Source organism: Delphinus delphis, chromosome 3 (genome assembly GCF_949987515.2).
Source record: "Delphinus delphis chromosome 3, mDelDel1.2, whole genome shotgun sequence".
Classification (NCBI taxonomy): Eukaryota; Metazoa; Chordata; class Mammalia; order Artiodactyla; family Delphinidae; genus Delphinus; species Delphinus delphis.
In genome coordinates this window covers 13,987,768-14,228,333 of record NC_082685.1, presented here as the reverse complement: position 1 = coordinate 14,228,333, position 240,566 = coordinate 13,987,768, and the positions used below count along the sequence as shown (strand labels likewise).

Below are 240,566 nucleotides of genomic sequence, written 5' to 3'. Positions count from 1 at the left end.
GCCACACTGGCACCAAGCAGGGTGGTCTAGCGTAATCCTCATAATTCACGTCTGCCCAGCCCCTGCGCGCCTCCCCCTGCTCCTCCGTAAACCAGGCTCCACTCTCCAGTCTCGCGAGGCCAGCCTCCTGCCCCTCTGTTTTCTCCCTCATCCGCTGAGCTCTGGCTACACAGGCCTCCAGGGTTCCGTGGATCCCGACTCACTACCACCACCACCTCCTCCAGCCGAGGTGCCAGCTGGCCCCTCTGCCTGGGCTACTCCTCCTCCTGGCATCCCAAGGCTGGCCCCCTTCTACCTTCAGGACTAGCTCTACCCTCCCTTCTTGCCTGACTACCTGTAAGACAAAGCCTCAGATTTCAGGTCCCCCAAAGCCTGAGTTCCCTGCTCTCGCCAGGTCTGCCCCCACTCAGCAGGAGAGGCTGAACCCCACCTGGCTAGTTCCCCTGTCGGTCAAACCAGCTGCACGCCACCCAGTCCTAAGCTAATAGATTTCATTTTCTTGGTTTTTTGGTTTTTGGTTTTGGCTGAGCCCCACGGCTTGCAAGATCTGTTCCCCGACCAGTCCTAACCACTGGACCACCAGGGAATTCCCTCACTTCTTGTTATTCAAGTAAGCCCATCACGTCCTCCCGAGGGAAGCAGGGGCACCCCACCCTCTTGTTACTACGAAGCCTGCCTCCCACAGCCTCTGGCCGTCCACCCCGCTCCTAAGTGCAACCCTCATGTGGTCCTGCATGGCCAGCTGTGTCTTCCCCCCACCCCGCCCGGGGTTGTGAATATATGTAACTAACAGACCACTCTACCCCACCCGTTCAGTGTTGGGTATTGTGTGTTTGGCTATCTTGTACTGTTTAGCATGAGGGATCCTTCCTTCCCTAATGGGGTAAATAAGAGGCAAATAGAACACCACCGTGCTCTCATCACCCAATTTAACTCACTCCATGGTGCCCGGTACGGTAGAGGCCATGATCTCATTATCCCAGTGAACCTACTTCCTGTCTGTCTCCCCTGGGGCAGGAGCGCCATTTGCTGCCGGATGCCGGGCCCCTGCTTTGAAGTGTCACAGTACATGTGACATCCTCCCTGGTCCCCTGAGCTGCAGTGGGGAACTGGGGAAGAGTCCCACATTTGATACATTTCCAGCACTTGTGTGAGTCCCTGGTTAACAGAGCCATTATTAGAAATTGTTACACCAACTTTCAATTTAGTATATGATATTAAAAATAAAAACAATAAGTATGCAAAAGTTATCAGTTCCTCATTATTTCACTACATCATACTCTTCTCTGTGCTCTTGAGAGTATCCCTGACCTTTGTATCTGATGGTAAAAAGACTCTGTAATGATACACATCTCTTCCCATGTAGTGACTTCCTGCTGGCAGCTTGAAACTGGCCATGGGGGGAGTACAGTCAATTCTGCTCTAACACTAGTTTTGAAAACAAAAATTTGTTCCAACATGATGGATACATAAGGGAAGGATTTGAGCGTAATTTGATGGAATGTGGTATTGCTTATGCAGGATTTGGTCTGCAAGAAACACGGAGTGAATGCAGGAAGTAGCACCCCACTGACCAGAGCCACATGGGAATATACAACCCGTGCCACACACACACACACACACACACACACACACACACACACACACACACACACACACACACACACACACACACACACCCTCAACATCTACACTCCCTGAGCTGCTAGGAGCCACCCTGCCCTCCCCTGTCTGGGATGACCATGTCGCATCTCATTTCAGCAAACCTCCTCCTGGTACCTCTCAGAGACACGAAGGCTACAACCTTCCCACACCACATCCACACATGAACCTCAGGTCTTTTCCAAGGTCAAGTGCCACATGCGCTATAGTATTCATGTCATTCTTAGGGTTTAACATGTGTATAACGGTGCTATCAGTTTTTAGTAAAGCCTATCTTTTTAAAATGTGTTACTGACACAGTTTTTTTTTAATTTACTTATTTTATTTATTTATTTTTGGCTACATTGGGTCTTCATTGCTGGGTGTGGGCTTTCTCTGGTTGTGGCAAGCGGGGGCTATACTTCGTTGCGGTGCGCGGGCTTCTCATTGCGGTGGCTTCTCTTGTTGCAGAGCACGGGCTGTAGGTGCACAGGCTTCAGTAGTTGTGGCTCACGGGCTTAGCTCCTCCGCGGCATGTGAGATTTTCCCAGACCAGGGCTCGAACCCGTGTCCCCTGCACTGGCAGGCAGATTCTTAACCACTGCGCCACCAGGGAAGCCCTTGACACAGTTTTTGAGTGTGGTGTCCTGACTCCTTTTTTCCATGAGCCCTGTGGTTGGTGTGAAGAACATAGTCATTTTCAAGAATATGTCAGGGAAGAACTGGCTGCTTTTACCCCCCAGGAAGAGTTTGCTAAATATCTCCTCGGTCACCAGTGATGAATGGCATAGCAGTCTGGGTGGGAGGACGAGGAAGACAGTTCAACTGTGAGAAGCATTTTGTTCTTCCAGGGAGCCAGCCTGGTCCTGGGCTCGCTGAGCACCCGGCAGTCAGGATGTGGCAGGGGATGACAGATGAGCAGCCCCACCACCGGCAGGAGGTGGGAGCTGAACACGGCATGGCCAGGACCCCAGAGCCAGAGGGGGAACAGGGCATGCCATGTGCAGGAGTGGCTGTGGTGAATGATGTTTGCTGCTCAGGAGGAAACAGCCAGTTTGTCACTTGGGGAGTGGCCAGTGATATTAATGAAGCTGAAACTGCATGTGACCTCTGACCCTGCTGCAAGGACATGAATGCGTCCAAGGTGACCCAGCCAAGAGCTTTCACAGCTGCGTCATTCAACGGTGGTGAATAGACAGAAGCAGACTGTGTGTCCATCCATGGGACAAGGGACAAACAGATAAAGGAAGTATGTGCCCTGTGTGATTCCCACAAATCAGGGAAGGTGGGGTATGGGGCTTGGGGGGAGAAGAGGAGCCAGAGAGAGGGATGCAGGAAGGCGATTTCAACAAGACCCAAGCACTTTCACCTCCTGCTGCCTGGGGAGCAGGAACCTGGAGAGGAGGGAAGGATGACTGGGGGGATCTTCCTGCACCTGTGTGATCACTTTCACCCTGTGTCCTTTATGCCCGCAGCATGTGAAGAGCAGAGGCTTTTCCACACAACCAGCGTGATCCCCCTTCCCAGGCTGGACTTTGAGAAAGGCTCCTCCAAAGAAGATATATAAATGGTCCACAAGTACGTGAAAAGATGTTCAACATTACTAATCAGTAGGGAAATGTAAACCAAAACCACAATGAGCTCCTACTTCACACCTATTACAATGATAGTATTTTTTTTGAAAAAAGACAATAACAAGTGTTGGTGAGGATGTGGAGAAATTGAAACCCTTGTGTATTTCTCACGGGAATGTAAAATGATGCGGCCATGTGGGAAAAAGTCTGGTAGTTCCTCAAAAAGTTAAACAGAATTACCATATACTCCACCAGTTTCCACTCTGGGATATATACCCAAAGACAGAGAGATTGTAAATAAGCAGTGGGGCTAAATAGCAATGTTTTCACCCAAGATAAGGCATGAATTAGGTGCAGGTTTGCCAGAATTAGCAAAGAAAAATACAATTAAATTTGACTCAGATAAACAACAACAACAAAAATTTTTAGCATAAGCATAGCCCATGCAATATTTGGGACATGCTTACACTGATAAATTTTATTTGTTTCTTATGTGGGATTCACATTCGACAGGGTGTCTTATGCTCTATGTGACATTTCTAACTGGGTGAGGACAGAGAGATAATCTTCATTATTATCTTTAAAGTAATCTCAGAAAAGAAGGGAATGATTCCTCCAAAAGTTAAACATAGAGTTTGCATATGACCCAGCAATTCCACCCCTAGGTGTAGACCTGAAGACTTGAAAATAGGTGTTCAAACAAATTGTACACACACGTCATAGCAGCACTCTTCGCAGTAGCCAAAAGGTGGAAATGACCCAAATGCCCATCAATAGATGAATGGATAAACAAAATGTGGTTCATCCATACAATGGAATATTATTCAGCCAGCCATAGAAAGGAATGAAGCACTGACATGGCTACAATGTGACGAACCTTGAAACCATTATCCATTCTGCTCAGTGAAAGAAGCTAGACCCCAAAGACCACATAGCGCATGATTCAGTTTGGATGAAATGTGCAAAACAGACAGCAGATCGGTGGTTGCCAGGAACAGATTGAGGTGGATGAAGAGTGGAGAGTGACTGCTAATGGGTAGGGGGTTTCTTTATGGGGTGATGAAAATATTCTGGAACTAGATAGAGGTGTTGGTTCGCTGTGAACAAAGATTAATGATAAAATGACACAAGGGATATTTTGGGGGTGACGGAAATATTCTAAAACTAGATTGTCATGATGTTGTAAGATCTTGTAAATTTATGAGGAATCATTGATTTGTACACTGAAAACAGGTAAATTTGATGGCATGTCAATGATATCTCAATAGAGCAAAAAATGGCACATGGAAACACATGCAAATATAGTTGTTTGCATATATATTTCTGAACAAGCAAACAATGTGCTTTGGGAATGCCCACACTGACAGGTCTTTGCTTCCTTTTGCTCCCTCCCTCTCTGGCTCTGTATTTCCAGCATCTCACGGAAGCCCCGAACAGCTCAATTCCACTTGCAGTTGAATTAATAAAGATCAGTAATGAGAAGGTGGATTTCACACACCTCACCTGGAGGTGCCCAGCCCAGGGCTCAGCAGAGGTCAAGGGAAAAGCTAATGACGTGAGCTCTGCCACGCAGATTCCCTAAAGCCAGCTCCATGTGATGCTGCTTCTGTGCATGGTGTGTCCTACTCTTCTGCACCATGAAAATGTCCAAGGAATTTTGCAGCCGGGTAGAGGGCAGACGCACTTGGGCAGAGGGCTTTCCAGTTGTTATCTGCGGTTGCAGTCCACGGCGGAGTGAATGCTGTTTGCAGATGCAACACCATTTCTGGGGTCTGTTAGTGTCCTGTAGCTGCTATAATGTAGGACCACAGACTGAGTGACTTAAAACAACAGAATTTCTTCCCTCATGGTTCTGGGAGCCTGAAATCCAAAATCAAGGTTTGGCAGGGTTGGTTCCTTCTGCAGACTGTGAGGGCGGATCTATTCCATGCCTCTCTCCCAGCTTTCGGTGGCCTCTGGAAGTCTTTGGCTTACCTTGGCTAATTGATACATTGCTCCCATGGTTACTGACTAGGGTCCTTGGACTCTTTAATCAATAGAAATTGATAAGAGGCCAGATGAGAAATTCAGGCAAGGGCTTCCCTGGTGGCGCAGTGGTTGAGAGTCCGCCTGTCGAGGCAGGGGACACGGGTTCGTTCCCTGGTCCGGGAGGATCCCACATGCCGTGGAGCGGCTGGGCCCGTGAGCCATGGCCGCTGAGCCTGCGCGTCAGAGCCTGTGCTCCACAACGGGAGAGGCCACAACAGTGAGAGGCCCGCGTACTGAAAAAAAAAAAAAAAAAAGAGAAATTCAGGCAAGGCTTTAGAGGGAGCGGGAACAAGAAACAGGTGCCTTCGCTCACTCCCTGAGCTGGGGGTTAAGGGCTTCCTTACATGGGGTGAGGGGGGTCGGGCAGATCAGGGGGTTGGGCAGGAGGTGTAGTTTAGGTAGTCTGCCCACTCCCTTGGTAGTACTCTGTGCAGGGATCATGGGCAGTACCCTGTTTTTGCTCCTGGCACGTCAGAACTGGCGGTTGGTCTGTGGCCTTTTGGTATCTTACTGTTTATAATTGCCTCTACTGCACATGCATGCAGTTATTTTTTAGTCCCTTATAGTTTCTTTGTATTCTTTTGCTCCAGGAGAACTTTGTCCAGGCACACGCATGCAGTAAAGGGTCCCAGGTCCCAGTTCATCTCACAATCTCTGCCTCCATCATCACGTGGCTTTCTGTCCTCCTGTGTGTGTGTGTGTGTCCAAACTTCCCTCTTCTTATAAGGACACCAGTCCTATTGGATTGAGGGCCCGCCCTAATCCAATATGGCCTCTTTTTATTTTTTTTCATTTTTTTAATGTTATTATTATTTTTAAATTAAATTTATTTATTTTTGGCTGTGTTGGGTCTTTATTGCTGCGCCCGGGCTTTCTCTAGTTGTGGCGAGCAGGGGCCACTCTTGATTACGGTGCATGGGCTTCTCATTGCGGTGGCTTTTGTTGCGGAGCATAGGCTCCAGGAGCATGGGCTTCAGTAGTTGTGGCTAGAGCGCAGGCTCAGGAGCTATGGCGCACGGGCTTAGTTGCTCTGCGGCATGTGAGATCTTCCCGGACCAGGCCTTGAACCTGCGTCCCCTGCATTGGCAGGCGGATTCTTAACCACTGCGCCACCAGGGAAGTCCCTGATCTCATTGTAATAACCGATTACATTTGCAAAGACCCAAACCCATTTGGACTTGTGCTCCAAACAGGATCATATTCTGAGATTCTGGGTGGACATGAATTTTAGGGGGATCCTATTCATGCTAGCACAGGGACCTTTCAGCAAATAATCTTAAGTGATTTCTTAGGCCCTTCCCAGGAAGGGAATAATATCTGTATAAGTTGAAGTCTGTGCATAAGTCCAATTTGTCACTTCCTTGGCCTAAGTTAGGTTTGCCCCACTGTGACATTCTCATAGCCTCAGATTACAGACCACAACAAGTGAAGGGCTGGGTGTGGGTGGGGGCTTGGAGCCAGGCTTAGGGGTCCCAACCCAGCTTCACATCTGGGGCAGTGCCAAGCAATCTGGACTTCGTTTTCCTTGTCCATCACATAGGGATAGTCATAACCCCACCGTCCTACATGCCACTAGGACTAAACAAGGCGACGGGTGCGTGCAGAGAGTTCGACTCTGGGCCTGGCCCAGGAGCGGCACCCAGGAAACCAGAGCTGGTTCTGGGCTCCTTTCCCATGCCTCCACTTCCTGGGTCTCCTTCCAAAATCTGGAATCTGGAGAATGTGGGCCTCTTGTGCCTCCAGCAGCATCTCATACTGGGCTCCCACAACTGATAGGTAATGTTGTGGGTCAGTCATGAGCTGCAACCCAAGAGGGCTCCGGGATTCAATGAAGATTCCTGCAGAGAACGGGGTCCCACTGAACCTTGTGGCCTGAGAAGGCTTCCCCCCTCCCCATCTCGGTTCCCTGGGCTGCCCTGTGCTCCCCTGTTAGGTTCTAGAGTCCATCCGAACTGGGGATGGATTTTGTCTGTTCTGTGTATGCCCGTGGCACCCTGGCAAGTGTATCTAGGACCATTTCTCTGTCCTCTCACTGCCTGCTTCCAAAGGTCCTAAGGTCCTCACATTATCGCATTACGTATCTTAAGCATTTTAACCCCCTTGACCCGGTGTGCTCTATAAGTTCCCCCATTTCACAGACGAGCAGTCTGGGGCTCCGTGAGGGGAAGCACAGAGGAGCAAGGTGGCAAAAGCAGAGCAGGACAGGCTTAAGTGGGCCTTGCCTTAACAAGGATGTGATGAAGCCCCCCCAACCAGGACCAAGGCCAAGATCAAGGTCAGCTCCTGCCCCTCCAACCTCCCTCCCACACACCAGGCCTGGTCCCACCTCCTGGCCTTTGCCCAGGCTGTGTCCACTGCCTGACGGGCCCTTCCCCCCAGCGTTATTCCAGGGCTTCTCTGCCTTGGCACTGCTGACGTTTGGGGCCAGATCATTCTTTGCCATGGGGGGCCGTCTGTGCTTTATGAGATGCTGAGCAGACCCAGTAGATGCCAGTAAAGCCACCCCCGGTTGAGAACCACACTGGTGTAGAGGATCCCAAGCTTCTCACTTTGCAAACCAAATCCTTGATTTTTGCACACAATACCCACCCCCTAAGAAAGCCATGTTTGGAAAGATGCCATCGCACTATGGGTTCTTTCAAGTAATGATTCACAGCCCGTTTTTATCAGCTGTCAGCCACCAGGAGAGTCAACAGGATAGACTATCAACGAATAAACTGAGACAAGTGATGGGGATATAGAAATGCCCTTTGTCAACCACCAGGAAGGTAGCTGGTTCAGGCAGGATCATAATAGACACTAAGGTTGATGATAGAAGGGGTGGAAAGAACAGGTGATTGGTGTAGACACAAAGGATCTGCTCACAAAATACCTACCAGTGACAAAAGGAAAAACAGAGCCTCATGGTGGAGACCCTTGTTGTCAAGGCGTGAAATTGGGGGACACAAGACCACCCTCACTTCTTTTTTATTTATTTATTTATTTATTTATTTATTTGGTTGTGTCCAGTCTTAGTTGCGGCATGTGGGCTCTTTAGTTGCAGCAGGTGAGCTCCTTAGTTGCAGCTTGCCAGCTCCTTAGCTGTGGCATGCAAACTCTTAGTTGCAGCATGCATGTGGGATCTAGTTCCCAGACCAGGGATCAAACCCAGGCCCCCTGCATTGGGAGCGTGGAGTCTTAAGCACTGTGCCACCAGGAAAGTCCCAAGACCACCTTCACTTCTGACACCAACTGCAAGTTTAGGAGTCCTAAGACTACCCTCAGGTTCCATAATTTTCTAGAAGGATTCACAGAACCCACTGAAAATTGTTATACTCACAGATAAAGTTTATGACAGTGAAAGGATATAAGTTCAAAACAGCCAAGAGAAAAGTCTAGGAGAAATCCAGGCATGGGTTTCCAGAAGTGCCCCCCTCCCCACACAGTGCAGTCAGGAAAGAGTTATTTTCCTGGCAATGATGTGTGACAACCCACATGGTGTACTGCCAACTGGGCAGGCTCATCCAAGACTCAGTGTCCAGAGTTTTTATTGAGGGGTCCAAGGTCAACTGTCCATGTGGCTGACCTTTGGTCTCCAGACCATCTGGAGGTCAAGCTGAGACCATATGGCCTGAGGCCCCCATCATAAATTAGACTATTTGGTGTGGCCCAAGGTTCCAGGTAAACAAAGACACTCTTCTTAGGCAGGACATCCCAGAAGTTTAGAAGGTACCTCCAAAGAGTCAACGGCAAAGGCCAGACTCTCTTTGAATCAGGTTCAATTCTTTACTACACACAAGATAACACCCAGTGGAGGGATCAGATGGCAGGGGGGGCCTCCTGATGTGGTGTCCTGAGAAGAGTACATCACTGATTCTGTAGTTCTGCCAGGAATGTAGGGCCTGACCCTGGGCATAAGGATATAGATAGCTCCAGATTGAAGGTCACCTACAGAATGAAAAGTCTGTATTCTTTTTTCCCAACAGCTTTATTGAGATATAATTCACACACCATATGAAAGTGTCCAATTCAAGGGTGTTTTCAGTATATACACATGTATGTGTGACCATCATCACAATCAACTGCAGAACATTTTCGATTGGCTCAACATTGTAAATCAACTATACTTCAATTAAGGAAATAAAAATTTTTTTAAGTGTTGTATAAAAAATGATTGGCACAGCAATGTAAATCAACTATACTTCAATTTTAAAAAAAGAAAAAAAAAAAAGAAAAGTAGGGGGCTGCCCTGGTGGTCCAGTGGTTAAGAATCCACCTTCCAATGCAGGAGACATGGGTTCAATCCCTGGTCAGGGAACTAAGATCCCACGTGCCACAGGGCAACTAAGCTGGCATGCTCTAGAGCCCATGCATCACAACTAGAGAGAAGCCCACGTGCCACAACAAAGATCCCACCTGCCACAACTAAGACCCAACACAGCCAAATAAAAAATTAAATAAAAATTTTAAAAAATATATTGCAGAATATTTTCATCACTTCAAAAAGCAACCTCATACTCTTTAGCTATCATACCAGCCCTCCATCCTCCCACCAGGCCTAAGCAACCACTCATCTCTCTTCCATCTCTATTAAATCTCTATTTAAAACCATCAGAGCCGTGAAGGCCAGGGAAAGATTGAGAAATGCTCTAGGCTAAAGGGGCAGCTGGAGTCCAAATGGAGGCTGGAGACTGCCCAGTGGTGCCGCCCTAGTGGTGGTGTTGGATTCATGCAGTGGCAAGCAGGTTTTGTAGGAGAGTGTCCTTGTTTGGGGGATAGCATCAGGGTGATAGGGCAGCATGTCTGCCAATTGCTCTGGGATGATTCAGAAAGAAAAATCGCTATGATGAGTGGAGCTGTAGAGAACAAGGAGCAGGGGGCAAACATGATAAAATTCCACCTTCGGGGAATCCAAGTGAAAGGGGGTTCTTTGGATGGTTCTTGCCATGTTTCTGCAAGTCTGAAATTATTTCAGAAGAAATTATGAAAATGATTTAAATTTTTATTTAATTATTTTAAGTTTTTAAATCATTTACATTTTTATTTTTCTTTATTAAAAGTATTTTAATGACATTTATCAAATATATAATATAATTAATATTAATATAACTTTTTCTTTCTTTCATTTTTTACATATATTTGCAATCATTGCAATGTAATCACTACTGTATTGCATTTATTTTTTTTTTAATTAATAGATTTTTTTTTAGCAGTTTTAAGTTTACAGAAATGTAAACTGTAAAGTACAGAGTTCCCCTTGCAACAGTTTCCCCTATTATTAACATTTTGCACTGGGATGGTGTATTTGTTACAATCGATGAATGAATATTGATACATTACAATTAACTTAAGACCACAGTTTACATTAGGGTGTTGTACATTCCATGGGTTTTCACAAACGCAAGAGGTCATATATCCACAATTACATGATCCTACAGAATAGCATATTCTTTTAAAATTATTTTAAAAGAGAGGGAGGGGGAGAGAGGGAAGAAGAAAAGGAAGAAAGAAAGTCAAAGTCACTCTCCTGGTCTTTCTCCCTCTCGCCTGTGCTGGAGCAATCACCCTCTCCTGCCCACCATCAAAGATCAGCTCGGAAGCAATGGACGTGGGGAGAGGTGGTCGGACCTGGTCCACTGCCCATCAGTCGTGTTACATTCCAGAATCCAACCTGAGCCAGGAGCCCCTGCCCCACCCCCTCCTGAGCCATCAGTCCCCAGAGACCCCTCAGCCCCAGGACCCCACTTGGAAGATTCACTGTCCTTCTGTTTTATTTTAGATAGGACACTAAAAGCACACGCAACAAAGGAAAAATAGATTAATTGGACTCTATCGAAATGTAAAACGTTTGTGCATCAAAAGACTATCAAGAAAGTGAAAAGACAGTGCACAAAATGGGACAAAATATTTGCAGACCATATAGCCGATAAGGGATTCGTACCCAGAATATATGAAGAACTCTTATAACTCAACAATAACAACAAAAAAGGACAAGCAACCTAATTTAAAAATGGGCAAAGTACTTGAATAGACATTTCGCCAAAGATGATACACAAATGGCCAATAAGCACGTGAGAAGTTGCTCAAAATCCCTAGTCATCAGGGAAATGAAAACCAGAACCACAAGGAGATACCACCTCCCACTCATCAGGATGGCTACTATCAAAGCAACAGAAACTAACAAGTGTCCATGAGGATGTGGGGAAATTGGAACCCTCGTGCACTGCTGGTAGGAATTTAAAATCATGTGGTAGCTAGGGAAAACAGTCTGGCAATTCCTCAATAAGATAACTATGGAATTAGCATATGATCCAGCAATTCTGCTCATAGGTAGATACCTGAGAGATCTGAAAAGAGGGACTCAGACAGGTACACGCACATCCACAGCACTAGTCACAACTGCCAAAAGGTGGAAGCAGCCCAAATGTCCATCAGTGGATGAAAGGGTAAACAAAATGTGGTCCATTCATACGATGGGGTATTACTCAGCCATAAAAAGGAATGAAGCACTGACACATGCTACTATATGGGTGAAATCTAAAAACATCGTGCTGAAAGAAAGGAGCCAGACACAAATGGACAGAGAGTGTATGATTCCATTTATGTGAAATACCCAGAGACAGAAGGCAGATTAGTGGTTTGGCAGTGCGGGGGGTGTGCTTCAGCAGGGGACAGGGAATGCGTGTTCATGGGGATGGGGTCGCTTTTTGGGGTGATGGAAATGTTCTAAAATGGACTGCGGTGGTAGTTGCCCAGCTCTGGGGGTATACTAAAAACCATTAAATTGCACCCTTTAAAATGGGTGAATTGTATGGGATGTGAATTGTATCTCACTAAAGCTGTGATTCAAGAGAAAGAAGTCCCATGCACGGCTCTTTGGCGGGAGCACGGCTGGCAGGGAGGGTCTGGCACTGCCGGCCACAGCCAGGCCCTACGTGCCTTTTGGGCAGCAACCTGAAGCCCGAGAGGGAGCTGGTTAATTTGCTTTGGAAATTTGGATCTAGAAGTCCATCCTGGCTCCGGGTCCCTGTGCTGAGAACGGCTTCCCTGCCTCAGGCCTCCGCCCCTGTCCCTGGGATGCCAAGGTTTTTCTCCGTGGTGCTGTTGCAGGAGTGACAGCTTCTGCTTGGCTCAGGGGGGAAAATATGCTGAGATTCAGCGTCATATGAACCTGGATAGGTCACAGGGGACGGTTCTGGTCTGTGCCAAGCAGGAGAGCTGGCTCCAGGCCAGCACGGCTCCGCAGACACAGGGGACCACTCAGAAGTGGAAACCCCAGGGCAGGAGCTGGGATTTCCTCTCTACCTCTGGTCATGCACGGGGCAGGGGGTGTGGGACCTCTACACACAGAGCCTGGTCACCTTTTCCTACGTGCACTGCAGGGCAGCTGGGGGGGGTGAGGGGAGGGGGGCAGGTGGCCGCACATTGACCTCTGCAACAGGGACAGATGTGGGGAGGTCATATTGGAAATTTGACTACTGGCTGCTTTCAGGATTCAAGGGAAGTAACTGCTAACGGGGATGGGGTTTCTTAGGGGGGTGAAAAAATGTTCTAGAACTAGACAGAGGTGAGAGTTGCACAACATCTTGAATATACTAAATGCCACTGAGTTGTTCCCTTTAAAATGGTTACTCTTCTGGTATGTGAATCTCACCCCCATAAAAGAAAAAGAAAAGAGAAGAAAAGTAAAGGAAAAAATCCATCTTGCTGCTGAGGAACCCAGGGTGGCCAGGCTCTCAGAGGGACCTGATAAAAGAAATTTTCACCTATTGAAATATAAGGAAGTCATTCTGGCTTATACAAGAGTTAACTTGAATTTTATGCTAACTAAAATAGCCTGTCTGTGGCCTATCATACATACGTTGTACATCTGCTTTAATTATTTAAGAAAAGGGGACAATTGACCAGAAGTAAAGAGTGTCCACGTTAAAAATAAAAATTAAGGGGCTTCCCTGTTGGCGCAGTGGTTGAGAGTCTGCCTGCCGATGCAGGGGACTCGGGTTCGTGCACCAGTCCGGGAAGATCCCACATGCCGTGGAGCGGCTAGGCCCGTGAGCCATGGCCGCTGAGCCTGCGCGTCCGGAGCCTGTGCTCCGCAACGGGAGAGGCCACAACAGTGAGAGGCCCGCGTACCGCAAAAAAAAAAAAAAAAGATTAAATGCCCCTCTTCCTGGGATGCCAATGCTGGTCCTCCTTTGCTGATAAGACTCCCTTCCCAGGTGCAAGGCCATGCTAACTCACTGGGTACATGCTGGTCTGTTCTTTTGTTTGAACCACTGAAGAAATGTAACCCTGACTTGTTTAACGTTCTTTGTTCTGACAAGATAGAAAACCGTGCTGAAAACGCTGCTGCTCCGGAGCAGCTTCTCAGAGTAAGTTGGGAAGATGGCTTCCAGGCTAGTCCTTAGTTTGGCTCAAATAAAACTCTTTTCTATTCTTATTATAGATTGTTTATTGATAACAGACCCCTGTATAGGGCAGCCATCCAGTGGAGCAAGTGAATTTTGGAGCCAGATGTAAGTTCAAATTCTGACTCTTGCATTTACCAGCCGTGTGACCTGTAAGAAGTCAAGCCTTCTAATTGCCTCGGCTGTCAAGGGGAGATCAAAACACTTCCTTGCAGACCAGTTTGGGGATTAAAACTCAATTTGGAGGGACTTCCCTGGTGACACAGTGGTTAAGAATCCACCTGCCAATGTAGGGGACACTGGTCCGGGAGGATCCCACATGCCGCGGAGCAACTAAGCCCACGCACCACAATTACTGAAGCCCACGCGCCTAGAGCCCATGCTCCACACAAGAGAAGCCACCACAATGAGAAGCCCGCGCACCACCATGAAGAGTAGCCCCCCGCTCGCCACAACTAGAGAAAGCCCACGTGCAGCAATGAAGGCCCAACGCAGCCAAAAATAAATAAATTAATTAATTAAAAAATTTTTTTAAAAAACTCAGTTTGGAGATTCAACTACTGGGACAGTGCCTGGCGTATAAAAAGCACTTGATAGAAAGGAATCATGTCCATCCAATGGAACACAATCCATGAAGCAATGAAAAGGAAAGAAATACTGACACGTGCAACGATATGGACAAATCTCAAAATGATGCTAATTGAAAGAAGACAAAGAGTGCTTACTGTACAGTTGCACTTATAGAAAATTCTAGAAAGTGTATACTAATCTAGAGTGACCCAAAGTGGATGCTTGAGAAAGAAGGGGAGGGGCAGGTGGGAGGGATTAGGAAGTGTCCTGTTATTGTCTTGTTATTGTGATGTAACAAGAAATCTATATCTGTTCTTCATCCCCAGCTCCTGGCACAGAGCTCCTAAAACCCCTGTCATTTCCTAAGTGACAAGGGCAACAGGAGCATCTTTTGTTAAAATATTTGGTTTCCATCCCCAGTTTCTGAAATAGGAGTGTCTTTTGTTGTTCATAACAAGCCACTTTCAACCACACCTGAGCTTCTGGTACTAAAGTGACTTCCAGAAATCACCTAAGGATGAGGGCTGGTTGCCCGGGGAACGAACCACACAATTAGAGGGTTGGACCTGTCAGTTCTATCCCCCGACCTCCTGGGAGAGCAGAGGGGCTGGAGGTTGATACTGAATCACTAGTAACCAATGATTTAATCAGTTGTGCCTAAGTCGTGAAGCCTCCATAGAAACCCAAAAGGGTGGGGTCAGAGAGCTTCTGAGTTGGTGAACACGTTGGAGGTGCTGGGAGGGTGACATTGTCCAGAAAGGGCACGGAAGTTCCGTGCTCCTTCCCACATACCTTGTCCTGTGCATCTCCTCCCTCAGGTTGTTCCTGAGTCGTATCCTTTATTTAAAAAAAACAAACAACAACAACAAAAAAGTAATTGTAAAGTGTTTTCCTGAGTTCTGTGAGCCATTCTAGCAAATTGTTGAACCCAAGAAGGGGGTCTTTGGAACTCATGATGTATAACTGGTCTTTCAGAAATCCTGGAGGCCTGGCCTTGCGACTGGCACTGGAAATGGGGCCAGTCTTGTGGGACTGAGCAGTTCACCTGAGCACTCCCCGTGTGGGGTTTGCGCTAACTCCAGGGGGGCTAGTGTCAGAATTCCTTGGTGTGGAAAACCCACACGTTTGGTGTCAGAAGTTCTGCAGGTAGAAGACAGCAAACAGTTTTCTTTTAGGTCCTGAGGGACTTTTGGGGGGGTGACGGTTGTGTCCACTCTCTCAATTGCAGTGGTGGTTTCACAGGTGGGTACATGTGTCAAAACTTAGCCAGTTGAATACATATGTGCAGTTTATTGTACGTCAGCTATCTCTCAATCAATCTGTTTATAAAAAACATACTTTTCCGATGCTTAGAGTGCACATAAATTTATTTGTTGCTGTTCCATTTTTTGTTTGGGTTTTTGTTTAATTTTTTAATAAATGTTTTTTATTTCATCATTACAATTTTAATCAGTAGGAATTTTAATGTCACATATACTTTTTAAAAATATAAAGACTTTTAAAAGCTGTATTTTACAATATGATATCAAGAACACAGAGCTGATACAAGTTGTATAGGTAATCATTTTGACTGTGTAAGAAATCTGATCAGAATACTGTTATGGTGAAAGAAAAGCACTTTCTTATAATCATTCATATTCAGCAACAGTGAAAATGCTCTGTGTATGCACTGGTTCTGAATAACACGTTTCATTTCTGTTTCAAACTTGCTATGCTATTACTGTTTTGATGATTACATAGTTCAACATAAAAAGGCATTCCCACTCAGATTCTCCGTAATAAGCCTGATAAGGCAGATAACCTCCCAATCATAAAAGCTTTTAAGACAAGTATTATGCAAATAAAGCATGGATATCGGACTCACTATAATTGGGATTAAAAAGACAACTATAGGGCTTCCCTGGTGGCGCAGTGGTTGGGGGTCCGCCTGCCGATGCAGGGGACGCGGGTTCGTGCCCCGGTCCGGGAAGATCCCACATGCCGCGGAGCGGCTGGGCCCGTGAGCCATGGCCGCTGAGCCTGCGCGTCCGGAGCCTGAGCTCTGTGGCGGGAGGGGCCACAACAGTGAGAGGCCCGCGTACCGCAAAAAAAAAAAAAAAAAAAATAGAATACTGCACATTGAGGCCTATTGTGTTTTTGTGCACTCATCTTGCATTCCCTGCCTTTCTTCCTCCTCTTTGAAGTGCTAAAGTGTATTTATACTAGAAAGTTACTAGTAGACTTCATATGAGAACTGTGTGTTTGAAAAAGCAAGACTTTCTAGATAAGAAATCTCCAAATATTTTCTATTTTATGTTTTTATGACCTTCTTTATAAAGAGTGTTTCATGTGCAACACCTGCAGACAGAAATAAATCTACGTTTCCCTCAAACCCAATCGAATATATCAGATACAAAATGTAGACATGAAGCAAAGTATGATAGCAGCTGTGATTCTTGGGGGCAGCAGGTGCAAAATCCAATCTTTTGCTATCTATTTACGTCACAGTGGTCAGAACAAAATTGTGCCGAAACTCCCTTTCCCATTCCACTCGAACTGGTTCCCCACAATTGAAACAAACATCTCCTGTGACATTAAGTTGTCATCAGCTTGCGTGATCCCCAGTTCACTCAACCTTTTCTTCTTCATCTGGCCTTTTTGTGTGGAGGCAGCAACTAGTTCATTTACAATTTCGCGATTGCTTTCCACTTGCTCAGAAAGGTCACTCTCACATAAAGCTCCATTTTACCAGTTGCACATTGAATCAGCTCTTCTAGATCCACTCTTTCAGCTACATCTGTCTCTCCACTTGTCTGAACTTTATTTTCTTCCGTTTCATCTTGGGCATTTTCTTGCCGGTCAGAGAAAATTGTAGGTTTCACCAAGACAACACCATAACCTTCGTTATTCTGTATGACATTATTCACCATGGATGTTTTGGGAATGTCATAATGTGCATCTAAGAAGTCCTTGATGAGGATCCCTTCTTTGCAGTGATGGATCCGATTGTCACTCAGGGTGCACTTACTCCCAGGATATATTTCTATACCTGCACCCTTGTCACCCTATAAATCTGAGTTCTTCATTAAAAATTCTGCTGACGTTCATACTGTGACCCCTGTAGTTTCACACTGCAGTACACAGTTTTCCAATGTAGTCTTGCCACGGTGAATAATTAAGATTCCTTCCACGGCATCATGCTGAACAACTTTCATGCTTGAGATTTTAATATCCGCACCCGTACAATCCACAAAAAATTGTCTCCTTTGCCTCCCTTTTCTATCACAATATCATCTGGTAGACCATACCCTTCCAACTCAATGGAGTCGGTAATGGAGGATGCACCATGTACCACGTAATGGCCAGGACAAACAATAACAGTGTCGCCCTCCTAGCAGGCATTTATAGCAGAAAATGGATCACTATGGAACTGAATTTCTATTTCTTCCGTACAAGGCTCTGGACAAAGCTTATCCCTGAGCAGGGACTACAGCAGACCAGTCGAGACCACATGGGTGACCTTCTGGCCATTTGGACGGATGCCCTTTGCTTGTATATTAGAATTCTTCTGATGACCAAACACATATCTCAACAAAGGATTCTCTATGAGTTTTAGCTTTCGTTTCAACTGTTCGATCTCTGAATAGAATTTTAACCCTTCCAGCATGGAGATGTTTTCCTGCTCAGAATCAGAGTTACAGTTTGACAAACAGCTTCTCAGATTTAAAAATTTCCTGTCACTCTCCTCACACTGAGTCAACAGATTTTGATAGTCAACAATAAGTCCCGAAGGAACTTAGTCTTCAAGAATGTCATAATGCAATCCCAGTCGAGGTTCAGCACATCTAATAAAATAATCATACTCATCCTCTTCTCCAGCCAAACTCCTCCAAATGTTCTGATAGAAAAACCTGATATGCTCCGTTGCAAGTGCTGTCTGGTCAAATACTCCAGAACCATCAAACACCATCCACAGCTCCTGCAACCAGTGTTCCTTCAGATCAAGGAGCTCTTTCATACACTCCAAAGTAAAAGTGCTCACTTGAGATTCACAGAGGTACGGGTCCAGGACAGTAAGCCTCCCCACTGCCTTCAAGGCTGCAAAGTCCACATCTGTGACTGCAGCCAGCACCTCGAACACATTAGTGTGCCAGACTGCCCGCCATCCGGATGATTCAAGGACCTTCTCTAAGAGCTCAGCTGTGAATTCTTTTACCTCAGAGGCCTTGCAGTCAGCTAAATTGTAATCTTGATAAGCGCTGAATCACTCATAGAACAGAAGTTGACTTTCTGGCGCAAAACTTGGTCAACTAGTGCCTGGTTTATCATGATTGCTACAATCACTGCATGAATCTTCATCTTCGAACAAACCTTTCTCGAGGGGCCCCGGCTCCTCTTCCACAGCCCAGCCGGTACGCTCGGGGTCCGGCGCCGTAGCCTCCGACCCCAGCCCCACCACCTGCCAGCAACCCATCATCCATTTCAAGTTTCCGCGGGCGGCCGCCCAGCCCAGTAATGTGATGACGCAGCTGCTTCTCTAATAAATTTTTAAAGGTCACACTCTGTTTACACTTACTACAAAATGCTGGCCAAATTCCCCTATATTTTTTTTTAAAAAAGTGGAGATGCAGGAGAATGGGACACAGGACCAAGACTTTCAAGGAGGGGGAGACATCTGAGAACTCTGCCGAGTGGGACAAATGGGTCTGAAACGTACTCTTGGACTCTGCCCTGCCTGGGTCTGGGAGAAGCCAGCAGTCCCCAGATGCCCCTCTGAACACAGCGATGTCACATAGCGCCCTGTCTACAGGAAGGAGCTCGTGGCTGTTCCGAGGAGCATAGGGAAGTGGGGAGGGGTGAGTCTGGCTGCTGTGGGCCATCTTGGAATGGGGGTACCCAGAGATCAAGCCAGGCTCCTCTCTTGGCCCCACGGGGCCCATCCCATCTCCTCGGGGCTGGGAGTGCACACAAGCCCAGTGAGGGCAGTGATGGGCAGGCGGTCCCCGGGCCAGCCACGTCCAGCCCGTCAGTTCTCAGGTCAGATACGGGCCCCGGGGCAGTGTCAGCGTGGCCCTGAAAGCCTGCAGGTGCCTTGCCTGCACTTCTAAGCGCATGCACCAGCCTTGCTATTCCACACTTGACGGCAGAAACGTCTGATAGGACGTCCCCAGAATCACTTCCCTGAAACCCCAGTTTGCTGGGTTTTCTCCTTCAGGGCAAAAGACACACCCTCCGTGATCATCAGACCCCAGACCGCTGGTCAGCTTGTCTCCCTTGGGACCCCCAAACAGCCACGTTGTCGCTGGGACAGACCCCAGGCATCCCCTGCAGGCCACCCTTGGGGGAACGCTCAGAGATGCACCCTCTGTACCCCTGCGGCTCCTTCTCAGCTTTCAGGTCCTGTCCGGTGCTTCCTCATTGTGAAGCCCCTCCTGGGGTGCTTCCTCAGCTGGGTGGCTGTGCCTCAGAGCGAGTCCCCATAACACGTGCCGTCTGCACCCGCCCACCTGACCTGGGGGCTCTCTGCACCCGCCCACCTGACCTGGGGGCTGTCTACACCATCTACATCACCCAGGGCCATAAACCTTCAGGCAGAGTGCCATGCGGGGCATTGCATCTGTCCTGGGAGGAGTTGAGAGTGCCAACTGAGGCCCTTCTCAGAGTCAGACACCTCCAGGCACCCGTGTGTGTGGGGTCGGCACCTTTGTCTGTCCCTTGGGCTTCAACCTGGCCTCGATCATTCATTCTTGGAGTCTCCCGACAGGTGAGAGAGCAGGAACCTGCCTCAGATGGCACGCCAGTTCTGAGATCTGATGGAGGAGAAAATCGAGAGCCAGACAATTCAGGCCCACATGGGCATCCTGGCTGGCTCTGCCTTCTGGGCAAACAAACTGGAAATAAAAGTGCCACAGTGAGCGCTCTGGCTCCGCCAGTCAGGCTGTTTCTGTCCTGGGGAAGATGCCAGCTCAGTGCCAGGAATGTTCTGGACACACCCTGGGCCAGGAGAGAACTGAAGAGCCACTAGGCCACCAGCAGCTCCAAGCACCCTCTGCTCTGTGGGTGGACTCACCTGACTCTGCAGGAGGCTGGGTCAATAGCGGGCAGGGCCTGAGATGGCCACTGGGCCAACAGTACCGCTGACCCACTTGCAGGGGGACAGGGACAGACCCACCCCCCGGATGAGGTAGGTAGGTGTAGACAGCTCCCAGGTGATGTGGGCAAGTGTAGACAGCCCCCCAGGAGAGGTGGGCAGGGGTAGATAATCCCCCAGGTGTGGTGGGCAGGTGTAGATAGCTCCCAGGTGAAGTGACTACTTCTTCCCCTTCTCCCCTTCCCTCATCGAGTACTATGGAAACCACCCACAAGGCCAGTGAACCACATGCTCAAAGATGGACCAGGCTGGCCCAGCCCTCAGCAACACACAGTATTTAGGAAGATCAATTCTAACAGGTGAGTTCCAGAACCTCTGACAGCAAGACTCACATCCCAGGGCATCAGTGGGGACCGAAACCTGGGATATAAAGCCAGCCCCAAGCCCATGGTCCGTAGAGAACAACTCTTCCCACGGCGCACGTGGGTGGCCTCCCAGGTGTGACACAGGGACCAGGCAGCCCGGGAGCAAGACAGATCAGCTCCCAAGGCAGCTGCTTTGCAGGAGGAGACAGTTCACAGCTCCTTCGTGCAAACCTTCCAAGGCTCCCTCATCATCCTGGCTCCCCAAGCCCATGCCCCGCCCCCGCCCCCCCCCCACCCCGCACTCGGCCTCCTGCTGCCCTGTGAGCCAGAAGGGCTCATGCCTACCTCCCCCAGCTCATCCCTCCTCACCTGCCACATCTCCTATGGGCTTCAGCTCTGGGGACAGGCCTCACCCCTCTCCTACCTCTATATGGAGATATAATTCACTTCCTAGAAAGTTCACCCAACTGGATAGCTACATGTAAAGAATAAAATGAGAACATTATCTAACACCACACACAAAAATAAACTCAAAGTGGATTAAAGACCTAAATGTAAGACCTGATACTATAAAACTCCTAGAGGAAAACATAGGCAGAACACTCTTTGACATAAATCACGGCAATATGTCTCTGGATCTTTCTCCTAGAGTAATGGAAATAAAAATAAGCAAATGGGACCTAATTAAACTTAAAAGATTTGCACGGCAAAGGAAACTATAAACAAGACCAAAAAAAAAAAAAAAAGACAAAAAGACAATCTAGAGAATGGGAAAAAATATTTGCAAATGAGGCAACCAAACAAGAAATTAATCTCCAAAACATACAAACAGCTCATACAGCTCAATATCAAAAAAACAAACAACCCAATCAAAAAATGAGCAGAAAGGGCTTTCCTGGTTGCACAGTGGTTAAGAATCCGCCTGCCAACGCAGGGGACACGGGTTCGAGCCCTGGTCCGGGAAGATCCCACATGCCGCGGAGCAACTAAGCCTGTGCGCCACGACTACTGAGCCTGCGCTCTAGACCCCGCGAGGCACAGCTACTGAGCCCAAGTGCCACAACTACTGAAGCCCGTGCACCTAGAGCCCATGCTCCACAACAAGAGAATCCACTGCAATGAGGAGCCCGTGCACCACAACGAAGAATAGCCCCCACTCGCCACAACTAAAGAAAGCCCACGTGCAGCAACGAAGACTCAACGCAGGCAAAAATAAAAGAAATAAATAAATGAAAATAAATTTTTTAAAAAATGGGCAGAAAATCTAAATAGAATTTTCTCCAAAGAAGACATACAGATGGCCAGTAGGCACATGAAAAGATGTGCTAATTATTAGAAAATGCAAATCAAAACTACAATGAGGTATCACCTCACACAGGTCAGAGTGGCCATCATCAAAAAGTCTACAGATAATATATGCTGGAGAGGGTGTGGAGAAAAAGGAACCCCCCTACACTGTTGGTGGGAATGTAAATCGGTGCAGCCACTATGGAGAACAGTATGGTAGTTCCTTAAAAAAACAAAAATAGAGCTACCGTATGATCATGCAATCCCACTCCTGGCATATATCCGGGGAAAATCATAATTCGAAAAGATACATGCACCCCAATGTTCACTGCAGCACTATTTACAATAGCCAAGACATGGAAGCAACTTAAACGTCCATTGACAGATGAATGGATAAAGAAGATGTGGTATATTTATACAGTGGAATATTACTCACTCATGAAAAAGAATGAGATAATGCCATTTGCAGCAACATGGATGGATCTAGAGATTATCATACTAAGTGAAATAAGCGAGACAGAGAAAGACAAATATATGATATCGCTTATATGTGGAATCTAAAAAAAAATGATACAAGTGAACTCATATACAAAACAGAAATAGATCCATAGACATAGAAAACAAACTTACGGGTACCAAAGGGGAAAGGGGGGGAGGGATAAATTAGGAGCTTGGGATTAACATATGCACACTACTGTATATAAAATAACCAACGAGGACCTACTGTATAGCACAGAGAACTATACTCAGTATTTTGTAATAACCTGTAAGGGAAAAGAATCTGAAAAAAAGAAAAAAAATAGATATATATGTATGTATAACTGAATCACTTTGCTGTACACCTGAAACTAACACAACCTTCTGAATCAACTAAACTTGAATAAAAATAAATAAATAAAATTTTTTAAAAATAAGAAAGTTAACCCATTTAAACTGTACAATTCAACAGTTTTTAGTATTTTACAGAGTTATACAACCATCACCATAACCTATTCTAGGACATTTCCATCACCCCAAAAGGGAGACCCCCGTCCCCATTAGCAGTCACTCTCTAATCCCCCTGCAGCCCCTGGCAACCACTAATCTGCCGTCTCTATACATTTGCCTGCTTTGAAGATTTCATGTAAACCGAATCATACAACGTGTGGACTTCGGGGCCTGGCTTCTCTCACTCAGCATGTTTCCCAGGTTCCTTCCTGAGGCACTCTTCACAGCTTATCAAAGTTGGTGGAGAAAACCAACCATGGTTCTGCTGAGGACTGGAAAGGGCCCCACAAAGTCCCTGATGTGAAAGAGACCGTCAACAACAATAATAGCATCAATAATAATAATAGTTGGCCTTTATGATTGTGGTTCATCATACACCACGTACTGGGTATGAATCACGTCATTTTTCTTTTTGCCTTTTTCTCATAACCACCACGAGTACGGATGACTGTTGTCTGCAGTCCTCACGTGAGGAGGCTGCATCCGGGAGACGGTGGCTGTCCCAGAATCTCACCGCCCTCCTCTCTCCCTCGCCCACGATCCCCAGCCAGGTGCTTCCCTCCTGCACCCTGCTCTGGGCACTCAGTCTGGAAGGCTGTTCCCAGCAGCCTTTGCGTGGCCCATTCCTTTCTTGGGGGGTGGAGCCCTGCAGCCTCCTGCACCTACAAGGGTTCCCTGGGATGGCAGCCTGGAGACTAGGCACCAGGCAAAGAACTTGGCCCCAACTTAAATGTTCTCATTGAAAAAAAAAAAAAAGATCAACAAGGAGCTGTTTTTCAGTCAGATGTATTGAACAAATCCGTGAGCATCTTAAAAAAAAAATTTAGCATCCTCTGCTGGTATTAGTGCATGGACTAAACTCTGCATTGCATATCATAGTTTGATCAACTCTGCTGATCATTTACTATACCAGAATAGTGTTGGGCTGGCCAAAAAGTCCGTTCGGGTTTTGACGTTATGGGAAACCCCGAACGAACTTTTTGGCCAACCCAATAGAACTGAGTTCCCAACTTAAATCTACACTATTTCCATTAAGATACAAGTCTCGAAGAGAAAAATCTCTTATTTACCGTTAATCCACAAATGATTTGTTTCATAGTATTGAGATTAATTTGCTGTTAGGAAAATTTTGTCAGTAAAAAAGTAAGTGCTGTTAGAATTGAAGGAGAAAAAGAGCTTGACCCCTGTAAGTGAGTTGAAAGGTATCCCCTGGCAAAAAATTATATCCTTAGTCCTACTTCTTGCCCTGGAACTTGTGAATGTGCTCTTAATTGGAAATAGGGTCTTTGGGTCTCCAGCTGTCAAAGGAGACGCAGGGAGACAGGAGATGCAAAAACATTGCATGGGACGGGGGTTAAAAAGGGTTACAGGAAAGAGCTCACGAAGAGCGGGTTGCACCCCAAATCACTTTTCCCCTGTGAGACTAGATTACAGGTAGTGATTAGATCACAGGCAGTTAGAAAGTATAGCTCATAAATGTTTGTCTGTTCGAGGGTCATCATGTAATTTCACAAGTCATTTTGCATAAAATATCTTCAGAATTCTTCAAGACATGTCTTGTTCTGCTTCATAATTGCAGAATAATTGCAAATTGCTTTGGCTCAGCCATTGCCTGGGGCCGCCTTGCAACTCCGCAGATCTGCCCCCCTCCCTGTTTGTCCCTGACACCAAATCTGTGCACGTTGATCCCAACGGCCTCGTGTTCCCGGGCCCCTCGAGACAGCTCAGGGAGGCTGATGCAGACACCGCCGTGTGACTGCACAAATCGCTGGCCCGTGGCCAGGTCAGCTCTGGCCCCGAAGGCCAGGAGCTTCTAGCTCTCCGCGGGGCAAGTGTGTTGCCAGCAGGAAAATCTTTGTTTGGTTTGTAAGTTGAGCCAGCCCACTGTGGAAGTGATGGAAGGGATAATAAAGATGGAAACCCTTGTGGTCATGGTGTGGTCAAGGCTCTGAACTTGGCTTTGATGGGCAACGTCGCGGGCATGGCCCTAGAGGGCTCTGCAGAGAGTTGACGGACATGACCCTCGACCCTTTCGCTTTCTGAAATCATCAGACATCTGCTGAGTGAGCTGTTTGGGAACTGGTCCCAGGCCAGGGTCGTGGAGGGAGCGGAGTGTGGGATGCGGGGCAGATAATCTCAAGGGCGCTTTTCATCAGGAACACACATGCGTCATTTTTAATCAATCAAAGAAAAAGACCAAATGCAGTTAATGAAGGCTCGCATACCACGCTGTGATGAAACTTCCAGAAGTCGGATGGGCAACTTTGTAAAACCTTGGAGACAGCTTAAATGTCCATCAGAAGGGAGAATGGCTAAGTAAATAAGGTTACCTCCCCACAATGAGATATCAGGGAGTTGATAAAAAGAGCAAAGGAGAGCTACGTATGCTGACACAGAAAGATATATGACATATTGTTCGACGAAAGAACAATCTGCAAAACAGTCTGTATTCCTACAGCTGCTGTAACAAATTACCACCCGCCTGATGACTTAAAACAACATACACTTATTCTCTTACAGTTCTGGAGGCCAGCAGTCTGAAACCAGTGTCCTCAGGCTAAGTCAAGGTGTCAGCAGGGCTAGTTCCTTCTGGAAGCTCAAGGGGAGAATCTTTTTTTAAAATATTTATTTGGCTGCACCAGGTCTTAGTTGCGGCACGTGGGATCTTCGTTGCTGTGTGTGGGATCTTCGTTGCGGCATGCAGGATTTTTTTTTTTTTTTTTTTGTAGTTGGGGTCTTCAGTTGCGGCATGTGGGATCTAGTTCCCTGACCAGGGATCGAACACTGGCCCCCAGCATTGGGAGTGCAGAGTCAGCCCCTGGACCACCAGGGAAGTCCCTCAAGGGGACAATCTTTGCCCTTGACTTTCCAGGCACCTTAGGCTGCCTGAGTTCCTTGTCGAGTGACCCTTTCCGGGATGGCACCCACCTCTTGCTTCTGTCGCCACATCTCCTATTTCTGTGTGAGACTGCCTTCTGCTCTGCCTCCCTCTCATAAAGACACTTGCTTGTGACTACATTTAGGACACGCCTGCAAGTGCAGAATAATCTCACTATTGTCTCAAGATCTTTAACATAATCACATCTGCAAAGTCCTTTTTGTCATGAGCATGATATTTACAGGTTTTGAGGATAAGGACACAAATATCTTTGGGAGGGGGAGAGGACATTATTCAGCCTACCACGTTCATCCTTGAGGGTGGCTGAAATTGTGTCTAGTTCTACTGACGTATCACAATTTATTATGTGGCATAAAATAGTGTATCGGTCAGGGAACAAGGTGGGAAACAGAAGCCACTTGAGATCTTTTAACAGAAAGGGCTTTAATACAGGAAATTCACAACAACTCAACTCTGTCACTGGAGAATGAAAGCAGCCACAGACGATATGTAAATGAATGAGCATGGCCTTGTGCCAATAAAACTTTATTTATAAAAACAGGCTGCAGGCTGGATTTGGCCTGGGGGCCGTAGTTTGCCAACTCTGGGTGATACCACGCCAAACAATGCAAACAAATGGCATAGCCCTCACTTTTCTGCTCCAAACCCCCTGTAGGCTCCTGGACTGGCCAGAGCACTCTTGCCCCAGGACCTTTGCACTGGCTGTTCCCTCTGCCTGTAATATACTTCACCTGGATACTCCCATGGCAAAACTCCTCACCACCTCCTCAGTAAGAGGTACGATTGCTGTTCTGACACCTTGATCTCCTCACCCTCCTAGCCTTCTCTTCTCAGTTGTTGTTGTTTTTTGTTTTTGTTTTTTCACTCTTTCATAATATAGTTAGTTCTCTGTATCTGAGGATGTGGAGCCCACCAATACAGAGGGCTCACTATACTACACAATTCTATATAAGGAACTTGAGCATCTGCAGCTATTGGTATCTGCAGGGGGGTCCTGGAACCAATACCCCATGGATACTGAGGGACAACTATGCAGGAATACCTCATTTCATTGTGCTTCAAAGATACTGTGTTTTTCACAAATCGAAGGTTTGCAGCAACTCTGCATCAAGCAAGTCTATCGGCGCCATTTTTCCAACAGCATTTGCTCACTTCGCGTCTCTGTCACATTTTGGTAATTCTCGAAATATTTCAAACTTTTTCTTTCCTTTTTTAAAATATTTTTTGGCTGTGTTGGGTCTTTGTTGCTGCACGTGGGCTCTCTCTAGTTGCGGCGAGCAGGGGCTACTCTTCATTATGGTGCGTGGGCTTCTCATTGCGCTGGCTTCTCTTGCTGTGGAGCATGGGCTCTAGGCGCCCGGGCTTCAGTAGTTGCAGCACGTGGGCTCAGTAGTTGTGGCTCGTGGGCTCTAGAGCGCAGGCTCAGTAGTTGTGGCACACGGGCTTAGCTGCTCCACAGCACGTGGGATCTTCCCGGACCAGGGATCAAACCTGCGTCCCCTGCGTTGGCAGGCGGATTCTTAACCACTGCGCCACCAGGGAAGTCCATCAAACTTTTTCATCATTATTATATTTGTTATGAGGATCTGTGATCAGTGATCTTTGACTTTACTACTATGACTTACTGAAGGCTCAGATGATGGTGGGCATTTTTTAGCAATAAAATATTTTTAAATTAAGGTATGTACATTGTTTTTTAGGCATCACGCTATTACACTCTTAATAGACTACAGTATAGTGTAAACATAATTTTATATGCACTGGAAGACCAAAAAAATTTCTGTGACTGGCTTTATTGCGATATTTGGTTTATTGCAGTGGTCTGGAACCAAACCCACAATATCTCCAAGGTATGCCTATGCTTATTCCTTTCTGATATACTATATAACTTATTTATTGTGTTTATCGTGTCTTGGCTTTGTCCCCTCACTAGAAGGTAAACCCCACCAGAGCAGGGACCTTTGGATCAATTTTCTACATATGAAATGAATGAGTGTGGTTGGATGAGTGACAGTTTGGGGTGCATGCACACGCACATGTGTGTGTGTGTGTGTGTGTGTGTGTGTGTATGCATGCATGAGTGTTCATAAAGATACATTCACGTATCAGGAAAGGTCCACGCCAAACTATTGCAGAGAAACTAGGGAGAGATTCTCTCTTTTTATCTCACATACTTTCTAAGAGCCTGGAACCAACAGAAAACGTATAAAGGGAAAACACTTAATTTGGGCATACCTTTTAGTGAGGAAAAAACCCCAGGATTTCTGAGTGAAAATGGACAAAATAGCCAGGGTCTCTTCGTAATCTGTTTCTGGTGTTAGAGTTCACGTTGTGATGAAGCCACGTGTTAAAATGCCCTGATGAAACATGGGCAGATCTCAGCGTGGGAAGTGGGAGGAACAGACATATCTGGAGTCCCCTGGGGCAGGCCCTGGACTGGGGGTGCCATCGAGAGTCAGTGTTGCACCCCAGATGGGAGGGGGCTGCACAGGGAGACCTGAAAGTTCAGCTACTTCAGGTGCACTTTTACCAGCTGGATGAATCTCCTGAGGCTGCCATAGCAAAGTACCTCAAACTGGTTGGCATTAAACAACAGGAATTTCTTCTCTTATAGCTCTGGAGGCCTGAAGTCTGAAATCAAAGTGTTGGCAGAGTCATGCTCCCTCTGAAGGCCCTAGGGGAGGAAGTTTTTGTTTCTTCCAGCTTCTGGGGGCTCTAGGTATCCTTGGCTTGTGGCCGCATCACTCCAATCTCTGCCTCCGTCTTCACACAGCTTCCTCCTTCCATATCTTCACACTGTCTTCCCTCTATGCTTGTCTCTGTGTCCAAATTTCCCCTTCTTATAAGGACACCAGTCGTGTTAGATTAGGGCTCGCCCTAATGACGCCATCTTAACTTGCTTAAGTCTACAAGACCCTATTTCCAAATAAGGCCACATTGTGAAGTACTAGGAGTTAGGATTCCAACATGTCTTTTTTAGGGGACATGATTCAACTGGTAACAGAGGCCGTGTCCTCTTCACAGGGCACCAAGAGATGATAGGTGTCTGCCTGTCTGTCTGTCTGGGACGGCTGAAGGCTATGCATGCCAGGCCTGCCAGGCGGACTCTCATCCTGCAGCCGCAGATCCTGGAGAAAAGCTCACCTCTCTTCTGTACCTCCCAGTAGCCTCAGGCCAGGTGAGCCAACCCACTGGAGTCAGGAGACAGAACAGGCTTCCACTGTGAATAAACTGTTACCCGGAGTATCATGCCCATCACATGCTTATCAGAAGGGCATCCGTGATGGCTATAGGGCAATTACTGGAGGGACAAAACAGCATTCTCAAAGAGTCTTATTTTGCTAAAATGTTAAAAGTGAGAGGAGGGAATTCTCTGGCGGTCCAGTGGTCAGGACTCAGAGCTTTCACTGTGGTGGCCCGGGTTCAATCCCTGGTTGGGGAACTAAGATCCTGCAAGTCCCATGGTGTGGCCAAAAAACAAAAAAAGTGAGAGGAAAATGAATCTCTCCCATGGTAGGAACCAGAACATTCTGACTCAGCACAGGGAGAAGGAAAGAGAACAGGAAGGATGAACGCCCGCCTGAGCCCCCTGTGATAGGGATTAGCAGGGTGCCAGGATTCGCCAAGCACAAGCCAGGTCCCACCTGGGTCCACAGCAAGGGCGTCCTAGCCTGAGCTCTGCGTCCACAGCAGCGGTGCTCACCGTGTCAGCAAACGCTCCTAATTGCTTAGGGTCCGCGGTTCACTGAGCTAATCCTCAGGATATCAGAGGTCTCTGCAACCGCTGAGGGGGGCTTCCGGAACTCCCTGGAACCCAATCAGTTCCAATTAGCCAAAAAGGCAGGAATGTGGGCTGTGGATGGAGCCGGGATGAAAGGGCTTCTCAGCAGGAGAGGAAGTCTGGTCCAGGGGCTGCCTCATGGAAACAGGCGTGGGCTCCGGCCACATCCAGAGGAGGAAGGGAAGGAACCCGGGTCTCGTGGTCAGTGGGGTCTCCCTGTTCGGCGGGGCTGCCAGGCCATGGGATCAAGCAACACTACCCTTTATAGTTAATCTGATCATTTAAAAGCCACGTTTCAGTAAGCTTGACAGAGAAGGACAAATATTGCATGACTCCACTTATATGAGGTCCCTGGAATAGGCAAATCCTCAGAGATGGAAAGTAGAATTGAGACTACCAGGACCTGGGGGCTTGGGGGTGCGAGGTGGAAGGGGAATTTAGTGTTAATGAGCAAAGAGTTTATGACGGGGCTGACAAAAAGCTTCTGGGTATAGATAGTGGTGATGGTTACACAACATGGTGAATGCATTTTATTCCTATTGTGCACTTACAAATGGTAAAAATGATAAATATTATGTTACGTGTAGAGTCTATCGCACTGCATTCATTCAAGGCAAAGAAAACAAAAAACAAACCTTCTTGCGCATAGAAGCCAGCTTCCTCGGAAGTGGCCTTCACCGTCCCTGTTGGCAGGGGACGGATGTGCGGTCCAGGGAGATAGCTCCGTCTATCCCACGGTCACCTGGCGCACCGTGGGGTGGGATTCAAGTGCAGCCTCTGGCTCCACAGCCTCTCACCCCCACCCACGTTCACTGTCATTCCTCGAGGTCAAGTGGAGTCTGCAATTCGCCTGCGTGAGCCCATCCCAGCCCCTGGCTATGGCAGGTCCTTGGAAAGGAGTGTCTGAACTTGAATTCAGTGAGATGTCAGTGAGATAGTCCAGATCCAGATTGTTCTGCCTTTTTCTGATAACGGCCCAACCAGCTCTCACCAGTTAATTCAAGGCTTTCTCACTCATCCGGGTGGATTCCTCCCCGCCTGTCCTCGTTCACTCCAGCGCACACACATGGCGGCCACAGCTTCTGCCTTGAATCGAGGCAGCCTAGGGAGGCGTTTGAAAGCTGCTTCTTGTCCAGACTCACTAAACAATCTTAGGCCAGAGGACCACGCCCCAATCTGTGCAGTGAGAGGGTCAGCCCAGGAGACAGAGGTGGTCCCTGGCACCAAAGCCGAGGCACCCTCTTTTTCCTACGGAAGCCCCTTCATGTATCTGATTGAACCCTGTATTAGTTTCCTAGGGCTATTGCAACAAACAGCCACAGACTTGGTGGCTTAAAACCACAGAAATTTATTCTCTTGCAGCTCTGAAGGCCAGAAGTCTGAAATGAAGGTGTCAGCAATTTATGGTTACCAAAGAGGAAGGTGGGTGGGGAGGGATAAATTAGGAGTTTGGGACTAGCAGATACAAACTACTATATATAAAATAGATACACAACAAGGTCCTACTGTATAGCATAGGGAACTATATTCAATATCTTGTAACAATCGATCATGGAAAAGAATATGGAAAAGAATATATATATATTCTTATCTATATATACATATGACTGAATCACTTTCCTGTACACCAAAAACTAACACAACATTGTAAATTAACTATAAAAATTTTTTCAAGTTAATAAAAGAAAAAAAGGTGTCAGCAGGGCCATGCACCCTCCTAGGGCTCCAGGGGAGGAGGCTTCTTGCTTCTTCCAGCTTCTGGGAGCTCCCAGCATTCCTTAGCTCATGGCTGCATCACTTCCATCTCTGTCTTCACACAGCTTTCTTTTTTCTCTGTCTCAAATCTCCCTCTGCTTTTGTCTTATAAGGACACTTGTCACCAGATTTAGGGCCCACCCAGATAAACCAGATGATCTCATCTCAAGATCCTTCACGTAATTACATCTACAAAGATCCTTTTCCTAATAAATTCACAGTCACAGGTTCCAGGGGTCAGGATTCAGATGTAACTTCTGGGGGGACCAACATTCTCCCTACTACGGCCCCCAAGCACATTCTCTGTGAAGACCAGGTGTCTGCCTGAGCCTCACCAGATCTTTGGGCAAATCTTCTTTTTATCTCCCACCCAGGTAGTGCCCAAAACAGACCCAACCTTCTCCTGATGCAGAATGTTCTTGAAAGACCAACAGCCCAGTATTGAAATCTCCATCACGTGAATCCCCTGGCGGTCCAGTGGTTAAGACTCCGTGCTTTCACTGCAGGGGGCATGGGTTCGATCCCCGGTTGGGGAACTAAGATCCAGCCTGCCCCACGGCGCAGCCAAAAAAAAAACCTCCACCACAGTTCACCACCACTCAAGTGCTCCATGTGACATAGACAGGCTACACAAGGCCAGGCAACCATCCAGGGTACAGAGCTGAGAGGTTCCAGGAGAGAGTTGGGGCTCATACCCCACCCTGACGATGCGGGTGCAGCACCAAAACGTGAAACAAAGCCATAAAGAGTGATGACATTCAAGGACACTTGATACAAAAAGATGCCCATGCTATGGCAGATGGCAAGTTACCAGTGTACATTTCCACTTCATTTTTGTCTGAACTTCGAGTGGAATTATATGCTTCAGAATGTGAGTTGTGCTTATCTCTCCCTGGTGACAATTCTGGATGATTTGCGACTCTCCTCTTGATGATCTCAATTTTCTGCAATGAACCTGTCAAAAGAATTCCTCTAAGATATAAGAAATACTGAAACACGAATACAATCTGTGAACGTCGAGGCTTTATTTTCTTAAAGTGTGAAAAGACATGAGCAATTTCATCTGAATTGACGATGGGTGATGGCCTGGGCAGGACGGAACTGGCCAGAGGGCTGATAAAGGTGGATGCTGGCAAGCCAGGGACTTGCTGCCCCCTAGAGTCCGTCTGGAGAACCTCAGCACCAGGACCAGAAGGGAAGATGGAAGGGCATTGAAGTCAGGCAGAAAGGCTGTGTAAGACCCCTCTGCACAGTGTTCTGATTCCTGCAAGCCCCCCTTCCTCATCTCCTCCTTGAAGACCTGGCCTGGAAGTGGCCCCTCAGGGGTGCTTTGCTCCCCCACCCGCACCCACGAGCAGGGGCGCTGTCCATTTTGGGCCCCCAGTTTACTTCTCAGCTGACCTGAGTTCTGTCCCCTCGACAGAACTGCCACCCAGCTGAGGACGTTGCAGAGAGTGGGTGCCCTATCTCACCTCCCAGCCTGGGTGCCTGGCCAGAGTGGGCACCTCAAAGATAATTGGAGGCACAAGTGACCTCAGGACTGCATCTCTGTGGCCTCTTCCTTCTGGTCTCATCTCCTCTGTCTAGTTCAGTCCATTCTGTGTGGACTAGAGGTTCCAACATGTGGTCCAGCAGTTCCACTTCGGGGTACTTAACCGAAGGAAACAAAATCACTAACTCAACAAGATATCTGCACCCCCATGTTCACTGCAGTATTATTTACAATAGCCAAGATGGAAGCAACCTAAGTGCCCATGGATAAAGAAAATGTGAGATATGTATATTTGTAATGGAATATTATTCAGCCATAAAAAGAAGGAAATGTTGCCATTTGTGACAATATGGGTGGAACTTGAGGGCCGAATACTAAATGAAATAAGTCAGATAGAGAAAGACAAGTACTGTATGATCTCATTTAGAGGTGGAATCTTTTAAAAAATGGACGAAGGATCTGAATAGATATTTGCTATGGACTGAATATTTGTGTTCCCCTAAATTCAAAGCCTGAAATTTAAATCCCCAGTGTGATGGTATTAGGAGGTTGGGACTTTGGGAATGATTATGTCATGAGGGTGGAGTCCTCACGAATAGGATTAGTGCCCTTATAAGAAGAGATACGAAAGAGGAAATGATCTCTCTCTCTCTTTCTTTTCTGCCATGTGAGGATACAGCTAGAAGATGGTCATCTATAAATCAGAAAGAGGGCTGTCACCAAGAACCCAACCATGATCTCAGACTCCATCAGCCTCCAGAACTGTGAAAAATAAGTTCATTGTTTAAGCCACTCAGTTTATGGTAAATTTGTTATAGCAGCACAAACTAAGACAACATTTCTCCAAAGAAGATATACAAGTGGTCAATATGCACTTGAAAATGTGCTCAACATCACCAATCATTAAGGAAATACAAATCAAACCCAAAATGAGATACCACCTGGAATGCACTAGAATGGTTACAATCAAAAGTCAGATAACAAATTTTGATGAGGATGAATTAAAAATTGGAAAATCTCTTAATTGCCGGTGAAATGCAAATTGTGTAGCAACTTTGGAAAACAGTTTGGCAATTCCTGAAAAAGTTCACCGTAGAGTTCCCATATGACCTAGCAATTCCACATTTAAGTATATATACCCCAATGAAATGGAAACATATGTCCACACAAAATTTATCCTTGAATAGTCACTTCAACTTTACTGTAACAGTCAAAAAGTGGAAACAACCCAAATACCATCAACAGACAAATGGAAAAGCAAAATGTGGTACATACCTACAATTGAATATTATACAGCTATAAAAAGGAATGAAGTTTTGATTCACACTGCAATGTGGATGAACCTCAAAGCATCATGGTGAGTGAAAGAAGCCAGATACAAAAGATCACAGAGTATATGAGTCCATTCATATGAAGTGTCCATAACAGGCAAAGCCACACCTACTGAAGGTAGACTAGTGCTTGTTGAGGCCTGGGGTTGTGTGTGTGGAAGGGTGGGGAAAGGGGCTGAATGCTGGAGTATGGTGATTCCTTCTGAGGTGTTGAAAATACTTTAAAATGGATTATGGTAATGGTTGCACAAGTCTGTGGATATACTAAAAATCCTTTAATTATACACTTTAAATGAGTGAATTATGTGGTTTGTGGATTATATCAATAAGTATGTAAAAAAAAAAAAAAAAACTTGTCGGTAGAGGTCAAAAAGTAATAATAGACCCGCTATTATATTCTCACCCCCAAGTTAAAGGGTTGCTGCTCCCTGCTTGTAACTTCCTATTTTTTTTTTTTTTGGCTGCATTGGGTCTTTGTTACTGTGTGTGTGCTTTCTCTAGTTGTGGCAGGCGGGGGCTACTCTTCGTTGCGGTGCATGGGTTTCTTATCGCGGTGGCTTCTCTTGTTGCAGAGCGTGGGCTCCAGCGCGCGGCCTTCAGTAGTTGCAGCACACAGGCTCAGTCCTGTAACTTCCTTTTTGAAAGTAACCATACATTTGTGTGTGGCAATTGTCTTGTTTTTTGACGGTTCTACCACCTGTATGTGGAGCCCCCATGATATATTTTAGTTTTGAAAAACCTGAGTGTTACCCAGACAAGACCTAACTCCGCTCTCTTCCAGCTGCCCATGTTGCTATTGAGAATTCAGACAGCATGACTTTCTGTTTCTTCTGCTCTGCAAGTTTGAAAAATCTTTCCTTTAACCCCTAGTGTTCTGAAACATACGCTGACTTGTTCAGTGTGAAAGGCAGCTTCTAACATGGCCTTTGGGAGATGATTAGGTCATGAGGGTGGAACCCTCATGAATGGGATTATTGCCCTCATAAAAGAGACCCCAGAAATCTCCCTTGCCCCTTTCACCATGTGAGGACACAGCAAGAAGACGCTGCCTATGAACCAGGAAGCAGCCCTCACCAGACAACGAATCTGCTGGTGCCTTGAGCTTGGATTTCCAGAACTGCAAGAAATACAGTTTCTGTTGTTTGTAAGTTGCCCAGTCTATGGTATTCAGTTATAGCAGCCCAAACGGACTAAGATAACCTGTTTTCAATTCTTTGGGGTATATAACTAGGAGGGGAATTGCAAATGTATTTAATGGCAGAAGGAGAGTGTGAAACAGCTCTGATTTTCAGGTAGTGATGAGCATGGTGGCAAATTTTGTTTCAGGTATATGAAGTTAAAAATCCCTCGCTCCTTATTGGAAGGGTCAGAAGAAGGAGCTGGCAGAGTTTTGGTGTGATGGCAGATTTGGGGGGTATTGCGGGGTTAGGGAGGATGTGGGGAAGTGGGGAGAGCTTATAACTCCCCGACATATATGGTCACTTCCTTCCCTGTGTGCCCCCAGAGAACAGCTGTGTCACGATGGTGGCACTGCGTTTTTGCATTATTTCTTTGTTTTGTGATTGTTTCCCCCGCAGTGCTCCGACAGCAGGATTTTCAGAGAGGATTTGAGTACTGCCTTGAGTTGTGTCTTCTTATCTCCCATCTGCTATGATAGCCTCCCCAACCCCTCCTTCTAGAAGCAGTCACCAAATTGATATGAAACCACAGTTTTTCTGATTGTAGACCTGACATGTGATCATTACCAAAAAAATGGAAAACGTAAACCAGGAGGGCAGAAGCTCACTCATGATCCGTCACTCAGACCATCACTGTCAGCATATTTGGTGTTCAATTCTAGTCAGTGTGCTCATTCTATAAGAAGTCTTGGAAGGTCCCTCGCCAGCGCAGCACTTTGTCCAACTCCTTGCATGCCTGCCTCTCCGGCAATAGTGGACAGCTCTTCTTTTGCATGGGAGCAATTCACAAAAAGCAAAACTCTTTCTTGGCCCACCAACCCTCATTCAAAAATGGTGACAACTTTTGAGTCCCACAGGAAAAAGCTAACTATGTTCTTTTACAACTTAGATTTCCTACTTTACTGTTTCGATCGGGGTCAGCAAACTTTTACTAGGTCAGATGGAAAGTACTTTAGGCTTTGCAGGCCAGATGGTCTCTGCCACAAAGACTCAACTCTGCCATTATAGAGTGAAAGCAGCCACAGACCATATGTACACAAATGGGTGTGGCTATGTTTCAATAAAACTTTATGTGCAGGCACGGGAGGAAGTTCAGATTTGGCTTGAAGTCTGTAGTTTGCCAACCCTTGTCGAGATTTTTGCCAGACTTTGTGTTAATTCCCAGCCCAGTCATGGTCGAGAGGAGTCACACAGAGCTGCATTCTCATCTTTTCTTCTGCAATGAATGAATGAGGTCAATGAATGAAGATGGTGTGGCTGATGGGGTGGGGGTGGGGGCAGGCACAGGGAATGGGCCTGCCCCATCATAGGGGTTACCACACAGAGCAATTCCAACCCTTGGGGTCACTGCGCAATGTCCAGACACGTTTTTGGTTGGGGGAATGCTACTGGCATCTGGTGAATGAAGGTCAGGGATGATGCTCAACATCCCTCAATGTGCAGGATGGGGACTTCCCTGGTGGGGCAGGGGTTAAGACTCCGCACTCCCAATGCAGGGGGCCCAGGTTCGATCCCTGGTTAGGGAACTAGATCCCACATGCATGCTGCAACTAAGAGTTCGCATGCAGCAACTAAGGAGCCCATGTGCCACAACAAAGACCTGGTGCAACCAAATAAATAAAAAAATAAAATAAAATAAAATATGCAGGATGGCTTCTGCTGCAAAAAAATGATCTGGCTGCAAACATCAACAGTGCTGAGGTTGAGACACCATAACTTGAATGTAAGCATGGCAATTTAGAAAGCCTGTTTGCTTGATTTCCATGTATGAATTTCTTGTGGAAATGTGATACATGCAGATGAGAAAATACTTGACCAGAGGAACACAAAATGCAACAAGAATCACATGCAAGCATTCCTCTAACCTCAGGGTCCCCAGTACCCCCACCCTGGACACAGCTTCTCTCAACACTTTTTGTTTATCTTTCCATATTTTTAGAAATTTTAACACAAATTGTTCCACACCCTACACATTATCTTGACCAGTTTTCATTTAAAAAATCACGGCAATCTTTCCATGTGATTCATCTTCACAATGAATAGTTTTTTCTTAAATAGTTTTAAGTTTAGTTCCTAACATGACAGAGTGTATTTTACATACCATCTGTTCATTCTGCAGCCCTCTGGAGCCCTTGCTTAATTGAAGCATGTGGTATACCACTGCCCATTTTAGACGGTGGGTGGCATAATTTCACAATTGCTAATAGAGGCCAAAAGATGAAGGGAACTACAGGGAAGACGAATAGTCTAAAAGCTGCTGGAGAAAGAAGAAAAAAGAGCAGAGGGAAAAACAAGCATATGCAGATTATCAGACACTTATATCCTGAATATAGGGCAACAGGAGGGTTCGGCCTAAGTGCTAGAAGTTTGGACTGTCATTGGTGGAGATGAGGAAGGCTGCAGGAGGGTTGTGTATGTGTGCATGCGTGTGCTTATCGTATTAAAGTGTACCATTCAGTGGTGTATTTTTTCCTGGGTCTGTCATAACAAATTAACACAAACTTGGAGGCTTAAAACTATGGAAATTTATTCTAACCATTCTGGTGGCCAGAAAACTAAAATCAAGGTGTGGGCAGGGATGGTTCCTTCTGGAGGCTCTAAGGGAGAATCCTTCCCATGCCTCTCTCCTAGCTTCTGGTGGCTGCTGGCAATCCTTGGCCTTCCTCGGCTTGTAGCTACACGGCTCCAATCTCTGCCTCTGTCATCACATGGCCTTCTTTTCTCTGTGTCTTATATCTGTTTTCCCTGATCTTTTCTTATAAGGTCACCTGTGATTGGACTTAGGGCCCACTGCCAATCCAAGATGACCTCACCTTGAGATCCTTGTGTTAATTACATCTGCAAAAATCCTTCTTCCAAATTCAATCTCATTCTGAGGTTCCAGGTGGATGTATATTCTGGGGGCCACAATTTGACCCACTACAAGTGGTTTTTAATATATTCAGGGTTGTGCAACCAATACCTCTATCTAGTTCCAGAATATTTCATCACCCTACAGGAAACCCCACACCAATTAGCAGTCACTCCCATTCCCTGTCCCCCAGCCGCTGGCAACCACTGATCTGCTTTTTGTCTCCATGGATTTGCCTCTTCTGGACATTTCACGTAAATGAAATCATAAAACACTTGGCCTTTTATGTCTGGCTTCTTCATTCAGCATGTTTTCCAGGTTTATCCATGTTGTAGCATGAATCAGAGTTTCACTCTTTCTTATGACTGTGTAATATTCCATTGCATAGATGCACTACATTCTGTTCTTCCATTCACCCACTGATGGACATTTGGGTTGTTTCCACCTTTTGGCAATTGTGAATAGTGCTGCTATAAGCATTGGTACTCAAGTATCTATTGGAGTCTCTGGGTTCAATTGTCTTAAGGTCCATACCTAGGAGTGAAATGGCTGAATCACATGGTAATTCTACGTTTAACGTTTTGAGGAACCGTCACATTTCCACAGAGGCAGGACCACTGCCCATGCTTCTGACACCTATTGCAAACTGGAGGGCTCCCAAAACCATCTCAGGTGGTTTTGAGATGGTTAATTAATAATTAACCAATAGTTAATTATTGGTTAGTTAATAATTATTGGTTAACCAATAGTTAGCTATCGGTTAATAATTAACCGATAGTTCATTATTGGTTAGTTAATCAATAGTTAATCAATAATTCACTAGAAGGACTCACAGAACTCATTGGAAGCTGTTATACTCACGGTTACAGTTTATTACAGTGGTAAGATACAACTAAAACCAACCCAAGAAAGAGATGCATGGGGCAGGGTCCAGGAGGGGTCCAAACATGGGGCTTCCAGTTGCTCTCTCCCTGGAGACTCACAGATGGCAATTCCCCCTCCCAGCCACACTGTGTGACAACACACACCAATTATTAACTAGGGAATCTCACCCAAGCCTCAGTACTCAGAGTTTTTGTTGGGGCATGGTCACGTACAGCTGCATGGCTGACTTTCAGTCTCCAGTCTCTTCCAAAGGCAGTACTCAAGCCCCCCATGGCCCGAAGTCCTCATGCACTCAGATACTCCTATCCAGCAGAACATTCCAGGGGCCTAGAAGTTACCTCCTAAGAGCTGACAGCAAAGGCCCAATTTCTCTTAGGCAAGGTTAGTTCTTCACCATACACATGGATTGAAGTTTCTTCTGCTATTGTTTTCTCTCCTGTCTTCCTGGATTATGAATAATTACTCTCCCCCCATTGTTTACATGTTTTTATTGTGGTAAGAAATACAGAAAATGTACCGTAGTAATCATTTCTAAGCATACAGGTCACTGGTGTTAAGAATATTCACATGGGTGTGCAACCACCAGCACCATCTTGCAAAACTGAGACTTTTTCAGACTTTTCATCTTGCAAAGCTGAGACTCTGTCCCCATTAAACACTAACTCAGAAACCACCACACAACCGAGGTCAGAGAAGGTGGGATTTGTTAGAATGGCCCTGGTTCATGGAAACATGGGGGTTGGGAAGAGAAAGGATGAAAGTTGGGGGGGTTGAGGAACCTTGGATTCTTGGGTGAACATCAGCTTAGCTGCCATCAGTTAAAGATAAAATTTACCGTTGAAATGTAGAAATGGATCCAACTCCACTGGTGCTTAGGGAAATGCAAACAAACAAGAAAAATGGTGAAGTCTAACCTCTGGCTATTGTTATGAGCAGTAGCTCTAATGAAAGTGAAGAGAATGTTGGGTCACACCTTCCTGCCAGAGCAAGGTCAGATTTCTATAGATCTGAGCTTTGGCCACCAGCCCACGAAGGGAAAAGTTATGTGGGGACAACAGAGTGCCTCTTAGGCCTCTGGTCACCGGGAAGGTAATCCACATGACATGCGGGCGGGTGAACCAAGAAACTACTGATAGTGGATGGGGTGTCGTGTCAAAAAGTTGCTTGCAGATGTCAACGGAGGAATGCTCCTTGGGAACCAGGAAGACTGCCAGGGCCCACATGGTGTAGACAGAAGCCCAAGCGTGGGCTGGACCAATCCTCTGTGCCATAGTCCCGAGTGGAGTGTAGATCGCAGCTACGGCAAAACCGCGTAGGCGTCCCCCAAGGATGGCCACTGGGACTTTGGACTGGATGGGGAATTTCCATTTGAGGGCCAGCTCTGAACTTGCTGTGGGTTATTGAACACAACTGCCCTGTGACTAAAGGACATGAAATCATCTTGAAAGTGAAATACGGTTTACCCTTGAACAACAGGGGGTTAGGGGCTGTGCAGTCGAAAATCTGCGTAGAACCTATAGTCTGAGCTCCGTAGCCGCAGTTATACATCGTGGATTCAACCAACCACGGATGGTGTCGTGCTACAGTATTTACTACTGAAAAAAATCCATGTGTAAGTGGACCGGCAATTCAAACCCACAGCGTGCAAGGGTCAGCTGGATTCATGATGTCTGTGAGGTTCTGAGGCTCAGGACCAGCTCTTTGAAATAAGCTGGGACAACACGCACCTTCCACTGCCCCTTACAGAGAAACCAAGGCTCAACTGCAAAACAGTTTTATTTGTTAAATTATCAAACGGGACTATCTTACAAAACAATAACTATATGGCTAGGCTAAGAGTATAAAGTGCTCAAGTTTCCAGAACATCATATGTGGGTCACTGCAGGTCCACCCCCTCTCCCCACCCCAAACAAGGGGCACAGGACGTGCTTCCTTCCCCATGGTGTGCAGGAAGGTCCCCACCCCGGTTGGGGACACAGCCTGCGTGTGGATTCACGGCTCGTCGTGGCCCGAAAGGAGCAGGCTCCTTAGCTCTCCCTGAGTTTCCCCACCAGTGGCCTCCTCAGGATTGAAATACCACTGGCTGGTGGCCTTGGGGCCCTGGGCCTTTTCCCAGGCCTCCTGGTTGATTAAGGCTGCCTCTTTACTCGCCTCGGCGGAGAGTTCCAGAACCTGGGTAAAGCTCCTGTGGAAACAAGACGATGATGAAAGCTTTTCACCCTCTGTGCCCGAGCACCTTCGCAGCTGCCATGTTGGGGGCGGGGGCGGGGGGAGGTTCAGGGTGACCCTCCTCGGGCTCGTGGGAAAGCGGCGGTGAATAAGTTTTGTCTGAACAGAACTCAAACAGGGAAGCCCTGAGAGCAGGACCGGGCAGGTGTGAAAGAAAAGAGTTGTTTACTCGACAACTATTTAGGGAGTATCAACACTTGACAGGAACCATCCTAAGAGCGGGAGGCAGAACCATGAACGGGGAGCTCCCCCAGCAACCACACAAGATAAACGGCAGTGGGGAGATCAGCACAGAACGAGCGTGCTTCCCCGCTCACTCCCGTGACCCCGGCCATCTAGAACACTTTGGCGTGTCTGATTCCGTCCCGGGGCACAGAGTGATGAGGAAGATGCCACAGCAGGTGGCGTTTATCATGAGTACCTTCAAACCTCTCAGGCACCTTGGGAAGTACATTTGGCATCATTAGGGAGAAGAAAACTAGATTCTTTTTTGGAAGAGGTGGAAGAAAGCCTCATGGTTAGAAATGTCCTGGAGGAGAGAGAGAAGGGGACCGGGTGGCTTTCGGGGGCTGGACATAGGCTGAGTGGACCTGGGCACTGGTTACACAGGGTGCCCGGTAGTGAAAGCCACTGAGCTGTACCGTTACAATCTGTGACTTTTCTATGTGTACTTATACATCAATAAGAAGTTCCTGGGAATTCCCTGGTGGTCCAGTGGTTAGAACTCTCTGCTTTCACTGCCGTGGCCTGGGTTTGATCCCTGGCTGGGGAACTAAGACCTCACGAGCCACACAGAGCGTCAAAAAACTATCTGAGGGCCCCTGAACTGCTGTGTTACCCCAAGGAAGTGATCGCCCCTTTCTACTTTGGCTGCTCAAGAACGAGCACAGGAGTTTTGGTTGGGTTGAAGGCATCTTGCCCATTCCCCTCTCCCTGCCTCCCTGGACCCTCATACCCTCGGCCCCTGCAAACACCAGAGCTGCCCACCCTCCGGAACACAGCACACCTTCCACAGGGCAGCCGCCAACAGCCCATCTCTGCCCGACGAGGAGATGCGGGGAGAGGGGTACTATCTTTTTAAAAAATATTTTCTGTAATACCTTTGGAGCTCCAGATCCTTCTTTTGGGTCATTTCCTTGAGTTCCCTCAGCAGGTCCAAGGCCTTCGCGTTTTCTTCTGAGCTGCTGATGCCAAGTTCTCCCAGCAGATGGCATGTGGTCGTCAATTCCCCCTGCAACTTGTCTGGAGGGGAAAAGGGGTTGTCAGCCGTGGTTTCAGGGTGCCCCAAGCAATGGATGCACGAGCTGGCTGGCTGACTTTATTTTTCTCCTTTTGCTGGAATGCTCTCTTGTTATGCAGGAATCGTGATGAGCTCGAAGGCAGAAAGGGTCGTGAAGGAAGATATTCGTGCACTGGTACTGCCTCTGTGCCCCTTTGCCTGAGATCACGGGGCTCTGAGATGGCGGGCCATGCGTGTCTGCCATCTAGGCAGACATCGGAACATACCTGGAATGGTGCACTGGTGTCCTCAACAGAAGCAAATCCAAAAGACAGAGAAGATCTGGTCTAGGAGTAACTTAAGAACAAACCCATGGTTCCCACTCCCGGTTCCCAGCACTTCTGCCCCCAACGCCCCCCCCAGCAGAGAGCCGCCTGCAACAGCGCTGGGTCCCCCCTGCTCTAACAAAGCCAGCATCTCTCCGAGTCCAGCACACGTCCCAGCTGTAAATTATAACACTTGGGGAGCCTTATAAGCGTTCTTACAAACACATATCTTCTTTGCCAGGGGACTGAACTGTGTCCTCCCAAAAAGACATGTTCAGGTCCTAATCTCAAGTACCTGTGAAGGTGATCTAACTGGAAATGAGGTTTTTGTAGATATAACGGAGTTAGAATGAAGTCATTAGGGAGGGGCCTAATCCAATAACTGGTGTCCTTCTAAGAAAAGGGCAGTTTAGACACAGAGGCGCTCAGAAACAAGGCCATGTGAAGACAGAAGCAGCAGCACAACACTGTAAATCAACTATACTGCAATAAAAATTTTAAAAAAACAAAAAACAATACCAAAATAAAATAAAGCTTGGTGACTTCCCTGGTGGTCCAGTGGTTAAGAATGCTCCTTCCAATGAAGGGGACGCAGATTCGATCCCTGGATCCCACGTGCCGCGGGGCAACTAAGCCCGCATGCCACAGCTACGGAGCACACAAGCCACGACTAGAGAGCTACAACTACAGAGCCCCCACACTCTGGAGCCTGCACGCCGCAATGAAGAGCCCACGCGCTGCTACGAAAAGATCTCATGTGCCACAACTAAGACCCGATGCAGCCAAAAATAAATAAATAAATATTTTTAAAAATCTTAATAAAAAAAAAAAAAACAGAGTCAGAGTCTGAAGGAATGGTCCATGAGCCAAGATTGCCAGAACACTAAAAGCCAGGGGATGCATTCTCCCCTAGAGCCTCCAGAAGAAGCCAACCCCAATGACACCTTGATTTCGGACTTCTAGTCCCCTAAACTGGGAGGGAATAAATTTCTGTTGTTTTAGGCCACCTGGTTTGTGGTATTTTGTTACAGAAGCCCTAGGAAACTCAAACAGTCCCCAATCCCAACTCCTGGCAACTATCTAGGGCATTTATCAGAGATGGAGACCAAGAGATATAGACGTGCAGTTGGTTGCCATAATTATAAAATTAGAAACTCAGACACAGATGATGGTTCAACATGGCTCATTTTTCAAGGTCCCGTTTCATACATATACTATTTCACGTTGGAAAAGGCTTGATTTTACATCAGTAAAATCAAGCTAAACACGTCCAGGTGGCTCATGAGAACTTTGATTAGAAATAACCAAACTCTACGTCATATGATCCAGCAATCCCAATCCTGGGTATATATCTGGACAAAACTATAATTCAAAAAGATATATGCACCCCTATCTTCATAGCAGCACTATTTACAATAGCCAAGACACGGAAGCAACCTAAATGTCCATGGACAGATGAATGGATAAAGAAGATGTGGTACCTATATACAACGGAATACTACTCAGCCATAAGAAAGAATGAAATAATGCCATTTGCAGCTACAGAGATGGACCTGAGATTATCATAGTAAGTGCGGTAAGCTGGACAAAGACAAGTATCATATGACATCACTTATATGTGGAATCTAAAATATGACATAAATGAACTTATCTACGAAACAGAAACAGACTCACAGACGCAGAGAACAGACCTGTGGTTGCCAAGGGGCAGCGGGGGGGATGGAGTGGGAGGCTGGGGTTAGCAGATGCAAACTAGTATCTATAGGATGGATAAACAACAAGGACCCACTATATAGCACAGGGAACTATATTCAATATCTTGTGATAAACCATAATGGAAAAGAATACAAAAAAAAAGAGAATGTCTATGTGTGTATAACTAAGTCACTTTGCAATACAGCAGAAACTACCACAACATTGTATTGATAAATCAACTATACTTCAGAGAAAGAAAGGGAGGAAGGGAGGGTGGGGTACGGGAGACAGGGAGGGAGGGAGGCGGGGAGAGGGAGGGAGGGAGGGAGGACCAAACCGTAGGGCAGCTGAAAACTTATTTGGGGAAGATACTTGTTCTAAAGAGAATTTTAGGATAGAGGATGGCCCTCTTCACACTTGCCGCCTTCTTCAAGTGAAGTATTAGGTGGGAACCCTATACAGGAAAGGGACCCTCTCAGCTCTGCTTAGAAGGCAGGACAGGGTTGGGGTCGGTGGCCCTGTTGTTCCCCAGCCACCAAAGCACCTTTGTAGAGACTGCAGGCTCCCAGGACGCCTTTCAGCAGGACGGGAAATCACTGCGGGGATCCTACAGACCTAGGTTCAAATCCCAACACAGTCCTTACTCAGGGCATGACCCCACACAAACCGCAGCCTTGCTGGCCCCCTGCGTCTTCTGCCATTTGATGGGGTACGCGCCGTCTACCTGAGAGGAGGCCTATGACCTGACACGAACGGATAAAGGTGCCCAGGACACGGGAGATGCCAGCATGCACTGGGAGGTTCATCCTACCCCTTGCCAGGCAGCTGCCCCATTTCCTACCTAAGAAGCACTGCCCGTCTCCGTCCAGGTGGACCGATTTCACGGGCAGTTCATGCCTCGTGGTGTCCAGGGCCGTCGCAAATGTCTTGTATCGTTCCTTAAAGCAGCTGGCTATGGCCTCACAGGGGCTCAGCATCTCGATCTGCAGGCAGAAGGGGAAGGAGCCTGTGGGACGAGGCCCTGCACTCACCTCGCCAGAAGTTTACCAGATGGCAGGCACCTGTGAGGTTAAGACACAGCACTGTTCTGCCAGGTCTCCCAGAGAAACTTCCAACGGTGCAGTGGGCTCTCCCCTCACTCCCAGGTGCCCCGAAGATAGCCCGGCCAGTAGTAAGGTGGCCTGGGTCTCCTCACCAGGAACATGTGTCCGCCTTCCAGCTTGTTCCAGGGCTGGGCCCTCCTGCTTCAGAGCACTGAGCTGACATGCCTGCCCCCCACCAAGGCCATGCCCGGCAACCCCTTTTCCCTTGTACACGCTGTCTGGGGGTTGTAAGGATTCATTTGTTTGACTGTCTTTCCCTTCCCTTCTATTGTGAGTTCCACGAGGATAGGGACTCTGTTCTCAGCTCAGGGCCGGGCTGCTGGGCACACTCATGTGTACATGCTGGGTGTTACAGGCTGAATTGTGTCCCCACAAATTCCTCTGTTGACATCCCAACCCCCAGCACCTCAGAATGTGACCTGATTTGGAGACTTTACAGAGGTAATTCAGTTAAGGGGGGGTCATTAAGCTGGGCCTTGATCAGTAATGACAGGTGTCCTTACAAAAGGGGGAAATGTGGAGACAGACACTCAGAGGGAGAGAGCCAGGTGACGAGACACAGGGAGAAGATGCCATCGACAAGCCAAGGAGAGAAGCTGGGACACATCCTTCTCTCGTGGCCCTCGGAAGGAACCAACCCTGCAGACACCTTGATCTCAGACTTACAGCCTCCAGAACTGAGAGAGAATACATGTCAATTGTCTAAGCCGCCGCGCACTCTGTGTGGTCCTTTGTTATGGCGGCCCCAGGATACATCCTTACTGGGTGAGGAGCCCCATTCCCTGATCGGCCCTTTCTAGGTTCCCACGATTCGCTGTGACCTTCCCTGGCGTGGACACTCCGGTCCCAGCACTGACCACACAGCACCAAGCCCAAGTCTCCCACCAGCACCCTGGCCCAAATGGGCAGGTCTGGAGTACATCTGTGTCACTGGGCACAAGTCTCAGGATACAAGTCACCAGAATACATGCCCATGTGTATATTAAAGGGACAGAGCCCTCTTGCTGGTTGGTTCTGACATTACCGCCTTGTCCTCTGATAAACCGTCACGTAGCAACACCCAGTGGTGTCAAAAGCTGGGCACAGAGTCAGAGCCAGGCGAGGAGCGACGCTCACAATAAAGGCTCCCTCCAACCACCCCCCCCCCCCCCCGTGGGACAATGCTGCCAGGATGCGCCTCTTGGAGGCTGCGGTCACCCCTGACCTGCGCGTCCAGGACGTCTGCCAGCTCCCGCTTCCTCTGACAGAGGAGAAATTGGCGCTTCAGCTCGTGAGCTTTTTTCTGGAGCTTCTCCTTCTCCTTGCACATTATTAATAAATTCTTTTCTGCCTTTTCTTCGAATGCAGCAAGACCACTTTCCATCTGGGAAATGCAAAACAAAAGCTCAGGCCAGAGGCGACCTCACCTCCGCGGCTGACGGTGGCCGCCCTTCCACCCACGACACGCGTGCAGGAGGCTCCGTCCTCACCTTCAAGGTCAGCAGAGTCAGGAGTAGTGTTTGGGATTCCATCATTTCCATTGCTTCGGAGAGATCCTTCAGGAGAGGAAAAAGACACTGCTGGTTCCCTGTGAACTGGTATAGAGCCAGCTCTCTTTCCGGGGAGGGGCAGAATCCTAACCTGTCTGTACTTTTTTTCAATCAGTAATTCAACAGTTCTAGACTGTGTATCGACTCGTTTCTATTTGCTCATTTAGTCTTTCGAGTCCTCTGTGAAAAGGAAGGTGGTTTGGTCCCTTCCTGCAAGCTGGGCTGTCAAGCGTGAGCTGAAGGGCACCCACCAACTTGTTGCCTTGCCAGAACCAGGGCTTGGGGTTCCCACCTGGGTGAGACCACAGCCTGGCCGCCCTCCCTGCCGTGAACAGGGCCTGGCCCAGTGCCTTCCCTAGCGTGGCACTGGCAAACAAGGCCTCAATCTCATTTTTCACAGGATCCTGCATTTGTATCCTCTCCTGTACATGTAGCTGGGGAAACTGAAACTGCAAATCCTCTAAGGATGGGTAAGGTTTTTGTTCTAAAAGGCACAGCTGGCTTGTTTATTCTTGGAGTCCCCGGGTTTCGAGGGGCACGTGGCACAGGGCAGATTTAGCCAACCTGCTATAGTGGCTTCCCTCTCATTTCAGAGACTTACTGGGCTCTTTTTCCTCAAGGCAGAAAATGATGATGACTCAGCTTTCTTTGACATTGTTTTTTCTAACTGTGGAGTCTTTCGGACCACGCTTTTGTCTAAGATCAAGAAAAGCGTTTTATCCATAATTTGAAAAGATACATGCACCCCAGTGTTCACAGCAGCACTATTTACAATACCCAAGACATGGAAGCAACCTAAATGTCCATCAACAGATGAACGGATAAAGATGATGTGGTATATATACACAGCCATATAAAAGAATGAAATAATGCCATTTGCAGCAACATGGATGGACCTAGAGATTATCACACTAAGTGAAATAAGCGAGACAGAGAAAGACAAATATCATATGATATCACTTATATGTGGAATCTTAAAAAAAATGATACAAATGAACTTATACAAAACAGAAACAGACCTACAGACATTGAAAACAAACACTTACAGTTACCAAAGGGGAGGGGGGGGATAAATTAGGAGGTTGGGGTTAACACATACACACTACTGTATATAAAATAGATAACCAACAAGGACCTACTGTATAGCACAGGGAACTATACTCAATATTTTGTAATAACCTATAAGGGAAAAGAATCTGAAAAAGAATAGATATATATATGTATAACTGAATCAATTTGCTGTACACCTGAAACTAATACAACATTGTAAATCAACTATGCTTCAATTAAAAAAAAAAGTGTTTTTAAGGTGAGAAGAGCATATTTTGGGAGCCCTCAGACATGCATTGCAACCCCCAGCTGGGGAAAGGACAGGTACAGCCAATGACTTACCATTAATGGCCGAGAGATCCAGGTCAGGTGGGGCAGTGCCATGCCCTTCCAGCAAGGTAGACTGCAGGTCACCTTTGCCAGTTCCACTGCTGTCTGTGGGCCCAATGAGAATCCCCAGAAGTCAGCACAGTCAGCAAGATACTCTATACTTAAGGCCGGGAGCAGCTAACTTTTCTGTACAATATCACCTGCTTCCAAAAACTCAGTTTCTTACGAGGGAGCAGTAGAGAAGTCTGAAAAACCTTTGGAAATTCCCACCCATCAACTTGAATATATTTTAAAGTAGAACTAGAAAAGAGATGCAGTCTTTATAACTGAAAGATACAAATAAGGCTTTCTGCTTAGTTTAAGTACAAGATGCTGTGTACAAATGAACTTATTTACAAAAAAGAAACAGACCCAGAGACATAGAAAACAAATTTATGGTTACCAAAGGGGAAGGGGGGGAAAAATTAGGAGTTTGGGATTAACATATACACACCACTATGTATAAAACAGATAAACAAGGACCTACTGTATAGCATAGGGAACTCTACTCAATGTTTTGTAATAACCCATAAGGGAAAAGAACCTGAAAAATATATGTGTGTGTGTGTGTGTGTGTGTGTGTGTGTGTGTGTGTGTGTGTGTGTGTGTGTGTATAAAATATATATATATGTATGTATAACTGAACCACTCTGTTGTATACCTGAAACTAACACAACACTGTAAATCAACTATACTTCAAATAAAAAATAAAAGATGCTGTGTTCAGGGTATAAGAATCTAATAACACATGATATACTTGTTCTGCCCTCTGCTCTTTTTTTTTTTTTTTTTTTGCAGTACGCGGGCCTCTCACTGCTGTGGCCTCTCCCGCCTGTGGGCTCCGGACGCGCAGGCCCAGCGGCCATGGCTCACGGGCCCAGCCGCTCCGCGGCACGTGGGATCCTCCCGGACCGGGGCACGAACCCGCGTCCCCTGCATCGGCAGGCAGATTCTCAATCACTGCGCCACCATGGAAGTCCTGAGAACCCTGATTTTTAAATGTGGCAGGCCCAGTTTTTGACCCCTCTGGCCATGCCAGCTTTCCCAGCTTCACACATGGCCTTCAACCCAACTGCATGAGAAAAGACTAGAAGGCCGGCTCCAGCTCCATGTGCTTGCTTCTCAGTCGCGCCTGGGTCAAGGAACAGCACAATTTCTGACAAACATGCAGCCAAGATCAGCGAGCTCGAGCATGCAGGCCAGATCCGGCCCACTTCCTGTGTTTGTAAATAACTGGGACACAGACACGCCCATTTGTGTACACACTGTCTGTGGCTGCTTTCACGCTGCGATAAGGCAGAGTTAAGTTTCTATGACAGAGACCCCCTGGCCTGCGAAGCCTAAAATATTAACCACTGGTTCAGAAAAGTTTTGCTGACCCTTGATCTGAACAATAAAGCAGGAAATCTAACCTGTAAAAGAACATACTTAGTATTCCACTATGGGACGCAAAACTGTCACCATTCTGAATGAGGGTTTGCAGGCCGAGAAACAATTTTGCTTTCTGTGACTCGCTCTTATGCAAAAGAAGAGCTGCCCACCACTGCTGGTGAAGCAGGCACCGGAGGAGGTGGGTGAAGTACTACTCTGGAGAGGAGCCTTCCCAGACTTCTAGAATGAGCACACTGACTAGGACCGAAGAGCAAATATACCAACAGCGATGGTCTGAGTGGTAGATCATAAGTGAGTTTCCGCCCTTCTGGGCTACATTCTCCAATTTTGTTTAATAACAAACGCATATCATGTCTACAACCAGAAAAACTGAAAGTTTTTCATATCACTTTGGTGAAAGCTTCTAGTAGAAGGGGTATGGGGAGACCATTATGAGGAAGACCCAACCCAAGGTAGTGAGAGGCAGGAAAATGAGGTCTCATACCCTCTCTGAAAGTCCTGCTCTCAGAGCTCTGGTGGGGAAACAGTCACATGATCAAGGAACTGGTGCCCCAAGGGAGCACCATGATGGCAATGTGGCTCTTCTCTGGGGTCATATAGAAAGGAAATGACTCCCCCCCATTCCCCTGCCAACCCCCTTCAGATCTTCATATGCCCCAAATCTGTCTTTATGCTGAAACTCTCTGCCAAGCTCCTTTTCCTCATACTTTGCAGAAAGGAAAGGGCGTCTTAAACTTGCATACTTAAAAACAAAATTCACCACCACGCTCATCACTTCCTAAGCCTCAGTGCTGTTTCACCCTCCTTCCATCTTTACGTACCTTTGCTCTTCTGGAGTGGGTTGGGTTTTCTTCCACCTTCAGGCATCTTCCCACTGGCCTTTAATGCATCTGCTGCAGGAGGCTGTTAGGGGAATATATGACATTCAGGGGACAAGACACTTTCCTTCCACGAGAAGGGGCCCCTCTGCAGTTTGCAAGGTCTGCATCTGCTCTTACCTTGAGGCAAGGGATAGATTCAAGGAGTTCTGACATTTAATTGCATACATACAGGATGAACTAATTTTGTCAGAAGGATACCCTCACATGCGTAGAACATAGGAAACCACCAAAATGTTTGCTGGTGATGATCTCTGACATGGCAGATTACAGATGACTGATTTTCTGCATAATTTTTAGTACTGGCCAGTTTAGGAAAGAGAACATATTACTCCGGTTGTCAGAAAAAACAAAGCTTTTGGACAGGTATTAATCTTCAAAACTTATTAAAAAAGCAAGCAGTGCATGGAGCTAGCAAGCCATTATAACAATATAAAAACAAAAAGAGGGAATTCCCTGGTGGTCCAGTAGTTAGGACTCGGCACTTTCACTGCCAAGGCCCAGGTTCAATCCCCGGTCAGCGAACTATGATCCCACCACAAGCCACGTGGCGCGGCCAAAAAATAAAATTAAAAAAGCAAAAACAAGACCTTATAAAGAATGAGAATATTTTGATGTACAGATACCACTCCTATTCAACCTCCCATTGGAAGTCTAGGAATAAGAAATAAAAGGCAAACAGGTTACAAAAGAAGAAATAAAACTCTCTTCTTGCAGACATGACTCTTCACATAGAAAATCTCAAAACATACTAAAAAACACTACTAAAACTAACATGTTTAGCAAGGTTGCAGGATACAGGGTCAACATAAAAGATATTTCTAGCAATGAACAACTTTGGAAATTGAAATTAAAAAACAGCACCATGGGACTTCCCTGGTGGTCCAGTGGATAAGACTCTGAGCTCCCAATGCAGGGGACCCAGGTTCGATCCCTGGTCGGGGAACTAGATCCCACACACATGCCGCAACTAAGAGTTCACACGCCGCAACTATGAGTTCGCATGCCACACCTAAGAAGTCTGCATGCCACAAGTAAGAAATCTGCACGCCACAACTAAAAGTCCGCATGCCACAACTAAAGATCTCACGTGCCACACGAAGATCCTGCATGCCGCAACTAGGACCTGGAGCAGCCTAAATAAATAAATATTAAAAAAAAAAAAAAAAAGACAGTACCATGTAAAAGTTCTGAGCAAAGAAAAAAATTTTGTAACTCTGTGCGGTGATGGATGTTAACTAGACTTACTGTGATGATCATTTTGCAATATTTACAAAGATTGAATCATTATGTTGTAACTCTAAAACTAGTATTGGGACTTCCCTGGTGGTATAGTGGTTAAGAATCCACCTGCCAATGCAGGGGACATGGGTTTGATCCCTGGTCTGGGAAGATCCCGCATGCTGCAGAGCAACTAAGCCCATGTGCCACAACTACTGAGCCTGTGCTCTAGAGCCCGTGAGCCACAACTACTGAAGCCCGAGTGCCTAGAGCCAGTGCTCGGTAACAAGAGAAGCCACCGCAATGAGAAGCTCAAGCACCACATCGGAGTATAGCCCACACTCCCCACAACTAGAGAAAGCCTGCACACAGCAACGAAGACCCAATGCAGCCAAAAATTAAAAATAAATAAATAAAATTAAAACTAATATAATGTTATATGTGAATTATTTCTAAACAAACAAAATTTCTTCAAGAAAGAAAGAAAGAAAAGACAAGATAGTACCTTGCATAATAGCACTAAAAAAACACCAAGTACTTAGGTGTAAACCTAAGCAAACATGGGGAAGGTCTGTATGCTGGAAATTACAAAAACACTGATGAAAAAAATCTAAGACCAAATAAAGGGAGAGGTATACCATGTTCATGGATTGAAAGACTTGGGTGTTTTTAGGATGTTATTCTCCCTGAGCTAATGCATAGATTCAATACAATTAAAATCCCTGAAGTTTTGGTAGGAAATGGCAAGCTAAGGCTAAAATTCATATGGAAAGGCAAAGGAACTAGAAGAGTCAGTTTTGGAAAAGAACAGAGTGGGAAAATTCACACAACCCAATTTTAAGACTTACTATAATACAAAGCTAAAGTAACCTGGGCAGTATGGAAATGGACTAAAGATAGACATGTAGAACAATGGAAAAGAATAGAGTCCAGAAATGATGCATACATATATAGTCAATTGCTTTCCAACAGAGGTGATGAGACAATACAACAGGGAAAGGAAAGTCATTTCAACAAATGGTGTTGGAACAAGAGGACATCCATACACTTAAAAATGAACTTTAATTCCATCATCACACCAGATACAAAAATTAATTCAAAATGGACCACAGACCTAAACTCATATAGAAGAGAACATGGGAGAAAATCTTTATGGTCTTGGGTAAGGCAAAGACTTCTTAGAGAAGAAACCAAAAGCACATTTCATAAAAGCAGAAATCGATAAATTGGACCTCATCAAAATCAAGAACTTCTGCTCCTCACCAGACACTTAAGAGAATGGAAAGCCAAGCCACACACTGGGAGAAAATATTTGCAAATCACCATAAAGAGTTGGTATCTAAGATATTGAAAGAGCCCTCGAAACTCAATAATGAGAAAACAAACAACCTCATTTTTTTTTAATGTGCAAAAGATTTGAAAGGACATATCACCAAAGATATAGGACTGGCCAATAAGCACATGAAAAGATGCTCAATATCATTAGTCGTTATGGAAATGCAGTTTAAAACCACAATGAGATACCACTTCATACCCACTAGAATGGTTTCAGTCCTAAAGTACTGACTCTCCTCTGTGGCTCATAGGAATGTAAAAAGGGGCAGCCACTTTGGATACCAGCTGGGCAGTTAATAACAAAGTCCAACAGACATTTACCCTACAATTCCCCTCCTGGGAGAAATGAAAACACATCCACACAGAATTCTGCACAGGAATGTTTAAGGTGGCTTTATTCATAATTGCCAAAATCGGGAAACAAACCAAATGTCCTTTGCCAGGGAGTGGCTGTGCACACTATGGTCCATCTGTACAGTGGAATATTCTTCAGCCATCAGAAGGAACTAGCACTAACTATAAAAGGCAACGACAGGGAGGGAGGGACCTTTATATGAAAGCAACCAGACTGCAAGAGTCTGCATCCTGGGTGGCACCTTTTAAGTGAGCCTACTGCAAAGGCAAAGCCACAGGGACAGAAAACACATCATGGTTGCCTGGGGTGGGGAGGGGCTGGTTCCATGGGAGCACAAGGGGACTTTGGAGCGGGGGGCGGTGGTAACAGAGTGTTCTCTATCTTGACTGTGATGGGTCTGTGACTGGATGTGTTTTTCAAAACTCAGAGCACTGTACGCTGAAGAGTGACACTTCCTCTATGTAAATTACACCTTAATTTAGAAGATGAAAAAAAAAGAAAACGGAGAAGCTCTTAAAGATCTAAAATACTAGAACATGCAAACACATGGGGGTGCTGTAACCAAGTTTGCCAGGCAACGTTAAAATTATGAAGTGTGGACTAGTATTCTCTGTTGAAAATCATTTCAATACTGTAAACCACGGACTCTGGGTAAGGATGTGTCAATGTAGGTTCATCGATTGTAAATACGCCCCACTCTGCGGCGGGATGTTGACAACAGGGAAGCTACGCACGTGAGGGGGTGGGCAGGGGTGTGTATGAGAAATCTCTGTACTTTCCACTCAATTTTGCTTTGAACCTAAAACTGCTCTAAAAAAATAAAGTCCATTAAAAAACAAAGTCACTCCAAGAAGCATATCAGTTTGCATAAAGGTATCCTTTTTCTTCAAGCCAAATCTTAAGCCACATTAACCTGCCATTCACCCTACCAGAGTAAAAGAAAGGCAGCAGAAATTAATATTTAACTAAACTTTATCATAAACAAAGATTTGGAAAATGGAATAACACAACCTTCACCACACTATCCGTCCATACACACTGAAACAAAATATGTCATTGGGTAATCTAATGATTATTTTCATTAAACATCACACAAAGCAGGTTCCCAAGATGTTAAGTGTTTCATGCCATCATTTTCAATGGTTTCATGGTTTTTGTGGTGTGGCTAGTTCACTGAACTCTCCCTGTAACACTGGGTGATTCAGCCATGTCTTTTTTCCCCTAAAACCCTTTCTCTAAAACCCTACGGGTATTTTTTTACAATACAGGCCAAGGCTGGGTAACCACGTGCCAGGCATTAGACAGAACTGTTTCAGGACAGAATCCAGAAAGGAATTACCGGGTTGAGAGACAGGAATAATTTTATGATTCACCAGAGATCATGGCTCTGCAAAAGAGATTCTCAAAGTGACCAGCCACACATGACAGAGATTCCTGCCTTGGCACGAAGGGCATGACAGCCCCAAAGGCAACTGGACCAAGCCCCCAAAATGCTTCTTTCAGGACCAGGCTGTGCCTGGCCGGTGTGACTTGTCTCAGAATTCCAAGTTCGTCAGAACTCTGTTCAGAACTGTTTCAAACGTACATTGTATGTTACCTTTTTGGTGGTTTTCTTCTCATACTGCAAGTACCGGGACTCAACCACTCTTCCACCTGTGGGGGACACACTGTTGGTTTATAATAAAACTATGACATGGACTGTGAGGACCCACCATGCACCTAGGATGCCCGCCCCCCACCCCGAGAGCCGGGTGCTATCAGCCCTCCCCGCTCAGCCTCAAGCATGTATGGGACACCTACTGTATGCAAGAACATATATGGAGGGAGTTCCTTGGTGGTGCAGCGGTTAAGAATCCGCCTTCCAATGCAGGGGACACAGGTTCGATCCCTCGTCCGGGAAGATCCCACATGCCGCAGAGCAACTAAGCCCATGCGCCACAACTACTGAGCCTGTGCTCTAGAGCCCACGAGCAACAACTACTGAGCCCTTGTGCCACAACTACTGAAGCCCGCACACCTAGAGCCCGTGCTCCACAACAAGAGGAGCCACCGCAATGAGAAGCCCACGCACTGCAACGAAGAGTAGCCCCTGCTCGCCACAACTAGAGAAAGCTCGCGCACAGCAACAAAGACCCAGCACAGCCAAAAATAAATTAAAATAAGTAAATAATAAATTCTCTTTTAAAAGCTTTTTAAAAAGAACATATATGGAACACCTACTGTATGCAAGAACATTTATAGGATACCTGCTGTATACAAGCACCAGGGCTAGAAGCGGAGACACAGAGACCCACAGGAGCTACGATCAAGGAAGATCAGAAATATGTGCCAAAGTTCAAAACAGAAAGTGGACTCAGGGGCAGGGCAGGGAAAGGAAGAAAGATCTTCCAAAGATGGCCACCTGCTCTCCTCCTCTTCCCTCCCCAACTCACTCCCTGTGGTCATGACCCCAACTGCCCTTCCCCCACAAGCCCATCTATGACCCACTCATGGTACTGCCTTTCACATCCCCCACCCCCCTCACCTAGCTCAGGACCACTCTCCTGAGACACCCTAGGCACTGACGCTCTTCTCGGACACGGCTGTATCCCTTGGTGACAGCCCAGCCCCAGGTGCCCTTCCATCCTGATCCTGGGGCGCTGAAGGTGTGTGAAGGAGACACATGTGTCCCCCCAACCTCCAGGGGCTCTCGCTGCAGCCCCTGTGATCATCCACAGTCCTCTGTTCTGATCCCCCAACCCCTCTCCCAGACCCTCCCGCCCACTTCCTACACCGGGCCATCCCTCTGGTCAGCTGGTAACCTGTTTCCTACTTCATTGGGAAGACAAAAGCAGCCCCAGGAGATCCTCCCACCTGGGCATCTAGCTGCCTCCCAACCTCAGAGCCATATCCTGGGCCCCCCATGTGGAGCGACCTCTGTGCTTTGGGGTAAAACCAACCCCCCAACTCTGGGTGCTAGAGCCCAGCCCTCACTCCGTTAGGAAATTGCCCTGGCAACCCCTCTCCCCCTGCCCCACCCTGTATCACCCCACTTCCTCTCTCCAATGGTCACACTGTTCATCCCCCCTCCCCTCCCCTCCCCCATTTCTCTGCTCCCCTTTGCCATGGCGGATGCTCTTCTTCTCCTCTCTCCTTCCCTTGAATCCCCCCTCACACCCCAGCCTGGCTCTCACAGCTACCACGGCACCAAAGAAACTCCTTTCATCCAGACCACGGAGATCTCCCTGCTCTGATGCCCACCCGCCCCTTCTCAGTCCTCGTTCTGAGCCAGCGGCAGCATTGCACACAGTGCTCACTTGCACTCTCCTTTTTTTTTTTTTTTTAATTTATTTAATTTATTTATTTTTGGCTGCACTGGGTCTTCGTTGCTGCATGCAGGCTTTCTCTAGTTGCGGCGCGCGGGGGCCACTCCTCGCTGCGGTGCGTGGTCTTCTCATTGCAGTGGCTTCTCCTGTTGTGGAGCACAGGCTCTAGGCACACGGGCTCAGTAGTTGTGGGTCGTGGGCTCTAGAGCGCAGGCTCAGTAGTTGTGGCGCACGGGCTTAGTTGCTCTGTGGCATGTGGGCTCTTCCCGGACCAGGGCTTGAATCCGTGTCGACTGCATTGGCAGGTGGATTCTCACCCACTGCCACCAGGGAAGCCCTGCACCCTCCCTCTTGAGACACTCTGTCCTCCAGGCTGACTGGCCGTCTGGCAGCTGCAGCAGGCTGTCTTCCGGGTCCATTAGCTGGTGAAGGGTGAGTGCCTCCAGACACCTTGCAGGTCCCATGTCACCTGTTCCTCCAACCAGCAGGCACATGCCACCCCTGCCGCCTTCACGACTCTGCTCGGCCCAGCCCCTCCCTTAGGCCAGAAGCTACCCCCATCCTGCTGTTTTATCCACAGCAACTGTCACTGTCCAATACACCCTGTGTCTCCTTACGTCTCCTGATTCACCGCCTGTGTCCGGGGTGGCAAGCCCCCTGAGGGTAGGGATTCTTGTCTGTTTTGCTTGCTGCCACGTTCCACCACCTCGCAGGGAGGAGGTGCTCAGCAATGTGTCAGATGCATGAGTCTGCACTTTTCCTAGGTGCCCCCAGAGCTCAGGGGTCTCCCTTTTTACTAGAGAGAGTGATGTGGTCAGTGTCACCTGCCTTGACAGTTCAGTCCCAAGACTGGGATTTCAACCATATCACCTTCATGCCCGGATTTGCATCTTTCTTTAGATGGGGTTGCAGCCGCAAGCTTGAGTGGAAAAGAGGTACAACCAACAGTTCACAGGCTGCCTGGAGCTGGACACGGAGGTGTTGGTTGCCCCGGGCGTGCCCCAGGCAGGGATGAGCCGTGCCTGCAGGGCAAGTGGCTCAGACGTTCAGGCAGGAGGCACCTAGGGGTTGAGGCCAGGACCAGGCGGGGTCCAGGGGAGAGAATCGAGCCCCACCTAGGGTCTGCCACTGGATGTCCAGTGAAGGATTGGGGCGAAGGACACCCCCAGTTCCAAGGGGGGGAGACCATCCTGCATTGGGTCTTTCTAATACCATCAGCAAAGGGTAGGAAGGAGGCTCTGGGTTCCTTGCACAGTTGAAAAGCAGTTTCAAGTTTCTGGAAAACTAGAAGGCACCTGTTTGTTTTCAACTGTGGTGGATTTTCCACAGAAGCAATGTTACAATGAAGGATATAATTTGCGTCCAAGAACTAGACCCTGTGTAAATACAACAGATGTTACAGACCAGATCACCCAGCGATGCTGTGATGCTATAACATATAAACCTCCAGTCATTTGGAACCGGAATTCTGCTTCAAGTTCTCTGAGACCTGCACTAGTGCACAGGCATAAAAAAATACTTCATCATAACAGAGGCTTGAGATCCAACGCGGGAGATCCTTGCGTCTACAGCCCCAAACTGGGCACTGCCAAGAGTCAAGGGGGGCTGTTGACAGTGACCCCGGACACACAGGTAGACATCGGATGTGTGGGCATCCCCAAGGGTCTGACGCGCTTACTGAGAAGAAACAGACTTTGATGTTTCCTAACGAATTCAGCTCACACTCTCCTCACCCACACTTCCAAGTGATGAGCCCTGGGTACAACCTGTGACCCCCATGGCCGGAAGGGCCCACTGCCCTAGATGACCCCCACCAGGTCCTGCCACACCCCTGGCTGCAGGGCTGGGTAACCAGACTTGGGGTCCCCAAAGGTGTGACTAGAAGCGGGTAAAGCCCCAGCTCCCCTGCTCTGGTCTGTTTTTCTCTTCTCCAAAAGCACTTACTGGGGGGGAAAGAAAAAATCACTTTTTATTCCAGTGGATTCCATTTCAAAAGGTAGATTCCAATTTTACTCACCTTGTATTCTTCTTCCTCTCATCTTAGCACCGCTAGGAGTACTGGGACCCCCTGCAGAAGGCTTCCTAAAAGAGGAAAACGGGGGTCTTGTTAATGCAGTTGGATAGAAAGCTCAGGGAAGCCAGCCAGGAACCTGGGCTTCCTCGGGACAGCCCAGTCCCAGCACCCACCACCAATACCCATCTCTGCGAGGTGGGGCCACCTCCATGGCAGGAGGAAAACGGAGCCCCAGCCCCGTCACCTGGGGACAACACCTACGTGAGAAGAGCGAGCATTTTTGCCGAACTTCAAAGGTCTCGATCTCATTAATTCGTTGGGCGTTTGTGTGTCAGCTGTATACCACTGAGGATACAAGGTGAACAGCAGACAAAGCTCCTTCCCTGAGAGGGATGACCAGCATTTTCCCATCAGGCAAAGCGTGAAGAGCGAGCACTCCAGACAGGTAAAGGGGTGGGGATTGGGGGTGAGTGACAAAGAACCATTTGCTCAGGCACATGAGGAAGGATATTCCCAGACAGGGATCACCAAGACCAAGGGCACAGGCGCAGAGAAGAATGATGCGGAAATTGGAACTGATCAGCCCTATGGCTTAGCTGGAGAAGACTGAATTTGAGGAGGGGGTGAGGGATGATAGAAACATTCAGTCCCTAACAGCCTGGCAGACAGGAGGCACTTGATAAATATTTGTCAGACAAATAACTCAGGGGTGCTCACTTGAGGGCAATTCTGACCCCTAGGAGACATTTGGCGATGTGTGAAGACACCTGGGATTGTCACAACAGAGGGGGCTGCTATCGGCTCGGTGGGTAGAGACCAGGGATGCTGCTCAACACCCTACAAGGCACAGGACGGCCCCCATCACAGAGACGATCGCACCCCAGATGTCAACACTGTCAATGTTGGGGGACCCCTGGCATGGTGAAAGAGTGATCGGGAGCGTGGGACGGAAGTCTGCTGCAAAACTCCTGTCAAGAAATAACGAACCCTGGGGCTTCCCTGGTAGTGCAGCGGTTGGGAATCTGCCTGCCAATGCAAGGGACATGGACGGGTTCGAGCCCTGGTCCGGGAAGATCCCACACATCGCAGAGCAATGAAGCCCGTGCGCCACAACTAACTAAGCCTGCGCTCTAGAGCCCGTGAGCCACAACTACTGAAGCCCGTGCGCCTACAGTCCGTGCTCCGCAACAAGAGAAGCCACTGCAGTGAGAAGCCTGCGCACCGCAATGAAGAGTAGCCCCTGCTCGCCTCAACTAGAGAAAGCCCGCGCACAGCCACGAAGACCCAATGCAGCCAAAAGTAAATAAAAAAGAAATAATGACCCTGAATATTATTAAGTCCTAAAAAGGAATGAAGTACTGATAATGCTGAAACGAATTAATCTCAGAAATGTTATCAATGCTGAAACGAATTAATCTCAAAAATGTTATCCTGAGTCAAACAAGCCAGGCACTAAGGCCACGTGGTGTATGATTCCATGGATATGAAATGTCCAGAACAGGCAAATCCACAGAGACAGAAAGCAGACTGGTGGTTACCAGGAGCAGACTGAGGAGCATGAAGGATGGGGGGGACTGCAAATGGACACAGGGTTTCCTTCTGGGCTGATGAAAATGTTCTAGAACTAGGTAGAGGTGGTGATTGCACAACGTTGTGAATGTCTCAGTGCCATCGAATTGCTCGCTTTACGACGGTTCATTTGACGTGATGTGCATTTTGCCTCAATTTAAAAAAAGAATGAAGCCTGACATGATAGAGGAGAGGCTCCCATGAAGTAGGAATCACTGACTAGTCAGCCGGTGGGTGTGGGAGAGTCGGGGATGCCTCCCAGGTGTCCAGTCTGGGCGAGCGGGATGCCAGGCAGGGGTCTGGGTGCTGTAAATCCTGCTGTCGTCACAAGATGGGCTCCACTGGAGACAGCAGTGGTGGTCCCCTTGCTCAGCTCACTGCAGCCATCTTCTGTGTAGTGGGCTCTGGGGACTCCAACGTGAGACCCAGGCCATGCTGGGGGGCACCTCCAAGCCACAGTGGGGAGAGGCAACTTAACAAATGCTGGCTGGGTGCCAGCTGCTCTACTCCCTCAGGGAATCCTCCCCACCCTACAAATACCTGACTGTTAGCCTGCTTTTATCTTTGTTTTCCAGGCAAGGACCCAAGGTTTATACAGATCACCCCTGGGGAGTCTCAGAACTGGAAACAGACAGAGCAAGGATTCCCTCTGGGGTCTGAGCCAGGGCTCTGGAGCCAAACCAAATGGACTAAGGCCAAACCTGCAGGGACACGGGGTGGGGGAGGGGTGTCACTACATATATTCCAGCCTCAAGTACTTCCCCTGAACCTCGGAGAGGCTAACGTCAATCTCACAGTTAGGTCAAGGGGCTGTGGAGTAAACAAGTGATTTCAGATGGCCCACTAAATTTTAATTCGCACAGGCACAATAAACATCGGCAGAATGAACAAAGCCCAGGAATCACGCCCGGCACCAGGTCATTGTTCGACGTCTCCCTTGGGCAAATGACCTTCCCTCCCTAAGCCTCCATCATCTCCTTTGTAAATGGGGAGAATAGAAAAAAGCGTGTGGGAGAATGAAAGGAGATACTTCAGTGGTCCAGCAGTTACCCACTACAAAGCGGTAATCGTAATAGCGACGGATCACACTTAGGGGCCAGACACTATTCTAAACGCTCTTAAGCCTCACACTAGGCCTACAAAACCGAACGGCGGCGTCAACAGTCCGGTTTCGCGACGGAGGAAAGCGAGGCACAGAGAGGTTAAGCCACTCGCCTGACATCGCCCCGGATCGAAACGGCTGACCAGGGACCCGAACTCGCTGTAAGGTCCTGAGCCCAAGCTCCCGAGCATGCGCAAGGCCGCATCCCACCTCCCAGAACTTGCGCATCCTCGGTGGTTCTTGGAGGAGTCAGATCCGGACTCACCCCAAGGACCCTCCCTCCCCAACTCTGCTGCCCCTCTGTCCCCAGCCCTCGACCAGGGCCCTCCAGCTGGCACCCATAAATCCAGACCCACGGTGCCTCGACTCACCCAGCACCACGCCCCGAGGTATCCGCCATTTTCCCGCCTTCAACTCAAAGGCCGGCTCTTCAAGTCGAAACCCCCCGCCCCCGCCCCGACCAGGCCATATTGCGAAGCTACAAGAGGGGTGGCCTTGGGCCGTGTAGAGCGTGGCTGTGGGCAGAGAGGGCGCCTCCTGCTCGCGCGTCTCTCTGTCCTCCCCTCACACTTGGTTTCGCCCAGCAGCGGCAGGGGGCGGTGACGGGGCCGGGTCGGAAGTGATGGGCGGGGATTCGTGTTTCTCCGCCCCCTTGGCGGCCTGGCGTCACGCCCCCGGGCCCGCCCCTCCGGAACCCGGAAGCGGGAGCGCGCGGGGGAGCGGCGGGCGCGGTGGGGCGGAGCGCCCGAAGAGCAGCGGGCTGGCTGCCGGGCGGGGACCCGGGCCGGGACCGGCGGCGCGCGGCGGCCAAGGCCCAGGTGAGTGCCGGGCGGCCGCGGCTCGAGTGTTTGATCTCGAAGCTCGCATCGGCGGGCTGCCTTGTAGAGGGACGGGGCTAAGGGTTAGTTGCGGGGGGGGCGCGAAAGCAGGGGTCGAGGAGGCGGGAACGAGCTTGGGGGTCGTGGAGAGTTTGCAGGAGACGGAGTGGGAACGGGACGATGAAGGAGAAAGTTGATGTGATGAGCCTGGTGAGGGAGTTTTTGGGCGGGTGTGGAGGCAGATCTTGTGGCTTTGAGCAGCTTCTCTGAAGAGGACGTGGCTTAAGTGGTAGTTGGGGGGTCGCAGGAAACGGGGCTGGGAGGGGGAGAAGCAAGGAGGCGGGGTTGAGAGGCCCAGGCTGGGGTTGAGAGGAGCAAGGCCGGTGGGGGAACAGCCAGGGTGCGATTGGGGGGAACGGTGCAGAACGGCCTGGGGGCGTCTGCCTACGGTGAAGAGGTAGAGGAATGGTGCCTGAGGGAGGGCAGCGCCTGGGACTCAGTGGGTGCTCAGTAAATGTGAGGGGCTCTGAACCCACTGGTGCGGTGGCCGGCCGAGTTGGTAAGAGGGGAAATGGGGGATGGGAGGGGAGGCAGAAGGGGGATGGAAGCCATGGCAAGAAGTGAGGTCTGGTCCAGGGAGAGCCTGGGGAGGAGGGGAGGAAAGGAAAGGACTAGAATGGCCCCGTTCAGACATTGGGGTGCAGACCATGGAGATTTGGGGCCCATCTTACCCTCTTGATTCATCTTATCCCTGACTTCACCCCCAACTGCTGGGGGCCCCGGCTAGTTTCAGCGCCTTCTGGGCGGTATTCAGGACTTGAAAACCCAACACTGTCCTCCTAAGAGCGGACTGGCTAGAGCCTGGGGGTTCTAGGGAGCAAGGAAGGAGCTCTTGGGCCCCCCCCACCCCAGCTATGGGGCCGGAACTGGGTTTCAGAGGGGGCGGGGGTGGGTGCGCACACAGCCGCATGTGCTAGGCTGTCACCACCTCCTCCGAGTTGCATCCTTGGACTTAAATGGGTAAAAAGACATACAGGAAATCTGTCCCCCGGTGGCTGTGAGCTCAGCCTGGGAGAGGCGCCTTGTAGGCCAGGAGTCTAAGGGAAAGCCTCTGCCACACCTCTTTGTCTGAGGTGGGAGCTCGTGGGGATATTGTGCCTTACAGTTGGAGGGTCCCAGCTGCTACCTTCCTGAGGTATGTTCTGGTCTTGGAGTCTCCAAACGCTTAAGGCATCCGGGAGCAGTGGGACGTGACATGGGCAGCTGGAAAGTTGTCTGATGGGCCTGGCTCTGGGGAGGGCCTTGCTCTAAACCGTTTTGATCAGCATTAATTTCTCTTCTTTCCCGACCCTGGGGATCCTTGTCTGGGGCCTGCTAGAGGGGCCAAGGAGCCTGGGTTTATAGTGCGTTCAGGACACGAGCCTGGATAGCTTGAATGTAAAGAGGGCCACAGAAAGATGACCACCCCGTTCACTTCCAGAATGTTCTGGCCCTTATGGAAGCTTCTGTAAGCGAGACTCTCAGCTGCGCTTGCCCCAGAACACATGATTAGAGCCCACAGTCATGCCTCATGCAGGTTCTGCGTATGGGCCTGCCCTGGCTGGGACACTCCCCCTCCCCCTCTCCCCCCCCCCCACCATGAACTGGATCAGAATCTTCTGGTTCCACAGCCCTGCTGTTGTCTCCTTCCTCCAGGAGCGTGGCCAGGCAGGCTCTCTTGGAGGGTCTTGTGTTGGGGGTCCTAACCTCTGTCAAGTCTCTTTGTCTGTTTCTTTACTTGCAAAATGAATGGATTGGCCTAATCAGTGTTCTGCAACTTTGAAACCCAGCCTTGGTGTCTCCAGCACACAGCACTGTCTAGTTTTATGCAGCCCCCAACAGGTGAATCCCCACCATGGCGATCCCATTTTTGTTGGGCTTTCCGTCCTACAGTTTATATCTGAATATGATTATCTTACTGCTTCCTTATCTTCCACGTGGGAAATTGGAGTGCCAAATGTGCTTTTGCACATCATACCTGTTCCCAGGGTTTCAGCTGCATCCTTCTGGCTGGAAATCCCTGGGTGAGACCCTCCCTCAGGTCCAGGCCTGTGACTTGGTGAAGCAGGTGGGGACTTGGGAATCTCCCCATTCTGTTTCACTGTAGGATCCATCTTCTATCCCCAACAGAGGCTTGTTAACTCAAAGCTTCCCTTTCCTTGTCTCCCTGAAGTTGTGCGTTTTGGGTGGACCCAGAATTCAGTGAAGCAAGGGCTGATCATGCAAGGTGCTGTGGGCTGGGTCCCAGGGGCAGAGATGAGCCCTTGTGCCCTGGGGGAGGGACATTCTAGTGGGCCACCCTCCCCAGCAGGAATAATGGAGTTCAGAGTAGTTGATCAGTGCAGCAACAGAAGTGGCACAAGAAGTTGTGGGGACAGAATCAGGAACGACCAACACAAGCTTCAGGGCATGGGGGATTCCAGCAAGTTTCCTCAGGAGAGGTGGCTGGCCCTAAGCCAAGCCTTGAAGGATACAGAGGTGTTAAACCAAGTGGGGAAGAGGGAACCACATAAGCACGTCCATGTGCAGCTCTTTATTGAGCATCTTCTGTGATAGATGCTTTTATACCCAACTCTTTTATTCTGCCAACCAGCAGCAAGGGGATTGCAGTTCCTATTTTCTCGATATAGAAACTAGGCTCAGGCAGGTGACGACTTCAGAAATGGCTCAGAAATGTGCTTTCTAGAAGTACGGAGGATCATTAGTAACCTCACTTTGGCGAAGACCAAATTGCTAGAGCAGTTTCTCAACTGCAGCACCATTGACATCTGGGGCCGCGTCATTCTTTGCTGTGGGGCCACCCTGTGCATTACAGGATGTCGAGCAGCATCCCTGGCCTTCATACACGAGATGCCAATAGTACACACCCACCCCAAGTTGTGACAACCAAAAATGTCCCCAGACGTGGCTGTGTGTCCCCTGGGGGACAGGAGCACTGCTCTGTAGTAAAATCTGGTTCCCGCTCCAGGCCCACCATTGCCTCGGTGGGTCCTTGGTGTTTGCTGGGCTCCCAGCAAATGGCTACCAAGGGCAGGCGTGGGGAAAAGAGGCCAGCGATTGAATTCTGCCATCTGCTCGGTTCTTAATCTGGAGTCCTGATAAAAAGGAGCCACCACTGGGAATGGACCGAGGGGGAGTTAGAGAACGTGCCCCGAGAATGTGCAGCAGAGGAGGAAGAGGAGGTGAGCTGGGGCCGTCATCACGCGCTGGCACAGCAGATGCCATTGTCTGTCTCCTCTTTGTCTTCCCACTGACCTGGATTTCTGCGGGAACGGTCCTTGTCTCGGAACAAATTGTTGCTTTTCTTCCGAGATTAGAGGTATCAGGTTCTCCTCTCAAAGAGCTACTTTGGAGGTAGCCCCAGATCACTGTGGCTCTTGAAGCCACGTTATCTTCTCGCGTTTGCCCTCTTGGCTCCAGACGCCAGTCCGTCCTCAAGCACAGACTAAGTTTTGCTGTTCACGTGTCCTCCTCTGCTTGTTCCCTGACCATGACATTGCTGCTTTAACTCCAGGGGAGGAAACCGCACATTCTGGGGCCCTCTGACCCCTTCTGGATGCTGCCCTCCCCCCAGTCCCCATCCACCAGCCCTTTGTGCACCCAGCATCCCCAACCAACTGTGCCAGGCAGCCCCTGCTCGGCCTCCCCGCCGAGCAAGACAGGCCCTTCTCTCTGCCCTCGTCCCGGAGACGGAGGGACAGAACAAAGGGCTCTGTCTGAGCACCGCCGGGCCCCCGACAAGCCAGCGCACTGCCGGCCGAGGTGCAGAGCCCATCACTTCACCTCTTTGCTTTTTTTCATGTTGGCCTAGAAAGGGCCTTGGAGATGAGGCATGTCTCAAAAACTCAGCCGATGAGTTTGGGTTCTACTCATTTCCTCGTTGAGACTCTGAGCCCGGGCCCCGATGATAAATAAAGTAGTGATTCAAGGGCTCAGCCTGTGGCTTAGTCGGAGCAATGAATAAGCCGTCCTGGTCTGACTCATTCGTTTACATCCCAGTTCTGCCCCGTTTCTTAGGGTTGTGTGTGCGAGAGGGAAGCCAGCTCCAAGCATTTCATGACTGTCACTGCCGCGTGTGCAAGTTTCCTGGGACTGCCGTAGCAAAGTACCACAGGCTAGGTGGCTTAAGCAACAGAAATGTACTGTCTCATGGATCTGGGGGCCAGAAGTCCAAATCAGGGTCTGGGCAGGGTTGGTGCCTTCCAAAGGCCACAGGGGAAGGATGCATTCAGGCCTCCCTCCTTGGCTGGTCAATGGCTGTCTTCTCCCCGAGTCTTCACCCCTGTGTGAGTCTTCACCTTACTTCTGTGTGAGTCCGTGTCCGATTGTCACTTTGGATCAGGGCCCACCCTAATGACCTCCTTTTGAATGAATCACCTCTTTAAAGGCCCTGTCTCCAAATACAGTCACATTCTCAGGTCCTGGGAAGTAGGACTTCAACATAATGAATTGGCGGGGTAGGGGGCGGGCACACAATTCAGGCTGTAACACTGCATAAGAGACAGATGTCATTTTTATTTAGTGAGGGAATTATCAATAAATAATGGTACTTAGAGAGAATAAGTTCGTTTAGTTTTGTCTCACTCATTTAAATAAACATTTTAGGGTAGGTAGGCAGGTTGGCCATGTCGACTTTGGCGGTGCCCTGTTAGGGAATTTTCCAGATCTTGCACAGGTCCTTATTCTTGGGGTGACAATAGAGAGGCAAGAACAGGACTCGGGAGGAGCAGACCTCATGGGACTTTACAAGGGGTGTGTTTAGAGCCAGGCCTGGGAGACAGTGTGTGCCCACCCAGGGGCCGGCCAAGATTTATAATTGGGGTGTACGGGGGTCCGTGTCCTCAGTATTGCCAGGGTCAAGAGGGGAGTCCAAAAACAACCCATTCATGGAACAAAGTGACTTTGGGACCGGCTGCTGCCACAGGTGATGAGACAAAAGAAGTTTCTGGAAAATCTGAAAGTCATTCCGCAAAAAAGCGTTAACAAGCCAGGTGCAGATTTGGCTCTCGGGGATACTGAGGGAGCGGGAATAGCCCTCATCTCTCTGCTCAGAGCACAGATGTCCGGCCAGCAGGCATGTCCACGGAAGTCAGTTTATCAGCCCGGTGAGGGCCGTGAAGTACCTGGCACCAGCGAGCTTGGAACAGGAGCCTGGGCCTGGCTTGAGCTGGCTGATGGAGGGAGAGGAAGGCCCAAGAGCCCCGGCGTGGTCATCTGCCTGCAAGGCCGCTGCTACTGCTGCTGCTTCCTTGCAAACGGGACAGGGTCGGCATCAGGACCGCCCGGGGCTTTACCACGATCTTCCTACTCATCTCTCAGAGCCTCTCCGTCCCATTCGAGGGTGGACAGAACCTGGTGAGCCCAGAGGAGACTTTGAGATTTTGCTTCTCAGATCCTGGGGACGCACCTGGGGCTTTCATTTCCTGGCAGGCGTGCCAGGGTCCAAGGCCACTGCTTGAGAAGATCACCAAGAGTCCTTGGCTGTCACGCGGAGATGCTGTTTATCAGAACGCGTGGCACAAAGAAAGTGTAGGAGCGTAGGCTGGCCCTTAGACCCTCAGGGGGCTGGTCCCTTTCCTCCTGGTGGTCTCGAGGGAGTCTGCCCCCTGGTTTAGCAGGGAGATGAGAGGATGAAGGTGGGGAAGCTAAGGAACAGGGTATCTGGAGTGGAAAAAGAGACTGGAACGGGGGCAGGTGGCCCTAGGCCCCAACAGCTGGGGCAGTCGCCCCACAAGGCCAGCTCCCTCTCTTGGTCCCTCCTTCTAAATATTGTGTAGTCAGGTGAACGTGGACTTGGAATCATGCTAACATCTTGTGTGCCTGTGAGGCCCTGGGGAGACCCTGAAGTGTGCAAACATTTTTCTTATTTATTGAAAGCATGCTTTCTCAGCCTTGGCATTGGTGACGTCTGGGGCTGGATCATGCTCTGTGGTGGAGACCGTCCTGTGCATTGTAGGGTGTTGAGTGGCGTCCCTGGCCTCCAGCCACCAGATGCCAGTAGCACCGCCTCCCAAGTTGTCACAACCAAAACTGTCTCCATACGTTGCCAGGTGTCCCCTAGGAGAAGAGTCACACCCAGCCCCCGGTGACCGGGCTGGCACAGCAGCCTCCAGAGCCCTACCCGGGGATCTGAACTGCCTTTAAAAGCCAAGCGGCGTTCCCTTGTTCTCTGGGAGCTGCTCAATCTGGTCTCAGGCAGGGCTTTTGTGTGTTGTCGCCGCAGCTCTGCCCGTATAAGGTTCTCAAGGTGGCTTTCCACCAGGGCATGATGACAGGTAGACCGTGTCATTGGAGAGGAGGGTCCCAAAGGGTTCTCCTCTGCCCGCCCAGACCCACTTCCCAGGCTACTTTCCATGTCTTTATGAGCCTACCGGTCAACAGGGAAGGACCCGGAACCCAGCCCCCCACAGGGCCTTGCGGCTCTGCCTTCCCCTTGTAACCGGAACCTACCTGTGTCCCACAGGCCTGACCCGAATCACCATCAGTCCCCCCAACCCACACCTGCAGGAGCCGCCGGATACCTGCCCCCACCCCGGTCTGCCTGCCACACTAGGCTTGGCTAATCCCTTCCTGATGTCACTCATGTCTCGGTCCTCCCTGTCTCCAACTAGCCAGGGTTCCCCATCAGACTTGCATGAAAATCCGGACTCCTTCCCATGTTCACAAGGCCCTGTGGGATCTGACCTTCCTGACCTCGGCCCTTCCCCCTCCTGCCGGCCACACTGGTCCCCTTGTTCTGAGGCCAGCCCCAGCTGCCCCTGCCCATGGCGCTCACCGCCCTCGCCTGGGCCGCCATCGCCAAGCTCAGCCCATCCATCCTGTCTCACTGCGCAGGCCTTGGCAACTATCTCCTCTGAGCGCCTCCTTGCCTCCTGGTTAATCCGAAGTGACCACCCTGCTCTGGTCAGTTTCTGTCCCCATGACGGCGCTGCTGACGTCCAGGGCCAGATCATTCTCTGCTGTGGGGGCCTGTCCTGCACATTGTAGGGTGTTGAGCGGCATCCCTGGCCTCCACCCACCAGATGCCAGAAGTACCTCCCCTCCCCCCCCAGTGGTGACAACCAAATATGTCTCCAGCCATTGCTAACTGTCCCATGGGGTAGGGCAGAATTGCCTGCCGCAATTCCCACCCCGTTGAAAGCTGCTGCACGAACACACTGCATTTTTCCTGTCCAAAGCACTATTGCTGTTGGAAATGCCTCTTCTCTGGTGGGTTGATTTGTCCAGTTCCCTGAAGGCCAGACACTGCCACATTCTTACTCTATTTTGCTGCCAGCCTGGCCTGGCCCGGGGTGGGGTGTGGGCAGTGGAGAAACATTTGTTGACTGGACAGACTTTGAAAGAAGACAGCCTCGTTGGGGACATAGCCACAGACCCCAAGGAGAGGGATCAGCCTCAGGGACAGGTGAATGGACCAGGCTGCCCCAGCACTTGCCTGGAGGAAGAGCCTTCTCTAGGACTCAGACCGGTTGGGCCAGACTAGAAGGCCTAGGGGGATGAATTAGGGAAGTAAGGGACAGTCATGAGAGGGTGTTTGGGATGGGCTTCTCCAGGGATATTTAAGTAAGGCAAAAGAGAGGTGGTGGCCGTTCCTGACCATGGCCTCAATCAAAGCATCCAGTATCTTCTGCAGCAGACCCCTGGATTCATGTCCTGGGGCTGCCGTAAATTGGTACCACAGACTCAGTGGCTTAAACAATAGAAATGGATTCCCTTGCAGCTCTGGAGGCCAGAAGTCCCAAACCAAGGCATCAGCAGGGCCGTGACTCTCCAGAGACTCCGGGGGGAGACCCTTCCTTGCCCCTTCCAGCTTCTGGGGGCTCTGGACGTTCCGTGGCCTGTGGCCGCATCCCCCCCTCACCCAACCTAAACCCTAAACTGTTCTCCAGCTCTGAGCTGCCAAGACTGAGAAACATACTTCTTTTGTAGCTATTTCTCAGCATGTCCATCTTTCCAATAACTTCACGTGATCATTTCCTAAAAAAACCCCAACAGGCTCAAGGAAACACGTGTGGAAAAGTGGAAACGCGCTGACTTCTAAACGGTGTTTCCTAACTGACTCTGCTGTAACGCCGGCCCTCTCCTTTTAACTTGAGGATGATTTCATCCAATAAACATGTGGCTTCAAATTATGGCCTTATATAAACGAAGCGGCTATGCTACACTTTTTGGAGGCCCCCGTCCTCCTTATTTTCCAGCCAATTCCAACTCATTCGCCAAGCTGATCGGCAGAACCTCACTTTTTCACGCATCAGACCTTGGCCGGGCCTTGAGAGCGGCTCATTCACATTTGTCCACTCATCCCGAGGGCCGAATTTTTGGTGGCCTCCCCCTCTTCCCTGTGCCTCCTTTCTCTGAGAGCATGAGACAAAGGCCCTGAACTGAGGCGCACATCCCCTCCAAGCGCTGAAAGGACACCAGTATGGCGTTTGCAAAAGCCTTTTTAGTTTTTCAACGTTCAGGTTTCTCAGCGGGAATTCATTTTATCGTGCGCAGAAGATTGGCCATTAGTAACATTGAGATTCACAGTGATGTGCAGCCACCACCTCTGTCTAGTTCCAGAACATTTCCGTCACCCCAAAAGGAAACCCTGTCCCCATCAGCAGTCTCTCCCATTCCCCTCCCCCAGCCCCTGGCAACCACTCATCTGCCTTCAGTCTCTGTGGATTTGCTTATTCTGGACGTTTCACGTCAACGGGATCATACTTGGTATCTGGCTTCTTTCACTCAGCATGATGTTTTGGAGGTTCATCCACGTTGTAGGGTGTGTCAGCACTTCATTCCTTTTTATCGATGAGTAATATTCCCCTGGGTGGGTGGACCCTATTTTGTTTATCCACTCATCCTTTTTTTTCTGGCTGTTCCGGGTCTTAGTGGCGGCACTCGGGATCTTTGTTGCCACGTGCAGGATCTTCTTGGCGGCATGTGGGATCTCTTGGTTGCACCATGTGAACTCTTAGTTGCAGCACGCATGTGGGCTCTAGCTCCCTGACCAGGGATCGAACCCGGGCCCCCTGCATTGGGAGCTCGGGGTCTTAGCCACTGGACCAGCAGGGAAGTCCCATATCCACTCATCCTTTGATGGGCACTTCCCTTCCACCTTTTTGGCTCTTTCATACAGGAATTTTATAGTCTGACAGATTGGTTTCCATTTTGTGATGAGGGCATAGTTCTCCGATGAGTTCCAGGTAGACGGATCCTATCAGTTTAGGGACGGGTTTTGCTTCCTGTTCACATCGCGTGTGCTTCTGTGAGCATTAGTCAGAAGGCAGAACAGGCATTTTAACTTCGGGGCATTTGAAGAGGCGGTTTGGCTCAAAGACAGACACACGGCTTTTCAGGACCTGCTGCCCCCAACACACGGCCGCAGCGTGCAATTGCCACTTCGCCGAGCTATGCCCCCTGGGGACCCAGGGCCCCCAGTTCCTCAGTCCCAGACCTGCTTCCTTTCATTCCAGGCACAGTCTGGGGATTCTTGGGGTGCAGGTTTCACATCCCCTTGTAGAAAGTACCTTAAGCCACAACGTGACTGGCTTCCAGGTCACAGGCTCTGTTAAGACTCCGTGAGGAAGACGTGCTTAGAAGCCAGAGAAAACATCTGAGCTCCTCCGAGAAAGATGTCACTGTTTAAGGGCATCCCCTGAAGCTGTGGTAATCACGGTATGGCTCCACGCACATATCAACAGCCCAGAGGCAGACCCGCGTGTGTAACATAACTTAACGTGTGATCTTTAACAAAGGAGCCTCCCTGGTCTGGGGAGAGACAGATTCTTTAAGAAAAAGCATTAAAACAATTGCTTCACTCTTTGGAGACCATCTGGATTTTCCTTGCACTTCCCACACTGTACCGGGTTGACTGGTGTCCCCCAAAATTCATTCCACCCGGAACCTCAGAATGTGACCTTGATTAGAAATAAGGCATCTGCGGATGTTAAGATCTCAAGGTGGCTTCATCTTGAATCCAATAACTGGTGTCTTTATAAGACGAGAGGAGGACACAGAGACAGAGAAGGCCTCCATGTGATGTTGGGCCAGCAAATCGGAGTAATGCACCTACAAACCAAGGGTCACCGGAAGCCAGGAGAGTCATGGGATGGTTTCATCCTCAGAGCCTCCGGAAGGAGCCAGCCCTGCCCACGCCTTGATTTTGGACTCATCCAGAAATGCAAGACAGTACATTTCTCTTGTTTTAAGCCACCTGGTTTATAGTACTCTGTCACAGCAGCCCTAGGAAACTCTTACACCCTCCAGTATAATTTCCAGATGGATAAAAACTGAAATGTAAAGAGTAAGTCCAGGGAGGGAGAGGAATACAGAGTGTGGTTCCATGCTCCCCAGCTCTGGGAGGGGAATGTGCGATAGACATCATGAAAGAAATGACCCACAGATCTGACTGCCTGGAAAATGTAGTATTTGTATCAAAAAACACCATACGCAAAAGTAAATCTGTATGAATTAGATTCATCAGACGTCGCAAAGAGTTAATACCATTCCTATACAAAGAGCGCCTCCAAATCAATGAGCTAGGTAGGCATGGTTCAGTGGGAGAAAAAGGGCAACGGATATGAACAGCTTCCAGAAACAGAAAAATCGTTACTGAATACAGTGAATTGTCAAAAAACCCAGCCTGACAGGATTATAAGTGACAAAATGCTCTTTTGTGCCCACTGATGGCCATGGGTTGAGAAAAATATTGATCCTCGGTGCCAGTGAGGATGCTTTGAGGCAGCACTTCTCAGGCTGCTCCGGGCAGACCTCTCACTTGGGTGGGCCTCTCCGGAAGTCACTTTGGCAGAGGGGGTCAGGGGCCTTCGTAGTGAGGATGTAGAGCGGATCAGATCAGCCCAGTGTTCAGGTTCAGGTGGTGCCACGTGTGGAATGAGGAGTCTCTGGGTCTAAGAGGGCGCATCCGCATTGGGAACAGAGCTGCCTGGGATCTGGCTGAGGGGTCCGAGGGGCATTCCAACCTGAGGACGAGGACAGGGGACACGGATGGCACTGGAAGGAGGCAGCAGTGTGGGGCCGGCCCCCGTCTGAGATGCAGGGGAGGGAAGGGGAGGGCAGGGTGCCAGACCCGTGGTGATGGCCTGGTCGGTGTCTCATGGGAATGCAGCCCGGGCTGGGGGAAGCAGACTTCCCCCTGTGGGTTGGAGGCTTTGGGCAGCTTCTCCGTGGCTGGAGGGGGCCTGCAAGCCTGGGCCTGGCTGGGTGGGGAACAGCCAGAGTACGTCCAAGAACTGCTCTCTGCAGCAGCCAGTCTACCAGCGGGGGGCTGTGCTATATGGGCCTTGATGGCCAGGGGCTGAGCGCTGGCCAGAGGGCGTCCCCGAGGGGCCCTGTGTTGGGACACTCACACCTAGACCAATGCTTCCAGGCGCTGCCCTGCAATGGCCCAGAGGATGGAGACAAGGGTCCCTCAGGGGCCCTCCTGACCTCCTGGTGAGAAGAGAAGGCTGTTCTAGGGACAGCAGACAGGATGTGGTCAGTGGGAGGAGCAGGGAGCAAACCCCCTGGGTGTTTGGGGCTGGAGGTGGGGTGGGCGTCCCTGGGCACGAGCTTAGCCCCTGATGGGGGAGTGCAACAGAGTGGATGGGCTCCAGGGGCAGGTCCAGGTGACACCTGATCCCCACGGCTGCAGAGCAAGTGAGCAGGACCAGGAAAGGCATGATTGGCAGGAGCTGGGTGGCGTCTCTGGAGAGGGGAGCAGTGGTTTCTACTGCATGGGGGCATAGCGGACCGAGGGACGGCTGCGAGCAGGAAGGACCAGCTCCAGGCTGCGTGGAAGCCAGGAGGGAACTCGACCCTGGGCTGGAGAAGGATTTACTAGTGTCTCTGGTGTTCAGGCCCATGAGCTATTTCAGTGGGAGGGTGGGAGGGTCCCCCCCGCCCGGGAAGGGGGAAAAGGGAGCCGCTCTGAGAGGAGAGTGCAGGCTCCCTGGGGAGCAGGACCTGGTGAGGCTGGCTGGGCGTGGGGAGGGCCCCACGGGCAGGTGCAGGGGTGGAGTTTCCCAGGATGCAGATGTGGTGGGCCTACGTGGGCTATGACGGCTGGAGGGGCAGCTGCTGCAGGGTGGGTCAGGTGGGCCCTGCGGGGACTCCTGTGAGGGCCCCCAGCTGGTGTCCACCCTGCCTCACCCCTTCTCTTTGGCCGGCCCAGTCAGCAGACCCCTTGAGCAAGGCTTATCTATTAGTACTTCCTCCTGGCCTGGGGGTGGGGTGTGTACTGGCTGGACCTGTGACTGCCCCCATGGCCCCCAGTCTCAAGAGTATGGAGTCCCCTGCTCCTCCCACCAAGGGGCCCAGAGCTGTAAAAGTCCCCCGTGGGCTCCGAGGCTGCCTCATGATCAGCGAGCCCTGGAGGATGTGGGGCAGCACAGAGCTCAGCGGGCCATACAGCCTTCAGCCTGTCCCAGCGTCAACCAGACCCTTGTCAGGGCAGGTGACAGAGGCTCCCTTGAGCAAGATCACGTGGTTGGGCCCTGATGGCTTCTCGCTCAGCCAGCTCGGTGTCTGCTGGGAGGAGAAAGCAGGCGCATCCCTGTGACCTTTGTGCTGCCTGCATCCAGGCAGCTTGGGCGTGAGACCATCCAAAACCCCTGGTCCTTGAGCTGGAACGTGCCCCCAGAAGTTGTGGCGCTCGTGAGCCGTGTCTCCACGAGTGCGTGTCACAGAGGTTCAGGCTCTGCCTGAAGCCCTGGGTCTGCGCGCGCGCGTGTGTGTGTGTGTGCACGCATGTGAGTGTGGGTGTGTTCAAATGAAATTCTGTTTGTGCATGTGTGTCCATGTTTGTGTGTGTGCATGTGTGAGCACGGTCGTGTGAGAGTGTGCATTCAATCACGCGTGTCTGTGTCTGCACGTGTGCTCACATTCGTACATGTATGTTCACAAGCTCACACGTGCGTTCATGTGGCCCTGATTAAGGTGCAGATCTACAGTTTGGGCTCCTGCCTCTCTCACCAGGCTTGGAAGCGCATAAACTACCCACCCTCCACAGCCTTGTGGGGCTGCCCAGGAACGTCCTGCAGTTAGCTCTCATAGTTTCCGGGGGACGGTCAGGTGGGCAGCACCACCTGGCACCTCTGAACACAGACAAGTTCATAGACTCCCAGCTGTTTCCCTGCAGTGGCATCCGAGGAACTCGGTGGCTGGGCTCGAGGATTGGGCATTTTGAAAAGAAAGCAAGAGGTTTTTAAAAGTTGCACTCCGCGGCATGTGTTTGTTCTTAAAATGTTAGAAAATGGGCTTCCCTGGAGGCGCAGTGGTTGAGAGTCTGCCTGCCGATGCAGGGGACACGGGTTCGTGCCCCGGTCCGGGAAGATCCCACATGCCGCAGAGCGGCTGGGCCCGTGAGCCGTGGCCGCTGGGCCTGCGCGTCCGGAGCCTGTGCTCCGCAATGGGAGAGGCCACAACAGTGAGAGGCCCGCGTACAGCAAAAAAAAAAAAAAAGTTGCACTCCTGGGGAATTCGGTCCTTTCATAATCCACATTCTTTGTTTTAAACAGCTTTATTGGGTGTAATCAGTACACTATAAATGGCGCTTATTTGAAGTGTGTGATTGGATGAGTTGTGACACATGCAAGCGCCCAGGAGCCCACGACCACGATCAAGATAGTGAGCACATCCATCACCCCAAAAATCTCCCTGACCCCTTTGTCCTCCCGCCCTGGCCCCCTCCTCCAAGCGGCCAACAATCAGTTTTCTGTCTCTAATTAATTTACACTTTTTAGAAATTTACGTACAGTTGACCCTTGAACAACGCAGGGGTTGAGGACGCTGACCTTCATATACAAAATCAAAATATTCAAAAATCCATGTATAAGGACTTCCCTGGTGGTCCAGCGGTTAAGACTCCATAGCTCCCATTGCACGGGGCCCGGGATCGATCCCTGGTCAGGGAACTAGATCCTGCGTGCCAACTAAGAGCCCGCATGCCGCAACTAAAAAAGATCCCACAAGCCGCAATTGGAAAAAAAAAAAAAAAAAAGATCCTGTGTGCAGCAGCTAAGACCAGTCGCAGCCAAATAAATAAATATTAAAAAAAAAAATCCGTGTATAACTTTGCAGTTGGCTCTCCATATCTGTGGCTCTCCATCCTGGGGTTCAACCAACCACAGATTATGTCATACTAAAGTACATATTTAGTGAAAAAAATCTGCATATAAGTGAACCCACAGAATTCAAACCCATGTTGTTCAGGGGTCACCTGTATGTGGAATCATATAATATGTACTCTTGAAAATTTTATTGAGATGAAATTTATATAATATTAAATTACCCACTTAAAGTGAACAATTCAGTGGTATTTAGCATATTTGTAATGTTTTGCAAGCATCACCTCTATCTAGCTCCAGAACTTTTCCATCACCCCAAAAGGAAACCCTGTGTCCATCAGGAGTCTCTCCCCATTCCCCCGCCTCTTCACTTCCCAGACCCTGGGAACCACTGGTCTACTTTCTATTTCTATGGATTTGCCTGTCCTGGACGTTTCATATAAATGGGCTCATACAACATGTGGCCTTTGGTCTCTGTCTTCTTTCATTCAGCATAATGTTTTCAGAGTTCATCCACATTGTAGCATGAATCAGTAACATTCCATTCTGTAGATAGACCACATTCTGTTCATCCATTCATCAGCTGATGGAAATTTGGGTTGTTTCCACCTTTTGGCTATTGTGAATAGGGTTGCTGTGAACGTGTGTGTCCAAGTATCTGTTTGAATCCCTGTCTTTAAGTCTTTTGGGTCCATACCTAGGAGTGGAATTGCTGGGTCTATAGGTACTCTTTTTCGCCTTCTGTCTTTCACTCAGCACACAGATTCTGAGATTGTTCCATGTTGTTCCATGCTGTTGTGACGTTTGTATTGTGTCCCTTCTCACAGCTGAGTCATGTTCCATTGTATGGTGGTTTATTCGTCCATTCACTGGTTTGTGTACGTTCAGGTTGTTGCTAGTCTGGGACTTTTAGAAACAATGCCATTAAGAACATTCATGTAGGGACTTCCCTGGTGGTGCAGTGGTTAAGAATCCGCCTGCCAATGCAGGGGACACGGGTTCGATCCCTGGTCCAGGAAGATCCCAGGTGCCGCAGACCAACTGAGCCCGTGCACCGTAACTACTGAGCCTGCGCTCTAGAGCCCGTGAGCCACAACTACTGAAGCCCGCGCGCCTAGAGCCCGTGCTCCACAACAAGAGAAGCCGCCACAATGAGAAGCCCGCGCACCGCAACAAAGAGTAGCCCCCTCTCACCGCAACTAGAGAAAGCCCGCGTGCAGCAACAAAGACCCAACACAGCCATAAATTAATTAATTATAGAAAAAAAGAACATTCATGTACAATCTCTGTATGAACATCTGCTTCATTTCTCTTAAGTCCTAGGAGTGACTCCTAGGAGGGGGTCACATGCTAGGTATATAATTAACTTTTAAAGAAACTGCCGGAGTGTTTCCAGAGTAGATGAGCCCCACCGTTTCATAGAATTTTTCTGCAGGATACTGTGGCTTTTTGAAAAAAGACACTTATCAACGTTCACATCCATTTATCTGCTAATTCTACATGAGCGAACTGATCCCAAGGAAGTGCTCAGACTTGGACACGAAGATGTGCGTCCAAGGACTCAGAAATCATGTTTCAAAGCGTATTTCATGGCACGGAGAAATGTTCATCTGTACCAACATACCACATTAAGAGCAATTCAGGTTTTATTAAAACATGTAACATCTATTAAACTGGAAGGAAATATACCAAAGTTACTTAATAATTTGGAGGAAAGTTTAGAAAATTAAATACTCCCATCTCCCCCAACCTTCCTACCTGTTGCCACTACCTACCTACCTGTTTGTAGCAGCTTCATAATGTCTGGTTTTGTTCAGCCTCACCCATCCCCCACCCTCCTAACACTGCTGTGGGACTCAGTTTCCCAGAACCCAGATCATCTCAGCCTCTGAGTCATGCTTCTGTCCAGGGCAGAGGTCTGCATACTGTTTCTACAAAAGACTGGAAAATAAGTACGTTCAACTTTCCAGGTCTTAAGGTTACTAATCTGTGTTGTGACTATTCACTTATGCTGATATAACGAAGACAGCTGTGGACAGTATGTACATGAATGGGCAGAGCTTCGTTGTGAACTCCTCTTCATCCCTCAGAACCCCTCTTAGATGTTACCATTCCCCTAAAGCCTTCTCTGGCTCTTGGGAACAGTAACTTCTCACGCTCATGGTTGATGTTCTCTCACATTTGTTTGCATATTAGCTTCTCCCGCTGGGCTTTGAGCCAAGGTCTCGTTCATCTTTTTATCTTCAGTCACGCTTGGGTGGCACACAGTGGGCCCCCACGTGACCCACACTGCCTTTCTGCCTTTTGCACCAAGACACAAAATGAGCTGTTGCCAGGACTGGCTGCCTTTTCTCTCTTTCTCGAAATGTCTTTAGGAGCAAATGCATTTTGTCCAGGGAACCCTGTTGCATTGAGTCATCATGTCTCCCCAGTTTCCTCTGCCTGGGATGACTCCTTGGTCTTTCCTTGTTGCTCATGACCTTCACAGTCTTGGCGAGGACTGCCGGGCGTCCCACAGGATGCCCCCAATTTGGGGCTGATGTTCTTGTCATGATTGGAATGGGGTTGTGGGTTCTGGAAGCAAATGCACTCTGAGCAGTTCTCTCGAGCGAGTTTTTGGGGGCCCTCCCTGAGTTCATCCTCCTCAGTGGGGTTTCAGGTACCCGGGGGTTTCAAGGTCCCTGAGTTTCGGAGCAGGTTCAGTCTTGCTCATCCCAACCTTCCTCTCGCAACCTTCCTCATGTGTTTTGGGGACATAACCAAGGCCCATGGGGCCGCGTCTTCATCCACTTAGGGATCTGCCAGGGGAGGTTTTGTCAAGAGAGGCGAGTCCAGGAAGGGCTGAGCTCTGAGATGGTTGTGGCCATTGGACTTGAGGGTTGAGAGGCTGGTGGGGAGGGACGGGGCCTGGGACGGAGCAGACTCCAGGGGAAGGGTTTGATCTTGGCAGGAGGGGCCTGGCAATGTCGCTCTGCAGGAGCTACAGACCTTAGGTGAGTGTCACGTTTAAGGACAGATAAGGCTCTTCGGCCCTTCTGGCTTTTCAAGAGAGCCCACGGAGTCAGGCCATGGGCCTGAGGCTGTCTCTGTCCAGAGGTGAATGTCAGTGTCCCCCCACCCCCACCTCCGCCCTTCTGATTTTGCCACCCTCTTCCCTTCCAGCTCCAGGACGCGCGCCCCGAGCCCGGGAGGCATGCTGAGGCCAGGCCGCCGGCAGGATGAGTGTGAAAGAGGCGGGCAGCTCCGGCCACCGGGGGCAGGCGGCCTACCACCTGCACATCTACCCGCAGCTGGCCACCAGCGAGAGCCAGACCCCGTGCCAGGCCTCGTGCCGCGTGACAGCCACCAAGGACAGCACCACATCCGACGTCATCCAGGACGCCATCGCCAGCCTGCAGCTGGACGGCAGCAAGCGCTACGTGCTGGTGGAGGTCAAGGAGACGGGCGGGGAGGAGTGGGTGCTGGATGCCAACGACTCGCCTGTACACCGTGTGCTGCTGTGGCCACGGCGGGCGCAGGACGAGCACCCCCAGGAGGACGGCTACTACTTCCTGCTGCAGGAGCGCAACGCAGACGGGACCATCAAGTACGTGCACATGCAGCTCGTGTCCCAGGCCACGGCCACCCGGCGCCTGGTGGAGCGTGGCCTCCTGCCTCGGCCGCAGGCGGACTTTGATGACCTGTGCAACCTCCCTGAACTGACCGAGGAGAACCTCCTGAAGAACCTCAAACACCGCTTCCTGCAGCAGAAGATCTACACGTATGCCGGGAGCATCCTCGTGGCCGTCAACCCCTTCAAGTTCCTCCCCATCTACAACCCCAAGTACGTGAAGATGTACGAGAACCAGCAGCTGGGCAAGCTGGAGCCACACGTGTTCGCGCTGGCCGACGTCGCCTACTACGCCATGCTCCGGAAGCACGTCAACCAGTGCATCGTCATCTCAGGCGAGAGCGGCTCCGGCAAGACGCAGAGCACCAACTTCCTGATCCACTGCCTCACCGCCCTGAGCCAGAAGGGCTACGCCAGCGGCGTCGAGAGGACCATCCTCGGTGCTGGTCCGGTGCTGGAGGTGAGCGGGACTGCTCGGCGGAGGGGCCTTCACGCCTGGGTTTGGTTCTCGTTCAGATGACGGCCATGGAGGAAACAGTTATACTCACGTTTTCCAGAAACAGGAGGCTTGGCATTCCATGCAGGGCCACACAGGGAGGCACCAGGGCTCAGCAGGAGGCAGCAGGAGCCAGGGGAGGGTGTAGGCAGGAGTCTGTCGTGGTTTTCACGGGAAGGGTCCGGTGAGGCAGGGTAAGCAGGCTTAGGGTGCCTAGTTTGAATAATTTCAGAGTTTGGGAGCATAAAGGCTGCCCTGGTTGTCTGGTACTTGGCCCTGCGGTAATCAGGGCAGGGAGAGAGTAGCCCTGAGTGTGAGAACGTGATAATGGTGGGGGGCGGTGTAGGCTCTGAAATGGTTGGTTTGTATTCGGAAGGCGTGTTGGTAGGAGAGTCCTTTGCTTTCTCTAGGACTCGGCCAGCCCTGGCGGGGGCAGTCCCTCCAGGGTCAGCCAGACCCCAGGTGTCAAAACATCAGAATAGAGAAAATAACAAGGCCTGATCAATGCCTTGATGTCCTCTTAACGTACTCCCAACGTCTGGAGGGGTGGCAGTCTGCACTCCGGGTCCCAGAAAGAAAAGGATGGCGTGTCCAAACTGAATAGTTCACTGTGGGGTGTTTCTGGCAGGGAGTGGGACCGTGGGGTAGAAGGAAGCCAGCAAGGTGAGTTCAGACCTGGGGGCTGGGGACGGGCTAGAGGAGGGGCTGCTTGGCAGTGCCTAAGAGTCAGCGGGGGAGGAAATGCCCCAGCTTCCTGCGCCCTCTCCAGTGTTCCCATTGGCCAGACCCCACAGGAGTCACGCATGTGTCACTGTGGGTGAGCCTTCTGGACATGGGGGCAGTGGAAGTGATCGCAGTGATCACTCACTCTCAGGGTCTTAGGACAAGATGCGTCCACGTCTCAGAACTAACTTAACGGTCGTCACCTGGTGAGGGCCAGGGCCGCGTATGGGCCCGGGGTGTGCGCCTCTGGGTTTGGGGTCTAAGACTCTGCTTGCTTTCTTTCTGCTTTTAATAAGATTTTGCAGTGATTAAATGATTTTAAGTATGTAACTTAAATAGTTAAATTTTATTAAATATAATGGCATAAATCACTCTATTTCTTTGAGCAGTTTTAGGTTTATAGAAATACTGAACAGACAGTACAGAGAGTTCCCGTATTCTCCTGCCACTTCTGCTCTTCCCCCTGTCATTAACATGTTGTATTTGTTAACAATTGGTGAGGGCTCCCCTGGTGGCGCAGTGGTTGAGAGTCCGCCTGCCAGTGCAGGGAACACGTGTTCGTGCCCCGGTCCGGGAAGATCCCACGTGCCGTGGAGCGGCTGGGCCTGCGCGCCATGGCCACTGAGCCTGCGCGTCCGGAGCCTGTGCTCCGTGACGGCAGAGGCCACAACAGTGAGAGGCCCGCGTACCGCAATAAAAAAAAAAAAAAGGCATGTTATTTCTTGAAACAGGTTTTTAAAAACAAAAACAAAAACAATTGGTGAGCCAGTATTGACACATCATTATTAACTGAAGTCCACAGTGTACATTAGGATTCACTCAGTGTTGCACCTGCTACGGGTTTGGACAAATGCACAATATCACGTATCCACCCTGAGTATCACACAGAATGGTTCCACTGCCCTGAAAATCCCCTGTGTTCTGCCTGTTCATCCCCTTCCCTCCCTCCAGCTCCTGGAAACCACTGATCCTTTTACTGTTTCCATAGTTTTGCCTTTTCCAGGATGCTGGATGGCTGGAATCATACCGTCTGTAGTCTTTTCAGACCGGCTTCTTTCACTTAGTACTAAATACTAGTACTAAGGTTCCTCTGCGTCTTTTCTTGGCTCAAGACCTCATATCTTCATGTTGCTGAGTAACACCTGCTGGATGTGCTGCAGTCTGTCCATCCGCAGGACCCCAGACCCTCTGTCCGAGGAGTGGGCTCGGGGTGGGGTGGGAGCAGGGGTAGGTTCAGGGGTCCCACCCTCCCTGAAGCATTGACCTCCAGCTTCTTACTGAAATTCACTGAAATCCCATCTGGGCTGTGCCGGCTGAATACACTTCAGTTCCTCTTCCTCTCTGACGATCTCTGAGATCATGAGCAAGAAATGAGCTGGGGCTGTACAGCCTGGCCCCGTGCCAGCACGCACGGCCTATATCTGTCTTCTCCTATACATGTAATGTAAAGATTCATTGTCATTTTTTGCGCAAGCATTTCAAACACTACCTAGTGATCCGGCCGCAGAACGGACGCTTTTCTCTTCAGTGCTGTGTACCCTGCATGCGTTCCCTCCTCTAATCATCCATTCATTCTGCAAATATTCCGCCTGCAGGCACCGTTCTTGGCACTGGCTATGCAGTGGCCAAAATCGACACGGAGGCCTGCCCACAGGGAGCTGCCGCCTGGTGACAAGGAGGCAGGCAGCAAGAGAAACAGCGGCCTCGCTTGTGAGCTAAGAGCTGATAAGAACAGTGGGCGGGCTCGCAGAAGAAGGGGTAAGGGGGCAGGAGGCGAGAAGGTGATGCCGAGCGGGGCCCGGAAGTGGGTGGGGTGAGCAATGCGGCGTCTGGGAGGGGGACACGGCCAGTGCACAAAGCCGGGAGGCTGGACCGTGCCTGGCGTGTTGAAGAAAGTCAGGGGCCCTGGGGGGCACGGGAAGGAGCCAGAGTGAGGTGAGCAAGGGGCAGAGCAGGAGGCGATGGGGACATGGAGGTGACAGCAGATCATTCAGGGCCTTGCAGGATCATGGGGTGGGCACTGTGTGATATGGGAGCTACGGAGGGTGTCCCAGGTTCAATCTGGCTCCATCCCAGCTCTGGAACTCAGCTGCCGTGAAACCACCAATGGCCCCACTGTCCTCCCAGCAATGGCTGGGGCCCGTAACAGGTGCTCTATGACGGGATAAAACAATGCAGGCACTGAGTGACTTTAGAAATCGGAGACAGGAACGAGAGGACGGACCCAGCATTTACCGAGTGGGGCATTTTGCCAAGTGGGCCCTTCATCCCTCACAGAACCGGGCACGCGGGTGGGTGTGACAAGGTTTGATGAAGATGCCGAGCCCCAAGGTTTCAGTGCAACACAGCGAGGAGGCAGGTTTGGCCCCGCGGTGCAGCTTCCTTTTCTAGCTGAGGACCATCCAGGGCACCGGGATGAGGTTCCTGGCTCTGCCCTAACAAAGTACCACAGACTGGGTGGCGGCAAAAGAGGGATTTACTCTCTCTCAGTTCTGGAGGCCTGAAGTCTGAAGTCTAGGTGTGGGCCGGGCCACACTCCCTCCGAAGGCTCTAGGGGCAGATGCTCTCTTGCCTCTTCCCACTTCTGGGGGCTCCAGGCGGGCGCTCCTTGGCTTGTGTCGCTCCAATCCCAGCCTCTGTCATCATATTGCCTTCTCTTCCTGTAAAGACGCCAGTCATCATTGGTTTTAGCGGCCGCCCCAATCCAGGATGACCTCATCCTAACTAATTACGTCAGCAAAGACCCATTTCCACATCAGGCCACGTTCACAGGTTCCAGCGTCAGGTCAATATAGACGAACCTTTTGCGGGGGGGACACAAGTCAGCCCGCAGCAGTCCCCCGCCGAGTGACAGCTGGACGTGTCTTGTATCTTCTTCCCCAAGGGCCGCCACTGGTGATCCTGGGGGCCCATCCGTCCTCCTGCTGGCCTCCATGCTCCTCCCCTGCCGTTGCCCCGAAGGATTCTGGCACATTCTACGAGGGCCGTTAGTCACCTCCGTGGCGGGTGTCTGCACCTCGTGAGTCAGATGCCTCTGACCTTGCCCGGCTGCCTCCCTCGAGCCTCAGCAGTGTGAGCCGGCAAGGCCAAATTTCCCCAGGGGTTAGGAGCTGCTGGAGGGCGGTGCCCATGCCAGCTTCCAAAACAGGCTTGAGCCAGATCCACGTCACAGCCATAAATGTGCTTCCTGAGGCGACCATTTGGAAAAGGGAGAAGGTTGTTTTAGTTTAGAGCCAGGCTTTGCAGCCAGAGCACCACTGACGTCTGGGGCCGGGTCAGTCTCTGGGCTGGGGGCCATCACGTACGCTGTGGGCCTCCACCAACCCGATGCCAGTAGCATCCCCTCCCCCCAGTGGCAACAACCGAAAAATGTCCCCAGACATCACCAAGTGTCCCCTGGGAGTAGAATCTCCCCTGGGTGAGAACAGCTGCCTTAGTCACAGCTTGTAATCCCACAAGACCCAGTCACCGTTTCTTTCAAGTGTTGATGGTTTAGAAATTGTCCGTAAGTAAGTCCCAAGCATTCTGAGCTCACTTGAGAGTTACTTTCTAACAACAGGAATAATTAGCTACCGTGCCTTTGGGCCCACTGTGTGTCAGGCTTTGGGTGCCACAGTCTTCATCCATCATCTCTCTGAGGACTCACAACAGCTCTGCTCATTTTAAAGACGAGAAAACAGAGCCCCAGAGAGGTGTGCTGGTGTGCAAATGTCCTGGGGCTGCCATCACAGAGTACTGTCAATGGGAGAGGGTGGAGGTGGAGGGCTTAAAACAGCAGGAGTTTATTCCCTCACAGTTCTGGGGGCCGGAAGTCTGAAATCAAGGTGTAGGCAGGGCTGGCTCCTTCTGGAGGCTCCGACGGAGAATCCATCCCGTGTCCCTCTCCTGGTTTCTGGTGGCTGCCAGCAACCCTTTGGCATTCCTTGGCTTGTGGCCTCATCACTCCAGGCTCTGTCTCTGTGTCCATATGGCCTTCTCCCCATCTGCCTCTGTATCTCGAATCTCCTTTCTCTTACAAGAACACCGTCATTGGATTTAGGGCCTACCCCAAATCCAAGATGATCTCACCTCAAGATCCTTACTTTAATTCCATCTGCAAAGACCCTATTTCCAAAGAAGGTCCCACTCACAGGTTCCAGAGATCAGGACTTGGACATATCTTTTTGAGGGACACAAGTCGACCCAGTACAGTGTGGGTACCCCAGGCGACACTGCAGGCAGCCACAGCCAGACCACCGTTAGAACCCAGCCTGAGCCTAAGTTCACGGTACCCCTCTGCGCCTTCGTAAAAGATTTCCTCTCTCAGCTCGGCTGGGGCCGCAGGAAACCTATCGGGACTTTTTCTCAGCTCCCTGAAAGGAGAAGTTGAGTTGTTTTGAGGTTTGGGTGTCGCCGGGCGCCCCCCCAGGCAGGGGTTGCAAACTTGCTGTGCAATTCTGACCAGAAAACAGGAAGGCGGCACTGTGGAAAGCCGGTTCCAATCAGCTGATCTGCCCGCCCACTGCAGTTAACTGTTACTGTCACTGTTTCACACGGTGTCACTCGGCCACCCTGCAGCCTGCCCCCTGAACCGCCCCCAGAAACGCGACATTTGTGCAGGAGTGTTGCCTTAGGTCAGAAATACTGAAGGTGCAGAAGGCAGGCTCACCAGGGCAGCGCAGTCTGGGGTCCGTTACCCGTGCCGGGCGCCCTCTGAGAACCTGGCGACATTGTGATGCAGCTGCCCCGGCATCAGCCACCGGGCTGGCCACAAGGCCCGCCCAGGACGTGCCCCTCTGCCTCGGCATCAGGGCTGAGGGTGGAGGATGCTTAGGCCAGTGTTCTCTCTGTCCTTCCTGAACTGTAACACACGCCACTGACATTTGCCAACGCGCACAGGGTTTTAATTTCGAAAGCAGAAATGAAACGAGGATCCTTGCTGGCCGGGCCATTTTCCCAAGCGGCCAGAGGCCGAGGTTTCGGGACCTCCATGTAGCTGCTGTGGCCTGGCCCACGCAGAGAGAGAAGGCTGGGAGATAGTGGCCCCCCCAAGCTGCCTGGCATACCCATAGGAGGCTGGCGACCAGGACAGCAAGGCGTGGGACCGAGGGTGTCCTGGAGCTCTCTGCTGCCCCTGACCCACCTCGGGGGCCCTGAAGGAGCCTGTCCTGGGACTGGGATGTGTGCCGGCCTTGGTCCTGAGCACCAGTCCCCACTGAGGGCCCCACAGACCCAGTGTCACATGACCCCAGGCTCGCCCAGTCTCCGCCCACCCCTCAGGCCACTGGGTCTGTTCCCACTACCCTCTGTCAGCACTGGCCGGCCTACCCGAGCAGGTCACCCTGAACCAACATGCCATCATTCACCTTGACCTTTACCCGCAGGGACATCTACCCAGAACATGTCTTTCCCTCCCACAGGATGAGGATGGGCCAGTCTCTGCCCGTCACTGGGGACACACGGGCAAAGCCACTCAACCGGTGTGACACAAGGTTCCAGAACCAGGGGTGTGCCTCTGCAGTTAGGTTTTCTGTTTAAGAGCTTTGTTGAGGTATAATTCACCCATTTCGAATGAACAATTCAGTATTTTTTAGCAGATCCACAGTGTTGTGCAACCTTCACCTCTATCTAGTTCCAGAACGTTTTCATCACCCTCAAAAGGAGACCCCATTAGCAGTCGTTCCCCGTCGCCCCTCCCCCTGCCCCTGACAACCACTGGTCTTCTTTCTGCCTCTGTGGGTTTGCCTGTTCTGGACATTTCATGGGATCACACAAGATGTGGCCTTTTGTGTCTGGCTCCTGGCACTCAGCTTGGTTTTTCTCCAGGTTTATGCACACTGTAGCGTGTGTCAATGCTTCATTCCTTCTTCTGGCTAATAGTCCACTGTATGGATAAGACCACATTTTTTTTTACCTCTCACCAGTTTTCTCAGGATTTCAATCCTTTGTATCGCTGACTCTGCAGTTGAGTTTTCTCCTCAGTCCTGACCCCCTCCCTGCCCCAGCCAGGCCAGCGTCCCCCCCATCAGTGTCCCCCTCTGTCAACAACGGGAGGGTGGAGGGTGTGGGGCGGAAGTGGAGGTGATCCCACTGGAGACTCTTGAGCTGAGCCGGGGAGGAGAGCGGAGCCCTGGCCAGCAGCCTGCTCCAGGTGTGCGGGGGGCCCCCCGGGCGTGCCGAGGGCTGGCCGGGGGCGGGCAGACACACCTAGGTTCGTCCATCTGTGTCATCCATCTACATGGGGCTGTCACACCTGCGAAGAGGCTGGTGGCCAGGAGGGGGCTGGCATTCGGGAGCGGTGAGAAGGGAATGTGTGGCGCAAGCCACTCAAAGCCTCAGAAAGCAGAGCGGGCTCCCCGAGCCGAGGTATCAGATCAGAGCAGACAGAGTCCAGGGGGGAGAAGGAGGCGGGCTCAGAGCTGGCTGCACAGCGCTGTCGGGATCTGCTCCCCGGACGCTTGCGAGGACTGCGGTCTGGGGTGCTTCATCCAAGGAATGCGCCGGCAGCACAAAGACCCCCTTGACCCCAGCCTTGTCAGGCCTTAGAGGTTGTCCAGTCACGCAGGAGCAAGCGGCGAGCTGGGGCACCTCCCAGCCTTGCTCATTAGCTACGGGAGGAGGTAAGTTTGCCGGGAGGAGTGAATGTTGAGAAAAGGGCATGGGGCCACGGACAGGCCTCTGGGGACCATTCTGGGGGCATGGGCCCCGGCAGGGAGGAGGCTCTGGATCGGGTCAGAAGGAGGCAAGTTACGGATGTCGCACCCCTACCCCCACGCCGAACCCACAAAGGGGGCCGGGGCATTTACAGCAAGAGGGGTATCTGGGCTGGGAACCTTTATCTGGGGCTTGTCTGTCCGTCTCCAGGGTCCTAGGGCCCCAGGGGCCCAGATTGTGTCTGCTTTGCGTTTTGGGGTGTTTCTCTGGTCTGTTGATGGGAAAGTTGGGCGTCAGCAGGCAGCTGGGTGGGGAGGCAGTGGGATTAGGCTCGGGAGATCTGAGGCAGCAGCCTGGGGTGCTCCAGGGAGAGACGTGCCAGCCAGACATCCCCCAACCCCCAGCCAGTGGTCAAGGCTCGGCTGGACCTGGGCTGTTCTCGAGGCCGGGTGGCTGGAAGGTCGGCACTGTGAACATCAGAGTCAACAATCTATGCAGGGGTAGGAGGGGAGTGAGAGCCAGGCCAGGGTGGGCTCCCGGGAGAATGAGCGTTAGAGGGAGACAGGCGAGGATGGAGGAGAGGATGCCGTGGGGCCTGAAGGCGGATCACTGAGAGCCTTGGAGGGCTGTCCCACCAGGGCAGCTGCAGGGAGGGAGGAATCGAATTTCCGGCTGCTTCTGTGCCCCAAGTGGCTTCCCCAGGATGTTTGGGGAAGTCGTTGGGGGGCCCTGGTTTGGCAGAGCAGCCCGAGGGCGGGCAAGAGCTGAGGCTGGAATCCAGGGTAGGAGGGGGACAGCAGGAGGGCCGATCCCACGGAGGATGACAGGGTGAATGAGGCCTCGTGTGGGGTCAGCTTCAGGCCTTGCAGACAGAAACACAGAGGGGCCAAGGCTGTGCTTCCACGCTGCTGACACCTGGGGCCAGATCCTTCTCTGGGGTGGAGACCATCCCGTGCACTGTGGGGTGTTAAGCAACATCCCTGGCCTCCACCCACCAGATGCCAGGAGCACCCCCTCTCTCAGTCAGAACAATTATAAATGTCCCCAGGCATCGCCAAGTGTCCCCTGAGGGTCAGAATCACCCCAGTCGAGAAGAATTTTGAGGCCGACTGCAGGCCAAGAATGATTTCAGTGTTACAGGTGTCCTGTACCCAAATAGGTTCAAATTTGGGGGTTAACATCATGCTGTTGTACTTCCACGTCAACCCATCTGTGCTCAGTTCTGTCTCACCAGCTTGACAAGGGGTGGGTGGCGGGTGGGGACGCAGTTTCTGGCTGGCGATCTGCTTCATTTCCGGGAGCGGGTGGCTGGCGCTTTTTCCTGCCCCGTGGCCAGCCACGGCCAGGAGAACGGCCACTGCCCACCCACCACCAGAAACCTCACGTCTTTCTCACCACCAACAAAGTATGCTTGGATGCAAGGGTCAGGTTTTCCATCCAAGTCTGGTCTTCCAAGCACACTTGGGGCGAAGTCTTCAAGTGTTATTCGAAAAGCTGCTCAAAAAAAAAAAAAAAGCAGTCACTCACGTGGTAACACCCAGAGCTGAGAAGTCACGCACTCCCTGCGGGTTTTCTCGCAGGCGAACGTCATGAAAGAGCTGTAGTGGATTTTGGGTGCAGTTCGTGCTGGTCCCTACGCACGGGAATTTTGTCATCCCCTCCACCCCGTCCTCCTGCGGGGTGACTTTCTGAACCTCACGCCAGGTGCTCACTGTGGTTCAGCTCTTCTTTAAGTGTCTCCCCAACAGGAAACAAACCAGGGCTGCCATGGTGGTTTCTGCTGCCGGGGAACATGCGTGGTGATCCACCCACTTGCGTAAAATCGTGACATTATTTTGTTAAAGCTTTTGGTTGCACCTTGGCGCCTTGCTTTGCTTTGTTCAGATAACGGTTGGTTTTTTTAGTATCTTTTCCCCTATTGGAAGTATAATTTCTTTTTGCGTGTACCGGGGATTGGCCCACTACAGCCCACAGGTTACATCTGCTTGGTTCTACGCATAAAGTTTTATTAATACTCAGCCACACCTGCTCATTTACATATTGTCTGTGGTGGCTCTCAAGGCAGAGTGGGGCAGTTGTGACAGAGACACTGTATGGCCCCCAGAGCCAAAAATATTGAACCCCTGGCCCATTACAGGAAAGGTTTGCCGACCCCTTGTACTTTGTGCACATGGAACATGCTAGAACATTCCAGTTACTTTCTCTGTGCCCACTTCTGTCTTCTGCTCTGCTCTCCCTTCCCAAACATAAGGAAACCAGGTTCCCACCCGCGTTCCAGATGGCTCCTGTCACCAGCTCAAATTTTCTGTGTTGGTCTGTGCCACATGTGTGTTCCTATATTCATAAATATACATCTATCTACAGGGGAGTCTGAAAGCGGTCTTGAGGGGTCAGAAAAGAGGGACTTGGATGTAGATGTCCCAGAAGTTCATCTCATAAGTTCACCTTTCAGCTCTCCCTCTCCTGCTCGAGCGCTCTTTGTTCCACAGGCAGCTGGGAGCGCTTGTGCAGCCAAGGTGTGTGAGCTCTGGCTGGGGGTAGTGGGACCTGTGTGTGGGCCCCTCCCAATCTCGCATATCCAGGAGGGGCCCTCGAAGGGTTTCCAGCCGCACCCTGGGCCCTAAGACCACCTGCATCCTGCCTGCAGGGCAACACGGTCTGCCGGGGCACAGTAGGACGAGGACACCAAGCAAGACCCCAATGCCTCCCGGACCCACCCTCCCCACCCCAACCCCTGGACCCTCCCTCCACAAGCTGCCAGGAGAGGCAGCGTGAACTCGCTGGGGCTGATGGGGCCAGGCCAGAGGTGCACACTCAGGGCCACAGCACCCCTGGAGGAAGCTACCGTCTGGGGTGCCAGATGTGTGCCCAGGAGGATGTGCTGGAGCTCACGGCAGAGGGATAATTCAGCCAGAGAGATGAACGTTAGGGCAGGCTTCTCGTAGCCTGGGGTTGGGGTGGCTGTGTTGCCAGCCCTGGTGCTTAGTACGTATTAGCAGGCATGGGTGTTCCCAGCTCACCACAAGGATGTTACAAGACGTGGAAAATGGTGGGAGCTGCTACAAGGCGCCACATGGATCGGAAGGAGGGAACGGGGGCAGAGTGACAGATAGCCCAGAGACTGGGCAGCTGAGAAGTAGGGCCACACCAGAGCAGGATGGGGGTACAGAAGGGTAAGAGGTTGTCTTTGGGGGTGTGGAGAGGATTGGGGTGCCCTACAGCCGTGAGTGCCTAGGCCTTTGATCAAGGGGACCCTGGAAGCGTTAGGGAGGGGACGGCTACCTGGAAGCCGTGGCCCACCGGCATTCTCTGCCCCTCCCGTGCCCTGCAGACCCGCGAGGCTGCCTTTCTGGCCTGCTGCCTAAAAGGGCAGAGCCTGACGCATTGCAGTAATCTAAGCCTATTTTAGACCAAAGTGGAAGTTATATTTTTGGGAACATTGCATCTAAGAGAAAAGTGAAATTATGGGTGTATTTTAAGCAACCAGAAAGGCTTCCTTGGAATTTGCAAAAAGAGTTGATTACAAGGCAAAGCATAGCTCCGGGCCCAGGACATCCCTGCCATGGCCACCGCCCTTTCAGAATATTCTGGGCACTTTGCTGCACCAGGGCTGGGTGGTGGGTGGGGATGTCCGGCCATCATCTATCAGGTACATCTGCCTCACTGTTTGGGGCAGGGATGCAGCCGGGCATCGAGTGACCACAGCGCCTGGCAGCCTATTTGTTTCCTAGCGATTATCCAGGATGGAGTGGCTTCAGGGCCCTGTCCCCAGCATCACTGGGGAGTTTCCCTCTGGAAGTTTCCTTCTGTGTCATTCAGCCACTGCTGGCCGCAGCCAGTTCCCAAGTCCAGGCCCAGCAAGACCTCAGTTACCTGAGGCCCAGAAGTGATCCGTCTTTTGGAAAGGCCGAGGGGTCAAGCCCAAGGCTCTCGGCCAACCGCCCAGCCACTGACCAGCCCTGCGACCCCAGCTCATGGCTGTAGACAGGCTCCTCCTGGGTGGAGGGGGAAATGGCCACCCGCTGGCAGTGGTCAGGCGCCCGGACCCAAAACCTTCCATGATGTGAGCTATCAGGATACGCTAGATGGTATCCTCACCCCTTTAATAGAGAGTAAGTCACAGCAACCTGTGAGTATTTACACACTTCCACTTAGCCCTTCCTGAGGGGCCAGGGATCTCCAGGGCAGCCAATTTTAAAAAAAAAATTTTTTTAATTGGAGTGTAGTTGATTTACAATGTCATGCCAATCTCTGCTGTGCAGCAGGGTGACTCAGTTATACACATACAGACGTTCTTTTTTTTCATATTCTTTTCCTTTATGGTTTATCACAGGATATTGAATATAGTTCCCTGTGCTCTACAGTAGGACCTTGTTGTTTATTCATCTTGTATATAATAGTTTACATCTGCTGATCCCAAACTCCCAGCCTCTCCCTCCCCCACCCCCCCCTCCCCCTTGGCAACCACAAGTCTGTTCTTTATGTCTGTGAGTCTGTTTCTGTTTTGTAGACAGGTTCATTTGTGCTATATTTTAGATTCCACATATAAGTGATATCATATGGTATTTCTCTTTCTCTTTCTGACTTACTTCACTTAGTATGATCATCTCTAGTTGCATCCATGTTGCTGCAAATGGCATTATTTTTTCTTTTTCATGGCTGAGTAGTATTCCATTGTATGTATGTACCACATCTTCTTTATCCATTCATCTGTCAATGGACATTTAGGTTGTTTCCAGGTTTTGGCTATTGTGAATAGTGCTGCTATGGACGTAGGGGTGCGTGTATCGTTTTGAATTACGCTCGGTTCTTAGCCAGGGGTGATTCTGCCATCAGGGGACATTTGGAAACGTCTGGAGATGTTTTTTTGGTTGGCCAAGGATGCTTTCAACATCCTACAGTGCACAGAACAGCCCCTCTGCAAAGGATGGTACGTCCCCAAGTGCCAGTAGTGCTGAGGCCGAGAAACCCACTCTAGTTTAGGGGCCTTTAGGATGTACAGTTGAAAATCAGGCCTGGGGCTCTGGACAGAGTCTGCAGGGAGCTGTGTGGATCCAGGAGCCACTGCAGGGACAGAGCTGCTTATTGGAGGTGTGAATATTGGTGAGACTGTGGGGAGGGGGAGAGAGAAGATTACAAGGACCTGAAGCCCCAGAGGGAACTTCTCCAGTTCTGCCAAAGTGCCTGGACCAGTTCTTTCCCCTCAGCATGTGACTGTGTCCCTCCCCTTGGAATTTACCACCTCCAGGTCCTCTGGGCCAAGAGCCATCTCTGCCAGGAAGCCCGACTCAGCAGTGCATGTGCTGTGTGACCTACAGCAAGTTGACCTCTCTGCTCTGCCTGCTGATCTCTCCTGCCCCAGGGCCTTTACACATGCTGCACCCGCCTGCGTCATCATCTAAAGGCCACCCCGAAGCCTCCTGGGAGAGGCAGAGGAGAGCTCCAGAAGGTCACGAGGCCAGCAGAGTCCTAGCACAGAACCAGCACAGTGTGGCTCCCTGCCCCACGCCCTGAGGCTCTGAGGGGCCCTTTGGTGTTCAGGGCCCATTTGTTTCCTGCAGGAGCTAGTCTAGCTTAGCAGCCCCAGATTTCAGCTATAACAGAGCAGGGAGTGAGTGCGCCCTGGGATGAGGCCCTGGCAATGCTGAGGTTGGGGGGACACCTCATGGGGATCCAGCCCTCCTGAGCATGGGCAGCCTTCTGCACCCGTTCCAGAGCTGCCCCATAAAGAAGATGGGAGGTGCCAAGGAGAGGCCCCCCCACAAGAGAAACGAAGGCTGGGGCAGGCCTGTGACGGAGGGTCGGAGGGAGGATCGCATCCACCTGAAAAAGAGGTGACTGGAAGCCCTTTACGCCAGAGCACTGGGGACATCAAAGGGCCTTTGGACCCAGTGATCCTCCTGGACTCAGGTCAGCACCAGCCGTGGCTTCCCCAGACCCAAGGAAGATGGAGTAACCCACCAAGGCAGGCCTGGCCATTGCTCCTACTGTCCCTTTTCAAAGAGTGGATACAATGGAGATCACTCAGCCATGAAGAAGCGTGAAACACTGACACATGCTACAACGTGGATGAACCTCGAAAACGTTACACTGAGTGAAAGAAGCCAGACACAAAAGCCCACATAGTTATGATCCCATCTACATGAAGTGTCCGGAACAGGCAAATCCAAGGAGACAGAAAGCAGATGAGTGGTTGCCAGGGGCTGGAGGAGGGGGGATGGGGAGTGGCTGCTCTCGGGGACAGCGTTTCCTTTTGGAGTGATGAAATGTTCTGGAAATTGATAGAGGTGACAGTTGCACAACATAGCGAACATGTCAAATGCCACTGAATCGTACGTTAAAATGGTGAATATTATGTTATATGAATTTTAGCACAATTCAAACAGAAATGCAGAGCGGGCTGTACATATCTGGAACGCTCCCTGTCAGGTCCCACGACATCCACCCCTCGGATTCCTTCCCATCTATCTTGCAGTGGGCAGACAGGAGCCCAGCCATTCTAGAGCCCGTCCTATCAGCTCTGGCCTCTAGGGTGGCCCCAGGGGTACCTGAGCTCCATCTCCCAGGGCCTCACCCCAGCCCCTGATCCAGCAGCAGGATGTGGGACTGGCTTGAAGTCAGACCTGAGCCCCGTCCCTACGGAACAGGCCCTCTTAGGTGGAATTTCTCAAGCAAGTGTGGGAAGAATGTTTCCTCCAGCCACTTGTCTTGAACATCACCGGTTCTACCCATGAATATTCGAAGTGGGACATTCATTATGCTAATTGGCAAAACCCTCCCCCAAGGTTGAGTGACAATAAAATTGGCCAGAGCGGGTTTGCAGTGGCTGCTCCCGTGGAGTGTATCCTGGATCAGGCAGTTTAAGCTTAAGCCCTGACGTGGTAGTTTATACCAGGGATCTGCAAACTGTTTCTGTAAAAGGCCACATTAATTAGCATTTCCAGATTTTAGTGCCAAGCGGTCTCTGTCACTACTTAGCTCACAGCTACTCACTCTGCATCGCAGAGCAAAAGCAATACATAAACAAACGGGTGGGGTCGTTTGCCAGTAAAACTTTATTTGCAAAAAACAGGCAGTGGGAGAGAAGCATCAAAGATACCCACACTGAAGGACATCTTACAATATACTCAACCTGTCCTCCTTAAAACTGTCAAGATCTCAAAAAACGAGTCCGAGAAACCTGGCGTGGATCCGTCAAGGAGATGTGAGGACCGAATGTAACGTGGGATCCTGGGACAGAAAAGGGACATTAGGCGGGGAAATGAGGACGTCCGAATGAAATGCTAACTTAGTTTAAGAATAATATGTCAGTCAATATTGGTTCATTTGTTCGTTGTGACAAACGCGCCACCATAATATTAACAGTAGGGGAAACTGAGTGTGGGGTGCTTGGGAGTTCTCTGTAATATTCTTAGAAGTTTCTTGTAAATCTAAAACTGTGCTAAAATTTAAAAGTTATTAAAGAAAAGAAAGGTATCAAGCCAGATTTGGCCTGTGGGGCATAGTCTGTGGACCCCCCTCCCCACCCCCCCCACCCCCACCACCCCGGCCAACACAGACACACACACACACACACTTAGACAAAATCCCACCACATCCATGAGATGCAAATCTCAGGTAAGGTCCTGGCAAACTGAACTTTGACCCCACGCACCTCTGCCCTCTCCTACTTCTCCATTTCGGTCGGCTGAGCCATCACCACTGGTCTTTGGTGCTTTCCTCTATCACCTGCATACTCGCTATCACCATATCCTATTGTCTCTTCCTCTGAAATATTTCCTGCCACTGCCTGGGCTCCAGCTGGTGGCCCCGCTGGTGTGTACAGGTGACAGTGTCCAGCAGCCGGGGTGGTGTCCACGGTACTGGCTTCCCAGCCGGGCCTACATCAGAACAAAGCACAACCTCTTGTCAGGACTGGGGCCAAACCACTGAACCCAGTTTCCTAGATAATCCCTTGCTTCTCAGGACTATGAGGAATCACAGCTGAGAGGTGGCTCTGGGCAATGATTTTTCTTCCTGCGCCTGTTCCTTCATCATCACGGGGGCCTGATTTCTTCTCCCTCTCCCCTCCGCCTTACAGTGCCTGGCTGAACAAGGCTACCGAGTGGCAGTCAGGATGTGAATTGGACCCATCTGGGGTTGGGGTACTGGTGGGGAGTGGCTGATCTCGGTGAAACCCTGGAATATGAAAGTTTCCTGTCTCTTGGGGCTAAGCGTGAGGAAAGCTGTCTAATTAAACTAAGTACACTGAGCATGAAGCTCTTTGCTCTGTCCCACTGTAGACTATCAAGACCCCTACTCCAGGTGTTCAAGAAAGAGGGAGGGGCGTAAGTAGACATCCTCTTGCTTTATTTCTCCCTAGGGATACTTCGTTCTCATAATAAACCCTAGGGCAATAGTTCTCACCCTTCCAGGAATCAGAATGGCCTCAGGCTCTGCTTTAGGAATTTTGACTCCTTAGCCTTTCCAGAAATTCTGCAAGTCTGGGTTGAGGCCCAAGTCTGTCTCTTTTGTATGTTTTTGTTGTTGTTGTTTTTGCGGTACGTGGGCCTCTCACTGCTGCGGCCTCTCCCGTTGCGGAGCACAGGCTCCGGATGCGCAGGCTCAGCGGCCATGGCTCACGGGCCCAGCCGCTCCGCGGCATGTGGGATCTTCCCAGACCGGGGCACGAACCCGCATCCCCTGCATCGGCAGGCGGACTCTCAACCACTGCACCACCAGGGAAGCCCCCAAGTCTGTATCTTTAACAAATCCCCACAGCTCATACTTGGATTCTCAACCTTTTCTCTCTCTCACCGTACGTACCAGAGCACCAAGGTAGTGGTGACTCATGGTGGGGGGCGGGGGAATCTTGACAATTCTGACTCTCCTTCCCCACTGTTGTAATCAGGGGAGCCCCAGGATGACAGGTTTGCTCACCCCAGGTATGGAGGGTGGACCCAAGGGGAGCCTGGGGCCCCAAGGGGCATCCCTCTCCCCAAGAGTTTGGAGAGAGGCTACAGCACCTGTAGGGAGGGTGGAGGGAGCTCTGGAGACCACAGACTGTCCCTCCAGCCCACCCCTGGAGGCTCAGCTTTCCTCACGTATGCCAATGCTTAGTTCTGCTGCATGGAAAGTATCAGAAGTCCTTGCTGTTCTCATCAGCAGCACCATGCATGCAGTTTGGGATTTGTGTAGGGAAACAAACATCATCCTAAAATGAAACCTTCCATAATGAGCCGCCACTTACGGAACAAGCCCTCCACTCACACTCCCCACTTGGCTCAGCCTAAGTATGGCTCCTTCCAGTCCGCCAGGCCTAGTGGGTCCTCTCTCCCAGATGCATCCCACCACACAAATGCAAACCAAATCAGTTGCAAAGTGAGGTTGAAAAAGCTTGCAAAAGGTGCGTGATTTCAGGAAGTCATCAAAAGTGACCTGGAGAATTGCTCTGACGTATAGTTACTCAGCCACACTCACAAGCAGCAGATGGGGAAGAGAGCTAGTGATGGAAGCCTGAATTTCAGAAGGGAATGAGTCCATCGTGTTGCTAAATCTAAACAGGTTCATTCTGCCTAAACGGAGAGAATTTTCAGCTTGACTCACAAAGCAAAGTTCAACTCCATGCTTTATGAACAAGACACAACTAAACCAAAGTAGTTCAGGAAGCTAAAAGTAAAGGGACAGGCACAGATGTATCAGGCAGATAGAAACAGGGTAGAACACAGCTGCAATTGTGATGTGTAAAAGGTAGAGGTCAGGCCTCTGAATGTCGCATGATGAAGAAGATTCATCATAATGCTAAAATCCTCAATTTACTCTCAAGGTATAATAGTTGTCAACATCTATGCATCATACAACACAGCAGCTGCTTTTACAAAGCAGAAATTATAAAAGATACTGGGAGAAATAGTTACAAACACATAACATAAGGCTCATTGAGTGGACCGCAAATAAGCAGGGATGTAAGATGCCCAAACCATACATTTAGGCAGATCTTGTGGCCGTGTTGCAAACCCTTCACTCCAATATGAGAATAAGTCTTAAGTATTCATGGAATATTCACAAAACTCATTCCTATATCAGGTCACAGAGAAAGCATCTAGAATTTCCAAAATGGGAACTATTAGTCAGTGCTCTTAACAATGCAATAAAACTAGAAATTAATTTTTTAAAGCCCTTCCATATGGAAAAAAAATTTTTTTAAGAAAAACTAGCCTTCTGTTAAGTCTTGGATGAAGGGGAAGTTAAAAACCAAAATTGTGGATTTTCTGGAAATCAGTGACCAAAACTGTGTATTATCAGAATCCATGAGATGTGTTTAAAGCAGTAATGAGAGGATAATTCATAGCCGTAAACACGTTATATCCATAAATATGAGCAAATGAAAGTAAGCGAATTAATTTCCCAACTCTAAAACCTGAGAAAAAGAACCAAGTAAACCCCAAAGAGAATGACTTGGGTATCAAATGGATAATATGAGCCCTCAGGGATCTTGATGAATCCCTCAAATATTTTTGGTACAGTAAGAACCAAGCAAGACCCTCCCCCATCAAAGCTTAATTTGTTCTTTATTCTTTCTGTGATCTACACGTGGTTTCATTTATAACCTAAACCAAAATTCAGTGAAGTATGAGATACAATAACTTGTTTCATACTGGACTTCTTTTTTCTTTTTTTTTTCTAAGATTCGATCACCCCACCTCCCTGCCACTCACTCCATGGCACAGTTTACCATGAAACTTCAGCCCCTGGTAGGAATCTGTCCATTTCAAAGGGCCTTGTTCTGACCCCAGGAGCCCTTGTTTTCAGCGTTTCTGTCCATCTGTGGCTGACAGTCAGTGCCCTTCCGGATAAGAGTAACAGAGCCTGTTACAAACTGGGGGCACGGAGATGGGGTGAGTCTTATGTCCTGTCAGCACTCGGCTCTCTCTACGTGCCTCCATCCGCCCGTCTGTCTGTCCATCCAGCCTGCCAGGTGTCCCAAGCCCCGTGGGCAACAGGAAGAGAACAGAACCCAGGCTAAGGCTGGATGTCAGCCAGGCCCTGGAAAGTTTCCACTTCCTCATCTGTGATTTGGGGAGCCATGAGGTTGGGGGTGATTCCTCCACTTCCTGCCCGGCATCCACAGGCCCACGGAGCCTGCAGCTATCGCCTACATGGGTTGGCAGGGGGTCGGGGGTCCCATCTTCCTCCCCACAGCCACCGCCTCTCACCACCATCATCGCCACCCCCTTCCCACCGTCATACTTGTCCTCACCCTCCCTGGATCCACCTCCCTCCATCTGTTCTCTGCACAGCAGCTCTGTGGAAATCACATCGGCCGTGCTTCTCCCTTCCCCACCTCCCACCCCCTCCACTCCCAGCCCCCAGGGAGCTTTTCTGTCTCTCCACACAGCCCCTCTGAGCCTGTGACTCCACTGGCCCATTTTGTCCTCCATGCTTCCTGGTCCTGCTTCTCTGTGTCCCTACAGTGCTTTGGGGGGAGACCAGTCAGCCCAGGCAACGCTCACACCCTGTCATGCTCACCTTGCATGTCTGAGTGTTGGAGTCTTCTCCCGGCCCCAGCACTGCCCTGGCCCCCTTTGGGAGAAGGGGACGTTTAACCGAGAGCCTCTAGAACAGTGGCTGGCACACCTACCCTGTAAAGGACCCAAGGGTCAGTATTGTCAGCTCTGCTGGACCAGTCTTCACCACCACGACTCAACTCTGCCATAGTCCAAAAGCAGACACAGACCGTCCGTAAACAGACACGGCTGTGCGCCAGCAGACCTTTATTCATGGTGGCTGCACGTTGAATTTCATATCACGTTCATGTGTTGTGACATATTCTTTTGATTTTTTTTTCAAGCGTTTAAAAATGTGACAACCATTCTTAGCTCACAGACCACACAGAAACAGGTGGCTGGCCGTAATTTGCTGACCCCGGTAGAGGTCAATGTCTAAGCCCGCCACCCACCCCACATTCCCCCCATCCTGGGCATCACGTAGGTGTCCTCCCCATGGCCGCGTCCATTCACGTACGGGTCGTCTGTGGCTGCTTCACGCTCCCACAGCAGAGTTGAGTTGTTGCAGCAGAGCCCCAAATATGTATTAGCTGGCCCTTCATGGAACAAGTTGGCCCACCCCTGGTTCACACAGATGGCCCCGTTTCATCCTCAAACAACCTGAGAAGACAGGGGTTTACCCCTTCGTTTTACAGGAGAGGAACTTGAAACTCAAGAGCAGTGAACTAATTTGTCCGAATCCCCTGCCGATGCAGAGCTGTTCTCCTGGGCTTCTCACCAGGAAGTAGCCCTCCACCCCGCACACACCTGGGGTTTATTTTCCTGGCATTTCCACACAGGAGAGCCCCAGCCTGACTGGATGCCCCTGGGGATGTTTGCTCAGCAGACACAGCAGAGCAGATCTCCAGGGCACCTCGGGCCGTGGAACGCCTCCCAGCTCTCCTCCTGCGGGTCCGGCAGTCGCCTGTGTCCCCAAATGGACACGATCTGGGCATGGGCTGAGCGCCGTTTCACGTAGAAAGGTACGCCTGGAACTTGGAGAGCACTTGGGAAAATAAAATAGCCCGAGTTCCAGCGGTGGGGCTGCCGTGCCAGGGCTGGTTCCCAGTCACCCTCGGGTGTTGCCTTTCTGCACCCACACCCAGGGCTGGAACAAGAGGGCTCCTGCAGGCCGGTGAGCGGGAGACAGTCTCCCTTTCAGCCCCATTTTTAGGCTTCACAGTGGCCTAATATTTGCTAGTGCTCTCTTACCATTCGCAGCCTCTCCTGGCAACAGTGGTCACTCCTCTCTGGCCTTGACTGGACACAAGAGATTCGGAAGTCCTGTATGGCATGGCTTGTGGTCCCGGGGTGGGGAACAGAGGCTCCGCCCAGATGTGGCATCGCAGGGGGAGGGGCAGTGTCAAGGTCATGAGAGGCAGTGGGCAGCCTCCAGGGTGTCGGGAGGTGGTGACATCTGAGCCATGGCCAAGGTGGACGTGGAGGGGGTGTCCCTGTCGGAGCACCACCAGGGAGGGGGCTCTCTGAGGCTAGAACGGTGCCAGACACAACGACAGCCGACCAATACGTTGTTGTCAAGTGAACGAATGAAACCACACGTACAAAAGCACCACACCCTTGGGAAGGGAGGTCCCTGCGGCTCGATCAGGAAAACAGAAGGCCAACCCCACAACCAAGACGAAACCACCGCAGCAAGTGAGGACGGCTGCAGGTGTATCTGAGGGCAAAGGAGTTATCCCAGTTCAGGCCAACTCCGCCTGGCTGGAAGGACCACCACTGTGCAAGGTGAGGCTGAGGGACTTCTCTCCAGGGAAACCCCTTCTCTGGGGTCAACTGTCAACACAGGAGATAGCAAGCACGTTTGCCTTGGTGAGCTCATTCAGTGGGGCTTTTCAGTTTTGAAATCGGAAAGCAAAACACTGTTTCCCTAATGCAGTCCATCTCAAGGCTTGTCCGGTTTTCATATGGGATGCACAAGAGACCAGGTGTGAACTCAAGGCTCGGGAATCCACCTGCCGGGCTGCCGGGGCAGACAGACGCCCCGAAAAGTCTCAGGCCTGCTCACCTGGCTCCCAGCTCTGAGAACCAGCCTGGACCAGGGACTGAGCGGCTACGGGCATGGTGTGGGTTGGGGGTCGGGGCAGACTTCGGGGAGGTCAGTTGACCTCTCTGTGCCTCAGTTTCCTCATCGGAAATGAGGAAGGCAGGTCTGTCCCTTAGAGGAATTCGAGCAAAGGAAAGAGTCACAAGCCCACAGCACTCCTGGCGTGGGGCTGGTGTACACCACAGGTCATTCTTTGATGTTGTGTCACCGTTCTTCCTAAAATACCTACTGCGCATTCCAACAGAGAGAAGAGCCATCCTGTTTAGATAGAAAATGTACAGTCTGGAAATTTCTGGCTATGTAGGCTGCTCAACCCTGGATGTCTTTTTTTTTGGGCGGGGGTCTGTTGGGTCTTAGTTGCAGCACGCAGAATCTTTCGTTGTGGTGCACAGACAGGCTCTTCGCTTCATTGAGGTGCACGGGCTTCTCTCTAGTTCTGGCGCGCGGGCTTAGTTGCCCCGCGGCACGTGGGATCTTAGTTCCCCGACCAGGGATTGAACTGGTGTCGCCTGCATTGGAAGACAGATTCTTAACCACTGGACCACCAGGGAAGTCCCCAACCCTGGACGTCTTTGATTTAAAAAAGCTTTTTTAGTCTCCCCAAAGGAGAACCTCAAAGGCAGAGGCAGTTAGAAGACAGCCAGACATCCCCTGGCTCTTGGCATCCTTGTCAGGGTGGGGGGGGCCACCTGGAGGGGGCACATGATCTGAGGAAGTCGGGGTACGGCTGCTTCGTTCATTTTACCTAGAAACCGTGCTTGGGGATGGGGTTGAATTAATGGGTCATCTCTTTATGGTTTTTTCCTTTCGTTAGGTAAACTTTTAGCATGGTTCTATCTTTTTTTCCAAGTGTACAGCTTATGTTAGAAACATGTCTTTTATATTATAAAAGGGAAAAAAAGCATTTCAAAGAAAGTAGAGGCCTTTCTCGAACAGCATTTTGCCAGAGCCGTGGATCGTCTGACGTGATGGGAAGACAGCATGAGCATGTGGCCACGCCTGCGCCAGTGCCAGATCATATCGCATCACTGCTGGCACCCAGGTCCCGCTTCACCCCTTCCATCCATCCCCAGCCCCACATGATCCACCGGGCACACCAGCCACCCTTGTGCTTGGAGGCAGTGCACGGCCCCGGGAACAGCTACACAATAGCTCCCCTGGCTTCGGGTGCCAGGCCAGCATTTCCTCCTCCTCTAAGGGACGTATAATAGCACCAACCGGATATTTTTAGATCAGCTTTGAAAAGTCGCAGTGTGTTGAGACCGCATACCAGACGCATGAGGTCACTAGGCCCCCGCGCTGGTAATCGCAGAACCAGAGAGATGGTGGGCCCTCACATCCCGAAGACATTCCCTCTTATCCCCAGGACGCCAGGCCTGGTTGTTTCCTTAGAAATCGCCACAGAGACTTGTCCCGAGTTCAGAAGGGACCACTATGGCTCTTCCGGATGCAAATGTGCATTTCTGGGCTGTCTCTGCGGAGGCCCTGAACACAGGCACTGCAGGGACTTAGGACTTGCCCCTGGAGGGAGCCCACTCGGTGTCGGGCACCCCTCTGCCATCTGTTTCAAGTTAGGACATGCAGGACTTGGCATGCTCGCTCGTGGGAGCTCATTTTACCACAAAGCAGGTCTGTCCTCAGCTCAGACACCACCCTGCAGGGTCTGGAAGGAAAGGAGACAGATCTGCTGTCTGCTTTTCTCAGAGCTGTGGCTTTACCCCATGGGCTTTACCCCTTTAAAAGCTGAACTTAGAGGGAACAGGAGGTTAAACCTGGAAAGACAGTTTTCTTCGCCAGGGAGCCCATCAACGCCTGCAGTGCGCGTGGGGACCCTCGTGACAGGAGGGAGCCCCAGACGACCCGACCCTGCAAACCCCTTTTACCTCCATCTGTACACAGCAGTGCTTCTCAACTCGGGCAATTCAGCTGTCTCTGGGGATGTTCTGCGTTGTCCCAGATGCTACCGGCATCTGGTGGGTGGAGACCCTACAGTGCACAGAACAACGGCCCCACCCCAGAGAAGGATCCCACCCCAAGTGTCAGCAGTGCTGAGGTCAGGAGAGCAGGGCAGACCGTGGCCTGGCCCCCAGCAGCTGGCCTATAGCTCGGTCACACACATCAGGATGCTGTGAAGAAGAGGAGGGGGTGTGGTCTCTGTGGCTGCTGTCTGACTCCAGAAAGCACCTTCTCAAGCTCGGTTCTGCTCCACCAGGCCAGGTGGAGACCCCCCCTCAAAGGGCTCCCCCAGCCCCACCCTGAAGGTACCCCCTTTGCAGTCAGGGCCGGGTTGCCTCTCTGGGGCCGCCTCCACCTCTGTCACTCCCCTGCTTGGCAACTTGGCAGTTGGTTCAGGTTTTACAGCGAGGCCCGTTTCTGGGGTCTGGAGCCCCAGGGGCAGCCGGGCAGGAAGTCACTCATCCTGTGACCTGAGCAGCCAAGAGCGTGACAGGCGCATGGGCCCAACCGGGGGGCCTCAGCCCTGATCGCAAGCTCTGCTGAATGGAACCATTTTCCGAGGAAGAACCCCAGGCCTTCCAGCAGATGCTTTTTTATGGGGCTTCTGCCTTCAGGCGGTCGCACACCAGAATCTCTGATCAATGAGGGACCTGCATCCATCCCCCCTGCAGAATGAGGATTTCAAGAAAATCCCGGCTCCTCTCAGTGTCTCCCTGTTCCTGGCTCCCCTGAGAGCCTGGCCACCTCTCTGCACCCTGCCCTTGTCCCCGCCCCCCACACACATATCCAGACCTTGGCAGTGGCCTTCCCACCTCCTTCCAGCTGCCGCCTTCCTCCCTCCAACCTCCTCTGCCCGGCTCAGCCTCCTCAAACGGGAACAGTGTGAGCCTGACACCTTTTTCGTTTCTGCCAAGCTTCCCTTTGCACGTGTAACTTCGGGGTGTCACCCCCCGCCATGCCATCTCTGCCTCTTCCCTTCCTCTGCCCGGCCTCACCACCACCTCTTATACTGGCCTCTCACTCCCCCAAAACAGGGAACCCCACTCCCCAGATACCTTTCCTGCCCTGAGTGCGCCCTGAGGCTCCACCACACCCTCTCCCTGGCTGTTCTCCCTGTCTGGGTACCATGTGGAAAGGGGGTACCCCAGGAACCTTCGTGGGGGACAGAGGGTGTTCCCTGTTGTAATCTGGATGGTGGTCACATGGGAGACCCCACGGGGACTTGACCAAGCCACAGGCTCTGAGCACTATGCAGCCTTTCCTCTATATACTGGGAATGAAGCCCTGATTCTTACCACAGTGTGGTTGAACCCCGAAAACATCAGGCTGAGGGAAAGAAGCCGGATGCAAAAGGCCACCTAGTGTATGCCCTCACTTATGTGAAACGTCCAGAACGGGCAAATCCAGAGACAGAAAGCAGATTCGTGGTTACCAGGGGCTGGGGGAGGGAGTTGGGGAGTGACGGCTCATGGGGACGGGTCTCCTTTTGGGGTGACGGAAATGTTCCGGGACTAGATAGAGGTGATGGTTGCACAACATCGTGAATGTACTAAATGTCACTGAAGTGTTCACTTTTAAAAACTGAGTTTTATGTTATGCTAGTTTTACCCCAATTTTTTAAAAAAAAAATTTGCAGTGAACCAGCTTGTCATCCCATGGAACTGCAGGACCCCTCCAGCCTGGGACCTGTCCCCACGTCTGCTCCCTCACACTGCAGGTGTCCAGCCTGGAGCCCGTATCAACCCAGGGCCTAGCAAACTCCTTCTGGAAGTAAATATTCTGGATAATAAATATTTTTGGCTTCGCGGGCCAGATGGTCTCTGTCACAGTTACCCTGCCATCGCGGCAGAAAAGCGGTTGTGGACAACCAGTAAATGAACGGTCCTGACTGTGTGCCAACACACGTCATTTATGGACGCTGACGTGGGAATAGGATTTTTACATGGCAGGGAATATTACTCATCTTGGGTTTTTTTGTTTTTTTGGGTTTTGGGGGTGTTTTTTTTGAAACCATTTACAAATGTAAAAAGCACTCTTGGCTAACAGGCAATACAAAAACATGCAGTGGACTGGATTTGGCCCACAGGCCGGAGTTTGCTACGTGAACAGTTATTACTGAAAAAGAATTCTGACGATTGGCATTTCTAATGTCCAGGACTTAAAACTTGAACCCCTCCCACACCCCCAAACACAGAGATAAAGAGTAAGCCCGTGGGATGCGCTGGGGCTACCTACCTTTCTGTTCTCCAGGTCTCTCCTGGAGTCTCTGCGTGACTTCCAGGGAGCCCCCGGGCTCCAGGCCGAGGCCTGTAGAAACTTCATCCTCACAACCTGAAAACCTCCTTTTGTTTTCCTCCCAGGCTTTCGGGAATGCTAAAACGGCTCACAACAACAATTCCAGCCGATTTGGGAAATTTATCCAGGTCAACTACCTGGAGAGCGGCATCGTGAGAGGGTGAGTCTGTAGCCGCCCAGGCTGTGCACTCAGCCCTCGGCCTGAGGTCCTGAGCTTCCCTGCAGCGGGCTGCCAAGACTGAGCCAGCAGAGAGCTGGGTGCTGAAATCGTGGGCTGGCAGGCATTTGTGAATCGTACAGGGAAGCAAGTGTGATTTTCAGTCGTTGATGTGAAAGTCTGAGCGGTGGGTCGAGGTGGGAGTGGGGGTGGGGGAGGGGCAGCACCTTCGTAACCAACCCTACCTTCCCCAGGGCAGCCCCGTGGGCCCAGGCACCCACGGAGTAAGTCTAATGATCTAGAGGTCCTAGCATGATAGAGTTTGCCAAGAACAGGCAAGGGCACGCCACAGGTGCCCTGGTCTTGATGTTTCTAATTCAGTGGGTCTAAGGACGCCACAGGGAGAGTTGATGTGGACTCTGGCATTTGCCAAACATGCCCCTTTAGCTAGAAGGAGACGGGATGCTGGGTAGCAAAGTGAGGCAGTTGTCCAGGGAAGTACTCAAAGGAGGTGGGTGGGTGAGAGGGAGGGTATATAGATTGATGGATGGATTCATGGGTGGGTGGGTGGATGGATGGGTGGGTGGAAAAATGGATAGATTGATGGATGGATGGGTGGGTAGATTCATGGATGGATGGATGGATGGATGGGTAGATTCATGGATGGGTGGACGGATGAATAGATTCATGGATGGATGGATGGACTCATCGGTGGATGGGTAGATTCATGAGAGGCTGGCGGGTAGATTGATGGATTTGGATGGACAGATGGATGAGTAGGTGGATGAGTCCATAGGTGGTAACTGGATTGTGAAGTTGACTGCCTGGTGGAAGTTAAAACAGGTCTACATTTTGTGCCAGAAATGTGAGTTCCTTAGGTGAGGGCACAGTTCAATTCAGCTAAATGTGTAATGTTGAAATTGTGTTCCCAAAAAAAAAGAAAGAAATTGTGTCCATTTGCACTCTGCAATGGTTATACTAATGAAAATATCTGGCAGCTTTATGCAATGAGTTAATGTTACAAGGACTTATCTATTTTGTCATAATGTCATTTCAGAATTTAATACTATAGGATTTTTTTTCTTTAAAAAAATTATATTCTGGGTAGTTTCAAGTAGTTAAAAAATGTAATTGTGATTTAATACTGCATAGGGTTCTGGGTATTTTTCTAACAGGCAAAGGTCTTATGAGCCAATAAAACTATTTCACAGAGGGAAAAAAAAAAGGCCTTTCGGCACAGTCCACTGCCTGGTGGCTCGAAGGAGCCCACCCCCTCCACATTCTGACGTGAGGATCTGCGGTGGCAGTGGGATTTGCAAAGGCTCCAGGTGATGTTCTGAGCATCAGGATAAGAAGCCTTAAATGTTAGATGTGGGGAGACCCGAGCAACAGGCCCCCGGAGGCCGTGAGAAGGCGCCGGTGTTTCAGGAAGGGAGAGGTCCTCCAGGACTTCAGAGTATCCAGGTTCTTCTGTCCATCTAAACCTTACTGACGACCATTTCAGTTGATGGTGCCTGTTCAAGACGAGGACAGAAATGTTATTTTCCCAAACCCTTCAGCCTCTGGCTTCTTTCCTTTTTCCCACTGCCCAGGCCCTGATGGGCAGTAGTGCAGGAGAGAGACCTTCAATAAACGCAGCATCTGCTCTGGCCCCTTAGCCCTCAGGGACACTTGGAAGTGGGCCTCAGCCCCCCCATGGGCTGTCCAGTGGTCCCTTCCCAACTACTGCTGGGCCCAGCTTGGCATCTGCATGGGCGGAGCCACCCACCTGTCCCCACCTGCCCCGCAGGTTTCAGCCCTTTCTCCACAAAGACACTCACTCATTTTACTTTATTTTATTCTAGTCTAGTCTACTCTAATCTACTCTATGCTGTGCTGCGTGGCTTGCAGGATCTTAGTTCCCTGACCAGGGATTGAACCCGGGCCCCAGCAGTGAAAGCACCGCGTCCTGACCACTGGACCGCCAGGGAGTTCCCCCTCACTCCTTATTTTAAATCTGCTTTTCTCCCATGGGTCCATATTTTGCACAGTTGTATCTGCCACATTGCAGAGCCTCTGACCAGCAGGAAAAGCCCAGCGTATCTTACTGGGTAGAGGACACAGAAACAGTTTCTTTAGTTCCAGTGGCTTCTTGGGAGCAGAGACACCAAAAGACTGCACGTGTTCTCCTGGGTCCCAGGCTGGCTCTGCAGGCCAGAAGCCAGAGCCTTTGCTGCCAGTGGGCACCGCCCCCCACCTTCTCCGCCCAGATCTCTGCTTCCTGCATTCTCCATTTCATGTCCTGCGGCTGCTGAAACAAAGTACCACAAACCGATTGGCTCAAAACAATAGTTTATTCTCTTACAGTTCTGGAGGTCAGAAGTCCAAGATCAAGGTGTGGGCAGGGCCACGCTCCCTCCAGAGGCTCTAGGGGTGGATCCCTCCTGGCCTCTTCCAGCTTCTGGGGGCTCCAGGCATCCTTGGCTTGTGGCCACATCACCCCAATCTCTGCCTCTGTCTTCCCGTGGTCTTCTCCCCTGAGTCTCTCTGTGATCTCCTCTTCTGTCTTTTGGGACACTTGTCCTTGGATTTAGGGCCCATCTGGACCATGGAGGAAGATCTGATCTCCAGATCCTTCACTGAATTACACCTGCAGAGACCTTTTTTCACAGTCACAGTCACATGTTCCAGGTAGACATGTCTTCTGGGGGCCACCATTCGATCCAGCACACCAGCAGGGCTGGCCCTCAGCTAAGTGGCCAGCCTGTCCCACCTCAGCTCCTGTCAGGCTCAGCTCCTGTGGCCCTGGGTGGCTGGACCTCATAGGCCAGCTTCAGAGTCCTATCTATGGCCTCAGATTCAGGAAAGGAAGTCCTGCCTCAGCCCTTGACTGTGGCCTGCCCACACTCCGAGGAGGGAGGTACACTTCCTGTCCAGGGAGCAGCTGCCGCCAGCTCACGAGGAGCAGGCCCAGACCCGGTTCTGCTTTTGGGCAGGTGACACTTCTCGATGCCACTTCCCGCTGAGGCCAAGGGTCAGGGGCAGTCCAAGTCTTCCCCCAGTTCCCCAATTTGCAAGGCCTTGTCTTCCTGTGGGCTCAAGGGTTCAGTGCCAGCGGGATCCCTGGCTCCCTCAAGACCCCCGTAGGGGCCTAGGCTCCCAGAATGATCAGCAAAGGGAAGAGGTGATGGCCAGTCAAATGACAGCTCGGTGCCCCTGAGAGGTCGCTGTCCTCCCCCATATGCCGACACAGTACAGGGAATCGGCTACAGACTGAGATGAAAATGTGAGTGTAGGAGCAGACGCAGCCTCCTCCCGCAGGAAAACAAACTGCTGAGCACTACAAGTTACTGGCCAGTGGAAGGAATGGAAGAAAATACGGGTTTGAAAGAAGAGACAGCACAGTCTGAGCCCTTGGAAACCCACCCATGCAGGTTGTATGTGTGCATGTGTCTGTGCAAGGCTGCAGACAGAAGACTGCCATCCTGTGAGAGAGGCTGGCAGCATCCGGCAGGCCCTGGACCAGGGGCCCGACCCTGCCACCCCTCGGGCACCAGCTTCCTCTTCAGTGTAACAAGATGGGTTCAGTTGAGGATGACCTGCAGACCTGTACAGCTCACACACGTGGTGATAGTGGATCCCATGAGAGGCAGGGCCACTGCCAGGCTCAGGTCCCTGCCAGGCCACCTTCCTCCTGTGGGGTCCCAAGCAACGTGTGGCCTCTCCCAATTTTTAGCACCTCATCCAGTCCATCGGTGGGGGCCACAGTGCCCATACCTGGGGACATTTAAATCCAGGTCATTGAATCCCTGCAAAACAGTGCCTAGAACCTCGTAGTAGATCTCCAAGGAATGTTTGATGTCTCTGTTAGCATTGAGGATGTGGCCGCAGACATGCCTTATTCCTGCCCCAGAGCCCACATAGCCTCATGGACCCAGGTCCTTCAGATGTCCATCAACTGATAAACAGATAAGCAAAATGTGGTGTGTCTGTACGTGCGGACTATTATTCAGCCATAAAAAAGAATGAAGTTCTGATACACGCTACAATGTGGCTGAATCTCAGAATCATTGGGTTGAGTGAAAGTAAGCAGATACGATATTCGGTTAACCCTTGAACAATGCAGGGGTTCGTCGAAAATCCAAAGATTCCTTAGAGTTGGTCCTCTGTATCTGAGGTTCCTCCAAATCCATGGTTCCTACGTATCTGGTTCCACATCCATGGATTGAACCAACCTCAGATCACGTAGGACTGTAGCATTTACTATTGAAAAAATCCACGTATAAGCGGACCCACAGTTCAAACCTGTGTTATTCAAGGGTCAGCTGTACTGTACATACTAAATGAGTCTATTTTATTTATTTATTTATTTATTTATTATTTATTTTGGCTGTGCTGGTTCTTTGTTGCGCACGCGGGCTTCTCTAGTTGCAGTGCACGGGCTCAGTAGTTGTGGTGCGAGGGCTTAGTTGCGGTATGTGGGATCTTAGTTCCCTGACCAGGTATCGAACCTGGGCCCCCTGCATTAGGAGCACGGCGTCCTAACCACTGGACCACCAGGGAAATCCCCTATTTTTTTTTAAATTCTAGAAAATCCAAACTAATCTTTAGGGGATGGTCAGTGGCTGCTTGGGGGTGGGTGGCAGGAGAAATGACAAAGGTCCCACAGAGACTTCTCAGGGTGATGGATGTGTTCACTCTCTTGGTCATGGTGGTGGACTCACAGGGATTTGCATGTGTCACAACTCATCCAGTCACACACTGTAAGTCTGTTGTGCATCAATTATGCCTAATAAAGCTATTTTTGAAAATTACGTGAAAGGACCCAGTCAAAACTCATCCCGTTGCGTGCTTTGAGTAGGTACAGTTTATTGTGTATCAATCATCAATAAAGTTGTTTCAAAAAGAATGGAAAAGTGAATCCATTATCTTGTATTTCGGTTTTCAATTAGAGAAACATTTCATGGCTGGGGAGATGGTGGGAGCAGGGTTCAACCTTCCAGTGTTATTAGTGGACACGTGGGTCCAATCGTTTCAATTCCTGCCACCTGTGGGGCGTCCTGCGTGATGCCAGGTTGGGCTTCCATACAGCTGTCATCCCAAATCTGGTCTGGAGGGCAGAAGTAGCCAGCCCAGGTTCCTTATTTTTATAGATGGTAGTCGTAGGGCGAGGCACATTTATGATGATTGTATTTACCTTTAGAGTAAGATTTTCAACATTTAGGTTGCTTGTTTACCACACTCAAGGTGATTACCTTTAGGTCCCTGTGTTTACCGTGGGTCCAGGGATGTTAATCTGCAGCTGGCTTTTCCATGGTAACAAATCACTCTTGTTCTTCAAGGAAACAGTATTAACGTGTAACACTTGTCCTTCTTTTTCCTCTTGATGACAGAGCTGTGGTCGAAAAGTACCTGCTTGAAAAGTCTCGCCTGGTCTCTCAAGAGAAGGATGAGAGGTAGGGGGATATTTCCTTGGTGATCCATCACATCTGCCTTCTTCCCTATGAAGGAGAGAAGCAGATGTCCTGAGATGGGGGAAATCTACAGGAGGCCATGGCGGATCTCCTGGGGGCGTGAGCTTTGCCACCTTCTTGTGCCTCCCCGGGGCTTTTACTGGAGTAGGTGCTCAGAAGTCTGCAAGAATGTGGTTAGATTAGAAGCATCTCTGATCCACCAGTGAGCAAGACATATGCCCACCACCTGAGGAATCTACTCGCTGGAGAAGCTCCTGGTTTGATTTTTGGGTTTGTTTTTTTTTGTTTTTTTTTTCTTAAGACATTATAAGAATCGACTTATTGTCTCAAATTTGTACATAGTCGAGCTGCTGTTTCCTCCCTGGCCTGGTCTCCAAAGCAGTATTAGTAGTGGTTTGAAGAGTAGCTGTCACTCGGCCTCCAAAAACAACTTTTTTCTCCTAATTTTGACCTACAGGAACTACCATGTGTTTTATTATTTGTTACTTGGCGTCAGCGAGGAAGAGCGTCAGGAATTTCAGCTCAAGCAACCTGAAGATTATTTCTACCTCAACCAGGTAAACAGCCCCGAGACCCAACCACAAATGCAGCCTCTGTTCCCCACGGGCTCTTTACGCACTGCTGGGAGGTCAGAGGCCGTCCGCCTTGGCCCTCTCTAGCCCCCAAACCGACTCCAAGGAGGCCCAGAGGGGGGTGGCATAAAGGACCCCATTCATTCCCCACGTCCTGGGCCATACCCCATCAGTTCCAGCCAAAATCATCCTCGCACGCCACCCTCACCAGCCCAGAAGTACCCAGAGCACTGCCGACTTTGTTTTTCAGCATAACTTGAAGATTGAAGATGGGGAGGACCTCAAGCATGACTTTGAAAGACTCAAGCAGGCCATGGAGATGGTGGGCTTCCTCCCTGCCACCAAGAAGCAGTAAGTGGGCGGGCCCAGCTGCCCTGCCATCTCCCACACAGGCCCCCCTGGGGCTTACCAGTCACTCTGAGATGTGACCCACCCCCTCGTAGGAGCCTCACTAAGGAGAGTAGCGCAGTGACAGGGAATGCTCGTCATTAGCCATTGGGAGATGCCAATTAAAACCACAGGGCTTTTCAAAGGTCATTCATCATTTTAAAATCTTTTTTTTTTTTTTTTTTTTTTTGGCTGCATCACATGGCTTGTGGGATCTTAGCTCCCCGACCAGGGATCAAATCCGGGCCCTCAGCAGTGAAAACACGGAGTCCTAACCACTGGACCACCAGGGAATTCCTCCATCATTTAAAAATTTTAAGCCCCACATTAGCAGACTAATTAACAGATTCTGTTAATCAGCAGAAAACGACACTATCTCAGTAGATGAAGAAAGAAATCTAATAAAATAAAACTTACTCAGGTATATTTACCCAAAAAACAAAAAACCACAGGGCTCTTGCCCAACAGCGTGGGTATACTTCACAGTACGGAGCCATACACTCGAAAACAGTCAAGAAAGCAAATTTTATATGATGTGTGTTTGACCACAATTAAAAATTGTTTTAATTCTTCAAAACCACACAGGGTGTTCTCCACACCTGCCCGGGCGACCAGGATACCCAGAGGGAACATCTCTGCCGAGCATGGTGCTAGGGGGTCACGAATGGGGCCAACTGCTGTGGACAACCATTCGGCAGTTCCTACTACGGATGTGTGTACACAACCAAATGCATACATTTGCTCACCCAGAGACACGCACATGAAGGCACACAGCAGCCTTGTTTATAACAGCCCCCAAACCCGGAAACCCTCCCAAATGCCCACCAACCAGAGGTTAAATAAATAAACACATCGTGATATATCCCTGCAGGGGCCAGCAAACTTTCTGGAGAGGGACAGATAGTAAATATTCTCAGCTTCGTGGGCCACGTGGTCTCTGTGGCATGTTCTTCTTTGCATTCTGTTTTCTTTCTTAACGACCCCTTAAAAATTGAAGAACCGTTCCTCCCCACCACCCCACGCAGCGGGATCTTAGTTCCCTGACCGGGGATCGAACCCGCGCCCTCGGCAGTGAAAGTGCAGACCACCAGGAATTCCCTTAAGAACCGTTCTTAGCTAAGGAGCTGTACAAAAATGAGACCCCAGTTTGTTGACTACCTGGACAACCCCACACACAGCAGTGGTTCTCACTGGGGCCCCAGTTCCGCCCTCAGGGGACACTTGGTCTTGCCTGGAGACATTTTGGAGTGTCACACTGCAGGGGTGGGCGGGGGGCCGGGTAGGTAGAAGCCAGGTGCCGGCCCTGCGGAGGCTGAGAAGTGCTGGTCGGCAGCATTAAGAAGGGATGGTGCTATACACGGTAACACGCCTGGCTCCCCCATCTCATACCTTTTCAGTGAGAGGCCAGATGCAAGTACCCGTGATTTCACCGAAGTCACAGATGGTATGAGATGTCAGGACAGTGGTTCCTCTGTGGGGCTGGTTCCAGGGCCTGAAATGTTCTGTTCCTTGGTCTGAGTGCCAGTTACAGGCATCTGTACATTTTGTGACACTTCATCAAAACTCTATACTTGGGGAATTGTGTGTTTTCTTTTTCTTTTTTTTTTTGTATGCATGTTATGCCTCCATAAAAAGAAAAATTTTAAGCTCCCGCCCAACACCACTACCACCAAAAAAAAAAATAGGGATATGTGCCTCCCAAGTCCTATTCCACAAAGAGAGTCCCCAGTGGAGAATTGGACATCTTTCGAATTTCGTGTGTTCTGACTGGAATTGCTCGTTTTATGAATTCAGCCTCGTTCACTGGAAACTTGGGCCCAGTTCACTGGAAACTATTGCTGTCTCACGACTGGGGATGGTGCCCCGACCTAGGTTCCTTTTCTCCCCCAGGATCTTTTCCATCCTCTCGGCCATCCTGTACCTGGGCAACGTCACTTACAAGAAGAAAGCCACGGGCCGAGACGAAGGCTTGGAGGTTGGGCCCCCTGCGGCGCTGGACACACTGTCACAGCTCCTGAAGGTACTGGCCCCTGTCCTCAGCCATAGCGGCCACCGAGGCCCAGAACTTCCTTCACTGACTGCGCTTTTGTAAACTGGGGCCTGTCTGCCTGCTTCCTCCCCCCACCATCTCTTCTGTGTCCCTTCCTCATTTCTTTTTCTTTTTTTTTTTTTAATTGAGGTATAATTAACATATGACATTAGGCTTCCCTGGTGGCGCAGTGGTTGAGAGTCCGCCTGCCGATGCAGGGGACATGGGTTCGTGCCCCAGTCCGGGAAGATCCCACATGCCACGGAGAGGCTGGGCCCGTGAGCCATGGCCGCTGAGCCTGCGCGTCTGGAGCCTGTGCTCCACAACGGGAGAGGCCACAACAGTAGAGGCCCGCGTGCTCACCGCGCACCGCAAAAAAAAAAACTAAAAAAAACATACGACATTATTTTAGTTTCAGGTATACAACATAATGATTCAGTATCTGTATATGTTGCAAAATGACCACCGCAGTAAGTCTAGTTACATTTGTCACCCTAGGTGGCTACAGGGTTTTCTTTTCTCTTGTGATGAGAACTTCTAAGGTCTACTCTCTTAGCAACTTTCAATTATGCAATACGGTAATGTTAGTCACAGTCGCCATGCTGTACACTACATCCCCATGACTTATTTTATAACCGGAAGTTTGTGCCTTTTGACCACCTTCACACATTTTGCCCATCCTCCATCTCTGGCAGCCACCATTCTGTTCTCTGTATCTGTGAGCTTGGGGGGGAGTTGGGGGTTGCTTTTCGTTTTTTAAAATTCCATATATAAGTGAGAGATTTTTTTCCATTATAGGTTATTAAAAGATATCGAGTATAGTTCCCCTTGCTATATGCTATACAGTTGGTTGTCTATTTTATATATAGTAGTGTGTATACTTTATTTTTTTATATAAATTTATTTTTTATTATTATTATTTTTTTTGGCTGCGTTGGGTCTTCGTTGCTGCACACGGGCTTTTCTCTGGTCGCGGCGAGCGGGGGCTACTCTTCGTTGCGGTGCACGGGCTTCTCATTGCGGTGGCTTCTCTTGTTGCGGAGCACGGGCTCTAGGCGCGTGGGCTTTAGTTGTGGCTTGTGGGCTCTAGAGCGCAGGCTCAGTAGTTGTGGTGCACGGGCTTAGTTGCTCTGCAGCATGTGGGCTTTTCCCAGACCAGGCCTCGAACCTGTGTCCCCTGCATTGGCAGGCGAATTCTTAACCACTGCACCACCAGGGAAGCCCCATAGTGTGTATACTTTAATCCCAAACACCTGATTTATCCCTTGCCCCACCCTTTCCCCTTTGGTAACCATAAGTTTGTTTTCTATGTCTGTGATTCTGTTTCTCTGTTGTAAATAAGTTTGTATCATTTTTTAAATTATTTTAAAATTTTTTTTATTTTTGGTTGCATCGGTTTTTAGTTGTGGCACGTGGGATCTTCATTGCTGCATGCAGGTTCTCGCTTGTGGCACATGGGCTTCTCTCTAGTGTGGCATGTGGGTTTTCTCTCTCTAGTTGTGGCGTGCGGGCTCAGTAGTTGTGGCTCACAGGCTTAGTTGCCCCATGGCATGTGGGATCTTAGCTCCCTGACCAGGGATCGAACCTGCGTCTCCTGCATTGGAAGGCAGATTCTTTACCACTGGACCACCAGGGAAGTGCCTGTATCCTTTTCTTTTAGATTCCACGTATAAGCGGTATCATATGATATTTATCTTTCTCTGTCTGACTTACTTCACTTAGAATGATAGTCTCTAAGTCCATCCATGTTGCTGCAAATGGCATTATTTCATTCTTTTTTATGGCTGAGTAATATTCAATTGTGTATATGTGCCACATCTTCTTTATCCATTCATCTGTTGACGGACACTTGGATTGCTTCCATGTCTCAACTATTGTAAATAGTGCTGCTGTGAACATTGGCGTACAGGTATCTTTTTGACTCTTCCTCATTTCAGAAGGACTCCCTCTGGGGCTCTCCCACCTCAACCCCTCACTTGGAAGGCTCTTCAAAATTATCGTTTATATATGTATATAAAACTGAATCACTTTGCTGTACACCTGAAACTAACATAATATTGTAAATCAACTATAATTTTTTTTAAATATCATCTTTTGATCAGCGAGGTCATCTTGTGATTGGACCGTCCCCTCGTCCGCTTGTCCTCAACCCCAGGAGCGCTGGGCAGTGTCTGGTGTCGTTTGGGGGGTGCTCCTGTCTTCTGGTGGATGGAGGCCAGGGATGCTGTTTGACGTCATAGAATGCACAAGACAGTCCCCCTACAGCAAAGAATGACCCAGCCCCAAATACCTGTGGTGCCGAGGCTGTTTTCTAAGCATGCATTCCATCTGTGGCTCTTAAAGTGCACCTGCGTCAGGGAACCCCAGCTCCTGTTGTGCTCATGAGGCTGAGTGAGCACGTCTGCTGGGAGACCGGGGCTGCTCTGCTACCCCAACACTTGACTTCTCATGGATGGGACTCGGCAGTCGGGGAGAGCCAGGCCCCTTGCCCAGCCCCCGCACCCAGGCCAGGAACCCGCTCCAACAGCGACAGCTTTAACACAGGTCACCAGGCAGCACCTGGGCCCGAGGCCCGCAGTGACACCCAGGCCTGTGTGACCACACTGTCAGGGCCATCGAGCAAGCCTGTGGGTGGTGATAATTTTGAGACACACCAGGCGTAGCACACACTGTGGATTGGCAGCCCTGAGGGTGGGCTTTGGGCCCACTTCCCGGCCCAGCTGCTGGGTGTCCTTCTCCCTCCCTCCCCACGCCTTGCCTCAGTGACACAAGGATCCAGTCCCTGAGCTCTCCAACTCTCCTCCCCTTCTCTCTCTCTCTCTCTCTCTCTTTTTTTTTAAAAAAATTAATTAATTAATTATTTTAATTGAAGCATAGTTGGTTTACAATGCTGTGTTAGTTTCTGGTGTATAGCAAAGTGATTCATATATATATATGTGTTTGTGTGTGCGTATGCATATATATTTAGATTCTTTTCCGTTATAGGTTATTACAAGATATTGAATATAGTTCACTGTGCTATACAGTAGGACCTTGTTGTTTATCTATTTTATATAAAAACAGTAGTGTGTATCTGTTAATCCCAAGCTTCTAATTTATCCCTTCCCCCCACCCCTTGACCCTGAAACAGGTGAGGCGAGAAATCTTAGTGGAAGTTCTGACCAAAAGAAAAACAGTGACCTCCAACGACAAACTCATCCTTCCCTATAGTCTCAGCGAGGTGAGTGCTGCCCTGGGCTTCTGTGAGGTGCCAGACCCGAAAATATGAATACACAGGGCAGAAGGGGAGTCTTCAGGGACAGCTGGCATGGGTAGTGTTTTTCCTGCCCCTAAAGTGACAGCAGAGAACCCTGGCGACACTCTGGTTTTCATGTGAGCTCAGGTGTGGCACAAAGCAGCCTGTACAGCTCATAAGGCCAGAGCCGGGGCCACGTGTGTGGTGTCTATGTCCAGCTGCTCAGCGGGCACGCTGGTTCTCACCAGCAGAGGAGAGCCACCTGCGGCCCACAGGCCAAACTCAGACCACTGCCTGCTTCTGTCAATAAAGCTTTATTTTCATACAGCCACGCCCGTTCATTCACATGCTGCTCTCCTGCTGCAGCAGCAGAGCTGGCCTGCAAAGCTAGTCCTATTGACTCACAGGCCCTTGCCCAAAAAACTTGCGACCGCAGGGCTTGAGCATGACCTTTACAACCATTGTGTGGGTCCCTAAATCCTGATAAGGCACCTCTCCCTGGCCTTTGCGCCAGCCTCCATGTTTTCTCTGTGATGTGTTTTTCTTGTGTTTTTACGCCTCTAGACTTATAGCTTGGGGAGCAGCAGGAAAGTACCTAGCCGCAGTGGGGGGTGGATTTTTAGCTGGTGGTGGAAGCTGCTTAGGCATCTGAAGTGGGTACTGCAGACAGCTGGAGCCCCTGTGGGCAAAGGCACCCAGCCGTGGTACGTGAAAGGTGCCGCAGGTCACCTGAGCCTGCAGCACGGCTGCTCCCCAGAGGCGCCAAGCTGAGCAGAAAAAGACCACGTACAGGGCTGCGTCCTACACGGCTCCATTTCCACAAAACCAGAGGGACTCGTTCTAGATCTTGAGAGCAGGCCAAGTGAGTCTTGTCACAACTTAGATCTGAGAACATACAAAGAAGGAATTCCTTGTATGTAAATTAGACCCCAAAAAGCCTTTTTAAAAAGTGGTAAAGACCATCGCTGCTTTTAGGCACCCAGTGGTGGGGCCCATGGTGCTCCCAGAACCGCAAGGGACCTGGTTTTGAACCCAGCCCAGCCTCCTGGTTCGTTCTCCCATGGTGCCCTCCCTGAGCCTGCGTTCCCACCCCAGCAGTCCCCAGGGTGCTCTGAGGCCAGCCAGCCCATGAGAAAGACTTGGCCCAACCGCAGGCTGCCAGGTCAGGGCTTCACGCTTCACGCTTGGGTGGGCCAGGGCATCCAAGCTGACGGGACAGCATGCGAAGTGAGAAGGGGGCTTGTCAGATGAGTTGGGTGTTCCAAGTCACCACTTCAGTCTCCCCGCCTGTGCATACAGACCTCAGGGCCTGACCCGCCAAGGTGTGCCACCCACTCTGTACCCACAGGCCATCACCGCCCGCGACTCCATGGCCAAGTCACTGTACAGCGCCCTTTTCGATTGGATCGTGCTGCGGATCAACCACGCCCTCCTCAACAAGAAGGACATGGAAGAGTCCGTCTCGGTGAGGACCACACCCGCTCGGCAGGCAACCCATGACGTCAGCTGCAGTTGGTCGGGCACAGGCCAGTTCTTCCCAGGGCAGGGCCAGGGAACCGACGGGATGCGATTCTCAGGGCCCAGCACAGAACGAAAACACAGGACTCCGGGCTTCCCCTGCAGGGGGTACCGGTTCAATCCCTGATCGAGGAACTAATATCTTGCATGCCGTGCAGCGTGGCCCAAAACAAAACAAAAACCAAAAATCAAAAAACCACAGGGCTCCTTGTTTAATATTACGGGTTCTAAGGCCCTCACCAGCAGACAGTCTGCTCCTGAGGGAGGGCCCACCAGTAATAACCATTCTCTCTGTCTCCCCAAGTGCTTGTCCATTGGGGTCCTCGACATCTTCGGGTTTGAAGACTTTGAGAGGAACAGTTTTGAACAGTTCTGCATCAACTACGCCAACGAGCAGCTCCAGTATTACTTCAACCAGCACATTTTCAAACTGGAGCAGGTAAGGACATATCATCTTATTCGCCCATCCCACCCAAGGAGGAAAAGAATGAGCCAGAACCGGGATCTCCCTTGGGACCTGGTCTGTCATCAAACCCGCCCCAGAATTTTTCTCTGCAAAAAAAAGGGAGAGTCTGGGAACATTCCCACCCAGCCCAGGATGAGGCAAACGGCAGGGATATTTGGAGCCACAGCTCAATTTTGTACCTTCTCTCTGCTCAGACATGAAAGTCCTTTTGGTGGGAGAGAAACTGAGTTGCCTTGTAAGGATTTGCTTCAGTCAACAGTAAAGATATCCCGTCTTAACGCGTCTTCACACTGAGAAATAACCAGCCGTCTTTACCCAAGTATCATCCTTCCCATGATTAATTCTGATGGGGAAAGAAAACTGATGGGTTTATAGAGATGCTTAGCTAATCTTACTATTACGTCTTTTGGCGGAAAGTCACATTTCTCGCTTGAAATATGGCTGGTCCGCATTGAGTTGTGCAGGAAATGCAAAATACATAGCGGATTGCAAAGACATAGCTTGGGGGCAAAAAGGGAATGTAACATGCCTTGTTGGTAATTTTTTATGTCAATTATGTGTTGACATACATCATACACCTTGGGTATGTTGGGTTAAATTAAGTATATTGTTAAAGTTAACTTCACCTGTTTCTTTTCACATTTTTAAACATGGCTGTTAGAAGTTCGAAATGACATGGGTCTCTCACATTATATGACTATCAGACATTGCAGTTCCAGAGCGGGGGCCGCCCAAAGTTATTGGCACGTGGCCACGCTCATTTGTTGACATAGCATCTGTGGCTGCTTTCACGCTGCGACGGCAAAGCTGAGTCATCGTGTGGACACCATCTAACTTGTAAAGCCTAACATATTTACCATCTGGCCCTTTACAAAGAAAGCTTGCTGACCCCTGGCGGGGGTTACGTGTGATTTTCAGCACTTTGCTGTGATACGGTAAATCCCCTACATTATGAATGAGTTCCATTCCGAGGGCGCGTTTGTAAGTACAATTTGTTCGTTAAGTCCAACAAAGTTAGCCTAGGTATGCAACTAACACCATTGGCTATATAGTACTGTACTGTAAATAGGTTTATAATACTTTTCACACAAATAATACATAAAAAACAAACAAACAGGGCCTTCCCTGGCGGCGCAGTGGTTAAGAATCCACGTGCCAATGCAGGGGACACGGGTTCAAGCCCTGGTCTGGGAAGATCCCACATGCCACGGAGCAACTAAGCCTGTGCGCCACGACTACCGAGCCTGTGCTCTGGAGCCCACGAGCCACAACTACTGAGCCCACGTGCCACAACTACTGAAGCCCGCGCACCTAGAGCCCGTGCTCCGCAACAAGAGAAGCCACCACAATGAGAAGCCTGCGCACCGCACCGAAGAGTAGCCCCCGCTCATTGCAACTAGAGAAAGCCCGTGCACAGCAACAAAGACCCAATGCAGCCAAAAATAAATAAATTAATTTAAAAAAAACAAACACAAAAAATAAAGAAAACATTTTTAATCTTACAGTACAGTCCCTTGAAAAGTACAGTAGTACAGTACCACAGCTGGCATACAGAGGCTGGCATCGAGTGAACAGGAAAGAAGGGTTACTGACTGGAGGAGGGAGAGGAGGTGGGAGATGGTAGAGCTGAAGGATCGTCAGCAATAGGAGACGGAGGGCAAGCTGCACAACCACTTGTAGAGGATGCACGCATGTGACAATGTACGCCAGACACGTGAACTAACTTAAGTGATTGGACATGCAAATGCACGTTTGCATCTTTGCAAGTTCGCAACTTGAAGGTTCGTACGTAGGGGACCTACTGTAGATGTTTGACAATGTGCATTCCTGTGGCTAACTGTTCATTTATTGAATAATTTTATAGTTTTATTGTTATATTCCTATTGGTACATTAATGTGCATTCTATGTTATTTGCACATTTATATTTAAATATGTACAAGCATGCGTAAATAAAATATGTTTTTTATATGACGTGTGCTACATAAATATTAACATGTCCATGAAATGATGAACTTACCGGATACCCCTCGAACCCTGCAGGAGGAGTACCAGAGCGAAGGGATCTCGTGGCACAACATCGACTACACAGACAACGTTGGCTGCATACATCTGATCAGCAAGAAGCCCACCGGCCTCTTCTATCTCCTGGATGAAGAGAGCAAGTGAGTGTCCACGGCCCAGTGCGTCCGCAGACCCGGGCACCATTCCGGCTCTGCAGCCCCAGAGCCTCACCCCAAATCCATACCATCCCAAGAACTTCCAAGTTGCTCAGACTCATGCGGCCACAAATCCTGACCTCACGTTTGCAAAATACACTACCATCCACCACAGAAATATTAACACTCGAGATAGCAGTGAACTTGGAAGCACACCCTCCTGGGAGTCCTCGGGCAAGTATTGGGGGACCTGAATCTAGAAACTGGGCATGGGCTTGGTGCGTCCTTGCAAAGGGCAGGGCGTGGAATCGGGCCCAGATGCGAGATTCTCTACCAAGCCTGCCGCCCCTCGTCCACAGGACACCATGAAGGCTGGAGAAGGTATTTTTAAGGTGCTTCATGCTTGGTCACCCAGCCAGAGCTCCTGAAATCGCAGACAGACTAAACCGACAGAAATGTATTCTCTCACAGTTCTGGAGACTAGAAGTCCAAAATCAGTATTGGTGGGCTGAAATCAAACTGTGGGAAGGGCCACCCTCCCTCCAAAGGCTCTAGGGGAGGATGCTTCTTTGCATCTTCCAGCTTCTGGGGGTCCAGGTGTTCTTGGCTTGTGGCTGCATCACTCCAATCAATCTCTGCCTCTGTAGTCACATCATCTTCTCTCTTTCTGTCTCATCCCCTCTTATAAGGACTCCAGTCCTAGTAGATTAGTGCCAACCCTAATGGCCTCCCTTTTTTTTTTTGGCCATACCACCACGCCGCTTGTGGGATCTTAGTTCCCCGACCAGGGGTTGAACCCCGGGCCCTCGGTAGTGAAAGCTCCGAGACGTAACCACTGGACTGCCAGGGAATTTCCCCCTGATGACCTCATCTTAACTTGATTACATCTAAGGTCACATTCCCAGGTTCTGGGGGTCCAGATGTGGACAGTCTTTTTATCAACCACTTTATCAGGCCCCTTGTTTGCTGCTGAAGTCCCCTCAGGGCTGGTGTGAATCAGCCGTACCTCCTGTCTCAGACCAAGTCCCGTCCAGGACAGGACACATCCATCCTAGGCCGGGATCTGCGGAGAGAACGTCCAGACAAGGGAAGAGGCAGGGTGGTAGGAAGGGCTAAATCATCACTCCCAGGAAACTCCCAGAGCCGAGTCTGGGGGAAGTGTGCAAGACAGGGCGAGGCGGAGCAGGGGCGGATTTGTCTTTGTTGAAAATCTTGCTATTTAAAAAAAAAAAAAAAAAAACAAAGTCTTGCCATTTTAGTTCATCATGGAGTTGGGGGAATGGGGGCAGGGGCGGAGAAGGCTTGAATTGAATTTGCTAAAATAGTGTGTTAAAATGTTATTTATTTCCACAACTGAGTGAATGGATCTCTCACGCTCCACACCCTGGCCCTGGCAATGATGTGCCCTGTAGCTACAGAGACTCTCCTCCTCTGCCCCCTGTTAAGCCACGGAGCCAGGCATCGGGGATTTGGAGGCACGTCTTTCTGCCCGTGTTTTGCGTCTTTCTGCCCGTGTTTGAGGCTGGGCAGAGGCTGGGGATGCCAAAGCTGGCTGTGGCATTTCCTTCCTGGGAGGCCAAAATAGCCAGGTACAACGGCTCCCTTATTCTGCCCCCAGCCCCCCTCCCTGCTTCATCCCGTTCTGCTGGCCCCTCCCTCTAACAGAGGAACACGGGCAAGACCCACTCCAAGACACAGCACCCAGGGGCAGATGGACCTGAGACCAGAAGTCACCCCGTCCTGGGATTATTCCAGGAGCTGCCCACGGCAGGCCCAGGTCCCAGTCTTGCCTGGACCGCACGTTCGCGTGAGCGCTGGGCTGCTCTGCCTGTTCCAAGTTTGCTCCGCAGCCCCAAGTGCATCACTTTGCTCACAGCCTCTTCAAGCCACGTGGCAGGTTCCCGGCCCTCGGCCCCGTGCTCAGCCTGCAGGAGCCCAAGCACCCACCCACCTCATCCACGGAGGGTCCGCGACCTGCAACGCAGAGTGGGTGACCGGCTGCAGTTCCTGCAGTTAAATGTCTTACGTCCTCTTCCCAGCTTTCCCCACGCCACGAGCCAGACCCTGCTGGCCAAGTTCAAACAGCAGCATGAGGACAACAGGTACTTCCTCGGCACCCCCGTCATGGAGCCGGCATTCATCATTCAGCACTTCGCAGGGAAAGTGAAATATCAGATCAAGGTACGCAGCCATCCGCTGCCATCATCAGTCAAGTCACGCTCTGCCTGGGAGGCGGGAAGGGGACCGCGTGGGTACCCTGGAGGCCCCTTCCCTCTGGCACTTGCTCTGTCCCTCCTCTTTTTTTTTTTTTCTTTTTAAACTTTTTTTTTATACATTTATTTATTTATTTTATTTTTGGCTGCATTGGGTCTTTGTTGCTGCACACAGGCTCTCTCTAGTTGAGGCGAGTGAGGGCTACTGTTCGTTGCAGTGTGCGGGCTTCTCATTGCGGTGGCTTCTCTTGTTGTGGAGCATGGGCTCTAGGCGCACAGGCTTCAGTAGTTGCGGCTCGTGGGCTCTAGAGCGCAGGCTCAGTAGTTGTGGCGCACGGGCTTAGTTGCTCTGCGGCATGTGGAGTTTTCCTGGACCAGGGCTCGAACCCGTGTCCCCTCCATTGGCAGGCGGATTCTTAACCCCTGCGCCACCAGGGAAGCCCTGTCCCTCCTCTTTATTGCTTTTGCTGGGCGAAGTTCCAGGGCTCTCGGACCCAGTGTCAAACCCCTGGCTCTACTGTCGAGGGCTCCACGGCAGGAGCCACGTCTCTGTTGTTGAGATGCACTGCCCACTAGTCCTTCCCATGCTGGCCCCCAGGGCCTCGGCCGGCACTGGCAAGGGACCACCCGCCTCCATCATCCCTCCTGCCACCCCCCACCAGGACTTCCGGGAGAAGAATATGGACTACATGCGGCCGGACATAGTGGCCCTCCTGCGGGGCAGTGACAGCTCCTACGTTCGGGAGCTCATCGGCATGGACCCCGTGGCCGTGTTCCGCTGGGCGGTGCTCCGGGCTGCCATCCAGGCCATGGCTGTGCTCCGGGAGGCCGGGCGCCTGCGGGCCGAGAGGGCTGAAAAGGCTGCAGGTAGGAGGGTCCCCAGGTCACTGTTGAGAAGAGGACACTCATAGTCCGTTGCAAAGTGTACATTTTCATTTCATTTCGCACATTCCCAAGGTTGTACAACCAGCACTTCTATCTGGCTCCCCAAACTCTTTTTTTTTTTTCTTTTCCATTATAGTTTATTGCAAGATATTGAATATAGTTCCCAGTGCTATACAGTAGGACTTTGTTGTTTATTTTATATGTAATAGTTTGTATCTGCTAATCCCAAACTCCTAATTTATCCCTCCTGCCACCCTTTTCCTTTGGTAACCATAGGTTTGTTTTCTATGTCTATGAGTCTGTTTAGTAAATAAGTTCATTTGTACTATTTTTCAGATGCAACATATAAGTGATAGCATATAAAATTTGTCTTTCTCTGTCTGACTCACTTCATTTAGTATGATAATTTCTAGGTCCATCCATGTTCTGCAAGTGGCATTGTTTCATTCTTTTTTATGGCTGAGTAATATTCCATTGTGTAAATATACCACATCTTCTTTATCCGTTCATCTGTTGATGGACATTTAGGTTGCTTTCATGCCTTGGCTGTTGTAAATTAGCTCCCAAGGTCTTTTATCGTCCCAAACGGAAGGTCTGTAGCGGGGTGTATAATTTAACCTCATACGTGCAAGGCAGGAAGGTGTGTCACCACTTTTCTGTGAGGATAACCTGAGGCCCAGAAGAGCTGAGTGGCTCCCCCAGGGTCACTCAGCTCGAGATACCAACCACGGCATTTTAGGAAGGGTGTCTATTAAAGGAGGACCAAAAGGTTAAAGCCTTTATGAGAAGTAGGAAATAGATGATGCTGTTTTGTGGGGAATGGAACATTTCACGGTTCCCCGTTCTGCCCAAATTTGAGTGTCAGGCCCTTTTTTTTTTTTTTTTTTTTTTAAACGGGCTCAAGTCAGGATCACAGCCTCCATGGAAAAGTTACAAAGCCCTTCAGCTACAAGCGACCCCCACCCCCCAAACTTCATCTGCTCTGTGTCCCCAGCAGGTCTGGGCAGCTCTGGTGCCCGAGGTCACCTGGGAGAGCTGCAGAGAGGAGCCAGCACCCCATCGGAAAAACTGTACCGGTGAGCGAGACCTTGATTTATCCCAAGTGAAGCCAGTAGTCAGCGGCATTGTTTAAAATGGCGCCAGAAACCCGACACTCTGAACCCAGGTCGGGGTTGACCAGAATAAGGAACACAGCAGCCGCTTGAACAAGAAAGACCCAGAAGTAACGGCATCTGGTGGCCGCATTTCTGCGAGGCAGGCCTCGTGCATCATCTGCCTTAGGGGGATGTGGGCGGCTCAGTTTACAAAGGAGCTTTTCATGGCCGGTCATGACCGTTGGCGGGTGGGGCCCAAGGGCTGCTGGTCTCACAGAGCAACAAGCTTGATTTAAGAGCACTTCCGCCCTTAGCCTGCCTGGGGTGTCCCGAAAGCCAATCAGCTAAGTTCCTTCACTCTCAGTCAGAAACACAGATGCACCGTTGCTTATAAGGGTGTCTTGTGGCCACCTAGCAATGGCCAAGGGTCCTCCACGTACCCCAGTTGCTACTGAGTGTAAAAGTGAGCAGGCTTGTGCTTCCAGGATTAAAAAAGGCTACACTGGACAGACATCTGAGGCCATGACAAAGCCAGGGGAGGGACCCTTCTGGCAGCCTGAGAGAGGCAGGCTACATTGAGAAGGGACCACTTGGGCCAGACAAGGCAGGCAGGGTGTGCTAGCCGTGGGGGCAGCATGTGCAAAGGCCCTGGGGCAGCTGAGTCCCCAACCTCTTTCTCAAGACTCAACAAATTCCCCAGGAGCGAGTCACTAAATTTCAAAACATGAAAAAGTCATTTTATTTTTGAACACTTTATAATAAAAACTCCCTCAGGAGATTCACAAACGCATATGTGTGGAGGTAGAGCTAGCACCTAGGTAAGTGACCCCATGTCGTTTGTCTGAAAGCAGCGTGTCATTTTCCTCCTTTTAAAAAGGTGCATTTTTAAATCAGCTTTTTCACCCAAAAGGAGGCAAGAGAAAAAAAAAAAAAAACACCACGTCCCAGTATTTGAAAGTGGCCCCTGACCCACTTGGTCTCCCCAGGGCCTGGCCCCCGGGCTGCGAATCCTGCCCCAAGAGCGCATTTAGTTTATACAGATTCTCCCTTTCAGCTGCTCAATGCTAGATTTCTCATTTGACGGCTCTGAGGAGTTCGATATTAACGCTTTTGAGGACATCATTGCTTTCTATGAAAGCAAGAAGTAAGTAGAAGCAAGGGCCTTCGAACCCAAGACCAGGGAGGCACGCCCAGAGGAGCCGTCACCCGAGGTGCTCAGCGCAGTATCCAGAGCAAGAGGGGGATCGGCGAGCCGAGGGGCGCTCTCGCCAGCTTTGGCCACGTCAGGGGGGTGTGGGCTGGAGCCAAGGGCCTCGTTGTCATCAGGAGCTCTGGCCGCTGCACTGACCGCTCAGGGTGTGGAGGTGAAACGTGACCCCTCTGTTGTCTTTGCTCTGTGCCTCCCTGGAGGGTGAGGGAGCAGAGGTAAGTGTGGCCATTCCGGCCCTGGGCATGGTGCATGGAACACAGACAGGGGGCTGCCGATCGGGGTCTTCCCAGGCCAACTGCTCAGAGCTTAAACATGTATTTAAAATAACTGGAACGAGGAATTTTTACAAAAGAGAGAAGGTCCCAGCTCATCCTGCAGCCGTCGCCACCTCATTTCTAGAAGTTCTATCCAAAACATTTGTCATCTAGACGTTTTTCGCGAGCATTCAGTTTTTGTCTCTAAGCCATTCTCATTCTCACACCTAAAATGTATGCTCAGCCCTGAACCCACGGCAACTGAACAAAAGAAAGCTAATAAGGTTGAATTTGGGGGGGTAAGGATCTTCAGTTAGGGTTTCTCACCCTTGGCACTCTGCTGGGTCACCCTGTGGTAGGGCCGTCCTGTGCACTGCAAGGAATTGAGAGGCATCCCTGGCCTCCACCCTCCAGATGCCAGTAGCGCCCCCTCCCCCAGTCAGGACAGCCAAGCATGGGGGATGGGGGGCAGGGAGCGGCATCGCCCCAGGTTGATCCGTGTGTGAATTCCAATTTGTTCTTCCCAAGGCATTTCTTGAAGCCCACAAGGAGGCAGCCCACAGAACCATCAGGAGAAACCAATCTGCTGCTTCCCACAGAGACCTCCCCGGTCTTCTGTTTTCAGTAGCCCCTTGATACTTTTTACAGACTCCAAAAGGCTCTTAAACGTGAGGCCTTTTCCAGCGATCCGACATGCCATGTTGCAAACTCTGTTCAGCCGGAAGTGGCCCCAGCCCCCTGCCTCCCGGGAGGGCGGAGCCTCCTTGGGGTGGGCTGCTGCTCCCGGGTGAAGCCCTCTTCTTGGTGCAGGAGGGAGTGGCGGCAGCGTTCAGGCTTCCCCCAGCTGCATGTTTTGGCTCCAGTGGCCTGAGGACGGTCCCGACCGTGCCAGGGACCCTGAGGTGGCGGGCCCGCTGCTCTAACTTGGTCTTCTCTCTATCACTGCACCCCTCCCCCCCACCCAGCGATTTGCATGACCAAATCATCAAGACCATCAAAGGATTGCCCTGGCAGGGTGACGACCCCCGTAGGCTTCTCCAGTCCCTCAGTCGGCTCCAGAAACCCCGCACCTTCATCCTGTGAGTCCCCCCTGAGGCTGTGGGCACCCCCCGCTCCCCCACAAGTGCAACGACCGCCTCCCCGCTCCGGACCCGCCCCCCCCCGCCCGGGCCCGGCCCACGTGGGCTTCCTGTAACACTGAATCAGCCGCTCTAAACGCTGCGCTGTCTTGTGGTTCTGTTCTCACACCAGCCATCGCTAAGTGGCCCTCGTAATCCTCCCTCCCTGGTGTCTGCACTGTGACCCAAATCCTTGCCAGCTTCACAGGAATGCTCCCCCACGAAGCATCTGATTTTCTGCCCCCAAATGTGCGGGGCAAGGCTTGCTGCCCCTCGCCCCACCCCCGCCTTTGCCACCGTGAGCTTATAAAGCAGCCGTCAGAAGCAGGGTGTGCAATCTTGCGGGCCTCCGCGCATCCCGTGACCCTGCTTTGGGGGCGTGACGTGATACAAAGGGCCAGAAACCGCACAGACTAGGTTTGGACCTTCCACTAACTCACTGCATGACCTGAGCGCTCTGAGCGTTTGGCCTGTGTCTGCAAAGCAGGGGTGATGATTTTCGTACCCACATACCAGGTGGGCAGCAGCCTCAACCAATGGGCACAAGCAACCGCTCGGGGCTCAGGCCAGCAGAGAGCAAAGCTTGTGTCTGCCGTGCAGCCTGTTTGCAAAGTCATTTTTATTATGCCTTATTCCACCCCACCGGGGTTAACATGAAACCTGACACACAGAGAACCTCACAGCCGAGCATCTTGCAAATCTGTGGGGAACCATTTCCTCAGTGGGTCTTAAAAACAGGCCAAGCTGCAATTTTTTTTTAAATCTTTCTCTCCTCTGCAAGATTCCATAAAGTGTCTAAGAGGGTAGGGGTCATCCCCCCTCCCTCGGCCAAAAGATCAGCTTTCATTTTTAACCTTCTGCCAGTTCGAGTCCAAAGGCTCCCCTACCCAGGCCCCATCTCAGTTCTTTGCGAGACAGACCCCTGCCCTGCTGCCGGGGCGGGGGCGGAAGGGTCTCTGCGGACTGGCTTGATGTTTGCCAACGTGTAGCAAATAGAGCTGGGACACCTGGTAGGCGTCAGAGCCTCGCGGGATCCCCCGAAGCCCCATGTGGGGCATCCCACCATCGTCCTGTGAGATCCCAGCTCCCCCATAGCCAGCCCTGTGCTCTGCCCTGTAGATGACCAGCCGCCCCTTCTGCTCCCAGACCGAGTGGCCCCCAGACCAGGTGCTCCTGCCACCCCAGGGGCAGCCGCTGGCCCAGTGAGGCCGGTGTGCACAGTCACAGGAGCGGCAGTCCCCCACACATGTGCAGGGGAGCCCACCAGGTCCCCGGCGAGGCGGCGGCCTCGTTGCACTTGTGCCTCTGGACTCTCTTCCTCTCTCTGTTCTCACTCCATCTAACCCGCAAGGTGTGGCTTGCTGAACTAACCCAGATCCAGACATCGTGTTCCTTCTGTTCACAAAACCATTTTTAATATTTTGACAGGAAAAGTAAAGGTATCAAACAAAAGCAGATCATTCCAAAGGTAAACACGTGCGACACCGTCTGACACTGCCTTGCAAGCGCCTGGTTCAAGTTTTTCTGGAAAACTGGGGCGGGGGGGGGGCGGGAGGTGACTTTTAACTTCTCAAGCTTCTTTGATTCCTTCCCTTTCCTATCATCTCCCCCTTCCCCTCTAGAAAACAGTGTCTCCTGTTGAAATGATACAGAGGTGTCTTTGTTTGGGTTTCCTAGAGGCAGGGCCTGTGATGGGGATCTCTGCACAAGTGGTGTTTAAGGGGGAGCTCCCAGGAGAAACCCGAAGGGGGGGGAGGGAGGGGGAAGCAGTCTGGGCAGGGTCAGGACTGAGCCAGGAGGTGGGCTCAGCCTGATCCCCCGGGGAGCCCAGGAGTGTTTACCACAGAGCTTATCTCGCCGAGAGGCGATGGGACCCTTCTGTCATATCCCCACATCAGGGGTCTTTAGCTGCGAGCCACCTCCAGAGGGTGGGATGGCTGCAGCACCTCGTGGGCATCCAGGGAGAGGAGGCCCTTCAGCCAGGGTGGTCCTGTCAGGAAGGGGGCAACTGTGCACCGCTGGCAGCCAAGACCCCAGCAGCCGGCCTTGGGTCAAGTGCACCCGGACGCTCTGTCTAGTCTCTACGTACAGCGTGCAGACGGAGAGTATAAGGCAACCCCTCAGTCTGGCCAACAGGTGGGACAGCGCTAGTCCCCCTCGTCAGCGACAGTGAGGGTTGGCCCGTGAGGGAGGGCTGGCCGGATGAGCGCACATGGAAACACGGGGTGCTTGGCATTCCTTGAGCTGCGAGGAAGGAAGCCAGCACTCTGTAGCTCTTGGCTTCTGGGCACTCGGGCCACAAGAGGCTGTAACCAGCCCGCCCGGAGGCAGCGCCATCCACAGGACACAGCCCAGGTTCAGTCCCCCTGTCACCGCCACCAGGCCCACCTGCCCCCACCCTGTCTCTGACAGCACAACCCCAAGACTGAGCCTCAGAGCTGCCACCTGGGAGGGGCATTGTTGTGGCTCCGGGGACGTCCGAGAGGTCTCCCAGTGCCCGCTGGGGCTTTGGGAGGGCAGGCCGGACCCTGTGTTTCTATCCTAGAACCTGCTGGACTCCAAATCCCTGAAACTCATCATCAGTATGACCCTGCACGACCGCACCACCAAGTCCCTGCTGCACCTGCACAAGAAGAAGAAGCCGCCCAGCATCAGCGCCCAGTTCCAGGTAGGTGGCCCAAGGGGGCAGGAGGCAGTGCTGAACTCAGCCTGACACTCACGTGGCTGGGTCAAAACAAACCCAACACAGGCAGCCTACTGTTATCCCGGGGGCTCCTGACCTCGTCACAGCTTGACATTTGGGGTTGGGTCATCCTCCGTGGTGGGGGCCGTCCCATGAGTTGTGGGATGCTCAGCAGAATCGCTAGCCTCCACCCACCAGATACCAGCAGCGCTGTCCAGTCACGACAACCAAGAAGTCTCCAGGTCTTGCCAAATTCCCCTGGGGTAACAGAATCACCCTTGGTTGAGAACCACCAAGTTAAAAGAGTCATGAATCAGCATGTGAGTTGACGTGACCACCAAACTGTGTCCTTAGGTCATGTTTCCCTTTTTTACCTGGTTGCCAGGAAGCTCAGGGACACTTTCTTTCTTTTTTTCAGTGGGGTCCAATGGCCGCTGGCCCTTTTTTTTTTTTTTTTTTAATTACCCCATGTAGGAACTACCACAAATCCTTTTTGGAAGCAGCAGGCCAGAGACTAAAGCCACTGCATCCATGGTCCCTTCTGAGGCTGACCCGTGTTTTAAATCCCAGAAAGAGTCTATCTGGTTCCACCACCTTCCCCGCACTGAGACAGAAGCAGGAGGGCCCTGGGAAGATGGTGGCTCTCAGCCATGGGGACCCCTCAGCTCCCTTGGGGGCTCCCCGGGGTAACACAGCCTCTGGTCAGAATGTCGCACTGCAACCTCCCATGTCCTACATTAGCACGGGTGCCCCGCCACCGATACAGGCAGGTGACCTGGCTCCCCTCCCACCGAGGAGTGTGTCCTTGGGGGTCCCAGCTCAGCACCTTCCCCCTCTCTCCCCAGACATCCCTTAATAAGCTCCTGGAGGCGCTGGGGAAGGCAGAGCCCTTCTTCATCCGCTGCATCCGCTCCAACGCCGAGAAGGTGAGGGGCTCCCACGTTTCGGGGGCGGTGAAAGCCAAGCCGAGGTCTGGTGGCTCGGCAAGGGGTGTTCCTGTTGGGGGGGGCGCGGTGCTGGGAGCGGGGAGGGTTGGTCAGGAGAGTCCTCAAGGAAGCAAGTGTCCACACAGGTTTCGGGAACTGTAGACGTGTGCTGTAGCCGGGGGTAGAGGGGGTCAGCAGGAGGCAGCAAGGGCAACCTGGTGACCAGCCAAGAATAGAGACGTCCTCTGGAACATGGCGGGGCTCCAGAGAAAGTCTGTCCGAAGAGGGACAGGTCGGGGGTGCTCTTCAGATATATCCCAAAGGCAATCAGTGCAGAGAATGTGCTGGAAGGGAGAGGTTGAAGTCAGGCAACAGAGCCTGCCGCTCATCCTGAACTTTCTGGAAAGACAGAGCACCAGTGGGGGCCAACAGTGGCGGGCTCAGCCCTTGCAGCCAGGCTTCCTTCTCCCCGGGGGTCCACCGGCCACTCCATCCCCTCAGGGACTTTGCTGGAGGCCATTTGGGACCTGGGCTCCCTCCCAGGCACAAACCGATCTCTGAGCAAGTGTCTCTTGGCGATTCTGTTCACCCACGCTCTCTGTCTCCACTCTTCCTGTTTCCCTGCCTCTCCCCTGCTCCTGGGACGCTCTGCTAACGTCCAGAGCCCAGCTTGGCCCTGCCAGGTGCCACAGCTTTCCGTCCCCAGGCGAGGACCTGGACTCACTCTGTCTCCCCTCCCTTCCCATTCCTGGTCCCCCAGTGGCATCTCAGAGATTTCTGTCCCCCTTCCCCATCTTCCACCAGCAGCAGAATGAGGCCTGTCTTCTCCACCCATTCGGATTTTGCCTCAGCTTTGGGCAACTCGGGAAACGCTCCATCAGCACCTGCTTTGGACATGGGCCATGGCTGCAGATCATTCTTTGCTGTAGGGGGCGCTATGCTGTGCTTTTTAGTGTATTGAGTAGAATCCCTTGTCTCCAAGAGCCCACCACATACCAGAAGCCCCCCCCCCCCCGCACCCAATCATGACATCCCTCCCCTCATGCCATTCCCTCCCCTCCATCCACTTAAAATAACCCCCACCAGCATGGAGTCCAGGCCCCTGAGCTCTGGGCTGGAAGCTCACTGATCCAGCCTTATTTCAGCCCCTCCTCCCCCTCACCCCCACCCCTCCATCAGCAAGCGTCTCTCTGCATCCCTGTCCACCCCTTGGCTTCCCCTTCCTCCTTCGGGCCTTCACCCAGCTGCTCCCTGCCCGCCCCCCTGCCTGTCCTCTACTCAGCCCTCAGGACTCAGCCCAGGGTCCCCTCTCCTGTGACACCTCCCACGGGGGGCCCAGCAGTGTGTTCTGTCTGCCGAATCCCCACTACTCACCCTGATACGTGGCACAGGGTATGAGTTTAACAGGTTTGGAAAGGGGCCTTTAGGAAATAACTCTTTGCAGCAAATTCTCTTGAGTGAGGCAGTGAGAAGTGGCATCTGTCTCCCGGACAACAGGGAATAGAGCAGATCAGATGGCCAAGTTTTCTAGAAGAGATGAATGCCTTAGGCATCACTGCTGAGTGGCCCCATGTCTTTATTCCCAAAAAAACGTCTGGAGCAAGGAAAAAAAAAAAAAAACAGATCCTGCAGGTGCCCGCGCCTGCCAGGCTGGGGACATTCCCAGATCAGCCCCAGCCCACGGGTGTGCCCTGACTGCATCCGTATCTGGAGTCCCGAGGGATGGCAGTCACGTGGGAATAGACACCTCTTCCCAGGGATCCTGTCCCCAGCCACCTACAGGCATCTGCCCTGATTGCTCAATCCCGTTTCAGAAAGAGCTGTGTTTCGATGATGAGCTGGTGCTGCAGCAGCTGCGCTACACAGGCATGCTGGAGACCGTGCGGATCCGGAGGTCGGGCTACAGCGCCAAGTACACGTTCCAGGTAGGATGCTCTCGTGCACATGCATGGCTGCCTGGGATACTAGCCACCTCCAGAAAGGGCGCGTCTATGGAGCATGAGCCTGGCAGGTTACTTTCCATTAGGGTTTCTTCACGCTGGCTGGCACTGTTGGCATTTGTACCAGATCATTCTTTTCTCATGGTCGGGGACATAGTTCCTCGCAAGAGGTATGTTAAACCAAGTGGGGAGGAGGGAACTGTACAAGCAGATCCCTGTGCAGGTCGGCCCTTATTGAGCATCTTCTGTAATACACACTTTTATACCCAGCTCTTTTATTCTGTCAACCAGCAGCAAGGGGGCCCTGCTTCCTATTTTCCCAATATGGAAACTGAGGCCCAAGGAGGTGATGACTTCAGAGATGACTCCCTGGGCTTTCTAGAAACACAGAAGATCACCAGTAACCTCACATTGGTGAAGACCAAATTACAGCAGTTTCTCAACCACGTCACCGTTGACACTTGGGGCTGGGTCATTCTCTGTGGTGAGGGCCGCCCTGTGCACCATTGGGTGTTGAGCAGCATCCCTGGCCTCCACCCGCAAGATGCCAGGAACACTATTCCCCTGAGTTCTGACAACCCAAGATGTCTCCATGTATCACTGAATGTCCCCAGGGGTCCACATGGCCCAGGTTGAGAACCCCTGGCTCATGCTGGGAGCTGGCAGCAGCTGTGTGGTGCTCGAGTGAGCACTGGGCCTGAAACCAGAGGTGGCAGCACCTGGTCCCCGTTCAGGCTTTACCCGTATGGCCTCAGGGACATGGCTTCATTGTGGCATGCCTCCCTTTTTCATCCACAGAATGGGAATATCATCTTTCTGATCCTACATAAATAGGAAAGGCAAATTACCGAAAAGGGAGGAAATGCTGGTGTGTCTCATTAATGGCTTCGCTCTTAAAAATTTGGCGTAATTGTTTACTTAAAAAGGGCATACCTTGAGACTTCCCTGGTGGTGCAGTGGTTAGGACGCTGCGCTTCCACTGCAGGAGGCACAGGTTCTATCCCTGGTTGGGGAACTAAGATCCCGCATGCCGTGCAATGAGGCCAGAAAAGCGAGGGCAGTGTGGGGACATGCCTCCAGCTATGGTTCAGCCTTCTAATGAGCCAGACTGTGGGCCCCCCAAGAGCAGCTCCATCTCCTGGCTGCCCCCCAACAACGCCAGCACCCAGCAGGTCCTCAGTGGTCACTCACTGACTGACTGAAGGATCGGTGCTCTGTGTCTGCGACAGTCTTTCTTAAGCTTTAGACTGTTTCAGAAAGTCCAAGATTTTAGCTTTGTCAGTACCGTTCACATGAAACCAAGTTTTGCCTTCAGAAACTCGGCTTGACCAGAGAATTGCTGGAGCCCCGTCTTCTTGTCGGGTGGCAGAAACACTAACGCAGATTTTCCTTTCTCGGCCAAAATCACCCAGGATTTCACGGAGCAGTTCCAGGTGCTGTTGCCCAAGAATGCCCAGCCCTGCAGGGAGGTTATCTCTGCCCTGCTGGAGAAGATGGACATAGACAAGAGGAGCTACCAAATCGGCAAGACCAAGGTCAGTGTTTGCACCCCTCAGGGTGGCTGCAAACTGTACCCCACCTTCTGCTACACACAGGGTCCTCCCATGGCCCAAGCCACTCACTGAAAACTAAGGGGCTCTGCTGAGGAAGTGCGTTTCTTGGGGCCCAGCACGTTATTTCTTCCTGGAAGGCAGAGGGGCAGACCTAAGGTGTGGGGCTCAGGCATCAGACCATCACACCATAGCACAGGATGTTCAGGAACCAGTCAGTAACCTTTGTAATGACTGGCAGCTCCTCAACAGGGCTCTACCAGATGTGACAAGTCTCCTCACAGTGCCCCAACGAGTTAATCATATAGAGTTACCATGTGGCCCAGCAATTCCGCTCCTAGGTATCAACCCAAAAGAACTGAAAATAGATGTGCAAACAAATCCTTGTACATGTATGTTCATAGTGGCACTAGTCACTTGCCAAAAGGTAGAAATAATTCATGTATCCATCAAGAGATGATAGATAAACAAAACGTGGGCCATTCACTTAGTGGAGTATTATTCAGCCCTGATACACGCTTACGTGGATGAACCTTGAAAACGTCATGCTGAGTGAAAGAAGTCAGACACAAAAGGCCACAGATTGTGTGATCTCATTAATATGAAATGTCCAGAACATGTAAATCCAGAGAGACAGAAAGCAGATTAGTGGTTGCCAGGGGCTGGGGGAGGGGGGTTAGGAAATGACTGCTGATGGGCACGGAGTTTCCCTTTGGGGTGATGGAAATGTTTCAGAGCTAGATCCAGGTGATGGCTGCACAATATTGTGAATGTACTAAATGCCACTGAATTGTTCACTTTAAATGGTTAATTTTATGTTCTGGGAATTCTATCTCAATATTTTAAAAAAAAAAAAAAAAACTCCCCTTGGTCAGGTCAGGTCAGTCAGCACACCAGCTTGGTCTCACGTAATCCCGGGGTGGGCTGAGCAGACCTGTCGAGTACAGGGGTTCTGGAGGCCATGTTGACCCCTCCTGTGCCCACTCCCTGCTAGGTTTTCCTGAAGGAGACGGAGCGGCAGGCCCTGCAGGAGACACTGCACCGGGAGGTCGTGCGGAAGATCCTGCTCCTGCAGAGCTGGTTCCGGATGGTGCTGGAGCGCAGGCACTTCCTACAGATGAGGCGGGCGGCCGTCACCATCCAGGTCCTGAGGGGGCCCATGGGGCCGGGGGCGGGGGTGGCCGGGGTCTCGCCCTCCCAGCCCCTGAATGCCCCCTCCACTCTCAGGCCTGCTGGCGGTCCTACCGCGTCCGCCGGGCACTGGAGAGGACACAGGCAGCAGTGTACCTCCAGGCCGCATGGAGGGGCTACCGGCAGCGGGCAGCCTACCAGCTCCAGAGACAGACCATCATCCGTCTGCAGAGCCTCTGCCGGGGGCACCTGCAGCGCAGGAGGTGAGCAGAATGGGACCAAGCCCCCCGCCCCCCCCGCCCCCCAGAACATTCCACTCACCGAAGGGCTGCCTGAGACACCGTCTGGCCAGTGGAGCTGTCTGGACACAGGGAGGCTGAGGAGGGGCTGGCAGGCATCTAGCCATCTGGGCACACAGGACCCTAGAGGGACGCTCCAGGGCTGGTAGGTGGCACCTACTGGCAAAACCCCAGGTCACCACTGGCGGTACTCAGTCTCTGCCAGGGACCCCCGCACCACCACTGCACCTGCCCACCCCAGGCAGGTTGGCAGAGCACCTGGATTCAGAGCTGGAGGGTTCAGGCCACCAGGACCAGCCATCAGGGGGCTCCCCTCACCCCCGCTCACACACGAAGCCTGGGAATCCACCAGGACAGGGACCCCAAAGGAATTCAGAGGGTTCTGAACAGATCCCTCCCACAACAGACCTGATAAAGGTTCCCCTGAACCAGCCAGGCAGAGGTGGCCATGACAACAAGAGGCCATTCCGTGTCTCCCCCTTCCCTGACTGAGGAGGTTCTGCCTTTCCAGAAGCATCTCTGAGGGCCAGGGTCTCGCCACGTGCCACCTGGCCCCCCACCCCTGCACCTGCAGGTAGAAAAGGGGTCCCCAACGCCCTGGGTGGATTTGTTCCTGAAAGCACCCCCTTCACTTTCCCCCCACCAGCTTCAGCCAGATGGTGGCAGAGAAGCAGAAGGCTGCAGAGAAGGAGAGGGAAGCCCAGCGAGCCACCAAACAGGAAACAGCAGAGACCGGGCCGGGCTGGGCAGCTGGGCAGGAGCCCTCGCAGGGCCCAGAACCATCCAAGGACGGCGAGCATTTGGAGCTGGAGCCCGAGGCGTGGCCCAGTGACGGGTCCCCCGTGGAGAGCTCCCGACCGGAGAAGGCGCCCCCAGCCCAGAAAAACGCAGCCGAAAGTCACGAGAAAGTGCCCAGCAGCCGGGAGAAGCGCGAGTCACGCCGGCAGAGGGGGCTGGAGCACGTGAAGCTCCAGAACAAGCACATCCAGTCCTGTAAGGAAGAGCACGCCCTCAGAGAACCTTCTGGAAGGGCCGTCCCAGAGCCACAAGAGAGCCTCGCAGAAGACAGAAAGGAGGACAGAGAAGATGAAAGCCCTCGGGACGCGAGGACGGACACAGGGCTGGCTCCTCCTGAAAAGCAGCCCGAGGAGCCCCCGCAGCCCACGCCGGGCAGCCTGGTCTCAGCTGAAGCCCAGGGCGGGAGCCCCAGGCCCGGCCACGTGGAACGACCCACCAGCCTGGCCCTGGACAGCAGGGTCGGCGTGCCGGCCCCCGGTGCCACCCCGGAGACTCCCAAGGACAAGAGCAAGCTGGGGGTTGGCCCGAGGGCCCAGGACAGGCCCGAGAGCCCAGGAGGCTCCACCCAGATTCAGCGGTACAGGGACCCAGATGCCGAGCGGCTGGCCAGCGCCGTGGAGCTGTGGCGGGGCAAGAAGCTGATGACCGCTGGCCCCAGCACCATGCTGAGCCAGTCCCTGGACCTCAGCGAGCGGCACCGGGCCGAGGGGGTCGCCCTCACGCCCACAAAGTAAGCCCTGTACCCTCCTTTCTCCAAGGGCTGGGGTGGGCGGGCAGGGTCGGGGGTTACATAGCCAAAGCCTGGAGCAGGACCGAGGCAGCGCCACGCATCCCAGAAACGCGTGAGGCTCTGTGCCTGAGAGCTGACACCAGGTGGGTGGGAGCCCCAAGGAAGAAGGGCCCAAGGGGTGGGGAGAGGCTCGGGGAAGACGAGGCACCTTCCGGGGACCCTGAAGCCCCTGTCCAAATGAGCCCAGTTCACACAGAAAGCCTCCAGCCTTGTGGAAAGTGGTCCCTTGGGTTGAGGTTCCCCCGCTCCCCAGCCTGCCTGGACCTCAGTTTCCTCATCAACAGTGGGACTGATTACACGCACCCAGAGGCTGAAAGAGCAGCTCTCGACACACTCGGACCCCAGTTGGCTAAATATTGGTGACTCCGAATCACCAGCCCCTTGTCCCAGAGGGCTGCCTGTCCAAAGGAATAAAGAGATGGAGGAAGATGCAGGCCTTTTGCTAGGGCAGGCTTTCTCGGCCTTGGCACAGTAGACCCCTGGGGCCGTCTCGATCTCTGTGGTGGGGGCCGTCCTGGGCACGGTGGGGGGCAGAACAGCATCCCTGGTTTCCGCCCACCAGCACTACCCTCTCCCTCTCAGTCATGGCAACCCCAAATGTCTCCTACTCACCCTTGTCAGTAAAAGCCACATTTCTGTGATCTCGCAGGGAGAGGCGCATTTCCTTATCCACGAGCGACGTCTCCAGGCTCCTCTTGTCCCCGTCCCAGACCAAGACTCAGGTAAAGCTTTAGGCGGCAGCTCTCACCCCTGAGGGTCCAAGCACCACCAGAAGGGAACGGTGGATAGAATGCATGGTGGCACCGGGACCCACACCTTCCCTCCGGAGAGGGCGCCTGCCTTTGCTTACCCAGCCCCCCCTCCCCTACAGCCTTCTGCAGAAACCATGGACGGGGAGCCCAGCACGAAGAAGCTGGCCATCCAGAAGAAGAAGTCGGGTGACGCATCCTTGGGGACAGATGCTGGGCTGTCCCCAGGCTCCGTCGATTCTAAGTAAGTGTGGGGTTTTGGGGTGTGGGCTCAGGCCACCAGAGGACACCCAGGGTGTCCAGGTCCTCCAGTCCCGGAGCAGTCTGATCTCCTAAGCTGATCACACGTTTCTCACTTTTTTTTTTTTTGGCCACACGGCTTGAAGGATCTTAGTTCCCTGACCAGGATTGAACCTGGGCCCTGGCAGTGAAAGCGCAGAGTCCTAACCACTGAACCACCAGGAAATTCCCATAAGCCGACTGCACTTATATGAAGCTCTTTTGGGGAGACGTTCGCTTAGCAGTTCCGTGAGGAGAAACCCACGCGGAGCTCGGGTTGTGGCCACATTGGGGTGAAATGATTCCCACTGAAACCTAGAGCCAGTGTGGGTCACCTCCTCTGAGGCCACAGACAGACAGTGTCCATTTGGCTGTTTATGGAATGAGAACCAGCTCCCAGCTTCTCCATCCCCACATCCAGGAACCCCTCCTTGGTCCTTAGATAGCAAAAACTGGGCCAAGGCTCTGTCCCCAGAAAGCCTCTGCCACAGTGCTCTGTTCACAGAGCAGAGAGGTTGGGCCCTGGGACGGGGGAGCTTTGACCCAAACTCAGGACGGGAGCCTGAGGACGGTGAGGAACGGGCTGCAGTGGGAGGAGAGAGCCCCCTACTTTCAGGAGACCCCACCACCACAACAAAGTACCACAAACAGGGTGTCTTCAAACAATAGGAGTTTACTCTCTTGTGGTTCTGGAGGCCGGAAGTGTGAAATCAAGGTGTGGGCAGGGCCGTGCTCCCTCCAGAGGATCTCGGGGAGGATCCTTCCTTGCCTCTTCCAGCTTCTGGGGGCTCCAGGCATTCCTTGGCTTGTGGCTGCATCACCCCCCCTCCAATCTCAGCCTCTGTCTTCACATGACATTCGTCTCTCCCCTGTGTCTTCTCTTTTTCTGTCTCTTATAAAGACACTTGTCATGGGCTTTAGAGCGCATCTGGGTAATCCAGGATGACTCAGAATCTTGAGATCCTTCGTTTAGTGTCCTAGTCCATTCGGGCTACTGTAACAAAACACCGCAGACTGACCTGGAGGCTGGCAGTCCAAGATCAAGGTGCCGGCAGATTTGATATCTGATTCATAGACACCTTCTTCTTGCTGTGTCCTCACATGGCGGAAGTGGTGAGGGAGCTCTCTGGGGTCTCTCATGAGGGCATGAATCCCATTCATGATGGCTCCACCCTCGTGACCTAATCAGCTCCCAAAGGCCCCACCTCCCGACACCATCACACTGAGAGTTAGGCTTCAACATACAGATATGGGGGGACACATATTCAGTCCATAGCATTTAGTCACATCTGCAAAGACCATTTTCCCAGATAAGATCATGCTTATAGGCCCTGAGTGTTAGCACATGGACATACCTTTTGGGTGGAGCCACCATTCACCCCATCACATGCCCAGTATCCATAGTACATGATTTGCTATTTATTCTTTGAGGTTTTTTTCCCCTAACCTTGTGCCCTATAAAAGAATCTTGGGGGAGGGGACGGGGGGGGTAATTTTTTTTTTAATGTGAAAATGGGGTCACGCTGTGACATCTGCTCAGCATCTCGCTCTTTTGCCCGACTCCCCTGTCAGTTCACACAGATCAACCGTATTTTTAGTGGCATCCCCTTCCAATGATAACCAAGACAAGGGCTATTTCTCATGACAGTAAGTGGACCCTTGCTTTGGCCTCACATCTGCCTTCACTTCCTGAGGCTTAAGCGGAATCCCTTACTTTGTCCTACAGATCCACGTTTAAGAGACTTTTCCTGCATAAGAACAAGGATAAGAAATACAGCCTGGAGGGCACAGAGGAGACAGAGAACACAGTACCCGGGCAAGTCGTACTGGAAGCCGCTGCCATGAAGAAGAATCTAGAAGGTTGGTCTCCCGCAGCCTCAGGGACAGACAGCAGAGCCACTGGGGCCCCTGAGGACAGTCTCCAGATGGGGCCTTGAGTCAGCTGTGGGCCAAGCCCTGGCTGCAGGGCTTTGGGACTGATCCCCATCCCCGGAGGTGCTCTCTGGCCGCGGACCTCAGTGTGTGACAGCACAGGTCCCTGGTTCTCTGCACTTGTGACCATGCCCCAGAGGCCAACCTGAGTCTTGCCCAGGAACCCACTGCCCTTACCAGCCTCTCCTGCCTCCCACCCCCCTCCCCAGCCCCCTCCAGCCACCAGCACCGCCACGCCGCCGGCGAGAAGCACGCCAAGGAGCCAGGAGGCAAAGGGAAGAAGAACCGGAACCTCAAGATTGGCAAAATCACGGTGTCAGAGAAGTGGCGAGAGTCGGTGTTCCGCAAGATCACCAACGCCAACGAGCTCAAGTACCTGGATGAGTTCCTGCTCAACAAGGTGGGCCAGCCGGGGCCCCGGGCCTCCCCAGAGAGCCTGGCAGTTTTGCAAACCACCTGGCAGTTTTGCAAACCGTCACACCAAGCCTTTATCAGGCGGGAATAGAAAGTCCAGGTCCACGGTTCCAACACACAGAAAGTTCTGGAAACCACACGCTTGTTCCTAAGTTTGGCATCAGCTGCTTTTCTGTAAAACCTGGCAGGGGTTCCCGAGAGGTCGCTTGTAGCCTACATTCATCCTGCTCGGTGGGGATGCTTACGTTTTGCTACAAAATGTGTGTCTTATTATGGGGGCCGCACAGAATGTGTGGAAGCGAGTCACACCTGCATCACCTGATTCTGGGACCCCCGGCCCTGCCGGAATCATCTAGAGCACACGTGCATGTGCACACGTGGGTTGGGCGCCCAGCAGAGGCATTCTGTCCTGCAGTTCCTGCCCAGGAAGTTTGAGATCCGCTGTTGAAAGACACGTGGTTTGCTGTCTCAGAGCGCCCCTTGGGGGCGGTGGCCCACTTTCTCACACACATGAGAAAAAGGAAGCATTAGCCTCCAGAATAATCTTCCAGGCAAGGCACCTGACACACCCGAGTCCTGCCAGGCTGCTCCTGTAGGTCCTGCAACCTTTCCTTGTCCTGCCGCTCAGCTGCAGCTGACCGCGAACAAATTATTTTACTTAGCACACACTGACAAAATGCGTTCAGTTCCAGGCAATGATTGAGCACTTAGCGTGCGAGACAGAGGTGAAGAACTCACAGCCTGCACTCAGGGTATTCATGGCCCCAGCCGCAGGCAATCCCACAGCAAACAGTGTGGTGTCTGAGAGCTTCAGAAGGAGACAGAGGGCTGACAGGGACAGTTAAGGGGTGGAGGCATGGTGAAATGACCAGGCCATTTGAGGCAGCCCCCATCCTGGAGCACAGCCGGGCACTGAGCGCCGGGGTGGGGCGGCAGGAAGGGCCCCAGTTAAACCAGTGTTTCTCAACCAGGGGTGAGTCTGCCCCCAGGGGACACATGGCAACATCAGTAGATGTTTTTGGTCCTCACAAGCTACCAGCATCTGGTGGGGGAGGCCAGGGGTGCTGCTCAACACCCACAGTGAGTGATCCCTGACACATCAGGGTTGGCAAGAGGGCCGCGATGTTTCCCTGCAAGCCCAGGGGAGCCAGGGAAGGACTTGGGATGGGGCAGAGCTATGGCCGCCCAGATGCCCGGCCTGAGGTCACGTGGGGTCAGCACACCTCTCCCTTCCTCTCCAGATAAATGACCTGCGTTCCCAGAAGACTCCCATCGAGAGCTTATTCATCGAAGCCACCGAGAAGTTCCGAAGCAACCTCAAGACCATGTATTCCGTCCCTGTACGTGGAGCCCCAGCCCCAGGGAGGGCCCCCGCGGCAAACCCCGTGCCCTCCCCCGGGCACCCCCGTCTGTCTGTCTCACAGAGGCTCACACCCTGCATTGCCACAGAACGGGAAGATCCACGTCGGCTACAAGGACCTGATGGAGAACTACCAGATCGTCGTGAGCAACCTGGCGGCCGAGCGCGGCGAGAAGGACACCAACCTGGTCCTCAACCTCTTCCAGTCGCTGCTGGACGAGTTCACCCGTGGGCACACCAAGAACGACTTCGAGCCTCCCAAGGTGGGCGCTACCGCTCCAGGCGAGGGAGGGTCCCGGCGCCAGGACGTCGCTGGGGTGGGGGTGTCCCCAGGGGACCCCACACAGAGCTGGCCTTTGTGCTCCCTCACAGCAGAGCAAAGCTCAGAAGAAGAAGCGGAAGCAGGAACGTGCTGTGAGTATGTGTGTTCTCGCGTGCACGTGCACGGGTGTGCGCATGTCTGTGTGTGCACATGTGCACGCGGGCGGGTGTGTGTTTTCCTACTCGGCCTTAAGGGCCCCCGGTCCTGAGATGCCGCAGGCAGCGTCCCCACTGTGCGGCCCCGTGGCCACCTCGTTGGGGGTCCACCTTCCCACTCGGCCCCCCTCCCCCACTGCTGCAGGTCCAGCAGCACAACGGGCACGTGTTCGCCAGCTACCAAGTGAGCATCCCCCAGTCCTGCGAGCAGTGCCTCTCCTACATCTGGCTCATGGACAAGGCCCTGCTCTGCAGCGGTGAGTGCCCCTCGCCCACCGATCGCCCACCGCGCCCCTGACCGCCCCCCCCAGGCCCCCCGACTCCCACTGCACACCCCTTGACCCCCCACCATGTCCCCAACCCCTCACGGTGCACCCGGGCCTTCACCCCAGCTACAGGGTTGATCCTCCCAGAGCACTGCCCCTCACCACAGGGGCAGTAAGGCCGCACCTCACCCACTCAAACGCCCCGCTGTCACGCTGGGGCAGGGGCCGGTCCTCAACTGACCCCCAGGCCCCCCCCCAACTCCGCAGCCTCCCCTCTGCACGCCTACCTGGGCAAGTCACCCTGGGCCGTATCTCCGGGTCTTTGTTCATGCTGCTCTCACTGCCTGAAGTGCTGGCCCCTCCCCCATGTGCCAGGCGAGGCCAGTCAGTCCCCACAGGGACCCTGAGAGCCAGGTGCAGCCCAGGGTGAGCCAGCCGGCCCCCAGTCAGGCAGCCAGGAGGTGGCCAAGGCCGGGTGGGGAGCCAGTCAGCCCCCAGGGGCCCAGGCTGGGTCAGGAGTCCTCTAGCACTGCAGTTTTCCCGCCAGGACCAGTCAGGGTTGGCTTTCTTTTCGGGCCAGGGTAACCTCTCCCCTTGGCCCCTGTGTGAGGAGCAGCCCGCCACTCCGTGTCCATCGTAAATACCCAGGCAGTTGTCACTGTCCTGAGACACGGGGACAGGCGGCCACGGGACCCATGGGTCCCCGATGCGCGTCAGTGACCGCCCTCTCCCCCTCCCCCACCATGACCTCCTAGTGTGCAAGATGACCTGCCACAAGAAGTGTGTGCACAAGATTCAGACCTACTGCTCTTACACAAGTGGGAAGAAGGTGAGCCTGCTGGGGCCGGGAACTCTCCAGAACACCTGGGGGAGGCCGTTCTGAGAGATGTGGAGGAGAAGGGTGCGCTAGGTGCAAGGCCAAGGCTGGGTATCAGGTGGGAGCACGGAGCTGGTGGGAGGGGCTGGTCCCGAAGCAGAGCGCACCCCGGTCCTGTCAGAGCCCCCAGAGGGCCCCCCAAAGCTGGGGCCAGGCTTGTGTGTGCACCCCAGGCCTTGGCCCTGCTCTTCCCCCCTCCAGGTGGAAGGAAACCCCTACCCTGCACGAGGGAGGCGGGGTCCTACGGGCTGGCACAAGCCAGGATCAGCTGGGCGGAGGGGACTGTGGTACTTCACACAGGGACCCCCTGCCAGCAGCCATCCGGGGACCTCCACAGCCCGGCACCTCTGGCAGCCGTGCAAGAGAGGACGAGGAGCACGGGGGGTGGCGGCCACAGAGGAAGCCGGGCTGAGGGGGGCGGGTGACAGGGAGGACAACCAGCCCAGGCCTGACCCTCACCCCCATCCCCGTCGTCGCAGATCGAGCCAGGCACTGAGCCGGGCCACTTTGGCGTGTGCGTGGACAGCCTGACCAGCGACAAGGTCTCAGTGCCCATCGTGCTGGAGAAGCTTCTGGAACACGTGGAGATGCACGGCTTGTACACCGAGGGCCTCTACCGCAAGTCGGGTGCCGCCAACCGCACGAGGGAGCTCCGGCAGGCGCTGCAGACAGGTGGGTGCTGCGGACAGGTAGGTGTCAAGGGCAGGAGGGCACCGCGTGGGGCTCCAGGCTCGGCCCTCCTGCCTTCCCCGAGCTCACCGGCTGCCGCGCCCTCCCCGCAGACCCCACGGCAGTCAAACTGGAGAACTTTCCCATCCACGCCATCACCGGGGTGCTCAAGCAGTGGCTGCGGGAGCTGCCCGAGCCCCTCATGACCTTCGCCCAGTACGGCGACTTCCTCCGCGCCGTCGGTGAGTCCCACTGTGGCGAGAGCCGGCAGGTTGGTCGAGGTCGGGGCTCAGAGCCTCGAGCACGTGCTGTGGCCAGTCAGGGAGGACGGACCCCCGTGCCCCCAGCTGAGAAACCGGGCCCCAGACAGTGGGAGGCTCCCCGGTGCCCTGGGGCCTGTCGGGTGAGGGCCGCAGGGAGCTGACCCCCAGGACCCTCCTAGAGCTGCCAGAGAAGCAGGAGCAGCTGGCCGCCATCTACGCCGTCCTGGAGCACCTACCAGAAGCCAACCACAACTCTTTGGAGAGGCTCATCTTCCACCTGGTCAAGCAAGTGCCTGCCGTCCTCTTGCCCCGTTCTCTGGGGGGTGGGGTCCCAGCAAGAGCCACCCCACGGCGTTCCCCGGGCTGGCGTTCTCTGGTGGCTCCACACCAGGACGTGAGCCCATACTGGGGGGTCCAGAAGGGGGCCCCCGGCTTCTTCGTGGCGCCTCTCCACCCTGCAGGAGCGAGCGTTTCTCACCTCCCGGCTGCAGCAGCACTTTCCCGGGATCTGGACTCTGGCCTTGGGGCTCCCTGTGGCCACCCCCTAACTGCCGCTCGCTCCACAGGGTGGCCCTGCTTGAGGACGTGAACCGAATGTCACCCAGCGCACTGGCCATCATCTTTGCGCCCTGCCTCCTGCGCTGCCCCGACAACTCGGACCCGCTAACCAGCATGAAGGACGTCCTCAAAATCACCACGTGAGTACCAGGACCGGCTGGCCGCCACCCCGCAACATGCACTCGGGGCAGCCGAGCCAGGGATCCCACAAACGAAAGAGGAGAGCCCTCTCCAGAATCCTGGGACTGGCCTGGCCTCGGTAGCGTGTAAATGTGCCTGCAGAGGAAAGTCTAGAAGAACACAGCCCGATCACAACGGCCCCGGGAGGTGTCCTGAGCACTGGGGTCCTGGGTAAACTTCGTTTGGTCTCCCCACCCTTCTTTCTCTTCTAATGAACACACGTGACTTTTGTACTAAAACCGAACTTCTAATGAAGTCTGCACGTGCGCTGGCTGCTGTGAGCGGCGAGCAGGGCTCTTCTGACAGACGAGGGACAGGAAGCAGCCTGGCCTCCTGGTGGCATCGTAGGGCTCACACATGCCCAGACCCAGGTGGAGACCTGGCAGCATCTCCTCAAGCAGCAAGAGCATCACTTCTGAGTTCTCTTGAGGGTGAAAAACCAAAAAAGGGGAGAAATCCCTCATCTTCTGTCCAGGGTGAGGGGCAGGTGGTGAATCCCCACATTCCCAGCCTCTGGGAGCAGTGAGAGCCTGCAGCAAACAGAAGCGGTTGTCTCAAGGTTCCTTCTTCCCCACAAACGATCTTTGAAAGTTCTCAGAAAGTGCTTCAAAAAAAAAAAAAAGTTCTCAGAAAGTGCCTCAAGGGAATTCCCTGGTGGTCCAGCAGTTAGGACTCTGTGCTCCCAATGCAGGGGGCCCAGGTTCGATCCCTGGTCAGGGAACTAGATCCCACACGCATGCCACAACTAAGATCCCACGTGCCGCAACTGAGACCCGATGCAGCCAAATAAATAAATTTTTTTTAGAAAGCACGAAAAACAGGAAGTGCCTCAAAAGAACTCAGAAAGGGACTTCCCTGGTGGTCCAGTGGTTAGGACTCCGTGCGTCCACTGCAGGGGGCACGGGTTCGATCCCTGATTGGGAAATTAAGATCCCGCATGCCTCGCAGCACACCCAAAATATAAAAATTAATTAAGAGAAAAAAAAAAAACTCAGAAGGTCAGCAGACATCCATCACTAAAAGGACAGTGTTTAGACTTCGAGTTGTAAAAATAAGAACCTGTCACCCAAGGCGGTTTCAGGAGGCAAAGCACGGGAAGGCCTGAGGGCTACGCCTGACAGTGCACACCCCACACCCCGGGCCACACTCAAGAGATCAGTGAACAGCTGCTGGTAGGCAGAGTGGAGGAGAGTCCAGTGTGGCCCTGACATCACCTGGGCAGCGGTATGCTGTTGACGGATTTGCTTCCAGCATGTTTTTTCTTATGTGGTCATGACAATGGGAAACCTGAGTCATGACTGCCTCTTCATCCAGTCTGAGTCCATCCGGTCCCACCACACCCTCCCTGCCTCGGTACTGACCACTGAGGCTGGCCCTGACCACTGAGCACATGTGCCTTGGGTCACAGTGCAGTTTTAGAGCCCTTGGGGCCAGCTGCCTGCAGCCCCTGGGACAAATCACCCCACCTCCATGGTACTGTACTTCCTCCTTCAAACGAGGAGGCTTATTAAGACAAGGATTCAGGCTCAGAGAGGTGGGGTGAGCTACACGAGGTCACACAGTGAGTGAACTGGGGCCACGATGGGAGCCACAGCCATGTCCGTGGCCCTGCCTGGTCTCTGGGTCTCTGTCTCAGCCACCATGCCCCAGTCTCGGGCCAGCATCTCCGTAGATGCAGGCCCCCATGCTGACCGTACCCCCCAAGGCGGTAGCTGAGTCGCCTTCTCCACAGGTGCGTGGAGATGCTGATCAAAGAACAGATGAGGAAGTACAAAGTGAAGATGGAGGAGATCACCCAGCTGGAGGCTGCTGAGAGCATCGCCTTCCGGAGGCTCTCTCTTCTGCGACAAAACGCTGTGAGCAACGCAGGGTGGGACTTCGGTGGGGGCGGGGCCGCCGAAGTGGGAGTGGGGACCGGTGGGCGGGGTTTGGACATTGGGCGGGGTCTCACTTATCCGTCCAGCACACTCTCCCAGCACACCCTGGGCCACCGGCAGCCTGACCTGGGGCCTCGTGGCAGCATGTTTAGGGGCTGATTCCTCACCTCGGCCAAAAGACCACCATCCTAGCTCAGCCTCAAGGCCAGCTGCCGCTCTCAGCAGTGGGGGTCCTGTCACCTACTTGGTGGTGGTCCTGGTCATCCTCCAGCCATGTCCCGGGCTGACCTGGGCCCCGCCCACAGGGGAACGTTGCCACAGCAGAAGTGGCCTCACAGTGGGGGGTAGAGGGATAAGGGACCCGTCCCCGGGCTCCTGTGGGAGGATCCTGTCCTTGTCCCGACAGTCAGACGTGGCCTTATGCTCATGACTAGCGCCTGTGCCCTGGTCATGGCCCTGTGTGGTCACCCACTCTTCATCTCTCCCCCAGCCCTGGCCTCTCAAACTGGGGTTTTCGTCTCCTTATGAGGGGGTCCTGGTATGTACACGTACGGTGGGTCCTCCTCGCATGTCTCCCAGTGCGGTGCATGCTGGGGTTCCTCTCAACCCCTAGGGTCCTCGTAGGATAGACCGAGCGTGTCCTAACCTTCTGGAAGTGCATGCTGGGGGAAACCCATTGCCTGTTGATTGCCTGTGAAGATGACTAATGAACCACGTGCCGGCCGCTCGGTCCCTGCATGATCCCCGGAGAAGCCTCTCTAAGCCTAGCCACCCATGTCAGAACTAACCTCCCCCAGAGCTGCTTGCACCACCCTCTCTCCAGCCACAAGCACTGACCCCACCCACACAGAGGGGCTGGCCAGACCTGCCGCTTCTCTTTGCAGATCAAGAACCCCAAGACCCGGATGAGCAGCAGCGGTGGCCTGGAGGAGCTGGGGGTGCTGCCAGAGGAGGAAGTGGCCGGCGGTGAAGAGGATCGTGAGAAAGAGATCCTAATTGAGCGGATCCAGTCCATCAAGGAGGAGAAGCAAGTGTCTCTCCGAACCCTTGCCACACTCGGCCGCCCTGTCCAGCCCCCATCCACTGCCCCCCCCACCACTATACGGAATCTGGCTGTTAGGAAGCTAATGGGCTAGGCCCAGTCCCACGGTCCAGTGCCCACCTCACGGGGTGCTGCTGTCCTAAAACACAGCCTAAGCTCGTTAAACCCCTGGCTTGACCACAGGGAATCACAGCGGCCCATAGGGAGAGAAGGGAAACAGACGGGTGATGCCTGAACTTTGTCTTAAAGTTGGCCTTAGCTAGGGCGATCCACCAGTTTGTTGTCCGGTCAAGATGGAAGTATGAACGGAGATGCTGTTTAAAAATTATGCCAGGAGAACAGGTGTAATCCAGGCCCCCTGGGCATCCTAGTCTTAGGAATAGGGTAGGGCACTCCAGGCAGCGGGAACAACGTGTGCAAAGGTCCTGAGGCAGGAGCCCCTCACTAGCTGAGTACTAGGCCAGATGCCTGGCTTCCCTCAGCAGCCTGACACCTTCCTCACATGACCTTCACTGAGTCAGGGGCATTTTGGGCCAGGTGTGCTTTCGGGGTTGGGTTTTGGGTGCTGGGAGCAGGGGGTCCCCTCCAGGACCAGGATGACCTACTCTGTCCCCTACTGGCCTGGCACTTTTCCGTGGGGGCAGTCTTCCACCATGGAACAGCCTTGGACACTGTGACCCTCTCATCCCCAGGGAGGACATCACGTACCGGCTGCCAGAGCTGGACCCTCGGGGCTCCGATGAAGAGAACCTGGACTCAGAGACATCAGCTAGCACCGAGAGCCTGTTGGAAGAGCGGGCTGGGCGGGGGGCCTCGGAAGGTCAGTATTAAGGTAGCGTCTGCTTTTCTCCTTCCCATGTCCACACCCAGCAGGCCCCCGGGCGAGGGTCCGTCTGCCGGCCCTGAAGCTGCAGTAACCCTGCCATCTGTCTCTCAAAAGGGCCCCTCGCGCCTGCTCTCCCCTGCCCCAGCGCACCCACCCCGAGCCCCCTCCCCGAGGCGGCCGCCCCTCCTCGACGAAGGCCGTCGTCCTTCATGACGGTTAGAGTGAAGACCCCCCGGCGGACCCCCATCATGCCCACGGCCAACATCAAGCTCCCGCCCGGCCTGCCCTCCTATCTCCCTGGCCGGGCACCAGGTGCCCAGGAAGCTGCCACCCCGGTGAGGCGCCGAGAGCCACCTGCTCGCCGCCCAGACCAGGTACACTCTGTGTATATCACACCCGGCACTCACCTGCCCACTCAGGGCCCTCAGGAGCCCCTGGACAAGGACGACCGGCCACCTGGGACCAAGCGGAGGTACTCGGACCCCCCAACCTACTGCCTGCCCCCTGCCTCGGGCCAGGCCAATGGCTGAGGGCCCACAGCTGTCAGAGTCCGCAAATCCAAGGACGGCCCGGTGCCAGAGCTGGGTGCCAGAGCTCCAGAGCCAGCATTCAGTGGTCTGAGAAGGATCCGGAATGAAAAACTCCAAGAGCGATGTGAGGTGGGCACCAACTCCAAGTGAGTGCAGGCAGGGAGAGGCCGGCTGAGGCCCGGCTGCCCTTGCTGAGCCCCTACATCGCACAGAGTTGCCCGCCCAGAGCACTGAATCATGGCGGGCAGCCTGGCATCTCCCAGCTCCCCTTTTGTACGTTTTTCTGGTCACTGTTTCTTTGGGCGTGGTTTACATAACTTTAAACTGTAACAGCCTTAACAGAAGACCAAATTGTTTTTTTATATGTGTATGTACAAACTTTTATATTAACGCCCTGCATCTCCCTTATAACCTGGACATGAGTCTTCAGAGTAAAGGCCACACAGCCGCGAAGCTTTGGAGGCTCAGACCCACACTGAGGGACAGCTCGGGGGACAGTCTGAGGGCTAGGACCTTGCACGAGAGGTTTGGACGCTTGTGGCCCCTGACTGCCCCAAGTCTGTCTTGGACTCGTATTCTGGCCCGGCAGTGGCCACCTGGCCGGTGGCATTCGAGGGAACAGTGAGCCTTCCGTAGTGATCAAGACTGTTGGCTGGAGCCAGGACACGAGGTGGTAGGCAGCCTCCACTCCAGGCACCACAGACCTCACATCCCAGGGAGACTCGAAGGTGGCCATCACTCCTTGGTCCACTGTGCCCTGGACACAGGAGGCTGGAGGAGGCCACCCTTGGCACTGCCCGCCCCATGTGGCAGAACAGGAGCCCGCAACTCAGGACCACTCATGGGTGGGGAGGGCAAGGCCTGGAGTTGTATGTCCCTACAAGTCTACAGTGACAGCCTGGACATCTGGCATCTCCGGAGCGGGGCTCCCCTCCTGGGCTCAGCCCACTCTCCAGACACCTGGACACATGGCCCCAGACCTGGAACAAGAGGCACCCACAGGCCATGTGAAATTAAAAAAAAAGTGCCTGAGAAGTGTCTGCATGCAGTTCCTATTCAGGCCAGCTCCAGGCTGAAAAAGCAGGGGTTGGCAGGTGGGGGTCAGCCCTGCGGCCTCAGCCAAGAGGGGTACAGGGCAGAGATTGGGCCCCTTGCCTGGAAGGAGCTGCCTTGTTCCTCCAACCGACTTTGCTGTTTGTTTGCTGGAATTTCACACATACTTTTCACACAAGGGATGTGGGCTTTGCTGGAAGTTCTTTTTATTGATCCAGAAAGCTGGGAAAGCAGGCAGCTCCTGGCAGAGCCACATTCAGTGAGGAGAGCCTGCTGTCCTGGGAGCTGCCTCCTGTCACACCTAGCCTCTCCCCAGCTGGGGCTTAAATGTCAACTGATGGGGCCATCCGCCGTGGGTGGGGTGTGGGGAGTCAGTCCTGGTGGACCCACTACAACCAGAAGCAACACTACCACCACCACCACCCCCAACCACCACAGAAGAGCTCCCAGGTTACAACCAGCTGGGCAGTTGTGGGAACTGGCTGGCAGGTGGGTCCTTTGGGGCGGGGGAGATGGAGACCATGACAAACCGGAGTTTCAGTGGCACATGCAAGGAAGAGTTGGTGGGCTAGTCCAAGGCCACACAGCTGGGGTGGGGCGGGGCTGGGATTCAGACCCTGCCCTGTCTGCCTGTAGAGCCCCCCTTTATCAACACCCTGAGTTTGGTCTCATCCATGGTACGTTACAGGGCACCAGGCCCACCGGTGTGACCTGGACACAGGTGACCTGAAAGATGGGGAGATGGTTAAGGGCTGCATGCCAGGCTTCAGTCCCTGTGAAGCCCCCATCCTCACCCTGTCCACTCCAGGAGGGAGGACTCGAACAAGGGGCCTTGGCTTCCTGGGGACAAAGTGGGGGGGTTCTGTCCATGGGGGTCTGGGCATTGGGGGTGACCTCTCACTCCCAGGTTTAGCCCATGTCACTGCCACACTGCCGGTTTCCCAAGGGAGGAGACAGGTCCAGAAAAACTTAAGAAATTCGTAGAAGGCCACGGTGGGAGGTGGAGTCAGAGTCAGGGCTGGGACGGGATATCACAGCTGCAAAAGTTTGGAAATCATAGCCCGTTAAGTCTCGGATTCCTAAATCCCAGGTCAGAGCCTCTCCCCCAGGAGAATCTCCCCCAGGCTACCTGGATGCGGAAGAGCTCAGTGTGGGAAGAACCCAGAAAGGAGTGGGGAGCGGGGGAGGAATTTTGAGCAGGGGTAAGTAATGAGCATGTCACGCGTTGCACGTGGGCCTGAAACGAAGGACTCGACCCTTTCAGCCCTTCCGGAAGGGTTAAGATGCTCGCGAGGATTAGCAAGCGATTGAGTCCTGAGTAAATACGGACTGGATGGCGCCTCTAATTGAAACAAGACAAGACTGAAAGAGCAAACGCCCAAACAAGAACGAGAGAGCCCCAAATAAGAATGAGAGCGCAAACCGGGAACTTCCGCCCGGAAGGAGGCCAATGAAAGACACTTCCGCCATCTCTTAAGATGGCGCCGGCGGAAGAGGCGGGTAACCGCTGGGTGGTGATGGCAGCGTCGAGGCTGGAGCTGAACCTGGTGCGGCTGTTGTGCCGCTGTGAGGCGATGGCAGCGGAGAAGCGGGACCCGGACGAGTGGCGTCTAGAAAAGGTGAGGGAAGCCCGTGTGTCCGCGTACAGCCCGAATCCCGGAGGGTGGTCCCCGCAGCCGGAGGCCACCGGGCCCGACTCCCCCACCCCGCCAGCCAATGAGGCCACGCCGCTTCCGGTTGGCTCCGCCACGTCCGTTTGCGCTGCTCCCCCGCCTCCTCCCTGGGGCCCAGCTGGTCCCGCCTCCTTGATACTTGGCTCCTCCCGTTCCAGCCCCGCCCCCGACCTGGCCCCGCCCCTTGGTGGCTTTAATCCCTTTGAGCCCGACGGTGGTGGGGGGCACTGGGCTGACACCCCACTTTTCGTCCCCAGTATGTGGGAGCCCTCGAGGACATGCTGCAGGCCCTGAAGGCACAGGCGAGGTGAGTGCAGGCGGCCACAAGTGTTCAAATCCGGGGCAGGGAGTAGAGTCCGGAATCCCTGGTCTCCAGTCCCTCCCTGCTAAGACCCTTCCCTGAACTGGGGACAGTGGGCAGGTTTTCTGTTTCCTCTTTTCCCCTTCCAGCAAACCGGCCTCCGAGGTGATCAATGAATATTCTCGCAAGGTAGATTTTCTGAAGGGGATGCTGCAGGCAGAGAAGCTAGTGAGTAAGGGGCACCTCTGTCTCCTCAGCCTTCATCATGCTCATCTGGGACCTGCCCCTCTGGTGACCCCTCTGCCCTCTTCTGCAGACCTCCTCCTCAGAGAAGGCACTAGCCAACCAGTTCCTGGCCCCTGGCCGAGTACCAACTACAGCCAGGGAACGGGTACCTGCCACGAAGACAGTACACCTACAGTCACGGGCACGGTACACCAGTGAGATGCGGAGTGAGCTGCTAGGAACGGTAGGGCTCCCTCCCTGGTCCCTGGGAAGCTTTGGTTGGGGACAGGAGTTCAGTGCCTGGGGGTGGCCAGAACAACAAATACTGTCAGGTGCAGGGATCCTAGGGGGCCCAACAGACTCTGCCCTGGACCATCAGAGAAAGCTTCCCAACAGAGAGGCACTGCAGCCAGGGCTTTGCTAGATGAATAAGAGTTTTGGTTCAAGGCAAAAATGGCACATCTCTGCTTAAGCCCCAGAGTTGGCCAGAGTAAGGTTTGGCCCCTGCCTCACCACACACAGATGAGTTTTTTCATCTGTAAAATAGGATGACAAATGCCTCTATGAGCACTTTATGTGGATCAGCTAAACCCTGCAAAATATGAGCTATTGTTTTCAGTTTAAAGATGAGAAAACTGGGCTTCCCTGGTGGCGCAGTGGTTGAGAGTCCGCCTGCCGATGCAGGGGACACGGGTTCGTGCCCCGGTCCGGGAAGATCCCACATGCCACGGAGCGGCTGGGCCCGTGAGCCATGGCCGCTGAGCCTGCGCATCCGGAGCCTGTGCTCCGCAACGGGAGAGGCCGCAGCAGTGAGAGGCCCGCGTACCGCCAAAAAAAAAAAGATGAGAAAACTGAGGCTCAGAGGGCACAGGACTTGTCCAGGGTCCTGACTGAGGGTGGGGAGTTTCTGGGAGCAGAGAGAACAGAACAGGTCTGGGGGCATGGCAAGGTGGGTGACTTCGTGCCTCTCCTTTTTTCCCACAGGACTCTAGTGAAGGTGAGTCATCCTGAGCAGAACAGGACTCAAGGCCTGGGACAGACATGTGTCCTTGCTGCCCCACACCTCACGCCTAACCTGGCTCCCACAGGGTCTTCCACAGCCCAGGGAGAGTGTGTCCAGGGGCATTACCGGGTTATGCTTGGAAGCGGTGCTAGGACAGAGGAGCGGCCCCCAGAGGAAACAAAGTTGGACACTCCCAGCCCAAGGGGCCAAGGCTGGCTAGAGGGAAGGACTTGGGACCTGGGGGAGCCCAAATGAGGAAAACTTCCTAGAAGGGAATACTCTGAAGCCTGATCAGGAGCCCGCCCACTGGGGAGCAGACAAGATGAGAAACGGCATTATGAGTAGCAGACACATCCCAGGCAGTGGTCAGGAAGCTGGAAAACAACAAACCAATTCTCTCCTTCTTCCTGCTTGGCCTGTTTTGCTTCCAGAGCCTGAACTGGATGTGAGGAAGAGAATGTGAGTATCTTCAGCCCTTGGGCAGCACTGGGGGCAGGGGAGTTGGACAGACCTTGGGCCACTAAAGCGTCACCACGAAGCATCTAAACCACCAATCAGGGAATTCCCCAGCAGTCCAGCGGTTAGGACTCCATGCTCTCACTGCCAAGGGCCCGGGTTCAATCCCTGGTCAGGGAACTAAGATCCCACAAGATGTGCAGCGTGGCCAAAAATTTAAATTAAAATTAAATTAAAATTAAAAAAATAAACCACCAATCAAAGGCCACTTCTGAGGATGCTCTTCCCAGAAACCAAGGCAAAAAAGGGGAAACAGCCCCAAGCAGGGCAGCAGTGGCTGGAACCACAACCTCTGGGTTCCTTGAGAACGTGTTCGTTTCTTCCCTCCTCCCCCCACCACCCCTCCTACCCACCTGTCTATCCATCTGTGGGGTCAGTGGGGTCGCAGGGCCCAGGCCAGGGGATGAGAAGCAGTCAGCAGCCGAGCTAGACCTCGTCCTGCAGCGACACCAGAACCTCCAGGAGAAGCTGGCGGAGGAGATGCTAGGCCTGGCACGGAGCCTCAAGACCCACACACTGGCTGCCCAAAGTGTCATCAAGAAGGACAACCAGGTATGAGGACTCTGGGAACTCTAAAGCTTCTGCCCTGGGGCGTCAGAGAAGGCTTCCCAGCAGAAGGTCTCTATGGCTGGGGCTTCAATGGATGAATAGGAGTTTGGTAGAAGGCAAAAATGGCATTCCCAGCAGAGGAAACAGCACTGGCAAGGGCCAAGAGGTGTAGATTTGCTCCAGTGCAGTAGGAAGAGGCCACACTTGGACCCAGTCCTGTTGACATTCTCCCCACCTCACCCTCAGACCCTGTCGCACTCACTCAAGATGGCCGACCAGAACCTGGAGAAGCTGAAGACAGAATCTGAGCGGCTGGAGCAGCACACACAGAAGTCAGTCAACTGGCTGCTCTGGGCCATGCTTATCATCGTCTGCTTCATCTTCATCGGCATGATCCTCTTCATCCGTATCATGCCCAAACTCAAATAAAGACCTGGCCTGGCCCGCCTCACCTGTCCTCTCTCTGCCCTCCACCCCTGTCCAGGGGAACCTTTGGGGTGGGCAACTTGATGGGAAGGCCCTTGGTGCCCCTGAGAGCCACAGAGAGCACATGAACAGGGGAGGAAGGATGTCAGGCTGGGGGGGGCGGGGGAGGAGGATAGTGCCTCAGCAAACCTACCTCCCGTTCCCCCCTGGTACCTACCTCACACTGGACAAGGCAGGGCCCCTAGAGGCCCCACGAGCTCCCAATCTGATAGAGCCAGAGTCAAACACATACCTGTGGGGTCAGAGTAAGGTCTGGAGGGTGGGGGAGGAGTGGGGCCATGCGTGGAGGCCAGCTTGGAGGAGGGGTGTCAGTGCTGGGCCTTCCTTGGGATTGAAGGTGATAATTCAGAGACAAGGCTTAGCCCACCCACTGCCACAGCCTAAGATCTTAGGACATTGCAGATGCTTCACATAGTCATTCAGCAAACACATGAGAATCAGTGGAGACCCTGCCCTGCCCAGGTCATAGTCTGATCACTTCAGACAAGAACTGGGTGGGCATTGGAGTTGGGACCCTGGAAGGGATTATTGAGCATGAGTCCAGGGGAATTGTGGGTCCTGGGCTCTGCTTACCCCCACTCCAGATGTCATTGGCAAAGTCTGTCAGGGGGGTGACTGAGGGAGCTTGGGAAGGAAGAGTGGACAGGAGGTGTCTGTCCCAAACCATGGGAGCATGACATGCATGGAGTTGCCCATGTGGACCCCACCCCCAAAACCACCAGGAAGAGCTTTTAAAAACTCTAGTGGCAGTTTTTAAAGCTTTTCTGAAAGCTCTAGTGGCAACTTTTAAAAACTAGATCATAAGAAGGAGGCTCGTGCTTGTGACTCAGGGATGGTTCATTATTAGGAAGCATTAGTGGCCACATTAATGCACCAGGAAACAAAAATCAAAGGGTGAAATGGTACTTTGTACTGTTCACAGCATCCATTACTCAAAGTCTCTTAATTAAAAATAAGGAATAGATGGATGTTTTCCTCATTGAACTGAAAAACCTCAAGCCAAAGGCAGTGTTGAGTTTAACGGGCAAATACTCAAAGTTTTGCCATCAAAGTGAAGAAAGTGAGGTGGGGATGGGGGGATGCCCACGGTCCACCCACCCCCTCACTTGATTTAATATTGTCTGGAGATGCTAGTCAATGAAACTAGACAAGAAAAAGAAATGAAATTTTAAAATGAGAAAAGAGGTAAAATTATTTGTAGATAATGCAACTGTCTATATAAAATATCCAAGCAAACTAACAAAAAGCTATTTCAATAAAAGAATTTAGTAAACCAGCAAGGGACTTAATGAATATTTAAATTAGTTTACTATATGCAAAAAAAATAGCTGCAAAATATATTGGAAGATCCCATTTATAATAGTAAAAGATACACTATCTGGTTAAATTAACATCCTTGATATACAGAAAGCTCCTAAAAATCAAAAAGAAAGAAAAAAAAAAAGACTTGCAGGAAATAGGAAAAGAAATACAAATGGTTTCTGAATTTTTTCACACACCATATTAGATTAGGCAAGATTTAAAACTTTGAAAATACACTTACAGGAAACTGATACCATTGAGGTTGCAAAGGTTGTGGGAAAACCAGCTGATTAGAGCATCAATGGCACAACCTCACTGAGGAAAAACTTGACAGTATTTTTCCAAATTAAAATACCCAGGTCCCTTTTGCCCGGGCAATTCTGGGCAATTCCACTTCTAGGAGTTCCACATAATCCTCCACAATCGGCCAAAGAAATGTGCACTTGAATCTTTTTTCTACAGTATTGTCTGTAGTGAGGAAAATGTGTCATTGAATTAGAATCTCTCTGTAAGGAGACACAATTAACTGCTGCCTCTGGAGACAAGGGTGGGTGAGAAATTCACTTTGCCCTGCGCCTCTTTTCTATCTGAATTTTCTAAACATGCCTCCAATAATTATTTAAAGAAATATTTTTAAAATATAACCGCTGGAAAAAATACATATAACCGCTGAGTAAATAGATAAATACAAGTTCTCCAAAACCACCAGTTTTTCAGACATAAACTGAGGGTCGGAAAGGGTGGGTCACCAGCCCCAAACACACAACAGGTAGAGGTCTCTGTTGGACTCTGGGCAAGGGTGCGGTTCCACTTTCAGGTTCGCCAAACCCCGCCCCCTGGCCGCCAGCCCCGCCCCCGACCTGCGGAGCGACCCAGCCAGTTGAGGCCAGCCTGTAGTTAATGCACTACACGGACTCGAGCGCCTCTCTTCGGGAGCGGACCCAGACTCGGAGCCCCATACGCTGGGACAGGTGACCCCGGGAGGGAGTGGTTCTTGCGGCCCGCTGCCGGGCCGGAGATCCCGGGGGTCTTCTCGGGGGCGGTGTCCACGGGCTCCACATACCCCTGCGGCAGAGGTTGCGACCGCGCAGGGGTTAACGCGAGCCAGTCCTGGGCTGCGTGGTGACGTAACGGTTCATAGCGCTCTTTCGGGTTACGCACTGGGCGGCAGGGTCTGGGGATCTCTGAAGGCCAATGGCGTGCGTCTATGCAAATGAGGGCGGAGCTGGAGAACGCGCCGCTGATGGAGAATTGGCCGTTCCGTGAGCAGCTTCCCCGTGAGTCCTCCCACCTTACCCTCCTCCCATCGCATCCTCCTCCTGTGTCCACAGTCCGCCCGCCGACCACCCCCGCCACGCGCGGGCCACGACTCCTCCCGCAGGGCCCGCCCACCGGTGCGGGGACGCCCGAGCGGCACCACCCCGAAGCCAATGCCCACCCGGGAGGCCCCGCAGACCCGCGGCTCCCGGGGGAACTTGCAAACCCGCCCTCCTGGCCCTGGTCCCCCGGTGAGTCTGAATGGGAGGAATGTCCCCAGGCTGAGCCTAGGCAAAGGATACATTCCCCCCTGTATAATGGATCCCGGCTGACCCTCGTTAACTCCAAACCATGATTCCTGCGGCATCTGCAGCGACTGGTGCCTGGAGGCCTCGAACCCAGCGCGCCCCGCCCTCTGTGCCAGCCTCAGCCCGGAGCACACGGGACAAGGCCCAAGAAGATTATATTTGAGGATGAGCTGCCCTCCCGGACCCTCCTGGGCTCCAAGAAGTCTGTTAGAGCCGTCCCCGGGGGACATGGGCCTAGGCCCCACCCCGTGCCTGACTATGAGCTGTGAGTGCCCCCCTGTGGTTCCTGACTTCTGGGAACATGGAAGGAGCACTGAGGCTGGGGCTTTGACAAGTGAATAAGAGTTTACCAAATAGTAAACAGAGAAAAAGGGCATTTGGGGCTAGGAACCCAACATGGACAAAGAAAAATTACACTGATTGGGGAAAAGAGAGGAATTCTTTACACTCATACTCTGACCCCCTGTCAACCTGGTAGTAAGTATCCACCAGTGAGCAACGAGAAGGATCGGAGCCGCTATGCTGCAGTGTTCCAGGACCAGTACCCAGAGTTCTTGGAGCTTCAGCAGGAGGTGGGCTCTGCACAGGCAAAGCTCCAGCAGCTGGAGGCCCTGCTGAACTCACTGCCCCCACCCCGAAGCCAGGTTAGCACCCAGGTGGAAACCCCCATCCTACAACCCTTCCAGGTAGCCCAGGCCTCCGGAAACCCACTGGGCTCAGATCTCTGGGCCTCTTCCTCCTCCAGGCTGGGCAGGTACCACAGCACATAGGCCAAGATCAGCCCTTGACAAGGTCCACTTTGTCTGAGCCTCAGTTTCCCCATCCCTCCTTGGGTCCTGTGTTCCCTGAGCACCCCCTTCCTTCTCCTTTGGCAGAAGGAGGCCCATGTTGCTGCCCGTGTCTGGAGGGAATTTGAGAAGAAGCAGTTGGTGAGTCATGCCTCTTGAATCCTACAGCCTGTCCTTTGCACCCCCCTACACATACACACACACACACACACACACACACACTCCCAGGAGGCTGGGACACTTGTGCCTGCCCAGTTTCAAGGAAAGAAAACTGAGGCTCAGAGAGGAAAATGCAAAAGGTCAAGCAGCTTGAGAGCCATAGGCCAGACTGCCACAAGGACTTACCTGGATCTTGCCCTGCTCAGGACCCCAGCTTCCTGGACAAGCAGGCTCGCTGCCACTACCTGAAGGGCAAACTAAGGCACCTCAAGACTCAGATCCAGAAATTCGATGACCAGGGAGACAGCGAGGGCTCTGTGTACTTCTGAGTGTCCTGGCAAACAGGCAGAGGGAAACATTGGAGTCGGGGTGCCACCCTGCCCTTGCTTCTCTTCCTACCTCCTGACCTTAGCTCTTGCTATTGCCCCGCCTGGGGTAGCCGTCCCTGATTTCAGATGCCTTCGCCCTTGAGGCTGAGATCTGATGGTCCCTCCTCCAGGAAGGCTTCTCAGGACCTCCTCCAGGACCCCCAGGGAGATCCCAGATCTCAGCCCATCCCCTGGAAGAGGTCCTGCTCTTCATCCCAGTGGAATAAACACTTATTAAATACCGACTGTGTACAGCTGCTTGAAACTCCTGATTTCACTCGTTGTCACCAAAAAATTGTTTTTCCAGAAGAAAAAAATTAAGGTTATGAGAAAGGGACTTGTCCAGGGTCTCTGGGTGAGCTGTGAACCCTAGTCTGTCTGGGGGCGCTCCCTCTCCTCTAAGAGCCTTCAAGTGGGAAGCAGAGGGGCTGACATCTAGCATCACCTCCTTGGCCAGGAGGGTCCCCTGATGTCCACTGCATGCCAGGCCCTGGGTAGAGTGGATGGGACACAGGTAGCACCAGGCTCTGTGTGGGGCCCTGTGATGGTGGCCCAGCAGCTACTTTGAGTCTTGGCCTCCCAGGGGAGTCACAGGGAAAAGGGACAGTCAGGAAGACTGTGGGCAGGGAAGGCAGTGCCAGCCACTGGGTCACAGAGAGGCCTCAGTCCCAGGACTGATCCTCAAGAAACCCATGTCCTCAAGAGAGCCCAGTGTGACAGAGCAATGACAGAGGGCTGGACCCGGACAGCAGAGTCCTAACAACCAGGGAGGCTCAAGATGTCTTCCTGCCAAAGAGGCCATATGGGTAGGGTTTTGTAGGAGAAGTAGGAGTTCAGCAGACAGGCCTGGACAGGCATCCAAGTCTCTGGCCGACTGGAAGCAGGACAGATACCATGGTCTTGGTCAGTCCACAGATGTTCTGTGAATCTGAGAAATGGGGCATTGCTGTCCAGGCCAACTGGAATGGACAGACATTCACTTATGCACAGTACAGCTCACAAAACACCTACCGATTAGAAACCAGCCCAGCCACCAATGGGAGAGCCCAGTAGCCTCTCCCTCCCATTCCCACCTCAGTCCCCTTCCGGGAACAGGGCACACCCAAAAGACCCTCGTTCCTTCCTCCCCGCCTTCCCAGACCTCCTCCGAGACAGACATGGGGGAGCCTGGGGTGCCAGTGGAGAGCATTCTGGGGGACTGGGACTGCCTTAGGGCTGAGCACTGGCCTAGCCTGCAGGGTGAGACCTGAGTTCTTTGCTCACTGTTTTCAAAGGGGCATCTCTGATAAAGGGCTTGTCTTTGCCTGACAAGACCTGTCAGGATCAACAGATGCCACCCACCACCACGATCTGGGCCCTTTCTAGCCATCCCCTAGAGCCACAGTCCTGGCAATACATTCCATAGGTGCCTTTCCCACCACAGAGCTGAGCCACAGACTTCCGAGGACAGGGTGGCAAGCTCCCTGGTGCTGCATCACTGCACATCAACTCAAGTCCTCATTTCAAAGTCTGTCCTTAGAGGTCCTCACCTTCCAAGTGCCAATTTTCAAAACAGGAGTTTTTTTTAGTTACATGTGAGAAGAAACCAAATTCAAACTGGCTCAGGCACAAAAGGGGAAGTCTGGGCTCATGGAACTTAAACACCCGAGGGTTTCAGGTATGGCTTGACGCAGGGAAATTGGTCTTTCTCTTTTGGCTCTGCTTTGCTTTAATGATATCCTCCGAATTCCCAACCCTGCCATTGAATCTCATTGGCCAGCTCTGGGCCACGTGCCCTCCCTAAAGCAGTCGCTGTGGCCAGGGAAATGGAGGGTTCTGTCTGGGCTGAGATCATGTGACAAAACTAGCCCCAGATGTTTCTCCCGAGGATACTGGGGCCCAGATGATTAAGGGCCGACCAAAGAAAACAATAAAGGGAATTCCCTGGCAGTCCAGTGGTTAGAACTCGGCACTTTCACTGCTGTGGGTCCCGGGTTCAATACCTGGTCAGGGAACTAAGATCCCGCAAGCCGTGTGGCACGGCCAAGAAAAGAAACAAGTGTTTGGTCTAAGGCTCATGTTAATCTATGAGGCTCACCCTCCTAAGCCAGAATCTGAATTCAAACCTGAGCCATCTGCTAAGCTCAACTCTTACAGACTCACTGGCTGACCTCGGGCCCCCCTTCCTGCCCCCAGCTGCAGATCCCCCACAAAACTGTCCAACAGAAACAGAAAGTAGGGCTGTTGTTAGGTTGTGGGTGTTCCAGATGGCTGGGAGTGGGTAGCCATGGTAGGGCGCCCTCCGTGCCACCCTCCCCTCACAAAGATGACAGAGGCTGTGCAGGTAGGAAACTTCTTTATTATTGGCCTTAATTCATCCATCATGTAGTGTCCAACGTGGATTACGTGTCCAGAGGATCCGCCTGGTACACGCTACCCCTGCCCGGGTGCAGCTGCCCCTCCAGTCCAGATGCCAGGACTTTGTCCATCACACCAGAGAAGCCACTGCACCATGAGTTCACGCTTGGGGCACCAAGGGACACGGCTGTCCTGGGAGTGGACCCTCAGTCTCGCCCCTCATCTTGACCAGGGCTTCTGGGGAAGACTTGGCTGGAGCCTAGACAGTCTTTTTTGGTTTCATGATCACTTAGAAAACAAAAAACACAAACATTTCACAGTCTTTAAAAAACAGGAGTCTGAGGAGGGAAGCCGGGGTCCTCTGCCTGGGGGCCCCCACTGGAGGCTTGAGCATGTGTCCCTGGAGGTCTGCAGACCCGGCCCTGTCCAGTCACTGGCCCGAGCCGTAGGGCCAGTTGAAGGTACTTCCCGACAGCAGCATGTCTCGGATCAGCGTCTCAATGGGTGTCTTGCCCACCAGGCGCATGAAGAACAGCTGGGAGATGAGGGAGGCGGGGACGGCACGCAGGGCAGGGAGCCGCAGCAGCAGGCGCCCAAAGCGCTGGGGCTGTGATGGGTACTGGGCCCGCACATACTCGGTGAGGGCCACCTGGGCCTTCTCCTGCAGGCTCTCCACGTGCGCTGGGTCTGAGAGGCCACAGGCATCTGGGAGACAAGGGAAAGGTCAGAAGAGGAGGTGGCGGGAGGACACAGGACCCCAGGGCTGACGGGGGAGCGGGGGCACCACTCAGGGCTGTTGATACAGAACGAGGGCACTCAGGAGGTGGGAGATGGGGGCCTAGGGCACAAATGGCAGTGTTGGTCCTCAAGAAATATTAAGGTGGCTTCATCCAAGGACGATGGCACAGGGGTGCAGGCAGTGATGTCTCAAGGGTGGAGGGGCCCTGACTAAAGCATTTAGCAGGGAGACAAGTTCTAATCACGCTCAAGGGGAAGAAGAGGCTGGGGAGGGGACTTGGGGAGGAAAGCAAAGCCTAGAGGGGGTATTCAGACACCCCAGAGGGGCCTGCGATGTGAGTGAAGATGACAGCCCCATGAATGGGGGCAGAGAAAGTCTCCTGGGGAAATAAGGAGGGGCAAAGCCATATTTATTGGATGAAAGCCACCTCCCGGAGTAGCCTGTGTCTGGTTCCCGCATCCCTGGCCCCAAGGAGACACCTAGTGGGGCCTCCTTCCAGAGCGCAGAGCCAGCTGCGCCACTCCCTGGAATAAAGCAGGGCTTTGGCAGCTGGACGGTTACCAAAGACACCTAAGGAAGCACACGGCTCCGCTCGGAGTCCCGCCCCTCGGTGGGAGGGGCTCCAAGCCACACCCCCTACCCTCTCCAGCTCAGCGAGGGGTGGCCCCTGGAGGCGGGTCAGGGGGCAGGTTGGGAGCCCTGGGTCAGAGGTCTAGGGGCCCCAGGAATCTGGGAGTGGAGAGCCCAGGGGAAGCCAGAACCAGGTGTCAAGGCACCCCTGCCTGGCAGCTCTCCATAAGTGGTCAGTAACAGGTGTCAAGGCACCCCTGCCTGGCAGCTCTCCATAAGTGGTCAGTAACAAGAAGAGAACCCTGATTTAGCAGATGAGGGTCAGAGGGTTTGGGGAGGACAACAGAGATCAGGGAATGAGGGCCAGAACCAGGTGGGGGGACCTCTCCTCCCGCGTCCCCTCACTTGTCATTCTGCTGTCAGTGCCCACTGAGCACGATGAGTACCTTGATGAGGGGGTGAAGGATGGGGGGTCTCAGGGAGCCTGGGAATCAGGGAGAGAGGCTGTGGGGCCGTGAGTCACGGGTCCGAACAGGGATCGAAGTTCTTAGGGAGACCTGGGATCGGGGGTGGGGCCATCAGGGTGTCACACCGCCCGCATCACCTCCTCCACTGTCCCCCATCAACGCTCAAGGCGCTTTCAGGGACACAAGTCTGGCTAGCTGTGGATCAGGGAATGAAGGGCTAAGGCGGCCGGGGCCAGGGTCAGGATCTAGGTCACACCCCTCCCTCCCACCCCTCCCACGGCCTCAGAGCCCCCCATTTCAGGTCATCTCACCAGGCGTGAAGAGCGCGATGGCCTTGAGGCAGCCGTACTCCGCCGAGTCGACCTGCAGGCGGCCCAGCTTGTCCACCTGCTCCTGGAAGGCGCGCACCTGGTCCATGAAGGCCACGGCGCGCTCGGCGGCCATGGGTGCAGCGTGCAGGCCGGCAGCGGCCAGCAGCGGCGCCGTGTGCAGGGGCAGCGCCGCCTGCGCCGCGTTCAGCACGAAGAGCTCGCTCCAGCTGAGGCGCAGCAGCGCCACCTGGTCAGCCACCGGCAGCTCGGGGAAGAAGGGCGCGTGGCGCGCCCACTCCACGGTGCTGAAGAGCAGCCGCGCAGCCAGCTCGCACACGTTGTCGATGCCCAGCACCGCGCCCGCTGCGCCGCCCCCTGCGCCGAACGCGCCCGCTGCGCCCGCGCCGAAGCGCCCAGCCGCCGCAGGGTAGGGCTCGGCGCGCAGCAGCTGCGCGATCAGCTCCGACACCGGCTGCCCCGGGAAGAGGTCTCCGCCGGCCGCCGCCAGCGCAGAGCCCGGGGGGCTGCCCGAGGAGGCTGCCACGGCGCCAGGCAGCGAGTGCGGAATGCGGCCGCGCTGCACCGCTGCGAGGGGGAGATGGAGATGGGGGGGCGGGGAAGAGGGGAGATAGCCAGCCCCGCAGGAAATGAGGGAGGGACAGGAGAGGGAGGGGAGGAGGGGAGAAGGGAGGGGTGGAATCAGGAGATGGGAGAGAGGGAGTGACGAAAATGGGATAGGAAGGGGATTGAGGAATACGGGAAACCAGAGAGGGGTGAGTGGGGTGTGAGGAAAAGGGAGTGGGGGGGGGAAGGAAGGAGGGGGAAGGTGGGTACCCGGAGAGAGTGGGCGGGGGGCCAAGTAGGGAGGAATAAGGGGAGGAGATAAAGTTATCAAAGGGTCACTCAGCCCCCTCCCCTCCAAGCCCCCCAGTTCAGCCCTTCCCTGGACCCCCAATACCCACCTCATGGGCACAAAGCTTGTTGGGATGACAGAGGCCAAGGTCTTGCATGCCCCACCCTGCTCTGCCCTGTGCCCTCAGCCTGAGTCCATGTCCAGCCACCATCCAACTCCTACTTCCTTCAGAGAAGGGCCATGACCCTGGGACAGGGGGAACCTTCCCAGGTGGGAATGGGACCACTGGGTGAGGGCTAATTTAATTCACACCTGGCCCCCTCCTACTGGACTGTGTGAGCTCTCCTCCGCAGCCAGGGAGACTAAACCTGTCAATCATGTCCTCATCTGTCAATCATAGGGGTCCAAGACCTGAGAATGGGTCCAGGGAGCGATCACCTTCCTTCCTAGGACTTGGGGCACATGGCCAGCCTACCCCTAAAACAAGTGATCAGTATGGGCTGAGCACTGATCTCTCCTATGGAGAGACCTCCCAGCCCCACCCTCCAGGTCATGGCCCCCTAGAGCAGGTCTCAACTCTCTGGGTCTCTGCAGTGACCTCAGTGCTAAGAGTGGAGTCCTGGCCAGTAGCAAGTGCTCAGTAAACATGTGATTCCATCAGTAACCTTGCCTATGAGCGGGGAGGACCAATTGCTGGCCTTGGCCAGTGCCCCCAGTGATCAGGTTGGTGAGAAGAGGGAAGCTGAGGTGCAAAGAGGGGAGAGGTGGCTGCATGCCAGCCTGGCCTGTGCCACAGAGGGAGGGGCGGAGGGGCTGACTGGGCTGGGTGCCAGGCAGAGACTAATTAATGAGTTTTAATGAGGTGGAATGCCCTGTCTCACCACCTCCATGAACTTCTGGTCAACCCACCACGAAGCAGATGGGGAGGGGGATGCAAGTGGGAGCCAGGGGCTAGCAGAGCTGATCAGGGAAACAGGGGCTTGGATTCAAGCCTTGCTCCATGTGATTTCGAAGTCTCAGAATCATCTGTCAAATGGGTGTAGCCAGATGAGGCCCGAGAGAGAGTGAATCCCAGTCAATCCCGGGCCCACTTGGTTCTAAACCCCACCCCCACCATTCTTCCACCATCCAGCCACGTTTCCACCTTAGGGCCTTTTGCACCTGCTGTTCCCGCTTCCTGAGAACCCCTTTCCCCAGCTCTTCCTCTTCATTCAGCCAGGACTGTGGGTTCAAATCCCAACCACAGTTCTATTGCTCTCTGTGCTGTCTTCCCATTTATAAAAAATGCAGTTGATAATAAAAATGGTGATGATGATGAGACCAATCACTGAATTTACATGAGAATGTATCTAACTTGCTTATAATAGCATTTGGCACTTAGTAAGAGCTAAATGGATAGTAACTCAAGCCAAGAAACATTTATTAAGCACCTTATGGGTTTCGGGGCTGGTCTAGGCACTGGGGATATGTCAAAAACCAAGACAGACAAAAGTCTCTGACCTTGAGGAGAACATCCTGATAGAGGAACAAGTAAATTATAAAGCAAGATAGATGGCCTGAAATAAAGAGGGGATGGCGAAGGGTAATCAGGAGGGCTTCTCTGAGGAGGTGTTGTTTGAGCAAATCTTAAAGGAGGCAAGGGAGGAAGCCATGCAGGTGACTGGGCAAGCGTTCCAGGCAGAGGGAACAACCTGTGCAAAGGCCCTGAGATAGGGCTGTGCTTGGGGCATGACCTGAGATTATTATTTCCACCCCCAGACTTTACAGATCTGAAGCCCTGATAAGATGTATATCAGGAGTTTAGGTCAGATCAACAAGTGGAGATAAAATCCAGGTTGGCGGGGGGGGGGGGGGGGGGGGGGGGGGAGACAGTCACCCCCACACTTAAAATGACCAAAGGGAGTGATGAGACGGTCTTAAGAGAAAGAGTCTGAGCAGCTGTCCCAGCTTCTCCCACAGAGGCCCAGCAGAGGAGAAACCATCTTTAGAGCAGGAGAGACTCAGGTTAGATGCAGGGAAGAACTGCTGGCCTGGCTCATGAGAGTCCAGGCAGAGACATGAAGCCCAGCACAGGGGCCACCACTGAAATGGGCCAGATTCTGCTCCCAAGCCCAGACACCCATGTACAAGTCTCTGAGTTCCACTTGAATTCTAAGAGTGCTTGGTGGAGTTCTAGACCCAGCTGCCCCGCGTGTATCCACCCAAGTCCCCAGGGCAAGGACAAGAGGCTGGGCCTCCCTCTGGCTCCCAGTGCCCCGGTCAGGCGGAAAGGTAAGCTGCCCTTTGCCTTAGTCAGGTGAGTTCCTGCCTTGGGCAAACACAAGGCAGGGGGTGGAGGGTGGAGGGTGGAGGGAAAGCAAATCAAATAAAAAAATACATCCTTGTTCAGAAAGCGGTAGCCTGGCTAGAGGGCAGGGGGGTCACCAGGGTATCAGGGCCAGGGAACCTGCCTCTGAGGCCGGGGTGGGGCCTGGGGAGGAACTGGGGAGGGTGGGGGAAGAACAATTCTAAAATGGGCCGGAGTCAGGGAGTCCCTTGCATCCCAGTTCTGCAGCAGCCACCAGACAGCCACGGATAATTGGATTCCTCCAGCCCAGGGCCAAACCCAGGCCCACGGGATCTCAGGATCATTGGTGGTAACGAGGTTAGCAGGCACCAGACCCCGCCCTCCATAGCTCCCAGACCCCAAAAGAAGGAGCAAAGGGCAGGCCATTTGTTCATCCCCTGCCTGCACCACCCCAGCAGGTACTCACCCTCCTTCCTCATGCCCACCCGGAAACACTTCTTGAGGCGGCAGTACTGGCACTGGTTCCGGTGATGCTGGTCAATCTGGCAGTCACGGTTGGACCTGTGGGCATGCAGAGGTCACCATGGGGGTTACCGTGACACCCACATCCTGCCCCTGGAGCCACCTTGGGAGACACCTTTAAAGGCTGCCCCTGAGAACCACCAGCCCCCCACCAACCTCGGCTGGGCAAGTGGCCCCAAAGTGGCACAGAGGCTAGGCCTGCAAAGAGGAAAGGACAATTCGGGTGAGTGCCACAGATGAAGAGCACACCAGAGTGGATATGTTGGAACTGGGTTTTTGTTTTTTTGTTGTTTTTTTTTGTTTTTTGCAATACGTGGGCCTCTCACTGTTGTGCCCTCTCCCGTTGCGGAGCACAGGCTCCGGACGCGCAGGCTCAGCGGCCGTGGCTCACGGGCCCAGCCGCTCCGCGGCATGTGGGATCTTCCCGGACCGGGGCACAAACCCGTGTCCCCTGCATTGGCAGGCAGATTCTCAACCACTGCGCCACCAGGGAAGCCCTGGAACTGGGTTTTGAAGGATGACCAGAAATTCCCCAGGGAAACAGAGGCAGTTCCAGGCAGAGTGGGCAAAAAGGGCAAAAGGTTGGAAATGCCAAAATATGAAGGCCTAAATAGTTTCACTTTACTTGGTCACTGTCAGGCCAAGGGTCAGGTTCTTTGTCCCAAGGGCACTGTGAGAGCAGAGAAGGAACATGGTCAGGGAGCAAGGCTTTGTGAGTTGACTAAGAGACTAGGAGCCAGGCCAGTCCTCTAGGGGGTCACAGGACTGTGGAGCCCCAGCATTACTGCCCTACACAAGGCCACCACGAACAAACGATGAACGAACGAATGAGTGAATGAGCAAATGAACTCCTGTACCCCTTTAAGATCCCAAACCCCTTCTCTGGCAAGAACGTCCAATTCCTAACTGAGTCCAAGAAGCTTCCTCTGGGTGGCCCTCAGGGATTGTTGTTGCCTCTTCCAGGGATGGGACAGGTGGCCCCGCCCTGTGAGGCAATGAGTTCCCATCCAGGGTCAGTCCCTAGCAGGAAGGTTCAGGCCTTTGTTCTTCAAATGTCCCCAGCACCTTTTCCCCGGCCCCTGCCCCTGTGCTCCCTCCCTATCTCTCTCCACCCTGGGCTCAGGGCCTTTTGAGGCCCAGGCTTGGGGCAGACACCCTGGAGTCCCAGCTGGGCACCAAGAGGGTACCTAGAGACAGTCACAAAGTAAAACAAACACTTAATGAAGTTAAAAATCAAACACATCTCAACTGCAGACACCCAGCCCTGATCTTTGGGCTGTGACTTCTCCACTGAGCCTTGGTTTCCTCATCTGAAAATGGGAGGCCAGAGGCCAATTCTACATGGAATGCACTCATTCTGGAGAAATTGGGGGCGTGGGGGGAGGGCGTCAAGACCCAAGCCCCAGCTGCGAGTCCCAGTGGCAGATTTAGGAGAGCTGAGGCTCTGCAAGGCCTCTGTGTCCTGCAGCGCCAGCCTCTGAGCCCAGGCCCCTGTGTCCCACCAGCCTGAGCCCCCAGGAAGAGGCCTTACTAGGGCAAAGGGAGCTCAGGCAGAACCAGAACAAAGCCCAGCAGGCATGCAGTGGGAGGGTCCTGGGCAGCCGCGTGGAAACAGCCAGGCCTGGGGCAGGCAGGCAGGCAGGAGCCTGGCTCAGGGCCCTCAGACCTCAGGAGAGGCCCTGAGCCTTCTGCCTCAACTTCCCCAGCTGTAGAGTCAGGACAGAGCTTCTGTCCCTCCAGATGAGGAAACAGTAAGTTCTACCTGTCATCCCACCTAAAGAGCACATGCTTCGCCGAACCCCACAGTCCAATTCAGCCTCCTCCCTGGGCTCTGGCTTCCAGTCCAATTGGATCATAGCCCTGTCTTGCTCACACACCCTTCATGGCTCCCCACTGACCTCAGTCCAGCATTTCAGACCCACTCACCTCTAACTTCTCCTATGCCTGGGTGGTCTCATCTTACATCACTGCTCCCCCAAACCTGCCACTGAGTGTTTGCTGTAGCTACACTCTGCAGGAGTGCCCTCTGCTTCTATCTGCTAAACCCCTCATGTTTCAAGGCCCACCTCCGGTGGCCTTCCTCTCTGACCCTTAGGCAGAGCCCCTTGTTCCCTCCTGGGACCGCAGACCATCCCTCCCTCTGGCCCAACCCACACCGCACAAGCTGGGGACACCTGTGTCTCCCCCAAACTGGGAGAGGACTGGGCTTGGAGCTAGGGTCTTTTCTAGGGGGCCGGCATCAAATCACCCAGGCCAGGCCCTGAGGGGACTTTGCTGAATCAATCTGAGGCTCAGAGAGAAGCAGTGACTTCACCAGGTCACACAGCAGAGACCTTCTGAAGAACCTGCCAGCCCCAAACCATGGCCCTTCTCCCCGACCTTGGTGCTCCCTGCTCCCACTCTCAGGGAGCCTCTGGGACCCCAAAACTACCTGAGCCCCTCCTCTGCCCTCCCTAAAGACCTGGCCAGAGAGCAGGCAGCTATTCCAGCAGCAAAAATGAGGCCAAAGTCTGGTGGCCCAGTTAGCACTGGAGGAGAGAGTTAAGCCAGCTCCCCCACACACACAGCCACCCCAGACAGGCTGGACCTGGGGCCAAACTCCTGCTTCAGGTGCCTGGGGCTCCGCCCAGTGGCCTTGCCAACAAGCCCTCCACCAGCAGCTCTCGCTGGGGACACCCTGACCCAGACTCAGCTGCCCCTCTCTTCCCAACCCCACAGTTCCCCTTGCTAAGCCCCAAGTGGAGCAGGGTCTCTCCCCGGGTGACCCAGGGCAGGCACCAAGAGCGTTCTGGGCCTCGGTTTTGCCCATCTGGAAAATGGGACTCTCCAAACTGGCTCTACAGAGCCCAAGCATGCTCCTGGAGGATGCAGAGTAGGGGCTTGTCAATGGAGCAAAAGGAGGCTCACCAAAGAGTGGTGGGAAAGGGAGCCCTGGCCTGGACACTCAATGCCAGCGGCTTCTCCCCCCACACCTAATGCCCCAGAACTAAGGAGAGAAGCTAGCACGGCCACACCCTGTCAGCGGGGACTCCAACCTAGGACAGTCCAGGGCTGCTTCTTGGAAACATTCATGCCCACCCTGTCTCAGAGCCGACCAAAGTTTCAGGGATTTTCCAGGAGCCCAGCTCTGCACCAACTCCTGGGTGGGGGTGGGGGTGGGGGGGCGAGCAGACAAGATGCGGTCAAATCCCGCCACCCACCCGGACCTCGAGCAGGAGTTTCCGGTGACCCAAAGCCCAGGGTGAGCCAGGGCTGGGGTGAGGGGGGGGCGGGGGTTCCCCCGGTGAGCAGGCCCAACCCCACAGCAGGGGCCCCCACGCGAAGAAGGCTGCCCTGTGCCACCCCAGTTTCGCTCCCGCCGCAGCCTCGGTGGTCAGAGCGACTTTGGAAGTGATATTTGACCCCAAGGGCGCGCCGTATCGATCCGCGCGGCCGCAGACAATGGCCCCTGGACACTGTGAGCCCCACAGTCCAAGTTCCACGTTTGATTCCCGCGGGGTACCCCACGCGCCGAGATTCCCAAGAGAAGGGATGCCCTGGGGTCAGGGACCCACCCCTGACAGCACCACAACCCCTCCCCGCGCGGAGCTGACCCCTGTCCGGAGAAAAGGAAGGGAGGAAGGGGGAGCAAGTAACTAGGGCGGATGCCGCAAGGGACCACCTGAAGGGGAGACCTGCATCGATACAGCGCCGTCAGTATACACAATCCCAAGAATGTAATGGAGAGGGGGAAAAGGATCTGTGCCCCTATCTCAGACGGGAAGTGGAGACCCAGGGAAGGTCAGCGCCAGGCCCAAGGTGACCGAGCAGGTCAGAGGCCCGGCCCACAGCGGGGCCGGGTGCCCGGCGGCGGTGCGCTGATAGGGGGCTCACCGGCAGGTGTAGCTTAGGTTGCGGCGGATGCTCCGCTTGAAGAAGCTCTTGCAGCCCTCGCAGGTGAAGACGCCGTAGTGCTTGCCGCTCGACTTGTCCCCGCACACCACGCAGTCCACCTGCAGCCCCGGCCGCTCCTCGTCGCCTTGCTCAGCGTCGCTGGCGGCGCCGGGGGGTGAGGCCGAGTCTTCCTCCGCCGCGCGCGGGTAGCCGCCCGCCTTATCCACGCCGTTCGTGTCGCCGCCGCCGCCACCGGGGCCGCCCCAGCCGCCGGTCACCATGGCCATAGCCCCAGGGCAGCAGGGCCGGGGCGCCCCCTCCGCGCTCTTCCCTCGGGGCACCCCTCTCGACCCGGGGGACCCTACCCGGCGCGCATCCGGCCCCGGCGCGCCGGGGGCACCCGGCTGCACCCCCCAAAAAAGTTTTGCAGCAACTTCCTGCGGCCGGTCCGCGCGCCCGGGAGGAACTGGTCGGGCCGGTTCCAGGCCAACTTTCCCACGCGAGCGCGGGGCCAGGCCCGGGGCCGGGGGGGCGCGCTAGAGGTGCTGGCCGGGGGCCCCGGGGACTCGCGCCCCGCCGCCCTGGGGCCCCGGCGGGGGAGCTCGGGCCATGGCCCGGCCCAGGCTGCGCAGGGGGAGCCCTCTGGCCTGGCCGCCGCTCGGCCGAGGGCTGCGGCCAACTTAGCGGGCTGCCATCCGAGTGCGGGAGGCCGGGGGGAAAGTTTGGCCGCAAGTTGCTCGGCCGCCCGCGGCGGGGGGGAGGGGCGGCGGGCGCGCGCCGGGGCCGGTCACCGCGCCCCCTGAGTCCCCCAGGTCCCCCGGTGGCCGTTCGGGGCCTGCAGGGCCGCGGGCAGGCGCTTCCCGAGCTGCCGCCCCCGCTGCGGCCGCGCCCGCCCGGCCTGGGCCTGTGCCTGGGCCCGAGCCTCGCTCTCGCCGCCGCCGACCCCGCGCGCCGGCCTCGCGCTGCGGCCGGTTTGACACACAACGTTCCATTCGCGGGGCGGGCGGGGGGTGGGGGCGGGGGCAGGGGCGCGCGCCGCGGGCTGGGGGCGGGCGCTCGTTGCCCCGGCGACGGCCGCCCTTATAAGGACATGGGTGGCCGTGCGCGGCGCCCGGCGCCCAGGCCGGCGGGAGGGGCGAGGGCGGAGCGCGGGGCCGCACGGCCAGACCCTCCTCCCTCTCCCTCCCTCTCCCACTCCACTCCCACCCCCGCCCTCGCCCAGCTCCAGCCTTAACCCCCGCCGGGCCGCGGCGGGAGCCTGGGCCAGTGCTGCCCTCTGCCCTTCCGCAGCCTCGCCAAGATGTCTCTCTAAGGCCCTCCCCTCCACCTCCGGCCTTGGACGTTGTGTAGCTCAGCCGCCCTCGAGGCGCCCCTCGACACCACCCCCCTGCATTCCCGGCAGAAGCAATAATGGGGGGCCGGTTGCACCCGGGGGGCACGCCCCTGCGCAATACACACACACACACACACACACACACACCCTGGGGCATTTCTTTGCACAGTTGCATGATGGATTGTGTTTGCTTCCTCTTCCAGAAAGTCTCCGCGTCCGACCCCCACCCCACCCTTTCTCTGCTTGGGCTAACACCTGGTGCTCGGAATCTCCGGGGGGAAGGGATGTTGTGGTCTGCGGCCGGCGGGGGCGCGAGGTCGGGGGCGGGGGTGGGGTGGGGGGTGGCCTTCGCCAGAATTTCAGGCCTCTGTGGGCAGTGCGCCCACCCGCCCAGCGAGGCTGGAGGCGACAGGAATTCCCACCACCCCTGCGGGGCCTGCCCCTTTCCCCTTTAATTTCCTTTTCTTTCTGTGCTTCACAGAAAGGGCTTGGCCGGGGGCCGGCTGGACTACAGATGTCTCTTCCAGGCTCCCCAGAGCCTCCCAGTTGCCGTTCTGCCTCCACGTCACACACACACACACACACACACACACACACACACACACCCCAAGACCCCGGGCTGGGGCAGCCAGCATATATTGCATATATTAAGCACTCTTTGTATGCCACCCCAGCCGCCCTGGGCAAAGAAACCTGGGCCTCTGTTTCGGGGCCTGTTAACATTTAACCGGCTGGAAAAGCCCTTCCTGCAGTGACTTTTCACCTTGGAGTCCTGCAGGTCCGGGCACCCGGCCTTATCTCCCGCCCTGTCCTGGGCTGAGCTGGACACCAGGGCACGTGGCAGGGCCTCTGAGGCTGTAGGCAGGAGAGCAGTGCCCTCTGCCCCCACCAGCTCCTACACCCTCGTCTCTCAGGAAGCGTCCTTGGGAAAAGCCATTACCCTCTCCAGATGACATCTGAGGGGGCACCCTCCGTGACTAGGGCAGGAGATGCTTGGAGATTATGCAGCATTTAAGACGATACCAAGGTTCTGGAGAAGCCAGGCAATAGATACCCAGCCCTGGGCCTCTGGGCCTTCTGGGGAGGGTCTGGCCGGGTGTGAGGTGGGGGAGGTTTTAACAAGTACAGAAAGCAAGAAGGACTAGGGTTAGACACGAGCAAGGACTTTCCATGGGTCTGACTAGAGTGGAGTTCTCTGCCCTGTAAGCCACTCTAGGGGAGGTGGGCCTGGATGGTTAGAGAGGACCCTTTGGTTCTGGGGGTGCCGGGGAACATGGGGGTGCTGGATGGGTTTTGAGGTGAGGACGGGAGTCCTAGGTCCCTGATCTGGACTTTCTAGGATCCTTGATGGGGTGGGGGGAGACATGGAGGTGGGTGTCTCAGAGAAGAGATGAGAGAGGGAGACTTGTAAGGGAGAGAAGCCTCAAAGAAAGGAGTCAGAGGGGGGCTGGAGAAGGGAGGAAGCAAGGAACTGGGGTTTGAGGGCCACAAGTCTGCAGGAAGGGGGCTCCTAAGTGGCGGTCTGGGGACCGGTTGGAGACTGCGAGGTCTGCAGCAGATCCCAGAACCTCGGATTGGTCCAACCCTTCGGCCGCCGCCCCGCCCCCTCCCAGTAGCTCCACCGCCCTGACACCCTGGGCCCTCCGGGGGAGGGTCGAAGTCCTGCCCCGCCCCCCTGACCCCTGCCCGCGGCCCCGCGGTGACATTTGACCTTGCAGCGGCCGCGGACCGGGGACAAAGAGGCCTGGGCCCATCTGCCGCGGGAGCACCCGTGGGAACCGCAAGACCCAGCTCCGGGCGGCCTGGGAACCTGCCCCCGCCCCCCAATGGCGACCTCAGCTCCTGCCTCCACCTCCAGCGCGAACTCCTTCCCCACCCTCCTACAGGTGACCTAGTCTCCTCTCGGGCCCCCCCTCCACGGGCAACCTGGTGGGACTCGGGGCTAAGATCACTTAGACTCTTAGGGAGGGAGACGGACAAGAGGGGGGTAAAGTCGGCTCCTCTGTTCGGCCACTGGCGACCTTGCCTGCCTGAGTTTGCCTGCTTTCTGCAAAGCCCGCCTCGGTCCAGAGGGAGTACGAGGGGTTCGAAGGTCACCAGCCCCAGCGCTTGCCCGAGGAGTCTGTGGATCCGGAGGACCAGGTTGAGTTCTGGCGGCTTACTAGCGCCGACCTCAGGCCAGCCTTGCCCTCCCAGGGAGAGCCGGTAACGCCGCGCACACACCTGCACAGGTGCTGCCTGGAACCCCGCGCCCCGCCCCCACCACCACCACCGGGCTGAGAATGAAAATCTTTCTAATCCCCGTCTTGAGTTTCAGCTACCGCCCAAGACGGGACAGCTGGCCACTAATCCGGAGCGGCAGGGTCGAGCCCAGCCCCCCTTTCCCAACCCTGCCAGACCCGGGTGGAAGGGCAAGGGGTGTGGCCTACGCAAATAACATGCTAATCAGTTGCCTGCTATTAATCTGACGCTAACACCTCCCACAGCTCCCATCTCTGGCAGGTGAAAGACTCAACTTCTCAGCCTGGCCAAGGGCCATCCAGGCCCTGGAGGGCAGTGTGCCTCTTTGCCCACCATTAGCACCTCTCTGAGTTCCTCATCAACAGCTGTACAAACCCCCTGAATGACTGCTTGCAGCTTTTCTTCCCTTTGCTTTGCTCACCACCCAGAGGCCCTTTACCTTAGCTCCACATTCTTTGAATGCAAATTCCAAAGCCACCTCTGATTCCTCCTCCCTCTACTTTCACTCAGGGAGCAATGCTCTTCCAGCTAATGTTCCACACCCTGAACTGTTCAGGCTTCAGTCTTCCTTCTGGGATATGGGTATCTTCCTCTTGGGAACATCTGCCAGGCCAAACCCAGCATTTCCCTGGGAAGGAGGTGCGCAGGGGAAGGTGTGCCCTGCCCCAGTGGACTCCTCCCTGGGCTTCTGGAGACAGATAAGGGTTGGAATTTCAGCTCTGGCTATGTAACCTCACTGAACCCTGAATCCCCCCAGCCAGCCCTGGGGATCCTGTCCCCACAGCCCAAGCTGCTTCTGGCATGACCCTGCTGACATGTCTCTTCACATGCCACATGGTGTCAGGCCAAAGATACCAAGTTTATCTCAAATGCCTGGCCACTATCAAGCCCCAGACACCCAGGTATCAGCCCCCATCACACCAAACACGCCTCAACATGCAAAGTCATGCCACATGACATAACATCACCTAGAACAGTTTATGACATGACCTGCCATAACTATCTGGCACGTCCAGACACAACCAGAGCAGAGCTTATAGAAAGGTCCCTCCTGACCGGGGAGGCAGGCAGGGCGGTCTGGGCCTCCCCAGGGCCCTTGCGGTGGCTTCCAGCACTGCCAGCTCCTCTGCCTGTCGGGCTTCCATTAGTGCCAACTGCTGCTCCAGCTTCCGCCGTTGCTCTTCCTGCTTCCGGTGGGCACCACGGAAGGCCATGACCAGGGCACTGGAGGGAGTAGGAGGATGAGCCAGGAAACAGCCCCCCATTCCACCCAAGACGGGCTATGTACTCCCAGCCCCAGACGGGAGCTCTTTGAGATTGGGTCTTCCTGGGGTCCCAGAATCACTCAGCAGGGGCTGACACACATCAGGCACCAGAGGAGGTGTGGAATGGATTGAAGCTGCCACCCACCTTACAGGGGGGAAGCTGAGGCCCAGGGAGAGCCAGGGATGCTTCTGAGGTCACATAGGGGGACCTACCTGTGAGCTTTGCATAAATCACTGTTCAGCTCAGTACTCTGAGCACGTCTGGCTCGCCCCTTCTGAGCCACCTCTTCCAGCTCTTCCCGCAAGGACTGCAGCTGCTCCCGCAGGCCCAGAGCCCTGGTACAGGGGTGGAGAGAGAGGGGCTCACAGCCATAGCCAATCTTGTCTTCCTTCCCTCCTCCCACCCACCTGCCCAAGATGTTTCCATGTGAACACAACTGTATGCAGGTGTATACCCAGCCCTGCACGGTATGCAACACCCCCACGGGCTCTCACATATTTCCCCTACCCAGGCCACATATCCCCCAGCACAGGACCCAGGCACACACCGGGTGAGTGATGCTGACAGTTCCTGGGCTAGCTCTTCTGGGTTCTGCACTTTGCTCACTTGGCCTCCATCAACAGTCCTGCTGCCGCCAGGGACAGCCGGAGGGCCCTGTGGGATGCAGCAGGGAGGGTAGTGACACAGGCCTAGGCTGAGTGTGTGCTCAGCCCAGGTTGGACATCGAAGTTGCCCAGATTGTGGTGGCTACAGCCCCTGCTCTCACAGAGCCCCCACTCTGGTGAGATACCCCAATAAGGGTACAATACCCAATAACGGTACCCCAATAAGGTACAGGGGAATAAATAATATCTCATTTACAGGCAGTCCACGAGGACTTCCTGGAGGAGGTGATGTTTGAGCTCAGACCTGTAGGAGGTTGAGGACTTAATTAGAAAGTGACTGGTGTTCCTGGCAGGGGCACAGCACTTACAAAGCCTTGGAGGTAGGAGAGATGATTCAAAGGAGGGTTCCAGAAGCTGCTAAGGCTTTAAGCAGAGGACAGACATGATTAGACAGTAAGGGGCAAAAAGGAAAGCCTCAGGAAGGAAGCTGGAGGGGGAAAATGAATCAGCCTGGGGGTGGGAAGGAGGAGGCACAGGTGTGACTGGAAGACACTAAATCCCTTGGGGCTTATTGGGCTAAATACCGTCAAAGAAAGAAACATGCAGCTTAAACATTCAACTCCTTTTTTTGTGTGTAGAAATGGAAACAGGCTCAAAGGGGGCTATGATTAACCAGGACCACGTAGCCAGTAATATATTGCTATCCCTATCAGGTCCAGGCAGGGCCACTCACCTGGGACCACTCCTCTTCATCTCCACTGCTCCCTCCTCCACTGCTGTCTCCACCACTGCTGTTGGCCCCACCAGTCCAGAGCTTGGCGCGCTCCCAGCGCAGCTGCTCCAGCAGGAGCACGTGGGCTGGGCCCTGGGCTCGGAGGGCAGCCTCCCGCAGCTCCAGAGCCCGCTTCTCCCGCCGCACCAGCTGTAGCCGAAGCATCAGGTCTGCTAGGGTCTCCTAAGAGACCAAGGAGAGGGTAGAGGGTTTGCACCTCTAGGGTCAATTGTTGGGGAAAATGAGGCTCTAGGAGGCGCCCACTGAGAGCAGGTCAGGCAAGAACCCCAACACTCGCCATGATCTTGCAAGATGGGAAATATCATCCATGAAAACTACAGCTGTAGACATGGCAGTTCAGAGAGAGCAAGTAGATTAGACAAGGTCAAGTAGCAGTTCAGTGGAAGTGTCTGAGTCTCTCCAAATTCAAAACCTCAGCTTTCATGCCAGGTTATAACCCCCAGGTTATGTCCCCTGCCCCTATCTCTTTTCCATAGGAGGGGCATTTTGGAAAGCCAGACTGGAAGTCTTGTGAGAAACTGAATTCCAGAGGACGAATTCCTAATCATCCCTCAAAATCCCAGCTCCAACTCTCCTCCCTCCAGGAAGCTTGTCCCCAGCCCAGCAAAACTCTCCCTTGCTACTTGGTCCCTGAATCACATCTCTCTCAGACTCAGCAAAGGGTTTGGTCCCACCAGGAAAGACTGACACAGTGGCCACAGCCCATGTGTACCCGTGTGGCCACCAGGTCCTCCTGGATCTGCATCTTCTCCAGCCGGGGCAGGGCTGGGCCAGGCTGTGTCCCCAGAATGGCCTGCACCATGGCTTCTGCACGGGGCACAGCGGACATGGGTGCCAAGGTGGGACCAGGCTCTGGGGGAATCTTCACCAGAGCACGGCGTTCCTGAAGACGCTGGACGTAGCCCTGGAGCTGTATAGCCACCTCCTGTGGTGTGGGCCTATCCACACTGCTGCCCTCGGGGCTACAGGAAACAGAAGAGGGGCCTAGGTCAACACTGCTGGACATGGTTGTGCTAACTTCGTGCCAACCCTGGTGGGCTTCATCAGCTTCCATCTTACTGACCATCATGGGTCCTTCCTATGCCATCTATGCTGGGCATGGTCAAACCAACATGGTGGGTACCATAATGTAAACCCCAATGGGCAACATCAGCCATCAGTGATGAATGATGGATGAACACCATCATGCCGATGGGCACAGTCACTCACGTTATCATGGTGGATGCCATCACACCAACCCAATGGGGACCATCACTCAACTTGCCAACCCTGTCAGGCAGCATCATGCCAACGCCAGTGGGTACCAACATCAAGCCAACCCCATTAAGCTCCATCATGCCCTTTCTAATCAGTGGGCACCATCATCCATCTTCATGCCAACTCTGGTGGGTCCTATACCAACCCCAATGGCTGTCATCACTGTGCCAACGTTGTTGTGTAGCAACCAGCCAACTCCAGCAGACCTCATGCCAACCATAGGAGCCATACCAACCCCCAACATGTGGCCAGTTCTGGCCAGTTTTCTCCGATCAGAGCCCCACTCATTGGCCCACCCAGTCCCCAGGGTTCCCAGGGGTACCTTGGACGTGGATCCTGCAGTATCCCTCCATCCATGGCAGCCTCCTCTTGCACCAGAAGCCTCTGAGCTTCCTTCTCAGCCGCCTCCAAGTCATCCATGAAGGCTTCTTCTCCTGCTCCTGAGTCTGCCTTCCGAAGAGTGAGCAAGGCCCCATATGCCTCCTCACAGTGTTCACTGTGGGACACCAGTTCTGAGCGCTCCAGGACACCCATCTTGCTGTGTAGGTGACATCCTCACTTGCTCTTGGACCCCTCACTACTCCTCCCACCCCCACCCCTGGGAGTTTGTAAACTCCTTCAGCACTCTTGGACTAAAACTGCCTTAAGTTAACTTCCGTGGTGAGGGAAAGTACTTTCCTGCGAGGACTCTGTCTCTCTCTGGGGATTGGGGCTATCCTCTGAGGACACCCATTTCCCTCCCAGTCAGTGATATCATGGGCAGGGTGCACTGACCTATACTGCAAGGCTAGACGCAATGCAGTGGCCTCAGCCTCCCGTTGGCCCAGCCGCATGCTGAGGCCCTCACACCGGCCCTTGTACTCCTGGAGCACAGCTGACAGCAGACGGTTGAAGCATTTGAGCTTCTCAATGTTCCTGCCTCCAGAGGTGGGGAAGAGGCAAAGTGAGAGGCCTTGAAGGGCAGTTAGAACCCAGTTGATTTCCACCTTTCCCCACCCCACCCCAAATCCAGCTCCAGACTCCTGGCTTTATAACCCAGCTGGGAGGCACCAGTGCCCTTATGAGCTCAGCATTTGTGGCTCTTACCCCTGGAGATGCTCCATCTGGGCTTCCATGATGTGCATCTCGGGGGCAAGGAGCTGGGTGGGGAGAGACCCAAGCATCTGGGTGCTGGAATCACTCTGGAGGCGCCGGAGCAGGGGGTGAGCCAGGGAGAAGGGATCCTGCCAGAAGGAGGTGACTTGATTCACCCAGATTGTCACTGAGAGCCCAGCATCACGGGTTTAGGTCTTTTCCAACCCCAGAAGTTATTGGATCACATGACCAGGATTTGGGTCTCATGGCCCTGAATCCTAAGGATCTTAAGATCATGCATGATTTTCAGCTTCCCACACTCACCTGAGTGCCCCAGGTCTCCCCATCAACCCCAGAGCTGCTGGAACCACTACCCGAGCCGCCTGCTTGGTCACAGGAGGGAGGTGGGAAGGGCCTCAGCCTCAGCAGGGAATCCTGCAGCTCCTGGACCTGTGGGGGAATGGGGGATGTCAGGCCTGGGTGCTCAAACCACCCACCATCCTTCCCTAAGACCTGTTCCTGGAGCAGTGGCAAGAGGCCCAGGTGGAAGGTAGGACCCCCAGACACTCATCCTGCCAAACCCCTCCCTGTATAACCTTGCACAAGTCACTCAGCCACTCAAGACTTCTCTTTCCTTAGACATACAGATGGCCGACAGGTACATGAAAAGACGCTCAACATCACTGATCCTTGGGGAAATGCAAATCAAAACCACCATGAGATACCACCTTACATCAGTTAGAATGGCAAGCGTCAAAAAGACAAGAGATAACAAGTGCTGGCGAGGATGTGGAGAAAAGGGAACCCTCATGCACCATTGGTGAGAATGTAAATAGGTGCAGCTGCTCTGGAAAAAAAGCATGGCATTTCCTCAAAAGAGTAAAAATAGAAGGACCACATGATCCAGCAATTCCACTTCTGGGTATTTATCCAAAAGAAACCAAAACACTAACTCGGAAAGACATCTATACCCTCATGTTCATTGCAGCATTATTTACAAGAGCCAAGACATGGAAGCAACCTAAGTGTCCGCTGATGGATGAGATGAATAAGAAGATGTGGTATATACATTTATACAATGAAACATTATTCATCCGTAAAAAAAGAAACCTTGCCATGTGTGACAACATAGAAGGACCTTGAAGGCACTATGCTAAGTGAAATAAGTCAGCCAGATAAAGACAAATACTGTATGACCTCACTTATATGCGGAGTCTAAAGTAAAACAAGGGAATTCCCTGGCAGTCCAGTGGTTAGGACTCCACCCGGGGTTCAATCTCTGATCGGGGAACTGAGATCCCGCAAGACGTGCGGCCCGGCATCAATCAATCAATTGATCCATCCATCAATCAAAAATTTTAAAAATTGAACTCACAGATACAGAGAACAGGTTGGTGGTTGCCAGAGGCGGGGGTTAAAGAGCGGGTAAAGGGCTTCCCTGGTGGCGCAGTGGTTGAGAGTCCGCCTGCCGATGCAGGGGACACGGGTTTGTGCACCAGTCTGGGAAGATCCCACATGCCGCAGAGCGGCTGGGCCCGTGAGCCACGGCCGCTGAGCCTGTGCGTCCGGAGCCTGTGCTCCGCGACGGGAGAGGCCACAACAGTGAGAGGCCCGCGTACCGCAAAAAACAAAAAAGGGTGGGTAAATTTTTTTAAAAAAGACTCCTCTTTCCCAGCTGGTAAATGTGCTCCGCTCTGTAGGGAAATGAGCCCCACTCCTCATGCTGGGCTCCCGCAGCCCCAAGTCTCACCTCCTGTGTCCCTCCTACCCTGACATCCCCTGGGCTCTGGACTTGGACATAGAACTGTCCCTTTAATGCCCCGTGTGGGTGGCTCATGGCATTTTGAGCTGATCAAGGCCCAAACAGCTCTGGTCTCCCTCCCACCAAACCTGCCCCTCCCACAGGCTCCCTATGGCTCACTTCCAGTCTCCTAGGCTCCCAACCCAGGGCTCGTCCTCAACCCCTCTCCAGCTTTCACACCCCACCTGCCAGCTCCACTTTCAGCATCACCCAGAATCTGTCCACTTCTCACCACCTCCACAGCTTCCATCCCTTACATGTCTGGACCAGTGCCTCCTCCTGGATCTCCAAGATTCCAGCCTCTCCCTCCACTAGCTGTTCCTCCCACGGTGGTGAGAAGGCGCCTGTGAATGCCTGCATCTGGTCTCCACCCTTGCTTGCTCGGAACCCTCTGTGGCTCCCACCTCACTCAGAGCAAAAGCTCAAATCCTCCCTGCAGCCCGCAAGGCACTCCGGGATCTGCTCCCACCACCTCCGTACCCTTGTCTCCTCCTGCTCAGCCCCACACTGGCCTCCTCACTGTTCGTTGAACACAGTAATCACACTCCAACCTCAGGGCCTTTGCATATGCTGTTCCCTTTGCCTAGAATGCTCTTCCCCAGCTCCTTGCATGGTTCCTCCCTTGCCCCCCTGTGGTCTTCATTCAAGTGTCGCCGCCTCCTCACTGGGCCTCTCTGATCACCTTAACTAAGGTTGCAAGGGACCTTTGTCTCTTTGGGGTTCAGCAGCCAAGCCTCCACAAAAGCTTTACAAATGAACAAATGATTGAATGTGTCCTACAACAGGCCTGCTGCCTCCCTCCCACCAGGGAGCCCTGGGAGGCAGGCCTGCCCCACTCACCTCTCTCTGCAGCATCTCCTTCTCAGCCTGGAAGGCCTTCAGGGAGTTCTGTGTGCGGATCAGCTCGTCCTCACGGCTGCTCAGGGCCAAACGCAACCAGGCATTCCTTTCAGTCAGTCGGGCTGCATCCCGCTGGCAGCTCCCAGCCTGCTCTTGCTCCAAGCAGGGCTTTGGTCCCCCCTCGCTTCTGTCCTTTGCCTCCAACGGCCCAGGACATCTTGGGGGCTGGTGGCGCCAGGCAGCAACAGCCGCTTCCAGAGAGCTCAGAGCTTGCTGGAGAGTCTGAAACACGTCAGGGGCTCTGGGTCCAGAGGGGACATTCTCCCTGTCCCGTGGGGCTGCCTCTGGGGCCTGGTGGGCTTCCTGGGCAGGCTCATAGGGCCCCTCGGGGGCTGGAGCAGGTCCCCTGCTAGAGTCCCCATCAACTTCTTTGTCAGTCCTGTGAAGAGGTGAGAGATGGAAAGATCTGGAAATGGGGTCATCTGGGGTAGCTAACACAAAGAGGCTTTGTAACAAGGCTGGGACTGCATCATGCGGGGCCTTGAAAGTCAGACTGAGGGCAATGGGAGCCATGGCGTGTGTGTGAGTAGGGGAGGGACATAAACAGATCTATGGGTGGGAAAGATGTGCCGGGCCTGTAGTGGGGGACACAGACCAAGTGGGCCTTACCTGCTCTCCAGGCCCTGCCCTTTGGCCTCCGCCTCAGGGCCCAGCGGCTCTGGCTTGCAGCTATCCTGAGATGGCACAGGGCCCGGCTCGGAGCTCCCACTGGCTGCCTCAGCCTCTTCTGAACTCTCTGCCACAGGGTCCAGCTCACCCTGCAAATGATCCCCAGAGCTGAGCTCTAAGCCAGGCAGGTCTGGGTTCTGGGGTCTCGCAGAGTTGGGTGTGGCAGGGAGGGGGGACACTTACGGGCAGAGCGGCATGCCTCCCTCGCCGGCTTCGGGGCCGTGTGGCCCTGGCACTCATTGTTATCCAGAAATCAGGGTCCCCTGAATCCTCCTCCTTCCTCACCCCCTAAAACCACCACCTGATCTCAGCTCAAAGCAAATGATAGCCTCAATTTCCTGTTCTGTGATATAGGCATTGATTTCACTTCTCCGAAAGGATCTTGAGTTATCAATGTTGATTTGAATGCCTCCCTTGACGGTCAGCTCACAACCTCTCAAATTTGCCCTCACCTCTTCTTTCTTTTCTGCCTCCTTTATTTTTCACTACCTCTTTGCTCCCCTCCCTCCCCTATATGGGCTTGGGATGAGGACTTCAACAGTCCTCTCTCCTCCCCAGGGCTCTCCTGAACCAGAGATTCCAATCCTGGGGTTTGGTCCCCTCAGCCCGCTCTAATTCCCTGTTCTTCTGGGGGCACCTTGGTCAGAAAACCAAGTCCCTGGACACTCTTGGGGTCACTCTGGCCACTGCCTACTCAGGCTTGGCCTGGCCAAGGCCAGCCTGGGAGGAGCCAGGAAACAGGAAGCCCACTCCCCGGCCATGTGACTTGTTATTGTGCAGTTTCCTCTTCAAGGACAGCAGCTTCCTCCAGCCCCAGCAGGAGGACATATGTCCAGCTCCCACTATGTCAGTCCCTCCTCGCCTCTGCTTCCAAGCCCATGGCTCCTCCATCTCTGACCCTTGGATTTTATTTCTCGGAAGCTAGAATGCTCCCCTGGGCTGAGGCTCTCCATCTGGCTCCCCTGTGAACTTCTTTCCTCTGCCTATACCTACAGCGTCAGGGTCAGAGTTCTCATTCCACTTCAAGTCACAGACAGACCTGGAACTGGTACCCCTGAGCAAGTGATGATCCCCTCTGAGCCTCAATTTCTATATCTTCCTACAGTGTCATGGGAGTTTGTTTTTTTCAAAACAAACAACTTTTTATTGAAGTATAGTTGATTTACAATGTTGTATTAGTTTAAGGTGTAAAGCAAAGTGATTTTATTCTTTTCATTCTTTTTTATTCTTTTTTAGGTTCTTTCCATTATAGGTTATTGCAGGATATTGAATATGGTTCCCTGTGCCATACATAGGTCCTTGGTTTTTTTAAATCTATTTTATATATAGTAGTATGTACCTATTAATCCCAAACTCCTAATTTATCCCTCCCTCCTCCCTTCCCCTTTGGTAACCATAAGTTTTTTTCTTTTCTTTTTTTGTCCCCCCTCCTTTGTTTTTTGGCCGTGCCACACAGCTTGTGGGATCTTAGTTCCCCGACCAGGGATAGAACCCAGGCCCTCACCTGGGCCTTCGGCAGTGAGGGTGCAGAGCCCTAACCACTGGACCGCCAGGGAATTCCCAGTAACCATAAGTTTGATTTTTATGTCTGTGAGTCTATTTCTGTTTTGTAAATAAGTTCATTTGTATCATTTTTTTTAGATTCTACATATAGGTGATATCATATGGTATTTGTCTTTGTCTACTCACTTCACTTAGTATGATAATCTCTAGGTCCATCTATGTTGCTGCAAATGGCATTATTTCATTCTTTTTTATGGCTCAGTAATATTCCATATTGTGTGTGTGTGTGTGTGTGTGTGTGTGTGTGTGTGTATACATATATTCCAGTGTTATAGAAATTTTAACAAGCGATTTGCACATGGCCAGGCACCATCGGGAACTGAATCATAAGGCACCCTCCTTGTTCCCTACTACCTCTGACCATCCCATCTCTGCTTCCTCTGCCAGCTACTGTTTCTTCTCCATAAATGCTGGATTCCTCAGAGCCCAGATGGTCCCTACATCCTGCTCATTTTTCCTGCATCCACTTCTAAAGGGCCTCCTCCTCATCTCCATCCACAGTCACAGCCCAAGCCTCTCCTCCCCAACCTGGATACCAGCCCAGCTCCCTCCCTGGGCTCCCCAGCCATCCCTCCACTCCCTTCCCCACCAAGGCCGCAGAGATCTCACTGTTCACCTACCTGGCTCATACACCCTCCATAGCTCCCCATTGCCCTTGGGAAACATTTCAAGCTCTTCAGCCTGGCATTCAAGGTCTTTAAAAAAATTATGCCTGAGGCTGGCACCAATGTGTACTCCACACTCTAGCCGCTATAACCTCCTCTGTGAACAGCTGAAGTTTCTCAGTTCTCTCACACCCTGGTGCCTTTGGCCATGCCTTAACCTCTGCCTGAAACACACCTTCCTTGCTTCTGCACTTCTGTGTAAACTGTGCAGAGCCTGGGATAGCCTGAATCTTCCTGCTCCCACTGACAGAAGCTATGAGGCTGAATCTTCCTGTTTCTGTGTCCCCAAAGGTAGTAGCGAGAGAAGTTGCAATTCTCTGACTTGGGGGTACCCGCGGCATTGAAATTCTCACTCTTAGCTTCTGCTCTGGCCATATTAACCTGTGAGAAGTTTCACCACTCCAAGGCTCTTCAAAGCCTCCAGACTTTTGCCCAGGTGGTTTCTTCTGCGTGGAATGACCTTCCTTCTCTTGTTTTTCTAGCAAATTCTCCATCCTTCAAGGCTCATTTTCCACAGCCCCTCTGGGTTGTCACTGAACCAGAGCCTGGCTGATGTGGACAGGCTTAGCAGACTTTAACAAATAAAGAAACTGAGGCTCAGTTTTTAAATGGTTATGGAGCTGAAGGGAGAACTGTGCATGAAGAAGGAAGGGTGGTTTGAAATAGTTCTGGCTTGGCATTTTTTATTTTTTGCAAATATCTGTGAAATAAGGAGCAGAATTAAATAATTGGGAGGGCCCTTGGGCTCTGGACCTCGCCCACCTCTGCCGCAAAAACCCCTCACTGAGGTTCAGTCAACTCTATTAATCACCAATCAGCCCCACCTCTAAATCCCACCCAACTCAGTCCCGCTACATTTAATCACACTGCAAACTAGGACTTCTGCATCTTTCTGAGACTATCCCATTGAAAGCCCAACTCCACTCTGCCTTGTTATGGTAGAAACGCTGACCCGCACAGTCCGAATCTGCCAGAAACATAAAAGCTCCGCCTTGTCTGACTTTAGCCAATCACATTCCAGATCCCGCCCCCCTCAGCTCCTCTCCAGTCTATCACAATCCAAACCCCACCTCCTAGAACAGTATCAGCCTATCAGCTTCCAAGGCTCTCCAGCCTCGTCCCATACATCTCTCCTCTAGGCCTGCTGCCTGCTGAACTACATTTCCCAGGAGGCGTGGCGGCCGCGCCGTACCATTTCCGGCTGGTAAAGATGGCGGTTTCCTAGCGAGTTGCTGCTGAGTCGGAGGCAGGCTCACGCTACGGTGAGCAGGAGTTGGGTGGTGAAAGCGTGCGGGATCCGTCCCTAGAGGCCCCACTTCCCTAGCCCCACAAATTCAGCCCCTCACTTGCCCTGAGGTTTCCGCCTTCAGCTCTGGTTTCTCCTGTAGTCTAGCCTCCATCCCTCTTGCTGCAGCTAAGCTGTGTTTTCCTTAGAGGTTGTGGGGACTGCAAGGCTCAGAGACCATCCCCGGCAGCCCGCACCCATTGCCCAGATGGGCAAACTGTTCCACTAGCGTCCTGTTTTTCCTCAGAGGAATTGTAATACCAGATCTGCTCCCCTTCCGTGTGCAGACACCTCCTAGGCAGCCAGCGCTCCGCTGCGGAGGAGGGAACGCTAGAAGTTATTATTCTTTTATTCACCAAGACCTCTTCAGTTTCAGGTAACAAAAAACCAAACTCAATCTGGTTTAAGCAAGAAAGGGAATTTAGGCATAGCTGGATTCAGGTGCTCAGAAGTGTATCTGTCGTTTTTTGGGTGAGCATCATTACAGGCAAGCTCTGTTTTCCTTCTTGGAGGCAAAAGAGGCTCCTAGCAGCTCTCGACTTGTAACTTCCCAGCTTTGCAACTCTGACGAGTTCCTTTTCTCTAACAGCACTATTGGAAGCCTCAGAGCTGCCCCTCACTGGCGTGTGTTGGGTTCTGTCCCTACCTCTGAGCCATTCCCAGTGGCTCACTAGCCAAAAGGGGGAGGGAAGGGGTTAGCCCTACAGAAAAAAAATGGGAGACTGTTATCTCGAGTCAGCGTGGATGCTGGGCTGATAAGTGTTAAAGGCACCCATCCTACAGATGAGGAAACTGAGGCCCTGAGAGGAGTTACTTTTAGTAAGCGACTCATGCCCTGTTCTCCTGCCCAATAACCAAATGCTTTTAAAAACCCTAAGGGAAGGATCCTGGCTTCCCCCATACCTGCTCCATCCAGCCACTCAGGAGCCATGGAGGTGGCGGAGCCCAGTAGTCCCGCTGAAGAGGAGGAGGAGGAGGAAGAGGAGCAGTCAGCTGAGCCCAGACCCCGCACTCGCTCCAACCCTGAGGGGGCGGAGGACCGGGCACTGGGGGCCCAGGCCAGTGTGGGCAGCCGCAGCGAGGGCGAGGGTGAGGCGGCCAGTGCTGACGACGGGACCGCCAACCCTCCCGGAGCCGGTCCCAAGCCGTGGCAGGTGCCTCCACCAGCCCCAGAGGTCCAGGTGCGGACGCCAAGGGTCAACTGTCCAGAGAAAGTGGTAAGTGGGGGGCTTGACCAGTGGCTTCGAGGTGTTAGGGAACCTTGGTTTACACATCGTCTTTTAGGATCCACTCTGGAAAACAATCCCTTTGTTCTAGTCTCCTAGGGCTGCCACAACAAGTTACCACAAACTCGGTGGCTTAAAACAACAGAAATTCATTTTCTCACAGTTCCAGATGCCAGAAGTCTGAAATGAACATGTCACGTTCCCTCTGCAGGCTCTAGGGGAGGAGGCTTCCTTGACTCTTCCAGCCTCTGGTGGCTCCAGTCGTTCCTTGGCTTGTGGCTGCATCACTGCAATCTCTGTCTCCGTCTTCACATAGCCTTCCCCTTTGTGTCTCCTAGTCTTCTCTTTTCTTTTTTTTCTTTCTTTTTTTTGTTTGTTTTTTTTTTGGCCGAGCGGCATGCGGGATCTTAGTTCCCTGACCAGGGATCGAACCCGTGCCCCCTGCAGTGGAAGCGCAGAGTCTTAACCACTGGACTGCCACGGAAGTCCCCAGTCTTTTCTTTTATAAGGACACTTGTTCTTAGATCAGAATGATCTTATCTCAAGATCTTTACCTTAATTGCATCAGCAAAGACCCTAATTCCAAATAATTTCACTTTCTGAGGTTCCAGGTGGATATATCTTTTAAATCTATTTATTTATCTTTGGCTGCATAGGGTCTGTTGCTGCGTGCGAACTTTCTCTAGTTGCGGCGAGCGGGGGCTTCTCTTCGTCGCGGCGCGCAGACTCCTCATTGCGGAGGCTTCTCTTGTTCTGGAGCACAGGCTCTAGGCGTGCGGGCTTCAGTAGTTGTGGCACGCAGGCTCAGTAGTTGTGGCGCACGGGCTTAGTTGCTCCACGGCATGTGGGATCCTCCCGGACCAGGGCTCGAACCCGTGTCCCCTGCATTAGCAGGTGGATTCCTAAACCACCGCGCCACCAGGGAAGTCCCAGGTGGATCTATCTTTTAGAGAGCCACAATTCATCCCACTATTCCCTTGTTTTCTTGTTTCTGTGTTGAATGTTCTCTGGTTTGTTTATTCACTCATCAACCTGGACTCCTAGTCCAGTGCTCTTTTCCCTCAGCTGCCTCCTTCTAAAGTGGATGGCTTAGCTGGGAATTGGGAGTCATCATATGGCCTTTTCCAATGGGGCTGCTTGAAGAGGGCCAGCAGAGTGGCGTGGGGGCCTGCATTAATGTTCAGTCGCCCGGTGCTGCTAGTCACAGCTCTCACCACCCTTCAACTTCATTGCAGATCATCTGCCTGGACCTGTCGGAGGAAATGTCGCTGCCAAAGCTAGAGTCATTAAATAGGTGAGAGGAATATTCGGGGGCTTGAGCTTGCAGCTATGGCTAGGAAGGGCCCAGCCCAAAAAACGCAGGGCTGTCTCTCTCAGACTCACCCCCGGGGCCTGGCGGTATTGGAGAGTAGCAGTGATAACTGGTAATGATACAGCTGCGGCCCACCGGGGCTGTGTTCTAAGCACTTGAGAGCGATCGCACGCCACCCAGGTCACAGCCATGACTCGGAAACTCCAAGAAGCAAAATGACTTGCCCGAGGCCTCCCAGCAAATGGGCAGAGCCAGATTCAGACCAAGGCCTGGCGGACTCCAAAACCCTTGCCCCTGAGCAGCTAAGTCTCATTGGGGTCAGGCAGCAGGGCCTGGATGGGGCCTGAGGACGAGCCCGCCTTGCCCTCCCTGGCACTCGTGATGACCCGCGGCTGAGCAGAGGTGGGGTGCCTCCCACAGATCAGATGTGAGACCCAGGCTGGCCAGAGGGACCCATCGGAGAGGGCAAGAGCTGGAGGGGGGGTCAGCTAGGCTGGGTTCGCGGCTGGGCTCTGCTGCCCCCACTGCCGCATGACCTGGGCCTTAACTACCCGGTCACCCTCTGGCCCTCCCCAGCTCCAAAACCAATGCCCTCAACGTCTCCCAGAAAATGATCGAGATGTTCGTGCGGACAAAACACAAGATTGACAAGAGCCACGAGTTCGCGCTGGTGGTGGTGAACGATGACACTGCCTGGGTGAGGCTGGGGCAGGGCTGGGTGCCCTGGGGTCCCCTGGGGCTGAGGGAGCACCTCGCTGAGTCCCATGCTTCCCTGCAGCTGTCCGGCCTGACCTCTGATCCCCGAGAACTCTGCAGCTGCCTCTACGACCTGGAGACGGCCTCCTGCTCCACCTTCAGTATCCTTTCCACACAGGGAGCCCCGGGGAGCGGCCTGGCTCGGCCTGGCTCAGGTCTAGATCCCAGCTCTGCCACATCAGGCTTGGGCCAGCCACGTCTCTGAGCCTCAGTTTCTTGATCTGTAAAATAAGAGCCACAAAACCTCCTGCCCCACAGGGTCGCTGTGAAGATAAAGTCAGAATACAGAAGCAAAAACAGCTGATTTGGACTCTGGATGTCAAAAATGCATCCACTTAGGGAACACTTCATGAAGGGCTAAGTACACAGTCGGTGCTCAGCAAGTGTCCGTATGTGACTGAAAAGTCACAATCATTGCTACAGCCCCTCCAACCTGGGCATAGCACATTTTATATTAACTTGAACATTAAAGGCTCACTGCAGCCCAGAACTTAAATATAATATGATCCCTGTGAGTTACAAAGAAAACAGTAATGAGGGGAGGGGGACAGGGACACCCATGGCTCTCTCCATGAGGAGAATGGCCCTAGCCCTGAGGGAAAGGGGGCTTTGAATCACTAAGGGCCTTCAGGGCATCTGATGCCAGCCCCCTAGTTTATGATCTGTGCTGAGGGAAAGCAGGCTCAGAGAGGGCAAGCGACTGGGACAGGGTCACACAGCGTGTGTCCTGGCAACCGGCTCAGAGGCACCTGCGCTCTCCCGGCATCAGGAGGGAAGCCACCCACCCCTGCCCACCCATGCGCTGCTCTGCTCTCCTTAGCATTCCCACCAGATTTGGAAGGTCTCTTCAGCCTCATGTAAGTCCCCCATGGGGAAATTATTGTTCACCTTTGAAGAGAAGAACCCCTTCTGGGTAAAAGCTCCAGACAGCCCAGAAATAGTCCTTTAGGGAGGCCTAAAGCCTTCCATTCTCACCCTTTCTCACTGGAACAATTGCTCACTTACCTGTCCGGAAGCATTTTTGCAAAAGAGGTTCCTTCTCAAATCTCGCCCTCTGTGTTATTCTCTGACAGCCCAGTGGTTCTCCACTACTTTCTTATTGATTGATTGATTGATTGATTGACTGCTGCGCTGGGTCTTTGTAGCTGCGCGCAGGCTTTCTCTAGTTGCGGCGAGCGGGGGCTACTCTTCGTTGCGGTGCACAGGCTTCTCATTGCGGTGGCCTCTCTTGCTGCGGAGCATGAGCTGTAGGTGCATGGGCTTCAGTAGTTGCAGCATGCGGGCCCTAGAGCACATGGGCTTCAGTAGTTGCAATGCATGGGCTCAGTAGTTGTAGTGCGCAGGCTCAGTAGTTGTGGTGCACGGGCTTAGTTGCTCCGCGGCATGTGGGATCTTCCCAGACCAGGGATCAAACCTGTGTCCCCTGCATTGGTAGGCGGATTCTTAACCACGGGACCACCAGGGAAGTCCCTCCACTACTTTTTTTTTTTTTTTTTTTGCGGTACGCGGGTCTCTCACCCCCATGGCCTCTCACGCTGTGGGGCACAGGCTCCAGACGCGCAAGCTCAGCGGCCATGGCTCATGGGCGCAGCCGCTCCGTGGCACGTGGGATCCTCCCGGACCGGGGCACGAACCCGCGTCCCCCGCATCAGCAGGCGGACTCCCAACCACCGCGCCACCAGGGAAGACCCACTACTTTCTTTTAACCTGGAGGCAGCCAACTTTTTCTTTAAAGGACCAGATAGTAAATATTTTTGACTTTGTTGGCCACATCGTTTCTGTCTTGGCGACCAGACTCTGCCCATTTTAATTAGAAAGCAGCCACAGACCATAGGTACGCAAGTGGGCGTGGCCGTGTGCCAATAAAACTTTATTTGCAGGCACAGATTTGAATTTCACATTTCTGATTGTCACAAAATATTCTCCTTTTGGTTTTCTTTCTTCCCAACGGTTTAAAAATGAAAAAGGTTCTTAGCTTGTGGGCCCAAGTATTCTAAGCCCTGTTTTTGCCAGCCCCTTGATGGTAGCCAAGGAGGTTGTTTTGCCCATCTCAGCAGATTTTGGAAGTGAATCTATGGGGTAAATTCCTAATGGAGAACAGGCTGGAACAAGGTGGTGTGTGTTTTTAATTTTGCTAGACTTTGCCAAAGCACTTTCCCAGGAAATTAACCCTGTTTACCTCCCCCAGCACCGGGGTTGCTCACACGCCTGAAAGTCCTGCCCATCTGATAGGTGGGAAGAGGCCACATCTTATTTTGCTGTGCTTTTCTTTTCATTCATTTTTAAGCCATTCAGTATTCTTTCAGTGAATTTGTCTATTGGCTCCCTTTACCTGTTTTTCTAGGGGGATGTCGGCTTTTTTCTTGTTGGTGATCAGATTTGTTTTTTACATATTAAGGACATTAGCCCTCTACCTGCCTAGTGCCCTGTACTCAGTGTGAGAACCATCTGTGGCTGAGTGGGGAACTGGGCAGTGACTTTGCGTATAAGATCTGGTCCCTGCTTCAGAGTCTCCTGGCCTGGTAGGGCAGGTCCAGCTCAACACAGTGATGGGGGACGCTCAGGATGCTGAGGGTGGCCTGAGCAGGCCCTAGCTTTGGGGTCAGCAAAACCTCTGATGGAGCAGGAGAGGTCAGGCAGAAAGGCGAAGCTGGGGAGGTGCTGGGGCAGAGGGAACAGCATGTGGGAAGGCTCAGAGGCAACAGTGAACTTGGGAGGGGTCAGGTGGGGCCTCACATACACGGTGAGGAGCTGGGCTCTCTGAGGGTGACAATAGGGGTGTGCTACCAGGGTGTGCTCTGACCTGTCCCCCATCCCTGCGGCGCAGCCAACAGAAGACCGAGCTGCCAGTCACAGAGAATGTGCAGACGATTCCACCGCCGTACGTCGTCCGAACCATCCTGGTCTATAGTCGTCCACCCTGCCAGCCCCAGTTCTCCCTGACAGAGCCCATGAAGGTGAGGGAGGCCTGGGAGAGGGAGGGATGCCTACAGCCAGCAGGATGGTGGTTAGACACTAGGAGGGACTTCCTGACCACAGGAGCTGGGGTGCCTAGAGTCAGGTTCCCAGAGTCTTGGGCAGTAGCTGGGAAATTGTGATCATGGGGGCATGGGGTGACCAAAGTCCCAAAGGCTGGCTTTCTTCCCCTGCAGAAAATGTTCCAGTGCCCATATTTCTTCTTTGATGTTGTTTACATCCACAACGGCGCCGACGAGAAGGAGGAGGAGATGAGTTGGAAGGTGAGAGGCTGCTGTGGGTGTGGGTGGCAGGCGGATGTAGGTGCAGATGGGATGGCTCCGAACCCACCTGCCCCGGCCTTGAGGGAAAGGGGGGCTTTGAATCACTAAGGGACTTCAGGGCATCTAATGCCAGCCCCCTAGTTCATGAGCTGTGCTGATGGAAAACAGGCTCAGAGAGGGCCAGCAACTAGGCCAGGGTCACACAGTGTGTCTCTGACAGAGTGGCACCTGGCAACAGGCTCAGAGGCACCTGTGCTCTCCTGGCATCAGGAGGAGGGAAGTCACCCATCCTTGCCCACCCACGCACGGCTCTGCCATTAGTCTTCTCTTTAGCGTTCCTGGTCCTGCTGGATCATGGTCATTCAACTTCCATTTCCCACATGTCTTCAGTGAACTAATGGGGCTGTTGGGACAGTGGCCCATGAGTATGTAGGGTCCTGTCCACTTCATCCCCAGCATTCCCTGCTTCTCTCTCTTCCTGCCTTCGCTTTCTCTGTGTCCTCTGCCTGGAGCACGCTTCCCTCCCTGCCTTGCCAGGCTCTGCTGGTCCTTTACATCCCAGCCCTGAACGAGTCGGCCACTTATCTCTCTGAGCCTCACTTTACCCAACTGTGAGCAGAGGGGGTTGAGCCCAGCTCCTACTTGTACTTCAGTACCCAAATGGGAAGTCCCTACTTGGAGAAAACTTCCCTGCTCCTCAAGGTAGATCAGCATGGGGGCTGAGGTCATTGTATCCGACTGTGCCTCTCCAGACTAGGGGCTCCAGCACTGAGACCTTTTGGGGTCCCTAGCACTGAGTGGGTGGCAGGAAATGTTTGCTGAATGTGGGAATGTTTTCTCGAAAACTCCTCTTTACCCTTCGGAACCCATTCCTGAGGCCCCCTCCTGGGAGGCCCTCCAGGACAGGGAGGGCCTGTCAGGGGAACCTCTGCCTGAACAGCCCTTCCTTGGCCCCATAGGACATGTTTGCCTTCATGGGAAGCCTGGATACCAAGGGTACCAGCTATAAGTACGAGGTGGCGCTGGCTGGGCCAGCCCTTGAGCTGCACAACTGTATGGCCAAGCTTCTGGCTCACCCACTGCAGCGGCCCTGCCAAAGCCATGCCTCCTACAGCCTGCTGGAGGAGGACGATGAAGCCGCCGAGGTTGAGGCCACTGTCTGAACCATCCCTGTACATCCAACCTTCTAATACGAGGAAACATTTGGCCGAGAATGCTGGTTCTCACACTGGGCTCTGTGGGACCCCCAGAGGGAGGTCTAGGAGGTATCCAAGGCACGTGGGGAGCCCTGAAGGAAACCTAGGATTCCAGGAAGCATCCCAGGGACTCTGGACACCCATTCCCTATGTTTCCCAGCCCATATCCCACTCCCAGTTTTTCAGTTGTGATTCTTGTTGTGCCCTGTGTGATTTTTGTCATCAAAATAAAAATCTGAGAATCCCTAACTCAGGTCCACAACGATCAACTTGTGTTAATTGGAATCTTTTTCGTTGCAAGTGACAGAAAACCCACCCACTGAGCAGAAAGGAGAATGGCTTGGTTCTTGTGGATAAGAAGCCATGGTGTAGCTTCAGGCTTTGCTGTATCCAGGTGCTCTGACATTGCCATTGGGGAGGGCTGAAATACCCTGCATGGTTGGTGTTCAGTGTGCCCTGCTTTCCTCCCAACCCGTGGAAAGGGGTGAGATGGCTGTGACTGCTCCCCAAATCCCAACCCAGGTGAAGTGAGGGCTCTCCCAGCACCCCTTACGACTGGCCTTGCCTAGGTCATGTAACCTTGCATTGGGCCAGTCATGGGCCAGAGCTGTGGTACACTCTGATTGGCCAGGACTCCATCAAGCTTCTCTGGGAAGGAAGCTTTATAGCTCCATCAGGTAATAGTGTGGGTGCTCCCCAGAGGAAGGGAGACAGATAGAACAGGTGCATCACTCAACTATCTTACTGGATGATGAGCAATTGTGGGGGAAAAAAAGCTTACCAGCTAGGTTTTCTCAGTTCCTTATCAAACAAAAATAGCTTTATCGAGAAACAGCTTTTCCTTCCCATGAGGATTTATTAGGCACCCGTGTGCCAGGCCCCTCGTTCAACTTCACACCAGCCTGGAAAGGATTATTCTCCCATTTTGCATGTGGGGAAACTAGAGCCCTAAGAGGCCCAGGGCTCCAAAGTAATGGACTCCCGACTCCGCAGAACTGAAAATGGGCAACACAGAGCCACTGCAGGAGGGAGATATTAATTGAAGCCTAACATACTATCAGGGCTGCGTGCGCTAATGGAGGCCGCCTCAGCAGATGGTTCTGTAAGACCTAATGCCTTGGCACCATCGGGTCCCGGGAGCGTAGCTCCACCCACTCCAGCAGGCTGTTAGTGTTTACGCGGTTCTGAGAGATAACGGCACACACGACGACCTCCACCCTACCGGGACCTTATCGGCTGCCCCTAGCCCTGACTGGGCACTACTTGGTGTCGCAGGCTCGGGCCAGCATTAGAGCTCCTGAACCTAGATGTGGACGACAATGCGTCGCGGGTCAGCCTGGCTGGGGACCCTGCGCTGCGCCGAGGGGCGGGGACCCTGGCCGAGGGGCGGAGCGGCGCGTGCGCACAAGGGCGCCGCGGGAAGTTGGAAATCGGCAGGTCGGGCAGCTGGTCTGGGGGACCGCCGGGGCATGGGCTCGGCGACAGTCCTGGCGCGGCGGCTGCAGGCGGCGCTGCGGAAGGAGGAGTTGCGGTGAGGGTAGGGCACGGGGTGGGTGGGCCAGGGGTAGGGGGCGAGTGTCGCGGTCCACTCTGACCCTCTGTCCTTAGGGCAGTGGAGGAGCTGCTGCGCCGTGGTGCTGACCCCAACCTGGTGCTTGAGGATGGCGCGGCGGCCATGCACCTGGCGGCCAGAGCCCAGCGCCCGCGGAGTCTGTGTTGCCTCGAGGCCCTGCTGCGCCGAGGCGGGGACCCCAACACTCGGTGAGGCAGGGTCTGGGCTCCGGGCAGCTTTTCCGCGGAGAGGGGTCTCCCGAGTCCGAGGGAAAGACCTGGGAGTCCTGGAGAGGGCGTCCCACGGTTCAAGGATGCGGACTCAATGCCCGGGGGCGGAGCTTGGGGAATCTGGGGAAGGATCTTGAGGGTCCAAGGGCAGAGGCAGGGTACCAGACCGAGGGTGGGGTATGAGGTTGCGCTGAGGCCAAATGGGGATCAAAGGTTCGGATCTGGTGGTAGGCGCTCTAGAGTCAGAGAGCAGAGGTTTGGGTCCTGGCCCGAGGGCGCAGGATCTAGGTTCCAAGTGTGGTGTCTCAGGCTGAAGGGCGGAAATGGGGGTGCTGAGAGCCAAGGCCTCGTGCGGGGGGTGGGAGGATGGGGGCGGAGATCGAGTTCCCTCCTCCACTGACCCCTCCTCCTCTCCTGCCCCAGATCGGCCGAGGCGCTGACGCCGCTGCACGTGGCCGCTGCCTGGGGCTGTCGCCGCGGCCTGGAGCTGCTGCTGAGCCAGGGAGCGGACCCCGCGCTGCGCGACCAGGTGGGGGTCCCAGCGCTGTTTGTAGCAGGGCAAACCCGGAGGGAGGGAAAGAGGAAGGAAGGGAGGAAGAGAGGGAGGGAAGAGGGCGCCCCCTGCTGACCGCGCCCATGTAGGACGGACTCCGGCCTGTGGACCTGGCCGAGCAGCAGGGGCACCAGAACTGTGTGCGTGTCCTTCGGGAGCTGGAGGCTCGGACCAGGACCCCAACACGGACCCGGGCAGACCCCCAGGAGCCAGAGCCCGAGCCCAAGCCTGGCAGTGAGTGGTGCCTGTGCGGCTGGGGGTGCTTAGCCTCTGATCTAGCTTTGCGGGTCTCTGTGTGTGACATCCACGCTCTCCCACTGTTTCTGTTTCACGACTAAGGTCTCTGGTCCGTCTCTCTGCCTCCGACTCTGTCCTTCCTCTTTGCGATTGCAGCCGCCTCTTTCTGTCTGATCTGACTTCCATCTTTGTCTCTCACTTCCTCCTCCCCTCCTCTCTGACTCCCACTCTTATCCCCTGCTCCAGGCCCAGGCCCTTGGGGAAAGGGGCTGAATATCAGCCCCTCTGGACCTCCCAGTGTGACACTGGACTCCACAACACTGGGCAGAGGTGATGACAAGGACATGAGCCTGGAGGCTGGCCCTGGACCCCCCAGCCTCCTTGCCCACCCTGAGATTGCTGGCACAGATGGCAGCTTGGAGTCCCCCCTAGGATGCTGGGACTGCAGCTCAGTTGCCTCCTTTGTCACCGCAGTTGAGGCCTCTGGAGCTGAGGACCCAACTGCCCACATGTCCCCCTGGGCTGGTGTCCGACCGTCCCAGAGGGTGCCAAGATCTTCGGGTACCCCACAGCAGGAACATCAAGCCCTCGTGGAGGACAGGGAGGCAGAACTAAATGCCCGTCTGCAGGCCCTGACTCTGACCTTGCCAGATGCCTCCCCCTCCCCCAAGTTCTTCCCAGAGAGGAGCCCAGCCCATAGTGCCCCTTGGGAACCACTGCCTGGACCCTCTGACTTCCACATCCCAAAAGATGACCAGTTGTCCCTCGACAGTGATGTGGCTGCCCTCTGGCTGACAGAGGATGAGGCGAGCGCCACAGGTGGCAGGGACCCCATCACCTCTTGCCAGTGCCCACCGGACCCCACCATGTCTGACCTGGAGCTGCTGCAAGGGCTCCGGGCACTTGGCAAGAGCCGTGGTCCCATCACGTCCTTCACCCGGCCATACTACCTCCAACCACTAGAAGAAGCCCAGGCTGCTCGTGGTTAGTATCCAGAGTCCAAGGAGCCTCCAGGAGTCCTCGGAGACCCGTGGCTCTCAGTGCAACCTACTTCTCCCTTCATCTCTGGGAACCATCCTTTCCTTTGTCTCTCTTGACTCAGTTTCCCCTCCCAGGCCTAGAATTCTCAGGGCACAGCCCAGAGCTGGCCAAAGCCCTGCGGACCGGCCGTATCCCAGATGCCCAGGCAGATGAGGATGCACTTGCCAAGCAGTTTGAGCGGCCAGAACCCACCAGACGGTGGCGGGAGGGGGTCATGAAGTCCAGCTTCACATATCTGCTGCTGGACCCCAGGTACCTGGAACAGGAATGACTCAGAAGTGGGAACTGGAAAATTCTGAGATTGGTTCTTATCTGCTGTGTGTCCTTAGGAAGGAAACTGGCCCTCTCTGGTCATCAGCTTCTTTATCTATAAAAGGCAGTTGGATCCAATTCAAGCTGCTGAGTGTCCTTGGCGAACAGCCACCCACCCTGCCTTTTATAAAATAGGGGTCACTGGGCGTGGGTTGCTCTGTCTTTAAAGACTGCCTCTGGGGCGACTCTCGTCACTTTTCCTTCTCTGAGCCACCTACTTCATCTAGGAAGACTCAGAACCTTCCAGCCCGAGCCTTCTCACTGACCCTGGCTGAATGCCTTCGGATTTTTGTCCATGCCATCTTCTATGTGGGCAAGGGAACACGGACCCGGCCGAATGTCCACCTCTGGAAGGCCCTTAGCCACCGAGGGTGGCCAGGAAAACAGGTGTGAGGATAAGGACCAGGTTCATGGCAGGGGTGGCACAGTTGCGGGCAGGTAGAGGAAGGAGGGAGTTGGGGGGCAGACCTCTGACCCTGCCCTGGCTCCCCCCAGGCCTGCCCCAAGGTGCGCCAGATCTTAGACATCTGGGCCAGTGGTCGCGGTGTTGTCTCCCTGCATTGCTTCCAGCATGTGGTTGCTGTGGAGGCTTACACTCGAGAAGCATGTCTTGTGGATGCTCTAGGTAGGTGCCTGGCTTGTGGGGTCGGGGGGGGGGTGGTCACATGAAGGGCACTTGATCTACCGATTCCCTCACCCCTTGCCCCTCAGGGCTGTTCATTCATTCAATGAGCAATTATTGAGCACCAATGATGTACCTGCACATGCACAGATTTTGCTCCATTGGTTTATCCCTGCTCGAGGGCAGTACCCAGTGGGTTTACTGGCACGTACTTCTGCCTGGGGTTCCTGGAGGCTGCTTTTGTGACCTTACTCCTAATCTCCCCAGGGATCCAGACGCTGACCAACCAGAAGCAAGGACACTGCTATGGAGTGGTGGCCAGCTGGCCACCCACCCGGCGCCGCCGCTTGGGGGTGCATCTGCTGCACCGTGCCCTCCTTGTCTTCCTGGCTGAGGGTGAGCGAGAGCTATGGCCCCAGGACATCCAGGCCCGTGGCTGAGCACTGGGGAATTGGCCATCCAGCCTAGGTCGAGATCAGGGTGTTTGAATGTTCCAGCTGCCCCGCGCTGAGAGCAGCCCCCCATCTCCAGCTCCAGAAGGCTGGTGGGGGAGCAGCAGGACAATCTCTCCCTCGGGCTGAGGGAGGATTTTATTACAGATGGAACTGCTGGATAGGTAGTGAGCTCCCTGTCATGGGTGGAGAATAAGGGGATGTGGGAGGAGAACAAGTAGACCAGAAGGTTCTTTGGAACACTCTGGTGCTTTGAAATATGCCAGTGCTTTGGCAGTTTGGTCCTGTTTGGGCAAACAGAGTCCATTTTTATCTCCCTGACACAGGGGACCCACAATGTAGGCTGGGCTGGGGGCTTCCTCAGCCACATGAAGGGAATCTGCCCAGCTCAAGAGTTAGGTTTCGCTGCTTCCCAGCTGTGGGACCTTGGACCAGCAAGTTCTCTGTCTGAGCCTCACTGTCCTCAGTTGTACACAATGGGGAAAGTGCGAGGTTCTACCTCAGGGGGTCACTGAGGAAATCAGATTAAACCGTCATGGGGTAAAGTGTTCGGCTCAGAGCCCTACTGAGCCAGAGGCAGCCCTGCAGGCGGAAATTCTCTGGGGGAAGGCGGCGGGTGTCGGGATGTTCTCGAGGTACCGGGGATGTTCTCGAGGTACCGACTTGTGTATTGAGGGGTGGGCAGAGCTGGGGAGGTCATCGCGGTGTGGGTGTGAGACACCAGCTCTCCTTGGCATCACTGTGTGACTGGAGCCTCCTGGTGTTGCTTCTCTGAACCTGTTTCTTCCACTATAAAATGGGATCACTAACCCCATCACTAACCTCTTTGCTCTTTATGCAAAAAGCTTCAGTAAGTGCCAAGCCACTATCCTGGTGAGGTGGTGGCAGGATCACTTAAATTTTCCAGAACTTGCTTCTTCAAAGCAGTCCAGTGGGTTTAGGGACTTGGTGAGATCCGCTGCCTCATTGGGTTCGTCACCTGCCTGTCATCGTGGCTCAGAGAACCAGGTCCTGCAGGGGGCGGGCTAAGGTTCCACCTGCCTCCTGGCCTCCACTACTGAGCCCCTGGCTACTCTGGCTGCTATGGTAATTAGGGTTCCTGCCTCTGGAGTGGGCCTGGGCTCTACCATTTTAACTGAGCTGAAGAAACCTCACTCCGAGCTTCCCTTTCCTCATGTGTAAGACAAGTAATTCTCCCAGACACCAAATAGGTGCTTGATAAAGTGGTAGCAATTAAAACAGCATGCTGGGACTTCCCTGGTGGCGCGGTGGTTAAGAATCCGCCTGCCAATGCAGGGGCCACGGGGTCAAGCCCTGGCCCGGGATAGGAAGATCCCACACGCCGCAGAGCAACTAAGCCCGTTCGCCACAGCTACTGAGCCTGCGCTCTAGAGCCCGCGAGCCACAACTACTGAGCCTGCGCTCTAGAGTCCGTGAGCCACAACTACCGAAGCCCGCATGCCTAAGAGCCCGTGCTCCACAACAAAAGAAGCCACCACAATGAGGAACCTTCACACCGCAACGAAGAGCAGCCCCCGCTTGCCGCAACTAGATAAAGCTCGTGTGCAGCAACGAAGACCCAATGCAGCCAAAAATAAATAAATAAATTTATTTAAAAAAAAAAAAAACCAAACAGCATGCCATCTCCCAAGAATACACAAACAGAAAGAATCCAGAGACATCCCTCCCCCCGCCAAAAAAAGAGGCCCAGAAGAGGTGGGATTTGTCTAAAACACAGGGTATCCCAACCTTAGCCCTACTGACTTTTGAGACCAAGTTACTCCTTGCAGTGGGGGCCGGGGGCCGTCCTGTGTACTGTAGGGTGTCGGGCAGCATTCCTGTACTCCACCCACAAGATTCCAGGTGCACCTCCCCCTCCAGTTGTGACAATCAAACGTATCTCCAGAATTTGTCAACCAACAGCAATGCCCCTGTAAGAACCCCTTTAAATTAAAGGTGGGTTCACAAACCAGTGGGGAAAGGACCAAAGGTGCAGCAACTGAGGGGACAAATCTCCCACTGGACACACAAACCATGGGTAAACCTAGATATACATACATTAGAATAAAATATAGAGGACCAAGAGCACAGCCATGGAGCAGGGAAATCCAGAGAAATCTGGATTCAAAAAAAAAAGATTCGAAATAAAAATCATCATGACAAAAGCCACTCAAAACCAAGTTATAAGATAAAATGGGACAGTAAGAGGTACTAACTTGCTGTGTGGTGTGGAGTGAAGGGGATTCAATGAACCTATGGGTGTCAGGCACTCAGCACAGGGCTTTGCATACAGCCGACACAATTATGGCTACTGGAATCAGATGCAACCGTCCTCGGATCCTCACCTCAACTTCAGCATCGACCTCAGTTGGTTCTCCTTCTCCCCTCCAGGGACGGGCAGCTCACCCCCTATCCGCCTTCTGCTCCGGAAATACTGCCCAAGTAGCCCCTGCATTTTGAGGAGGGAGGGGAACTCGGGAAACAAGCCTGAACGGCCGACATCCTCAAGTCTCTGTGGGCCAGCCCTGAAGGGGAGGCACTCGACTCAGTTCAGTCTGCACTTGGGGAAACTGAGGCTCAGGGCGGCCCCGCGCTTCGGTCACCCAACACAGGCCTGGAGGCTCAGATTGTCACTTTTTATTGAGTTACAAGTTGAGATGTGCGGGTTCGGTGGTGCCAGCCCCTCCCAAACCCTCCCTCCTTGGGCCACAATAGCTCCCAGTGCCGAGGAATGGGGGGTGGTAAGGGGTCTCGGGCATTGGGGCGGGGTCTCGAAGGTCCCTGCGGGGCTCGTGGGTCCCAGGATCAAGCACGGCGAACACGGAAGACAGAGAGCGGGGTGGTGGCCTGCCTCGGCCCTGGCGTTTTGGGGTAGGGGGCTTCTGTACAAGGTCATCCTCCACGGGGGTCCCGGCTATGGCCCCGAAAAACCGATGGGTCCCGCAGGACTAGCAGAGAGCGGTGTGTCCACCTGGCTCCCACGAACGCCACGTCCTGCCCAGCCGGCCTGGGGGGCGTCTCTCTGACCTGACCCCGCCCACTGGAGCGAACGGCCCGCCCAGGTGGTCCTCGCGGGCGGCAGACCCAACTCCGGCTCCGGGCCCCTCCTCAGGCTCCTCGGCTCACTAAGCGCTACCCTGCCAGCTCAGCGGCTACTTCTTTTCCTCTGGGGGCGTGGGCAGGGGCTCGGGCAGGGCCTTGGGCGAGGGCTCGGGCTCCCAGAGCAGGAATTCGTGGAGCAGCGTGTTGACCGTTTCCGGACACTCCAGCATCACCATGTGGCTGCCTTCATCGATGAGCTTCAGGAAGGCCAGGAGCAGGATCTGTGGAGGACGCGGGCTCAGGGCAGGCAGAGACAGGCCGACGGAGCTCGGGGCCAGGCTGCCCTGGGACTCCCCCCGCCCCCCCCATCTATGCATGGCCTCCAGCATCAGGAAGTCCTTCTTGCAATCTACCCTATATTCCTCCACTTCCACCCAAGGGGGATCTGGAAGATGGCCTGTCACCCTGCTGGAGCCCAACTGGATATTCATTCATTCGCCGTTTATTAAGTGCCTACAATATGTCCAGAGCAGGATTTCTCAACCCGGGCACTAATGCCATTTGGGGTGGGATCATTCTCTGGGATGGGGACTGTTCCGTGCACTGTAGGATGTCGAGCAGCATCCCTGGCTTCGATCCACTAGATGCCAGTGATAGCATCCCACTCCCCCGCCACAGTGTGACAATTTAAAATCTCTCCAGGGACTTCCCTGGTGACGCAGTGGTTAAGAATCTGCGTGCCAATGCAGGGGATACAGGCTCGAGCCCTGATCCGGGAAGATCCCACATGCCGTAGAGCAACTAAGCCAGTGCGCCCCAACTACTGAGCCTGTGCTCTAGAGCCCGCGAGCCGCAACTACTGAGCTTGCGGTGTAGAGCCCTGGAGCCACAACTACTGAAGCCCACCTGCCTAGAGCCTATGCTCCGCAACAAGAAGCCACCACGATGAGAAGCCTGCGCACTGCAACGAAGACCCAACGCAGCCAAAAATAAAAAATATAAATAAATTAAAAAAAAAAATCTCTCCAGACGTTGCCAAATGTCTCTTGGGGGCAAAGTCACCTCGGTGAGAAATCACTGACAGATGGAGAGTCTCTCATGCTAAGGTAGGGTTTCTCAACCTCCACATGACAGACACTTGGCGCGGGATCATTTTCTGCGGTGGGGATGTCCTGCTCATTGTAGGTTACTGGGCAACATCCTTGGCCTCCACCCACCAGATGCCAGAGCACCTCCCTCCCCTACAGTTATGACAACCAGAAAAGTCTGCAGACATTTCCAAGTGTCCCCTGTGGGGCAGAATCATCCCTGGTTAAGAACCACTGGCCCAGAGCTATTCTTAGCCCTAAGGATCTCAAGACCCTTTCTGGGGAATCTGATCTAAAGATCCCCAGCTCACCCTTGAAGAATTATGTAGCCCATCACAAATCCCAACTGTGAAGAGTGCCTTTTTTTTTTTTTTTTTTTTTTGCCATGCTGCCTGGCATGTGGGATCCTAGTTCGCTCACCATAGATCAAACCTGTGCCCCCTGCAGTGGAAGCATGGAGCCCTAACCACTGGACCGCCAGGGAAATCCCATGAAGACTGACTTTTAATGTGCAGTGGGGACAGCACATAAACCTACCACCTGTTCAAGGCAGCCCCACTTTCTGGATTCCACCTTTGACTCTCCATCTAAGCTCTGACGTCCCTGGGGCTGGAGCACAAGGCAGAGTCCCCCTGGACTGTGCAAGGGGGATCTGAAGGGTGTGGTGGCCATACCTCAGCCATGCGCTGGTCTTCCTCCACCGGCACAAACTTGTCGTGCATGCCATGGACGAGCAGGACGGGCACGGTGAGCTCGGCATGGTAGACCTCATCGCCCTCGGGCCAGTACTGGCCACTCATCATGGCCCGAAGCACAAAGGAAGACACATTGAACGCATTGCCCTCCTTCAGCAGCTGCTTCTCTTTGGCCCCTTGGCGGGCGAAGCCAGCCCTGGGGGTGGGGAGGCACTGTTGGAGCCCTCATGACAGCTCAGCCACCAGGGGTGCCCCCCTGCCAGCCCCAGCCATATAGCTTCCCCTCCCATCCACCCTGGGGAGATGCCAGGGCAGGGCCAGGTCACTCACTTGAGGAAGCTCCAAGCCAGACAGGGTGACAGGCAGTGCAGGACGCACGTGGGCATGTTGAAGATGGAGCAGAAGCTGGGCTCCAGTGCCGTAGGGCCCCCGCCGTTGATCATGATCATCTTGTGCACCAGATCTGGGTACTCATGAGCCAGGAACGTGCAGAAGGAGACACTGCCCCATGGATGGATGGTGGGGAGGGTTGAAGGGCAGTGGTCAGCAGGATACAAGCAGTGAAGGGGTTAATGCCCTCCCCTCACCCAGAGGCATATACTTGAAGGCCAAGATTCTTCCCCTGGGGTTCATGGGCACCAAATGGGGGTGAGGGATGGGTGGGGCATCTCGAATGCCCTGAAATTGAGAGACTGTGTGTGTGTGTGTGTGTGTTGAGGGTGGATTTTTTTTCTTTTGGAGAAAGGATCCAAATACACAACTTTTATCAGATCCTCAAAGTCATCATAACCCCCAAAGGAGTAAGAATTACTTATTGCCAAGTGTTAGGAAAGCTATTTGATTAAACCAACCCTTTGGCTTCTCAGAGAACGTCCCTGTTTCCAGCGTATCCCTTCCCTTTAAGGATCTTCTCTCATTGGCCCCTGGGTGTGACACATCTGCCTGCCTTATGCAAGGTGGAAGGGTGCAGGTACCTCTCCTCATTCACCCTAAAGCAGAGTTTGTTTTGCAAACTATGGCCTGTGGGCTAGCTGCTTGTTTTTGTAAACTTAAGTTTACAATCTTGTAAACGTGTAAAACATTTTATAAATAAAGATTTATTAGAATAAAACCATGCCCATTTGTTTACAATTATGTCTGCTTTCTTTCTACAACAGTAGACATGTGAAGTTTCAACAGAGATCAACCATTATGGCCTGCAAACCTAAAATATTTACTATTTGGCTCTTTAAGAAAAAGTTTGCCAACCTTGCTGAAAAGAGGGACAAGATACAAGCAGGAGTCAGGTGGACTTGACTGTCCCAGTGACTCACTGTGTGCCCTTGGGCAAATTGCTTAACCTCTCTGGGCTACCATCTCCACATTTGTGACATAGTAACTGTGCGGACCTCACAGCATTGTTATGGGGTCACAGGAATTTCCACAGGTGGGTGCTCATTTAATTGAAGGAATCATTCAGCATAAGCATCCACTTTGAGGTATGTTTCCATATAAGCAAATAGGAGCTATGCTATTTCCCAGTCTGGCTTCCTTTCTTTTGGAAACTTATGTAACATTTCCTTTTCTTGTCTAGTTGCATGGGCTACAACTGCTAAAACAGTGGTTCTCAACCTGGCTGGCTGATCAGATCCTGCCTTTCCTCCTGGGTAAAGGACAGAATGGTACCACTTGGCAGTGATCGGGCACCCAGGCCCAGAGCCTTCCATGGCGTGGGCTCTCATCTAAATGCTAGGTGGTATTATCTGTCACCCCTTTAAGGAAGAATGAATTATAGCAACCTGTGCCCTTGTAAACAAAAATTATGGGATTCCAATTAGTCTTTCCTTGGAGCCCTTGGGGTCTCCAGAGCAACCAATTTTTGAACTTAGTTGAAGACAATGGTTCTCAGCTAGGGGTGATTCTGCCTACCAGAGGACCCTTGGTACTATCTGAAGGCATTTTTGATTGTCATGATCATCACTAGACCATTGTGCTAGTGGCATCTAATCGGCAGAGGTCAGGGACGCTGCTAAACATCCTACAGTGCACAAGAAAGCCCCTCACAGAAAAGAATTACCTGACCCAAAATGTCAATAGTTCAGGGATTGAGATACTGCTTTAAAAAATTGTGAAACAATAGCATTGGTGGCAGGAATCCCTGTTTTGTTGCAGATGTTAGCGGGATTTTTCAAGAAGGGAAATCTTTCAAGAAGTATTTTGTGAGTGGGAGTCCAGTTCCTGCCAGTATCCACCCTTCACCCTCATCCCCACCCCAGTGTTGGCTCACCCGTAAGAATGCCCAATGAGCACGTTTCGCTTCTTGGCATAGCGCTTGAAGATGGCACGCATGTCCTCTGCCAGTGCATAGAAGGTGTAGGCGGCGGCCACCTGGGGCGCTGAGCTGGCCCCGTGGCCAGCCAGGTCGGGCGCCACCACCTCGTAGCCCAGGCGCACAAAGAAGTCCAGCTGTTCCTTCCAGATGGCCAGGGAACCGCCGACACCGTGGATGAAAAAGAGCACCACATCGGCCTGGGCGCCCTTGCAGCTGGTGATGCGCTTCTCACAGTCAATGTGGATGGTCCGCTTGGGGCGTCGGGCTCGCCGCCGTCGTCCACCACTGCCACTCCCAGCACTGCCTGGGCCCGAGCGGGTATCGCTGCCCGCTGGGTCAGCCAGCTCTACCTCGAGGGCGGCTGGTGGCTCCCCAGAGCCGTTCTGCCCGTGCAGGAGGTCAGCTCGTGGTGCCCGGCCCAGGTTCTCCACCAGTAACCGCCCATTGCGGTACACGGTGATTCTGCGCTGGCAGTGGACCAAGCCAGATTGGTCCCCCTGGGCGGCGTCTGACAGTGGTGGAGGTGGGGTGGGGAGCGGAGCAGGTCCAGCATGCTTCACCCGCAGCACGCGGCCAGGCTTGACCTCCACAAAGGTGTAGCCATCACTGGACTCCACACTCTCCAGAGGCCCCACAGCATTGGGTGGCGCGCCCAGCAGGCAGCAAAAGATCCCATCAGTCACCCCGGTGAGCATGGTGTGTCCTGTGAGTGGGGTTGTGACAGCCAGGTCAGAGGCCATCTAAACAGGGAGCTTTCCACTCCCATAGCACCCACTCCCCACACCTGGGTCAGGTGAGTTGCACTGCGAGGCCCCATCTAGGCTCCAGTTTGGGGGTGGCCAGAACCAGCCACGCACTGAGATGTTTTGTCTGGTCAGTGCCTGTGTGGCGTTCGGCCACCCTTCTGGGCCAGCCTAGTCTATCCTAGAGAGAAGGTCGTGGCTGACACCAAGAGGCATTCACTGGGGGTGGCTTCCCAGAGGAGGGAACGTTGTGGCAGATGTGGCCCATCCTTGAGGACCCTCCAGCTCAGGTTTATAGCAGTAATGCCTTCCTAAACCCACTCATTCATTCGTCCATTCATTCATGCACTGTTTCCTTAATTCACTTTCACTAAACCAGCATACCCTGAGGGCTCCAAAGGCATCTAAAAATGCGCAGATCCCAAAGAGACCCCATCCCAGGCCTCTAAACCTGGCTTCTGAAAGGTGAGACCCTGGGAGAGGGGTTTCAGGACTGAGCTCCAGAAGCCCTTGCCCAACTCCCCAAGACCACGAGTGCAATGGGTCTGTTTCACAGACCTACAAGCTGAGGCTCAGACACTCTGGGAAGAAGATGCTCTGTCCCCACTGTTCAGTACCTTGGGTTCTGGGGAATCTGGCACACAGCCCCCAGTGGTGGAGATGAGGATGGAGAAGGTAAAGCCCTGGCTGGGGGCCTCCAGGCCTCCATCCCGCTCCATGAGGGCTCCACGGCCCTCACTCCGTGTCCATGGCAACTGCAGGCAGTTACATAACTCGAGGGGGATACCCGCGCAGCGCACCCCCATTGTTCAGGCCCTGGTGGTGGGACCAACCCCTCCCCGTCCCCATCCTGGGCTCCGCGGGGATAATGAACGTCGAACACCCGTCCTGCAGTGGCCCGTACTTGCTGAGGAAGGGGAAGCAGGCCGCGCCCCCCACCTCCGGCGGGGTTCCAACCCGGGATTGCCAAAGGGGGCGCAGATGCGCCACGCCAGACCCCCTCCACAGAGCCAGGCCCCCGCCTCCTGGGTGCCTGTCAACCCTGCGGCGGGGGTCGAGGCCACTGGGGCTCCGCGGCTTCCTAAGGGCTTTGTGGACACCCCCCATCCAAAGTGAAAGACCCAGGGGCCTCAGTGTCCCCTTCCCACGGCCCGGTCCCTGCTCACCTCATCGAGGGCCCTGGGGCCCGGGGCAGGGCAAAGGGGTCCCGGGCGGAGAAGCCGGCGTCCGCCTGCGGGCGCCGTTTACATGGTGGCGCGGGGTCGGGCCGGGCGCGTTTACGCGGGCGGGCGCGGGCCCAGGGCGGTCAGTGCGGGGACATCCCGCTACCGCCTAGCGAGACGGCCCTTTAAGTGTCTCCCCCGGGGGGGGGGCGGGACCGTGCACCGACTGACTGGAGCCTTGGCCAATAGCAGCTGCATAATGACCTGGCCTAGTTAGACTGCCAATCAGAGGCGGCAACTCCGGGATGAGGGCGGGCTCTTGGGGCAACGACCCCGCCTCCCTCAAGGTTTACGGAGGTGGAGGGAGGGATTGGGCCTGGTTAACCGCCAAGAAGGGGTCGCATCCTGAGGTCTTCCGGGCCCCTCCTCGCCGCAAAGAGGATCTCCTCGGCTAGCCTCTGCCTCCGAACTGCCCTGTCCCCTCCAAACGGAGCCCCCATGCCCCTCTCTCTGTGCTGACCTTTCCGTTCTACAGTCTCCCAGATCTTTGCAATTTCAGGTGGGGAAACTGAGGCTCATAAATGGCACAAGGTCACAAGGCAAGCTGGGGGGCAGAGATGGGACTTGGAACCACGGCTGTGTGATTCCAAGTTCTGCAAATTGTTATTCGTTAAACCATTAAACAGATATCTTGGAGCTATCGGTAATTAAGGAATTGGAGTTTTACAAATAGGCCAATTTAACTGGTGACCCTGGTCCCAGCTGGAGCCAGAAAGCCCACAGTTCAAATCCAGCCTCTACCCTTTGCTGATATGTGACCTTGGGCAAGTCCTTTCCCTGAGACTCCATTTATTTCTCTATGGAATTAATTCTCTCATGAGTTTGCTCAGCAGGGAAAGTGCTCCATACATTATTGGCATTATTATTATACTGCTGTAGTATTGTAGTGGTTTGCTAAATGATGGTGCAGGTAGGATGGGCTTCAGAGAACAAGGGGTTAATCATCCCTTCCCCACTCCTATCCCCTGGAATTTGCTGCCAGAGCTGGGTTAGGTCCAGCCGCCCACTCTTGCCTACTCAGGTGCTCCTGGGAGACTACAGTTTATTAATGCAGAAAAAACTCCCCTCCCCCTCCCCAGGCTGGGAGATACTGGGGTGCCTGCAGGGACTCAGCTGCAAGCCTGGCCCTTGAGTGCGCCCTGGGCTTCAGGGAGAGTCTGGGGAGAGCTGTGTGGGGGCAGTGTTGGGCCAGAGGGAGGGATAGGATTGGGGGAAAGGAGAGTATCTGAGGAGGATTTTAAAAAGATGACTAGGGGAGCACCAGGCAGAGGAGGTTGTAGCTGAAATTTAGGGTGTGTGTGTATGGCGAGAGCGGGCTTCAAATGCCTGCCAGATATTTTCCCTGGGGCAATGGGGAGCCGTAGAGGGTGTGTAAGAAGGGAAAGGGCTCAGATATGAGTATTAGAAAAATAGGGCCTGAATGGGGGCACCGCCAAGGGTAAGCCTGCAACCGTTGAGTTCTGCAGATTGAGAAACTGAATGACCACCCCAAGGACATCCAGCCAACACCAACTCAGACTTCTGGGCTCCCCGCCAAGGGGCGGAGACTTGGCTGGGGCTAAGGGAAAGCTGCCAGCCGTGTGCCGTCTGCCTGGCTCCCAATGGGGGTGGGAAATTCAACCAGCCGTTTCCTGAGGCTGCCACCAGCTGCGCCACCGTCACTCCAGGGTACCCTCTGTAGAGCTACAGGAGAAGGAACTACAACTCCCAGCAGACCCAGGGACATAATGTCTTGTACGCACGCGCATGCGGAGGAGGCGCCGTTCGCCTGTCACCTGCTGGTCCACAAGAAGAACTACACTCTCCTGTGGGCCCTGACGCTCACGCCTAAGATGCGGTGCGCCTACGTAGAACTACAACTCCCGCGGCAATGAGGACTCCGCCTAGAAGAAACTACATTTCCCAGAAGTCCTCGTCCCGCAGCTACGGAACCTATGGGCTTTGAAATAGTTGCCACCGGACGGCGTGCCGGCGGTGGACATGGCTTTCTCGACCAGATCGGTGGGGCGCCTGTTGGGGCCAGTCAGTAGGTCAGCGGCGCTTTTGGGTGGCAGGTGAGTCCTCAGGGGGACCCCTTCCCAAATCTGGGAGTAAGGGTGGCGTCGGGGACTGGCCCCAGCTGTTTACCAACCACATGACCTTCCAATGCCTTGAGAACTCCTCGAGCGCCTTTATGCTGCCAGGCTCCCTCTGGCATTGATCGGGAAACCCAAGCTCGGAGAGGTCAGAAGTCACACAGCGCCCCCTCTAATCTTCCCCGGCAGGTGGCTCCAGCCCCGGGCATGGCTGGGGCTCCCCGACGCCTGGGGACTCCCCGCCGTGCAGCAGACCCGGGGCAAGGCGCGCGGGAACGAGTATCAGCCGAGCAACATCAAGCGCAAAAACAAGCATGGTTGGATCCGGCGCTTGAGCAAGCCAAGCGGCGTCCAGGTCATTCTTCGCCGCATGCACAAGGGTCGAAAATCATTGAGCCACTGAGCAGTGCGACGCTGCCCGCTGGAACCCCCCCCCCCCCCATTAAAGCATTTTTCCTCGCTGACGACTGGGACTCGGACGGACATGAATTCTCAGATTTCGGGGTTGGCCCAGGGGAAGAATTGTGGGATTGGACTGGAAGAGGGAGTGGGAAGTCAGACCTTGCCAAGTGCCTTTTTACGCTTTTGAATTAGGAAGAATTTCGAACATGTGCATCAGTCCACAGAATGGTACAGTGAACGCCCTTGTAACCCGGTACACAGCTCTACCCACAACCTATCCTGCCCTCTCCTGAGGTGCAAATCTCGGGCAGCAGGTTATTTCTTCTGTAAATATTTCAGAACTCACTTCTCTAAGATAATGGCCCTTTAATACGTATTCACAAAGCTTTTCAAAGCTAAAAAAAAAGGCCAACAATTCCTTCATGTCATTAAAAATCTAATAAATGTTCAAATTTTCACTTGTCTTATAAAATGTCAATTCTCACAGTTCTAGGAAGGCTTGTGGAGAGGTGGGAGGGGTTTGAATCCTCCACCTGCCCCTTGGGGATGGGCTCTGTGACCTTGAGCAAGATCTTAGCCCTCTGAGGTTCATTTGGTTCCAATAAAATGGGACTTCCCTGGCAGTACAGTGGTTATGACTCCAGGTTTCCACTGCAGGGGGCGCGGGTTCCATCCCTGGTTGGGGAATTGGGATCCTGCATGCTGCGCGGCCAAAAAAATAAAGAGGATCCATCCTTAAAATGAGATGCTTATTTCTCCTCTGCTGTGATGTTGGTGTAATAATACTTAGTAGCTTCCACTTAGTAACTTATTGAGTACTTCCTTAATAAGTTCTTGTTCTCTCCAGGCTGTCAGGCTGGTGGTCGTGGTGGGGGGGCGGTGGCTTGATTCGTACCCAGGCAGTCTGGATACAGTGGAGTCAGGGCTGGGAGGATGATTGTGAGGACTGTGGAGCCCAGAGGAGGCACTGGACTTTGCCTTGGGAAGAACGCAGTCGAGGAAGGCTTCTTAGAGAAGGTGGCAGGGTCTGGGAGAGTCCAAAGGGAGGAGGGATTGGACGGGTCAGGATAAGTGGTAGACGAAGGAGACCGGAGGGGCCCAGAATTTGGGACCGAGGAGGCGGGACTGGATCCTTGGGATACTGGGGAGCCAAGGGAAGTGTTTCAAAGATGCTGTCAGCTTAAAGATATCAAGCGGCTAGTGTGGGAGCAGTTTAGATATGCCGAAACCTAAGGTTGGGACCCCAGGGAGGAGGCTGGGAGTGTAACGGTGGGTCCCTATCCTTCCGGGGGCTGCTGTAAGAACCTCATGAACCACCATATGAAAAAGCGTAGCAAATGCTAGAGAGACCGGTGGGACCTCCGGGTGTTGCAGACTACAAATCCCAAGGGGCTTTGGGGGCGCGGCCTCCGCCCACTTCCGGATTTCGCTGCTCTTCGCTTGCAAGTCCCGGGCGGGGTTTTGCTCTCTCAACTGAACTTGACAACGAAGGGAGGCGGCGTGGCGACCAATGGCCGCGTGACTTTGCCGGATCTGGCCAATGGGAGTGCGCAAAGACCGCATAACTTGGAGGCAGGGCCAGAGGGCGGACCAACGACTGAAGGGCGGCCGCACCAGCAGTGTGGGCTGTGCCGTGGCTAGAAGTTACTGTGCGGCAGCTGCTAAGGAGGCGGCTGTGGTGGCGGTGGCGGCGGCTGAGGCGGTGGCTGAGGCGGCGACGGAGGAAACAGAAGATGGTGAGGGTGGCCGCCAGGGCCGTACTCCCCCTCCGCTCGACAAAATGGCGCCGCGGGCCCACCCACCTCCAGTAACCCCCGAGGCCCCTCACCGCCCTGGGGGGCCCGGCCCCGCCCCTCTCTCTGACCTGTCACCTTCGACCCCCCGGGACCCTGCTGTGAGCTTCTTGCTGACCCCGTCCTGGCTCCATCTCCGACCCCTGACCCTATCTAGGTTTCCAGGCCCTGACAACTCATTCATTTCCGGGTCGCGGTTCCCCCGGAAATCGCCTGGGGGGTGTGGGGATGGGGTCCCCCGAGACCCCCAACTGAGGCCTCGTCCTCCGGGCGCCAGGCCTGGGCCTTTCCTGTTCGGGAAGGTTTGGGAGGCCGGCCTGAGCGTCGGGGCGGGGAGGGGGCTTGACATCGTGACATGCGGGGCTTTATCGCCAAAGGAAGTGCGACATCGCGAACTGCCTTGGTCCCCCAGAGCCCTGACCCCACCTCCAACATTCCGGTCCCGATCAGCTCTAAGAGGGAGCGACTTCATCTCTCCAGTTATCAGGCCCTATCCCTGTTAAATGAGGGTAGCAATAGTTCAGACTTCATAGGGTTGTGATAATTTGGGGAACTGACGTCTTAAAGGGCTTGGGACAGTGAACGCTCAACAGATGAGCTGGGTGACTCGGGGATGGTGACATTCCCTCCTAGCTGTCTCCTCATCTTGAAGTGGGGATAATGACAACTTTCTGGGAGGTTAAAGTCCCCCTTGGGCCGCTCACTCATCCTGGGATTTGGGTCTGGTGGTTCTTTGGGGTTTGGGCTCTCCATCTGTGAAGTGGGACACAGCCTCACAGTTGGGCTGAAGCCCCCTTCATTCTCTCCACTCTTTGGCATCCCCAGGGCTGACAGAGGTGATGGAAGCTTTTGTCAGGGCAAGTCAAACCCCATTGTTCCTGGACTCAGGGTCCCAGCCCACAAGCCATAGTCCTTGGGATGTGGTGGGGAATAGATAAAAGACTTCTTGTCAGGAAGGATATGGGAAAGTGGTAAGTGGGTTCCTAGCACGTGGGTCCCCAAGCCTGGGTGTTGTCCTTGACTCCTCACTGCGACCTCATTGCCCACTCCCAGTTCCTAAGAGGGTTCTGTTGGCTCTGCCTCCAAAACGAATTCTGAATCTGTCCACAGCTCCCCACCTGGTCCCGGCACTGCCACCTCCTGCCTGAACACCTGCTCCAGCCTCCTCCCTGGTCTTGCCTCCATCCTGCCCCACTGGCAGTCTGTAATTCACCCAGAACCAGAGGGAGCTTTTAAAGATGTCAATCAGATAATACCACTATCTAGCTTACAAAACAGTGGGGGGGCTTCCTGTTGTAACCCCAATGAAACCCACCTCCCCCCTTCAGCTTCCAAGGTCCCTGCCCAGCTCTGGGACCTCATCTCCACCCTCTTCACCCCTCCCCGCTGTGATCTCCAGCCACAGTGGCCTTGTTTTCACATCTTCACATTCAGTCCCTGCCACCCCAGGGTCTTTGCACCTGTTACTCCTGCCTGGATTGCTCTTCCTCCTGTGAATAACATCTGCTCAGAGGGTCCCTTCCTGATTGCAGGAGGCCCCCATGCCTCCGCTCTCTGCACACCATTTCTTTCCCTCATCTTGCTTTGGTTGGGTCACTGGCAGGCTGCCCACACAGGGACTGGCACACAGATATTCAGCGAGTGTTTGCTGAGGCAATGGACAGCTTCTGGGCCCAGCTGTAGCTAGGATTTGTCTGGCTGAGGTGAGGATTTCTCCCTGTGTCTGAGGCTTGGTTTTCCTGCTTAGCTGACAGGAAGTACTGGCCATGCCCTGTCTGCATTCATTTATTCAGCACACATGCATCGATACTAACAGCTGCCCTCAGGGGTGCTCTGGGCAAAGCTCTTTCCCTGTGTTGTCTTACTGAAACCCAGAATAACCCTGGGAGGGGTCCCTCTTGTAAACCACGCTCACAACTGGGGCGGCCAGACTGGTAGGTCACCTGCCCCAGGTCACACAGCCAGGGAGGGGCCCATCCAGGATCAGTGCAGGCCTGGGGCTTCGGAACCTCTCACCACTCTGCTGCCCGGCCCCATGTTAGCCCTGTCAGGGACCCAGGGTTGAGCCAGCCCTGCCCTGCCCTCTGCCTCAGGGAAGTGGCAGTCCAGTGAGGGAACTGGATGTGTAAACAGATGACCTCGTTGGGGTATGAGCGTGCCTCTGGCAGAGGATCCCTGGTAGAGGCTTCCGGGGTGTGGGGAGAGGGAAGGGGGAGGGGGCGTTTCGAGCTGACTGGAGAGTTTGGCGGGTGTTTCCCACGTGGAGAGCAGAGGGGCATTCCTGGAGGGTGGCATGGGCTGAGGAGGTGTGTGGCAGGAGGCTGGCGTGGGCCAAGCCGAGCCAGGGCTGCGGAGGGGTTTGAGTTGGGGCAGGGAGCCCTCCTCTCCTGTAGGTCTCAGGCCTGCATCACTGCATCTGGGCAGTCCTCCCCATCCCTCAGACCAGCCAGCCTTCCCTACCCCCTCCCCCTGCTCTCATGGGCCTCACATGGCACCTCGTGGTGCCCTGTCCTCATGGCCACTCTGCATTCACTGCATGGCTTTGATCCACACCCGTGTCCCCATGCACTGGCTGTTCCCTGGGGCCAGAAGTAGGTCTGCTGTGGCTCTCCGCAGTGCCCTGGGTCCTGAGAACACCTTGCCGGATGGATGAAGCTGGCCCCATAGTCTGGGGCTGAGCTGAGGCAGGGGTCCTGGGACAGGGGAGGCAGGTTTGAGGCACTCTGAGCTGGCTCTGGGGCCGTAGGTCACCCAGATGTGAGGGCCACCTCCTGGGTGGGAGCAGGAGGCCCGTCCACGTTCCAGCTCCCCTGGCTCACCCATCCCGCTAGGCTCTTGCTGGGGCCCAGCAGAGGAGGGGTTGGGCCCCACAGGGGAGAGGACGCCTGTTTCCGCCGGCACCAGAGGGTGATGGGGGATCCCCTGAACGGCAGCTTCCCCTAGAGTGCAGTGCCTGGGTCAGGCATGGCGATTGAGCACCCGAGGGAGGGTTCACGTAGCCTGTAGGCTCTGAGCCCTCGGCTCTCAGGCAGGAAGCAGAGGCACTGGCATCACAGAACAGGAGCTTGGCCTCTGAGGTTAGGCAAACCTGGGTTCAGTCAGCTTGTTTTCTCGTTGGGGCTGGGGGACCTCAGATGAGTGTTACATGACCTTTTTGCCTCAGTTTCCTCATCTGTATGATGGGGTGACTCCAGCTTGGGAAACCCCTGGTCCTCCCCAGCTCTCCCTCTCCAGGCCTGACGACAGCGTTGCCCTCCTGCTCTGCTGGGAAGTCACTCCCTGCCCCAAGTTCTCAGCCTTCATCCCTCTTCGGGGTTCTTGTGCCTCAGTTTCCTGAGGCGGACACAGCTCCCCTTGGCCTTTATTCACCCCCATCTTGTGGCAGAGACCTGCCCTCCGCCCAGAGTCAGGGTCTTCCCCTTCCAGAGCTTTCTCCCTTCCTTGCCCAGTTGGTGCCAGAGCGTCAGAGAAAAAGAACTTTCCAAGAGTCAGAGCTGTGAATGAATCTGTCGCTGGCTCCCTGGCACCTTGCGGGCCTGAAACCTCTGGTGCCTGAACCCCTGCCCCAGGCACCGGGGGCAGGGAGGAGCCAGCCTGCTTCCTTTAGGCTTCTGGCCCTCCCCCCAGTGGGAGGCATTCTCCCCTTACAGGGCAGCCTTTGGATGTGGGGACCCCAGGAGCAGCCCTCGAACCAGCCCTGGTCCACACAGTGTTTGCTGCAAAGCTCAGCCAGTTTTAAAAGGCTGGCACTGGAACTTCCCTGGCGGGCCAGTGGTTAAGACCCTGCACTTCCAATGCAGGGGACACGGGTTCGGTCCGTGGTTGGGGAACTAAGATCCTACATGCCACATGACGCAGCCAAAAACATAAAAGAAAAAAGCTGGCACTGACACTGAAACTTGGGTTTTTGAGTTTTCTCAGGATTCGGAAGCTCGGTTGACCCCAGGCTTCGGGTCCTGTGTCCCAGCAGCCCCTGTGTCCCAGCTGCCGTTTCCCCTTCACCCAGCCTCCTGCTCCCCCACCCCCATGTATTGTCTCATGGACCCTCAGAGTTTCTTAGGGTGGACAAGTCTCCATCCCAGGCTCTATCAAAGGCGCATAAATGGAGGTGAGACCACGAGTTCAGTATTCAGCTAGCACAGAGGACGGGTGTGCAGTCGGATGGGCCCGGCTCCGGCTCCCCACCCCGCTGCTTGCTCCTGACTTGATGCAAGTGTCCTGGCCTGTTTGAGCCTCAGTTTCCCCACTCCTTGGCCTGGTGACAGGTTTATTGTGAGGACCCTGTGGGAGATCATACCCTTACTCTGGGGTTGGTTACTTTGTTCTGGTCATAAGAGTGGACACATCAGGTGGCCAGCTCAAGGGTGAGTTCTAGAAAACTTGAATGACAGAACAGAAAGAAGGAAACCGGAAGTCACCCGGTAGGTAGCCCACCCGGTCACAGGTGCTCCGGGGGTGGCCCAGCCTGCTGCCTGATTTCTCACTTACCATCTTCCCTGTCTTCTAGGCAGATTTTTTGAAAGGACTGCCTGTCTACAACAAAAGCAATTTTAGTCGATTTCATGCCGACTCTGTGTGCAAAGCCTCGGTGAGTACGTGGGCCATGAGCTGCCCTCGGGGAAAGGGCCGGGGGTGGTGTGCAGCCCCCAGGTCGGGGTCTTGCCAGAAAGAGGGGCCGAGCTTCAAACCCAGCCCCACTTGAAATCCTCACACGTCTTTTGATCTGCATTGGAGGGTGGGTGCTGAGTTGAGAGGTGAGGGGACCCCAGACCTGTCTACTCTCCTAACCCACGCCTTCCCAACCCTCCCACAGAACCGACGTCCCTCAGTCTACCTGCCCACTCGGGAGTACCCGTCCGAACAGAGTAAGTGGCCTTTGTCGTTCTGTCTCATCCCGGCTGCTGAGGGGAAGGGCCAGAGGGTAGTGCAGGAGGTGACCTGTGGGAAGCTGGGCAGCTCCCAGCCCTTGGGAGCAGCGGGAAGCCTGGCTTTCCCTGGGACCCTCCTGACGTCCACACCGGCATCCACGTCCAGCCCTGCAGGGTCCCAAGCTGGCCCTTGTCTGCTGCTTGCTGGCCCTCACCCCCACCCCTGCATCAAGTCAGGCCTCCCCTGCTGGCTCCCTGTCACAGGTCTCGAGACTCATACCATACGGTGGGGGACCCAGCCCAGGCTGGGGTGGGCAACTTGGGGAGGGGGCGGCTAGGCAGAGGGACCTGCAGGGAAAGGCCTGGAGCCTGCAGAGCAGGGGGATCTCAAGGTTATTTATTGTAGTCACGGTGTTTTCTTTCAACCGTGAAAAAATCCTGGACTCTGCTGGGTGCGTTCTGTGGTCACTGGGGCACAGCATGTGGATCTGTGCTCCTGGTCCGTCTGGGAAGACACCCACGTGACCTGGCATGCCGGGGCTCATTCCCCCGCCCGAGGGTGGAATCCGAGCTCAGCTTAGGACTCGGCCTCTCTCTGGGAAGCAGGGACCCTGTCAGGGCAGCCAGCTTGGGCTCATGGTAGTGGCCTGTGCTCAGGAGGGAGAATGCTTGGCTTCCTGAAATCTCCTCCAGGGTTGGGGGTGGTGACTTGAGTCACACAAAGGCCACCCAGGGCAGGGACAGCCCAGAGGCCAGGAAGGGGTAAGCTCGTCCTGGGAGGGCAGTGCAGGCTGGGATGGGGGCTGGGCCGCCTGCAGCCGGCTCCCCACAGCTTCTTCCTGCAACTTTATCTGTCTTTCCTTCTCAGTTATTGTGACAGAAAAAACAAACATTCTTTTGCGCTACTTACATCAGCAATGGGACAAAAAGGTAAGGCACGTGGGCTCGGGGAAGGAACACAGTGCCCAGCAGGAGGCTCTGAGAAGCGGAAGGACACCGGTGGCTGGGAGACTGGGTGTTCGAGTGGGGCCTTGAGGGCTGAATAGGCGTTTGCTAGGTGATTCAGGAGAAGGAAGAATGCTCTAGAGGAATGGCTGTGCAGAGGCCACAGGGCTCTAGTGCTCAGGGACAGGCAGGTAAGCTGTACTGAAGCCCATCTCCCCACAGTTTGTGGGGAGCATGGCCCTGGTGGCAGATAGACTTCAGTGTTGTTACTTGGAGTCTTTGTTCAATGATGAAAAGTACACACAATTAAAAATCCAGGCCCTACTAGGATGCGTAGCTGCTGTGAAAAGTCGTCGACCCCGTCCTTCCCATAAGAGGCCACCTTTCTGACAGGATATTTTTTTTTTCTTTCTTGAAAATCTGCACGTGTAGTTTTGCCGTGTGGTCAGATTGGGCCAGGTTGGAGGGGGACCCCATGATGAAGTGACTGCTCAGAAAACCCCAGCTCCTGGCCACCCCCGCCCCACAAGCCTTGATTCCCACCAGTGAGGAAAGGAGGTTTTCCCAAATCAGCATGCTTTCCTCTCTGTGGCAATTTGGGGGCTTCCCCGGGTGGCTCACGAGTGCCCTTTGCCCTCCGGCAGGGTGGATGGCTTCTCTGAGTGTCTGAGAAATGCTGTGTGGGGGTCATTGAGAGTTGTGATGACTCCTTGAAGTGCTTGTCACAGGCTGGTGTCCCCAGGGGACCATGGCTTGGTGGGGCAGGTCCAGGGGGCAGAAGGGGCTAGCCACGGGCCCTAGGTCGACTGCCCGGCTCTGTGATGTGCTGGGGCCCCAGGGCCAGCCTCAGATTTCAGGAGCTCCCCCAGCATGAAGACTCACAGCCCCTCCGCTTCCCCTGCCCCCCAGAATGCCGCCAAGAAGAGAGACCAGGAGCAAGTGGACCTCGAGGGTGAGAGCTCGGCACCCCCCCGCAAGGTCGCACGGACCGACAGCCCGGACATGCACGAGGACACTTAAGACTCACACTCCCCCACAGGCGCCTCCTGTCTTGTCTGCTCCTCGCCCGCCCGCCTTGTGTAAGCGCCCTGCCCCCCAACCCCTCCGCCGGCCCACCCACGCCCCACCGTCCACACCACTTCCAACCTCATAGGAGCCGATGTATTTATTTTCCTTGAGTTTTTATTTATGCTGTAAAATGTACCAAGCGATGGTTAAAGGGGACGTCAGACCCAGTAGTGTGATGTTGGTAGATGCTTTTAAAAACAACAATTGTTACTCACCTCCCCCCCTCCAGTTCCCCCTCCTCTCGCCTCCCAGTTCTCCTCTGGAAAACTGGAGCGTGTCTGAGAGGGTCTAGAGCCAGGCCCCTGCTGCAGCCGGCCGGCAGGGGTGGGGGCCCTTCTCCCGGCTCCCACCGGCTGGTTCGGGCCTTAAAGACTTGCCTTGTCTCGAGTTCCACCGGGACCTATTCTGTGCCCAGACCTTGCTCTGAGCATGCATAAGGGGGAGAAGTCAGCCCTTCCGGATCTTTCTCTTAAGTCATTTTATCATGGACTAGTGCGTGCTCCATGTCCACCCCAATAAAAGGATCTTTCCTACCCGACCTCGCGTCTTTGCTCGGCGTGCCTCAGCCCCAGAGGATGGAGCCACTGAGAGTCGTCCCATCATCACCAAGAGGAGCCGGAAGGGGCCCCCAGACGCTGGGGCCCCAGGACCAGCTGGATTCTCTCGTGGGCCTGCTGCGGCCATCTCGATCAGAGCCAAGACCTGCCCGGACCCGCCCCTCTACCCCAGCCGTCAAGGTGTCCTCGAGGACTGGGACACCCCAGAGAGACGGTCCGTGCTGCCAAGGATGGAGCTGTGGTGGGCCCCACGCCCATGACACTGGCGAGCAGGGCGGCACGCCCACCAGCCTCTGTGGAGACAGCCCAGGTGGCCCGGCCTCACGCCCTCAGAGAGGAGGCACGTGGAGCGCCGCGGGACGCCCAGCCCCAGTGCCCTCAGTCGGCAGGTTCCACGGCTACTCCCGGGAGCCAGCTGGACTGGGCTTGGGGCTGAGCCCGGGGACGTAGGGGGGCATTTGGGCTCCAGGCAGAAGGTTTGAGTTCCTGACCACTGGGCACAGGGCCAGGGGAATGCCGCTGCTTCCCCCGCCAGCCCTGAGTGGGAGCCAGAGTGCTGGAGCTGATGGCTGGGGTGTTGGGGGCGGTGAAGGGTTGGGCTGCGGCGTGCGTGAGGGACATGGGCTGCGGGGGGCACCTGCCCCAGGTTGTCACCGTGGAGGGCCCAGCCTGAGGCAGACTGCTCCGGCCTGAGCTGCCCCGTGTCTGCTGGGTGGAAGGCTCCTGGATTAGCTGCCCAGCTGTGGGGCCCAGCTCTGGGCGCATGTGCAGCGGTGTTCAGTTCCTGTGGTCATAAGGCAGGTGCTTAGGAAATGCAAGCTTGACTGTGGTCGTGCTGGGGAGGGCTAAATCCCTGGGGGTTCTCAGACCAGCTTGGAATCCCCAGTCCCAGGGGTTGGCCTGACCCTGGGCAGGCGCATCGTGTCGCTGTTTGTTGGTGGCAGAGTAGATGGCAGGACTTTAGTTTCAAAGGCTGTGGGGCAGGGCAGGCGCAGGCTTCAGCCTGTCCTTCCCCGAGGCTTGCCCACGCCTCCCTGGCCCCAGGTTCCCCTTTGAGGGGTTGGGTTCTGTCTCCTGCCAGTGCTGTCCACGGTGAGGGCAGGGGTCCCATGGCCTCCCTGTGGTCTCCCCAGCACAGGCCCGTCAGCCAGCCTCCACCCACCCCTCTTGCCTTTACTCTTACTCACTCTGTTCCCCCAAACACCAAACCCTGCCTTCCCACACCTCTGTGCCTTTGCACAGGCTGCTCTCCTGCCTCCAGTGAACCCTGACTTCTCTTTCATGGCCCCCCCGCAAGTGCCCCTTCCTCACACTGGCTCCCCCAGCCCTGCCTGGGGTGGGGCCCGTTGGGCCCTGAGCCTTTGTATGTGGACATACCTGAGGGTGGGAGAGGCCATGTCCATCCCTGATCAAGTGAAGGGTCCCAGCGAATAGGGTCTGACAGCTGTCCCACAGTGGGGCATCCCGGCCCTTCCCGGAAGCCACACCCCAACATGCCATCCCCTCAACATCGAGACTCAGGCACCAGGTGCCTTCCGACTTCCACACCCAAGTTCTCCCCGCAGCCCTTGACTCCTCAGATGGCAGCCTGGGAGGCGGGTGTGCCAGAAAGGGTAGCCCTGCACGACTGAGGCCGACTCAGGACGCAGGCCCAGGGCCCAAACTGCTGAGTCCTATCAGCACTTTGAGATTTCTTCCTTAGTCTAGGAGGCCGAAGATGGGGCCTGAGGCTCTGCAGCTCCTCCCAGGGGCCCCTGGGCCTGGATTTTTGGAGTTTTCCAGCCATGGCCTGGAGACCCAGTTCTTTGGAGGAGTTCCCTAAGGGTCATAGACAGGGGGGGGACCCACCCTAGGCCTGCCAGGCCCCCAAAGAGCTGGCCCCAACCTCGTCATTGGGGCCCTTACGTCCCTTTTCCACAGCTCCGCCCTTCGGCACTGTTGAAATATACTTTTTATTGCATTTCTGCCGTTTTACAAAAATATGACAAAATAAATTAAAAACAAATAAATAATCGCCTATTCTGTGTGTGTTTTCTGTTGTTTTGGGGGGGTTTCCTTTCCTTTCCCCCCATCCTGGTCGAAAGGAAAACGGCAGATAGAGGGGCCCCAGGCCCCCGGCCCTGACCCAGGAGGGGGCAGCCAATACTGGGATACACCGACAGCAGCGTTTTCTGGGTGGCGGCTGCCGCCCCGTCCGTGATTGATATTGCATATGAAAACAGGAAGGCAGGGCGGGCGGAGCTAATGCCAGCCGCTGGGCCAGCACACGGCCTGGGGACTGGGACTGGGACTGGAGCTGGGGCTGGGCGACGGTGCCGGGGGCTCCGGGGGCTCGGAGGTGGGAGGCAGCGGCGGCGGCGGGAGGCTGTAGAAGCTGGCGGCCCCCGGCAGGACGCCAGCTGCCGGGGCGGGCAGAGGCCCGGCGAGGGCGCAGGGCGGACACTCGGCGGCGGCGGCGGCAGGGGCCTGGCGGGGGGCGGCGCCCTCGCCCCCGCAGCCCCACGGCCCGTCCCACTGCCAGCAGCCGGCGGGTGGCGTCGGGGGCCGGGGCAGCGGTGTTGGCGGCGGCGGCGGCGGCGGCGCAGGGCTCCGGCTGCGGCGGGTGCGGAAGGCCGGGGCGCCCACCGGGGCCGGCGCTGTCCCTGCGGAGGCGAGAGGGGCCGTTCCGGGGAGATGCCGGCCCCGCCGCTGGACCCCGCTGGGGACCCTGCCCGCGCTCCCTCCGGGCTTTCAGGCACATGGAGGGCCTTATTGCTTCTGATCAGTGACAAGGGGTGGGCTTCTTCGGGTGCATCCCCCGCCTCTGGGCACTGGGCCCCTCCCCGTCACGGAGAGAGGACGGTCTGAGGAAGTCCCTCTGACTTCTGACCTATATCCCTGGTGCTACAGCTGCCACCTCTTGGGCTCCCTGGGATGGGCTGCTGGACTCCGGGCTGGGACGGGGTGGGAGGGGCGGCAGTGGGGCCTGTGGCTCTGCTCGGCACACGTGTGGCTGCAGCCCTGAACTCCCTGGGTGGGCAGCCTGAGCTCCACCTCCCAGAAAGGCCACCTCGAACAGCTGGGCTGCAGGATGGGGACTTGCATAGAGGCCTGGGGGTCCAGGGCCCCCAGAGTGAGCTGGGTGTAGGGTCTCATGGGGGCAGGAGAGGCAGGGCCAGGTGGTGAAGGGGCCTCCCTCATCTCTCCTGGCACTGGAGCATGGCAGGCCGTGCGAGGGGCACTGGGACGAGGGGCTTTGGCATCCCTCCCCAGGGGTGAGGAGGGTCAGGCACAGGGCTCCAGGCTCTCCGGGGTCCCGGAAAGACTGGGTAGGCTTTGACCAAGAGGCTCCATGTACCACATACCCAGGTCCCCAACCGGTACCGGGAGACTGGGCCTCCTCTGTCCCCTTCAGCCCCTCTCCCCAGGCCTGGACACCCCACCCCTATCCCCAAAGCCCGGCCCAGAGTCCCCACCCCCGAGTTAAAGCTTGTGACCTGAGCCTTCCTCTTCGGGCCGGGGTGTGTCCGGCTCCTCAGCTGCGGCCTCGTCTGCCGGCCCACTCCGCTGGGCTCGGCTACCACCACTGCCACCGCTGGGGGTCCCGTCCTGCCGGGCCTGCCCGCCCGCCCCGTTGGACCCGGCCTCAGCCCGGGCCCCGCCGAAGGGGAAGAGCTTGCTGGCGTGGAAGGCCTTGGGCGGCGAGTGGCTACGCTCTGGGTCCCGCCGGGTCTCGGGTGACTTGAGGAATTTGAAGCTGAGGAAGGCCGGCAGGCGGGTGTCACTGCCTGTGGGAGACGGGGCAGGGGGCGGCCGGGCAGTGAGGTTGGCCCCCGCGCCGGCCAGCGAGGATGCAGCCCCGGACGACAGGAACTTGCCCTGCAGTGGGATGATCTGCTTCAGCTTCATGACGTTGTTAGGTGCCAGCAGGGACCCCGGGCGCTTGGGCCGCTCCGGCCCATGGCCTCCTGCCGCCCCACTGCCCTTGGCCTTGGCCGAGGCCTTCTCTGGGGCAGCAGGGTCCAACCCGGAGCCCTCAGCCCGAGCTTCCTCCCGGCCACTGGCGTCACGCTCCCTGCGGGCATGATGTTCTGCGTGGCGCTGGCGTTCCTCCTCCTCTCGCCTCCGCCGCTGCTGCTGCTGGTAGCGGTGCTGGGCCTGGCGCTCATGTCTCTGCGGGCAGAACGGGGCCATTATGGGGACACTGGGAAGAGCAGGCGGGCGAGCAGGCACCAAACCAGGCCCGGGCCCATGCCGGCGCTCTCCTGCGGAAGTTGGGAGAGATCCGAACGCTTCTTGGGTACAGCTGCATCCCTGGACCCACCCTGGGGCTCTCTGCAGAAGTGGGGAGAGATCTAAACACTTATGGGGCACCAACTGCATCCCTGGACCCATGCCGGTGCTTTCTGAGGCCTGAGAAGAGAACGAACATTTACTGGCCACCGCCTCTGTCCCTGATCCCCTGCCAGACACCGTCTTAGGAATTGGGAGAGTGTAAACAAATATTGGGCCTCAGTGGTTCCCTGCTTTCTGGAGAACTGGTGAGAGACAGAGCTGTGACTGCCCCATCCAGTGGCCGGTAGCCACACACGGCTTTGTCAATTTAAATAACTGCAAAGAAAAAGTCTGTTTCTCAGTGGCACCAGCCCCGTTTCAAGTGCTCGTTGGTCATCTGTAGTGAGGGGCTACATAGGCAGCACGGATATAGAACGTTTCCATCATCGTGGAGCGCTCCATCGGTTGGCGCCAGTGAGCTCCCTGGCCTTCTCTGCAGCTTTCTGAGGAATGCGGCAGAGGCTTGGGCTTCTAGGAAGCGTCAGCTGTGTCTCTGGCCCCCAACAGGGCAATGCTGGGCAAGCCGGTGGATGACAGTTCGTGAGTGCCAACCTGGTGCTGGATGCCACCAGGATCCCAGAGGGGACCAGGCCCTTTCGGAACGCTAATTATTACACCAGGCTCTGAACACCCACCCTCCTGCTAAGGACTGGACGGCCAGCCAGGCTAGGTGGAGAAGCCCCACGGAGCAGAGACATAAAGCGCGCTCACCCCAGCCCACATACCTTGAAGGCCTCCCGGCGCTGGTACTCCAGCTTGGCCATCTCCTCAGCCACCCAGCCCGGGATGTCGGGGATGGCCACGTGGATGAGGTACTTGAGAAGCAGAGCGAAGTGCTGAGGTGACAGAGGAGGAGGCTGCAGGCACGGGGACACCCACCCGCCGCCTGGCTCCCCCAACCCGGCCGCCAGCCCCACCTCAAGCACCACCACGGACACGATGGCCGCCTCGGGGCTGAGCCAGGGGAAGAGGCGCTGCAGCTGCCCACACTGGCCAATTAGATAGCAGTTGACTACGATTGCCAGGACGCCCATGACCTCCATCACCTTCTGCAGGGGGACAGGCGGGCTCAGGGGGTGCCCAGCCACCCTCCCCAGCACCCGCTCCTCCTTGGTGCACCCCGGCTTGGGGCCCTCAGCCCTCCCCCCACCTGCCACTGGCCAATGCTCTCCACCCGCTGCCCAAAGGGCCGCTGCAGCCCCGTGCACAGCTTGAGGGCGTCACTGCGGATCTCGATGAGGTTGTTGATGAGGGCGCAGAGGGCAGCCAGGGGGAAGGCAGACGAGAAGAGCACGACGTAGCCAAACTGCACAAACATCTCCTGGTAGTCCTGGAATGTGTCCTGTGGGCGGGCACCTGGGTGGGGCCTAGGGCTCTCCCTCCGCCCAGGACACCTCCTCCCTCGGACCACCTTCCTCTCCTCAAGCCCACCCCCCAGATTATTCTGCATGGACCCAGAGCTCCCCCTCGGGCAGGTTCCTGACCACATGAAGGGTCCCGTTATTCCCTCCCATCACCCCCAGGCCCTCCACCTCACTGCGCTGGGCCCCTCGGAGGGCCCGGCCCCTGCCCTCAGGCACCCTCCTCACCTCGTATTTCTTCATACAGCTCTCGAGCTCAGCCTGGGTGAGCTGGGCCGAGTGTTCCTCCTCGGGTGGGTCGATCCAAGATGACCGGTTCTGCCGCCGCTGCTTCCGGGCTGAGTCACCCAAGCCCGGCTCTGGGTCTGGGCCCCCATCGGGGCCCTGGTCGCGGCCCTCACCTCTGGCCCGGCGGAGCAGGACAGCCGGGGGCTCCCGTTCAGGGCTGCTGGGAGCCCCCTCGGCCTCATCGTCCTCCTCGGCCAGCGTGAACACGCCAGCTTCCAGCCCCTTCTCCACCATGGTGGGGCTCCCCTCCTCCAGGAGGGCCTCCGGGCTTGGGCCCAGCCGCCGCCGCCCAGCCCCCCGCTCAGCAAAGCTGACCTTCTTCAGCCGAAGCCCGCAGTCCAGGAGGCCGCCCTCCTCGCCTTCCTCCTCCTCGTCCTCCTCCTCTTCGTCCTCCTCCTCCTCCTCGTCCTCCTCCTCCTCCCTGCCCCCCCGAGGCCCGTCCCCCACCTCCCCACCTTCCCCCGCTGGCCGACGCTCCATGGTGGCCTCCTCCTCCTCCTCAGGTGCCCCGCAGGCCCCACTGAGACACCTGCGGCCCCCCCCACCACTGCTGCCACCGACACCCTCTTCAGCCTGGGCTTCGAGGTGGCGTGCAGGGCGCCGGAGGCTCAGTAGGCCAAGCAGGGCACGGGCCAGCTCCCAGGCAGCCCGCAGGCCAATCTCGCCACGGCCCAGCCGCCGGTACAGGTGCGGCTGCAAGACCTCTCGAACATTCTGGAGGAACTGGCGGGTGATCAGCAGCGTGGCCAGCATCTGGGGGCAGGAAGGGGGTGGAGAGAGGCCACGTGGGGGGCGGGCGGGGCTCTGGGCACCGGGACAGGCTGCGGGGACTGGGCACCCGCCCTCCCGAAACACGCTTCCAGACACACCCTGAACCCAATTTGGATGTCCCTGGACACGGAGGCAACCCCAAACCGCAGCTGGGCAGGTCACAGCGCTCCTAGCCAATCTCCTGGGCAGGCCATGGCTTCCCTGCTTGCAGCACCGCCCAGGAGCTCACTCAGCTGGTGGCCAGGGCCTCCGGGGGCTTCTGCCACCTGCACCCCGTCAGCGGAAGCCCATCCCCTCAGAGCATGCACCCTCGGCTTGGTGTGAGGCCCCCAGCATAGCCACATTGCCCACCCCGGCGAGGCCCCAAGGGCTCGCCACCTGCCAGTACTTTGGCCCAGGCCATGAGCAGGAGGCCCCGGAGGGAGAGGAGGAGAAGGCAGAACCGCAGGGCCGCGAGCGGGACCAGCACCGCCCAAAGCTGCCGCTCGAGGCTCTGGGACAGGGACAGGACGATCAGGAGCTGTGGAGGGACCGACGGACAGGTGGACATACAGATGGAGGGGTGACAGGTAGAGAGAGGACACACAGACGGACAGAGAGGAGAGAAGGATGGAGGAGGGGGGGAGGGGCTGGAGAGCCCATGGACCCGTTGGCCAGGTCTGGCCCCCCCACTGGCTGCCATGGGGGGCACTGCTTCAGGCCGGGGTCTTACCTCTTTCAGGCGCTCCATGTCCTTGAGGTAGAAGCCAATGTAGAAGAGGCTCAGGTATGAGTTGACGAATTGGAACTGTGGGAAGCAGGCAGGTGGGCGGTCACCCTGCCACCTCTGTCCCCAGGAGCTCCCGTGTATCCCCTGCAGAACCCCTGCCTGCCTGCTGGCCACCACTCACCAGGACAACCTTGATGATGAGGTGCTTCTCGTAGGCGCTCTCCAGCCGGTAGTTCTCTGGGGGCCAAGGAGGCGAGTGAGGGGGTGGCCCAGACCGTCATGGGCGGCAGGCACACCCCGCAGGGTGGCGGGGCCCTTCCTCCTGGGGGGTGGGCAGTGGGACCTCCCCTCGCAGGGCATACCCATGTCGTTGAGCCAGACGGCCAGCTTCTTGTAGCCCTCGGCGCTTGCACTGACCAGCAGGGCCAGCATGACTTTGGGCAGGAAGCGGGCGAGACGGGGCAGCCCCTTCACACTCAGCACCAGCTCCTGCAGGGGCAGGGCGTTCACAGGTCACCCCGGCAGCTGGGCTCCGCTCACGGCACACCCGGAAAGGTGGCCGCCAGGTCGGGGCCAAGGCCAGGGCTAGGGGCTGGAGGTCACCTGCAGCTGGAAGCAGCCAAGCATGAGCAGGAACACACAGGCCAGGCAGGTGAGGCACAAGGGGAGACTCACAAGCAGCTGGAAAAGCAGCCGCTTCCAGGGCGGGTAGTAGAACTCCTCGGCCCGAGTCACGGGGCTGATGCGCCGCACGCCCTGGCAGAGGGTGGGGGCCCGGCCCCGCGTGAGATCAGAGGGGCTGCCTCTGCCCTGCACCCTTCCCGACCCTTCGACTTCAGTGTCTCTTTGTCATGCTCTGCTACTGCGGTGTCCCCGCCTAATGCACCCTTCCCAGCCCCTCAAAGCCAATTTCCCACCCCTCTCCCTTTGGGCATGGAGAGTCCCCCACTTGGCACACCATCTCGGACGCTGCAGCCCTACTTCACCCCTCCCTTTGTTCTTGCAATGCTCCTCGCCCAGTGTGTTTTCTCTTTTTTTTAACCCCATTCTCAAAGTCCCTGAACTCAGATCCCCCCTGACTGACCCTGAACTGGGGCCGTGGCTCCTCCACAGCTTCCCCAGGTGAGTCCAGCGTCCCCCACTTGTAGGCCAGCTCTGCTCCCCTCCGTTTCCACTCCTCCAAGAAGAGCGTTGACCAGACTACGTTGAAGAGGGCAAAGACCACGCAGGATACATCCCGGCTCGTCTGGGGGTGGCAGAGGAGGGCTGAAATGTTGGCTGGCCCAGTCCAGGGAGGAAGGTGTCTTGGGTGTCCCAGCCCCTGTGCAGTCCACACCCGGCACCTGATCAGCCTCTGTGAATGTGTACAGGACAGAGCCGAAGACCGCCGGGTACACCATCGCCGATGTGTAGAAACCCAGCCAGGCGAAGTACATGGCAATCTTCACGCCAAAGTAGTCGCAGATCTCATCTGCCAGGGACAGGGGTGTCCCAGTCAGCCCTGACTGTCTCCTGGGACCCCACCCCCACCCCCACCCCCTGGCCGGACCACACCTAGAGGCTGGTTTTCACACACAGCCTGCACCCATGACTTCATGAGGCGGTTCAGGATGCGCTGCTCGTGGACTGGGAACACCTGCTGGATGATCCCGCGGGCCGCCAGTTCAGGGACTGTTGGGGGACAAGAACCCTTCTGCCTGTGCTGGGCCTGGCCAGCCCCCCTCGGCTGAAACCCAAGTCATAGCTTTTTGCCTGCTCTTAAACTCGCAGAGGCTCTTCCCAGGAGAGGAGTTCTTAGTGGAAGGAATATCCGGTTCTTCCTCAAAATTTGGGAGGTGCAGGGGCAGGAGGGGAAGGGTGCAGGAAACCTGAGAAGGTGGGATCCCAGTGGGGAATCACTTTTTTTTTTTTTTTTGGCCACACCGCACGGCTTGCGGGATCTTAGTTCCCCGACCAGGGATCGAACCCGGGCTCCCTGCAGTGGAAGTGTGGAGTCCTAACCACTGGACCACCAGGGAATTTCCCTGAACCACTTTTTTTTTTTTTTGCGGTACGTGGGCCTCTCACTGTTGTGGCCTCTCCCGTTGCGGAGCACAGGCTCCGGACGCGCAGGCTCAGAGGCCATGGCTCACGGGCCTAGCCGCTCCGTGGCATGTGGGATCTTCCTGGACCGGGGCACGAACCCGTGTGCCCTGCATCGGCGGGCGAACTCTCAACCACTGCGCCACCAGGGAAGCCCTGAACCACTTTTTTTAATAGAGCTATTTGGCCTCAGCTCATTGCTCCAGATGTCTGAGGAATGGTGCAAAGCTGGCATTAGAAGGTGAACTTGCAGCGGCTCGTTTCCTGGAGGGGAAACTGAGGCCCAGGGCTGCACCACACAGTACGCGGAGTGCTGTCCAGGGTCCTGCCCCTACCTTATCCCAGACCCAGAGAAGGATTTCTCCCGGACCTGCCTCCGAGGGGACAAGCCCCACCCCTTTACTGAGGCCACACCCCTTCAGCTCATTGATTGATCTCCAGGCCCCGCCCAACTCTTCAGTAGCCCCTGATTGGTTGCATCTAGGCCTCACCTTCCTAACCCTCCTACTTTGATAGCTGTCCTCTAAGAGCCCCAGCCAACTCCCCACATATGATTGGAAGGTTGGGACCGCCTCACTCACTGATTGGCTGGTCCTCCAGAAAGCGCACATTGTGCAGTGCCTCTCCCTGCTTGGCACGGAGGTTCTGCAGCCAGAAGCGGATGATGCTCTGGCGCTCCTGCAGGGGACAGGGCGTGAGCACAGGGAGCAGCCGCCCACGGGCTAGGAATGTGCGCTGGGGGCCAGAGCCGGCCGCACCTGGGAGGTGAAGAAGCGCAGCTCACTCTCCACATTCTCGTAGATGAAGTCCTCCTCGCAGGAGAAGCCGCGGGTGCCCCCGCCAAACTCAGTCTTCACTGCTTTGCGCAGACCCAGCTCGTCGGCCCCTCTGAGTAGGCTGCAGGAAGGGCAGGGGAGGTGGGATCAAGGCGAGACCCTGGCTCACCATCCTGGAACTAGGGATGGTGTACCTGGTGGCCGTCAGGGACAAATGCGGGGTGGCTGGACCTCGCAGTTGGTGCTTGGAAGGGCGGGGAGCTGAGTAGCAGGGTCAGCGAGAGGCCAGGGACAGGGACTCGCCTCTCATACGTGGCGGTGACGAAGAAGGCGTAGGCACGCGTGTGGCGATGGTGGCGGACTTGCACGATGAGCTCGGGGATGCCCACGCGGATGTGGTTCAGCAGCCATAGCAGCGTGTGGTCATCGGTCGTGTCTGCCAAGGGGCACAGGGACCGATAGCTCTTGCCACGGGTGGTCTAAGGCCTCCTGCAGACTCCTACTCAGAGGAGCCCAGCTCAAGGGAGCTCACTCTGGACCCTGGGGGGATGGACACAGGTACCTGGGAAGGTCATCAACACGTCGCAGTTCTCTGTGGGCACCGTCTTCATCCATGCCTTGTGGGACACCAGGTACCGACCCACCTGCAGGAGCCGCTTCCCAAAAAGCTTATCTGGGGAGCAGGCAGGGCAGGCTGGGGTCAGGCCATTCCCGGATCAGAACCCTGGCCTCCAGTCTTGGTCCCTCCAGCCCTTGCCCCCGATCACACACTTGCCAGGGCTCCTCGGCTCTCAGCTTGGCATTCAAGGCCCTGCGAGCTCTGGCCTTGGGTTGTTTCCTTCCCTCCACGTCCTTGCACCAGCCAGGCCCTTCTCCAGGAATGCCCTTCCCCCAGGTCCTCCGTTACAAATCTTACTCATTCTCGAGGCCCAGCTCCGCCTCCAAAACCACAATCGATGGGGCGCTCACTAGCAGATCTGAGCGCCTCACCACATTATGTCAGTGCGTCCTCATAGCTGGGCGCGGTCCTTACCCCCATTTCACAGGCGAGGAAACTGAGGCCCAGAGCATTTAAGTCACGCGCCCAAGGTCACACAGTCGAGCAGGGATTCGAACCCAGGACTGTACGATTCTGTAGCCTCTGTGGAGAGGCTCTCTCAAGCGCATCACTGCTCGGCAGCGATCCGGTAGCCCAAGGGGTGACTGGGCTCAGCCCCGGGCTGGGGTTCTAGGAGGGGCGTGTCGGTGTCCCTGCGCTGGGAGCCCCCACCCGCTGCACCGTCCCAGCCGCGCCCGCCCGGCCGCAGCCGCTGTGCCGGAGGAGCGGGCCCCTCGACTGGACTCCAGACCGGGACCGCTGACTCCAATCCCCTCCCCGTACAGCCGCCGCGAACACCCCAGGCACCTGCCACCCTGTCAGATCCAGGCGCTGCACACATACCCAGAACTCCGGACGCCGGGGCTGCAGGCTCGCCGTCCGGCGGGGGCCTCTTGCCACGCTCACCCTCCAGGGACGTGCCCCCGGTGCCGGAGGCAGTTTCGGCCATTGCGAGGGCAGGGCAGGTCAGGGGCTGCGGGCGGCTCAGGCGCTGGGGGACCGCGGGCTCATGGGGCGGGTGCAGCCACGGAGCGCGCCAGAGGAGGAGACAAAGGCCGCGCCCGCCCGCGCCGGCCGCCGTCCCCGCGTGCCCGAGCGCTGCTTCTCGTCCCCGCCCGCGCCGAACCTCGATTCTCCTTCCCGGCCCCGGACACGTCTTTCTCTGGTTCTCGACTCCGCCCGTGTTGTTTTCTGGGTTTCGTTCTTGCCCGCCCACCTCGCTCTCTGGTGCTCGTTCCCGCCCGCACCGAACGTGCGTTCTCTTCCCGGTCCCCGCCCGCCCCGGGCCTGGATTCTCCGCTTCGGAGCCTTAGTTTCGCCTTCGGTTTGGAATCTGAGATGCAGGTCCTGCCTTATGACCTTAGCACATGCTGTTTAGCTACCTAGGTCACTCTTCACGCCCTTTTTGTCCAGTTAACCCCTGCACCCTTCAAGATGTAACGTCCTCAGGGAGGACCCGATAGAGTTATCAAGTTTAGCAAATAAAAATACAGTCCTCCTAGTTAAATGTGAATTTCAGATAAATGAATAAATTTTTAGTATATCCCAAATATTGCCTGGGACATAGTTATACTAAAACGTTACTCCTTGTTTATCTGCAATCTACATTTAACTGGGTGCCCTGTATTTTGCCTGTCACCCGGACCCCCTGACCAACCTGTGTAGCCTCCTCCGTTAGACTGACAGGCCAGCGAGGGCAGGGACCCAGACTGATTCTTAGTGGTCACACGGTAGGCGTTTGATGTATACTTTTGACAGATGGAGCAACTCGGAGACTGCGAATGTCATCATTCGCCCGTGTTTTACAAATGAAAAAACTGAGCAGGGCGAGGCGTGAGGTCATTAGAACTGTGTCCTGTTCCCGTCTTCCCGAAGTACAGGCGGGCTGCCCGCTCTCTCCGTCCAAGAACCAGAAAATTAGCCGCGAGAAAACACCCCCGGAGACCCCGCCCATCTGGTGCCTGGAATTCCACCATCTGCGCTTTATTTCGCGAGCCGGCGCTGTCCTGGGTTAACCTGAAAGTAATCTTTGAGACTCCCCTTTCTGGCTTCCGGGGAGCCAGAGACAGACCGGACACTCAACTCTGCAGGAGCAGACCTGGGCCAGAGTAGCCCAGAAGGGAAAGAAGACTGTGCTGGGGGTCCTTGGGAGGTTTCCTGGCGGAGGGGGACCTTGGAGCTAGGCACTGAGGCAGAGTTTGTCAAATGAAGAAGGGTATCCGAGGCCGAGGGTACGGCGGGAGGGAAAGATGGGGAGGGGCGAGAAACTGTAGAGTTACGAGAAAACAAGTAGAAGTCTTCCCAGAAATTTTGACAAGATTTTCCCAGAGCCAATGCGTAGGTCCCCCGGAACTCATCACTCCCGCCACTGAGACGCTCTTGCTTCGACTCAAACACTCGCCTCTATAATTCCCACTGCTCTATGCCAAGCCCTGTCCTTACTTCCACCTCTCACTTCCGGTGTCTAGGATCCCGGCCGCTCTAGGATCCTAAAAATTCTGTCTAATGTTGCCGGTGGAACACCCTTTCACTGCACCCCGGCGTGCAAGCCCCTTGCCTCTTTCCCTGGCATCAGCCAGTAGAAGCGAAGATCTTCAGTGGGTGGGCGGTACGTCTTCTAAGGGGCCCAATGGTAATCGAGAATCGTTGAGCGCTTTACCAGTCGTGCCGCGGAGTGGGCGGGGCTTCCTGCCTGGACTTGCAGACTCCCGGGCTGGGTGAGCAGGCGTGTCGCTGGTTGCGAATCCATGTGGCGGGGGCTGTGGACCCTGGTAGCCCGGGCGGCACGTGGGCCTCGCAGGTGGGGCGACCTGGGGAAGGGGTGTGACAGCGTAGGGCGCTACTTGGGCCCCAAACCCTCTCCCTGGGATCTGGGGGCGCAGTTCCCTGCGGCAGAACCACCTTTCCCCTTCTTCCAAGCCCCAATCTGTCCATCCCCCTGCCGCAGAGCCCACATCTGGGTCAACTTCTGCTCTCAGAGATCTCAATCCAGTCATCTTCCGGCCTCAGACCCTCCAGTCTGTCCATCCCCTAGCCGCAGAACTTCCACTTGGGTCAGCTCCCGACCATCGAGCCCACTATCCACCTGCCACTCTGACGGCAGAACTTCTCAGATGCACTGACTGACTCTCCTCCTCTCCAGTCCCAGACCGTGCACGCGCCAGGGCAGTGGCGCCCCGGCCCCCGGTTCCGGAGCCACTGTCTTCGCGCTGAGCTCCGGCCAAGGCCGCTGCGGCATCGCGGTGATCCGAACCAGCGGCCCCGCCAGCGGCCAGGCCCTCCGGAGCCTCACGGCCCCCCGGGACTTACCCCCGGCCCGCAAAGCCTGCCTGCGCCTGCTCAGCGACCCCCGCTCTGGGGAGCCTTTGGACCGCGCGCTGGTGCTTTGGTTCCCGGGTGAGGGGCTCCAGATCCAGAACTGCATGTAGCTCCGATGACCCAGCTTCCTCCTTCCAGGCGTTGCCCAGGCTGTATCCTCCTGACACCTATCTCCTCAACATACTAGGTCCCCAGAGTTTCACGGGTGAGGATTGCGCGGAGTTCCACGTGCATGGAGGCCCGGCTGTGGTGAGTGGTGTCTTGCAGGCCCTGGGTGAGTCTGCAGCCTTGGGTTTGAGGTATGGCTATGTCGGTGGGCCTAGGTAGGGGCCAGGGGGGCTCAGGACCCTGGACCTTCCCGTAGGCAGTGTGCCAGGGCTGCGGCCTGCGGAGGCAGGCGAGTTCACCAGGAGGGCGTTCGCTCACGGGAAGCTGAGCCTGACCGAGGTGGAGGGGCTGGCGGATCTGATCCATGCAGAAACAGAGGCACAGCGGCGGCAGGCCCTGAGGCAGCTAGATGGGGAGCTGAGCCATCTCTGCCGCGGCTGGGCCGAGACCCTCACTAAGGCAAGTACAACATTCGCTCATACCTTGCCTCAGAGACCCTACCTAACCATCTCCTATATTAGCGCTTCCTGTCTATAAGCCTCCAGTCTGACCCCTTATGTCGGGCTGGACCTGGGCATATTGAGGGGTAGGTTTCTGTGTGATCACACTATCCACCCCTCCCTCCCTCAGGCTCTGGCCCACGTGGAGGCCTATATCGATTTTGGTGAGGATGACAACCTGGAAGAGGGCGTCCTGGATCGAGGTGGGTCTGCCTGCCCGGGGGCGTGGGAGGTGGGGACATTTGGCATCTCAGCCCCCCAAGGCCTCCTTACTCCCTCTCCTTTCCTCCATCCACAGCTGACAGTGAAGTGCGGGAGCTGGAGGTGGCACTGGGCGCACATCTTCGAGATGCCAGGCGCGGACAGAGGCTCCGCTCAGGGGCTCATGTAGTGGTTGCGGGACCTCCCAACGCCGGCAAGAGCAGCCTAGTGAACCTGCTCAGTGCGTGGTCAGGGGGCGGGGCCCAGGGCAGGGGGCTAGGAGCGGGCGGGGTGGGGGTGGGTGGCTACCGAGCTTTCAGGGATGGGGAAGGGGCCAGGGAGGTCGAAGAAAAGGTCCAGCCCGGGGCTTCCCTGGTGGCGCAGTGGTTGAGAGTGGCCGATGCAGGGGACGCGGGTTCGTGCCCCGGTCCGGGAGGATGCCACATGCCGCGGAGCGGCTGGGCCCGTGAGCCATGGCCGCTGAGCCTGCGCGTCCGGAGCCTGTGCTCTGCAACGGGAGAGGCCAAGGCAGTGGAAAAGGTCCAGCCCGGGGGTGGGGGAGGGTGGGGGTGGAGTCTTGGGGGAGGGGCTCCCTCATCTCCATTCCTCCCCCTTTCTCTGACCCCACCCCCAGGCCGGAAGCCTGTGTCCATCGTATCCCCGGAGCCCGGGACCACCCGAGATGTGCTGGAGACCCCCGTGGACCTGGCCGGGTTCCCGGCGCTGCTGAGCGACACGGCGGGGTTGCGGGAGGGCGTGGGGCCTGTGGAGCAGGAGGGCGTGCGGCGCGCCCAAAAAAGGTGGGCAGGCAGGGCGGTGGGAGGGGGAAACGGGGCCCTTCCTCTGCTGTTTCAACCGGTTGCATTTATTTTTCATTCTTCCTTAATGAGGAAAGGCTACTAAGCCCCATTAAGTGGGGACCCAGCTATCTGGGGAGGGCAGCTTTTTAAGTTCGGCCTCTGCCCAGTGCTCCTAATTGCTCAACTCTGAGGTCCACGCTCCGTTTTCCCGCTTCCCCAGGCTGGAGCAGGCTGACCTCATCCTGGCCGTGCTGGATGCTTCTGACCTGGCCTCTCCGTCCAGCTGCAACTTCCTGGACACCGTTGTCATCCCTGCGGGAGCCGGGAGCCCAAATGGGCGCAGCCAGCGCCTCCTGCTGGTGCTGAATAAGTCGGACCTGCTGCCAGCTGGGGGCCCAGATCCCAGTGCTGACCTGCCCCCTTACCTGTTGCTGTCCTGCCTGACTGGCGAGGGGCTGGATGGCCTCCTGGAAGCGCTGAGGAAGGAGCTGGCTGCATTGTGAGCCCCCCTTGCCCGCTGGGCAACCTCCCTCTGTCCAAGTTCAGGGTCTGAGCCACTGGCTTTGGGCACGAACCTACCCTGCCAGCTCAGTTTTTGTATCTAAAAAATGGGTATGATTATCTCTTTGAATGTTGAGAGAGACCCCATCCTTTGTCCCTTCCAGGTGTGGGGACCCATCCACAGGCCCACCACTTCTGACACGGGCGAGGCACCAGCATCACCTCCAGGGCTGCCTGGATGCCCTTGGCCACTACAAGCAGGTGAAAGACTTAGCCCTGGCGGCCGAAGCACTTCGGGTCGCCCGAGGGCACCTGACCCGCATCACCGGCGGAGGGGGCACCGAGGAGATCCTGGATATCATCTTCCAAGACTTCTGCGTGGGCAAGTGAGAGGGCGGCCAAAGCTCAGACCCAGGCTGGGTGGACACCCAGAAGCCTTGAGGCATCTGGGAACAGCTTAGGCCAAGTGGGAGTCTCAGCCCCTGGGGGAAGAACTTGACCCCAAACGGTGAAGCCTCTGTGGCTGGTTGTGACCAAGCCACAGCTGTCCAGATTCCCTAGCAGGGACTTGCTGGGGGTTCAGGCCCAGGAGTGGGGCTGAATGGAGGTCTCTTTTGGCACTTGATGCTGGGGGACTAGGAGTGGAGGGTTGGGATGGAGGTCAGAGGGTCTCAGGGGTCTTTGTTTCATAGTTTTTAACTTATTTTGCAAATACCAAAGGAATATAAAAAACTCAGGTGATCCGGAAACATTTAAACACCCCCTCCCTGGGGTCACAGCTTAACTTGTATAATTCCAGAACTTTCTCTGCATGTTTGCATACTTGGGACTGCACCTATAAAGTATGTGGTATCTTGTATTTTGTACACAAATTGGTGTTTATTGCTCTGCAAGCTGTCATTCCTTTTTGTAGTATTAATCTTGCAACTTTGCTTCTTTTTTTTTAATTTTTAAATTTTATTTTATTCTTTTATAAGTTTATTTATTTATTTATATTTTTGGCTACATTGGGTCTTCGTTGCTGCATGCAGGCTTTCTCTAGTTGCGGCAAGCAGGGGCTACTCTTCGTTGTGGTGCACGGGCTTCTCATCGTGGTGGCTTCTCTTGTTGCGGAGCATGGGCTCTAGGCGCGCGGGCTTCAGTAGTTGTGGTGCACAGGCTCTAGAGCACAGGCTCAGTAGTTGTGGCGCATGGGCTTAGTTGCTCCGCGGCATGTGGGTTCTTCCCAGAGTGGGGCTTGAACCCGTGTCCCCTGCATTGGCAGGCGGATTCTTAACCACTGCGCCACCAGGGAAGCCCTTAATTTTTATTTATTTATTTATGTATGTATTTATTTTCTTTTTGGCTGTGCCACATGGCATGTGGGGTCTTAGTTCCCCGCGCCCCCTGCATTGGAAGCACGGAGTCTTAACCACCGGACTGCCTGGGAAGTCCCGAAACTTTGCTTCTTTTATCTTCTTTTATCTACTTCCTTTTCATGCTTAGTCATTCATTCAGTGATTCATTCACTCATTCAGTGAATATTTATCCAGCACCTACTATGTGTTAGAACCGTACACATCATTTGATGGGATCTTCATAACAGCACAATGCAGTGGGTATTTTGTTACAGTTTTATAGGTGAGGAAACAGGTTCAGAGAAGTAGTTAGTTGCTGGAGGTCCCCAGCTTTGGGATTTGCACATAGGTCTGTTCAAGTTCAATTTGAGTTCACTGCAGGCCTTCTGGGCAACAGGCCGTGTGTAGGGGGCTGGGATCATTGAGGGGAATAAGCAGACATAAATCCTGCCCTTGTTAAAGAAGAGACACAGTTCCTTTCGGTGAGGCCTGATGGCTGCTGGGCAAACTTACAATGAGGAAGCCTGACCTGGTCAGGGGTGGACATAAGGGCAGGCTGCCCTGCAGAGGTGGCATCTGCACCGACATCTGAAAGGTGAGAAGAAGGAAACCAGATGGGAGAGGCTAGCAAGAGCATCCCAGGCGGAGGGCACGGCACATGCAAAGGCCCTGAGGTGGGAGCATCACGGTGTGTTCGAGGGACAGCAAGGTGGCTAGTGTGGCTGGAAGTAGTGATGAGGGCTAGAGAGGAGGGAGAAGACGTCCAGGAGGAGAGGAAGATCCTGATAGCGAGGCCTTTGATTCCAAGGCTTATGGGT

The 240,566-nt window shown here is 53.9% G+C and overlaps 13 protein-coding genes, 1 long non-coding RNA gene, 1 other non-coding gene and 1 pseudogene across 25 annotated transcripts; 8 read left to right on the top strand and 8 right to left on the bottom strand.

Moving 5' to 3' along the window:
- Positions 1 to 16,690: 16,690 nt before the first annotated feature.
- Positions 16,691 to 18,660, bottom strand: LOC132421865 (SHC SH2 domain-binding protein 1 pseudogene; annotated as a pseudogene).
- Positions 18,661 to 40,839: 22,179 nt separating this feature from the next.
- Positions 40,840 to 62,214, bottom strand: HAUS8 (HAUS augmin like complex subunit 8). Of its 2 annotated transcripts, none has more exons than XM_060006705.1 (11): positions 62,144 to 62,214; positions 59,105 to 59,169; positions 55,368 to 55,435; positions 50,815 to 50,896; positions 48,575 to 48,667; positions 47,784 to 47,878; positions 47,123 to 47,188; positions 46,858 to 47,016; positions 45,392 to 45,533; positions 42,411 to 42,552; positions 40,840 to 41,266 (listed from the first exon to the last, which is right to left on the bottom strand). In XM_060006705.1, the coding sequence occupies exons 1-11, from the start codon at positions 62,170 to 62,172 to the stop codon at positions 41,074 to 41,076; spliced, it is 1,134 nt and encodes a 377-aa protein (XP_059862688.1). In that variant the 5' UTR covers positions 62,173 to 62,214; the 3' UTR covers positions 40,840 to 41,073. The 2 variants fall into 2 exon arrangements, with proteins under 2 accessions (XP_059862688.1, XP_059862689.1); XM_060006706.1 differs by having other exon boundaries at positions 55,380 to 55,435; positions 62,144 to 62,213.
- A 271-nt stretch (positions 62,215 to 62,485) lies between these two features.
- MYO9B (myosin IXB) lies at positions 62,486 to 151,509 on the top strand. 4 transcript variants are annotated; one of them, XM_060008095.1, is made up of 42 exons: positions 62,486 to 62,590; positions 79,843 to 80,750; positions 106,049 to 106,143; positions 111,513 to 111,575; positions 112,051 to 112,150; positions 112,416 to 112,516; positions 114,443 to 114,572; positions 117,712 to 117,801; positions 119,165 to 119,281; positions 119,639 to 119,773; positions 121,842 to 121,963; positions 123,997 to 124,138; positions 124,833 to 125,037; positions 126,050 to 126,131; positions 127,204 to 127,293; positions 128,579 to 128,692; positions 130,160 to 130,199; positions 131,277 to 131,399; positions 132,260 to 132,340; positions 134,155 to 134,265; positions 135,693 to 135,815; positions 136,825 to 136,974; positions 137,058 to 137,224; positions 137,907 to 138,788; positions 139,498 to 139,570; positions 139,720 to 139,841; positions 141,603 to 141,736; positions 142,018 to 142,208; positions 143,464 to 143,562; positions 143,672 to 143,845; positions 143,955 to 143,996; positions 144,205 to 144,316; positions 145,081 to 145,154; positions 145,682 to 145,874; positions 145,985 to 146,113; positions 146,314 to 146,419; positions 146,701 to 146,832; positions 148,605 to 148,728; positions 149,240 to 149,287; positions 149,634 to 149,776; positions 150,484 to 150,611; positions 150,732 to 151,509. In XM_060008095.1, exons 2-42 carry the CDS (start codon positions 79,899 to 79,901, stop codon positions 151,145 to 151,147), a joined length of 6,555 nt encoding a protein of 2,184 aa, XP_059864078.1. In that variant the 5' UTR covers positions 62,486 to 62,590; positions 79,843 to 79,898; the 3' UTR covers positions 151,148 to 151,509. The 4 variants fall into 4 exon arrangements, with proteins under 4 accessions (XP_059864078.1, XP_059864080.1, XP_059864079.1 ...); XM_060008097.1 differs by lacking the exon at positions 127,204 to 127,293 and having other exon boundaries at positions 126,053 to 126,131; XM_060008096.1 differs by lacking the exon at positions 127,204 to 127,293.
- LOC132421863 (uncharacterized) lies at positions 94,910 to 99,721 on the bottom strand. Its single transcript, XR_009518783.1, has 3 exons — positions 99,651 to 99,721; positions 95,797 to 96,022; positions 94,910 to 95,372 (listed from the first exon to the last, which is right to left on the bottom strand). It is a non-coding gene; the product is annotated as an uncharacterized lncRNA (long non-coding RNA).
- TRNAR-CCU (transfer RNA arginine (anticodon CCU)) lies at positions 110,610 to 110,682 on the bottom strand. Its single transcript has one exon. It is a non-coding gene; the product is annotated as a tRNA-Arg (tRNA).
- A 2,081-nt stretch (positions 151,510 to 153,590) lies between the features above and the next one.
- On the top strand, positions 153,591 to 156,910 carry USE1 (unconventional SNARE in the ER 1). Of its 2 annotated transcripts, none has more exons than XM_060008100.2 (8): positions 153,591 to 153,819; positions 154,131 to 154,180; positions 154,324 to 154,363; positions 154,491 to 154,643; positions 155,384 to 155,396; positions 155,834 to 155,861; positions 156,296 to 156,470; positions 156,714 to 156,910. In XM_060008100.2, exons 1-8 carry the CDS (start codon positions 153,679 to 153,681, stop codon positions 156,894 to 156,896), a joined length of 783 nt encoding a protein of 260 aa, XP_059864083.1. In that variant the 5' UTR covers positions 153,591 to 153,678; the 3' UTR covers positions 156,897 to 156,910. The 2 variants fall into 2 exon arrangements, with proteins under 2 accessions (XP_059864083.1, XP_059864082.1); XM_060008099.2 differs by having other exon boundaries at positions 153,596 to 153,819; positions 154,324 to 154,402.
- A 2,220-nt stretch (positions 156,911 to 159,130) lies between these two features.
- On the top strand, positions 159,131 to 161,378 carry OCEL1 (occludin/ELL domain containing 1). 2 transcript variants are annotated; one of them, XM_060006703.1, is made up of 6 exons: positions 159,131 to 159,226; positions 159,587 to 159,763; positions 159,886 to 160,085; positions 160,299 to 160,464; positions 160,696 to 160,749; positions 161,207 to 161,378. In XM_060006703.1, exons 2-6 carry the CDS (start codon positions 159,686 to 159,688, stop codon positions 161,249 to 161,251), a joined length of 543 nt encoding a protein of 180 aa, XP_059862686.1. In that variant the 5' UTR covers positions 159,131 to 159,226; positions 159,587 to 159,685; the 3' UTR covers positions 161,252 to 161,378. The 2 variants fall into 2 exon arrangements, with proteins under 2 accessions (XP_059862686.1, XP_059862685.1); XM_060006702.1 differs by having other exon boundaries at positions 160,974 to 161,378.
- A 2,075-nt stretch (positions 161,379 to 163,453) lies between these two features.
- NR2F6 (nuclear receptor subfamily 2 group F member 6) lies at positions 163,454 to 174,100 on the bottom strand. Its single transcript, XM_060008094.2, has 4 exons — positions 173,095 to 174,100; positions 169,166 to 169,260; positions 165,560 to 166,144; positions 163,454 to 164,177 (listed from the first exon to the last, which is right to left on the bottom strand). The coding sequence occupies exons 1-4, from the start codon at positions 173,379 to 173,381 to the stop codon at positions 163,903 to 163,905; spliced, it is 1,242 nt and encodes a 413-aa protein (XP_059864077.1). The 5' UTR covers positions 173,382 to 174,100; the 3' UTR covers positions 163,454 to 163,902.
- Positions 174,101 to 177,249: 3,149 nt separating this feature from the next.
- On the bottom strand, positions 177,250 to 185,686 carry USHBP1 (USH1 protein network component harmonin binding protein 1). Its single transcript, XM_060008089.1, has 12 exons — positions 185,217 to 185,686; positions 184,974 to 185,122; positions 184,305 to 184,743; positions 181,988 to 182,113; positions 181,676 to 181,812; positions 181,364 to 181,504; positions 180,912 to 181,085; positions 180,045 to 180,294; positions 179,273 to 179,494; positions 178,482 to 178,588; positions 178,147 to 178,269; positions 177,250 to 177,892 (listed from the first exon to the last, which is right to left on the bottom strand). Exons 1-12 carry the CDS (start codon positions 185,271 to 185,273, stop codon positions 177,703 to 177,705), a joined length of 2,115 nt encoding a protein of 704 aa, XP_059864072.1. The 5' UTR covers positions 185,274 to 185,686; the 3' UTR covers positions 177,250 to 177,702.
- Positions 185,687 to 188,402: 2,716 nt separating this feature from the next.
- On the top strand, positions 188,403 to 196,538 carry BABAM1 (BRISC and BRCA1 A complex member 1). 3 transcript variants are annotated; one of them, XM_060008092.1, is made up of 10 exons: positions 188,450 to 188,523; positions 188,794 to 188,922; positions 189,425 to 189,763; positions 191,008 to 191,066; positions 191,661 to 191,781; positions 191,863 to 191,941; positions 192,673 to 192,697; positions 194,668 to 194,797; positions 194,993 to 195,079; positions 196,039 to 196,538. In XM_060008092.1, the coding sequence occupies exons 3-10, from the start codon at positions 189,476 to 189,478 to the stop codon at positions 196,240 to 196,242; spliced, it is 993 nt and encodes a 330-aa protein (XP_059864075.1). In that variant the 5' UTR covers positions 188,450 to 188,523; positions 188,794 to 188,922; positions 189,425 to 189,475; the 3' UTR covers positions 196,243 to 196,538. The 3 variants fall into 3 exon arrangements, with proteins under 3 accessions (XP_059864073.1, XP_059864075.1, XP_059864074.1); XM_060008091.2 differs by having other exon boundaries at positions 188,482 to 188,523; positions 188,834 to 188,922; XM_060008090.1 differs by lacking the exon at positions 188,794 to 188,922 and having other exon boundaries at positions 188,403 to 188,523.
- A 1,180-nt stretch (positions 196,539 to 197,718) lies between these two features.
- On the top strand, positions 197,719 to 201,262 carry ANKLE1 (ankyrin repeat and LEM domain containing 1). The gene is made up of 9 exons (XM_060008087.1): positions 197,719 to 197,806; positions 197,884 to 198,036; positions 198,481 to 198,586; positions 198,700 to 198,851; positions 199,128 to 199,831; positions 199,963 to 200,140; positions 200,428 to 200,587; positions 200,696 to 200,825; positions 201,090 to 201,262. Exons 1-9 carry the CDS (start codon positions 197,745 to 197,747, stop codon positions 201,260 to 201,262), a joined length of 1,818 nt encoding a protein of 605 aa, XP_059864070.1. The 5' UTR covers positions 197,719 to 197,744.
- Positions 201,263 to 203,879: 2,617 nt separating this feature from the next.
- ABHD8 (abhydrolase domain containing 8) lies at positions 203,880 to 210,508 on the bottom strand. Its single transcript, XM_060008088.1, has 5 exons — positions 210,320 to 210,508; positions 208,366 to 209,113; positions 206,430 to 206,600; positions 206,079 to 206,295; positions 203,880 to 204,597 (listed from the first exon to the last, which is right to left on the bottom strand). Exons 2-5 carry the CDS (start codon positions 209,103 to 209,105, stop codon positions 204,427 to 204,429), a joined length of 1,299 nt encoding a protein of 432 aa, XP_059864071.1. The 5' UTR covers positions 209,106 to 209,113; positions 210,320 to 210,508; the 3' UTR covers positions 203,880 to 204,426.
- A 1,756-nt stretch (positions 210,509 to 212,264) lies between these two features.
- Positions 212,265 to 213,311, top strand: MRPL34 (mitochondrial ribosomal protein L34). The gene is made up of 2 exons (XM_060006701.1): positions 212,265 to 212,430; positions 212,641 to 213,311. The coding sequence occupies exons 1-2, from the start codon at positions 212,357 to 212,359 to the stop codon at positions 212,852 to 212,854; spliced, it is 288 nt and encodes a 95-aa protein (XP_059862684.1). The 5' UTR covers positions 212,265 to 212,356; the 3' UTR covers positions 212,855 to 213,311.
- Positions 213,312 to 214,393: 1,082 nt separating this feature from the next.
- DDA1 (DET1 and DDB1 associated 1) lies at positions 214,394 to 222,065 on the top strand. 2 transcript variants are annotated; one of them, XM_060008085.1, is made up of 5 exons: positions 214,394 to 214,589; positions 219,158 to 219,234; positions 219,460 to 219,511; positions 220,383 to 220,444; positions 221,369 to 222,065. In XM_060008085.1, exons 1-5 carry the CDS (start codon positions 214,394 to 214,396, stop codon positions 221,477 to 221,479), a joined length of 498 nt encoding a protein of 165 aa, XP_059864068.1. In that variant the 3' UTR covers positions 221,480 to 222,065. The 2 variants fall into 2 exon arrangements, with proteins under 2 accessions (XP_059864068.1, XP_059864069.1); XM_060008086.1 differs by having other exon boundaries at positions 214,460 to 214,589; positions 219,154 to 219,234.
- Positions 222,066 to 224,017: 1,952 nt separating this feature from the next.
- On the bottom strand, positions 224,018 to 234,125 carry ANO8 (anoctamin 8). The gene is made up of 18 exons (XM_060008084.1): positions 233,827 to 234,125; positions 232,948 to 233,058; positions 232,689 to 232,821; positions 232,368 to 232,506; positions 232,191 to 232,287; positions 231,082 to 231,198; positions 230,871 to 230,998; positions 230,612 to 230,773; positions 230,131 to 230,283; positions 229,890 to 230,016; positions 229,709 to 229,764; positions 229,531 to 229,605; positions 227,988 to 228,800; positions 227,549 to 227,740; positions 227,316 to 227,447; positions 227,124 to 227,234; positions 225,561 to 226,236; positions 224,018 to 224,726 (listed from the first exon to the last, which is right to left on the bottom strand). Exons 1-18 carry the CDS (start codon positions 233,930 to 233,932, stop codon positions 224,326 to 224,328), a joined length of 3,729 nt encoding a protein of 1,242 aa, XP_059864067.1. The 5' UTR covers positions 233,933 to 234,125; the 3' UTR covers positions 224,018 to 224,325.
- A 1,363-nt stretch (positions 234,126 to 235,488) lies between these two features.
- Positions 235,489 to 239,279, top strand: GTPBP3 (GTP binding protein 3, mitochondrial). Of its 2 annotated transcripts, none has more exons than XM_060006699.1 (9): positions 235,489 to 235,700; positions 236,126 to 236,379; positions 236,489 to 236,575; positions 236,666 to 236,868; positions 237,040 to 237,112; positions 237,208 to 237,351; positions 237,745 to 237,910; positions 238,131 to 238,409; positions 238,576 to 239,279. In XM_060006699.1, exons 1-9 carry the CDS (start codon positions 235,489 to 235,491, stop codon positions 238,799 to 238,801), a joined length of 1,644 nt encoding a protein of 547 aa, XP_059862682.1. In that variant the 3' UTR covers positions 238,802 to 239,279. The 2 variants fall into 2 exon arrangements, with proteins under 2 accessions (XP_059862682.1, XP_059862683.1); XM_060006700.1 differs by having other exon boundaries at positions 235,698 to 235,783.
- The last annotated feature ends 1,287 nt before the right edge of the window (positions 239,280 to 240,566 follow it).

What these genes read in the sequence shown, in the direction of transcription:
- DDA1 (XM_060008085.1), top strand. Translation starts at nt 214,394, where the DNA reads ATGGGAGTGCGCAAAGACCGCATAACTTGGAGGCAGGGCCAGAGGGCG. An exon ending in ACTCTGTGTGCAAAGCCTCG is followed by an intron (nt 219,235 to 219,459) that starts GTGAGTACGTGG and finishes ACCCTCCCACAG; the next exon opens with AACCGACGTCCCTCAGTCTA. An exon ending in ATCAGCAATGGGACAAAAAG is followed by an intron (nt 220,445 to 221,368) that starts GTAAGGCACGTG and finishes CCTGCCCCCCAG; the next exon opens with AATGCCGCCAAGAAGAGAGA.
- USHBP1 (XM_060008089.1), bottom strand. Translation starts at nt 185,273, where the DNA reads ATGAGTGCCAGGGCCACACGGCCCCGAAGCCGGCGAGGGAGGCATGCC. An exon ending in AGGAGATGCTGCAGAGAGAG is followed by an intron (nt 182,114 to 184,304) that starts GTGAGTGGGGCA and finishes ATTCCCCCACAG; the next exon opens with GTCCAGGAGCTGCAGGATTC. An exon ending in CAGATGGAGCATCTCCAGGG is followed by an intron (nt 181,505 to 181,675) that starts GTAAGAGCCACA and finishes CTCTGGAGGCAG; the next exon opens with GAACATTGAGAAGCTCAAAT.
- USE1 (XM_060008099.2), top strand. Translation starts at nt 153,679, where the DNA reads ATGGCGCCGGCGGAAGAGGCGGGTAACCGCTGGGTGGTGATGGCAGCG. An exon ending in ACGAGTGGCGTCTAGAAAAG is followed by an intron (nt 153,820 to 154,130) that starts GTGAGGGAAGCC and finishes TTTCGTCCCCAG; the next exon opens with TATGTGGGAGCCCTCGAGGA. An exon ending in TCATCAAGAAGGACAACCAG is followed by an intron (nt 156,471 to 156,713) that starts GTATGAGGACTC and finishes CCTCACCCTCAG; the next exon opens with ACCCTGTCGCACTCACTCAA.
- NR2F6 (XM_060008094.2), bottom strand. Translation starts at nt 173,381, where the DNA reads ATGGCCATGGTGACCGGCGGCTGGGGCGGCCCCGGTGGCGGCGGCGGC. An exon ending in AACCTAAGCTACACCTGCCG is followed by an intron (nt 169,261 to 173,094) that starts GTGAGCCCCCTA and finishes GCATGCCCACAG; the next exon opens with GTCCAACCGTGACTGCCAGA. An exon ending in CATCGCGCTCTTCACGCCTG is followed by an intron (nt 164,178 to 165,559) that starts GTGAGATGACCT and finishes CTTGTCTCCCAG; the next exon opens with ATGCCTGTGGCCTCTCAGAC.
- HAUS8 (XM_060006705.1), bottom strand. Translation starts at nt 62,172, where the DNA reads ATGGCGGATACCTCGGGGCGTGGTGCTGG. An exon ending in ACCTCGGGGCGTGGTGCTGG is followed by an intron (nt 59,170 to 62,143) that starts GTGAGTCGAGGC and finishes TTCCTCTTTTAG; the next exon opens with GAAGCCTTCTGCAGGGGGTC. An exon ending in CCAAAAAGGTAACATACAAT is followed by an intron (nt 50,897 to 55,367) that starts GTACGTTTGAAA and finishes TTCCCCTAACAG; the next exon opens with CCTCCTGCAGCAGATGCATT.
- GTPBP3 (XM_060006699.1), top strand. Translation starts at nt 235,489, where the DNA reads ATGTTGCCGGTGGAACACCCTTTCACTGCACCCCGGCGTGCAAGCCCC. An exon ending in CTTGCAGACTCCCGGGCTGG is followed by an intron (nt 235,701 to 236,125) that starts GTGAGCAGGCGT and finishes CCTCCTCTCCAG; the next exon opens with TCCCAGACCGTGCACGCGCC. An exon ending in AGGAAGGAGCTGGCTGCATT is followed by an intron (nt 238,410 to 238,575) that starts GTGAGCCCCCCT and finishes TGTCCCTTCCAG; the next exon opens with GTGTGGGGACCCATCCACAG.
- ABHD8 (XM_060008088.1), bottom strand. Translation starts at nt 209,105, where the DNA reads ATGCTCACCGGGGTGACTGATGGGATCTTTTGCTGCCTGCTGGGCGCG. An exon ending in CTCATTGGGCATTCTTACGG is followed by an intron (nt 206,601 to 208,365) that starts GTGAGCCAACAC and finishes TCCATGGGGCAG; the next exon opens with TGTCTCCTTCTGCACGTTCC. An exon ending in CTGGCTTGGAGCTTCCTCAA is followed by an intron (nt 206,296 to 206,429) that starts GTGAGTGACCTG and finishes CCCCACCCCCAG; the next exon opens with GGCTGGCTTCGCCCGCCAAG.
- MRPL34 (XM_060006701.1), top strand. Translation starts at nt 212,357, where the DNA reads ATGGCTTTCTCGACCAGATCGGTGGGGCGCCTGTTGGGGCCAGTCAGT. An exon ending in GCGGCGCTTTTGGGTGGCAG is followed by an intron (nt 212,431 to 212,640) that starts GTGAGTCCTCAG and finishes CTTCCCCGGCAG; the next exon opens with GTGGCTCCAGCCCCGGGCAT.
- ANO8 (XM_060008084.1), bottom strand. Translation starts at nt 233,932, where the DNA reads ATGGCCGAAACTGCCTCCGGCACCGGGGGCACGTCCCTGGAGGGTGAG. An exon ending in TGCGCTTCTTCACCTCCCAG is followed by an intron (nt 232,288 to 232,367) that starts GTGCGGCCGGCT and finishes TGTCCCCTGCAG; the next exon opens with GAGCGCCAGAGCATCATCCG. An exon ending in ACATGGAGCGCCTGAAAGAG is followed by an intron (nt 228,801 to 229,530) that starts GTAAGACCCCGG and finishes TCCTGCCCCCAG; the next exon opens with ATGCTGGCCACGCTGCTGAT.
- MYO9B (XM_060008095.1), top strand. Translation starts at nt 79,899, where the DNA reads ATGAGTGTGAAAGAGGCGGGCAGCTCCGGCCACCGGGGGCAGGCGGCC. An exon ending in AAACCCCGCACCTTCATCCT is followed by an intron (nt 128,693 to 130,159) that starts GTGAGTCCCCCC and finishes ATATTTTGACAG; the next exon opens with GAAAAGTAAAGGTATCAAAC. An exon ending in ACCAAATCGGCAAGACCAAG is followed by an intron (nt 135,816 to 136,824) that starts GTCAGTGTTTGC and finishes ACTCCCTGCTAG; the next exon opens with GTTTTCCTGAAGGAGACGGA.
- OCEL1 (XM_060006702.1), top strand. Translation starts at nt 159,686, where the DNA reads ATGCCCACCCGGGAGGCCCCGCAGACCCGCGGCTCCCGGGGGAACTTG. An exon ending in CCCGTGCCTGACTATGAGCT is followed by an intron (nt 160,086 to 160,298) that starts GTGAGTGCCCCC and finishes TCAACCTGGTAG; the next exon opens with TAAGTATCCACCAGTGAGCA. An exon ending in AATTTGAGAAGAAGCAGTTG is followed by an intron (nt 160,750 to 160,973) that starts GTGAGTCATGCC and finishes TGCCCTGCTCAG; the next exon opens with GACCCCAGCTTCCTGGACAA.
- BABAM1 (XM_060008090.1), top strand. Translation starts at nt 189,476, where the DNA reads ATGGAGGTGGCGGAGCCCAGTAGTCCCGCTGAAGAGGAGGAGGAGGAG. An exon ending in GGCCTCCTGCTCCACCTTCA is followed by an intron (nt 191,942 to 192,672) that starts GTATCCTTTCCA and finishes CATTCCCACCAG; the next exon opens with ATTTGGAAGGTCTCTTCAGC. An exon ending in AGGAGGAGATGAGTTGGAAG is followed by an intron (nt 195,080 to 196,038) that starts GTGAGAGGCTGC and finishes TTGGCCCCATAG; the next exon opens with GACATGTTTGCCTTCATGGG.
- ANKLE1 (XM_060008087.1), top strand. Translation starts at nt 197,745, where the DNA reads ATGGGCTCGGCGACAGTCCTGGCGCGGCGGCTGCAGGCGGCGCTGCGG. An exon ending in GGCGGGGACCCCAACACTCG is followed by an intron (nt 198,037 to 198,480) that starts GTGAGGCAGGGT and finishes CTCCTGCCCCAG; the next exon opens with ATCGGCCGAGGCGCTGACGC. An exon ending in ACCCCGCGCTGCGCGACCAG is followed by an intron (nt 198,587 to 198,699) that starts GTGGGGGTCCCA and finishes GCGCCCATGTAG; the next exon opens with GACGGACTCCGGCCTGTGGA.